We start from the raw sequence: 242,124 nt of genomic DNA, 5'->3' as shown, positions 1-242,124 counted from the left end.
GGGAGGCCACACTGAGGGAGATTTGGGTGTGGTTGGGGGGGGGTTTCTTCTTCAGGACAGTTGTGTATATAGGACTGCTTTACCCATCAACCCTTGCCTGTCATTTTTGTTTTTCTTTTAACAGGCGAGGTGGAGCTGTATAATGAAGGAGCTGTTTGTGTGTTTTTAATGCCTAGAAAAGAAAAGACTGTTTCAAAGGAAGGAAACTGGGGGCAGGAGTTGTTGATCCTGTTCAGGTTCTCCACAGAACCCCACAGACAGTGAAGCTGTCCAAAAATGCATCTCCCTCAAACAATGCACGGAGCAGTGAAGGTTTCGAGAACCCTCTCAATATTTTTGCATGCTGGTGTATATACCCCTCTATCAGTCCTTTTATTTGAAGAGGCTGACTGATATAAAGTGCGTTTTTTGGATTCTGATGTTTTGAATATGACATAATTCCCCTTTGTGTAAAGTTGAAAAACAAAAAGTGTGTATGAGTGTGACTGTGTAAGAAATTGTGCGAACTTTGCTCTTTTTAAAATGTTTCCTCTGTTGTTCAGCATTTTAGCCACCGAGCTGTATTTTAGAAACATGAATCTACCTGCTCTTATGCTAAATCAATGGAACAGCGTACAAGTTTGAAAAATTGCATCTCTGACCTGGCTGTCACGTAACCTGGCTGTCTGTACAAAAAGACACCTTTTACTGGGCACCTTACAGACCCCAATTACATTACCCAGACACCCTCAGGGACCCTTTGACAACACTGCTCTCACTTTTATTCAGGTACTTAATCTACACCGAGGCCTAGCAGTGATCAACCTTAAATATGGTTTATTTCCATTAGCTTGCTCCAATAAAGATGAACTACCCATGAAATCTAAAATGACCGGAAGCATTTTTTTAAATTTTTTTTTTACGCCCTCGGAGTTTGGTTATTTTGTGTTCTACTCATGGGATTATTTCCGTTTTCTGTCTTTTGGTGTCTCTTCTGTGTTTTCTAGTTTCTAAATATTTAAGTATGAATGTCAATCTTCTCAGTTCAGGACCACTACGTCTTTCTTCTCTCTGACTTGCATCAGGTGACGCGGCTTTCGCTCTGTGCCAAGCACCAATGCAGGCATTTCGTATTGTGTGGCTACAAAGCACCGATGATGACCTACACACCAAGCTAACCTCTTACAACTTACATACAAGTGCACAAAACAGTGTTTTGGCCTAAATGGTGTTTTAAGCCTCCACAATCCTTCATAAGATAGAATGGTTTAATTAAAACACTGCAGTTACAGAAAGCCATGTTCAGGTATCCATATGATTTAAGTGCTAACTTGAGTTTTGTCACTCTGCCACCAACAAAGTTACACACGAGACGAATGTGACAGATCTGCCTTCAGTTCTTATGTTTCAGGGAAAACCTAGTAAGCCTCTCTCTGCGTGTAAAGGCAGGATTATGGCAGAGGGCAGCTGGACGTTGTGTGATTAAACTTGCAGAACTGTACAGCTATGATGGAACAAAGTGAGTCAAACTAGAGAGACTACAAAGATCTATTTTGCAGTTTTCTGTGAAACTGTCAATTGTACCTGATAGACAACTTTTGGTTGCAAAGTTTTTTCGTGTTGCTGCACAGAGTTTGGCCAATGCAATGGACTTTGAAAGTCACCTGAGGGCTTTCCAGTGTGTTTTACACTCAGAGATTGTGGTGCAGAAAGTTATTTGTTGGCCTGATCTGAATGACAGATTTAAATTTTGCCTGAATTTTGTACCTCTGACAAGATAAACAGTGGCATTTAGGGAGAACTTTGTAAAGGCTAAAGAAGTTGTTGTAAGAACTGTTCAAGATTACTTTTGACATTCCTGGTGGTTTAGTTAGTGAACTGATCATGTTGTGATAAAAACAGGGCTGGTGGATTTGGAAACGGTTTGTGACGTCTGGTTAAATAAAGTGTCATCCAGGGACTTGGACTCTAGTTTGGGTAAAAACAGCGAACCTCTTCTTTTCTTCAGTCTAGATTTTTGTCCTGCTGAGGTTTCTAATGTTTCCTAATATCACCTCGGTTCTTAACGGGTGGCTGGACTCCCCGCTATGGGGCCTGCTGGGCTTTTTACTTCTTCTGCTGAGATTTTGTTTTTGGGTTTGATGATATACCTCATTCCGTCAGTCCAGTGGGCCCTGGGGGGTGCTGTGCCAATGCTCAGGACACCTAAGCCCCCTTTCATGGTTTGGTCCCACCTGGACTGTACCTCACACACTCTCTCTCTCTCTCTCTCTCTCTCTCTGTGTCTCACACACTCTCTCTCTTTCTCTCTCACACACACAGTTCTTTTCCACTGCAGAGATTTAACAGCCCACAAGCAGGAGTTTCCCGTACCCTCAACCACTGGAATCTTTGGGGCTAATGTGGTCAGTTCTGCAAAAGCAAAACTCTGAGTGGCTACAAGTTCAATTTCAAATCACTGATTTCCTGCAGTGGAAAAGGCCTAACATAGACCTATACACAGGTTCTCCAAATACCCCGATGGACCTCATTTTTTCAATACCTACTGTTTACAGTTTGACAAAAATTTTATAATTTAAAAAATATTTTCTCACATTTTAGTTTTATTTATGTACAATAATTTTTTTTTTTTCCATTCTTATTTTGTACCTTGTGAGTTGGACTTTTATTCTTCTAGGTTTATATTATCAATGTTCGTGTAAATGAGCACTTAACAAAATCACAATAATTGGTTTGTGAATGTTATTTTTCTCTTTCTCTATCCCTGTTTGGAATGCAAAAATCTCACTGTCTGATTGGCCTGATGAAAATGAAATTGTTTCATAATGTCTGATTTTTGGACAAAAAGATGATTTGATTTCCTACAGTCTTTTGTTTTTATCTTCATTTTGCATTGAACATCAGGCAACGCTGATTAGAGCTGTCTTTGTGCATGTGTAAAATATTTTACTGGTTATGTTATATTCGATTTGGTTAAAAAAAAAAGAAAAAAAAAAGAAAATTGCCATTTTTGCCACACATTTCAGCTGTAATGTTGTGTAAGGTAGTATTCACTGGATGCTAGAACCTTCTTTTCAAAACCACTATTCTTCTAATAAATTTTGTTGTGAAAATAAAATCTGTCTGAGTCATGTGTGTTGTCTTAATTATATATAAATGTGAAAGTAAATACTGATCAAATGTAGCAAGAACAAGGTATGCAAGTTTGACCTTTTTTTTAATCATTACAATAGTAAGACAAGCCTTCCTATAAGCTTCACATGCAGAGATCTGCCCCCCCCCCCCCCCCGTGAAAATGAGTAAAACTGGATAAAGAACATTAAAGAAACAGGTTTAACTGCGATGCTGCTAACCATAGTGAAAATGGCCTCAGCAGAAGCGAAGCTCAATGTCCGTGTCAATAAGGTCACATTAAGTGAGAAGTCACGACAGCGATTTGGACATAGTTTGGTTTTGAATAAGAGGACACCCAGCAGGGACAGGTGTTGTGTTAAAGCAACCATACAAGGCAACACCGCAAAAGTCCTCCAACATTAAAAAAGAAAAAAATAACGTGTTTGACATGTCAGTGACTACAAACACATCACCCACTTCAAATTCCAAATGCTACTTGCTGGAGTCAGGTATTAGCTTGTCAGCTGATACTTGGCTCAATTGAACTATCTGTGGCTGAAGTGTGTGAGAGCATCACTTCAAATGAAGTTGGATTGGGGAGAGTGGAGAGAGGAAGAGAGAAATAAAGACAGTTTGTAGGTAAAACTCAGTTAATAACAGATTGGTTGAACAAGCTTCTGAAGGTGATGTTTTTAACTGCATCTGTGTGTTTAGTGCCTGCATGCACTTGTATATGCGCGGCATGTACATGAGAGTAGCTTATATGATATGTTTTGCTTGAGTAATTTGATTATTAGGGGCTTTTTTTGCACTGATTATTGCAGAAGACGGGAAACTTAAAAAAATAATAATTGCATGTTCAATCGCAATATCTTTATTACTATGCTGTTTAAAAAAATGATTACACACTCAGTGCAACAATCAGGGCTGTCAATTAGTTATTTTTAATTGCAATTAATCACACACTGTTGTTAGCGAATTACATGTTTTATCTAATCAGAATTAGAAGTAAACGGACATTTGTCAAGTTTTTAAACCTTTAGCCACATATACATTTTTCTGCTTGCTTCATACCTCACTCACTTTGGATAAAGACATCTGCTAAATAATTAAAATGTAAATGTACGGACTTTGTGAAGCTGATAAACACCGTAAAAATTAATTAACTCATAATTTCTATATGTAGGCAAAGTCACATAATGCGGAATATGGAAAAGTTAAAACCCACTTATTTATTAAATGGTGAAAGGAAATGGGGTGGGGGGGGGCTGCTGCCAATAGACTCCACCAAAACTTGCTCGGTTATTATGCTCATAAACAGAACTATAGCTTCACATTTGTTCATCTTAGTGCACTCGTCAAGTTCTAATAAAAAGCTGAGAATCAGCACAGGTGAGGCAACAGGGGATCAAAACAGAACCTGTGTTAACGGCGTTAAGACATTCGCACCATTAAAAGTAATTTGCATTAATATGTTATTATCCGTTAACATTGTTTAGTGTGTGGTTTCTGAAATATGGGCACAAAGTGTTAAATTGCAGACACAATATGAATATGGTAGTCTGTCCTTTGCTATAGCATTTAATCTGCAGCACAGTTCCCAAACTTGGTCTGGCTACTAACACTGGGTGTATTATTAGGCATTTTCAGACAAATATTACAAATGTAACCAAAGCTAAGCATCTCATGAAAGGCCATACCCCAAGAAATCCCCTACGGTTTGACAAAATGCAACAAGACTCAACCTTATTTTCTCTTCACTGTCACTCGGTATCACACATGAAGATTCCAGTTCAGTTGAGTGACTGGGCTTCACATATGTGTGACTGTAGCACTGGTGCTTGATTCATTTCAACCAGTGAGATCATTTCTACTAGTGGACTCTCTCCCTCTGAGGAACTCCAAACTGAAAAATTGTTCTTTCCACCTCACCTTTGTCTCCCGCTCCCCTTTCTTTTCACATACATCTCCCCCTCTCTCTTTCACTTGGGTTTTCTCTGCCTGGGGAAAGAGGAAAAAGACAAATAACTTTTCAGGGCACAGGAACTAGGTCATCCTCCTATCAAATATTTATTCCCCATAATGTGCCTTGGGCTCCAAAAGGGCCTCCTCTTTAGAAACGGTGTGTGTGGTTTCACATTTTGCTCATTTGCACATATATGGCTCCTCATGCTCGGACTGAATCCGAGTATAGAAATGTTGAATATTTGGAGGTTCTGTGCTCTCCAAGAGGTCTGACCTCTTTTTTTAATCCAGTCTTTTTGTTATTAAGCATATACTGAAATAGTGTCTATATGTGTGTGTGTGTGTCTACAGTAGGCATCAATATTTAGAGCGTAGAAAATTGGCTGTTCCAAATTGTGGGAGGACAAATGTAAAATAGGTAATAAAATCTGAATAAAATATCTGACTTGCAGTGGGTGTTATTGTTCTTTATGGTAAAAGGTCTAAGTTAAAATTTCCATTTGCAAATTGGTTGAACCATAATGACAGTTCTGGATTATGGCAGCGGAGTTAAAGTGCTGCTCTTTTTTCACGTAACAATCATGTACATTTATGTGCTGTTTATTTAAAAAAACTAAAATAAAACACGTTTTACGGCTGCTGAAAAGATGCCGAACCACGACTGAAAAAACAACATATTTAAAGCCCTGAACAAGAAAAGATTGAAAACAATTTTTCCCTCTTTTGTCCTCATCTGATTTGGGCAATTTTCCTTCATTAATCCGAATTCTGGCACATTTGGTTCGGGGCCAAGTTTCTCTCACCTCCTTCTTGGATTGCATCCAGTGCACAATTTGAAACATCAGATCTCCCAAAATATGTTATTTGAAGGTAATTTTGAGAAGACATGCACCAGCTTTGGCTATTAAGAATTCTTTCTCATCAGATCAACAGAAAGCCGGTGTTATGTGCACCTCCCCAAGAGAGGCACAGAACATTTGTGGAGCGAGTGATCAGGTTTGTCAGATTACTGCACACTGCTTGTAATCCTATGTGAACCTGTCAAGTTGCAGTTTGCATGCACGTCTGTCCGGATTAACTTTCTAATCAGTTCATCCAGGAGTCTAAGTGGACATTTCTGCCAGATGCAATAAAATTCCCTACAGGTAATTCTGTAAGGAATTTCATCAGTGACTTTATGTAGCACTGTCTTTGCAAACAAAAATGCCATATTTATGACATCCAAAAATTGGGTGTCAAGCTGAAACGAGATATGGATCATTTGAACAAAAAGTCTTATCTTGCAATAGATGAGAACAACACTTGTAACGGTAACTGTACACAAGAAAGCAACAGCTGCTACCTCAAAATTTTCTATATAATAATATTGTATAGATATGAATATTAAAGCTCGGGGCAAAATGGGACTAAACTATCACAGAGTCAAACTCAGTTACACTTTCATCACAAGTAAGAATGAGTTAAAATCATTAACACTGCTGTCAAATGTCAAAAAGCCATCAATCTAAATTGGCCACTGATAGAAATATAAAACAAGCCGCAAATCACATTTGAAAAGCTGGTACCAACAGACATATTCTATCATTATCAGCAGCAGCAGCAGCTCAGTTGGTAGAGCAGTTGTCCGTGGAACCACAGGGTCAGTGGTTCAACAGATAACCGGAGAAAGGAAGCAGATACAGTATTTGGTTTCTAGCATTTAATCCAGCCGTTAACCGCCTGCTGCAGTTGGTCTTTCCATTGTAAGATCACGAAGGGAAAAAGCCGAAGCGGCGGCCTTGTGATAAAAAGCTCTAACGGCCTCCATTGTGTCCTCTATCTCAGAGCACGACAGAAATATGCGTTGGAGAAATGTACAAGTAGAAACATTTGATATCAAATATTCTCCTCATTCCAACCTCTGCTCCTGAGACATGAACACATCTCCCTTCCACTCTCTCCGTTCCTATATACACTGACTGCTGTGAAAATGTCAAAGGCCCCATCAGAAACCCCTCCTGCTGTGGTGTGTGGTGGCTGGGCCCAGCAAGGCTCCCCATTACTGATTAATGGAACCACATAAGCTCCATTCAATTAAGACTCAGCACCAGCCCCATGCAGTCATCACCCCAGGCCTGTCTGAGCTGCGTTTAGCTGCAACACACCGAAGACGTCTGCTCCTAACGAGCTCTGGTACGGAAACAGAGCAGCGGAGGGTAAACCGCCAAACTCGCCTCACTGTTTCACTACATATTCCCTAAATATGTTTGAACCGTTTTAAAATACTGACTAATGCTTAGAAATGGCATAATTTAATCATTGTTAGGTGCAATTTTTAACAGCTCTAAATATGTGGAAAAAACCTCATTAAACAATGAAATGGTCACAATAAAAATGAAACAACAAATATTTTCAAATAACATTTTGTATAAAACAGTTATAAAAAGACAATCCTAGAACTAGAAAAGGTTTTTTAACTGACCAGCCTGTGTCCTGCTAGAGATTGCAGCTGTTCTCGCCATTATCAATTAACCCAAAGTAAAACATCAAAATGAAAAGCAAATCACATTTCAAAACATTTGCCCACACACAATAAGTCAGAGATGGACCCCTGACACATAAGCAAATATTAGTATAAACATAAAACACAAAGTCATCTACATGTGAAAAATCTGCATTCAATGCGATTCGAGTAAAATATGCAATTTTAATATGTTACTAAAAGAAATACTATAATTTTTATTTTGAATTCACCTACTGATTCATTTTTAATTAATCAACAGAATGGTTGGTTTGTAAAAGGTGAGAGAGTCATAAGAGATGTCCTTCACAATTACAACGAGCCAAAGTCAGAGCCACAAATTGCTTGTTTTGTCCGACCAATATTAAACCCTTAAAATTATCAATTTTACTGTCAAGACACAGGAAAGCAGTCAATGTAGTATTAGTGTAATACTTTCATATTTTTTCATTATTGATTCCAATATATTTTTGCCATACATGTTACCTTTCAAATGTTGTTGAATAAAAACGTGCTAAACATGGAGATGTTCAATTGATCTATGACAGCAACGGCATCAAATTCAATACATTCAACACATTATTTTGGGAATTTTACGTATCACTAGAACTTCTAGTGCTGTTCTTCCTAATCCTTTCACTTTTGCTCATAAAAGTCTGTATAATCTCTAGTGTAAAAGACGTTTAGCAGTGCATACAGTTTAAAAAGCCCTTATTCTTTGCATGTAGAAACTCTGTGAGTATAGTAACTGGGAAAAATATCATGTCTATGCAGTAACACAAAGTATTTGTGCGATGCTTTAACCTTATGAGCATGAAGCAGCTTGAAATGATAAGACTCGTGTAACAACTACGTTCTCGAGTAGTAGTAGTCTTCTTGAGTCAGCCAGTGTCTTACATTAACCCAGGTGTCCTCAGACTCAGGATGATTTACCTGTCAAACGATGGTTCACCTTGACGTTTATTGAAGACGTCCTGGCTCGCGGGAGGTCCGATGGAGACTTGGTGCTAGCTTAGCATTAGGCGAACATTAGCTGCTCGCTTGACTTCTTCCTCACGAGCCTCCACCATTAGCAGATGTTAACTTAAGTGTTTTTTGTTGTTTGCCTTTTTATCTTCCTATACGGTTTACGTCATATTTTCTTCTAATTACTTCTTAGAATCAAAATGTCGGTCCTTTGGCGTATTTCCATCACGTATGGTTTGTTTGTCCCGCCAACTGAAATCCGCTTCGTCCAACCGGAAGCGGCGCCACGGTCATGTCTACGTGTTTGTGCAGCAGCGGCGCAGTGCGGTGGCGGAGTGTAACTGCAGGAGAGACCGCGTACAGTATGTGGTGCACGGGTGATGCTGGTGGTAGGTTCTTGCCCAAAAAGATTCCACTGCAGTTGTTTGGTCAAGTTTAAATTGGTGCTCATGGTTAATCAACAATAGGCCAAATGCCTCATAATTAATTAGATGACTAGGCCTAAATTTTATTAAGGATCTGCAAAATAATAACTGGTATTAAAGCTGTCAGATATGGGTTTTACCAGTGTGCTGATGTAAATGTTATATCTACTGTGTGGATACAAAGGCTCTAAATCCTCACACATCATTTGCTGCCTTTTCTTCCCGAAATCCAAAGCCTCTTGCACCTTTTAAGCGTCACACACAGATTTAACTAATGGGATCATGTATTTTTCTTTTTACTCTTTTCTATTGAATTCTTTTTTTTTAAATAACTATTTTCAGTGCTTTTATTTCATGTGACTCAGTTTGATCACATTCCTGTTTTTGTGCAAAATGTGCTTTGATCTGTTTGTTTTTATTAATTTAAAAAAATAAAATAATCCCTTTGTGCGACATTTTTTTCGTCTGCCAACATTAATTTCTTAAAAGAGTTCATACAGTGTTTATCAAGTTCAATTTTAGACTTCTTAAGAGCTTTTTAACACATCACAGAATGTGATATAGAAATTTAAAACGTGTCATACTGGCCGAACACATTATGCAAAACCAGCAGTTCAACTTACTAATAATACTCTTTAGAAATTAGCTCCTTGCTGCAATCATATAGGCTATTTGACAAGAAATCTCATCTCTTGTCTCCTGCTGAGCTCTCGCTACCTCTGTTTTATTTAGTGCTAATTATTGTAAGAGGTAAGAGGTCGAACACGCCAGGAAAAAACGGAAAGCAAATTGATTTTGTGTTTATTTTTTCCACACCTACACAGAAAGTTTGATTTAGGCCCATGTGAAAATAGTGAAGCTTAATCGCAGGGTAATTAATGTGTTTTTAGAATTCAATTTAATCTTCATCTTCTCAACAGAGTGAAAGAAATATTTTTTTTCTCAGAATTTAATCGAATGTTCATGATCCTGTTGATCAGATTTCTAACATTTGTCAGACTTATAATCACACATTTGACTTCTCTGGGTCAATTGTGTGTTTTTCTATGTACTATATACTGTACTATTCCATATACCACAGTTTTATATGTAAGACCTTTTTATGTGAGATGTCACAAAGTGCTTCACAATAAATAGAACACAGACAATTTTTAAAAAGCGTCTTTGATTCAGAGATCATATATTTCTATGAGTGTGAATCTCCTTCTTGTCGTGCTCCAGACCACGTGAATGTGGCTGAACTGGCAGCACAACAGCTTCAATCCGCAGCCTTCGTGAACCTTTGTTAGCTGGAGGTGAGACTGAAACCCATTCTCAGACCTACCAGGCTCCATCCAGCCTCCACGTGTCTGATTCTTCAGCTCCTCAGCGATGTGACCGTGACACTAAAAATAAAAGCAACCTTTTCGAAGGCAATGAAATGAAAACCTCACAATTGCAACTTAATTTGACGGTGAAAGGAATGCAAATGTTAAACAAGGTTGAACGTAATTGAAAATGATAGAAACTACAGTTCTGTAGGCGACTGATGGCAACCTTTTATTTTATTTTATTTTTTTTTAGAATTTTCCTTCCTTCCTTTTTTTTTCCTCAGGAACTCCTCCCAGGTCACCTTGATAGTTTCAGCTCCTTCTTTTGGCAACTGCCTGAAATATTCAATTAGCCTTCAGCGCTCTCAAACCCCTCCCCCCCAATCTTTCTTTACTTACCCTCCTTTCCTAACTTCCCTTCTCCTTCCCCCCTGCAGCATTTTTTTTCTGTTCATCTCACCTTTTATTTCATTTCTGTCCTTCATCTATGCCACTTCCTCTCTTTTCCATTCTCTTCTTGGTTGATGTTTAGTGCATGCAGTAGCCACAGAATGTGTGTTTGTGTGTGTTTCAGGCCGCTGGCTGCAGGAGGCTATACCGTGGATCTAATGAGCACCTGGAGACCACTAACCATGATCATATCAATAAAAACACATCTGGTCTATAGCAAAAAAGATCTGCATGAGAAGAGAAGACGATAAAAGAGAGAGAGAGTGTGTGTGTATGTGCATGGATGGGGGAGGAAAAAGAGGAGGAGAAAGGAGAAGAGGGGAGGAGGGGAGCGAACAAAGAGGAAGAAGAAGAAAAAGGGAAGAGATGAACAAAGGAGAGCAAGAGATGACGATGAAGAGAAACTAGAGAAAGTGTGTGTGGGCTGAAGAGGAGAGGTGGTGTGTTAATAAATAAGGCCGATAAACAGAAGTAAGTGATGATCAGGAGAAAAGAGCTGGAGAGGAGGAGAAGGTTGGAAGTGGGGTTAGGTAAAATGGGATGAGTAAGAATAGAGGATGAGGAAGGTGGAAGGAAAGATGGAGATACAGCAGGTATGTACAAAGGAAGAAGAATGAAGAGATGAGGACAAATCACAGAAAAGAAGTGGAGGTGGAAAAGATAAGGTACAGGAGTCCAAAGAAAACATTAGGAGTTTTTTAGCTGTTTTTTTTAAAGTGATTTGTCAAAAGTAAAGGAGGGAAATAAATGGAAGTGGCAGAAACAAAAGTGCTAGAAGATAAAAACGGAAAAAAAAAACCTGTTCAATGGCGAATAGACAGGAGAAGCTCAATGATCAATATGAGGATAAGAGAGGAAATAAGAGGAGAGAAGATAGGAGAACTTTAGAAAAGGAAAGAAGGAGAGGAAACACAACATGAGGAGAGATGGGATGAAACTAAAAATTGGAGGAACTGAGGAGGAGAGTCGAACAGAGAATCCAAATACAAAGAGGAGTAGAAAGTTCCTGCATTGGTCATGTTTAACACCAACAGCTGGACTGAAGGTGTGAGGCCACCTTCTCACCACTGTCAGCTGCAATATTTATGGTATTTACTGGTGAACATAGCGTGAATAGAGAAAAGAGGAAGTTTTCACCTTTTATTTTTTGACAACACTCACTCACAGTCGATTTAATTTGACTGCAAAAAAAGAGTGTTTCATGAAGTGGAAACAGATGTGTACAAACTGATCTAAATGAATCTGAACATGAGTGTTTCCAAAGTCACACAATTAGAGATCAGCTGAGTCCAGTTAAAGTGCCTAAAGTATTGTATTATAAATACAGCAGTATCTGGAAGGTCCAGTTGACACAATCTACACCATGGAGACTAAGGAACACTCCAATCAACTATCAGGGGAGTCAGGGGATGAAGACTAGAACATTTCTTGGAGGACAATAAAGTCCTCATTACCTGAAGTAAGTAAATTCAGTAACGTGGATGTTTATATGGATGTGAGGTCACAGTGACTATGATCTTTGTCCTTCAAGATCGAATCAGTTCATCCGTGACTCCAAACGGAGAATCCATAAAGTGTTCACAGACAGACAGACGTCCCAAAAACCCAATTCACGAGAAGGCTCAGCATGAACACATGAAAGGGATGTCATGAGAGGAAGTGAACAACCGGAAAAAGTTTGTAGAAAATTAGAAACAAAACAGACCAAAAACTTGTATGAAGTTGTCAGGCACATGTCGTTTTTGGACTTCAGCCTTAATGAACACACAGAACAAGCAGCTCTGAGGACGTAAATTGCTGTTTTCCCCTAAAAACAATACATTTTCAGCATTTGCAGAATCTGCGTTGGGAAATGAGGACAAACGAGGACAGAATTTATAAAGATGTGAGCCTGTGACGCTACAACTTAAAAGACAAATTCAGTGCGACTGTGTCCATTAGACTGAAAACTACCTGATGTTTGGTCTGTGGCTGAGCACCACGGAGCTTGTACATGAGCTTGGCCATGACTGGAGCGGATACTCAATACATGCAGGAAATCAATACGTTCACTGGTGACACATTGTCTCTGGCAGCGGCACTCGAGGTGTTTGCTTTGTGTTTGGACCTTGGAACATCGTTTTGCCGGTCTACGGCGATTCGAGAGGGTTAGACTTTGCACTTTCATACAATTTGTTTCAGCTCAGCAGAGAAAGGAAGACTGACGCATTTTCAGTCCCAACCGAATCCCAAGGGCAGACTTGGGGCTCGTGTTTGGGCAGCATATGATTAACAGGCAGTTTTTAAGACCCGGCTACTCTGTAAAGCAGCAGGAATGAACAGCTGAGTAATTACTGTACATACACTGCTTGTAAAAAACGTATGTATTCATTTATTTAAATAGATCATAATTCAATGTAACGAAATAAAAGCCAAAAACGTACACTTAGTGATTTTTTTTTTTTTTTGTGGATTTCTGTAGTTTCTGCTGCTGTTGAATTGTAATGTGAGACGCTGTCCATCCAATTTATATCAGTGAGGTTAGACTAAATGAGAGAACCACTCCTGCACTGGCTGATGTGCAATATCAATGCATTTTGACAGTTTGTCAGTGCAAACTCTGTCCAAACAGGGAAAAACCAATTTATTAGTCTCAGATGCACTGTACCTCTGTTTGTGTTTGTTTTTCTGATTTTAATGAACCAATCTCCCCTCAGGGATTAAATACATTTCCTCTGCTCTTCCAAGTTTGCCCAACACAAATTCTTCACTGTCACTGAAATAATTGTCTATATTTGGTGCAAACGCTGGCAGCTGATCTACTTTTTTTCCCCCACAATTGGATGTATTGTTTGTTTTCATCCAGTTGGAGGACAAACACTTCAGTCATTCAGCGTAGGATCAATCAACCGACACTGTTTGTGTGCATTTCTTTTTCCTTTGTCAGTTTGAGAAGATGTGGACACTTGGTTGGGATCGGGGGTGGGTGGGTGGGTGGGGGGCGTTTGGTAAGGTGCTGTTGGCAACGAGAGGGGGGAGGGGTAAAGATGGCAGTGAAGGAAGGTTGAGGGGGAGGCCAGCTGGATGGGTTGCAGAGGTGGAGGTGGGGGGATGGAGAGATGCTGCAGCTTTGACTGTGCGGAGAGCAGACTGGAAGGGTGTGCGTTGGGGGAGGAGAGACTGTCAAAGCCGATGGGGGTATATATTATGTTTTATGGTTACGCAGGGACGCATAAATCACGGTTTCATTAAACGGCTTCAGTCTCAGAGCGCTTGCCCCTCCCCCCCCCACCTCCTCCCAGTGGGACATCCATCTTTTCTTTATTCTCCAGCTATCCTTCCCTCCGTTTCTTCCTGCTCTCCCGTTTAAATCCCAGCATCGCATCCTCCTCCATCACCACCTCGCCCACCAAGCCGCCATGTCTCTTTTCCTTCCACCTTTTCTCAACGGAGATCAGACAGCCATGACGCTACGGGGTCAAAGGTCAGAGGAGCAACAACAAGACAACCAGTGCCGGTGTCAAGGTTGGAGACAAAAAAAAGGGAAAGGGAGGAATCGAGGAAGGAGAAACAGCTCTTTATTTAAATAAATAAGAAAAAGAAGCACTATTTGTCGTCTCCCAACAAACAAAAAACATTGTTTTATCGTTTTCTGTAAAACTCCCTTGCATGATGTTGGTTTTTGGCAACTGAAAACAAAGATGTTTCTCTACAGCCTACAACTGATACACTGACAACATCCTCCTTAACATATAAAAATACTATGACCAAAACCAAATGCATTATAAGCTCATAATATATATTACAACATGTTAGGCCGTTACTGCGTGTGGATGAACTGCATTTATAATTAGTCACATTAGTTTAATTCAGATTCACGACATTTTACGGAGAGGCTAAAAAAACAAAAACATGTTAATATCACACAGCTCTGTGTTTTAGTTTCACATCCATATAAATAACATCATATATAAAAGCTACATTTTTCTCTCTGACATTTGTGTGATGCATCCACTGGCTCCTCTGACAAACGGGAGAGGCCCCTGCTGCAAGTTCAAACTGGGCGAAAGGGCATCTGGTGAACAGCGGCGTGTCGTGACCCCCTCTGCCGTCCCCGGGTGAACCCAGTCACCTTTGACCTTCAGGCTGTGTTGTTGTCGGTCATTTGTTAGTAGACAGCAGAGAAGGTTGTGCTAATCATTAGTATGAGAAGATGGGACTATTTAAACGCCACTAACATACAGTAAATGGACTCGTTAATATGTTGACGCCTGCGTTAGCTCATTTGATTACCACTGGGGGGACGATGGTGAGGAATTCTCGAGGTTTAAGGAAAATGAACAGCAGCTTTGCCCTCACAGAGACGTAGACGTTCTGCTAATGTGATGCACATTTTCATGCATTTTTCCATCTGGTCTCATAAAATGAGATGAGCATCTTCTTTTTAAATTCATGCTGACTTGACAATATCGAGCATAACAAACAGGAAGGGCGGAGGTTTGAGGAGATGAGCGGTGACCAATTACCTGTCAAGCCCCAATTCAAGGTGCTTTTTTTCACAAGTGGTCAGTCAAAATACAATTCAGTGGTCAAATTGGTCAAAGTTGTATCTGTTTCCTGTGTCCAGAGCTGCCAATCAGTTTGAATCGTGTTTTTTTGGTGACGGAGCTTTTGTCAGATTGTGATCTAAAATGAGGTTATTTTACTGTGAGCACGGCTTCAATTTCTAACATGTTTCGTAATTGAAATTTGACATAAAGGCCACATTAAATTTCCGCCGCGCCGAATGAATGACTTTGTAACATTCCTCTGTGAAAGGTAAAGATGTGGAAATCAGAAAAGGGCCTTTGGAGTCTAAACATATTTTACAAGTTACAGTTTTTATTTCTATACTTTGGGCTGTCACTGAGATTATCGTCCAGGTGCTTGGAGGCGAGAAACGGTTGCTGCACTGTTTGCTGCCTGTACCGTGGATGTGCTGTGAGACGTTTGCACATCTGACTGCCGGAGAAGCGCGTTAAAACATCTTGAGGCTGTGCATTGCTTCTGCGTTCACAACATTTTCCAGGTTTCAGCCTCTACGCTCATTTGACAAACTTTTGTGAGGGTGATGACAGGGTGAGAATTTCCTGGTTATTGTAAGATCAGCACATAAACTCTTTCACCTGTTTAAATGTTTATACCTGACACCTCTCACTGTTCAATCACAGCTTAAAGAACAAACGGAATATTTGGTGCTTACACCCACATCAGTGTAGTAGAAACATGAAGAGCCTGTTAGAGACAACAGCAGTCGTGCCTGCAGCAAACCATACTTGTAAAAATGTAATTTTATTTCAGCGGCAGGTCCCTCGTTCAGCAAACTGACAAGAGCTTAGTGCTGCGATTCAGATGCACATGAAGCCTGACAGCTGAGATCTCAATATTGTTGACAGAAACTGTGGAATCTACGTCTTTATTTCTGATGATTAGCCCTCGTGTGCTACTGCGAGGGAACGCCGAGCGGCGCCCAATCAGCCAAACGTCATGAACACATAGGGAGGCTTTGCGACACACAAGTATTAATAATGAGCTGGAGTTAGGTAGTTAGCGCGCAGGTTCTCCTGCAGCAGGTGAAGGCGAGGAAGATGACGATGAGGTTGACTCGTTGATTTCATGTCTCATGAAGGAAGAACTGTCTTTATGTCACAAAACTGCATCTGGAGCAAAACCCACATTTAATAAACACCCAAAATGTCCTTTATCAGTGATCGAATCCCTACAGTGTGTGTAGCTCTTTAGCCTGGTGTGTGTGTTGTATCTGCATGTGTGTTTGTGCGCACCACCACATCCGTCGTACTACACACACTCCTTGCAGCCACATTCCACAGGCTTCTCCACGTCCTGCGTAAACGAGCTTCCATCGTCGCATTCGAAGGTGAGCCGCCGGCGCCGGACCCTCAGAGGAGCACAGCAGGAGGCGGCGGTGGCGCCCGGCTCCCTTCCCGCCTGGCACCGGCCGTGACATTCCACCCAGGAGAAAGGTTTGGAAGTGTGGCAGAGGGCGGAGCCGCGCTGGAGCCGGTGATAGTCTCTGACCGGCTCCCCCCGACACTGTGACTCTACGGGTGGAAACACAAACAGGTGGCTAAAAGAGGTTCCAGGGCTCAAGCAGTTAAAGGGCCCATCAGTGTTAATTATGAAAAATAAAATGAGATTTCATGACTAAAAAGAAACTAAAACCAAATTGAAAAATGAGAACTGCAATTACATTTGTCAGCAATGTGAAAACAGGCTTCTGATACGTCTTGGAGGAATCTTTTTCTTTTTGTATCCTGTGAGTTCAGGGTCACCACAGCGGATCATGAGTCCGCGGGTTGATTTGGCACAGTCTTTACGCCGGACGCCCTTCCTGACGCCACCCTCCCCAATTTCTGCGGGGCTTGGGACCGGCACTGGGGATGGGCATGGGCTGTTGGGTCTTCAGTGTCTTGCCCAGGGACACTTTGACATGCGGTCGGGAGGAGCGGGGCTCGAACCTCCGACCCTGTGGTCGGTAGGCGACCACTCTACCAACTGCCAGTTTCCTCTCAATTCTATTCAATTCTAACAATTCTAGCAGCTCATTTAGCAATTCGACATGTTGCACTACTGTTAACAAGACGTCATCTCAGACTGGCAAGTCTCCACCATAGGTCTGGTGCAGGTACTATTTCCCTGCACTTACCCAGAAACGTAACACAACGTCATGCAGACCACAGCCTGACATTTCAGGCAGCTCACAGCATTTAAAGCAACATAATCAGCCGACATTCGGCATTTACAAAAGGAAGCCGCTTCCTGATTCCTCACCCACATCACAGCTCTCTCCGGTGTATCCCTGCTCACAGACGCAGCGTACTCCTTCCTCCGTCTCCTCACAGTGACCATGCACACACTGCAGACCCTGACACGGACCTGCTGCTTCCCCCTTCAGGTTACACAGCGCACCACGAAACCCCTTGTCACATTCGCAGCGGTAGGTCTGCGCGTCCAACGCCACGCACACACCTTTCACACACCTGGAAGGGAAGGGATGCGAAGCAGGCGATTAAAGGAGTCTCAACAATAAGGACAAAACAGCAGAAACATCAGAGTTAAAAGAATTTCACCTTTTGCTGCGAGTTAATATGAGGAATGACATTTCAATGTAAGGTGCATCATTTGTGCATCGGAAATTTCTTTAAATGCCAACACAAAGAACACTTACTTGCTGCCTTCACACGGGTTGACATCTGTTGCCGTAGTGACAGCATCCACTCCACTAAGACCTCTCGTTATTGGCTGGTCACAGTGTTCTCCGGTCCAACCTGACTGACAGTGACACCGGGGCCCCTGTCAAAGAATAACAGTGTGCAACAAAAGATGTGAAAACATAATTAACCTCATCACAGTCTGTCGGCTTTATTTTGTGACCCTCAAAGTTAGTTTTAGTCTAAGAAAAACATCTCAAAAAATCCGAGAGCTATAAAATAAAAAAGCTACACGTTTGCTTGTTACATCATGCCAAGTGGAATAAACTGGCCTTTGAGTTCTCTACATAATCTAAGAGAGTGCAGCTACTGAAACACTGAAGGTTAGATTAACAGGTTAGGTTTAAAGATTAGGACTTGGAAGGGAAGTTCAGGGACAACAACGTAAACAACAACTAGATGATGACAATGTACAGCGAGATGGGTGAATGTATCAGAAACGTTGTTACGATTTATGCCTCTTTACTTTTTAATTTAACTTTGAGGTTTTGTGATGGACACACCTGTCTGTCTCTTACCTGTGCAGCACTGGGTTGGCAGATGCCATGCAGGCAGTAGAATCTGCGACATGCCTGACAGCCCGGCACCACCCCCGGCTTCATGTGGCTGCGGGTGAAGTCCTGCAGCTCGTGGTTGATGTAGAGGTTCCTGATGCAGCCGTGGAAACTGGACATGTTGAAGGGCTGCGACGAGAGACCCAGAGACGCAGGCATCACCTCTTCGGGCATCCCTGGGGAAACACAAATCCGTCACGTAGCGGATACTTCCGTCTGTCCGGACATTCTGCAACGTTTGCTAAATCAAATGAAAAGAAACGTACCTCCCACGTACAGGGGGGCGTCCCTGGCTCCTGGCTGGCTCCAGCCCTGGCTGTCCAGCGTCGTGGGCTCTCCTCCGTCCACCGACAAGTTCACCATGCGATTGAAAGTCACGAGCTCAACCGTGTGGAAACGCCCATCGTTCACGGTCTCAGCGCTGTCCATAAAGAGCGTAAGACACACATTTTGTGTAAAGCAGGTGAACGCTGAGGCCTGTCCTAACACGCTATCCCTCTATGCTACACAGATAAACACATACACTACTGTAACCTTCAGCCTTGAAAGCACGACCATGAATAAAAATAAGATTTAATACTTAAGTGTTTTCTGCACACATTCAGCTAGTAACCATGACACATTATATGGAGCCCTGGAAAACAACGACCTTGTTACGTTTAGAAAAATGTGATATACATCCCCACCGTCTTCCTCCTATTGACAAATCTCTGAGGCACTGAGTTTGCCTGAAGTGCTCTGAGTCCTGTGTCTTGTTACTCCACTGTTCTTTGCATTTCTCTATTTATTTGTTCATCATCTTTTTTTTTTTAATCAGATGATTTGCCATGATCCCGTTGTTCTTTTCTCTGCAGCTGCTAATCACATAAATAGCCTCAGATACTGTGTGTGTGTGTGTGTGTGTGTGTGTGTGTGTGTGCCTGCTGGCTGAGCCTTCTCCTCCTCAGCAGTGAACCATCCAAACAGTTAAGCACTTGACACCTGATCAAGTGGACACTCAGCTTCGAGTGCCCTCTGGCTGCGCCTGTGATTAAACCAGAAAACCCACATGTCCGATGTCATCTGGCCACATTCCCAAATACTGCTGGGCTCTCTCTGAGCAACAGCACAGATCGTGTGCCAACGAGCAGCGTTGCCGGGCTACAGTGAGCTGAGAGGCTGACGGGAGCCCAGTGGATCAGTCACCTCAGCCATCACTCAGCCTTTGAAACCCGATGATGAGAACACACTAATCACGTGGTCAAGTGTAATTGTAGTGTGGTCAGAGACACTGAGGTGGTTCGGGTTCAGCAGGTGGCAGCATTTAATCTGAGACATAAGTATGGCTGAAGATCAGATCACTGTGTTTACAGGACAAAAATGTAAACGTGAAGGCGAGGTGTGCGATATGTATCGGCTACGACAGTATATGTCTTAATTGTTTCGTCAAGGACGTGTGAGCTGCCATGACTGGGAAGCTCCAGAGTGCACACGTGCACTGTGTCATGTGGCCTCATGAATCCAACAAATAACGCCAGAAGACAAAATACAGACACCACCATCCTCGCAATCGGCCTCATTAGATTCACTGCCAGCAGGGCTGCGTCCTAACACAAGATTGTGTCAGGCTGAAACCTGCAGTCACCTACTTCCCTCTGGAACTAAACCACTAGATGTTCTCACATTCACCCACGACAATGGGATGGAAACAAGTTTCCAATGCTTTCATAGCCTTACAAACGCGATTCCAGTTCCTTGAATTTTAATAAGAAACTACTTCCACAGTTCAGTGAATGATGAGGACAAGAATCTAGAAATTGAAGTGGCACCGAGAATCAAATGAGAGGATGGAGTTGTGTTGTCAGCGCGTGTTGTCAGCACAGCAACACAGTTGTAGCCAAGTTTTATTTGTTTAAGTTGCTGAATCTGCTGATGATGTGCTTGTGCATATTTCATGCCAGTGTTTTCTGCACGGGAAACGTGGTTTAGCTCTAGGAGACATTTGCAGTGGTATTAATTAAGAAAAACCTGCAGTGTCACGACTCTGTGGGAAAGAATTTAGAACCAGGGATTTGGAGTTTTTATGCAGAGCTGTTGTTAAGCAATATTTGGACTTTGATCTGTGAAATGCATCATTCAATCATTCAAGACCCTTCAAGGTACATTTTCAAGCTTTTCCAGCACTTTGCAGCTGTGGCGAATTAGATATTTTCACAAATAGATAAATACTGAAAAGGCTTATCACTTTGCTATAAGCAGCCAAAACAGTAACCGAAGAAATTAAAATAAACACACTCACTTGACAAATCATTTTCAATAAATGTGTTACTGAAAATGTAAAACGTAGGGACATTTGCCTTCGTGTCGTTAACATTATGACACACTCCAATACAACAGCCCTGCCATGAATTCTACTTTACATGGTTATAATTTCTCCGTTGTTTTGTTGGAAACGTCAGAGCTGATGGTTGACTAGTAGTGAGGTGCATTATATTAAGACATGGTTCTAATGTTTTGGCCATGCTTATTAAAACGAATTAAGGACAAACAGCTGTAGGTCTGTTCTGCAGAAGGCTGTGCGTGGATCTGCTCCTCTCTTTATCCATGTTTTGTGTTTTTTCGTTTTCGAGCCAACGCTCATTAAAACAACAAGCTCCCAACATGTTGGCGCAGTCACGTCCGACTCGGTGTAGCAATTTTTATTTTAGACCATTTATTTCTCCACCTGCTGAACAAACTAATTACTCAGTCGCACTGCTATGTATTGTGAAAGACAAACTGTTATTGTTTCAAGCATTTTCAGTGCAGGCCTTGAAAACACAGCATTAAAATTCAAGCATTTTACAGGATTTCAAGGACCCGTACGAACCCTGAACAATTCAAGATGCAACACAGCTTTTTTGTTGTTGTTGCTGTATCACAAAAAGGTCTGTGAAATCCTGGAGGGACTGACTAATGCTACACTTAACTATTTGTACCTTCTTGTTGGTATATGATACTTCGTAAATAGCGGGACACCATAATTGGTTTCCTGAAAGCAATGAACCACAACCTTTGGATCCAGAGAAACTAAAGCAGATAATAATAATAATAATAATAATAATAATAATAATAATAATAATAATAATAATAATAATAACATCCAAGTTAAAATCAGCTGTACCCTGCCCTTAAAGAAAAAGACAGATTCTGAGTCTTTCTCAAAGACTTGAGGACATGAAGATCAAACCACCAACTCTCTGCTGCCTGAGTCAGACCCATCTCACCTGGAACACTGTGTGTCATCACACTGGGCCTTGATTTTCTAAAGGTGTTCGAAATGTAAAGTCTTGTAGACTGGATTTAATCTTTGTAGCAAAACTGTAGTAATAAGAAGTCCGTGTGTGTGTGTGTGTGTGTGTGTATGTGTACCTGTAGATAGCTGTGGCAGGCTGGTTCCCAGGGTCATAGGTTACCCTGACATGGCCCTGATGTAGCTCCACAGCGATTGGTTCGTTGTCGCCGTTGTAGAGCAAGATGCCGTTGTCCTCTGCTGTCGACACCTGAAACACACACACACACACACATAAAAACATCAATCAAAGTGTGTGTCTGAACCTGCTGCTGCTGCTATTGGTTTTTTGGCATTTGCAAATGTCTGTCACTTCCACATCTCATGCGTTCGTCCTCACCTGCAGAGTGATGTTGGCTTGAGGCCAGTTCTTGACGTCTTGAAGCTGAACATACGAATCTCTGTCCACGAAATTCACGCTGACCAGCTTCTCGCAGCTCTGCCCCTCGAAGCCTGGCAGACACTGACACACTGCTGTTCCTGGCTTCTCCTCACAGGAGGCGCCGTTCTGACACTGAGCCAGCTGGCAGGGTGAAGGTGGAGGAAGGGCCACTTCACAAAACTCACCACTGAGCAGGAAAAAGGAGACATCACAGGGAATCAGAAAGTGCCGTACATCTGCTGCAATAATCTAATTAATTCCAAACAAGAGACTGATCCCAATACTACACCCACACATGAATTGGGGAAAAAAAGTGATTTTAAATGAAGTGTATTGAAGCATTTTTCCAGTTTTCCCAAAGTGCCGGCGTTCCCCAGGTACAGGATCTACAGTGTCCCCCGTGTCCCCCGTGTCCCCAGTACCTGAATCCCTGCGGACAGACGCAGCTGTAGCCGTCCAGATGGTCGACACACTGAGCTCCATTCTGACAGCGATGATCCACACACTCATTATAATCTATACTGCAATCTGGCCCCACCCAGCCGGGGATACACACACACCTGCAACGTGAGACAAACACGCACACAGAATCCGTGAAATGTGGTGCAGGATTTTTAGGGAAGTCAACAGATACCTCAGCAAAAATTTACCTGTGTGTATGTTTAACTGCATGTGTCTATTTTTAATGTCAACTGGGATTTGAAACCCAGGCAGTGATGAAGTGTGTGAGTGTGTGTGTGTGTGTCACCTGGGGCCAGTAGGACTGCTGATGCAGGTGGACTGATGCTGACAGGGGTTTCTACCTGGAGAACACACAGTGTCCACCTCCTCACAAAACAGACCTGAGAGTGAAAACAGTCACAGAGGACGAACTGAAAGAGTCTGTGTGAACCTTTGGTTTTTAAAAGTCTACGTCTGAGAGGTTTGAATGAAGATTTTTAATTTCCACATTTTTATCATTTCTTTTTAGAGCAAACAATGAAGTTTGATCTGTGTTGATACAATTCTTGATGTTTTTAATTTAAGTATTTCAAAATACCGATGTTTTTGTTTAATCAGTCCTTTTATTGTTTTTGATTGTATATTTCACCTTTTATGCAAATCACTGTTTTGTTGATGTATTTTAGATTTTTCTTTTTTCTGGTTTTTAGATGTTTTCTATCGTGTTTTATGTTTTAACACATTAAACTCTGCTCCCCTCTGCTCTTCTGCTAAGTATATAGAGGCATTTGTCCACACATGCTGTGAACTGCCCTGTGTTGAAACGCGTTGCTATAATAAAGAAGAACTTTCTATTTGTCAACCAGTGTTTATCTCGGAATTTCGAGACCAGAAAATATTTTCTCTCCACACGGTTGTAAAGAATCAGACCTCCGGTGTCCAGAGGGACAGTTCAGAGCAGATCCTGCCGGCAAACAGTACCTGTGTAATTCGGAGGACACAAGCAGGTGTAGTTGCCGACTCCATCGACACAGGTGGCGCCGTTCTCACATCCATGGTCCTGACAGTCGTCCACGTTCACCTCGCAGAAAGTGCCATGAAAACCAAATGCACATGCACAACTAGACAAGCACAAACAACGCAACTGTCATTTTATTTGCACTGGAATTAAAAACAAAAAATAGCATCCACTGCTTTCCCAAATAAAGATTCATTAGTTATCATCCAATTTGGCTCATTAGCACTCAAAGTTGTCAAACACAGCAGAAATGTGTTATGCTGTGTCTCCCAGCCTGCGAGGCCCAGAGCAGCTTGTCGGAAAACTGAAAACTCCTGTTTTCTCCTGTCTGTTAAAAACCATCTCAAAAACCTGTGAAAATCCATCAGTGTAGCGCATACGGCCTCAACTATGTGCCTCTGTCTTCGCATGCATCACAGCACTTCAGAATGAAGCATCGATACTGTGAAAGTCCCAAATCTACGATGTATTCATGGAACATTTCTGATGCATATGATATCGTGCTTATGCTAAATAAATGATTCTCCTTCTGTTTTCTTGTTTTCTTCTCACTAACTCCATCAGATGATGGAAAACGATAAAGACGCTGGCAAAAAAGCATCTCGCTATAACACGATGACATTCTACTGTAAATTGTAGCTGTACCTGTAGGTAAAGAAGGCCGGTGTGTATAAGGTATCACCTTTCAACAACGAGGCTTTTCAGGGGTTTTTTACAGAAGGCTAAAACATCGAAGAAGGTTTTACTTGCTCTAATCTGTTCAGACAGGCCTTTAACACATCTCCCCCCCAAACTTCTTCCTTTGCAAATGAAAGGAGCCAAAATCCACAAGTTGGCCATCTGTGCAAAATGTGTATGTTTTTCTGAAGTCAATGAAAATCTTCAACCTTTAAAATTAGTCACATTACATGGATATATTGCAGAGTTGTAGCATTTTTTTGTTAGTTCAAAATTCCTGCAACTCAACAAGGAAACGCTGTTCATGAAAAGGAAAAGAAAGAATTTTGTACTAAAAAGACTAACTTTAGAAAGATACCCAGTGGATTTAATAAACTCACAGCTGTGGCCGTAGCTCACAGATTCACATCTGATTGTGGGTTTTAGTGTTCATCACTTCCACTGAATGGAGCTGGAGGCATGATTACAGCACGCACGACATGTTTCATTGTTCATTTAGGGCATTTGGAAAAATGTGAACCTGTCGTTTAGAAAAGCGAAGGCGACATGAAGGCGACAAAACTAAAGGAAGCAGAAGTCGCTTGCTCTTTGTTGTTGGAAGCTGCTTTAGCCGATTTTCTCCTGCCTGAAATGTCTCATGTAGTTGTTACCTGAACCCTCTGGTCTGCTCGTCACTCAGGCAGGTTCCTCCATTGGTGCAGGGATTACTGACACAGGCATCAACGGGAGCCTCACAGTTTTTACCCTGAGTACAAACAGACATCGAGGAGAAAGTGTCATTTGAATCAACTTACATTAGTCGAGATCCATGTGGGTTCAGCCTGAAAACACATCTTCAGTCGGGTGTTTTAGCCATTTAGCTTTAGGTGTGTAAACATTTCGATCTCATGACACACACACAGCTCATACCGTGAAGCCAGCCTTGCAGGTACAGGTGTACAGCTGTGTGTGGTGGACTTGGCAGATGCCCTGGTTCTGACAGGGTGAGCCCACACATGGACTACATTTGGCCTGAACAGACGGATCCACAGGACCTGGTAACACACACAGAGGCCAGACAGAGATTTGAGCATTGTGCTATGTGTGGAAATAAGCAATAAAAGAAGACAAACACGAGTAAATACAAAGAATGAATTCTTGCATATAATATGAGATCAACAAACAGATTGCAAAATGAGTTAAAAGCAGAGGAGAATATAAAACTGCAATGATAGAAGAATATTTTAAGACAGCATTTCAAAGACAGATGTAGCTGATGTCAGTGGGCAGAGTTGTGTCATCAGCCAAGACATTAGGAAGAGCTTCATCCACGGATGTACGGACTGCACAGGTAGGGGAGGACGCGGGCAAACCCACATTGTGCTTTATATCCACCCATTCTTTAGCAAGGAACTTGCTGATGACCATGGATGCAGGCGTTTACCTCGGTTTGTGCTCCGGCTCCCACACAATGCATTTTGGAAGCCAATCGCTTTGGAAAGTATCCACACCTCTTCACTGCATTACAAATTGATTTTAAGATGGAAAACATTGCATGGAACAATCCATAATCACAAAGTGAAAACGTTTTGGAAACATTTTTATTAATTTAATAGAAAAAGAAATCTGAAATTCTTCCTTTACAAATGTATTCAAACCCACGATTCAGTATCTCGTAGAAGCCTCTTTGGTGACAATTACAGTTTAAAATCTTATTAGGTAGGGCTCTAAAAGGTTCTTGCACCTGAGTTTGGGCAGTTTGTCCCATTTTTCCTGACATATGTCCTGAAACAGGTCTCTCCACAGATGTTTACTAGTGTTTAAGCCTGGAGCAGCCCGATGATGTCTTGGCTGTTTGCTTCAGTGCTCTGAGGCGCATGTGAACTGACCTGTGTCTTTTAAGGACTTGTAAATAAAACACACGAATTTGCAAGAGCGTTTAACAATTTAAAAGTAATCAGCAGAATCAATAGGAAATCAGTCTAAAATCTAAAAGAAAACTTGGCTTGCAGCAGGCAGCAGCTTTCTGAGGTAATTGAACACTGGTGAGTGGGGGAAATGCACTGTAATGTCCAGGTAAGAACAAAACCGATTTTTAATAAATCTATTGACATGAAAAAAGCACGAGTGGACAACCTTTCTTACTCATTGAAACAGAGATCGGCATCAATTGTTCCGGAGAGATAACGATAAATTGCCTCAACGTTTCCGTGAAAAGCAACTTAAGTTGCCATTTAAGAGATTAAAATAAGTTTCGGAACAAAAACAAAAATATCTGACATATCTTCATCAAATGCTGTAACCTTTTGGGTCATTTGAGACTGAATTTCAGGCAGGTAATTGTTATCAATTATTAGCTCTGATTGAAACATACAACTGTGAATCATCTGCATAAAGGCAAAATTACAGTCAATATGCTTAAGAGTATTTAGATAAGATGCCACCAACCAACACAAATACTTTTAATTGTAATATGTTCTGCTCCAAAACTTTAACATTTACAAATGCCCAATACGCTTTTCATCTCGTTATAATGTTGATATGTTAAAGTAGCAAATGTTGAGATTAATCCTTATATTGTCAGAAGATCTTTGTCTTTAGCAAAATTTGATACGAAGTAATTAAAGCAATTTTCACAGATTTTTAAATGGCAGGTAAAGACGCCATGTGCTGCGGCGTCTTTGACTGTGACAGGTATGTAGGAGTGAAAGCAGCCAACACCTGATGAAGGTCACACAGGCTAAAAATATTCCCTTTTATTAAATCACCCATTGGGAAGCAAAACGCAGCGTGTGGGTGTTTGTTCTCATAGATCATTTTGCAGATTAAGTGACATATTCACGCAGGATTGAAATAGCCAATTAAGTTTGTGTTCATCACAAATCTGCTACAAGACCATAGATGATATCAGTATCATGGGAGCAGTTTTTCACTGGCACGTCAGTTTGACTTAAAAATCACAAGTTCATTCGAGACTTTGAAGTCTAAGACATTGAACTAGAGCTGCTGCTTTGAGTCCACTGGTTTCCTGCAGACTTACCCAGACACTGGAACTTGTCGGCAGGTGTGGTCAGCAGCAGCTTGCCCTCCATGCCCCGGGGGCCGGCACAGCGGGCGATACCGGGCTCCTTATAGCCGCTCTTCACCCAGTCTGACAGCCAGAGCAGACGGCAGTCACAGTACAAAGGGTTGGCTCCGATCGCGCTGAAGAAATGAACAGAGAAGAAGGTTTGGGAAAACGAGACGGAAGGTCGGAAGGAGAGAATGGCTTAAAATAACGAGGTGATGAAGGCAAAGGAGGGAATTTTCTGTTTTTCTATTTTTCCTACTCACTGGACATTTCCAGAATGTGTGGATAGACGAGCTTATGGAAATTTTTATTTGCAGCAGTTATGGATGCAGCACGTGTTGGCCTGTAGGGAAAGCTGATTTCCCCTGAGGGACCCAAAAGTGCATGAAAAAAAAAGAGCAACGAGTGTCAAGAAGTAAGGAAGACAGTCAGGGAAGAAGGCAAAATAAATAGGGGAGGAAGGAGCAGAAAGGAAAAGGAGGAGGCGGCAGGGAGGAGAGGGAGGGCGTAAGAAGGGCTGTTATATATGTGAGACTGTCTGCACCTCCAGCTCCACATGGTGGAGCTCTCAGTGCTCACAGCTGCTCGGGTAAAGTTTTACACACACACACACACACACACACACACTGTAATGACATTAATTAGGCTCAGGTCGGTTCATTGTGCTAATAAAATTAACAGAGACGAATGTGGGATCAAATTGAAGTCATCTCCACACACACAGAACAAGGTCAGGGTGTGTCACAGGAGAGCGTGTTCAATTCTCCCCAGTCAATTAAAATCCGTCTGTAGCCGCACTGCCACGAGCTGATGAGGTGGAAAACGCTTCCCGACGTCAGAATGTCACATCACACCTCCACAGAGGCTTCTCGCTGATACTGTGATAGTTTTGGTTCTAATATCTACTGGTTCTGACGACAATCTTGTGATCAGAAAGGGCTCAGAGGTCAGAGGGCACAGAGGCTGTTTTACCAAACACATCTAGAGGAAAACATTAAGAGCAGGGTCAAAGTCAGAGCTACTGTCCACTGTCCGATACAAACCATTGATTTGTTTAATGACTGGTTCAGCTTTGAGCAGCTGCACCTGTTTGTAGTTGCAGTTTTCTGTGTGATGTTTCTGTCCTGAATTAGGGATTTTAAAAAACACGTGATGTGCCTCTGTTGTAGCAATGTTCTGAGTTGTTGATCAGTGAGTAAGACAAGAATGACAAGCACATCGACCCAGACTTGGGTTGGATTTTGTTTTAATTTCCTGAGGGTTACTGAAATGAAAGCTTTAAGATTCGTGATAACAGTTTTACTTTACATGCTTTCCTCAAACTAATCATCTAATATCTCCAATGTATGTGAGATTTATGTTAAGCTCTGTAATTTCTTCCAATAAACAGCTCAGAATACATGTTCAGCTCTTTGTAATGGTTCCAAATACCCCAAAAGTTTGACTTCTTATGATACAGTCAATGTGGTGACACACCGTCCGATCAACCATCCGAGAGGAACTTTTGGTGACACGAGTTTTACTTTACAGCACATTCATTTTCCTAATAGACTGATAATCAGCAGGGTCTTGTTTCCGAGATCATGTCACGCTTCAACAAATACAAATAAAAACACTCCCTCCCTGTTCTGTTCAACTCATGCTCCCATCCTGTCCCTTCCTTCATTTTACCTTCTCCTCCCTCTTCCTCTGAAACCTCCCCTCCGCCATTCATCTCCCGCCTTTGCCTCCATTCCCCTCCCTCCACACTTACTGCAGGCTCTCGCATTGACTGAGGATGATTATACTGTATACGCAGATGCACACAGGCCTCAGATCAATCACGGCAAAGGGAAAGATGAATCTCTCCAGCTAATTCAATCCACCCGGCAGCCACTTGAAAACCATTCGCTCTCTGAGAACTGGACTGCAATCATAAAAGCAGGCGATTGAACATGCACCCCCCCCACACACACACACACACACACACACACACACCTCATCCTGTCAGTGAGGTCAGAGCTTGTTGTTTGTGACACTCAACATGTATGTTCGCTCGTGCACCACATGTATATTTAAACTCTTACAGGTGAGACAGGGAGGTCACGTCGCTGAAGATGCCCTGCTGCAGCTCGGAGATGTCGTTGCCATGGAGAGAGCTGAAAGGCAAACGCAGCCGAGGGTCAATAACAGTCAAAATGAAAACTCAGAAAGCACAATGTCTCTGACAGGCGGCGAGAATGTCTCTGTCCAGCAACAGATTGTTGGTATAAAGCATGAGAGCTCACAGCAGTCTGAGAGAGCGAAGGCCACTCAGCGCCAGAGGAGGAATACAGCGCAGGGAGTTGTAGCTGAGGATCCTGAAAGAGGAGAGACACCACACAAAGACATAACATTACAAAGAGACTGTGTGTCCAACAAAAAGCACAACAAGGAAAAACTCCACTAATGTCACATTAACATTTGTTGCATTCATTTAGTTTTTACTTAAGACTTAAGAAATGGACTTAAGAATTATAGTGACCTAAATACGGCACTGAAATGAATTTAACAAACTTCACGATGTCCTCATCGCGATTTGCTCGTTTACTTAGAAATGTGGTAGATTTTATTGATTTTGCAGAAAATTTTTCAGCACAGCAGCTTCCGCATTTCCATCATCTAATGAAGTGGTTTTTGATGCAGGTCTCAGCATCACCTGCTCTAACCAGTGGTGGAGAAACCAAAGCTTTCTGAAGCACCGATGAAGTCATTGTGCTGCCCACAATCTCCTCACACGGTGGGAAATGGTGACATCTTCTGGCCAAATGCGTGAAATAAGTGATGAACGGGTCAGTATACAAAGGTGCTTTCATAAAGTTGGATCACTTTAAATACAGTCTGAACAAGCAAATCGACAAGTGTATTGAATTTTAAATTGAAGAGGTGTTTAGAAACATCTGGCTGTGGTACTTCTGCCTGGAAAGGTTGAGTTGAGTTGTCTATCTAACACCTGATACAGCAGCATCTCAGTCATCATCATCATCATCTACTTCACCTCCCTTCATAATTTCTGTCACACTACAACATTCTGATCACACTTCTCTGACACATGTACCATTAACATTTTGGGTCTTATCTTATCCTGGGACTATAGCTGAGATTCAGTTGGTTTATTTCTGTCAACAGACTTGAAATCCGTCATTTTTGTGAATGAAACTTGGCCACGGATGAAGCAGAACAGGAGACTCGCAACAGCCTTCAGACATAGGCGTAGATCACTTGGAGACAAAAATTATTTTAGGCCCCGGTGACCCATTCTTCCGGATAAATTCCCTCTCGTGCCCCCTAAGGAGTGTTCAGACCGGCTGAGATGTGCTGGCAACATGCATGCTCCCTTCTCTGATTTCAATGCACTCATGACCTTTTCCTCCAGCGCTATTCCTCAGGGCTCCTTGACATTTCAGCTGCAGATGCTGTTGGTCCTGTTTGAATTTTTCATGATGTGGGAAGTGACAAACATTTTCAAAGAAATCGCCCCCCCTGTTCACGCGCACCAGGAATCATTTATTTGTCATGAGAATTATGCTCAGGATGTGAAAACAGTTGTAAAACATCCTCCTGTCTTCAGGTGGGAGATTTCTACAGAGTGGGAAATAAAATCCACATATCCGGATTATTTTGAAGAGAAGTTCCTCAAAAGCCTGCTCCAGTGGTTAGTCACATACTGTATCTTTAGTTGGGCTCAAAAGTTGTTTGAATTTAAATTTAAGAAGAGAACAAAATGGAGCCTAACGGGAGAAACTCAATTGCATCCGTTTTCCAGAGGTTTTCTTGCAGGACCTGCTAATTCAAAAGCCGGGAAGCTGCTAGACTTCAGCTGTGCAAGGCAGCAGTCCTCCACTGACCTACTGTGACGAGGCTTTTCAGAATGACACCAGAAAGACAACACACCCACCGACTGACCAACAGAAAAGACACGGGCGACTCCCAAGAAGCCACCTTCATCCCCCCCAACAGTGACTTTAGATCCTGTGTTGTGTTGCAGTATGAGAAATGTAGTTTTTAGAGACTGACCCATACTAAGAATCAGCATTTCTCCTCCTAACAACAGTTTTAACTTGACTGGAATTTTAAAAGCTAACAGGTAGAAGAGGAAGATCTCCTGACTCTACTCGCAAAATGGCCTGCAGACAGAGGAACCAGCACAATGAAGCCTGTCAACGTGATCCGAAACGTAGCAGCATCTGGCGCCTTTTTTCCTCATGGAACTCAATGTCTTTGACAGATTTCTGTTTGCTTCGCACTGCGCTTATAAGTCATTCAGGAAAAAAAAAAAGCTTCTGTCGAATGAGAAGAACACGCTCTGCAGGGCTCAGGTTTACTGTGGCTGTAAAATGGCCCAGTCTGTGAACATGGCAGCTCTTGATGAAACAATGTCACAAAATGTGCCTTTTTCGTCTGAACACGTGTTTCTGATACACTTTGACATTTGCGTGCGTGTGTGTGTGTGTGTGTGTGTGTGTGTGCGTGTGGACTCACAGAGTGGTGAGCTGGCTCATGTTGGAGAAGGAGTCATCGGACAGGGAGCTGATTTTATTGTTGCTCAGATCTCTGCAGAGGCAAAAATCACTTCTATCAATACACAGGAACAATACGCTGCAGGAGCCTCAATGGACACACAAACACCAACTGTACACACACTCCAACTAATATCACATATAGATATAGTGACATACTGACCAATATCGTTCCAATGAAACGTTCTCGTGTGAGTTGATTGTATAAGAAACTATGTCTGTGTGTTATGACATGAAAATTCAATAGCATCAAACGAGCTGGACTTTTCTCCACAGAATCAACCACACGGTCACAGCTCCCCCTGCTGGAATTCTTCATTAACACAGCGACAACGGGTTTGCAGCAACAACATGTCCAAATATAGGATTAATGTTGATTCTCCGCCGTGAGTCGAGGATTTTCAGGCTCGTCTCAGATCATCTAGAACTGAAGCTCTTTTCCTATTTTAAGTTCCCCAGTTTTAGTTCAATATCATTGAATAAAGTCAGTATGTTTAATGTGCCATCACACTGACTGAAGCCCCTCTGAAGATCTTTCTATCTGCTCTGTTCTAGTGCACTAGTGTTAAAAAGCGCAGTCATAGTTTCACTTCAAGCTCAAAAGCTCTAAAATGAAAATCAGTGTAAATAGAGGGTTTCATGAAGGGTGTCTTACACAAGCTGCAGGTATTTGAAGGTTGCCAACTCCTTAGGAACACTGGTGAACTGGTTACCATCCAGGTACCTGAGAGGACGAGAGAGACATCGATTACTGCTGCATACTAATAACTAAATACATAAATAATAAAGCATATAATTTGTAGCCTTCAGCCTATGAATCGTGAATCGTGGTACAGTTGATATTCAACAAAGATTATGTGGGTTTTTTTTTATTATTGGATTATGAAGCGATTTCTGTCAGTAATAGTAAACTGAAGATGACATGCAAAATGATTTTGGTTAAAAGAAACAAAAACGCTGCTTCAGTTGAGCTTCCGGACTCACAGTTCAGTGACGTTGCGGGGGAGACTCCTGGGCAGAGCCTGCAGGTGTTTGTTGCTGCAGCGGACCACCGTGTCCACACAGGTGCACTGGCTGGGACACTGAGGCCCTGGAGCACAGCTGCTGTCCTCCAACACTGAGCCTGGACAGACAGACAGGAGGGGGAGGTCTCAGCTTCTTAGAATGTCAAGTGAGACTGAAACTTCACCAGGATTTAGTGTTTTGCATTTTCACTTTTTCTTTCTAATTTTTCTGTCCACAGGTGTATTTGCATTAATATTTCTGTGTGTGTGTGTGTGTGTGTCGTACCATCCTCACAGCGGAAGTCTGGTACTGCTACATCCTGCAGCGGGATTTCCCGGAGGAAGGCGGGACTCTGGCAGCGAGGATTTCCCGTCACGATCCGCCTGCTGCGAAGCCAAGCTCCAAACCAAGACAGGCGGCAGTCGCAGTTAAAAGGATTGGCCAAGAGGTTCCTGATGGACAGCAGGAGACAAGGAGGAAGACAGAGAGATAACAAAGATCCTGCATGTGCTATATTGTGTGTGTGTGTGTGTGTGTGTGTGTGTGTGTGTGTGTGTGTGTGTGTGTGTGTGTGTGTGTGTGTGTGTGTGTTGGTGTCACTAACAGTGTGGATAGGTTGGGCAGAGTGTCGAAGGCTCCAGGCAGGATGGTGCTCAGCTGGTTGTCATACAGGGAGAGAAGCCTCACGTTGGTCAGACCCGTGAAGCTGCTGTTATGGATGCAGCTGATCTTGTTGTTCCTCAGCATCCTGGACACACACACACACACACACACACACATTCAGATCTAAATACATAATACATTAAAGGGGCATTAACTTTAAATCAGTTCCAACTGTTTTCCCAAACTATTTAGGTTGTTATTCCCTATAATTTTGGTGAGAATTGATTGTTCTTCATCGGAGGATTTCCAACACACACGAAAGGTGTCACCGAGGTGAAAGAACATAAACAAACAAAAAAAAATCTGTAATTTAGAGGATGAGGAGGAAGCTGAACCTTTTTCTTATGTACGAGACAACAACAGTCCACCAGCGTGACACAAAATGACCCTTTTCCTTTTGTTTCCTGGTTGGCAGAACATGTGGGAGAACGGAGGAGTGCTGCTCTGCACAGGAAGCAGGGAGCGATTCATACACCTGTGCTGCTTCGGTTTAAAACCTTGTGCTTGGACGGTGCCTGACAGTTGAGATGGACAGTGACTCAAAGCACTGAAAAAGCTGAGCCACCACCAGAGACAAAGTTCAGAACCCTGTGAAGTTACTGGCTTACAGACTTCAGGCAGTTATTGGCTGTAAGAGACGATTTCATTTATGATTATATTAGTTTGTGCAATTACTTTTTAGGGATTAATATTCAGGATCTATGTGCAAAAACACAGTTTTTGCACATACAAGTTTCGGGTGCAGTAACAAGGAAGATTCACACAGACACACAGGAGCATGAACACAGCTGGACAGAGAGACATAGACGGACAGATTCACAACTACGGGGAATTTAGAGTCAGCAATGAACCTAACATGGACGTCTTTGGACCCTGACATCACTGCAACATATGGCAATTATGCACAAGCAAATAGGTTTGAACACTAGTATATATGCAATTGTTATGTACGTGATATGTAATTAGGTAATAAATGATGTATTATATGTGCAGGCAGGAAAAAATGTCCAGTACAGTTTTGGTGCACAGTGTTCTGTAGAGGTTGTGTCCAGGATGTGAGGGTCTGCAGTGGTTTCTCTGCTCGCTTTCTAACGTTGGTATTTTTATCCATTCAGATCAATTATGGTGGTGCAAAGAGCTAAAATGATGAAACGGAGGACTCACAGCATGCGTAGTCCCTCCATGCCTTTGAACATGCTCCCTCTGACAGACTCCAGGTGATTGGCCGTCAGGTGGAGCTCCACCACCGAGGAGGCACCTTCAAACGCCCCGTCCTCTATCTCTGAGACCTTGTTGTTGCTCAAGTTACTAAGAAAAAGGACAAAACATGCATCGGTTTCTACCGTCGATTACAGTTTGAACGCGTCGATTTGTTCCCAGCTCCGTTTTTACGGACTCAGCACATCTAGTGAGTAATCTGTCGGAGCAGAAAGACCTGAGGCCATCGGTTCGATTAAGTGAATGGGCTTTGTGTCATTGCTGAAGTGTTCGGATTGACCTACATTTTCTTGAGCTGAGACAGGCCTTTGAAGGCTCCCGTGGCCTCCAGCACGGAGATGTCGTTGTTGTTGAGACGCCTGGGAGGATCACATACAGCAGACGTGAAGAAAAAAAAAAAAACAGAAAATCATTAGTGTGCGTGTGCATCCATGCAGAGTGAGGACGTCAACACGGATATGTCTGTCTGTGCATGGTTACAGCCTCAGTATGCAGTTTATTAGGCACAGCCAGCGAACACCAGAGCCGTCGTTGTCGCTTCTACTAATGTCTACAATTATTATTGAGGCTGTTGAACTGAACGCGCCATCGGACGGCAGGTGTGTGTTTGTGTGTTTGTGCGTGCGTGTGTGTGTCTCACAGCTCCTCTGTGGAGGGAGGCAGGTGTTCAGGGAACTTGGTGAGGCGGAGGTTGGAGCAGTCGACAACATTAGCCTCACAGCGACATTTAGCAGGACACACCGGCTTGCTGTTACACTCATAGCTCAGACGTCTGTCCTCGGTGCCTACGCACACACGGACACACACAGCAGAGACAGATGGACTAGTGTGAGTCAGTGCCGACAGACAGACAGACAAACAGACAGACAGACTCCTGAAATGAGCTGAGATGATTAAAAAAACCAAACTGTTTCACACTTGAAGCAACTTTAGAAACAACATGCGAATATCCACATATGCAATACACACATAGACACACACACACACACAAACACACACACACACACTCACCTGGGATGTGGTACTGCTCTTTGGCTGTCATGACAAAAGAAAAAAAGACACACACACAGACTTAGTGAAGATCTTGTACAAAACTGGCAGCAGCACATCTGAACATGAAACAATCTGTGTCCGTGTTTTGCTGTTTTATGGAAGCAACGTGAACGTCGGCCCGTGTGCAGCCTTCCAGGCCTGGCACTGCACTAAAGCAGCGTGGAGCAGTTTGTGTGGCCATCGGAGAGCCTGCCAAGGTTTACTGCCTTCACACACTGGCACAGTGCTGGAGAGAGGGGAACGGCCAGGAGCCTGTAGTTACATGCATTCAGATACGGTCGGAGATATTTGCGGTAACAAATAATTGAAATGATCCCATTTCAATCTATGACTTTTAAGACAACTCGTGACCCGAGAGGCTTCAACAGTCTTTACACGTCATGGTAACTTACTAATGTTAAACTAGACAAATGTTCTGCGTTGAAGAAGTTTTCGCTCCTTCTAGAAAAAGGGGAGAATGGAAGACTAGTCTGAATTACTGTATGATAATATGCACACGCTTTGTCGTGAGAGGTTCAACCTGTTACACACAAACTGCACATCTTATTTCACACTTCTGTCTCCCTTTCATTTAGTCTCTCTCACACACACACACACACAGACACACACACCCTGGCACTGACCAGAGCAGCGAAACTTGTTGCTCTTGATCTGTGCGATGCGTTTGTTGGCGAGGCGGCGAGGGCTGGCACAGCGTGCTCCGCTGGTCTCTATGGGGTTTGAACGCAGGAAGTCGGCCAGCCACTTCACATTGCAGTCACACACGAAGGGGTTCTGGGCCAGGTGGCTGATGGGAAATAATGGCATGGGGGGGGGGGGTTGGGGAGACACACATCACTTACATCAGACTGAATGTAGTGGAACAGAACCCAACCTGAAGAAAAATGTGTTTTTCTGTTTCTTACAGCGTCTGGATGCTGTGCAGCGAGCTGAAGGTGCCTTTGGCCAGACTCTGGATCTTGTTGTCGTACAGTGACAGCAGAGCCAAGTTCTCCAGATCTTTGAACACTGTGGCTCGGATGCAGTGGATCTTATTCGCGTTCAGCAACCTGAGACCAACCAATAGCAGACTGTAGATGACATCTCACAAGATTTAAAGCCTAAACAATTTCAGGAAACTCCAACCTGATGTGAGCAGCTGTTGAACCCCTTTTTTACGGATAATAAGTGAAAAATGACTTTGGAACAGCTCGTGTTCTGCAGTGAGAGCTTTACCAACACAGGCAGCACAAAACTGCAAAACCTGCTGACGTTGAAAAATGAGCCAGTAGCTTAATTGTGTTTTCTGCATTTGCAGTGTTTGTTATTTCCTCAATGTGGTGCCTGTGCTGTCAGATGTTTAACTTCATTTGCTTGTGTTTTGTCTGGTCGCACGTGCTTTTTGTGGCGCTCTCAAAGCCGCCATAGTGGTCCTCCCCATGTTTTTTCAGGTTTTAATATTTAGAAACCATTAAAAAAGAAATGAACTCGGAATTTAAAGAGCTCTTATCTCCCGAGAGCTTGACTCTATCAAAAAGTGTTATTTCTAATTATTCCATAAGTGTCCTTTATTCAATAACACTGAGTTATTGTGAATATATATTTAATTGCATGTTGTTGATGCTGCGGCCTTGGCCACGTCTGGAACTGGATATACATTTTCCTTTCAGTCTTTTTCCCGCGGCGGTGACACGATCTAGTCTAGAGGCCACGTATACTGAAAAAACAAATCCACATCACTGCTGTAGTGTCGGCAAACCGCGTACACTCCAGTTTCCACACATCACTTTAACAATTTATGGGCACTTTCGGCCAGAAGACACAGTTTATTTATGTATAAAACACAGTTAGTGTAAATGTCAGCTCAGACAAATATATGCATGTGGGGGTTTGGACTCACAGCAGCTCCAGAGAAGCCAGGCCATCAAACACTCCGCTGGGCAGCTCAGTGATCTTATTACCATACAGAACCCTGCACACAGAGAACATGTCATGTTTTTTTTTCCCTCGTACTTGTACATGTTCCATCAGTCTGTTACTAGTTAATGTGAGGTTTTATTATTAATTTGACAGCAACAGTTTGTTTTCACACTACAGCCCAGAATACTGTGCATTTCCACACACCAACAGGACTGAACACACACTCATGCCACAGCCACATACACGCACACAGAGCCACAGCCACCCGCTGTGATCATACATAAGCCCTGATATTTAATAATGATTCCCTGTTTATGGAACGCAGGTGCAACTTTTGCACTATTCACACCAGCAGACGTCCGCACACATGGATGCTGTGGAAACATACTGCGAGCTACAGGCAGCAGTGATACAGACATGTGTACACACATATTGGTGGTGGCACGCTCACAACACAGACGTGGTTGTTACTCACAGAGAGTTGAGGGCTCTGAGGCCTTGGAAAGCATCAGGAGCGATCTCGGATATCTGGTTGTTGCTCAGGTCTCTGGGAATTGGCAAAAACAGAGACACACAGACGCACACTTTGAAATCTTGTGGAGCCTGTGACCTTTGAGAAACGGAGCTCACAATGCTACTCTGTAAACCATTACAGCAGAAATGGAATTAGGTTTAATTGCAACTTCAGCTTAAATGATGCAACACTCCCCAGTTTCTTTGGGGGATGAGGATGGACTAAACTAAAAAAACAATCCTTCAATGTGTAGTATTCTGATGCCTTTTGTCCTTCCAAGGTTAAGATTTTGTTACAAAGATGACTGAGACTCTACTTTCAAGGCTCAGACTGAGCACTTCACCAGTGGAGTGATGTTATGTGTGCTGCTCCCTTTTTGTGTCATGCATAGTGCTGCATGTTCATCCCAAACAATTCACTCTTAGTTTTATCAGCCAAACAAAGGCCTATAGAACTGTCCCGTTTCAAGCTGCTCTTTAGCCCTGCAGTACGCAGTGGAGGAGGCATCCAACAAGTATCCAACAGGACAAAGTCAGGTGGGTCGTCCCCCAGCTGAAGCTCAGCAGAAGCTGAGCGATGCAGCCAAAACATTGCGTATGCACTGTGTTATTCGACAGTGTAAATCTGCAGCAGAATGGATTCAATCAAAAAAAAAAAAGAAGCCTAGAGCCCAGTTGTTTGGCCAGTTATTGAATCCATGGGTTCACATACTTTTTCATCAGCATGAGAATGTTTCAAGAAAGACAAAAAAACATGTCCCATGTGTTTATCGGTACCTGTGACTTAGATGAGGACTAGATTATGACCAATGAAAGGGAACAACCGAAACGGGAAGGAGAAGAAAAAGAAGAAGAAGAAGAAGAAGAAGAAGAAGAAGAAGAAGAAGAAGAAGGAGAAGAAGAAGAATGAGAAGAAGAAGGAGAAGAAGAAGGAGAAGAAGGAGAAGAAGAAGGAGAAGAAGGAAAAGAAGCAGAAGAAGGAGGAGAAGGAGAAGGAGAAGAAGAAGAAGAAGACGACGATATGCAGAACATTTCAAAAGATTCACACGTGTTTATCCTTCAATCTTATTTTAAGAAAACTAACAATTTAGATTTTAAATGGTTTTTTATGACTTTTCTCTGTTTATACTAACTTACATGATGACTGGTTTGACATTTTCTTGGTGGTGTTTGTAATTTAAAAAAATATTTTACAAGGTTTCACTTACTTTCATGTGGCTGTTAGGAAGCTGTTCAACTCTCTCTGTAAATAAAGTGTGATACTGATTGAATCTGGACTCCATCCTCACATGGAGCAAACCCAACCAAAATGAATAGTGGTAATAGTTTTTATACTGTGTGTAACATTTCCATGAGTTATTCTGCTGGGTCAAACACGCATGAATGGTTTTATTGTTCATTTTTCTAATCCCTAAATCAAATCCTAACCATTTATAAATTGGGGGAACCCCCTTTTATGAGGCAACTGGACTGTAAGCGAGCTTGACAGCAACTTTTCACATTTCTGATTTGGTCTTGGCAGAAGAAATCGCAACATGTTAGATTAGAAAGTCCTTGTTCTGCCGCCACACGTCAGTCCCTCAACCATCATAATACATTTTAAGACAAACCACTGGGCTGGTAATGTAATCAACCCCCCTCTAAAGGCTCGGGACGGTCTCACAGTGATGATGTAAGCGAGCAAAGAAGGGAGAAAACAGATAAGATTAAGAGGAAAACCCAACAAAAACCACAGAACAGCAAAGATGGAGCAAAAGGAGAGAAAGTCTGAGGATGGAAAGAGGCGAAGAGGAGGGAGAAGAAAAGCAGCAATGCTCGACAGAACAAAAACCACAAGGAAAGTAAGAAAGTTGAGGAGCCAGGAACATTATTATGATGGTTAAATGTACATTTTTTAATGCACGAGATCACAACAATATGCGCTTCATTCACCACACGAGACCCTAAAAGGCCTCGATGGGGACGGAGTGTCTTCGCAGGCTGTCATAAATCAAGCCGCTCTCGATGCCGCAAATCCACTGGGGCTGTTTGTTATGTCGGGCAGGAAACCCACAGCTCGGTGAGCAGACGGAGGAAGGATCCAGTTGGCAGATGAGGAACATGTTAGGAACATGGCCCCCGTCACCAGAGGCTTCACTCAGCAGATAGTGTTAGTTTAACTGACTTTCAGACTGAAACCGATCAAGACCAAGATAATACTGTAATGCATTTAATCTCTAAATGTCATAATAATCCTCAGTATACTGCAAATCATAGGTTTTAAGTTCTGGTTTTTTTGTTTTTCTCAACTTTCCCCGTCTCAGAGTTTCTTTTGTCTCTTTGTCTCTGTCACTGGCCAGGGGCAGTGTCGTGGTTGGTGTAGATGCACCGTAAACATGAGTCAGAGATCAACTATTGCAGGAGACATTGTGGTTGGACGTAGCTGTTTGGATTAACGTGTGATGACTGGTCATTAAAGAGAATCTGAAAAGACATTTTCCCTCCATTTATTTATTAGTATTATTTCCTGGCATAATGCACAATAAGGATCCATGTCCTGCAGTTTTTCCCTCAAGGGATCCTGAAAGTGTTCCAATCCCACATGTGACGCCCCACGGCCTTCTCCCACTGTTTCATTTCGGCAGAGATTCAGTCATTGCTTTAAACATTTGGCATATTTAACATAATGAGCTTTTATTTTTATATTGAAGGACCATTTTTGCTACTGTGTGGTGCGATTATTTTTATTGACTCACATTCGTCGGAGTTTCTTGTAGGAGGTGAAGGCGCCTGGAGGAACAGACTTGATGCCATTCTGCTCCAAACGGCTGGAGAGAGAACGAGAGAGAGAGAGACGTTTAAAACTTGTACCCTGTTGATCGTTACAAACCACGACACTGGATGTTACTTGCATCAACAGTCCAATGCTGAGTTTGTGTTCAGACAACTCAAACAGAAAGACCATGTACAACCTCCATCAGGTAGTTGATATCAGCCTACTAGATCAAATTAGAATTAGTCACTTTTAAACATTATTCTGTAGCCAAGTAATACTAATAATAACAAAATGAACAAGAAGTTACTGAAATTAAAAGGAACCAATGCAACGGCTTCATATTGACGTAATCCTGGTTTTCACTACAAAGTTTTCACTTTTTGCTAGCGATCATATATATATGGTTCTAAATATACTGCAGTTTCCAACTGAAACATCCTGGTGCTTCACTTTTTTGGGAACTGGTCCAGTTAAGGAACTTCCCCTGGTGTACAGGTCCTGGTAAATTTACCAAATGAGCCTGCGGAAAGGTCAAAAGTGTGGCGGTTGCTTACTTTTTAATTGTGCACGTTTTTGTAACGGACCGTGTGTGTAAAATGCTGTGTGGCATTTGACCAATCAGCAACGTGCAATGCAGACCCTGGTTACTCAGGTGGAAGCAAAGGTCCCCGCCCCCTTGGAAAAGTTCCTGCAGTGGAAATGGGCCTGATGTCAAAAAGTTCTGTAACCGTACGGGATTTTTAAAAGTTTCATAAAACAGTGAAATACCATCCAGCCCAACTGATCCTCAGCTTGTTTCCTTCCTTCACGGCCTCACGCTGCACTGTGGACAACTACTCACCTGTTCACTCAAATCAAATATATGTCGATGTACTTTGTGTTTCTACTCACATTTCAGTCATGGCTTCGGGCAGGTGGGCAGGGATGGCAGTGAGGCCCCTTCCTCGACAGTCCACAATGTTGTTGCTGCAGGAACACATCGGAGGACAGGAGCCGGACGCCAGGCTGCACGGCTGAACAAAGGCACTGCCACTGTGGCCTAAAACCAGACCAGAAAAACTGCTCCAATTCCCAGTCCATCATCCACACTTTGACCAACATGTGCATCACTGGACTGCTGTACCTGAGCACGCGAAGTCGCTCTTACGCAGCTCAGCGAGGTTGAGGCCCCTCAGCGTGGGAGGCGAGCTGCACTGGGTGTAAAGGCCCAACGCCGGGCGCTGCCGCAGCCACGGGGACAACCAGGCCAGGTGACAGTCACAACGCAGAGAGTTAGAGTGGAGACGACTGGGAGAGGAGGGCGAACAGACCGAGGAAGGGACAGGTGAGGAGATCCGGGGAGGAAGCGGGAGGTGGGTCAGTGGAAAGAAGGAAAGAAAGGGAGGGAGTGTAGAGTGAGAGAGGGAGGAAAGAGGTAAAAGAGTCGGAACAAAAGAGAAGAAATGGTAAATAAGGAAGTACAGTGGAAAAAAGGCACAAGGAAAGAAGGAGAGTAAGTAGAATATGTGAGAGGAAATGAACCAGATTACAGGAAGAAAAGAGAAACGCAATATTTCCAAGTGTCCGACTGCGTCACTGTGGGTAAAGTAGTGAAGGCAGTTGGGGAACTTACAATGTGCGGAGCTTCGGCATGTGGTTGAAACTAGAAACCGGAATACTGCTGATGTTGTTGTTGTTCAGGGTGCTGGCAACGACAAACAGAAGAAGGCCGGAATAGTATTTCGTAAAACACATGATTCGATGGTGGGTGAAAGGGAGCAGAGGTTTAAAGTGCATCAGACACCAGGTGAAAGCTGGAAGAATTTTTAAATACTTTCAGGTTTGAAGGGATTTGTCCAAATACTCACAGTACTTCCAAAGATCGCAGAGCTCTAAACGCCCCTTCCTCAATACAGCTGATGTGATTCTTATCCAGCTGACTGGTAACGGGCAGAAAGGAAAGACAGAATGATGTATTATTAAATCCAATAATCCGTCACTCAGAGTGTATGTTGAAGCACAGCGGTGTGAGTTCATCTGTACAAACGTGCAGCAGCTGCAATAGTATCACCACTGTACTTTCATTATGTGTTTGCTGTGTGTGTGTGCGTATAACTTCACACACAGGTTTTTGAGGTCCGTGGCTCCTCTGAAGCCCCTTCTTGGGATGGCGTTGATGGCGTTTTCACTCAGGTCCCTGACAAACAAACACACAAAGAGAAACTTGAGCTGCTGATTTCACTCATTTGACTGCTAAACGCTCACGTAGTGTTTTTATCCAAAGCGTTTTACAATGTTGCAGCAACTTGGGGTTCAAACCACTGACCCTGTGGTCTGTGGACGACTGCCTTTCCTCCTTCTCTTAATTTGATCCGCTTTCTCCCTCCTTCGCTCGCTTACATCATCAGAGACTGTCCCGGGCATTTAGAGGGGGGTTGATTACAATACCAGCTCTTACCTACAGCCGCCGCATCATTAAATCCACATTCAGGACGCAGCAGTTCCTGCAAAGGCTTTGGCAGCGCACGTTTGGGTTCGTTCACTTTGAATTTTAAAATCGAAATTTATATTCCGAGCAAAAAGTCGAGCATCAGGGGGGAATCGCATTTACACACAAACAACATTTCTTGTCCAACACCTAACACTTTATGACGAAGCTGGAATAAGAGGAAAAAAAACATTTAAAACAGGTTTGTTTCTTTTTTAAATTTAAGCAGTGAGTGATTTAATTGTGGTTTAAAAGTTTTTCTATCCTGGCTCGATCATGGTGCAGCCTGTTCCCACTACTGGTCTGATCTGCACCATTAGCAGCTACACTCATCTGAATCTAAACACAGAATCCTCTTTATCTTCATGGAGCTTTTCCCTCCAGCCTGGCAGAATCTGGGGGCAGCAACCAGATTCAATCCCCAGAGACGACCACATGTACTTTAACAGGGCTGCTACACAGAGATCCAACGCTAAAGACAGAACAACAGAACCCGACTGACAAACCATTAATGTCAGAACTCGCCTCTGAAACAAAGAACAACCACCAGCAAACCAGTTCAGAAAAGAAAAAGATTCAGTGCTGTGCTTTGATGAGCCCCTCATGCTGCATTTATTAACAGAGCTCTGGTTAAACATTCGTTAAACACTAATGACTCTACATTTCAAACCCTTGTCAGGAGTCGGACTCAAATGTCGAATGTGGCTGCAGGATTTTGGCTGAGGAATGTGCTAATATCCTCAGGTGCTCGGTATCAGGGTGTCAATTTGGATATTAACACTACGTAGAAGATCTAAGATCTACGAAGGCTGAGACTAGTGCGAGGTTTATGGCAAACACCTCAGCATTAAACCCAAAACTCTCCTTCAGCATATTAAAATGGCGCCATTCACACATTCAACATCCAAAACACACTTACCACCATCAAATACGAATTTAAACCAATTTAGCATGTTGAAAAAAATGTGAACATGAGTGAAACATTTCCCTCTTATCAGTGAGAAAAATGATCAGTGTACGTTTCGTTTCGGTGCTACAGCTGTTCCTCCATAGGTCCACAAAGAAACACACTTAGTGTTAATCCATAATTAACAAGCTTTTAAATGAATGATACGCCACCTCCATACAGCCCTGTAAGAACGGACGAACTTAGCAGAAAATTAATAGGACGATTCTTACAAAGCCGTTGCTGTGGCAGCGGAATTAAGTGTTTTAATGCCCCTGAATGGTTTTTATCATCCGTTATCATTGTCTCCGAGCACGTGCTGGCAAACATTATATAATAATTTATCTCTATATTCAAGCTGCATGCAGCCACTGAAAGCCCGCTATTTTCTCAGTTCCTGTCAGAGGCCCAGTGGTAAACCAACGGTTTCTTCTGTGTGGTCAAACCAGAGGAAGTGTCACAGAGAGGTCAGTGGTTAACAGCGGAAAGTCAGTCAAACTCAAATGCCTGCTGCTGCTGCACTAAGCTAAACACGGGGCCGAAAGCAACAGAATCGCTGCACTGAGACCAGAGGAAAAAGTGATGAGGGATTTACAGTGTGACGGAACAGTCAGAGCGACGGTGGGTTGGTAGAATCGTCCAAGTGAGCACTCAAGTGTGGGGTCTTACAGGGCCAAGAGAGGGACACAGATGTCAAAGTGTCCAAGACACTGAGCCCCAGCTTAGTTGTTTCCGGTGAGTGTCGTCCAGCTGCATCATGCATCAGTGTGTGAGTGTGAATGAGAAGCAGGGCAACGCGCTTTGAGTGTCAATAGGTGGAAACGTGCAAAATAAGTGCAGAACATTTACCATTTGAACACGACCAGAGGAAATTCATCACTGGCTTAGTGTCTGTATGTTAAAAATGGGATTGATTTTAAAAAACCTTAACTTTTAAGACATTAATAAAAATATCTGTGATGTAGTTGCTTCCTTAGCCCCTAAACCCAACCACAAGGATATGTCCATACAAGGGCCCACACACACACACACACACACACACACACACAGACCCAATATTAAGGATGCTTTCCCATCAGGTTGTCAAGATGTCTGTTGCCAGGACATAAAGACACTGGATCTGATGTTTATTTAAGGGAGACACAGCCTGGTCACAGCTGGGTGCGTGTGGACAGTAGGTAGTTTCTTAATATTTGCTCTCTCTGCTGACATCTCCTCTATTCATTTTCTGATCCGTCCTGTCTTCTGTAGCGTCCGTGTCCGTCCTCCCCCTTATCTCCTCTTCATCCGCCCATTGTTCCGATGTCTCTCCTGTTGTTTCATTACCCTCCTCCTCCGTCCATCCTTCCCTCCCTGCTCTCAGAGGAGGCTGAGAAAGGTAAACTTTCCCACTCGTTCCCTGCTCCTCCATCAGCTATGAGTTCAAACCGGATTAGTTTGACTTAAGTAATCTCACTGCATTTCCCATTGATAGTTGTATTGTTTCGACCAGCTGGCGACCTTTCCTACATTTTCCAGTTTTATTACAGAGAAGTCATCTAGCACAGCACCAGCACATTTCTCACCGTCTTTGCACTTGTACCTCTGTAGCAAATGCAACCAGCAAGTATTAGGGATGCAAGGAGCTGTACATCAACGAATGAACGTTTCCCAGAGGCCACGTCATTTGTTGTCTGTTCCCCCTCTGAACCATGACTGACTGCAGCAAATGCTTGAAGGTGTGTCGCTACAAAAGATCACAACCCAGCAACACCTGCAACAAGGATTTCACAGGGCGAATCCGGAGGAAGGCACCATATGTTTCACGCTGCAGATACAGCTAATCCTCACAGAGCTTTGCAGACAGAAAGAGTCTTTTTTGGTTTTAAAGAAATGAAAAGAAAAACAAGCCTTAGTAGCACAGTTGACAGTTACTTATGAAAGCTCTTATTATCGGTCTCAGCTTCTCCCGTTCAGGGTCATAGGGGGCTGGAGTCTGTCTTAGCTGGACAGGTCTCCAGTGTATCTCAGGGCCAAGACAGAGAGACATACACAGACACAGACAGACCATTCGCACTCATTTAGAGCCACCACTTAACCTAACATGCATCTTTATACTGGGGTCAGGATTCACACCGCTGACTTTCTGGCTGTGAGGCGGCAGCTCTGACCACTCCACCCCCGTACTGCCTGATTATGGCAAACAATAAAGGGCGACAATATTTTTTCCCAATGTCGAACACATATGTCACAACAACAATGAAGGACAGTTTTATTTACAAGGTGAGATGGACTCAAATGAACCGGAATGTCAACAAATATGTCAGACAAAAGAATAGAAGATGATCAGAAATGATGAGACAGAAGCAATGAAGCAATGGGACAAGCATATACGTGAATGACGACAACCTGAGTGTGAATTTAGGGTCAAAAAGTTCATAACCAGCCAATGTCATCAGATGGTTCTCTCCCTGAATCTCTACATGAATTAACAACATATTAGATTTCTGCAAAAACCTTATTCACAAGGCACATGTGGAGAACTAAACAGTGTTTAATTAGAATGATCACTTCCTGTATTCGTACTTGTACTTTTGTACTGAGAGGATATTTCACAGCATGTACTTAGTACTTCAAATTGAGTAAAAATTATATTTCTTTGCTTTAGGCAGGTCCCTGCACTTTAAGCGAGTACTGAGTGATGACTGTGTATTTCTGTCTCCCCACATTGCAAAAGTTCTTCTTTGACATCACTATAACAGCTGCCATCCACTTAACCCAGTTTCTATCTGTACTTTATCGGAGGATTGCAGTAATGTCTCCCACCCCCTCACAGGGAGTTCTTTAAAGGATGCTCCACACTTTGTTTCCCTGCTTTCTTTTCACCACTCTCTAATCTCAGCCAAAGGATCTGCAGCAAGCAGGGAGGGGGAAAAAAAAAAAGAATGGAAATGAAACATGCACGTGAGAGTTTATTGAGCTCGTCCGCTGTCTCTCGCTAATATTTGTCTTAGTGTCAATGTAATAATAGTGATTGACTGTTTGAACAGACGTGTGCGTTTGCTCCCATCAGGCTTTGTTACTGCTCTCGGTGTGTTGGCTTTACTTTGGACGGACTTAACAAGAGAAACCGCGGCTCCAAGTCTGACCACCCACAAACGCAGACACACACACACACACACACACACACACAGTCTTTGGTCATTGGTGTCCTTGTTGTCCAGTGTGAAGCTGTTACCACACACAGCAGGCAGCTCCCTGCTTTTTGGAAAAACAAAAACCTGGGAAAATGTTCCTGTGTGCGCAGCAATCACAGATCCAATGGCTGCAGTTAATGTAAATATAGAAGTAAATGACGGAATTCAAGCTATGTTTTCATTCAGAGCTTCATGTCGTTTTGTCTCCGTTTTGTCTCATTTGACTGACTTTACAATGAAAAATGCCCGGAGAAGCAAACTGTTCCCGACTCCATCGGTGACCATCATCGAGGACAGCGATTCGATTCCCACCTTAAAAAGGCCAAAGCGCTTGAACATGAACTAAAACACAGAAAAGAATTATAGCTATAAGACACTAAAACAAATATAAAACAAACAGCAAGAAACGGTAAAAGCCAACATCTCACACTGAGTTAAATGCCAGAGTGAAGACGTGTGTTTTAAGGGGAGATTTAAAAACAGGAAGCTGGTCGGCTGCCTGATGTGCGAGGCCAACTCATTCCGCAGTTTTGGGGCAGCAACTGAAAAAGCGCGTTCACCTCAGAGCTTCCTCTTTGTCTTATCCACAGCTGGAAGAACGGTAACTGAAAGCCACACTGCACCGAGATAACGGATACATTTCTAAAAAGTAACTCGTGCAGACAGAACCTCCGTCTTTTTCCAACTGCAGACGCAGCTATAAATAACAGTGTATAATGGCGAAGCTGTAATTAGCATTACCATCAATTCAAGCACACAAACAGACAATTATACTGTACAAATGCAAATACAAGCAATTATCACACACAGTCACGGACGTGTTACTCCAGCGAGTTCCTCCTCTCACTCCGTGAATTATTTGGGTAAACGGCCAGGTCACACTTGGGTTCGCCTCTAAACATCCCCTCGGCCCAGCAGCTGCCGCCCCCGCCTGCGCCAGCTCCACACCGCTAATTAGCCGCGATGCCAATCAACGCCACTAATGAGGACAGCTCTGCCCTTCTGCCTAATGAGAGAAAATAAACAGCAAACCAGGGCACAAAGACACACGCTCATGTCCTAGGTCTGTGGAGGTTGTTACGCTTTGATGCCTTAGACTTTGCATCTTGTTGCATGTGTTTGCGTGTGCAGTTCGAGTGCAGCAATATTACGGAAAAGCCCTGTCAAGTTGCAGGCTGTGTTCTGAAGCATTACCTTGGTAGCCTGGAGGTCCCGAGGACCTTCAGGGTGACATCTCAGAAACTGAAGGCCTCTCTTGACGTGGCTACTATCATTGCTTGTGAGTGAACCATCATGGGAGCACTGAACAACAAAATAGTTTGTATGGAAGTGTTGCAAGGAGGAAGCCGTTAGTACAGTTCAATGAAGCAGAAGGCTGCTGGAAGTACATCCTCTGGTTGGCCGGAAATGTCATCCCGTCTGCGAAACACAGTGGTGGAAGCAGCACGACTTGGGCCTGCTTTGCTGCCTCTGGACCAGAACGGCTGGTAGAGCTATAAACTCCACAACACAACAAGCCTAATTCCACATGTCTTTCTATCAAAGATTAGTAAAAGCAAAAGAAATGTTTTGGAACGGTGGAGTCAAAGTCCTGACCCTATTCCTACTGTTGTAGGAGCTGAATCGGACAGTTTTTGCCACGGAGAGTTTTTTAAAATCCATATCTCCTTTAGGAACCGGCTGAGAAAGGCCGATAGAGACAAACAGGCTCTGTCACTGCATTAGTCTAAGGTCCAGTTCAGAGAGCACAAGACGACCGAGTGTGCAGACGTGTCCAACTAAGTGGAACACAGAGCTCTATTTTCAGATAATTTGCTTGGTTTACTCGTGATAAACCTCAGAGTTGACTGAAAGTACAAGCTGTGGATCTGAGAGAGTAAACCCCCCTCGATCCCCAGTCCACAACACACCTGCTGGAGCTCGCTATCGACCGGCTAACCACATAGTTCACCTCCAGGTCAAGGTGAAAATCTGTGCATATGAGATCTAGCTACACTCCCATAATTCTTACACTCCCCTGGGCTAAAGGGGAGGTGCTGGGAGGGGGCAGCGTGGTGCTCGAGAATAGACACACACACTCTGCAGCCTCTGGGTATCATCAAAACACACAAAGGACTGTTACTGGGTGTGGAGAGAAGCGTTCACACAAGCACACAGATTGAACAAAAGGCTGGTGAGCGTGAGCGAGAAATGAGAGTCTAGAAACCAAGTAAAGGAATGAGATGAATCAATGAGGTAAAGAGTAAGATGAGCTGACAGGAAATCAAGCGAAGAATGAGAAAGCGATGATGGCAGTGATGTGTCTGACAGGATACAAATGCAACAAAGCTTCCAAACACTGGGCAAATGTTGATATGACAACGTGCACAAACAGTGATAATGTTACGAACAGATGAGTGATGACTGACCTTATACACACAAATATTACTAAGCTCCACCTTGTAAAAGGACCATATTGGCCTTTTTCAGGAAGTCACCTGACCTGAAGCTAGTTATTCATAAGTTATGACTTCGCTTAACTTTGATTTCTTTTTTTCCTATTTCCAGTTACGCCAAACTTCTTTTTTACATTATATTGAAAGAAATGCAAAAGGACAAGTTTGCATGATGGAAATGTGAAAAAGGGGAAGAGGTGAATGGAAAGTCATGGAAAAATGGAGGATACGGACAAAGGGAAACAATGCACACAAACGCACATATACGGTACAAAGACACAAATATGTTTGCAAGTGTGTGTGTGTGTGGGTGAGAAGAGGCAGATTACACTAGAGAGGAAGAGTGTGTGTGTTAAAATGGGCTTTATAGAGCCCATCAACACAGCGGGAGGAAAAGAAATCACTCCTGCAGGAGGAGGTGCTAATGGCTCTGCACTGTGAATGTGTTACTGTGTGTGTGTGTGTGTGTGTGTGTGTGTGTGCGTGCACTGATTGATTGAACGTGCCAAGTCCATCTCGACATTCCCCAATGGGGGAGCCAGAGTGTGAAATTGCAAAGGCAAACGGCAAATAATCAGGACAAACACACACATTCTCGAACAATCACATACTCTTTCTATCACCATTTATCACTCTCACACTCTCTGGCTCATATCCAAACACAAGCACACACCTCCACCTGTTCTTCTGCATCTTCCATCTGTAATTACTGCTATTTTTATGGCCGTTATCCACTTTCCTCCCCCCTCCCCTCTGCGCTCAGAGGGAAAGTAAGAGTGTCTCTTTGTATCTGCATGTTTTCTGTGTCAACCACTAAACCCGCCGCAGACAAACACGCAGGTTCGAAAACACAGCGCTGTCACAGGCAGATCAATCACGGAGACAAGTTAATTAAGGAGCCATGTTATGTTTGCTTTTCATTCTCCAGGAGTATTTGTGTGTGTGTGTGTGTGTGTGTGTGTGTGTGTGTGTGTGTGTGACACGTTTAGCTGCTTAGTAACCAACTCCATCCAAGCTTCCAGTTATTAAACAAGAAAAAAAAAAAGCTCTTTGTGTGTTCAGTTGTCAAATTAAGCTCCACTGTGCCTCCTGCTCCGGTGGGACTCCAAGCAATTTGTGGAGCTTCCACTGTGTGAAGGGACCCTCCTCCCAGTGTGTTCTAGGTAAGAAAAATGGGTCGATTTATGTTTGGAAAAACCAGTGGGCACACAGCCTGGAGCAGAAAATACTTAAAATATGTATTTGCTAACATGCGGTGTTCAGTCCTCCCACAGTCCAGTGGGACATGCAAGTTAGCTGGTGACAGCCAGCGCGTTTACATGGACATAACTAACCAGGTCCCCGTCAGTTTTCTTGAGTAAGCTGATTTCCTAACTGGGGCAGGGGGTTTCCCCAGGTAGATTACAAGACAAGTAATCATAGGCAATAAGTGCATCTAGATATTGTAAGAACTAAGTGGGAAAGTAAGTCATAAGAATGAATGTGGGGGCTGTTTTCCAACTATCGCAACTATGTGGAAACGTGCATTATGAGGTTTGTGAGCTTCAGCCTGAGTTGTTGTCTCACTCTCTCAGTCATGACAGCGTGAACCACTGGTTTCATTTTCAAAATAGCTACTGTTTATTGTCCTTTTTTATTGAGGCTGTACGTTTAAATCCAGCCCCATGCAGCAGCATCATCCACATCAACTGGAGACTGAGACTGTTAAGGTGGACGGAGGAAGACGTTTAGGGTTTAGATGTATTTCAGGCAGCAAAGCACAGGATGCAGGCAGAATGTTTGGAGACCGTACTTACAGTCGAGACAGGGCTTCATTTTTCTGAAACAGTAGCTCTGGAAGTTGGCTGAGACGATTCTTGTTGAGGCGGCTGGATTTACAGACAAAAAGAAAAAAAAGAAGAAGAAGAAATTCAAAAACCTGCAGTGAACAAACCTTTATTTGACTTTGTTTGCGTGTGTACTCACAGTCTTTCCAGCTCTTTCAGTTCATCGAAAGCTCCTCTCTCGACATTACTGATCTGGTTCTCCATGAGATGACTGATGCAATAAAACAGTGAGAACAAATTTTTTTTAGAAAAAGCATGAAAACAAACGTGCAGAACAGTTGCAACAATACGTTTGATGAGCTGCAGGTTTTATGACACTGAAACTGAGCGTGTGCACAAACCCAACCATAAATTCTTCCATCCCCTCTCACTAAGCAGACTGAAAACACAAAGCCGCGACAAACCCCTGGTGGAACACTCGATCTCCCCCCCTGACAGCAGCGAGCCGCGGGCTCCCAGCGCGCTAATCTGTTCTGAGCAGCCCTCCGGAGATGCAATTCGTTTTTGGCATGTCATCATTTTAGGCCCTCGCGTGCACCGGTGGAACTCAGCACAGTGTCAGTCAGAAAACCATTCGCTCGTCCAGCCCCTCCCACAGGCTACAACATTTCCAGGTCAAAAAGTCACAGATAGCCCCTCCCTGTAGTAAATGTGGCTGACACAGACACCCAACAAGCACCTCTGGGTGGCTCATGTGTCACTGCTGAGCTGAAGCATCATCTGTGCCCTCTGGCCTTCACGGGCACCGCAGCTATGTTCCCCACATTCCTACCAGCACCATAAGGGGCGAGAACCTCTGGCGAACAGATACAGAAGAGTCCAGCAGCTGTGACCCGGTTAAAAATGTTCGGAATTTTTTCACTAGCTTTTGGTGAAAGAGTTCGGCTGGGCGCCTCATGTAAATGTGCACGTTGCCGAACGAGTAAATGGGACTTACAGGACTCTGAGGTGCTTGAGACCAGAGAAGTCTGACTTGGTGATGAGCGTGAGGTTGTTTCCGTTCAGATCCCTGAAAAACAAACAAGACAACAGCCGGTTAGAGAACATCAGTACATGAATTTAATAGACACGTACAGTCGAAATGTTACATCGGTTTTTACCTTCACATGCTGCATTTACATAAATGACTTAAAGCTACAATCTATAAATATTGTTTTAATGGAGATATGCTCCATAGCTTATTGTGGAGAGTTGGTGAACTGCACATAACACATTTCCATTAGTTGCCTACTACCCAATGTAATCACACAGTAACATCCTCAGATGCTCATCATAGATAATGAAGCAGCTCACTTTTGCAGTTCACTCTCATCCACTGTGCTCTGCTTTAAATAAGTGCACTGCTCCCATCATCAGTGTTTCAAAGGCAGCAGGCACCGACTTTGAATTTACACTGTTAAATGTCTCCACACACTTTCTGTCCCTGAGTTTACAGGGAAGACAGTAATTTGAGTGGCAGTTCACTCGGAGGACAAATCAGCCAACGTCGACTCAAAGCTGCAAGACAACCAAGGAGATGGTTTCTGGCCTGTTTTGTTCAGGCGAATAAAGGAGATTCTTCCAAGATGTCACGTTTCTCCAGCTCATACTGAACTAAATTTACTCCACCGCTGCACTTTTTCCAATTCTCCTAAGATGAAGAGGAGAGACAGACTTGCTACGTCAGGTATAAACTCTTGCCAGTGTCATGTGATACTGTACTTAGCCTGCCACTCTTTTTAACACAGTTGCAAAGGCTGCTTCTAGCAGGGAGGGTTTTAACCCCATCGCACCATTGTCTCCCCTGACTGACAGCTGGAGAGAAAGAGAGGGGATGATGTCACTCTTCCCATGAGGCTTTGTAGAAGGAGAGGTAAGCTGAGCCCCGTGTACCTGTATCTGTGTGTGTGTGTGTGTGTGTGAGGAGTGTCATGTTCCTGTGCTACTATGGAGGGTGGAGCAGAGTGTCAGAGTGTGACCTTGTGCTGTCCTGTAAAGACCCAGAGAGAGAGATGGAGGGTGGATGTTGTGACCTGGGATTGTGAAGCAGAGCTGCACCAAATGTTAAGCACAGAAAGAGAAAACGAGCCCCGTAGAAAAGGCTGCACAGCACCGAGACCTCTGAACTTTAGCGTTGTTGTCTGATTCATCGTTAGTTCATTAGAAATTTTTATATAGTTTTTACATTAAATCATTGAGAATTTCATTTAACTTCTTTATCAGAAGTGTTTTAAAAAGTGCAAAGTAATGGAAGTTCTGTGTTGTAGTAGTAACCCTGTTCAAATTAACTCACCTCAATCTTCACGGGTGCAGCCAATTGGTTTCACCCGCTTGCAGTGAATGTGTTTCAAGTGAGTGTAGTAACTGTAGCTGTAATAACTGGTCTCCAAAAAAAAAAACACCCCAACAGCAGAGTCAGGGGACACAGGGGTGGAGAGAAAGACATGTCCATGTCACTGAATATCTCTTGGAGTACATTTAAATCCAGTATTCAGAAAAAGAAGGAATGCGGCACAGATATAAACCTGCCTGGGGTCTTCAGCCACAATGCCTCGTTCTGTCTAACGTTACACAAGCTGGCAGCAGACTGTCAGCACTGGTTGTGACATCTGGGTGTAGAAAAATGCTTAAATGTGGATTTATTTCCTATATCCACTAGAAGAACTGAAGTACGGTGGAGGAAGAGGTGGGCTCTAAGGGAGGTTTGGGCGGTGGTGGTCTGCTTTAAAAGCAGAGGACTGGCTAGCTGCAAAGGAGGGAAGGATGGATGGAGACAGGTCGTGGTGGTGGGGGTGGGGGGGGGAGGCGTCCAGAATCATTTCATGTGTGTGAAATTACCCTGACAGTAAGACCAGACAGACAAAAGTGAGGGGTGGGGGGGGGGACGTACAGCAAGCGATGACCACTATGTCACACACACTACAGGAGCATGTGTGGACCCTCACAAAAACATGTGGAAATATCAGTAAAAACTATCAACACGTCAACTCCAAAACGCGCATAAGTAAAACAAAGTGCACACAAACACAGGCGTGCTGAGGCTTAATCCAATCCTGTGCAGCATGGAGGGGTCAGGGGTCAGCTGAGCAACAGACTTCCCTCGAGTGGCGACTCTGCCAAACAATAGCTCATTAAAGTAGAACGCGTCTCTCGCACACACACACACACACGCACACACAGGCTCAGTGGGCTGTGAGACAGTTGATCCACTCAGCTCTGCTCTTCACCGTTAGCATGAAGAGCAGAAGGACGGTAACATGAGGAGACGCTGTATATCATGTGAATAGAGAAGAGCAAAATAACATACGATGGGCGTAAAGGACCAAGAGCATTTTGAATTTTGAAGTGAAAACACTTCAGGCTGGCAACGATTGGACGTCAAATATTTTCCTGTCTACACCAATGCTAATGATTTTACAGCATTAAAAACTGAGTCCTGTTCAGCAATATTCAGGTTTTGTTATAAACATGTTTGTAATCTGTAACAAAACTCAATTAATAATGAAGTGTAGAGGAAATAGGATTATGTGTGTGGACAATGGTGGAATCAAAAGATATGAAAGATCAGTAGTTTGTGTTTATATCTGATTAAAAAAACCCTGTTTGTATGTAAACACACTGCGCAGAAGGACACATGCTGAGTAAGCATGTGGCCGATCGATGGCTAATTTTAATCTGCAAATCAATTCAGCCTCTGTGCAGCACACAGGAAGCAGAGAAGTATGAAGATGTGGACACACACACACACACACACACAATAAACAAAGAAACTGAACACACTCATTATAATAACCCTCAATCTGAGCATGTTTCTCTACTGTAAACTATGGGTAAATTCATTTACCTGTGAAACTGTACATTTGTTTGAATGGTTTGGTTATTTAGATGAGCTGGGACCTAAGTGCTGCATACCAGAGATGGACAAGTGTCGTTTGATAAATTGTGAACCTGAGCATCATTTGCAGCACATGCTGGGTGAACGTGCTGCATCGCTGCAGCCAGCCGCCAGCTAGTCGTCGTGGTTCAGTCGCGCGTAGGGTCGAGTATTGTTTCAATTTAATCAGTTCTGATTCTGCTTGTCAGTTCTGGTTCTTATCGATTCCCCAGTGCGATTTCAAGATGCTTTTTAAAAAATGTCTAATGAAATATATAAGTGATGGATGGACAGGAGACTGCAAGACATCAAACGCAGTCCAATCTTTATGTTCAACACTGTGCTGGATTAAATCTTTGGTCAATCAGACTTGCAGCTCCTCACACACACAGTGCAGCTCATCTTTATCAGTAACCACATTCAGAGCATTGCTGTTCAACCTGCGATTTCATTCTTAGTTTGGTCAAGCAGCATGATGTCACTGAGCGGGAAACTCCTCAGGCCATTTCCGGCCACACCTGGAGGAATCAAAAAATGCAGCAAATGTTTTGATGCTGAGAACAAAGTCATTTGTTCTCATAACTAAGGCAACAGAAAAACTCTCCTCCTCCTCTGTTCTGCCACACTAGTTCTACTCCGTCATCTCCACCTGCACATCTCCTCCTCTTACCCTCGCAGCTTTTAAACAACTCCATCTTCCTGGTCCACCTCTCGCCGCTTCGCTCTTTGCCATCACATCCTCTCCCCTGTTCACTCTCCTCAACCCATCTTTGTCCCCAGATGCAGCTCAGTGGATTTAACTAATATTAGCCAGAAACACACACACACACACACACACACACACCACACTCAGGTCTAATGACACTTCATTAGCGGCATGTTTCCCACTGAGGGGCTGCAGGGGAAATGGCGAGATAATTATAAGACAGGGACAGAGAGAAAGACAGTGAAATAAGCTGAGGTGGCAGTCACTGGTAATGAAACTGAGAGAGTCGGGGGAGGGGGAGGGTGGTGGGGGGGGGGATCCTAATGAAACTGAGGAAAAATAATTGAGGTTTTCGCATACTGCAATTATCTCAATACATGCTGGTAAATGGAATTCCATTCGTGTTGCTCACTATTACGAAAAACTTGACAACAGCACGTCTGTGCAAAGCCAGTGTCCAGGTTCCCCAGGACAAACTGAAGACCCTCTGTGGACGGATTTGAAGATCCCCATGAGAAATGTTCAGTGTGTGGACATAAAACACACCTTTTATTAAGTTACAAGTTGGATTTTTGTATAAATTACTTTGTGTAAACTATTCGTTCTGATGAAGCTTTGTGGTAAACATCTGGTTAAATGTCCTCAAAAGTGACAAAACCAGCTGCTGTGTGCGCGTATTTGGCCCCTAACACTGATCCTCCTCCCGCTCAGTTAGCTGCCGCACTGGCAGCTACACGTACTGGCACACTTCACATACTTTTGAACGCATGCATAGACGCATGACTTGATTAATATTTTTCTCAGTGATTCATGGCTAATTTGTGACGGTGCATCCAGAAACAGAAATAAACAGACGCTGAGTCACAGAGGGTGGTTTTTCAATTTCCAGCATGTGGCCGACTGATGTGTGCGGCTCTGAGTCTTGTTGGGTCACTTTGAGACGTGCACAGAGGCCACACACCGAACAGCAGCCTGCACCTTTTCACTGACCTTTAACACCTTTTCTGCTTTTCACTTTAAAGCTTCAAATGAGGTCAAAAAAGTGACTCACCAAAAACTAATTTCTCCACCCGCACATGCTGATGAAGCCATCTCCATAGATTTGCCGTCCCTCTCTTTACTCGATCTTCTGCTCAAATAGCCGAGCTCATCAAGGCCCAAAGGGGCATCCAATTTTTCAGTGTTTCCGTGAAACGGAGAGGTGTGTTTAGTTTGACTGGTGCAGCCACCTTGATAAATGACCCTGTTATTGCTGACTGTCTCCCAGGGAATACTGTACACACACACACACACACACACACACACAGCAGTAATGCTAGGTCCCCTTGTGGTTATCTGTCCAGCTGACACACACACACACATCTCACTTTACAAGCTAATTGGGCAACAAGCCCTTTAACAAATTGCCGTTTAATGAGTCTCTCCTCTCCACTCTCGGAGTTCATGGGCTGGGAGGAGGAAAACCATCCAGAGGTCACTCTGGTTATGTTTACACACACATGTGGTCAGTGGTCATTGGTGTGTGGGTCTTTTTAAAAGGTCAGTTCCCGTAAATGACAAAAATACCTCTTTTTTTTTGTTTGTTTCCACAAATAAAATTCTGCTGTCGCCAACCGTGAAACAGAGCCTGTGAAAGGTGCTAACAGTGGGGACTGTGTATCGTTTCCAACAACTAACACAAAGCTTAACGTTTTCTTCTGGCTGCGCTGCTTTGAGAAAACCAGATTCTTCAGGAGGTTCATACAATGATGAATTGGAAACATTTACTCGGATTTTCTCTCCAAGAAGATTTCTGTTGATCAGAAGAGAAGAACAAGCCTTCTAATGCTGTCATGTTTATTTTGAAAAGCAGATGAAGGGACATGTAAAAATGCGACACTGCTGTTTAAAGAGCACTCAGACGTTTGAGCTCCACACTGTGCGTAACATCTGAAAAGTCCTCTGAACAAAAGCGACAGGATTTTCCCATGTAGCCAGTGATACTGCCAACTTGTACAAATGGCGATTCAACACTTCTGAGTCGCTGCCTCATACAACTGGTACTGAGTTAAGACTGTACCGAGGTTTTATGATGATTCAGCAGTAAAACCCTCAATGCACATATATGCACAACGAGGTGGACGCTGTCAGTTTGCCCTAAAGTCCAGCCGTGATTTCTCCGAGAGATATGTATGTACATGACACGGTTTGCAGATAGAACAAAAAGGGGAAGTGACCGACCTCCAGGACCAGATCCATCACCTGTCAAACCACTGTAACTGTCTGTGAGGAGTCTGTAATAACAGCGAAAAAACTGTGGCCATCCGTTTTTTCCAGGCCATTTCTCTTCGAACAGGAGCCCAAGCCCCCCATCCCCGATCACAGAGCTATCAGAGGGGACAACATCCTCCACGCTACAGTGAACCAGAGAGGAGGAAGGATAATGTATCTCAGCTGGCCATGTTGCCAATCATCAATTATTCACACAGAAGCACTTCACAACCTGAAATAAACATAAACACTGACGATGTACAAGTGCATCAATGTTCACCAAGCACTGACAGATCTACACCGTACATACGCTTGGAGACGTCCTACAGAGGTAAGATATTTTAACACACACACACACAAACACTCCAGAGCAATATAGAGCTTTTAAAATTGCCTACAGCAAAATCTCCCGTACAATAGTTGAAGTCCTCTGTGGCCTAACTTGACTTTCAGCATAAATCTTCTTTATTTTTCAAAAAGTTGGGAAATAAGCCGATAACAGACCTGAGGCCATAAGCCAACATTTAAGTCGCGGCTGGTTTCTCCTGGAAGTCGAACAGTCAGGTAGCAAAGCTCAGCGTTAGAAACACTGTTGTTTTAATTACAGCAAAGTAACATTAAAATTGGACCCACAGTGTTTGAGAAATACAGGACATACAATGCCAGGCCCCAGAGGGGTTACTCAGCAGCAGCTGGACTTGAGGGTTTCAAAGGCTCCAAAAGGCAGTTTGAGTTCTGAGCTGAAGAATAAATTAAGAAACCTTTCGTGTTACACATGAAACATCTTCAAGCAAGTGGGATAAAAATGTCCTGGATGAGTGAGTATCATATGATGCTTTTTTTGTCCTTTCGAATTATCCCGTGAGTTCAGGGTCAACACAGCGGATCATTAGTCCGCGGGTTGATTTTGGCACAGTTTTTACACCGGATGCCTTCCTGACGCGACCCTCCCCAATTTCTACCGGGCTTGGGTCCTGCACTGCACAGCTGGGGATGGGGATGGGCTGTTACTAGATAACTTTTTCAAGTGTCCTCCCAAACTAAACATTTTTTGATTGACATGATAAGATGGCTAAGAGTTTTTCCAAAGATTCAATCACCCCAATTCCAAAAATAATGAGGGATGTAAAAATGAAAGACATTTTCAAACACTACCATAGGAGCTCAGTGATAAACATAGAGTTGAATAAAAGCCTCTTGGAAAGTTTTAACAAAACAGGCAATAAAAGCTTCCAAAGGGTAAAACACGTGTCCCGCTGGATTCTGGATTACATCAGTGGCCAGTAACTATACTGCAAATGCACAGTAAAAAAACAAAATTCCAAACATTTATGTAATGAGGTGTTTTACTGTTACAATAACGTGTTGTACAGGAAGAGAAGCAGATACGGAGCAACCACACACACAAATTCAATTACATTAGATTACACTTTACCGAACCGAGTGAACTGTCTGAACTGAAACAGGGTGAAGTGCGGGCGAAGAAAAAGAACATTACATTCATAAGAGAACATGAATTTTATGAAGGATGAGACAAAGATTCGGAGCAAATAAAACAATAAGATATTTGCAGCAGGACACAACTGCACAAAAGAGCAATAATGCTGCAGAGCTGCACTCTGAGAGTCAAGTGAAGTAACTGTGTGTGTGTGTGTGTGTGTGATACAAACTGATATGAGGCTGAAGAGTTTGGAAGAAGCAAAAGAGAAAAAGGACACTGCAACAGAACAGAAATGTGTGTTTCTGGTCCCACACAAACCCACACAGATACTACATAAAAACTGCATTCAGTGCAGTAATATTGCTGATTACTTTTATGCATGTTAAATGATTTTTCTGAGGACCTTCATACTCTGGCCTGTAAACTATGAGTAACCATAAAACCTGTTAAACGACAGATTCGCCATCACTTCATCTGTCTATCTGTGGTCGTGCAGAGAAACACGAGCACACATGTGGTCAGTGTACGAGTACTCACAGCCTCTCGGTGCCCCGAGGGATGTTTTTGGGTACGGAGTGGATCCCCAGGCCGTGGCAGTCCACCGTGTTCCCCAGGCACCTGCAGGGAGCGGGGCACGCCTCCGCACGTCCCCGGCCCGACAGCAGCACCAGGACGCCCCACGCCAGCATCGTCCGCAGCTCCGAGCGAAGACCTCGGCCTGGGGGCACTGGCACCACTCCACTGCCTCCTGAACCGCTTCCCCCAGCAGGCATCCTGCAATCCTGCGCCGCTCCAAGACACTGCAGAAACCAGCGCAGACCCTGTCCCTTCCTGTAATCTGGAGTGAGGGACCACCACCAGTGTTCCCCCGTCTCACAAGTGCACAAAAAATGCTCTAAATGCAGTAAAGCAAATGCTTCAGGTGAAGTTCAGCTGGGACTGAACCACTGCCAGAGCGGCCTTTCAAAAAGCCAGAGGATAAAAAAAGGCAAGTATATCCTCCTCTTGTTGTCCCAAGCTCCTTCCAGTTCTCTCTCTCCTTCTACTCTCCTGTGTTCTCACTCGCTCGTGCAGCCGTACAGTGCGCCTGCTTCTCCCCTCCACTTTTCATTGAGTCATTGTGCACGGAACAGTGAGCCACTAGAAAAAAAAAAAAAGAAAAAAGGAAAAAGAAAAGGGGGGACTCCCTCACTCCCCCTATCTCACACACACAGAGCAATCATCCATCAAAAGCTTTTACAAATAACAGCACCAAGACTCCTCCCATGCCACCCCCACCCCCCACCCCGTGTACACCCACACACCAGCACCCAGAGTGAACTCACATCTATTCAGTGACAGCAGTAGTGGGAGCCGCCACCTCCAGTGACAGCAGCCCTTTTTCTCTCTCTCTCTCTCTCTCTCTCCTTCTTCACATCTGCCTCTCTCGCCCTCATGTGCTCTCTTCCCTTGAGGATGAAACAAAAGCACCTAAGGGTGCATGGACACGATGAGAAGAGAGATAGAACAGAAAAGGAGGGGGGTGGGGGGGGGGGGGGGGGGGGGTTGGGGGGAGAGAAGAGAGGAAATCGTGGTCACGCCGAAGCCTCCGACCGGGAAGCCTCAGAGAAAACGTGAAGACAGGAAAAAAGAAACAATCTGTGAAGGGGAACAGTGAATGTGCAGGAGTAGGAAACCGAGGGAGTTCAGATACGTGGTAAATGTGATAGTATTTCTTTTGCTAAGTGCCAAGACAAGCACACCAGGCTGCAGGAATGCAGACGGCTTGGGGAGGAAAATAGGGATTCTTGTGAGATTGGCATAACTGGAATGCCATAAGCTGCCACAGAGCTTACTCAGAAGTCTATTATGAATTCACTGGCAAGGCTTTGAAATTCAAATGGAGCCTGGCAGAGTGTTTTTTTTTCTTCTTCTTAAATCTCCACAGAAACGCTGGCTTCAGCTTCTGTGATTGCCACATTACCAAGGGAAGGAAAAAAAAAAAAGAGGAGGATGAAAACTGAATCGTCAGGGACATGGTGCAGAGAAGCCACCAAAACTTACTGTGCATCTCCAGCAGCAGTGCCATCACTGCAGCTGAGAACATTTCTTACAGTTCAAGGTGCTTTGCGATCGGTCGCACTTGCCCCATTTATCACCGCATCATTGTAAATTTGCGCTCTATATCATTTAATCACGCGGAACATAACCCGATTTTGTCTGAGTAACAGATCTGATTCGTTTGTTTGCAGTAAGGTGATCACCTGCTGGAGGACACGGTTTATCCGGCTTCTTATTTACCATCTCAGATGAGTGATTATTGCTCATGGCCTCACTTTGTCTTCCCCCCCCTGCAGACTCAGTTTGATGGGTTAATTTAACCGGGCGTGCTTCAGAAGTGATGGAAAACAAATTGGCCACAGGCAGAGCCCGGCTGCTTCCTTTGTGCTGCTGAATGGAATGACTCATTCTGCCATAATCTGCAACAAAGGGTGGGATGAGATGTTGACATCCCCAGGGGGGGTGGACCCCCTAATAGGTTTCTGAGTCAGAGGTGGGTGGGTGGGAGGGGTTACTGCAGACGCGTCCAAATTGATTTCTGGAAGGACAGAGCAGGTGCATTAGTCTGAAACACACCAACTGGCTAAACCTTAACTTTTGGAAAACAGCCGCCTACTGTTGACCTACTGGCAAAACTAGCACTGCTATTAAATCTGTGAGCTGCTCATTTAATTTAGCTACGTACAGTGTTTACAGTGTTGGGTGTTAACTATTCTTATTCTTCTTTAATAAAGAAATGTCTGCATATCCAGTTATTCTGTGTGCTGATGCAGGAGAAAATAAGTATCAGTAAAGTCTCCTGCACATAGTCATAGTGTCGAGGAGATTTGAGGAGAACCAGAAGCTTCTGTGAGAACATGGCAAAATTCACCATTGGTGTTAGCTGGCATTGAAAAAACAAAAAAACCCAGAAGTGAACAAACTGTCCACTATCTGTGGATTATGAATCAGAAATATTTAAATAAGAGTGTACTGATGTAGGGGCTGCGTAAGGACCAAAGGTTTATGGAGACATATTTATAGACTCCATCATGAATGTCCCCAATGAAAAGATCAGTCTTTACCAACTCCAAAAGCTTGGCAGGACAGATCTTCTACAACTTGGCAATGACCCCAAAACAAAATAATCACAAGTTAAAAAAAGAAAAAAAAAAGTCCCATAGATTGAATCCATTTGTGAATAGGAAGCCTACAAACTTCACACACACACACACACACACGTTGGCCAATAACCCCCTCTAGTGATCAATGACAAGCATCACATAGATTAATCAAAGTGCCCAGTACTGTCCGTCACAGTATCTGGTGTCTGATGCACTAATCCCCCTCATACAGACTAAAGAAGAAGAGATACCTATAAAAATATCTAAACACATACACACACTACATGTCAAACATTAAATAAACAGTCTTTTTGTAGCCAAATTTGAAAAATGTTTTAATGCAAACTGCCCCTAAGTGTAAAATCCAATGTACACGGTTAACTTATTTTACACAAAAATACAAAAAGGCCACCACAGCGTAAACCAGATTATACAACAGTCAGATGAGTTCATAGGGACAATGTTAAAACTTGGACAAATGAAAAGACAAGAAGTTTTAGTTGGTCACATTTAACCTGATAAAAACTCCCATAGAGTGACTGTGATTTGTCCACATCATTGACTCCGATTAACAAAGACATAAGGTGCAGCTGAAGAGTTTAAGGTAAATCTGAAAGGGATTGAAAGTCCACCAACTTTCACCATATTAACCTTCATTGTTCCTGTTAGCTCTTCATTTTTTCACAACTCATTATCAGGAAACAGGTAGAGGTCAGAGAACAGGTTTCACATTAATGTAAAGAGGATTAAAAAAAAAAAAAAAAAAAAAAAGGAGATGCAACACAGACATACTTAAAGTACACAGCTCTAAAGAGCATTTTGTGTTTCAAATATAAAACAGTATTTCACATTATACAGAATGTAACTGCTCATTTGGGTAACAAAAGTAAACTTAGTAGAAAGAGAAAAAACAACAACAATGTACCTTAAGTTTCTCCCATTTCAATGCAAATTTTCTCCCATATAAAGACATTCGACACCCAAACTGTAATAAATACAACACATTCCAATTAAACGGTCTTAAAACTGGTTTGTTAATATACAGCCTGCAGAAATCAGAGCTGGAGGACACGTCAGGAGACAAGGAACTACAATGTGAAGAGATCCAAACTCAGCTACAACAGGTTCTCAGCTGAAGTGAAGGTAGTCTGCTTCATCAAAAACAAAAAACTAACAAACAAAAAAAGTAAATTGTTTTTTTAAATCTACATAAAAAAGGCCAATAAAATATAAAACACCCGACACGTCATGTTCATCAACCCACATTTGCATTCAACAAACCCATCATTACAACATCCACAACACTCACCATCCAAACAGGATGCACCAATAACAGCCTCCGGAAACATATAGCAGGTCTGCTCTAATAATAATAATAATAATAATTATTATTATTATTATTATAAAAAACAAACAAACAACTCCAAAACTACAATTTAATAATCCTTTTCCAATTCTACATGACCCAGGTGGTGGATTCCTGCCTTTTACACAGTGACCTCCCTGTGAAGAGGAACAGGGCAAAATAAGATCTATTATCCATTTAGCTCTCAGTACTAAAATAACAGAACTGGTACTGGTGCATCTGTTCTCGCCGTACAACAAGTTGAGCAGAAGTCTGTTAAGACCAACCATTAAGGAAGTGGCAATGATACTTGGGGGGGGAAGCACAGGTGTAAATAGTTTAGTTTGACATAACTGAAACATTTTTCTATGGACACGCTGTAAATAGTGTAATAACAGCTTTTCATGCAGCAGACTGGTAACTGATGTTGTTATAGGTCCTTGTTAAATTCACACATTTCTAACTTATCTGTTCATTAGTTTCTAGCTGTAAATGCCGTTTTTGTTCTTTAACATAACGAAAACAGAAAATGGGACATGGCCCGGTTTCCCATCATGCTGAGCTCCTTTCTTACTTTATTCAAACCTGTGCTTCACCAAGAGTAAAGCCATTTTCCTTTGGAAGGCAGTGCAGATACACACCATGTTAGGAGGAGGAAGCCTGAACTGTAACAGAATGCTGCTCAACTCCATCAAAGTAAAAACATACAGAAATCCCCCCTTTGAACCATAGACATCAACTACTCAACTGCTTAAAATAAAAAAGACCCATCCAACATGTAGTTCAGCCTCTGAAAGGGCTACATGTGGGCAACGGGACTTGCTGGAGGTTCTCAAAGAGGTTTCATCTGGAAAGTCCCAGAAGCTTTTGGGATCAAAGTGGAAACGTCTTTAGGAACATGAAGCAAGTTCAGTAGCACATTAGGGATAAAAATGACCTTGGTGACAGAAAATGTCCACAAACATCCAGGTCAAGAAAAAGTAAAAACTAGTAATAGTAAAATGTTGAAAAATAATATTTTAAGTTCTGTGGGATATTTTGGGAATGAAACACTGCACATTGACGGGTTAACAAACAGGGATACTACACTTTCATAAAGAACAACCTTATAAGAATAAAAGAGATGATGATCATTCAGTAAACAAAGAGGATATTTACAGTTCCCAAATGAGAAAGTCAGAACACACACACACACACACAAGGTTTAAATATTCTAGACATTACAACAAAGCTAGTGGTCATAAATTCACAAACACAGTAGCTAATGACACAAGTTTCAAGTGAAAACTGGCACAAACAAGTCAGAGCCACCAAAGCCAAGTTACTGTTCCATTTAAAATGTGGTGGAGCTGTGTGATTTCAAATAGTGTATTCAGAACAGAGCACCATGCAACATGTGCAGGTTTAATGCCCACACATCAATCTTTGAAAAGACCATGTAAAGCTGTTCTAATGCTCATATTGTTGCTGTAAATCAGCATTTTCAGTCATTTATAACCAAAAATAATCAAGTGTTTAGAATTGAACAAATCTGCCGATTCCAAGACTGTAAAAGACCATCTGCCTTTTGTGGTTTTAAGATAAACGCTATTCATATTAACAATGACCAAAAAAAACTGTAAATGTACTTCTGTTTTTGTTACCGTCAATGAATCCCATACGCTGACCAACTCTGAATGGAGTCTACCTACTTTAACGACTATGATCCAGAACCTGATTTTAGCATATTCCGTGGGGGTGGGGGAGGGGGGGGAATTAAAAATGAATTTAAAAAAAGCACCAAAGTGTCAGAATGCCTTCACTTTTCACTTAGATTTCCCTGATAAACTCCATTTCAGAGGCTGTAAAAAGATTGTTTTGTCAAAAACAACAAGTACTACTGTCACATTCTTCTTCCCTACTGTGTTTTTAAACGGTTTTGGTTTTAGTGTTTTTATGACATTTGTTGAAACTGTAAAAATCATATTTCTAAAGAGAATGGGGATTAAAACAGGCCTGGGTTTGGCTCTGGTGTCTCCGACTATAACAGCTTTATATTAGTGATAGTTAAAAACAAACTTACTACGATGAAACCACCATTATTAAACACAGAGAAACACATTAATACTGCCCAGGTCCAGTGCGGGATGACGAGGTGGCGTAAGGTGTTACACTGAGATCTCCTGAGGAGGAGAAAAACACATCATGGACACTGAGGGAGAGTCCTGCTGGGAGACGAATGGAGGGAGGGAACAGAGGTGGATGGAAGGAAGCTTGTAAATTACAACTGAACTTCAACAGCACAGACATTCAACCCTTATGTCATATGTCAAAAAAAAAAACATGACCATCACCATCAGAACACATTTCTCCATGTTTTGGACAAATTGGAGAATAGTTCCTGTTGTTATTCCGTGTGCTCGGCTTTATCGACAGAGACGGCGCTAAATCAGGGGCAGTCAAGAAGCCTATGTCTTATGCAAGTTAAGCTGGTGTTACGAGGCGAAGAAAAGAAAGAGAAGAGAAAAGGTGCCTTTGAAAACAAGGCTTCATGATTACAACCAAGTCTTCAAAGTCTTGAGTGATGATCATATTAACATGTTTAGATTTTTTCAACTAGGCCTTTTTAAACATTTAAAATACAAAACTTTGTTCAAGAAACAAACACTTGTAAACGACTGCAGATTATGTCCACGTTTACTTGTTCAGTTACCTTTGTGCACAATGCTCAGTGTATATTTGTTAAAAACAAAGAGGGTCTTACCTTAGAAACCTTCAGAGCTTTGTCCTTAAAAGTAAAGTCATTTTTCACTACCAGCCCCGCCTTTCCCAACACAGGACCTTTCAATGGGCTGTTCACCTGCACACACACACACACGATAAATATAAAACATATGCAACAGTGTTACAACAAAAATGTGCAATCAGTCCTGGTGTGTTTCAAAGCTCACCTGTTGCATGTTGACATTCTCTTTGCCGGGGTTTCTTCCAACATCAGGAGAGATTTGTCTGACTTGCCTCTCTGCTGTCAGCTGGTCACTACGAGCTTTGCGCTGTTAGACAATCAGATCAGAAAACACAGGTTTTAAACCTTCTTCCATTCGCTTATTAGCAAAGCTCAGTGTACATAAAAATAGGCATCGTTTACCATCATTTACACATGAAGCAATGCATTGTGGTCCTTTCTTGCAGTGCCAGAGTCCTCGCATGATATTCTCCCTAGTTAGTTATTATCCCACTGTACATTCGGTTTGTTTTAATGTTACATGTTTAATCCTTAAAAAGAGGCTTAAAATTTGTTCTATTAAAAAAATGGGCAGCCCAACGTTATAATATTCTTTGTGACCTCATTAAATGATTAAAGTTCATACCTTGATGAGGCCACCAAAGGAGCGGGAACGGGGGTGTTTCTTGCTAGGAGCAGGAGGGGCCTGGTGGGACGCACTGGTAGGTGTCCCTGAGTTTGTTTGTTTGACTAACTGCACACAGGAAACAGGACACACTTAAACCTGAAGTGATATGGATTTCAGAAGTTCAATGGCAGAAGCAAAAGCTCATCAGTTGAAGTCGGACGCTGGAATTGACCTGTCGGACGAGTTTCTTCTTCTTGGCGGAGTCCGGCATGTTGTGGTTGACGTGTCTGAAAAGCTCCTTCAGCGCTTCCTCCGTGTACTGTTGAGCTGGTGACTGGCACTGATCCTGAAAAGTGGGACCCAAAGCCGCTGACCTTTTGAGGGGCAACACGGGCCGCTGGGTGGGAGAGCTGCTCATTTCCAGCAGCTCCAGGTCGTCCTGAGAGTGTACGGACAGGGAAGGTTCAGGTTTTTCCATGAAAGCAAATAACGTTTGTTTAAAATGAGCACTCGTTTTCCCCTGCACCTCTTCAGCAGCTCAGCTGTTGTACGTGATTATGAACATGCAAAAAGAAACTTGATCTGATTTTTTTTTTTTTTTTATCATTTGATAGCTATGGTGAATTATTAATTAGCCAATCGGATCACAGAACCATGACCTCATAAGCTGCCCTCTACTGCTCTGGGAAACATGGTCAGATCTCTGTCCTTATGCAGATGCTCTTGTCCTGCTACTACAGCTGACACAACCCAAGCTAATAACTGTGTAAGACATTGTGTTTAAATAGTTCACCATAAGTGCTCAGTTTGATTTATATATGTGTGATCGGTTTATATCAGAGGTAAAACTATCTACATTTTAATGCTGTATAAAATGGAAGTGTAAGAGAGTGAAAGTGTAAAACAAAAATCTTTTTAACTCACAAGTTTGATCTCAGTTTGTTCACTTTCTTAATTTCCCCTTTTACTGTTGCATCATGAAGGCGTCTTTGTTTCTGCTAATCAGTAACTTTGAAATGTAAAACTTCTAACACTCAGATAGTGCTAATGTACCTCAGAGTGCACAAGGTTAATTACTGAAGCTTCAGTTTAACAAATTAATAGTGTAGAAAATGTTACAGGTTCAGAGCGAAGAACAAGATGAACAGTTAAAATGATTTTACGTTACATTATATTACACTCAAGGGCTCAGAACTTATGGCTTTTATTATTATTGGCTAATTCTGATCTTTCATTTGCCAGGTGATTGATTATCTGATAAAGCTGTCAACGTCTAGCACTTTAATTAGTAAATGTAAACTTAAGACATTAGGACGTCTATCAATATATACGTTTAATGTTTTTAAGACCTTCCCATTTAAAAAAACCAAAAACAAACCCTGCAGTTTGATTACTAAAAGTTTTTGGAACCATGCAGCTATTTTAATATTTTCTATTTATAGCTTGTACAGTTTTATTTTCCCTTCTAAAATTAGACTTTGATTCTATTTAAAAGTCTGCTGAGCATGTTGTTGCAGATTAATGTTCACCTTTTTCTTGTGTTATTGGGTCTATAGTTGGGGAAAAGTAATCAGCAGACGTGAAGTCTTTCCACTAACCTTTGTCTGCAAAGCTTTGTTGCCAGTGAAGTGCACTCTGGCATATTCCCGCAGGTAGACTGGAGCCTGAACAACATACAGAGGACATTTAATTCATAGGATATCAGTCAAAACTAAAAAAAAAAGCCAACTTTGTTTTTATGCATAATTCTTGATGGATAATTAAGCTAGTTTCATTTCTAAAACTGTCTGATTGTTGTGATGTGCGGTTAAAATTCACCCTGAAGAGCTTCTGCGAGTGCTTGATGAGAAAGGCCATGCTGTTGTTCAGCTTCTTCATATTGGCTTTGAGGTCAGTGGCTGTCATCTGGAGCGGGACAAGACAAAAGCCAAACACACTTCAATTAAAGCGCCACAGAGAGACGTCTGTCCACTATCGACGAGAAAGACCAAAGATAATCTCAGTGTGTTTCAGCAATACCAGCAGCATTAGGTTGGAAATAAAAACTCGATTCCAAATTTGAGCCAAACCAAAGATCCACAGCTTTCGGTTGTCCCTTCAGAAATCGCCACGGCAGAACGTTTTCCGCACATTAATTTGGCACAAGTTTTTCACGGCGGATGCCCTTCCTGCTGCCACGCCCCCATTTTTTATTATTATCTGGGATTGGGGCTGGCAAGTTCCCTCTTGGTGGGTGGGCAGGGCCACACCTGGTGGGGCGGGATTCTAACCAGCGGCCTTCTGCATCCCAACCCAATGCTCTACCACTGAAAGCCAGGCGCCCGTAGCCTAATCTAAATATTAGACCCTTTTAAAAGGCAAAGCTATCTTGATTAATCACTGTAGCGATGAGCAGCCTTATAAAGTACAAGTCTTACGTGTCTGGGCCACAGGACATGCGGGGCGAACATAAGAGCCAGGTTGAGGGCAGACATCTTATTCTTGTCCTGCTGCTTGGCAGTGTGGTAGAGTAGGTCCAACAGCAGTTTAAGCAGTGAGCGGTTGGCCTGGGGTAAGAGCAGAAAGAGAAGCTGCAGGGCCTCGATTTGACGCTCCTTGTTGGGTATCGTAGTCTTGTTACCTTGGTCATCAAACAGAGTAATATCTGGGAGAGAGACAAACGTAGAGGCAGTCAAAATGTGAATAGAGTCATTATATTGAGAATGTGTAGAGTATTAGTACCATACTAATTCTGCTTCCCCCCCCCCCTCAGACATTTATTACATAACCATGTCAATCATAAATCTGTAGACCTACCAGCTATCTTTAGGTGTGCGTGGAAGTGCCTATGTGTGAGTAGTGGTTCGGGCAGCTCTCCCAGGAAAGTCTTGAGCAGTGTGGCCACATCATTAGGGTGAAAGTCTCCAGAGTGGAGGTCAACGTCCACCCCGCTGTTAAGGAGCTCCTTCAGGGCCTGCTGCCGAACACTGTTCCCCGGAACCCGAAATAGACCTTCAACATGCAAATCTGAGTGCGTAGGAACAGGCGGGGATCAACATGTAAAACTGCAAACATTTGCTAATTCCCAGTCAGTTGTGGGCTGTCGCTTTTTTTTGAGTGCTCACTCATTCTGCGATCTATCTAATACAACAAAAAGAAAACCTGCCATGAACAATACTCCCGAACAAAGTTGGTAAATGCTTTCCACACAGACCAGCGGCAATGGACTGGTGGACGTAATCATGGAATTGTCGGGAGTTCCAAACATGGATTTGGTTTTCGGTACTCACGTTTGCTGAGGTACTCAATAAGCTGGTAGATCTGGGCAATGCAGCTCTCTGTCAACGGGCTTCCAAATACAATACCTTTATCTGCAAATGTGTTTTACAAGATGACAATGAGTAATAATAATAACGAACTGTTACTGTTTCGAAAGGCAGAAAAACAGCACTTCTTTATACAATAAGACAAACGCCACTGTAGACACAAGAACCGAGAACAATATTAACATCAGCCTCTGACCTTTACGTTTAAGGAAGTTGAAAGAACGGAAGAAGCCTCCATTGCCACCTGTCGGGGTCTTGGGGCCCTCCTCCCCAAGAAGCTGAGCAAACTCTGTCCCAGGAAGATCGATAAGACGAGTAATGTTACTGAGCACCATCTCCAGGAAAACATCCGGATTTTCATGGCGGAGTTTCTCCACAAAAAAGTCTGGGTTGAAGATGACTGGTGGTCTGCCGGCGAGAGAGTCCCCCAGCGATTCCTCATGATTAATCACCATATTGCGCACTGTACCTCTGAGGGAGAGAACAATGAATATAGTACATGCAGTTACCTCATTGGTATGACAAGAACTACTTGATACATCTGGGTTTGCTATAATTATTAGACAATTACACATTTTTCCTAGTTTTGTGTAGAGTTTCTCCCACACGTTGCTAGACCTGTGCTATGTGCCAAAGACAATGAATGATGCTTGAAAATGTCCTCTTACAAAGAACCTTCATCAAAACTAAAAAATGTGCGTGGATGCTTCTTTATACAGGAAAACGGACCAAAGTCGTCGGTTACATCATTTGAAACAATGCAACAAATGATGCATTTTCCCCAAGTTCAGGTTTTATGGATTTCTGTGATATATATTATAACACTAACACCCTTCTATCAACGTAGCCCAAACATTACAAGCCAACCGATGGCAGAATTTGCTGTCAAGTCATTAAAGTGAAAACCGCTGAACCACTGACCGACATCACGTTAACTAGGTTAGAAGCTAACTAGGTAACGTAAGCTACGTTTCTTTAGTGCAACTCAAAGACCCCGAAGCTTAAAATGACATCGCGAGACTGCCCAGTTCCTTTACTTGGACTTTTTTCCCCCCAATAAGTTTCAACCAGCTAATTTTGCTCCAACAGTAACTGACCGCTAGTTCACGACCCCTTAATGAAAAACCCCGGCGTTTGTACGGTAACGTGAAGCAGCTAACGTTAGCTGTGACGGCAGGTTTGCTAAGCTAAAGTGCATCACTTGAAGACTTCTAACGGCTTAAGAAGGGAAGTTGTTGCACTAATTTATGACTAGCGTGAATTATGCTTGATGGTTAAACATTTTACCCAGTTCTGCTTCGGCCGCGTATAACATTAAAATCGTTCCCCCGTCAGTTTCAGTTGGCTCTTACCTTCGATTTTGCGTGTTTTCCTCCACATCTTTACCTGCAGCCATGTTCCGTTTGAATCCTCCGCTTGTTATTCCTCAGACTCCGCCCATCCCGCCAATCATTAGTCGTTGCTCAGACGTGGGCGTGACGCGGTGGCTTTGTTTTGCACGTCCCTCGCTGTGATTGGTCTGTTTGAATTCTTCAGCTTTTGTCCACAGATAAAAACTCAACGTGGACGTAGAGGTGGCAGATTGTTTTCTAATGTGACAACAAAAATGTAGTTTTGTTTCCATCTTCACAACAAGCATTGGCTTCAAGGAATAAATATTTATGTAAATAGTAGATAAGCAGTTTCTTAAAATGGATGCTGTGAACAAATTTAAGGACGACCTCCACAGTACATTTCACAAATGCGCTGCTTAAAGCAGGCTTCACGAAAGTTAATTAGGAAGTGGGGTTCCACTAATTTAGAAGAATCCCGTTTAGCCAGGAAAAACAGTTTAATAATGTATAAAATATCCCTCCGTGACGACAGAACAGCATATTATCCAGTAGAAGAAATACTAACAGGGGAAAACAAGAACAACCCCCAGTTTCTGTTCAGCACTGTAGCCAGGCTGACTAAGAGCCATAGTTCTGTTGAGCCTAGTTTTCCCTTAACTCTAAGCAGCAATGACTTCATGACTTTCTTTATGAATAAAATTGTAGCTATTAGAGAAAGAATTCACCAGATCCTCCCCCCAAATATTACAGATAGATCTTCATGTACAGCAGTGATCTCACGATTAGACAAGACAAAGTTTTAAGTTGCTAAGAGGCAGCACATACATTTGTAGTATGCACTTTACTAAGGAGGATCCTAAAAACGGAGTTTTCCCAAGCTGCTTTTCATGGAGCAACATTGTTGCACCACAGAAAAATGGATAAAGTCTTCACAAGATGCGGAGGATGTAAGTGTGGAAGCTGCCACCTACAATCCTCTGCTGGACCATGATTATGTTTTCCACCCAGCCGCTCTCTCCTCTCTCCTCTCTCTATACATTTATTTGTCACCACTGTATCGCTTTAATATGTGGTAATATGTGGCTTTAATATTTTCCCTCTCCACTGTTGCCTAGGGTTTGTTGGTTTTCCTCTACATAGTTGTATAGTCTTGAGTTTATTCTGTAAAGTAGCTTGAAATGACTTTGTTGTGAATTGATAATATATGAATAAAGTTGAATTGAATTTAATTAAAACCAATTAAGTTGCACTGTTTGGGTAGAAATATGGAGCATAGGTGGCTGGTTAGAGGACTTGATGCTAAACAAGGCACATTTTGTCTCTTTCTCTTTTTTACTTTCTTTATACACTGTTAGAGGAAGGAAACTAATGTTTTAACCACAGATGCAATGAACAACTTCCATCAGATTCTCTGTGAAAGACACTTCTTCACATCGTTACGTTATTTCTTCACTTAGTTTCTATGTATGTTAATGCTTTTTAAGGTAAATGACAGAATTTGACTGAACAACAGGAGGAAGAACGGTCAAGTAGGTAGCACGCTATGAACTAAACATTGCAGCAGCTTTTTGTTTTATGCGATTGACATTGACTTTGTCATGTAATTTGTTCACTTGATCTGTTTTAACATGGCTGCAGCCACAGGAAACAGGGAGCAAACCATGGCATTTACAGCAGCAGCTGGATTTGTTTTCCTGCTTCACTCTGTCACAGGTTGTGAATATCTGCATCTTTAATATTTCATCATTGTTTGACTGCTTGTTATGAGCTGCTACAACATATTATAGTATTGTGTTTATGCAATATTGCTTTTTAAAAATTGTGGTGTGAAACATGTTTTTAGATTTTAAGATCACTCAGTATTTATAACCTTAAATCAGTCAGTTAGCAACTTTATTATGACAAATTATAACAACCAATATTTTCCTGATCGATGTATGAACATATCACTTCCTCATTCTTTTACATGTTGCCATTAATATTGTGTGTACTGCGCTAGTTTTTTAAGTAATTGTGATTTCAGACGTCTAATATCTAAACCTCTGGCAGAGCAGAGTGGACTGATTATAAGAATTGGTTTAAAAATGTTGTAGATTGTAGACAGCATGGAAACATCTTTGCACCCCATGAAATGACTGTGGTTTCTGCTGTGCTCTGTGTTTCAGTGGTGCAGGGTCAGAATGACTGGGGAGTGACCTACACCTCTAATCAGATCTGTGCTGCAGAAGGATCAACAGTGGACATCAGCTGCACGTTCAGATACCCAGACAGTGTAAATGGAAGAAATACTGTAGTTGAAAAAGCTGCGTGGTTTACTAAGATGACTGACAACGAACCTGTGGATCTGAGAAAAGACCCAGAGTATGAAGGTCGTGTGCAGTATGAAGGCTGCTCTCTGACAATCACAGACCTCAGAGACACAGACTCAGCGGAGTATAAGTTTGTGTTCAGCACAAACCAACCAGGAGGGAGATTCACTGGTTCACCTGGAGTCACTTTGTCTGTCCCAGGTAAGAGTTTCATCTCAAGATGAGTCAGTACCTGATTAAAGACCCTGATATTACTGGAAAACATTTCTCCCAGTGAATGTGTCTGTGTTTATCTGAGTTTCTCTCTTTATACAACCAGTTCTTCAGGTGCAGGTGAGCAAGTCTCACCCTGTTCTTTATCCTTCCTGGGCAAAGCTAACGTGTCACAGTAGTTGTCGTCTGCCTGATAATCCTTCCTACATCTGGTACAAGAACGGACAGAAGATTCAACAAGAGAACCCTTCTTTTGAACAATACTTTGATCGTCCAGACAGTTATTCCTGTGCCGCAAAAGGATCCGAGCAGTTCCCCTCTCCTTCAGTGTGTGAGTCCAGTCTTCTTCATGATGCCACCTGGTGGAGACCTTTACCTGCTGCACTGTCCCACTGCAGTTTGTACTAAGCACTGGTTTAATTTCAGCTCTCATGACCATAACGTCAAACACCATCACAAACTGCTGCTGCACTGACAGATGTAGTTTTTGCTGCTGTTTAAAATATTTTCATCTTCTTTCAGGTGTCCTTCATCAATCCTGCAACAGAGTGACTTACACTGACAGAAGCATCTGTGCCTTCAAAGGTTCATCAGTGGACATTTCATGTAATTACAATGGTTATTATTATGTGGAATCAAAATTCTGGTTCAGTCCTGAACGTGGTCGTCAGTGGCAGAATCCCTCACAGCCTCAGGATCTTAGTAAAGACTCCCAGTATTCAGGTCGTGTTCAGGTCTCTGGGACAGAGACAAGACGCTCCACTCTAAGAATCACTAACCTGAGAGAGACAGATTCAGCCCACTATCACTTCAAATTCATAACTCGGGGCTTTGAATGGAGGAGCAGTTTACCTGGAACAACTCTAACTGTCACAGGTACTGATCAACACAAACCTACAAACACAGTCCATTTAAACCATCAGAGAACAAGGACATGTGTGACCCAACGCATATTTATTCTAGAATAGAAAGAGTGTGTCTTTATATTGAAATGTCCATTGACAAATGACTTGTTCTCATATCCAGATGTGCAGGTGCAGTTGATCAAAGTAACAGTCCTCGGTTCTTCTACCAAGGCTGAGCTGAAGTGTGACAGCAGCTGTCGTCCAGCAGGAAGTCGATCCTACGTCTGGTTCAAAAATGGAGAGAAAATAACGACGGAGCAAACTTCTGTTTATACAGACAAGTTCTTTCCTGGAGACAGAATCTCTTGTGCTTTAAAAGGACATGAAACTCATCGTTCCCCTGCAGTGTGTGAGTTTACACCAACCTTGGCTGAAACATATCAGTCCAGACTGAGCTTCAACAAACTGTGAAATCTAATCATCAGCACTGAAATCAGACCTGCTTTCATTTCAACTAAATACGTGTGTAAATGTTTACTTAGCAAAATGTTGCATAACTTTGACAAAGTTATGTCAAGTAAATCCATAAACAGTCAATGATATTAATTGCAATTTCAAACTGACCCAGTGTAACAATGTAACAGCAGAAGATTTGCAGCATTAATCTTCTCTTGTAGGAACAAACCATCATATTTTAATAATCTCTCTTCATTCTCCAGATCCTCCACAGCTTCCCTCTGTGTCAGTGAGTCCCTCTGGTGACATAGTGGAGGGTAGTTCAGTGACTCTGACCTGTAGCAGTGATGCTAACCCAGCAGCTAATTATACCTGGTACAAGGAGAATGAAGACTCAGCAAAAGCTTCAGGACAGATCTTTACCATCACTGACATCAGACCTGAACACAGTGGGAATTATTCCTGTGAAGCGCAGAACACAATAGGACGTCAGAACTCCACCTTACATCTGACGCTTAAGACAAGTATGTGTCAGTTTACCTACACACACCTTTCCAACACTCATTTTATTAAATAGCAAACCACAACTGGTGCAAAGACAACATCTTCATTTTATAAATATGACTCTATCTGTTAGACATATTTAATATAACTGCTTTATCTCCATTTCTAGGGAACCTGATAATGACTATGAATATCATTAGGCTGACTCTGCTGATCCTGGCGCTGATGTCTTTGTTTCTGATTGTGTGGATGAGGTAAAACATGAACAATCCATCACTTCTATTTCAGATCTTTCACTTAGAAAGGAAACAATACACACATTGTTTTGGCATCATGAAGACTGTTGAATCTGTTGCTACAGGTTTAAATTCAGCAAGAAGAAAACTCCACAGAGTTCAACTGCTGAAGCTAACAGCAATAAAGAGAATATAAAGGTGAGAGAGACACGTCGACAATCTCATACTGACAAATCTCACCATGATTACATAGGAATTTACTGCTGATTGAACCAAAGGACAATTACGTGGAAGAACTTTGCTTCAAACCATCTAAAATAAATATGAGATCAAATCACAAGCTTGTTTCATGACTGAGATTCACTGGCATCTTATCTCTTGTCATGTCTCCCACTCAGATGGACACTTGTCCTGCAGGAGAATGTGCACCCTGAAGCTCATCATTGCAGAACAAAGAGACAGTGACACATCACGTTGCTTTTCAATAGGAACAACACTGTAATTCCCCGTCTTGCTCATGTGTGTAATGCAATAATGCTGCAAACCTTCCGTTGGCTTTGGTCCCCTCTGTGATGATCTGTTCCTCTGTTGACCTGCATCGCTGTGTTAACACCGTACAATTGTGTATTTGTGTAGTTGGGGGTGGGGGGTGGGGTCTCTGTATTACTCGTAAAACAGCAAACCAGAGTGGCTGCATTGTAAATATGTCTCTCCATGGGAAATCATAGCATTCAACCATTTGTACAGTAGCTGCCTCATAGCTAATAAACAACAAGTGGTTTTCAACACAGACCTTTGCTGTTTCATTTAGAGTTTTGTAAATGAGTAGCACATGACTGACAGATGTAGAAACGATAAACTCACCACTCACCACTTTATTCTTTGCTAAAACTAACATTTTGATGACATCTGACTGTAAACTGTACTTTAGTTGTATGTGATTAAATGTATAATGTCATCGCTTTTGCAATTAATTACTATTTGCCAGGAGATTTAAAAAAAAAAAATGCATTTGACATCGAATAACCGTGAGTGTTGATGATTTCTTGTCAAGGATTCTTACTTGCAGGTCGCGGGTAACAGCAGCTACATCGGACAAAGTAGTTTATTGTTTAGAGACTTAACAGCGAGTAATGGGAGCTGAGTTTGGACAGATCAGCGAAAGCAGCGTTTAGCAGGTGTAAGGTGGTCAGCATCACAGCATGAAGTGTTGCATGCACATAACCACAGAATGACTCATTATTATCAGGTGAGAATAGGGCAGGTTCCATCACAGTATTTTAAAACCACTTCTGCTTTGGCAGAAACTGCTTATAATCACAGAGGAGGTGCTTGAAGTAACAAAGGCCACATTTGCTCTTTTGATCCTTTACGAAATTAGCACCACAAAAGAGGAAGGAAACCGCTGAAAGTTGGGGTTTGCAACAGTGACATGGCAGAAACAAAGTCTGCACTCTTCACTGTAAGAAACATTTCTTGTTCTCATGTTTCTTACTGTATGTTTTTTTGTTTTTTTTTACTTTACCGGTGAATGACAGGATTAGCCTAAAGAACATTTGAACATATCTGCAGCCACAGCAGAAGGAGCAGGAGTTCAGACATGGGGTTTACAGCAGCAGCTGGATTTGGTTTCCTGCTTCTGATTTTAACAGGTTCTGTATGTCCACATTTTTACATGTTGCAGCTGCTTGTTATCACAGTACATGAACGTTTGTGTTGACACTGACAACAACAAGTTATCGAGTTTGTACATTGTGTCTTATTTGAAATATAGTGACATGCTGAAAGAATTTGTTCATCTGCTTAATATTTAACGGACACATTTAGCCAGTACGGTTGTTCTTTCATCAGACTTTCAAAATGGTAGCTTGTAATAGGTTTATGAAGGGGGATGCAAACTTTTGCACTAAAATCCTTTTCATTATTGCACTATAACCTGTTTTTTTGTGGCCTTGTGTCGTGATCCTGGGTCCGGACTTCATTTTGGTTCTGTTCTCCATTTAAGCCCTCTGGAGGAGTCATTGGCCAGATTCTTGTTGCATGTTCCTGGATTTGCTCGTCCTCTGTTTTTTGACCGTCGTCTGCTACTTTAGTCTGATGTTTGGTTTACTGATTTGTCCCTTAGAGCTTATTCCAGCCCCGTCTCTAAATGTGCACACTCCTGATTTATTGTTATCGTCCCCTGAACCTGTGCACCTTCTTCTCTTTGTCCGTGTGTCTGATCCTGTTTGCTCTCCTTAGCCATGCACTCTTAGGTCCATCTGTTCCTGCTCAGTCTTCTTCTGTCTTCCTTGGTTTGTCGTCTCCCCTGTAATCTCATGTCGATATTCTTTACTTACTCTGGTTGTTTTGCTTAATCGGTTCCAGTTGTTTTAGTCTTGTTGGTATTTCTCCTCCTTGTTTCCTACTGGGTCTGTTTAATTTGTATTCCTGGATTTGTTGTCATGTTTAGCTTTGTAGTATTTCTTCTTCTGATCCGTTAATTTCCTCCTGCGTTGCTATTATTGTTCTGACTCCTTAGTTTCCCTGTCACTCAGATAGTCGTCTTTCTTTTAGTTATTCATGTCACTTTTCCCAGCTGGTGATTATTATTAGCTTTATCCCGTTTGGTTCTTAGTCCACATTTGTATCTATGTAATTGCTTAAGTTTATTATGTTTTGCCTTTTTCTCTCCTCTATTTTGAAATGATTTTCAGTTGATGCGTTTCTGTGACACACCTTGAACTTTTCTGTTGCTTCTGATGAAACATTTGCACAAGTTGAATGAGCACTATTAGGGGTTAGAGTTAACGTTGTGACCCCTTCAGTGTAACTCCCAAATGAATGTAAACTGCTGAATTGTGAACATATTAATCCATCGTTATTAAAGCTCCACAATTTCTTTACATTTTGCAGTTTTATTGTTTTGATAGACAGTTTTAAATAGGCTAATGAATATGTAACTTGTTTTTTATGTCTTATTTTTATTTCATGTATTTTTTTTACAAAACTCCTGAGTTCAAATTAGAATTATTTTTGATTATTTTTAACGACATCCACTGTAGAATACAGTTATAACTATCTGGCAGCCTGTTGTGTTTTCACTTCTTTGTATTTCCTTATAACACCAATATTATTTGTCCCGACCTACTGATACGGATCCCGACTTTACTGGTTTGCTCTAAAAGCAGGATTTCAACTGGAAATCCAGCAGCTTGGTGATGGTTAGGCACTTCATAAAAATGGTTAAGGTTAGTAAAAAGTTTACCTTAATCCATCAAAAGCCACTTTAATTTAAAAAAAATAAAAGTTTTTGAAACTGTTGGGGGGCCAGCAGAACTTATCACACACCTTTATTGTGGCCTCTCAAATGTGTTCATCTAAAAAGGGAAGTTATTTGCCACTCGCTAACACGTTGTCTGCGGGTGACACTGAAGCGAACATCAACAGTGGACATCAGCTGCACGTTCAGATTCCCACACAGTGTAGATGGAAGAGCTACTGTAGTTAAAGCTGCTCAGTCATCCTGAACCTGCTCTTAGTTATAATGCTATAGGTTTAGACTGTTGCTCTTTTCTTTTCCCTCTTCACTTTCCACTCACCCCAACCTTGAGATGACCTTGTTGTGAATAGATACTATATAAATAAAGTTGAATTGAAACCATGGCATTTACAGCAGCAGCTGGATTTGTTTTCCTGCTTCACTCTGTCACAGGTTGTGAATATCTGCATCTTTAATATTTCATCATTGTTTGACTGCTTGTTATGAGCTGCTACAACATATTATAGTATTGTGTTTAGACAATATACCAAACATCAAACTTATACAATATTGCTTTTTTTAAAAATTTCCCTGATTGACATATGAACATATCACTTCCTCATTCTTTTACATGTTGCCATTTTAATATTGTGTGTACTGTGCTAGTTTTTTAAGTAATTGTGATTTCAGACGTCTAATATCTAAACCTCTGGCAGAGCAGAGTGGACTGATTATAAGAATTGGTTTAAAAATGTTGTAGATTGTAGACAGCATGGAAACATCTTTGCACCCCATGAAATGACTGTGGTTTCTGCTGTGCTCTGTGTTTCAGTGGTGCAGGGTCAGAATGACTGGGGAGTGACCTACACCTCTAATCAGATCTGTGCTGCAGAAGGATCAACAGTGGACATCAGCTGCACGTTCAGATACCCAGACAGTGTAAATGGAAGAAATACTGTAGTTGAAAAAGCTGTGTGGTTTACTAAGATGACTGACAACGAACCTGTGGATCTGAGAAAAGACCCAGAGTATGAAGGTCGTGTGCAGTATGAAGGCTGCTCTCTGACAATCACAGACCTCAGAGACACAGACTCAGCGGAGTATAAGATTGTGTTCAGCACAAACCAACCAGGAGGGAGATTCACTGGTTCACCTGGAGTCACTTTGTCTGTCACAGGTAAGAGTTTCATCTCAAGATGAGTCAGTACCTGATTAAAGACCCTGATATTACTGGAAAACATTTCTCCCAGTGAATGTGTCTGTGTTTATCTGAGTTTCTCTCTTTATACAACCAGTTCTTCAGGTGCAGGTGAGCAAGTCTCACCCTGTTCTTTATCCTTCCTGGGCAAAGCTAACGTGTCACAGTAGTTGTCGTCTGCCTGATAATCCTTCCTACATCTGGTACAAGAACGGACAGAAGATTCAACAAGAGAACCCTTCTTTTGAACAATACTTTGATCGTCCAGACAGTTATTCCTGTGCCGCAAAAGGATCCGAGCAGTTCCCCTCTCCTTCAGTGTGTGAGTCCAGTCTTCTTCATGATGCCACCTGGTGGAGACCTTTACCTGCTGCACTGTCCCACTGCAGTTTGTACTAAGCACTGGTTTAATTTCAGCTCTCATGACCATAACGTCAAACACCATCACAAACTGCTGCTGCACTGACAGATGTAGTTTTTGCTGCTGTTTAAAATATTTTCATCTTCTTTCAGGTGTCCTTCATCAATCCTGCAACAGAGTGACTTACACTCACAGAAGAATCTGTGCCTTCAAAGGTTCATCAGTGGACATTTCATGTAATTACAATGGTTATTATTATGTGGAATCTAAACTCTGGTTCAGGTCTGAACTTGGTCGTCAGTGGCAGAATCCCTCACAGCCTCAGGATCTTAGTAAAGACTCCCAGTATTCAGGTCGTGTTCAGGTCTCTGGGACAGAGACAGGACGCTCCACTCTGAGAATCACTGAGCTGAGAGAGACAGATTCAGCCCAGTATCACTTCAAATTCATAACACAGAGCTTTGAATGGAGGAGCAGTTTACCTGGAACAACTCTGACTGTCACAGGTACTGATCAACACAAACCTAAAAACACAGTCCATTTAAACCATCAGAGAACAAGGACATGTGTGACCCAACGCATATTTATTCTAGAATAGAAAGAGTGTGTCTTTATATTGAAATGTCCATTGACAAATGACTTGTTCTCATATCCAGATGTGCAGGTGCAGTTGATCAAAGTAACAGTCCTCCGTTCTTATACCAAGGCTGAGCTGAAATGTGACAGCAGCTGTCGTCCAGCAGGAAGTCGATCCTACGTCTGGTTCAAAAATGGAGAGAAAATAACGACGGAGCAAACTTCTGTTTATACAGACAAGTTCTTTCCTGGAGACAGAATCTCTTGTGCTTTCAAAGGACATGAAGCTCATCGTTCCCCTGCAGTGTGTGAGTTTACACCAACCTTGGCTGAAACATTTTAGTCCAGACTGAGCTTCAACAAACTGTGAAATCTAATCATCAGCACTGAAATCAGACCTGCTTTCATTTCAACTAAATACGTGTGTAAATGTTTACTTTGCTAAATGTAGCATAACTTTGACAAAGTTATGTCAAGTAAGTCAATAAACAGTCAATGATATTAATTGCAATTTCAAACTGACCCAGTGTAACAATGTAACAGCAGAAGATTTGCAGCATTAATCTTCTCCTGTAGGAACAAACCATCATATTTTAATAATCTCTCTTCATTCTCCAGATCCTTCAAAGCTTCCCTCTGTGTCAGTGAGTCCCTCTGGTGACATAGTGGAGGGTAGTTCAGTGACTCTGACCTGTAGCAGTGATGCTGACCCAGCAGCTAAACACACCTGGTACAAAGACAATCAATCACTGCCTCTAGGTTCAGGAGGAGTTTATCGTTTCACCTCCATCAGCTCTGAGGACAGAGGCACCTACAACTGCAAGTCTGAGGATCAACACTCTACATCTGTATTCATAGATGTCCAGTGTAAGTGGCAGGATTCATTAAAAGCACATTACAGTTGACAGGACAGCGACTAAAAATGACTCGCTGGTTCCTTTCTCCATTCTCCAGATGCTCCAAAGCTTCCCTCTGTGTCAGTGAGTCCCTCTGCTGAGATAGTGGAGGGTAGTTCAGTGACTCTGACCTGTAGCAGTGATGCTAACCCCGCAGCTAATTATACCTGGTACAAGGAGAATGAAGACTCACCAAAAGCTTCAGGACAGATCTTCACCATCACTGACTTTACACCTGAACACAGTGGGAATTATTACTGTGAAGCCCAGAACACAAGAGGACGTCAGAACTCCACCTTACATCTGATGCTTAAGACAAGTATGTGTCAGTTTACCTACACACACCTGGGAACTGCACATTTTACCTGTATTTGTCACATATCCTGGACTCTGGAAGGTGGATGAGGTTCTTACACACCATAAAACCCTTTTGTACAGTTTGTCTTTCCACTGATTGTTTTTCAGATAAATGGAAGATTCCAGTAACTCTGTCGATCACTGCCGTTCTTTTGGCTTTCATGCTCCTCTTCCTCTTGCTGTGGATTAGGTGAGCAGTTCAGTTTCTCTGCGGTTAAAAATCAAACCGAATTCTGTCGAAATCCTTTTCTTGGCATATTAATGCAGCTTGAATTACAATGTGACAGCTAAAGTCTGTCATGCGTCATTCGTGCTATTCATTACTTTCATTATTTCAAATGTTTGTTATGGATTTATTTTTCTGTCAGAAGAGAAAAGTCAGCGCGATCTGACGTGATGAGGCCACACCCCAGCGAACAGGTGAGGACGAGAGGTTCAGTCCTCACTAATCATTTTAGTCACTGCAAACTTAAATACAAGTAATATGTAAAGATTTTCTGAAAAGTTCTAAGTTTTTCCCTTTTTACATAGATTACAGCTCTAATTAAGTTTGGCTGTTTTAAACCAGACCATTATTAAGAAACTCTACATCAGAATGTCCCTGAAGTATATACAAGAGAAAATACTAAGCTGCATTTACACATGCGGCCAGACGACAAACCTGCGCACAGGAACTGTTTTGTTCCTGTTTTGTCGACATCTTCAGCCAGATTTCAGTGTGTGATTCCAACATTTCAGCATTTGAAAAAACTAACTCCCCCTGACAGGTAATTATGTGGCCGTAATCACAACTAATGCAATTTTAAAGTTCCCTTAAGCTTAAAGTTTCCTTACGACACTAATGGCGGTAGTTAGCTTGTTAACACATTTGCTCAGTCTACATTTGGAATCCTGTTTTCTTATGTTCATGCTAAACCCCTTAATGTCCCACACAACAGATTTAAAGTCCAACTGAGCTTTGTCAATTACTACCTCTTCCTGTTTTACAATTACTCCACTATCTGATAAACGTTCAGTAAAGAGGAAGCATCCAACAGCTCCTTAATGTCAAGATGAATAAATTCAATACACTGCAAGTTCTGGGAGTCAGCGCTCACTCAATACTCTTTGATGATGCATAAGTTCTGTTCATCAGCAGGTAGGAATGCGTGGAAAATGTTAAGGCAATCGTGTCTGTGTGGTCAGCAGGTGGATGAAACTCAGTACGCCAGCGTCCACTTCACTAGGCAACAACCTGACGCTCTGTACTGCAACTTCAGCCCAGCTCAGCTCCAGAGAGGCGACGGCCTGGAGGGTGAAAGTCTGTACAACAACCTGGAGGGCATCCAATCTACCCCACTGTGAGCTGCTCTTCACACCTGGACGCAACGTTAATTAGATTTTTTCTTTTAGGCATTTAGTTCTGAATCGTCCATTTCAAGTTGGTTTTGTCATAGGTTGATTAACAATGTTATATAATTACATTTTTTGTTTCTTCACAGAAGAGGTCCAGCAGCTTTTGAGGATCCATCTGTGGTGTACAGCTCAGTCAGAAAAGTGTGCTGAGTGGGAAAACGCCACAGACCTGTGGTTTGTTGTGTATACATGGACTTTTCAGCATGAGGCCGCATTGATAATTTAATACAGCAAAGCATATTAGCCACAATTTTAATTATTAGAAAAACCTCTCAGTGTAAAACAATACATTTCAACCGGATCTACAGCGTCTAAAACAGGGGTCGCCAACCTTTTTGAAACAGAGCTACTTCTTGGGTAACGAATTATGCGAAGGGCTACCAGCTGAATATGCACTTTTGAAATAACAAATTCGCTCAATTCACCCTTAATTATATGTTATTATTAGTAATTAATTAAATTAATGATACTCATCTATGTGAAGATGCCCACGGGCACCACGTTGGTGACCCCTGGTCTAAAATGATCTCAAACCACGATGAAGACCACATTTATTTTGAGCCTGTAACATTAGCCTTCATCATTTGTCATAGTTTTTTTTTTGTTTTTTTTTTAACAAAGAATATTCATTTTTATGCGTTTTCCATGTTCATATGCAGGGGTGGGTCTAGTAATAATGGGGTGGTCAGACTGGGGCACCCAACAACAACCTATATACCTACCTATATATTATATTGTGTGTTTAGATATGATAAATATTTATTTAGTGTGTGAAAAGGCAAATGTGCATATCTAATTATTCTGTATTAATAACCAGAACACCATTCCGGTTACTCTGGTCAGGCTCCTGTTTAAATGCTACTTTTCCATATTTGTATTGCTATGTTATCACAGCTCATTATTAACTGTTGCTTGCTAAGTATTTGTGATTTAGGTAACAACAATATGTTTCCTCTGGTGCCACCTTCAAATCGAAATCTTTCTTAGACGTCACGTTGGAAGTGCTGTAGACTTTTAAGCTGCTGTTAGTGTAAATCTGTAAATGTGGCGTCTCAGTCTGCTGTGAATCAGGATTGTCCTTCAGCAGTGAATGTCATGCAGCAGAAACAGGACTTCAGAGCTCTAAATGTCGGCTCTGTCCACCTTAACGAGGTTTATCGCGGCAGAAATATTCCTAAGGTTTAAACAGCTCCATCAGCGCACACAGAGAGAGACCCAGACTCTGCCAGATGCTCAGAGAGGTAATCGCACCTTCAAGCTGTCGGTGCCTTCGAAGGGGAATTTAGGCCACGTTAATAAGGTCACCTGTTGAACTTTCTCACCTCTCTCCTGAACATCATGCTGCTGAAAACAACACTGATCACAAATGACGTAAATGACATCCAACTTCTAATTTCACATACTGTCTAAATGCAGTGAGTTGGACTCAGGACAGGTTTCGTAATAAAGGCTTTTATAAAGACTGATAAGTAATTTTACAGTGTTTATTTTATTAGTCTACGTCTTAATTTACGTTGACGGGAAACTACATCACACCTACTTGTCTGTTTAATGCCAAACCTTGGTTGTAGATCGGAGCTCTACAGACACAGGTGTTTGCTTTGCCTTATCACGTTCAATCAGCCGAGTTTCCCACAGGTGGACTCCAAACGAGTTGTAGAAACATCTCAAGGATGATCAGTGGAAACAGGATCCACCAGAGCTCAATTTTGAGTGTCTGCAAGTGTCTGTGGATCTCCTGTAGACAGGATTGTATAGAGGAACAGATCTGGGGAAGGGCACAGAAATATATCTGCAGCATTGAAGCTCCCAATGAGCACAGCGGCCTCCATCGTCCACAAACGAAAGAAGTTTGGAACCAGCAGGACTCTTCCAAACTGAGCGATCAAGAGAGAGAAGGGCCTTCGTCAGGGAGGAATATTTTTGTACGTGTGATTTTTTTTCGCTTTTTATTTTTTTAATACATTTGCAAAGATTACCAACAAAGGTTTTCCACGTTGTCATTGTGTGGTATTGTTTGTAGAATTTTGAGGAAAATAATGAATTGAATCCACTTTGGAATAAGGCTGTAAGATAACAAAATGTGGAAAACGTTAAGTGCTGGGAAAACTTTCTGGATGCACTTTGTGCCAGAAAGGTGCATATGTTCCCAACTACTTTCAGTAGACTTACAGTAGTAGTTCAGTTTTAGTTTTGAGTAGATTTGTGGATATGAAATTTTGCTATTTTAAATAAAATTATTATTCCTAAGTTAAATGTGGACTCACGTTGCATGGTGCTGAATAATGAGTACAGCTATTACCACAAGGGTACAAAGAAGTACCCAGCGTGACAGGTACAGTCCCAGTGACGAGCCGTTGGACCCCTAAAGGTTACAATAATGTGTGTAATATATGTTTTCAGATGAGTTTTAGTGACTTACAGCTGAGGAGATGTGGTTTGTGATGATGGTCAATGTTAGTGTAAACCCGCAGGATGACGGTGGTATTTAGAACCTCGGTTTGTGATGTGCTATAAATACGTTTCCCTCACACTCTGGCCTCACATTTGAACTAGATAAGCCCTTGAAGGAGGGGGAATCTGCTCCTTCTGCTCCTGGAGCTGTGATGCTGTGGTGTAAAAAGAATCAGGCTCCATCTGCTGGTCTAATCCGGTCCAGGTGGTCCTGTCTGCTCCTATTAGGACAGGCTGCAACCAGGCCACAGGAGCCGAGCAAAATGATCTTTAGCCTACCTACAGATTACAGGCAACTAACCTCAGTGACGCTCTTCCTCTAGCTGGTATGTTATGGTAGGGGTCAGAGGGTCTGAGGTGACCAGAGGAAACTCGGTCCTTATTCACACTCCTGATTGGGGTCATTTTAACAGGCGCTGTGGGGCAGGTGCTCTGAAGAAGCTGGTGATGTGTTTGCAGCACTAAAATTCTGGTCACTGACATTTGATTTTCATCTTTGAGCTGTTTATTTTGTCAAATGAAAGGATCCTGTGAACAGCTGGTACGAACCACAAATCCATGTAGAAATAAATTAATAATCTACTGACTCACAAAGTACAGGGGGTTTTGGAATTTACACACATTCGGTCCAAACTAAGATTGGATAGACCATAGTCCTCACAGTAAACCAAACCTGGGTCTGGCCACATTATTAGTGTCTGTTCTAGGCTACGTGGAGCCTGTGATCCGCAGGTAACACCAGGACAGAAAAACATGAGGTTTCCTGACCTAACATCCTTTCATGGTTTCCGTGAGTCACAAACTTGCATATGGCACCTTCTGTCTACAACAAACCAAATCTACCAGGTTTTTGCAAACATGATGTGACCCAGGTTCACTTGAGGCTGCAGCTCTGCTCTCCCATCAGACAGTTGATCTTCCTCCACCAGGTATCCGTGAGGCTCCTGATCTTGTCGGGCGTCTTCTTCCTCAGAGTCAGCCTCTGCTGCTGGATGCTGCCGCTGTCCGTCTGCTGGACGCTGGAGAGGATGGCTGAGTCGAAAGCGTCCTTCAGGTTCTTCTGGGTGAGGGCCGAGCACTCTGCGAAACTCACCGCCCCGAGCTCCTGGGCGAGACGCTGTCCCTCCTCCGTGCTCACCGGTCGCTCCCGGTTCTTTGCCAGGTGGATCAGCACCTGGACGTCCTCCCTCAGGTCCAATTGGGTGCCCACCAGGACCACGGGGGCACCGGGACAGTGCTGCCGGATTTCTGGAACCCACCTGTTGATCAGGTTGCGGAAGGAGCAGGGACGGACCACACTGTAGCAAAGGAGGAAGACATCTGCGTTCCTGTAGCAGAGCGGCCGGAGGCGCTCGAGCTCATCCTTCATGAAAGAGAGAATAGGGTTAGAGCTGCAGGCGGTTCATGTCAACACATCCTACGGAAAGACATGGGAAAGACCAAAACCGAACAGGTGAGTCAGTCACTGTCTTGACTGACACTGAGATCATTCATTTTGAAAAACAGCTCAAAGAACACAGAATAATTAAAAGTCAACAACGTTCTTAAAAAGCTGGTCTCTGTCTCTGTTATGGATTATTTCAAATATTTTGGCCTTTTTGTTGCCATTATTGTAGTAAGTTTGGACAACAATAGCACAGAGGATTTGATCACACAGACAAGGTTTTGGTTCTTTCTTTCAAGTAGAAAGTCTTTTTGTGAGGCTGAATTTGGCTTCAGATTCGCACTCTTTTATTCTTTTGTTCTGATGCTAAAGGGAAAACAAACCAGCAGCCGCCAAAACACCGAGGAGGCTTCAAATGTCGATTTACTCTAAGCCTTGTTGGATCATAGCTAATCTTTGTCTACATGGTCCTGATGGAGAAAAAAATAGACAATTTGTTCCTCTCTGCTCTTTTCCCACATAGACCAAAAGATCTTCTCCTATAAAAGCTCCTGTAAAAGTGTCTCTGGATGGTCCAGAGTCCCGGGGACACTTTCTACGAAGACATGCTGCGTTTTGAATTTGAACAAAGCACCAAATCTTTAACATTTCACGTTGTATCAGGAAATCTGGAACCATGGTGGAGAACCAGCCATTGGACATAAAGAACACAGGGTGACACAAACACAGGGTGACACTGAGGGGGGGGTGGGGGGGTGGGTGGCTGAGCACAGGGGGCGATTCTAACTGTGGGGTAAACTAAGGGGGTTTCAGCCCGGGATTCGAATGTTCAGTGCAGGATTAATTGCTGACAGCTACTTATTGATCACCGATGACTTACATTGATCGATCCATCAAACAGCCCCCACTTCTGTCACGGCAAACCAGGGGGGTGGGTGGGGGGAGAAAGACATGTGAATCTGATTGATCCGATCTGCACTAGAAGATCCAAAAAAAAGTTCCTGTGATTATGAAGAGAGAAGGTGCAGCTCACCTGTCCAGCTGTGTCACAGAGCGTCAGTCTCACCGGCTTCCCGTCCACCACAACCACCACTGAGAAGATCAAGAGACAGCGCGAGGCGTGTTACACAGCAAAACAGCGTGCATGGACGCAATCCACGGGCTTTAGAACAGTAGACCTTGAAATGGGACTAACGCCTCGACCCTGAACCTTCAGGCGCAGGGGAAACGCTAAACAAGCCCTGACGTCACACATTACCTGTGAAGTTGTCGAACGCTGTGGGAACATATTCTGTCGGGTATCCATTGGTGGTGTAGCTGACGATCAGGCTGCTCTTGCCCACCGCTCCGTCTCCAACCAGGACGCAGTTCACCTTGCGCTCAGGCGCGGAGCCGGAGCGTCGGCGCTTCACGCTCAGAGGGAAGTCCCGGTTCTTCAGGCGCCGAGGCGGAAGCGGGGAACCGTCTCCGCCGCCCACCGGGTCCGACACACGACGGGGCTTGTGCTTTCCGACGTCCTGAGGGAGCATAGCAACGTCCGACGGACATGAACTAATTTCCTGGCCGTTCAGAGGTGGTGTCCTCACCAGCTCACGCGTTTCCGCTGCTCTTTGAGCCGCCGACGAATATTTAAGCGTCTTTTCTTTATTTTTTGTGAACCGTGACAGGGATTTGAAGCGCGCAGCGTCACAGCCGTCGGGTTTCTCCGCTCAGCACGAGCTCCTGATTGGCATCCTCCGTGACGCATCTGCTGCGCGCGTGAATCCTAAGAGGCTTAAACGTGCACCATACGAAGCTTTGCAGCTTCCTCCCAAAGAGATCGATGTACAGTACGTGTCCATTCAGACAGTTAAATATGTATAATACGTTTATTTATATATCTTCTTAAGTTTAATTGTCCTGTAAATACGTTAATTTGTCGGCCAAGAAAATAATAATAATAAAAATAAATACATACATACATTAGTTTTTATCTTCTTTTAGTCTTGCTGCCAATTGATTGTATAACATTTAGATCAAAATCTGCTGATGCAGAAATAATAATAAAAATTATAATCATTTTCTTTATTATTTTGACTCAGTGCTTCTGTTCTCCAAACTCCACTCAGTCAAACCATCTTACATTTACCTCCTGCAGCCCCCGCCCTGTGTGTGTGTGTGTGTGTGTGTGTGTGTGTGTGTGTGTGTGTGTGTGTGTGTGTGTGTGTGTGTGTTCGGTCCATGTGGAGGACTGACGACCCCTGGCGGTGGAATCGCATCAGCTGTGGGCTCGGGAGGCACAACTTGATGCAGCATGAATCATCACTAGTCATCACTGTGAGCAGAGCATCCTGCGTCCACAGAGGGACAGAAAGACACAGACACTGGGACTGAGAGGAGATTAAAACATCAAAAGGGGAGAGAGCGAAGATTTGCAGCGAGTGTTGGGAGAGAAAAAAAACTAATGAGGCAAACAGGAAAATCCACCCTTTCTGTGTTTGCATGAATTCCTCATCAACAGAAGGAACATTACCAACATACACGTTTCGTTTCCTAATCCAGCTCGTTGTGTCGGTTTTCAGCGATGTGAGCAAATTTTATGTAAACGCTTGAGCTGATGTGAGATTTTGAGGGTTTAAAACATGCAAATAGCTGCACTGTCTACATGAAAACCACGGAAACGTCTTCCTGCAACATCTTGGAGAACATGCAGATCCTAGAGAAAGCATTGCCTGGTTATTTGACCCAGTATGCTTTGATAGCCTGGATGGATTATTATTATTAATAATATTATTATTATTGAATGGGTCGGACACCAGGGTCCAGGGGCCCAAAACCTTAGGGGATCTTATGGGCCAGAACCTCTGAAGTTTTTTTTGTTCAAACAAGTTAGAAGACAAACAAAAAGATGCTAAACAAAAATGACAAAAACCCTCTGTTGCTCCATATGTCCATAAAGTGTTGCCAGCCACAAACAGGCTCGAACCAACCAAAATGACACAGTGTGGGACGGTAGAAACCTTAATCACTGAAGATCATGTTTGACTGAACATGAAAAATGACAAACGAAACTATCTGTGTTTTTTCTTGTCAAAACAGACAAAATGAACCAGGCTCTTCGTGCACCTTCACTCCTTTTTTGAAGAGGCTGAAACAACATGGTGAGAAAGCAGCAATCTGCGGTGTGTGTGTGTCTGTGTTTGTGTGTGTGTGTGTGTGTGGGAGGCAGAAATTGTTGCCATGCATTGAGAAGCACACACACACACACAAAAAAACACCCATGAGTGGGAGTGAAACCATACGCACCAGCAAAGAACACGACAGCATTTCACACATGTGAACACACACATTATGCAGTTCCACCTTAGCGCCGAGCCGACTGGTCTCCGCTGCATCGCTGCAGGCTGCTCTGGTTAAGTCTGGCTCTGTGATGTATTATTCCACACAAAGCTCCAACTGGATTCCCTGCAGATTCTTTTCTACCAAACACAAACTTTACAGGACAATATGTGAACCCAGGTGAAAAGGTGACCAGATCTACATTTATGTCACGCTTTCGCATGAATTACCACTAAATAAATGGTGATCACTTCCAGGTACCAGGAGTCCCAGTGGTACAGCGTGAATCTCAACGGTTAAAGTAGGAAAAAATGCACCCAATTACAGTTTGGGGGAACTGGCATTTGCAGGAACTGATTCAATGCGTCCATCTGCTCCTCGAGTGCACAGACAGGGACAGGAAAGGTTTTTTTGGGGTTTTTTTTTTGTGCCTGACTTCCCAGCTTGCATTGTTTGACCATTTTTTTTGAAGAGGCAGTGAGTTTTCTAGTGAAGTCAGCTAGTTTCATGTATATCCAACGGAAGATGTTTAATTAAGTTTAGTCATATAAATATGAGACTCCCCGTTTGTCCTCACATGTCTCTCGGCTCCTCGACAGAGTGAATCTTCTGAAAAACATCTTTAACCAGGCGCTGACATCGCTGCTTAACAGGATTAATGAAGAGTCAGTGGAAAAACAACGGGGAATGTGAAAGGAGACAGCCCTGCTCCAGAAGCTGTCTCCAAACACCCAGACCCCCAGAAACCCTGTCCACACACATAACATACAAAGCTGCTATTCTACTCATGTACAAACAGTCTCCCCCTCCTCACCCAACATGTGATAAACTAGACATCTAATCAGAATCTTGGGGGACCCTGGGCCTCCTTTTGGAGTTTGCAGACCCAGCAAATACATTAACTCAATTTAGAATTTGGGATTAAGGGACCCCCCCCCCCACACACACACACACACACACACACACACACACGCACACTAACACACACTGTCATCCCCTTCCTCCTGCCTTTCCTCCTTCCCTCATCGCTCTTTTTGATGGGATCAGCTGAGCGCTACATTCTCCACTTCGTCCCCTCTGTCCCTCTCTCCTTCCCTCTCTGCCTGTCTCTCTCTCTCTCTCCCTCGGGGGACTTGGGTGCTCGGACTCTATAGTTATGGGCCGGTGCCATCTGTCACCGTGCGCATTCATGCAGCCACCAGAAGGCCACAACATGTGCAGATTTAAATGGAGAACCCAACTTTCCCAGGACACACAGGCCTGACCCCGGCAGCCGCGGCAACCCTCCCTCCCCATCACCCCGTGTCTCACCCTCCTCCTCCATCCTGCAACCATCACCACTCAGCATCCCTAAAATCCTAGATCCTACCCACCTGCCACACCCTCCACACCACCAAGAAATACTGTCTGCATGTGAATCAGTAAATTAGAACCCCCACCCCCCCCCAAAAAAACCACACACCCCACTAAGCGTGTGTGTTTGTGTGTGCATATGGAAATGGCTGCAAGCACCTTCCTCACACACAATGATGGATTTCCACCTTACATAGCAGCTGATGGTAAAGCAGTGGGGGAAGGTGATGGGCCAACCCCTGCTGCCAGTGTGAGAAAGATCAGCTGATTGATCAAATTGATTGTGAGGAAGAGAAGGAAAGGAAGAAAGGGGACTGTGTGTGTGTGTGTTGGGCAGTGACAGAAGTGTGTGCGCTGTGGTTTTTGTGGTTGCGAGCAGGGGAGGGTGGCCGAGAGGGGTGAGGGGTGGGAGGGTACCAGGATTGGTCTTGTCTGTGGGACCCACAGGAGGACAATGGGAGCAGCGGGGGTGGGGCGAGTGTCACACGCTTTTGCTTTGTGGCTCGGTCAACAGGCGTGTGCCACGGGTGTCGTCTCGCCTCCCCTCGCCTGCTGTCCAACCTCGGGGAAGGACTGGCATCCATGAGAACCAGGGCCCCGGGCCCTTTAATGAGGGGCGTGCTGTTTCTTATCAAAGATGGACAAGCCATCATTACAATCTTCATTAGAAGCTGCACAATGGAGTGCGCCTCCCTCAGCCATGGATGGGAAAATCCTCCTACAGATCGGCAGAAGCGGCGGCGGAGGCTTTTTTTTTTTTTTTTACAAAAAAGTCTCAGTGAATGTGTCTATTTAGTGAATCCGCAACAGTTACATCTGGCGAGCCGGCGCCTGCTCATCAGGTGCAACTGAACTACTTCACTTCTAATAAACAAAGTGATCCTTCAAAATGACAGCTGATTCAATTAAGTGATGTGAACGAGGAGCTCTGTTCTGCTGCGCTTACTGGGCCCAGCTCTTCATTATCCACGGAAAAACAAGGGTGTAATCCAGTGTCACGTGTGACGGTAAAGATGGCTGGTCATAAAAAAAAAAACAAGGTAAAAGTTCAACATGCTGAAAGACACATTCAAGTTAGATTTGATTTTCTGAAATGATTTTCCAAACTCTGACAAAGTTTTCTGACTTTTACAAACCAGAGGCTGCTGCTGATGGTGGTTTACATCCTGTATTAGCAGAAATGGTGGAGCAGTTACATGTAATAACCCAGCGGGACACTCACGTTCACCAGCATCAGCATCAAAAATGTGATTAGGAGGCTTCAGCTCTATTAAAGCTCAACGTAATGTTACTTTATCCCTGTGATTAATGGATGAGATGCTTTTATTCTTGTCTTTAAAAAGTACTTTGTTCCCCAGTGTGTCAGTGTGGGCAGACTTTATCTAACCCCTGGATAAGAACACAGGTTGAGCTCTGGTGCTTCCTGTTCCCACTGATCATCCTTGAGTGGAGTCGACCTGTGGGAAACTCAGTGGACTGGACGTGATTTGGAAAAGCTCACACCTGTGTATAAAGGTCCCACAGTTAACAGTGCATGTCAGAGCACAAACCAAGACATGAAGTTTAAGGAATTGCCTGTAGACCTGGGGATGTTTTTCAGCAGCAGGAACTAGGAGACTAATCTGGATTGAGGGGAAAGATTAATGCAGCAATGTACAGAGACATGTTTGATGAAAACCTGTTCCAGAGAGCTCTGGACCTTAGACTGGGGCAACGGTTCATCTTTCGACAGGACAGTGACCCTAAGCACGTAGCAAAGATAACAAAGGAGTGGCTACGAGACAACTCTGTGTACAAGGCTGTAACGTAACAAACGGTGGGAAAACGTTCTGGATGCTCTGCGTGTACGTGTGTGTGTGTGTGTACACTAACATGCACTAACGTGCAAGTATCAGCTGAGAAAACTCATTTTACATCAGTGGATGTGGTATCATTGGGTATAAGTCCTGATGCATTCATGTGCTCACCACTTAATTATTACAGCCTGTGTGCGGGTGACGTGAATTTTACACTAGAGGATCAATAACCTTTATTTATTAATCACACTTTTCAGTATAGTTATCAAACTAATTTGTGCAGTAAAAGGATGAAGTAGCAGCAAAATGGAGCCTAACTGCGTGGTTACTTTGCAACCCTGAGCTGATAAGAGATAAGTGACATCAGACTTGATAGGGACCAGTATCGGTGAACTTTGCCAGTTTTACGACGTGACTCCAAAGGTTGGCACCTGATTAGGTTTCATACGCAAAACACTCATGATCTCTGAAGGTGCATCTGTCAAAACGAAAGAGAAAACATGTTTTCATTGCTTCGGGGGACGTGTGAGAAGAGACCTGCGTCTGGGATTTTAAATCTCTAAAGTCCACGAAGAGGAGCCCAGTGGATCTTTGTCAGTCTCAACTACAAACCACAGTAAGTCCCACACACCAGCACACCTCCTCTCACTGAGGGCTCTGTTTGCCTCGCTCTGAGGGGGGCCGGGGGTTACAATGGTGCGGTTGCCGTGTCGTGGACTGTAACCCTGCTCAGGGTTTGTCATTATTAATGTTTGTCCAAAAAACCTGGTGCTCCACTGTGGCCTTTTTCAAGAGTCTCCTCCAAGTCCTTTTTAATGCTCTGTGGCCCCGGCCACAGGGAGCATTGTCATGGTGTTGAAGGTGGAGGGGATGCTGGGAGGAGTGTGTGTGTGTGTGTGTGTGTGTATGGGGGGGCCTGACGCTGCACCAGTGGCAGCTGGCGGCCCAGCTTGCAGGGGCCATCTCTTCACAATGGAGAGCCTTCCCCCTGGGGCCAGTGATTTAGGACAGGGCTCTCTGGACAGGAGGAGAGAGGACACTGGCTTTGTAGGAACGCACCATCCCTCCCTTCGTTCCTCTCCTTCCACCTCCACCTCCCCCTCCCCTCCTTCTTCTTGTCCTCTAAAGCTTCCCTGCCGGCCCCCTCCAAAGCTCCTACACACACACACTCCTGACACCCTCCCATGGTCCCACCGTGCCTAAGCTCTCTCCTGGGACGAGCAGGCAGGCCTCTGGACAGGGAGCATTCCTGAGGTGTACTCTAACGCTGGCTGGACACAATAGGGGGACGACAACAGGTGCGTGTGGATCCTCTGTCGTCCAGTGGCAGCTGAGAGATAGGGATGGGGGGCTATTATGGAGCCATTATCCACCGCTGCTCTACCAGTGGGCTGTTGGACCTCTTTTCTCGAACAAAAACAAGGCTTTTTATGTGTAACCTGGTCTCGTACCCACCCTGCTCTGACAAGCCTCTCTTTCATCCTCCTACCCCAGCTAGCACCTGCCACCCCCGGGCCCTCCAAACAGGCCCAACGGCCACTTATCCCAAAACTGGATTCCATTCAACCGAACCCCAACTGCAATAAAACCTGAGCCTGCTAGTTTAAAAAAACACCCACCGCTTCATACTGGAGCCACAGAAATTATCCAGGCAGCCACCTCTTTGCAGCACCCAGCCCGCCCCCCTCCACCTCCACCCACCTCCTCCCACCGCCCCTGTGTCCCTCTGAATTATGTTATGTCTCAAATGAGCAGTCATACAGCAGATTGTTCGGTGCAGCCACTTGATATAACTGGTGACAAAGCCTCTAACAGAGCGAGTGTCCTGGGGGGATAGGCAGTATTTGGTTACTGCATCCCTGATCTCTCCCCATTGTGGTGGGCTCTGGGTCTCATGGAAGCGGGGGGGGGGTCCTGAAGAGGGGGACTTGTGCGCATATGTGGGCCCACGACGCAGGTGCCTACATCTGTTCATTTCTGGGCAGATGCTCATGGTGGTGGAGATAGAGAGGGAGAGTTAGAATTTGGGGGGGGGGGGTGTCCATGTACTCACTCATCATTCACACTGATGGTTGAGCCAAGATGGAACAATAGAGCAGAAAAGTGTGTGGTTTTTGTTTTTTTTCACCCCGTGTATGACGCAAAATATTTGAGAATCGTACAGTCTGTGGCGCAGGTTTGGACCTGAGGAGTTGATGCAACTGCGTTCGCGAATAAAATCAGAAGAAAAATACGAGTCTGACGGTCACAACGTAGAATTTAGCAGCTGCACTTTAAAGTAACATACAAAAAATAAAAAAAATACTTCAAGTAAAAGTACGGTTGCTGAATAATTTGATTTATAATTATTACAACACGGCTTTGATGAACATGTGCTAATATAATTAGAATTTTACATTTTGGTTTAATAATCAAAATTCTCAAAAGTCTTTCAGGTGTTTGATGATAATACCAATAAGTGCAAAATTAATCAATCGCCATGTTTAAAATCCAATCCTCCATGAATAACGGGAACAACACTTTATATACAACCCATCCAACAGCTGTTGAGACATTTACTCAAACACCACCTCAGAAAATGGTGAGGAAATGGTCCCGTCTTCGTCCACAGTCCTTCGTCGGACTGTGCTGAGTTACTGGCAGAGCGACTGACTCAGAACCAACAGCTGTTTGCAGACCACAAAGCTCCAGGACCAGCTCAGTAAATGTACTGAGAGTTAAGGCCTGAGCCTGCTCCACATTATCACAGAGAGTAACATAGCATTGGATGCTCTGACTCCTGAGGCTGGATAAGGACCAGGATGTAGTCTGTGTCTTTGTGACTTCAATAAGTGAGTCAATACAGAGACCATGGATTTTTATTTTAAATTAAGAGGTGGTTCTAATGTTTTGCCTAATTATTCAGTTTAAAACATGTGGTCAAAACATTACAACGTCCTCTAAATGTCATTTAGACCCAAACACTTTGATCTGTAACATTTTTCTAAATTTAGGATTTAGAAAATACTTCTCACAAACTTTACCTTTACTTTAAATTGACCCTTCATTATTACTATAATAAGCAGATAATATCCCCAAAGGGGCCGCAGTCAATTGGCTAATGTGATTTTTACCCCTTTAATAACTAATAACTTTATAAATCACTTCATTTATTAGGTTTTTGCCATCAGCTCTAACAGGACCCTTTGTTGTGGGTGAACGTGTCGGGCACAGTATGAGTTGACGAATTATTATCGATTTTATTCGTGGACAGCCGCATATGCTGTGGTGCGTCGTGCAGGGGCGCGCAGCACATGTGTTTTCATAAACACTGGCACGCGACTTGCCAATACAGCTCATCCCTCTTTGCCTCCCACTCCCTACTCACACACACACACACACACACACACACACACACACACACACTTGCAGGCGCGTCTCTGGGCCCCCCACGTAATTACTGCGGCACTCTTCCCATAAACTTAAGCTCAGCACGTCTCCACTAACAGCGGCGTATGCAAATTAGACAGCAGCTCGGACCGGGAGCCTCGAGGAGCCGTGGGAAGCCTCCCGGAGCCCCGGAGGGCCCTAGGGAGCCGCGGATCTGGCCTGTGGCCCCCTTCTTCCAGCAGCTGGCCGCAGTAATCTGATCTGGACACAAAGGAGCCTGTTGATCTCTGCTTCAGCAGGTAGAAGACAGACGCAGACAGTACAGGTCCACGTTCAATCATCTCCAAAAGTTTGAAAAGAGCCAAATCCAGCACATCCTGTAGTAACGTGGACTATTTATCACCGTAACAATATTGCGCGCTTGCGTCACTGAGCACGTAGAGCACGCGCGTGTGTTAAAGGCTTCTCTGCTGAGAAAGTGCTGATTCAAACGTGCCAGTTCCTTCAGCTTTTCAGTAGGGCCTACATTTTAGCCCCCCCCTTCCCCTCCCCTCTCGCCTTTTCCTCCTCCTCCTCCTCCGTCTTTGCTGTGCTGCCTTGCTTCTTCTGCCTCATTCAGGGCAGAACCCACCGCAGCGCCGTCACCGCGGGACGGAGCTTTCACTCCAGGGCCAATCAATACCACCTTCACCAAAAAAAAAAAAAAAAAAAAAAGCGAATTGATCATTGATCAAATAGCATCACCCTCCCTCCTCCCTCTGCCCAATCACCGCTTCAGATGATCGATATCGTGTGATGCGCGCCGTGTTTACGTTCCCACGAGTGACCATGTGGTGGATCTTTTTCGGGGTCCACAAAAAAAAAGAAAGAAAAAACCCTCCTGGCTTCCCCCTCGCCATATGGCCCCGAAGGGTCCATACCGTTACAGGGCCTTTAACATGCTTCCAGTTGAGTGTAGACGGAGCCGGTGGACAGAGGCGCATAGAGACGTGCGGAGGAGGGAGGGAAGTTGGGAAATAAACGTAGTTTCTGGATGTGGATGGGGGGGCGCAGTTAGTGGCAGATGGCTCGTAAGGGTCTGTCCGCGTCTGAAGGCGTGTCGTGGTCCTTCACTGGAGACCCCCTTCCTCCCTCCCTCGTGCATTCACAATCAATGGAAATTAAAGCGCAGAGAATGGATGAATAGTCAGACCCCGAGTCACCCTTTTTTGTTCGGAGCAGCTACTGGTGGGCAGGAGTTAAACTACAGCAGCCCCCTACAGTAGCACTTTAGTTAAACAGTCAGAGCTCAGCCAGCAGCATCTTGGCCAAAAGGGACAGAGAGTGCAGAGACAAGTGTGTCAAAAGTGGGCTGCGTCTTCATTTTGGTTCTACGCGTTCCGATCTGGAACAGGCCTAGTGTGTGGACTGATCACGAGTCACAACAGGCAAACGGCAAAACTTCTTGCAGGAAACGTTTGATCTTAATTCAGGGCTGGTTTCGTTTTGATTTGAGACGTGTTCATTAAAGTTACAGCGAGCTGACACACAGCTGAGACTTGTTCAGCACAGAAGCTGTAAAACCTTCCCTTCATAACCAAAGACCTATTTTCTTTGCCAGAAAAGATAATTGATTTTCTTGTCTCCATCAGAGATTAATTGTGGTGGCCACGGTTCAGCCTGCGTCCTCCGTGAAAGGGGAGATGGACAGGTTTATTAATGGAGGAGGACTTTGGTTGGCTGTTGCAGCCATTGATTAGAGGTAATAAGTAACTACGGACAAATCAGCTGCTGGGTGACATCAGACGTGCGGGCAATTAGGAAGAAAACATGGAAGCATGTGACTCTTTGGGGTCCTGAAAGGAGTGGGGGGGGGCTCCAATGGCAGCAGGTAAGGGACACCGGGGCAGCCGTGGCGTGCTCACTGCGCAGTGACGTAATGTACGTGGAGCTCGCTTTAGGCCCGCAGGGAAAAAAAAATCTCCCTTTTAATGAACGACCTAATTAAGAAGCCCCCCCCCCCCCACCACCACCTCGTGGTACTTATTCAGGTGCGCGCGCGCGCATCCACGTGCACACACCAGCTCAACACAAATAAGACTCAAAGAATAGACCGAGTGTGTTTGACCCGTCGGTGCTGAATAGAATGTGTTCAATATTTAAAGAGGAGAAGAAGGAAAACGTAAATATGCGCCATATTTGTCCGGTTTTGTTTGTTTAATGTGCCCTGATAAGTGTGTGTGGGAGGGGGGAAGCCGGGGGGCAAAGAGAGTATTGTGTAGGCTATGGGATCCGTGGGCACGCGCTTAGTCAAGGGAGGCGCGCGCACGCTGTTATTGAGGGGAGAGCAGGTGCTGGGCGAATTACCATACAGCTGGGGGGGGGAGGCAAACTTATTCCTTCACCACACACACACACACACACAATAACAAAAGTTCCCCCTCATGTTGGCCACGCGAGCGACTCCGGTGCGCGCGCTCTCTACTGCGCGCACGCACGCACGCACGCACGCACACACACGCACACACAGAGCTCAGCCCGGAGAACAAAATGGAAAAGCAGGAGTCCGGCCCCTCAAGTCGTTTACCTCACCGCACTGCGCTGCCAAGGAATGTTTTCTTTGGTCTTTTCAGTCAATTCAAAGCAACAAATTCTTCCCACAAACCAGAAATAGCAAAATTTAGCGGGTGCGCATGCAGAGAAGGAAAAGAGAGGAGGAGGAGGGGGGAGGAGGAGTGTAAACAATTAACCGAGTCAGGGTTTGATCAAGAAGATTCTTTTTCTTTTTACTCTTTTTGAGGGAGATTTTTGAATCAACTTCCCACAGTTTGTTTTTGTTTTTTTGGCATTTTATCCTAAACATCTTAAGATGCCAAAAACAAAGAGTTTCGTGAGGCAACAGCTGGACGGATCAATTAAACCCCGAGTCATTAACATCCTCATGTCGAGAGGAACTGTGGCATCGAAAATGTCCCTCGTCTCACTGAACTACTTTGATCCCACGTTTAACATAGAAAAAGCAATTTCCAGTAAATCCCGTGAATTTTAAGTGTTCTCCCCCCCAAACATGCGGCATTTTCACAATGCGCGTGGCTGTAATGTGAATGTCCCGTCACATCGCGCTCTCATCAAGTTCGACTCCTTATTCAGCCAAAACACTCGCGCACGTCCCCACGTTCGGGCTCAGACGTGACCGCTACGTGTGCTGCAAAGTTGCAGTGCTGCCGAGAAGCCTGTTGTGGTACTTGCGTGGTTTCCCATTGTGGCGAGCAGGGCCAGATTGGGAGGTGAAGTCGGGGAGGAGGGAACCATTTGCATGTTATTACCATAGCATGTGCCAGGCCGTATATAACAGGCTGCGGGCGGCCTTTGCTGGAGACAGACGCATAGTTCACAGTAAGGAAAGACGGTTGGGAGGTAGAAGGAAGCATGAAAGCCCAGTGACGAATCTGTCCCTGGCTTCTTACAAACAGCTACTTCTTAACATTTGACACTTTCTTAAAAATAAGGAGCTCAACTTTTCTGACTTTACGCACTGGATTAACGCTTTAAAACGGAACTGGAGGACTTCTCTGTTTTTTTTTTTGGTTTGGTTTGTTTGTTTGTTTTTTTTAAATCAACCACTGCTCCCTCGCAGAAGCTCACACATCTTATTTTGTGGTTTTATTTTTAGGATTTGGGATTTATTCTTTTTTTTTTTTTTGGTTGTTCCTCGGGACATGAACGCCAGCGGCGTGGCTGACAGCGCCAGCAGCAGCAGTTGATGAGAAAACCGACAGAAACGTGCTCAATGCATCATCTTCAGAGGGACTAAACAGGAGGAGGCAACCTGAGGACAAGCCAAGCCCCGAAACTTTTTACTTTATTTATTATTTATTTATTATGTATTTATTGACTATGGGGCGCGTCATCCCGCTGACTCTTGCCGTCATGTCCATGTTGCTGTGCCAGGTAAGCTCCTGCATTTCTATTACTTCCAAACAATGCGCATCGCCCCCTCTCCACCGCATCACTCCCACCACAACACACACACACACACACACACACACACACACACACACACACACACACGTGCCTTACTGTGTGTATAGCTGCCGATAATTTGCTGCTTTCCTCCGCAGGGGCTTTGTTCGGGAGTTTTTGAGCTGAAGTTGCAGGAGTTCCTAAACAAGAAGGGAGTACAGGGCAACAAAAACTGCTGCAAAGGAGGCCTGACCTCGTCTTTCCAGCAGCAGTGCGAATGTAAAACCTTCTTTCGGATCTGTCTCAAGCACTACCAGCCCAACGCCTCCCCGGAGCCTCCGTGCACCTACGGCGGCGCGGTGACGCCCGTGCTCGGCTCCAACTCGTTCCAGGTCCCCGATGCCATCCCGGAGAGTTCATTCACTAACCCCATCAGGATTAACTTCGGCTTCACGTGGCCGGTAAGTGCAGCCATTCATGTTCAGCGTGAGTCAAAGCAGTGAAATCGCGCCATTTTTTTTTAATTTTATTTGAATAAATCCGTGCGTAACACGAGCTGCGGCACGATTTGGGACCACAAGTTGGGGTTGAGCGCGCAGAAAGTTTACACGTATCTAGTTTCACGGATCAGGTTGTGCAGTTCAGCACAGGGAGTGTGTGGCACAATCGCCTCGAGCTTTTGCTTGATGTTATCGCCGCATCTCCGCTGGCCACCTGTCTCACGAAGCCATTTGTGTTCCCAGGGGACCTTCTCGCTAATCATTGAGGCATTACACGCCGACTCCAAAGACGACCTCTCCACAGGTAGGTTACAGCCGCACCGCGTTTTTCAATTTTCTAACACATTTAAACATTTCCACGACTCAAGCCACCACTTTGTCTCCACGCGCGTGCTTTAGAGAACCCAGACCGCGTTATCAGCACCATGGCCACTCAGAGGCATCTAACTGTGGGAGAGGACTGGTCCCAGGACCTGCACACAAGCGGCAGGACGGAGCTCAAGTACTCATACCGGTTCGTCTGCGATGAGCACTACTACGGGGACGGCTGCTCGGTGTTCTGCCGGCCCAGAGACGACGCCTTCGGCCACTTCACCTGTGGAGAGCGCGGGGAGATCGTCTGCGACGCCGGGTGGAAGGGACAGTACTGCACCGAACGTGAGTAGGATTCATCTTAAAAAAATTCATAGGATAGGAACATAGGATAATAATAATTAAAAAAAAAACTATCTAAAAACTTTTCTATAATGAGATCTGGTTGCCGTTAGAAGGCAACTTGTGCGTAAACACCACACGCAAGCCCTCCTCCCTCTCCTTACCCCTCACACACACACACACACACACACACACACACACACACACACACACACACACACACACACGACCACTTGATTTATTCTAAGGAAAGTTTTTGGGAATAATCTCACGCGTGCCATAAATTTACATGCCGCCTTCCGATTGGTTACTTTCGGATTGGGCCGGGCGCTGATTGGCCGAGGCAGGGGAGGTATTGTTTGAAGTGGGCAGCTGCCGGCAGGGAGGAGACAATGGAGCAGCTGTCGCGCACTGGCAACACACTCGCCAGCTGTCCACTCTTATCTGCCCCAATCCGAGACATTAAGGGGCGTGTGTGTGTGTGTGTGCGCACAGAGAATGAATAAAAGAGTTTTGACCCGCAGCAAAGAAGAAAAAAAAGAGGGTGGTGGGGTGGGCTGAAGGGGTCTGTATGCGTGTGTGTGAGCACTCTGTGGCGCACACACACACACACACACACACTCCCTCCTTTGTCTGTGTACAACAGCAGAACATTCTTTCATGGTGATAATGAGAATAGGTAGCAGCTAATAGGTTTAAGATCCCCTCCTTACTTTTGTTTCAATTACTTTGGGCTTTTTGGTGACAAGTTTTAGTTCATTAAAAGCCAAACTAAAAGAACCCGAACCCGAGTTTTGTCTTGGTCACTTTGGGCCTAAAATGTGTGGGTTTTTTTTCTCTTTCTCTTCCTCTGCAGCAATTTGTCTGCCAGGCTGCGATGAAGAGCACGGCTTCTGTGAGAAACCCGGAGAATGCAAGTATGTTTTCCCCACTGGTTCACTGATGCATTCATTAATTAGTAGGACACATGAGGTAATGTGAGTGGACTGACCGGTGTTCCCCCCCTAATTGGACAACAACAGGTGCAGAGTGGGATTCAAAGGCCGCTACTGCGACGAGTGCATTCGTTACCCGGGCTGCCTCCACGGGACCTGCCAGCAGCCCTGGCAGTGCAACTGTCAGGAGGGCTGGGGGGGACTCTTCTGCAACCAAGGTGAGGGGAGAGCGTGTGATAAGAGTTTAGGGGGGACTGAGGGATGAGCAATGTGGAAAATAGTGAAACGTGAGGTTTTTAGATCCTGGTCCTGGTCCCTCGACAGAATTTCTATGGCTACAGACAGAAATGGGAGAGGAAAAAAAAGCTGGTAATAGATCCAGATATAGCACAAAGGCAACAGCTCTGTGAACAAAACCAGAGCAACAGTTGTCTCGAGATGAATAGCAAAGACAGGAGGCCAGGGACAGGAAACAAAAAACCACTGGAAGAGGAGGGAGTCAAATGTGCCAGAGGACAAAAAGACGTTCTGTCGCTGCTGCTGTTGTCCTGCCATGTGTAGTGCTGTGGCTAATCCACATGTGCTGCTGTGTCTTTCCAGATCTCAACTACTGCACTCACCACAAGCCCTGCATGAATGGCGCCACTTGTAGCAACACTGGACAGGGCAGCTACACCTGTTCCTGCAGGCCCGGCTTCACTGGGGCCAGCTGTGAGATCCAGGTCAACGAATGTGCTGGCAACCCCTGCCGCAACGGAGGAAGCTGCACTGTAAGTGTTGTGTGGTCGACTTACACCAACCCGAAATAAGACCAGAGACGCCCTGTAAACTGTGAACGGGGTCTGGCACATTCTTCGCCTGACCCCTCACACCGTCTCCTCAATGCCTTCTATTCGTGTGCGCTCTCGACTTCACATTGAACCAGAAAATCCTTCACGGGTTCAACAATCAGACAAACACCTTATGTAGCAAACTGAAATTCAAAGGATCCAGCTTGTAGCAGCTGCAGTTGCAAGACAGATCTCGATGTCAAGCCTGTTCTATTTTTTCCCCCCACAGGATTTGGAAAACACATATACCTGCACTTGCCCGCACGGTTTCTATGGCAACAACTGCGAGCTGAGTGCCATGACGTGTGCTGATGGGCCCTGCTCTAACGGTGGCCGCTGTGCTGACAACCCTGATGGAGGCTACTTCTGCCAGTGCCCCACAGGATACGCAGGGTTCAACTGCGAGAAGAAGATTGACCACTGCACCTCCAGCCCCTGCTCCAACGGTACGAGTCCAACGCAGTGTAAACCCCCTGTACCCGCGTTTCATGTTGGAGATGTGCATATTGCTTCAGTGTCCCTTGAATATCCCACCAGGTATGTTATGACATCGTTGCCCACATACACTGACTTTAGGCTTCTCCTTCATCCACAGGTGCACGCTGTGTGGACCTTGTCAACTCGTACCTGTGTCAGTGTCCAGATGGTTTCACTGGCGCGAACTGCGATCACACTGGAGATGAGTGTTCACTTTATCCTTGCCAAAATGGGGGGACCTGTCAAGAGGGTCCTAATGGCTACACCTGCACCTGCCCGCCAGGATACACCGGACGCAACTGCAGCTCACCAATCAGCCGCTGCGAACACAACCCTTGCCACAACGGGGCCACTTGCCACGAGAGAAACAACCGCTACGTCTGCGCGTGCGTTCCTGGCTACGGCGGCCGCAACTGCCAGTTCCTGCTTCCAGAGCACGATGCCATCCAAGGGTCAGAGGTGCCGTGGATGGCTGTTGGGTCGGGTGTGGCCCTGGTGCTGCTGCTGCTGGCAGGGTGTGCTGTGCTTGTTGGATTTTTCCGCTCCAAAGTCCAGCGTGGCGGTCAAATTGAGACGGTCGCTGAGGTAGAGACAATAAATAACCTGACCAACAACTGTCACCGCAGTGACAGAGACCTGGCGGGCAGTGTGATGCTGATGCCCGGCGTCAAAAACATCAACAAGAAGATGGACTTCTGCAGCGCTGACCCTGATGAAGGATCTCCACCGGGGAGGAGCAGCTACAAGAGTCGCCATCCACCTGCAGACTACAACCTCGTACGCGAGGTTAACAATGAGCAGGCGGCTAAAGAGGCCATGCTGGAAGCAGCCTGCAAGGACAAGTGCCAATCCATGGACTCGTTTGAGTTTGAGGAGAAACGCAGCAAACGTTTAAAATGGTAAATTTCTCTTATTGAAAACGCAACAATCACTCAACGATAGTCTGAAACCAAAGCTGTGAATATGATGAGGATGACGTTGTTCTTTCTTTCCTAAAGCGATGCATCAGAAAAGAAAGCCCCAGAAATGTCCGCATGTGCGGACACCAAGTACAAATCTGTGTTTGTCATGTCAGACGAGAAGGACGAATGTATAATTGCAACTGAGGTACGTTCTGCTTTCACTTTGTTTTTCCTGTCAGCGTAAAAAGTATTTCAGGAAAAAAAACCACTAACGGTTTTGGTCTTTTGATCCTTTCCAGGTCTAGCACGCCACCAGTGGGCTGCCCGTTGCTCATTTGCTCTATGGGAGAGTTTTTAAACTCCTTCAGATGCTGCTCTAACCCTAGGGGGAGGTGTCCCACCTTGAGACTGCTGCTGATATTGAGATGTTTAACTGATATTCAGAGTGAGCTGGTTCTCTACTGGAAAATAAGCGCAGGCAGCGGCGGCCTGTGGGATAAGAACTGGCGGGGTAAAAAAAAAAACATTAAAAAAAAAATAAAAAGTTTACGGTTTAAAGTAAACTGCCACTTAGCTTTCTGTTCTGCCTTTTAACGAGGAGCGGGGCAAAGAAGGAACTTTTAAAAGGACACGTTTCTGCAACATTTGCACCCAGCCTTTTCTCTAACCCACACGCCGTTGCTGAGCGCAGGAACTGCATCAAACGGTGGATGTTTGGCCATACTGGCCTTTTCTTCACGAGGCTGTTCACATGGGCAGTGCACCCATTGCCACACCTGTGAAGACTGTATGTATACTTGATCACTGTGTAAACTGAAGTGTGTTTTCTTCCCCGAGCCCTGCAAACCATTTATGACATTGTATTGTTCATTTCTTCATTTTGTTTTTTTTTTTTTAAATTTGAGACATAAATACCTTTGTCTTAATGAAAAAAAAAAGAAAAAAGCTTTTTGATACAGATTGTCCTTTTGTAAAATACAGGAAAAAAAAAACCAAGAAAAAGTTATGATTTAAAATTATGATTTAATTTATGTTAATTTAATGATTTTGAGTTATGTTTATTTCCTATTGTATATTTGTGATGTTTGTTATGAGTATTTAAGTTGCTTTTTTTTAAAAATGATAATATTTGCAAAGGCACTTCAGGTCAATGGGACTTTTTTGTTTTTTAAGAAAATGTTATTTAAGAGGGATTGTACTGTACAAATTGTTACGTTACCGTCTCCATTACTCGTTTTGAATGAAGGAATTAGCCAAGACTATTTTTCCAAATAAAATATTACTAAACGTGAAATTTTAACCGCGTCCAACTTTTGTTGTGTCCATCTGCAAGCACTCCGAAAACACTTGCTTAGGGGTCCATGAGCAAAGTTAATCAGTAACATCTGTTGTCTTTCCCTGGTGACCCCATAGTGGGCTTTTCTATGCCGACACTGTTGGCTCCTGCCAGAAGTTGAAAGTGTCTCCCTGGAGACAGGAGAGGGGGCCTATTCATAAAAAAACAATGTCCCTACGCTAGATTTACCACTCCTGTTTCTCCTCCCTCTACAGAACAAGTCAGGTAATTCATGGCTCTAAAATTCAGATCAATGTGCAGTTACGCCTACTGGACATTTAACACTTTTGGGCTTTGGTTTTCCACCCGTCCTCTTTCCACCAAAAGTGTCTTTTTGCACAACCAAAGCAGCTCGAATTTTGTCTTTTTGTTTTTTATGGCCATACAGTAGCTGGACATTAGAACCAAGCCAACTTTAGGTTGTGCAATTTACGTCCTCCCGATCACCACTTCTTTAAATTCCCCTCAGTTTTCTCCCGTAATTGCTCCACAATGAGGCCGATTGTGTTTAGCCACAAATAACTGTAAATCATCAGCCCAGCAGAGTTGGCCTCTGGTAGGGTTTATAACCCCGTGGCATTATGGGAACAGACTTCAGCAGACAATGATGGAATTGACAATGGGCCACACAAAAGGCCACCCTTGGGAGAGCCTCCGTGTCCCTCAGCATGCTGGGAGAAAGAGAGTAACAGGAACAGATGTTGTTGAGTAACAGATGCCTTCTGGCCAGAGATCAGCTACGACCTTCAAAAGCGTGAGTGGAGCCTTTAAGACAAGACAGCTTTTAGTATGTCGTCTTTCTGATGAATTTGTTTGGGGTTTTGAGAAATGGACGAGATAAGAGGACACTGTGTTGACAGACAAAGACACTACAGTATGGCTAAAATGACAGAAAACGCATTCAGTCAAGGATTTGAGAAATAAATGAAAATTATTTTTTAACTCTTTCATATTTGAAAGAGGAAACAACCAGAATTTAATCACTTCTGAGCCCAAAAACAGAAAAAAAATGACCAGGACAAAATTTTACATTAGTAAACAAAAGCATTAGGAAAAAAATCCCAAAACAACACATTTAGACAGAGGTTGCACATTGTGTCCATTGTGTTTACTGTTACTGTCAGTAAATCCTTAAAAATGACTAGTGGCATGTTTAAAAAAAAAACAGTTTTAGTTTATGGTCACAGAAACCAGCAAACATTCACCTGTGACCTACTCATCCATTAACCAGATAATCGTTTCAACTCTAGCATCACCACAAAACTAACTCAGTTACACTGTATACTGACATTCCAGAGCATCCACATGTTTTTGTGCTAAATCCTGGACCCACTCATTATCTTTAAAGACCTTTAAGTCCTGTTAATGTTTTGCAGCTCAGCAATCTTAGTAAATCTGTAACACTCCAGTCACGTCTGCAGTCTTCACCTTTCTACAGAATAATAGGATGTAATAATAATAACAATAATAATGAGAAAATGGGGCCCTGGGCACAGGCTGACGAAGGGCCCCTCACACATCTGTACGAGACTCCAAAACCAAGGTTTTTCTTTATGCTTTTGCTCAGTTTGTGGTCATTTTGTAGCGTTTTGAGGTTTGTGTCAATTTTCAGTCACGTTTTTAATCTCAAGACATTTTATGTCTTCTAAGTGAACTTCTTTCAACAAATCATATGAACACTCACCGACCCCTGGACCCGTTCAGTGCTCCGTCCACGGCTGTGTCTGGGACGATTCCCAGTCATCCAGGTGAGGCTGTCTGGATGTTGATTCAAGGCGACCGGACTAAAAATCTCCAGTCTGGTCCTGTCCCTTCTGAAGACTAACGTCTCCTCTGTGGCTCTTGATGGAGGACAGCATCACGGCCTGGGTTTGTTGGGGTGAGGCTGTGTTGTCCGTGGTCCTTCCTTATTCCAAACTAATTTCAGGTTTCTGCTATAAAGTGCTTAACAGCATCATCTTCAGTCAGACTGCAGAAGCCACTTGTTGCTTCAAACTAACAAGTTCAGAGAGAAAAAATGCACTGGAACATCTGCAACTGTGACAAGTTGAGGTCATTGAATTCAATGTCCTGTAAGAAAGAATTCATAAGCATGTGACTTGCTGCTGGAGTTACTTAATTACCAACATCAGCTAATTACACAACACTACACTGTTACTTATGTATGTGAAATAGCAAATATTTAATAAAAAGTGAAATCTACGCACAAACTAATGCACCACTGATAATTTGTTTCACAAGTCTGTGTTGCTTGACGTTTGATTCTATAAGTCAACCGAAGTACGTTCTGATGACACTTTTCTATTTCTGCTTACGTATAATGTAAAAACGTTAACACAAATATTGTATGAAATCAGGCAAAAATGTACCATGTTATAACAATAAAAATGAAAGAATAATGTGCCAACATTTTATAAAAAAAAAAGTGTTTGATACTCTGGCTTCTCTCTCTCTCTCTCACACACACACACACACACACACAGCAATTTAAAAAATGAGATCTAACACAAGCTTCTGGCCTGAAACCATAGAAGACGTTTTATTTGGAGAAAGAAGTCTTTGAAATCACTCATTTTTAAAATTCAATCAATTAGGTACGACATCTAAGTTCTCAGAAAAAAGTTAAAATCATGCCTTTAGTCTTTTTATACATAAAAGATGTGGTTTTACGATGACAAGTGGATTTTTTTTTTTTATTTTATAAAATGACCGTTTCTTCTTTGACATATTTAACTTCTGTTAAAGAAATATTAATGTAGAAAAAACAATTATCAACTTCCCTCCCAATAAAACCAACAAATAAAATAAAAAGGCATAACACAGTACGTTACAATGCGCTGACATGGCTTCAAAGCACACATATTACAGTACTGTACAAGGGTCCGCCTCAGACAAAATGCAACAAAACCACTTCCACTGCTGAGGAAAGATCAAACCTCTGAAACAGCTGAACCTGCTTATTTACAAAACCCAGACCGCAGCACGGTGATGGCAACTGGCGAATGAGGTAAATTTTTTTTCCAAAGGAAAGGAAAAAGTAAAACAAAACAAAAGCACCAAAGGTTTGGCGTTAGACTTTATAGCTTATAACCAGCAGTGAGTGGGAGGAGTTTTCTTAAAGTGTTTTTAAATCGGTTTTCGTCCACAACACTGGAGAACCAAACTATTGAGTCTGCACTGATGAGAGGCCAATTGATACACACTGCTAGGACTGCTGTGTAAATAAGCAGCTTTCCCACATTTAAATGAGACATTTAATGTCAGTATTTATTTATTAAGGTGTTAAATGTGCCTCTTTGCTGGATTCACTTCCAAAAACTTAATACGTTTTGATTAAAGTGATTATTTTTTGTTTTTTTTCCTTTTTGTCCAATTTTCTCATCACTTGCAAACAAATTTAAATGTCTCACTTGTTTAGGGAGGTCCACTTATGAAGCTCTTAAAAAGCTTATGTCATCTACTAAATATCATATAATGCTTTGACTAACAAACATTGAGGAAAACAAGCAAAAAGCAGAGACATCTTAACATCACCTTTCAGGTGTTGAAGAAAAAAAAAAAAAAAAAAAGGCAACAAAAACTATCTTAGGCCAAATACTTCAGGGGACGACAACATCTACGTCTAAGGAACATGATGTGCAAACTTAGTTGTGCATAGAGATCAAATTGTAATAAATATTAATGTGATAATTAAGATTATCACCAGTTTGACTTTGTCAGAAGTTGCAGGGGTGATTGTACATTTTCATGACTAATTTAGTTTTACTAAAATGTTAAAAAGATTTCTATAGTGCTGAGAGAAAAGCTTTTATCGTTTTTTTTTTTTAAGCAACAAACACTTCCCATTTATTATTAACCGCACCCCCCTATAGACAAACGCAACCAAACACTCAATAAAAATCCTGATAAAAGTCACTGATTTGTCAGAGTTATTCAACCAAGTTTAACTTCCTCTGAATGGCTCTTTCACTTTAAAAGGTTTTTTTTTTGTTTTTTTGTTTAATATTTTGCCTTATTACTGCATCAAAGAATCACATGAGCAACAAATAACAAACTGAGCATTATAGCGATGTACAGGAACTTTACATAGAAGTACTTTAGCAAGCTTTCGAAAAGTAAACTTATCTATCTTAGCTTTAGTTTTCACTGTTTCTTCGTTCGATGTAGCTTAAAAGATGCGAAGCATAATGCCTGTCTTTGGACCACAGAGGTAATTGTAGGTGTGTGTGTGTAAAACATGCTGAAATGTTTCCCAAACATTTGAAATGAGAAAATAGTGTCCCTCCGAGCCATCAAGGGGCTCGTCCTGGTTCGAGGTATATGATCCTGGGGCTGACCGGTAGCGCCTGTGGAAAATGTTACAAAGCTGTCTGATGGATGATGGTGAGTTTCATTCACGCTGCTGTGCACCACACCTCCCCCCCCACCCTCATCCTCCTCCTCCTCCTCCTCCCCCCCCCCACTTCTCCAACTACTTTCCTTCCTTTTTAAATCATTCATCAACAACTTTCTTTGTCGCTGTCACCCTGGCTTTCTCCTGAATAGCACCAGGCTCCATTCACATTCAATTCAGTTCATTCAGGAAGATCATTTTTTTTTCTTTTTTTAATAAATCAGACATTAGGAATTTAACAGGAGACTGAATGTGTGTTCAGAACGCATTTTTTATGGGAGAGGATTTGACCGCTGGAGCGTTGCTGCAGTCTGTTTTTACATTTCCAGGAGACGACAGACCGGGAGCCTCGGAGGAAGTTGTGAATATTAGCTGGAAGTTGCTCATTTTGACGGAACGTGGACCTTAAAGGACGACTTCACCTATTTTGAACTTGCTCCTTTCGTTTACAGTTTGGGTCGTACATGTACATAAATGCCATTAAACTTTATATAACTTTATATATAAACTATATCAAAATAGCTCTGTACTTCCAGCTGAAAAATGCCTCCACATGACATAATTTGGAGGATTATGTCATCTTGTTGCTCACACTATGAAGTCTGTAATCATGGTTAACCTACTTTTCCAGAGCTTCCCCAGATGACATCATCTGAACTAAAGATCCACAAATTCCTGGAAAAACTTCCAGCCGACGGTTTCAAATGAATCATCTCGTCTCTGATCTTTATCTGCAGCAAGGCACCTCTCAAAATCCTGCTCCGTTCGTCAGCTGCAGGTTATTTATGTCAATGTCTCTGATGTCCTTCCTTTCACAAAGTTAAGTAAAACAGCTTTAAGGTATGATAACTCAAGAAAGTGTATCTCTGCCTAATTGTTATTAAATATTACTGACCTTATGTGATTCAGCAACAAGGCTGATATTTTATTCTCTAACTTCCTGTCTGCACTGGACACTTGTTAAGTGTGATGTAATGTCTCACTTCCGGGTCCAACTTTTTGATTCTGCCATGGATATTTACTGAGAGCTCTGCGTAACACAACCCTGACCCGCATGACATCCCATCTTTTTTTCAGTGAAGCATCTTTGAGGGTGAATAAAGCAAAAAACTCAGGCTCAGTGACTTTGTCCGAAACCACCTCCTAAATCAGATTTAGTTGCATCTAAGCAACTGTAGCAATTTCAATTTCTCATCAAGGGAAGCAGTAAAACAACACTTAGAGATCTGCTGATGCCGACACCAGTATCAGGCGGCTTTGTTTACTTGTATTCGTACTTGTACTCACCAATACTGCACTAAAAACCACACCCACCTCCGCAAGGAGATGGAGGTGGACAAAAGTCTGCGGTCTGTGAATCAGTCAATTCAGCTTTGCTGTACTAAGTCATAGTCATACTTTGTGTTTTTTAAAGAATATTTAAAATACATTTAATATTTGTGACTGTCTGGCTACAACAAGGGTTATATAAACCCTTTGTAGACTTGACTTTTAGTAATCGGTATCGGCAAGTACACAAATCTAACTACTTAATTTTGGGTAAAGTCGTACTGGACATAGCCAACAACATAAAACAGAACTTCATTCTGTTCAGAACCCATGACCTAAAAAAGTGTGTACATTTGCTTTCTAAGTGGTTTTAAGTAATCAGATTTATGGACATTTACTTATGTTTGTGTTGACAGACAGACAAACGTTGATGGCATGTGGGGAAAAAGGGGAGTGTATTCGTATGTAGTAGCGGTGGAGGGAGGGTGTAGTACTGCAAGGCTTGTAATGACTTTATTGAGTACTGGTGTTCTGCACTTCGCGTTTGGATTCGTGAAAATTTATTTAATCACTTATTGTTTATTGTGTGTAGCAACCTGAAGACTGCAGATTAAAATGAGCTATAAGAGAAGTGAGATTCATGTTCTTGTACATGGTCCATGATAAATACATGTAATATTATTCAAACTAAAGAGAACGAGCTTTGAATGAATGTTGGACGTCACAGGGACAATACATCAGCACTTAACAAGTGAACTGACACCTGCTGCTTGTGACTGAACATAATCTGATGGATTATGTGTGAAGGACTTGCACAGCTGTTACGTTTTACATGTTTCTTTATTCTGAAATTAATGGGTTATGAAATAATGCGACGTTGGTGCTGAATAAGAGATCTTTGTCCGAATCTAGCGATTATGAGGATTCGGGGCTTGTCTGGATGTGTCTTTAAGCATTTTTGGACAACAAATGAAGTATGGCGCTGACAAATAAGCAAATCCAGCTTGTCCAGCAGACAAATCACCCTTAAGTAGAGGTTTTACTCTCTGCATGTTAAAGATCCTAGTAACTGAGAAAATGACTAAAGTTATGATTTACTCATCCAATTTGCTCTTGATCAAGATTTTGGGATAAACAAACTGCTCCAACACAAACAGTCAGTGATGGGGTTGTAACCCCCCTCAGATATGTTCATGTTTAAGTTGTGCACTTATGAACTGCAGCTTTCTACTTGAATTAAATGAACTGAAGGTGAATCAAACCTTGCAATGCCCACGTCCCACCAACCCATTCTTCCCCTAATTCCCATAACTTGCATCTCGATATCCCACCCCTACCTGGAAAGTCTACAACCCCACCCACCCAACCACCCACTCCCAAACCCGCTCTGTTTTCCTAACCTCTTTGGTGACTCTCTGTGTAAAACAGGGTTCCTACACATTCTCTGTTGCTGAATTAAAAACCTGCAGCATTGTACTAGTTAGCTGCATTAAAAATGTGTGTGGTTGTTAGCAATGTTGCTCTATAGCTCATGTCACAGCAACCAATGTCACAACACAGTAGGGCTAAAACTATTTAAGATCATTTTTGGAAAACTACCTTTTTTTTTTTTTTTAAAAACATTTCCATAATTATTGTGCAATTCCAAAACACCTTATAAATTTCCACAATTTTCAAAGTTTAAAAGGCTTCCAGCCCTGTGTAGGAACCCTGATTGAACGAGGCCTTAAGATAAAACAGTGGGAGCCTGTAAGTGCTGTTCCCACCAAAACAAAAGATCAACAAGGCTGTTAGGACCAACTAAGTGTCGGTTCAAGGAATGGGCTTACTAACCTCCCCCTTGTCCCCCCTTCTCCCTCTCTCTAGGTGGAGGAAGCTCCATGGCTGGGCATGTTGGCCATGCTGCCAACCATGCCAGCCGTGCCAGCCATACCTGAGGGCCCTCCTAGAGCCGGAGGACTGTGCTTGGTAGGTGAGGTCATGTCGGCTCCACGCCCCTGGCCTTGGCCCTGGGGGGCGTGGTGGGCGTGCTGCAGGGCGTGGCGCTCCAGCAAGGTGCGGTGGGTGAAGGCCCGGTGGCACACGTTGCACTGGAAGGTGCGTTCGGCACGGTGGGTGCGCATGTGCACGTTGAGCGAGCTTTTCTGGGTGAAGCGCTTGCCGCACATGGAGCACTGGAAGGCCCTGACACCCGTGTGCACCACCATGTGTTTGAGGAGGTAGTCACGCAGGGAGAAGGAGCGCCAGCAGATGGAGCACTGATGAGGTTTCTGACCTGCAACGATTTTAAAGACAATATTAATATAAATATACAGCTAATACTGTAACTACATACTCATATGAAGTCTTTCAATTTTTTTCAATGTTTCTAAAACAAGATCTTTACAACAATACTGTAATAAAGAAGTAAATATTTTTTTATTTTTTTCCCCTAAATGTTAGACGAATCTTCTCTTATGTAAAAGCATAAAGTAGAATGTTAAAAAGCTTATACATAATGTATCCATGTGCAATAGCATGTACAGTACATCTACTTTAATGAAAATTTCTCATTAATATTTCTGTTTTATGCTGCATCAACCACTCCTAATGCAGAAGAGTCTGTTCCCTTAAAAGCAGAAATGCAAAGCATGGAAATGGCATTTGGTTCATTTGAGGACTTTTATGGTTTTATAAAACAGTGGCAAAACTACCTACTTCTTACTGCAAAATAAATAAATAAATAAAATACAATGAAAATATTAGAAGCTGTTTTGACACATTTATTGGTGATTGTGTAGATGTGAATGAATGACACTGAGTGAATGAGTCTGAGAGCTGGTGGTTTAATCCTTAAAGCTTCATATATTCTGTGTTTACTTTTTTTCTTTTAGCTCTATTTTTGGTCTCCACCAATTTTATGGGGGAAAAAAAAATCTGGCTTGTTAACTAGATCTAAATTTATTTAGCAGCCAGACCCCAACTGTGTCTGTCTGTCATTTACTGCAGGGCAGGTAGTGTACAGTGGGTTATTACAGAGCTTGTTTGCTGAAAACAGCTGCACACGGGGTTTGTTAAAAATAAATCCGATTGTAAACAGTGATTTAATGCGGCATAAAACCAAACCTTTCTCATAAAAAGGGAGAAAGCTGCAGAGTTGGTGGTAATTCTGACTGCAATAACTGCCACTGCAAACAACCTCTTCCATCTCACATTACCCTGGTGTTGTTTGATTTATTGTTAAAATAAATTAAAGGGCTACTGAGTAAACAAATAATTGGAAAAAGAAAATAAAAGGGTGCATGGATGAGGTATGTCTTACCAGAGTGGATGAACATGTGCTTGCTGTAGTTCTTCCTGGAACGTAAAGATTTGCCACAGTGCGTGCAGTCGAACGAGGTCTCAGATCCCTGGGAGGAAGGGGAGGGGCCGGCGGAGCAGGAGGAGGCGGAGGGCGGTGGGACTGGGGTCATCGGTGCAGGGGGCGGAGGCTGCTGGCTGGGCCCTGTCCCCGCCATGCTGTCAATCCCACCCATTGGACCGCCCACATAGAAGGGAGCTGGCTGCGACTGGCTCACTGGGTACTGGAACAGAAGCTGAGGAGGAAACACGGAGTAAAGGTCATCAATTAACATATACTGTCGGAATAAAAAAACTAAACTCAGACGATGACTTTTTCTCTCTTCTTAATTCTCCTTTCTTAGTTTTTCCTTTTACTCCCAAATTGGCTAACTGATTAATTGGCAATGACACAAACTTCCTGAACTTCAGCTCATGAAAAACCACCTCATCAAGCAAGTGCAACAATTAATGTCTGACCCCACTCACATCCTGCACAGTGAGATCCAGCTTCTTTTCTCCATCAGGACTCTTGATACTTTCTGTGCAATATTTAATAGCGTGCTGTGTTTGGTGTAACCACCATGTGCTTACTTAAGTTATTGCAGTGTTATTTTATTGAGGTGCTGCATTGCAGAGCCTAAAACAAATAAAGTGCATCTTATCTGTGGTTGGCGGCATGATGGTGCAGTGTGGTCGCCTCACAGCAAGAAGGTTCTGGATGTGAAGCTATTGGCCAGCTGGGGCCTGTTTGTGTGGAGGTTGGATGCTTTCCCTGTGTCAGTGAGAGTCTGCTCCGGTTTCCCGGCTTCTCTAAAACCCACCATTGGTGTAAATTTTTTTTGGTTTTCTGTGTCTCTGTCACCACTAAATTCACTAATCATCAAATTTAATACATGTCATCATGTTTCAGGACATACCAGCAGCACGATATTAAAAACAGTATTCATAACCATTTTGTTAAAGCTGAAATGATACCTAAAAAGGCAGAACCATGCTGAAATGTTTGTGCATTTGGTTTTTGTAATCCCCTCAAATTCCTGATACTGTATGCAGGCAAGTAATGAGCCTAAAGAAGCTACTATGAGAAATACATTATTTACAGGCTGTATTTTTCTACCACTGTTTATCTATGCATCCGTGCAGTGTGCTGGAATTTTTCATATTGTGTTTGTGCAGTTCTTTCCTGCTCTGGCTCAGCACTCTGATACACGGGTGAGCAACTGTGCACAGAATTATTGTTGCTTTATCTTCTATTTTTGTACTTTAATGAATTCTTTCATCACTCTGCAGTTTTGTTTTCACTTATTTTTATTAGGTTAAAAGATCTCTTATTTGTCATGTGTCTTATCCTCTCTCTCTCTCTCTCTCTCCTGGTTAAAATAATTTTTTTTTTGCAAAGCTCTAGTTTGCATGTATGTCTATAGACAGTACACCCAAACTTTACTGAATGTTATTGTATTCTATGAAAAAATGAAAAGATTCAATGAAGTTAGAAGCATAAATTTAAATGGCTTTATAATGCTAATAAAAATCCATCCACAAAGTTGCTGGACTCGCACCCACAGACAATGTCTCATCCTAACCCACACACAGAAACACAGCCATCGTGTTTGGACCACCAAAACATTAGAACCACCCCTTCCTCTAATGCGCTCCAGTGCAACTCCACGACCCACTTCCACCTTAGTAATAAACACATAGTAGAATTAGAACCTGACTGACAGTTTCATCCTAAAAACTGAGATAAATAACATAATAATAACCTTGGAAAAGTAGAATTCATGGCAGAGCTGCTGTATTGGATTGAATAAGATTACACAGGTGGTCATAATAATACGCCGGACCCCTGTACGTTTGCGTCTCCACATGGTCACGTGTCTGCATCACAACACTTCAAACGCAAATGTAGGTTCTCTTTTGCATTTTCATTTTCAAAGCAAACACTCCTGTCAAACTGTGTAAAGCAGCGTGTGAAGAGAAAAGGTCTGTATTTGCTTTTCTGCATTTCTCTTGGTTTCATTGTTAGAAGTATTCCTGTCTAGTGCTGCACTGCGCTGAATTCTACCTTCCTGCCAATCACCTCTCCATCGCAAAAACTACAAGAAATCCTTGCTTTGTAATTACCACATTGTGTTTCTTCAGGGTCCTGCTTAAAGCATAAAAAGAAAAAGTTTGGATGAAATCGACAACGGCACTAACGATTGTTTTCATCCTCAATTAAAACATTTTGACAAAATAATGTCATAACTGTAAAAATATCTATAGTTTTTTTTACGATGTCATCTCTCATATTTTTCTCCTTTTGTATAAAACCCAAACCCTATTAATTTATAATAATATAACAGACAAAAAAGCAGCTGAATCTTACGTCAGAGAACAGGACCCGGATTTTATTGCTTTCAATATTTGTTTGGTTACAGCTGATCATGTTCTATATTTTTACCATTTTCAACAATCCCATGCAGAGAAGAGAGTTAATAGGTGTCACCCTCCATTCCAGTTCGGCCCATACGTAGACAGAGGCAAATTATTCTTGGCTTTAGAGTCTTTATGGGAACACGCCAAATTAATTGAATTAATTCAAATATTTCTTGATGAACAATGATAAAAGGCTCTAATTGAAAAATTGAGATTTGTGCTTTCTCTGCTGTCACTAAAATGGCAGCAGCAGCAGCAGCAGTTCTCTGGAGCTTTGACATTCATATAAGCTGTAGCTGTTTCCTTGGAGATGCCTGCACATGTGAACTTTGCCAGTCAACAAGCTGGAGTAATGCAGCAGGTACAAAGAAAGCCAGTGATGTTACCTCAGTCATATGGTAATGGAAGATATCCCTCCTCCTCTCCCTCTCACTCGTGTTTGTGTGTGGGCTTCACATAAAGAAAGTAACGCCGTGTGATGCTGGCCACCTGTCAGCAACAGCTATGCTGCTCTGTGTGTGTTTGTGTGCGTGTTGGATGCGTTCAGGGACAGTACAGAGTGTAGGTCACAAATGCTTTGGAAGCATTCACAGCCCAACACACAGACTTTTTTTTTTATATTGTTACACGTTTTGTTATTCTCTACAATGCTTACAATTTGTGAAATGAATAAACTCTTTATTGGTATCATTTATTGGCATTGCTTGTGTGGCTCATTTTTAGGATCGTGCTTTGTTTAAATTATGTAGACACACGAAAATACAATGTATCAAAATTGCCCAGAAAACTGAAAAAAGCCCTTATAAAAATACAGGCAAAAAAAGATCAATTTTTGACGTATTTGAAGACATCTTATAATAAACTTCTTTAATATATTTTTTCTACAAAAACCATTTAATTAGCTGGACAAAAAAAATCATAAAAATATCTAAACATTTTCCCTCATTAATTTAAGATTAACCTTTAATCATCCTACTTTGGGGAAAACCATAAAGAGACATGCAAATATATGCAATTTTGACGTTGATCTACAGGACAGGTCCGTTCAGGGTATGTGACCATGATTCAAACTATGATTCGCTGAAAGTGTCAAACGCTGAACGAACCTGAATGAGTTCCAGTTTCAAACTCAAAATCCAAGTCAGCAACAACAAATGAAACATGTTTGGTTCAGTCATATTTCAATCCAGATACTTAAAGTTCAAGCACAAACCGTATGCAACACAAGCATTTTCAACAAGCAATAGCTGAACCAAATGCTTCATCAAAGCTCTGAAAATCTACCCCCAGGCTGTAGCAACACGTAAGACTGCAGGACAGATTAAATACACTCCCAGTGTATGATAGTGCACTGACCTGATTGTTGATGGACTGAGTAGTTGGAGGTGGAGTCAGAGGCTTGTTGACCCTTGCTCTAGGGTTGAAAGCCATGGGCTGAGGAGGCTCACTCTGGGGCCAAAAGCTCTCAGAAAACACCCCCTGCTCATCATAGAAATCCTGCGAGATGTGAGCAAACATATGCAAACTTAACCTTCCGTACATACGCACATCTCCCATGAAAAATCTGAATGCACACATTTTCAGTTCAAGCAATAACCGATCTGCAACCTTCAAATGTATTAAGCAAAACCTTCCTGTGTTACGTATCCAGTTCATGTCTCCTGAAGCGGAATTCTTACCTGCTCCATAGGTGTAAATCCTGTCCTCTCTCTGTCTGTGCTCTGACTCGTTTCTGGAAACATAAGCTATGGGCTGGCCTCACCAAATGAGCACATATGTAAAGAAAATAAGCCCCAACGACAAGGTTTTGTGTTTTCTAAAATGTTTCCTTTTACATACCACATCCCCCATTATTTGCATGTACAAGTCCGCCACCCCCCCCACCCCCCCCGCTGTACACACGGAAAGGTTCAAACCTTGGAAAAACTGTGACACGGTTCCACCAGTCAAGCTACATTATTGTCAAAACAGCGTGAGCTGTCATAAGTACAGTTTGACATATGGCTGGAGAAATATGAAGAAATACTGGCATGGGTGGAGCTCGTTCAACAAAGACCCAACCTAAGTGGAGTTTGTTAAAGGCAAACTGGCCGGCAATAAAAGATAAAAGCAGAAATTTGTCATGCTCTCATATGTAATCTGATATTCCATATTATAATGCATTATATTGTATGTTTTCTGGAAATTTGTTTGAAAATTCAGGGACAAACAGAAACCGCTGTTTGCTGACTGAATTGTATTGCTGGGAAATCCAACCACAACATCATAAAGACATAATTCTGTAACGCCAATGTTGCAATAAAGCAGCTGAATTTGCCACACTGACCAAACCAATCTCACTCATCCTATATCATTTTCACCAGGTGTTACCTGTGCCCTCTATCCAGATCAGTCTTACGATCGCACCTGTGCACCGAAGTACCGGACCTGGTATAACAAGTATAACAATCTTAGCATCTCAGTTGTGCATGCATTGCTGTCAGAGGTCTGTTTCAGCTCATTAGTAGCATGCAGGGCGCCGTTTTCAACGTGACGTCATTGGTCTTTGCCTTATTGAAAACTCACGGCTCACTAGAGCCCTGCAGCTTTCAGACCTGCAAACAAACTTGGCATATCCTCAAGCGGCTGCTCCAACGCACACGGGTCCCGTCTTAGACAGAGAAAGCCAAAGGCGCCCGTGAGCTGTTTTTACGGCGGCTGAAGTTAGTTACACAAAAAGAAGGCAATCAGAGCCAGTGGAAAGGATTATGTAACACGTACAATAAGTTAGCAGAACAAAAAGATAAGTAAATACAATTTTCTGAACTATTCGACGCCATTTTTAATGTCTGGCAGTGGCGGACACGTCAAACAACTGCCCATTTGGAGCAGAGCACAGCACCTGCCCAAAACTACAGGTTCACTAGAGCTCAGCCTAATCCGACTACTATGAATGAGTGAACTCACACACACCACTGTAAGTCACTGACCCTCATTAAACCCGTTACATTGAGAATCAGCGGTGCTGCTGTACGGGCTCTGCTCATTTTTCCTTACGGAGCATGTAGATATTTGAGCCCCACTGTACAGTTGTCGAGTGTTTGGCAGATCGTACATGCATATAAATATGCTGCATTCAGTCTTAGTTTTGTCTTAAGCCACGAGGTTTTGGAAGTTTTAATGGCCATCTCTCCATAAAAGACCAAGACAAGCACGCTTTAAGAAGTTGTGGACAAAAAAAACCTGAAAATGTAGGAATCATAACTTAACCTATCATTTCCAATCATTAACTTACTCTGCAGCACTTTCCAAAAAAAACTGACTGGCAAAGCTGTATCCTGTGTGGCAGATGTTCCTCGTGGAGTCTGCAGTGTGCAGCAGGCTGCGGCATAAATCCACTCCACCGTGTTTTTTCTCTACTTACTTTAGGACTTGTGACAGAATCAGTCAGCATACATTAACTACAGTAGGATGACTGCAAAAGTTTAACTCTTGAGAAAATTGTAAAATCATTCACCTAAATTCCTTTCGTCAGTTGGTGTTTCGCGTTGGCTCTGATAGCTGCAGCTCACCTCTGAGTTAAACCTACCTGTCCAAAGCCTGCCATGGGTTCCTGGGAGCCCTCCTGCTCTCCATCTCGTCTTCCATCCTCCAAGGCATAGACGGTCCCATCTGTGTCCTGAACCCCTTCATCTTTCACCACCACCCCCTCTCCTCCAAGCACCTACAGAGGCAGCAAAGAAATGACCTTTACAATAGTGCTAGGAGCTTAAAAGCAGCACAGAGTCTACAAGAACAACAGCGCATTGATCCAGCTACAGTCCTTTCTAGCAGGTACTAATAAGTTTAATCACCTACAGTAAATATGCAGAAGTCCATAGGCAATTACTGCTGAAGTTAAGACAAGAGCTTCTCTTCAATTGTGCAAAGTGCAGAAACATCTCAGCGATATACGCCAATGCAGTGTGAGAAGAGGGAAAAGCAGAAAAAGAAAGAAAAGAAAACCGTTGCAGCTCTGCATGCCTGAAAACTGTAACCATGGCAACCATTCCCCTTATCCCCCTACCTGGAGTCTTAGCGGCTGCCTCTGCTTGCGGCTGTGGCTCGCCCCCCTGTCTCTGTCTCCGTCTCTTCCCCGCTCTCTCCCGTCCAAGTCCTCCTCTTCGCTGTATCTGTCCATCCCCACGAGGTCATCAGAGAGGTCAGTTGTGTTGCCGCGGAGGCTGTCCCTGCCGATGCTGTCCACACTGCCCACACCGGAGCTGCAGCCCGCTGAGAGGTTCCCTGTGCTACTGGTGCTGGCTCCGTTGGCAGTCTGTGCCAACAGGTCTCGGAGCTTGTACCTGACGTCCTGAGTGCAGCTGGAGCTCTGCTTCATGAGGATTGTGCTGGCCCCGGAGGCCATGCCGTCACCGCCACACATGGGGCCGGGACCCATGTCGCCTAGTGCCATCAAACTTACTGTGTTAGCTTGCTCCATCGGGCCTGGGCCGCTCTCACTGACACTGACCCCCATGCCCCCACCCATATTACTGGCCCCACATTCAGCCATGAAGTTAGAGAAGTTTCCATAACTCCCACCGCCGCCTGCACCAGAAACAGAACAGCTTCCACTGCCGCCACTCTCTCTCCCTTTGCCCCCACCACGCTCTTCTTGTTTGGGGAGAACTCCTTCGAGCATCCCCCCTCCTGCCGCCGCCGCCGCTGCGGCTGCGGCAGCTGCGCTTGCTGCCCCTGCGGCCGCCTTCCGCTGAGAGATTATCTGGGTGCACTCGTCAATGACCGTCTTGATCTGCAGGATGCTGGCGGCAGTGAGGATGCACAGGGCCTGCGACTGCAGCACCACCAGCGAGCCACTGTACATGAAATCCACAAGCTGCTTCACGGTTTCAGCGGGCACCAACGGTGGCACAGAGATCTCAGAGTGACCCAGCAGAAGCTTGTCCTGAAAGAAGGGGCTGCCAGCTGCCAGGACGCAGGCGTGGGCGCGTAGTGAGGCGTCGTGTATTCGCACCGTCACATCGCAGAAGAGGCCCTCGCGCCGCTGCGTGCGCAGAGCTTCCAGCACCGACTGGCTGGAGTTGTGGAGGTGGATGTAGTGCACGGTCTCTGTGCCGGACACCATGGCAGGAGGGGGCGAGTCGCTGGGGACAGGGTGGGAGTGAGGGTGGGGTAGGGGAGGTAGGTGTCTGGGGTTTTGCGTCAGCTTGAGGGATAAGGAGGACAGGGAGGGAAACGGGTACAGTGCATGGGCCACGGTGGGGGGGTCCCTTCAAACAGTCATGAGTCCAATGAAAGCTTTCAAACTGCTGCGTTTCGAGCGTGCGAGGAGCTGCCTTTGTTGTCCTGAGAGGAAGGAACGTCAGGAGGTTGTTTCGTTTCGTTTCCACCAGCTTCACTGTCCGTTAAAAACCTGTTTGAACATGTATATATCTCTGTGTGTGTATGTATGTTTGCATTAGAACTGAAATTATTTGCGTCATGGCAAATCCATCAGCCAATCTATACAAATAAGTGTGATCATTAACGCTTCCTGGTTCTCAGTTAGATATGCTGGGTTTCTTTGTTTTGAATGGCAGTAAACTGAAAATCTTGTTGAGCGAAAGTAAACATAAAATGTCACCTTGGAGCTTTTTCACCATCTGAGCAATTCGCAGGCTGCAGAAATAACCAATGAACTTTGGTGTATCAAGCTATTTGACTTATTATTAAGCCCGATCATACAGCGGTTGTTGGAGGTGACGGATGTGAAAACTAAACAGCTGTTAATTACTAATCGGTCAAGGCGCGTGCATCGACTGGAACACCTGTTTTGGACAAATGACAGCACGTGCAGTGCGCGAGTCCACTCCTCGGGTCAGTCGATTTGTCTTTTTCTGCACAGTGGGTGGCCGGTAACACGACACAAAAGATATTTCCACTGTTAGTTGCGTTACACACACGCACGAAGAGCACGTTGGTCGAAACGGGAGCATGAAACCACGTCGTTAACTGAAAGAGTAACTGTCAGTTGGGGTAAACAGGTTTCTGACCAGACAGGTTAAACGGTGCCCAGCTAACGCTAGCTAGCGTTAGCTGTTGACATTAGCCGCTCAACTCCTGCACGGAAATGTGCACGAAATGCGGAGATTTAAACATGCAAGCTGATCTTCCCCGTCAATTAACCCACAAACATGAATTCCCGAATGTCGAAACGCGGCTGGCAACGTGTCCAGCGTTACATAAAAGCAGCTATCGCTGCTCGCCCCCACGCTCCGGCGCAGTGCTAACCTAGCTAGTTAAACTAGCTAGCGCAAATTGCCAAAAACAACTAGTAAAGTTAGCATGGCAGCTAACGGGCTAGCGCCCCTTTTTGTACCGAGAGTGGCCCTCAACTAGTTCACGGTGGGTGTCGGTGCACGCGTTCCGTTCGTGACTACATACCTGCGACGTGCAGTGACAGTTCGGCGCTTGTTCGTTTCGGGCAGATGGATGCAGCAGGAAGCCCTCAGTGTAACGCACCCAACCTGGTGAGAGCTGGAAACACACACACACACTCACACTCAGACGTCCACTTAGAGGCAAATCGAGAGAAAGGGATGTGGAGTTTCTCCTGCTTAACACCAGCTAATCAATCCACAGCGGGTAAAGTGCAGCAGCCTGCTTCTCTCACACGCAAGCTCACACCCTTTACCGAAAGTAGATGAAATACCTGCACACCAAGCCACACAGCAGCTGCAGCAGTGCAACCAGGATGCACAGAAATGCATGCAAACACACCTGTAACCGCCCGCACACACTGGAGGAAACTAACATATAGGCTGCTGTTTAAAATCTATTACATTCGATTAGGATTTGTCTGTTTTCCATAAGGAAGTTCCCCAATGGGGCCATAAGTAAGTAGGAAGTGAATGTAGTATGTTACCTATATTGCGCTGGACACAATAATGGCAACTGTGCGATGAAGAGTCCCACAAAACCCACAATGAGCCCGTGTTTAAAATATGCATATGTAGGTTGGATGTGAGAGCATTTGTACAGTCGGTTACCCTCCCGCTGCCGTGGCTCTGTTCCAGGTGAATACATCTTCAGGGACATTAGCAGCAGGTCTGGTGAACTTTGCACAGTGACATCCACTGCTGCTGTCAGGGATGAAGACTGAAGGGAAGTGTAAGGAATGTCTGAGACGTGCAGCAACGGCTTCCAGAAAGTGTTACCAATCTTTCAGTCGCTGGCAACTTTCTGAAGCACCAATGCGCTTGATGTGAAAATAGAAAATGTATAATGTTTTAAAATGCAAGTGATTTTCTTTGCATTTTTTAAGCAGAAACCCCAACAACAATCACGAGCGTTGGCTTCTCATGTGATTGTTCTTAGTAAATGACTAAACAAGAAATGTCACGATGCCACCTTGAGATTTGGGACTTTATAAAAGGCACTTTATCTGAAATTGTACACATCAGTATATACAGAGAAAGCATTTGTCAAACATGGGGAACGACAAAGATAATACGCTTGATCTTTGTAGCAGATTACTTATAATCATCATCTCATAGTAGTTTATTTTTGGGTGTTGGATAAACTAAAGAATGACCTTAAAATTGGACAATTAAGAAGCAAGACAAATATTATGCCAACCCAAATCTAATAGGTTTACTTTGAAAAGACTGGGCTAGAATCGAGGGTTGTGTTGTTACATAGTCAAATTCCTATTTATAAAAATACTCTTAAAGATGTATTTCATGGAACCAGCACACAAATATATCTGTTTCTGAGTAATGTGACAAGTGCTCCATACTTTTTTTTTTCCACGTCTCTGCACTACATAGAGTTCCCCGTCTGGTATTACAAGTTTGAGCAAGCCGCTGCAGCTGCTTCATAGTTTTAAGAACGAGACACCAGCTTTTTACTTCACAACAAAATATAATTTAATGAATTCACTTTTCACTGTGTCGATCACAAATCTATATTGATGTAAAAAACAAAAAGCAAAACCAAAACCCAAAGAAATAGAAAGGGAAATTGATCCAGCGCACTCCTCTGTCTTAATGTAAGGCATGCAGTCTCCACAGAGCTTTGGACATTAAAAGCTACAGGTAATCACAGTAGGACACACTGACACTCAGCCACAAATGCACACAAAAGCGCTCAGATCCACTCTTTTCCTGGGGCCCAATAAACATTTATTCTTTGCACATACAATGAGCAGAACTGGGATTCGCCACAACACTGAAAGAATAGTAGTTCACAAGTACATAGGAAACATTAACACTTCTACAGGGGCCTTTTCTACCTTCTGAGCTCCTAAGGAATAAATGTTGATGCTGGAATAGTTTAATATGGAAATTACAATGACAATTACACAAGAAGGGGGTTAGTAGCGTAGCACATTGTGTGAGCATGTTGCACATAAAATGAGGATGAGTTTAACAGCCGTGACTCTTGCATTCAACCCTTTTGCAGCGAGCCCTTTTGGAACTGGTTTTCTGAACCAATGGAGCCTGTAAAAAGGGAGTTTATCATTCAATGAGACGGAAGTTACATTGAAATGCTTCTGTTGCAACTCTCATATAAAAAGTGCACATTTTCGTGTGTCTATGGTGCAAAATCGTAATAACCTCTGGAATTCAAAGTGGCATCAGCTATATAAATAGTTATACATTTGCCTCCATATAAAAATAAAATAGCAATACATAAATATTGCACACCTAAGGAGATTTAGATTTATCAGATTAACAAGCCATCGAGCAAAATGTACAAACATGGAAATAATAAAACCTCTGGTGAAGTATAAATAAACATTTAGGTATTCAGTTTAATTCCCTATGCATGCAGCATGTCTCTCTGGATGTTGGGGGGGGCCAGGTCGGGCAGAGATGGAGTCACGGCTGCCAAGGGGGTCGTGGAGTTGTTGGGCTGTGCGGTGGGTGAAGGTCACGGTGAAGCAGCAGGTAGTTCTCCAGGACAAAGGTGGTGGAGTGCCTCAGTGCTGCTGTGCGCCCAGCTCCCTCTGACGACAGCCCACAGCAGTGATGAGGGCGGCCCCCTTGCCGCTGCCGTCCTCAGAGAGCAGGAAGTTGACGTCGCATTTTGGGGCGAGTTCCTTCACCGTCTGCAGGAAGATCCTAGAGAAGCTGCGGCAAGATGAAATCAGGAAACTGTGGTTAGGAGGCAGTTTACTGAAATCAAAGAAATTAAATGTTTTTAAGCACAGCTACAGATGTGGGGCTCGTTACAACTGTACTGAGCAGCCAGATACAATACAAGACAAATCATGAGGTTACTGGATAACTGAGGATCAAGTTAAAGAAGCTCCTCTGGATGCTACTCAGCACAGTTATGCAGCCGACTTGCTAAATCTGCTGTTTCTTGCGCTATGCATGAACAGAATGGTATTGTGTTATAGTTTTCCTGCTACTATAAAGTTTACTGAGTTTAGTTTGTGGCAACTTGCCAAAGCACATTTTTGTTTTCGTGTCACTTTGGATGTCGATATGCTGTAGTTTCACATTTATGCCTCCAAGCGCCAAGACACGTCGGTGGAATTTAGGTCAAAGATGCTCTACACCTATTGCGACATAGACTATGTACACAAACGCAATAGGAGAAGTAACGAAAAAATAAGATAATGGGAGACAAAGTCATTTAGTAGTAGAAAAGAGAGATTTTTGAGTTTGTTCAAATTTAAATAGCTGATCAATCCTAACTCCCTCTTTTCAGTCTCACTATTGATGTGCATTCTCATACTTTTCTGGGAATCTTATGTTTCCTTCCTTTTTTTAATTTGTATTTTTTGGTCCATAAAAACAAGGAAATGCTAAACTACTTATCTATGGGCAGTGAGATATAAAACTTTTACTTTTTAGAGGCCCTATTTGCCATATGTCATTTTGTGTGTGTGTCTGAACTGATTGCAACAAAATAAAAACGGTACGACCTTTGAAGCATGATGATATTCAGTACGCACTGTATTTTTTTTGAATGAATGAACCTCTTTCCACCCCAGACACGCCCTCTATTATGTTCTTATCCTGTGTCTTACTGTGGGTGCAGCTTGTAGAGCGTGCCGTCGACGCCCACGGTAATGTCCAGGTGGTCCAGTCCTCTGTTCTCACGGATCTTGTCCACCACAGCAGCCATTCCGGCCCCGCAGATCTGGGCCGCACGGCGGGACACTGTGCCGCACACCTCCTTGACGATAATACTGTCATCACAGGTGCTGTCGAGTCCCAGCTGCTGCAGGATCGACCTGACCTGCAGCAGCGCCAGACGATCGCTGTGGAGCAAGAGGGGTGAGGGGTGAGGGGGAGGGGTGGCGGAGTGTGTCAGAGGTCAGCCAACAGCAGGAGAGTCACCGGATACCTCACAGCTGTTCCTAGAGGCTAAGGTAGGCTTAAACAGTGTATAAACCCAAGTCGTCACATCCCCCTTCTCTTATTCCTAGGTGTTACCCCCACAAGATGCTACTTTTCTGTGAACAACGCTGCTTAAGCATGTGCTTTCATGCACTTATCCTCTAAATCATGCCAGACTCTTTCTGGTATTTCAGGTTTAGTAATTCACTTTTTTTCCCCCATTCCAGTACCTTCCAGGCTGTAACCGTTTTCCCTTCATTTCACTTCAGTATGAAAATCAATCTGCACCTGTTTGCAGCAGTCACAGTCTGTCTGTGCAAATGGTTAAGGACTGGATGTGGTGAAGAGCCTCCGACACAGCATTAATGAATCACCATCAGTAAAATGATTCACTCACCTCTCAATCTGTGACAAGAACTTGGTCTCAAAGATGCCCCTGGTCTTCAGTGTCTCTGAGATTTGTCCCCGGAAGAGGAAACCACGCTTGGTCAGATCAATCAAAATCTGCCTGACAATCTCTCCCAGGTACATGCCACTGCACATCTTCTCATATCTGACACGTGGGAATAAAATGAATCTTAGTTAGCAGTGAGTGGGCAGAACAGAAGGTGAAGATTTTTAAAGTTTATGTGATGCTGCCCTGATTTCTGAGGTTCGAGTTTAATATTAGAAGCTTCTTCACCTTTGTTTGCCTTCGTTGAGTGAGTTCTCGTCCACGGCCTGGTCATACTTTGTCCTAATATCATCCAGACAGCCATTGTCTCCGAATGCCCCCCACTCCATGTTGACACACATACGGCCCTCATTTCCCTCCACTATCTCAATGTTCTTCATCTCCTCCATGTAGCAGGCGTTACTGCCCGTCCCTGAAAGCACGCAGAGCCACAGTTCACAGATCCCATAATAACCTCAGCCGCACCTCACTTTCTGTTTTTAAACATACAAATATGAAGCATTTCTGCTGTAGGTAGCTACTGTAGCACTGCACATTATGAAAACATATGATGGGGTTTAGTAAATGTGAAAATGTGATTGTCCTGCATAGGTTCACCTTCAACTTTCCACAGCAAATGTATAGTTTGAATTATTTTAACATAACGTAACATCATTTTCTTTTGAAAGTAGTGGTTTTGACTCGCCTGCAATCAGTCCCACCTCACAGGTGGGCTCCTCATATGCACACGTCATCATTGTCCCGACTGTGTCATTTACAATGGCAACAACATCCAGCTCAAACTCCTGCAAACAAACAGCACGAGGAAAATTAGTGTTAGGCCAGAGAACGAGCCGCCGTAACAGCTTATTGTATAATCAAAGAATCATGCATTGTGCTATGACCCATTACATATGGACATTAAAAAAAACTAACCTTTTTAAAATGGTAAACTATACTTATTTATGTCTTTCTACATGATAAAAAAAACAGATATATTACATAACACATTACATTTTACAATCATTTGTAAATAATTGTCAAAGTGGTTATTGATGATTAATATTAATTATATTTTCATGTTCTCACTTAACATCAAAGTAAAGTTGAGTATGTTGACAAAGGGATTAATTTCAGGCATAGGAACTTTTTAAAAGCCACACTGAGCACAATGCAGTTCACTCGCTATACAATAAAATACAAAAGACATTTCAAATAGCTGCAAAGCTCAGGAGCTTTGCCAAACACACAAAATACAAAATATCATCGCTGCAGCCATTCAGAGTATAAATACCAGCTCACACTGCAGACACAGAAAGGCACACTCCTCCACAATGTCTGAACGTGGGCTTTTCAGGCGTTAAGACATGCTTTTACAACAATAACCACACTCTGCTCCAGTCCTGCACTGCTTTACCTTCCAGTTAATGATTTACTTTCCCTTAATACTTACTGGATTCTCCATCTAAAAGAGTAAAGTCAATATAGGATCTCAAAGGTGGTGACATGTAATTAAAAACAATAAATAATGCAATGCCAGTTCTCAAATGTATTTTATTTTTAATAAGCGATTGGCTGATTGTAATGTCTGCAGGCCAGAATTGGTGTTGTAGGTTTATGAGGAGGGGAATCAATTATGCTGAAGCTGCTGAAATGCAGTGTCGGTCCAAAGGTTTCTTTATGCTTTATGAATGATGTACAGAAGTTGACTGGTGTATATCATTACCATCTCCTCAGGATTGATTAACCATTACATCTTCTATGTATCTTCACATTCTTTCTCTTTTTCCCACAGTGTTTCAGTGCAAGACACATTCATATTTCTACACTCTTTTCAAAGTAGAACAGTAGTTCATTCCAAAAGATCTGAATCTTCACATCTAAAATCACAGCAGCGTTAAAAGCTGGTACTCAACCAGAGGCTAGTTGAGTGCCAACTCTTATGTCAGGCCGTACATATGGAAGCTTTAAGAGCAGCATGAATCAAAAGAGTGCATATATAAAGCCCTTAAGTTCCTAACGCATTCCAAACCAAAATAGCATTGCGGCGTCATGAGAGCAGCCATCAGAAGACACTTTTAACCAGCAAGAGAATAATGGAACAAGCAATTAAAATCAGTTTTTTTTTTGTCTTGCTGCAGTTGCGATGACAGTGTAGCTAAGACTTGATTGAACTAGATACTTTTTCTGTCACTGATTACCTCTTTCCTCTTAATCGCTTCCCGAAGAAGCTCCACAACATCCTCACCCTCGCAGTCTGTGGCCTTGAAACCTTTGGTCCAGGTTACGAGGATACCCTGCAGGGACATAACACATCAATAGAAACTATGTGAACAGTACAACAATGTGTAATATTCTGTAGAGTAAAATGGAGTCTGCTGACTAAACACTTGAACAGCACACGTCACGTCAACATTAGTGGCCAGAAAAAGACTTTGTGTTGCACTTGTTTCACAAAAGTGGTGTTTGGAGTAATTGGTACAAAACCTACTGCGTCCAGGCTTGTCTGTAGGCAGGGGAAGGAGAAGGTGAAACCAAGCGGCAGTCGAGCACTTTTCATCCCCATGTAGTCCAGGAAGTCAGAGATACAGTGCACAATGTGGTCGAAGAGCTGCAAAGAGACACGTGTTGAGCTCTTTCATTCTACATTCTGGGAATTTCAAAATGGAGTGTAATCTCCATTACCTCTTCTCCTGTGCCCTGCATTACTTCTATGGGAATTGCATAGATTTTGTTATGCATCTCCACCGATCGCCGCTTCCCGCTGCGAATCTTTACCAGAAGCACGCGGAAGTTCGTCCCTCCAAGGTCCAGAGCGAGGAAATCGCCATTCTCTGTATTACAAGAGAGAATTTGTTAGCATAAGAACCAACAGCACTTGGTTTAGCAGAACTAATTAGGTATTTAAAGCAATGTTTTTATTTCAAAAGTAAAATCATTAATATCTGCATTAACTTGACTTTTAGAAGTTTCGAATTTACAGTATTCTGTTTTTACTACCATTCAACTGCAGATATGCTCTAAAAATTTTAGGTGTTTGCTTGCTGACATCTGTCGTCTGACATCAAGTTGATGTTTTTAGAAACTTTCCAAGTAAAAAGAATTTAGGAAGCCAGAAGTGAACTTCCCGTCCATTTTTACCTTCTGTGTGTTGTATGATTTAAGCAGGTTAATGGGGGACGGGGACAGAGCAGCTTATCATCACTTCTAAACTGCGGTGTTGTCCAACCTTACTAAACAGAAATGTGAAATGCCTCTTCGTGAAATTATTGATCCCACGAACACATGGTTTTAGCGTTAAACCTGAAATTGATAGACATCTATTAGGGTCTTGTATATCTGAAGGGTTATCAAACTAAATTTTAAGCCGTTGTTGCTTGAAATCCTCTGCTAGTGAACACACCTCCATAATTTTCATAGATGCAGCTTGTTTGCTGATCAATTCTCCTGCATAATAATGACGTAATCATCACCAGCAGTGTGCACACTGCTGTGTGAGCCTGTAGATATAGTAATTGTACACATTTAGGGGACTGATGATACAGTTAAATGTAGCCTTTATGAGTTGTAAATGGAAGCAGCCTCCACTACTGGGTCTGTTTCTCCCACCTGTCTTCATACGTCTCTGTTTACTCACCAGTTCCATCTGGTGTACTTCGAACAAAGGTGGGCAACATTTTAACCGTAGCTTCCTTGTGAGTGTCCTTCTTGAGGCCTCTTTCGATCTCCACCCTCATCCGTTTCTTCACCTCTAGCAGCTGGGTTTTACTTAGCCGGAACTCTGCCATAGTCTGCTGAATCTGTCGCGCCTGCTCTGTCAAACGATAGGCCACTGCTGTCACCATGGCTGCGCCTTTCGCACTCCCACTCTCAGACAGCAGGAAGCGGACATCTGAGTCTGGTATCAAGCGACGCACTGTCTTGTGCAGACGGCGGGCGTATCTGTTTAGAGAGCAGCAGATATCCAAGTAAATCCATGATTTATGGACGTGAGCTGTGGAGTATTTGAGAAGGTATTTTTCACCCATACAATACAATAACTGTGAAGTGAAACAAATTCAAAACATTGCACTGCTGCTGTAATTTTACAAGGATTTTATGTGATTCATATAAACGTAAGCACCTGCAATGAGGCTGAAATTACTATCTTAATACTATTTTACCGCATATGCATACTGCATAAAGTAACATCACTAAAAGATTTGATTGTAACCCAGCTTCATAATCTTTATATGAGTTATTTCAATGAAAAGTCTGGCCTGTAATTTTCCATTAGCTGTTTTAATTAAGACTGAAAGTAAAGTTCCCGCTATTCAATGTCTGGTGTGCATCCTGTATATTCCTCAGAGGATACTTGGTATAGGATTCCTTTTATCTTGCAGCTGTGCTTTCTGTGCACTTTAGTTGTCATCTCATCTTGGTTTTGCTGGTCTTTCGGGGGATACATAAAAGCACACGTGAAGACACTGGTTGATCTTACTCTTTGTCCCTTGAGTTCCTATGTGGAGGGGTACTCACTGAGGGTGCATCTTGTAGAGAGACCCATCGATGCCCACCGTCGTGCGGAGGCGTGCGACTCCTTTGTTGTCCTTTAGACGAGAGAGAATGGCTCCCAGTGTTGCAGAAATTAAATTTGCTGAGCGGAAAGACACAATGGTGCATACATGCTGCACAGCCAGACAGTCTTCATGCGAAGGCTCGACACCGAGCCTCGTCAGGATTTCCATGCATTTCTTTAACCCTTCTTTAGTCCTACAAAATAAATAGTAATAAAACTTCAAAGTGGTATTGTGTGATATTCATACTTATTCATAATGTTCACAGACGAGGTTAAACTAATGCGGATTATACTGTATTTTACAATAACTTATTTTCCTCCTGTGCATCACTTAATTCATTACGTCATTGTATTCACTCACTTTTCAATGGCAGAAACATGTTTTGTCTCAATCTTTCCTTTCGTCAGGAGCTCGGGTGTTATCCGTCCCTCAAACAGCAGGCCCTCTTTGGCCATCTTGACCAGGATGAGTCGAACGAGCTCTCCCATGTACATTCCACTGGCCAGCTTTTCAAACCTGAGCGAAGAGCAACACGGCAGCGTTTTCAGAAGGCCCTTGACCTCTCGTGACCCTGCATAACATGGTTGTACTACAACAAAGGGCATCTCTACGAATACAGTACACACTCAGTTGGAAGTTTATTAGGTTACACTAAGCTAAAACAACATCTAATTCCTGGATGCTACAGAAAGTCTCCTTTTAATGAAGGTGCAAATGTTCATTTGCAGGCTGTTGATGGTTTCTGTTATTAAACAGTCTGCTCACCTCCCTGCTCTGCACAGGCCTCCAGATATTCATATTCATTATCAAACAACAAAAAAACTTGAAAGCAAATCTTATCATTAGGCTAAAATGATTGAAATTCTCTGATTGAAACAAATATCTGTGCACAGGTGGCTTCACTGGAAATGACCACAGCATTTCTACACGCGAAGAGAAATTTTGGTGCACATTTCAACTAAAATTGGATTTGAAAAAGATTGCATGCTGTAGAAACTGTCAACTGATTGTACAGAATCTGTCAAAAAGCTAGCAATGACACGGCTACGTAATTAAGACGATTCAGATGCAACCGATCTGTCCTGTACCACTGGGCTTCATTTTGGGGGAATTGCAAAAACACAATGACACAAAATGGAAACCCATAAGTTAAGGGAAGCACTTACAGCTGCTTTCCCGGATTGATAGAACCCCTGTCGATCTCCCGGTCAAACTCCGTGCGAATGTCCTCTAAGGACCCATCATCCCCGAAGGCACCCCACTCAGTGTTGATGCACATCCGGCCTTCGTCTCCTTCCACCAGATCAATGTGACGCAATTCCTCCATGTAGCAGGCATTTGTCCCCGTTCCTGAAACGATGCAGAGTCCTAATAGTGCCAAGCTTAGAGTTACAATACCTCTGGCGCCCCCACGTGTACGACACTGTACATGGTACTGTAAGGGGCTTTGATACAGCATGCCTGCTTTTTGTCCAAATGACGGTGCTCTTATGAGACGTTTAAAAAAATGAGTTGTGGCGTTGGATGAACAAGTCATTTGTTCCCATAGTACATGCAGCAAAAGTTCAAAGTTGTTGTTTTTTTGTTTTTCATTAGTTTGTATGATGTGTTCAGTTTTTGGCCTATTAGGGTTCTTGAATCAGACGGTGTCTTTACCGATAATGATGCCCACTTCACAGCGCTGATCGTCAAATCCACAGGTCATCATGGTGCCGACTGTGTCATTCACCACCGCCATGATGTCTGCCTGGTAGTCCTGGTAATAAACTTATAAACTTATTGCCCAAACTAAATCTGAATTTACAGCCACTGGTTTTGGCTATGGTGTGTTCTGCCACTCCTCCATCGTTGTGCATTACATTTGTAGTGACAGAAGTGTTTGCAAATTAATTATTTAAAAGGGGATAAAAAAGCAACTCACCCCTCGTTTCTTGATGGCCCTGTTCAGAAGCTTTACAATGTCCATGCCTTCAACACCACTGGCTTTAAACTTCTTTGTCCATGTCAGTAATACGGCCTATAAAACAAGCACTTTTAAAAGCCCGGGCTTTAAGTTACAGTCAGACAGCTCCAAAACCTCTGCCCATTGCTAAGATAACACACACTCAAGCTTTTTTGCAAGGACGTCTGCACAGCTCACAATTTACATACTTTGTATTCACAAAATCTAAAACAAACGCAATGATAAAATCTCATTGCCGTATACTAGAAGTATTACAAATTTGCTCTGACCTTGGGGTTTTATGAAAATGTATTTGACTGAATGCATTTTCATGTTCTTCCAGATCTAATATTGTGACCCATATTTTAGAGGCTGGCTGATGTGAGAAAGATCTCAGGCTCTGTAGTAATTGTGAAGCCGATTGTGCTCCTCCCATCAGCTGCACACTGTACAGAATTCTTATGAGTTTACCTCGTCCAGTTTGGTTTGCGCACAGGGGAAGGAGAATGTAAATCCCACTGGAAGCTTCTTATCTTTGATTTTTTGCCTCTCCATGAAGTCTCCCAGGCAATCTGCGACGTGGTCAAAGAGCTGCAGACAGAAGAGGACATTAACAGTGTAATAAAAAAAACCACAACAGCAATTGAATTACGTTTTTTCTGTAACATATTAAGGATTTGCTGACTTGGCATCAAAGTAAATGGTAAGTTGCAAATGGATTATATAAATATTACGAGTCAACATGTCATTGCCATTTGCAACAACATCCAGCTTTCCGTTCAGATTTCCGACTACAGTGTCATCAAATGTTTTTATTGTTTTGTGAAGAAACTCTTAGCATGTTAGATCAGATGAAGACTTGCAAAGATAAACTTAAGTAACATCAGAAACAACTTGTTAATCCTTCTCTGATTTAAACCAAAGTGCTGTTCTTGCCTAAACTTAACCACATACTGGACATTGGAGTAGAACTTGATGTAACAGTCAAACACTCGCACACATTAAATCCAGTGCTTCTTTTATTCAAACAATATGTTGCTACTTCCTGCAATCTGTGATTATGCTCCCTACAAAGAAATGACCATGTTGTCACTTTAGTTGGATAGAAATGTCATTTTTAGGAGACAGGGTTGATTAACAACTTCATCATGATGGTAAACTGAAGCTGTCTTTAAAACGTCCTCACTTACATTGATCACTGCCTCACAACATATTTAAGCTTCATCTACAGTAGCACAAAATTTTAACTGAACTCTTTTTTTTCCTCAGGTTTGCTTATATCAATCATCAGGATGACAGTCAGGAAGAACAGCTGACATGTGTTGTACCAGATGTGCTTACTTTCACATGTCTAGACATTCAAAACATGAACATTAACACTTGTAGATTAATATTATAAAGGTTTCATAATATTTATTGCAGTATGGATGCTGCAAACCCGCATAAAAAAGCAAGAGTGTTTTTACAAAAATCAATCACAAAATAAACCTCTTTGTTAACAAACCGGTTCATGTATCACGTTACACTTGTGGCCAGCTGTCTATTCAACTTTTCATTAAACAGCATCTGTCAAGTTCTGTCTGTGTAAGTCCTGCCCTGGACCAGTCATACGGCCTCAGTCAGTTGCTCATGTTGTGGTTATCGTGTTACATTATGGCTGCCAGCTGTTCTCTATAAGGTCATTGTAGGTCAGCGTAGGTTCTGACGTCACGCTCATTACTCTCGGTGTTACACAGGAGGTCATTTTACACACCGTGATCCTCGACCTGACCTTAAATGCAGCTAAGCTCTGTACAGAGGGCAACCGCAAACATTTTGAGTGGAAACAATCTGACCTAGGTCGGGCAGTATTTGTACAAATTAGGACTTACAACATGAGGACATTTTGGACAGTCTGAAGAATGAGCCATTGCTTATTGGAAACATGACCTTCACCTGTTGAATAATTTAGACACGGAATTTCTAATCCCAGATGTTTTAGAATTAAATACAATGTACAAATTTAAACGTAGTCTGTGTAACTTTACCTGCGTCCCACTCCCATGAATGATGTCATCAGGGGTGTCGTAGACCTGGCTCTCCATCTGCACCGGCTGCTTCTTGTCTTGGGTTACCTTAACACGCAGTATCCGAAAATTGGATCCCCCAAGGTCCAGAGCAATGAAGTCTCCCTTTTCTGTCCGAGAAAGAAAGGTGGTAAAGAGTCTGGGTCAAAGTGCATATGTCCCAAACATTTCCAAATGGGTTTATAAGCTATAGAGAGCTAAAGATCTGATCTGTGTTGTACAAGTACTATATGTCATAACACACACAACAAAATAATGATGTTTTTTTAAAATAAATGACCACAAATAGAACACGTATGTAACTAATACCGAACGGAAATGTCTGTTAATGAATTGAGGAAACAAATAAAATGACCTAATTTCCAGATGCACTTTAGCTTGTTTTGTGCACAGCCAGTTTATGTGAACAGACCCAGCAGCAAGGGGCTTGGGGTGGTTTTAATCCAGGCGAGGAGCCAAGTGTATTCCAATCCTCTGTGGAGAGAAGCTTGCTGATGACGTCAGATGTAGAGTTTGGTACATTTCACTAAATCAGCTATGAACCGATGTAGAAAAGCTTTTAATTTGTGATTGCAGTAGTTGTAATTCATCAGTCAGTGCTGTAGTTAATCTAAAGTGCCATACACTGACCTGTGAACCTTCACTTACTACCAGGACGTCCTGCCTCCAAAAAGACAATGTTCTTCGTTTCGTGCCACCAGTGTTTGCTGCGTTGTGCTGTTTTTACCACTGACCTGACTGGAATGGGATGAGACCCGGTGTGACATATGGAAGTGTTACTTGCAGCAAAGCATGTGTCCATTTTAACCACTATAACCTCAGTGCCTGACCCCGAGTGGCCGGGCTGCTGCTTCCATAAGGACAATCAAAGACAAAGATGAAGCACTGTCCTCGGTTGGACCAGGATTTGTTATGATCCGACAGTAGATGTTTAGCCTTAAATATATAGCTGTAATTTTAATTCTGGCTTCGGTCTTGGCAGCAAACTCACAGGTTCACTTTAATCTCCAAACGTCAGAGGAGCCGCAGCGGAAGGTGTGGTCACATTGTGTGTTGTGTTTTTCTAAAAAAAGACCTTTTTTCCGTTTTTTTTTTCCTCCTGGCCCTTTAACAAAGTTCAAGCTTGGTGAACAGGCACATGTGAACAATCAATACACAGCTGGGTGCAGGGCATTGTTTGCTGTGCTACAATAAGCCGCTGACTAAAGCTAGAACATGCACCTCAAGCTATCGGCATGTCCTCTGCCAGCTATTACACTCCTCCATGTTCTGCACAACCCTTCACATATTTATCATCATCAAATTACAAACGACACCATTGTTTTTTGTTGGGAACAAAATGTGGGTTTGGTTGCTTAACTGGAATGATGGGACCAGATTTGAAATTGGCTGAACATTCATTAAGCCCCATTATATCATCGTCATGTTTTTTTTTTTTCTGTTTAACCATTAATGATTATTCACTGTGCAGTATCTTGCTGCACTACATACTACTGGCAGATTTTCACAAGCAGGATTCCAACTGCATAGTTACGAGGAAGTCACAGGAACTCGAGCAACCACACGGTGGATGAGATCTTTCAGTGGAGTTGATACTTCAGACTTTAATTTAGACAAACATCTAAGCTCATAAACGTGTAAGATTTGTGAAGCTGTGAGAGAGAAATACAAGCTGCTGTAGCTACATTTTTTAAATCTAGTGCTCTCGGTCTAATCTAATTATGCAGTGAGGATTACGCTGTAAACTGGCATTATTGGAGCTTTGCCATGATTTCATTTACTCCTTTTTACCTGACACTGAAAGTCTGGGTGATTAGATAACATGTAACGGGGGAGGAAGGGTTAAGTTCTATTGTTGTTGCTGTGGTTGTGCAACTGATTCAGCTTTTAAACATTTTTGACTTGACTTCAACTCTGCCCTTTGCTTTATCCCTTCCCACTTCATTTATATAATAAACTGAGGCTATTTATAATGCAAGATAAGACAGGAGACCCCCCCCCCCCCCCACCACCACCACCAGCACCACCACCACCAACAACAACCTTATTTAGCATATCTGAGAGGCTACAGTTGTTATTTTGGTGCCCAGGCTCTGTTTACTATCAAGGACAAGCTTCCTCTTCAAATCCTCTTCATTTTGACTGTTTTCTATGAAAGCAGAACAGCTTATCTATGCTACAAAATGAGGCTATTCATCGACTCGGCACACCTCTACAATATTTTGAACAAAACATGAAGGATGATTTATAGTAATCCTTTATGGGAGTATTTGGCTGAATTAGGTGCAGCTTGTTGTTCCTAATAAACTGAAAACTGAGTCAATTTTTCAGTGATATTCAATTCTAACTCCATCTTATTTTGTCATGGGTTAACTACACTATAAGTTCAGCATTGACGTTCGAATGTTTCCATCTTCTGACTGGAAACGTTTTGAGAGGAGCAAAGTTTGAGCTGTTTGGCTCCAGGTCGAACACAAAAGTGATCGGAGTCCAAACGCAGAGCACAAAGAGGCTTATGTCACATAACAGGCCTGACCATTTGAACATATCAGCACATTTTTTTTTAACTACACAGCAACCCAATAAATCTGAATGTGCTTTAGCACAAAAACTGTGTATGAGCAATAACGCAATCTAAAACTCACACTCATTCATACTTAAATATTGCTTCTTAGCACCAAAAAGAGCAACGTTTCTGATTTGAAAAAGCAGGTTATTTGCAAAAAATCTAACAATCTTTTATTGCTAATAAATGTATTTTTGATTATATTGCTAAATTACTTTTATAATTTGCGCTTTCCAGGTATCAAGAGCCTCTTTTCACATTAGAGTTTTCTTAAGGTAAAGTTCACCTGTAATACATGTACATCAGTGGCAGGTATTTGAATATTAACGTAATGTTATTATGTAATTATTTATTGGTCCAACAGTGGGGACCATTTTACAACATCAACTTGTCTAACTCTACAGGTGCGCTTTACCTGATCCATCAGGGATGGACCTGACGAAGGTGGGCAGCATTTTGACCGAGGCAGTGGGGTTGGTGTCTCGGCTGAGCCCGTTCTCTATCTGCCTGCGGAACCGGTTCATGATGTCCTTCAGCGTCTCGTCCGATAAACGCATGGAGTACAAGTACTTGTCAATCTGGAAAACAGGTGCGGGAAACAGACGCAGAGAGTCAGGTGAGCACGGCAGCCACCAACAGTGACCATTTAGCATTTAATATCATGTCAGACATTTGAAGATGATCACACACAGTGGGATTCGGTTTGGGAAGCTCGAGGCCATTGTAACAGGTAACAGGGTTCATCAGGTATTGGGCCCTGGTAGCTGAATGGTTAAGACCCTTGTCACATTACTTCAGCATTCCTGGTTTGAGTGCAGCTGGGGACCCTTCCCTCATGTAATGCCCTCTCTCACTCCCCCAGTTTCCTGTGTCCTCTGCTCTGCAGCATTCTTACGCCTCCATCTTGTTCATTTTGCTCATGTTTTTGTGACTGTTGTACCTTAAAATATCCGGGGGGGAAAAAAAGTGACGCAAATTACAATGTTTTTATAATGTTTTACATCGCAAGGTGGTGCAGAATTTGACAGGGGATTGGTTGAATTAATTGTTGCAATCACAACATTGCAAATTCCTGCAGAGACTGGTCTTCAGATCTGCAGAGACAGTTGGTGGCAACACAGTTTTTTGATTGCATGAGAGGCATGTTGGAAGATTGAGTGCAGAGGCTAAAAAAAATCAATAGATTGGCACAATCTGACACACATTGTGTGGAAAAGGCCCTGAACAAAGGCCTTTCAGCTCTGTAAGTCCTGAGCTGTCTGGTACAAACAAGTCAAAATGAGACAAAGCTGTGTGAGGACTGAAAGCAGTGTCTTTACACTGTGTCACTTATTGCTGCAAAATAATAATCGGCGTGTGAAACCGATGCATTGTGGACCGTTTTTAACTAAAGCAAAAACATAATCAAATTCACTCTATATGACACTGTTCAGATATTTTATTTTTTGAAGCTTGATGAAGCAACATTGAGTTAATAATATGTATAATTATAATTAGAGTTCTCTGTTTGTTTAAAGCATCATTGTGTATACGTCACTTCTACATTTGGCCAGACATCAGTGTTTTCCTGGAGAACTTTAGAATCCACTGAAGTCGTGTGTGTTTGAGCATTGGTCAGCAGTTCAGCATGACTTTGTAAAGATGAACCCACTGATAGATACATGGGAGCGAAAGGGATTTTGGCAACTGCTAAATATAGACTCATTCCTACTATGGAGGATTTACGTGGTTGGAGAGAGATGTTTTTACTCCAGACGAGGATCCTACTTTATCAGAGACGCATACAAATACAGCACACTGACATCACGCGTGACATCATGGATATCCTGCTCCCCCTCCATGTAACCACCCCCCACACACACACACCCCCACCCCTCACCCTTTGGGACTATCTCACCGGTGTATTATCCCACTAGGTGGCTAGTGTCTCTTCTGACCCCAAGAGGAGCTTTTTTTGGATGGCCAGAGGCTGTAATCAAGCTCAGATTTCACCGGTGACAACATCTGTGGTCTGCTAAGGTGGTTTATTTCATTTTTGCCTGAGGTAACACAAGGACAACTGAAGAAAGACGGGGGGGGGAGAGACGAAATGGAAGCAGCGGGATAGTATGGACAGAAAAAGCAGCGAGGTAGAGCCGCGATCATACAGCTCACAACATTTACCAAAAGTCCCTCACAGACACCTGTCTGCTTCAGGCACCGTGGCAACCGGAAGCACTCGACAGCGAGGGTCTTTCTGCGGCACATTACCACCATCGCTGACCACAGCCCTTCTCAAGGACATCCATGTCAAACACTGCTAACACCTGAACGTTGTGCAATCCAACCCAAACTACAGTTCGTCTCGGCCTTCTCCTCGTCCTTTTCTACCTGCCCAAAGGCAGCATCCTCCTCTCCCTGCCTGCTACACCCCACAGGTTAATGCTGACCTCTAATGCTGACAGCTAATGTAAACTGGCATCCATGGCTGCAATCACATTACACAACTCTGTAGTCCTACACAAAAGGACCACTGTTGCTGATTCTAAGCTGCTTTCACTCTCACCTTTTTGAGCTGATCATCCTTCAGCTCGGTGAAGTAGTACGCCAGAAGCTGAGCCGCTATCATCTTGCCTGCACGTCTGCCAGGAGCTGTCAGCGACTACAAGGTGTTAAGAGAGTAAAGAAGGAGGGAACGGAAGGCTAATGCTCGTTCTTTACTGTCCCACCAAGCTGATCCCGCTTTATCTCGAAGTGGAGGAAGAATCAGGCCCGAGCACTGTTGGCTATGCAAGGTTAAAAGGAAAAAGTCAGAAACAAGAGTGCAGCAGCTGCTGCGGCTGCTAGTCTGCGACAGGCACACACTCACAGCCTCACGCACACACACTCAGACACACACAGAGGCTGGGTTTGACCGTGTCTCCTCCCTCTGAGCTGCTAGCTCCCTGTTAGCCTTGGAAAGATGGAGCAGCTCTGCACTGGAATGGTGGCTTGGCTACACCCTGCCCCCACTGAAGGCTCTGATTGGCTGAGCTGGGGATGAGCAGGAGAGGTCGGAGGAAGGGGGGGTAGATGAGAGGAAGGGGGCTTCTCCTAGATCAGCAGGGGGTGGGGGTGAGGAAGAGAAGCTGTGAGCTGAAGGGGGAAGCTGCATCTGCATGATAACCTGCCACTCTCCTCCTCCCAGCTGTACAGAGGGCCAACCCCCCCCTCCCCTCCCCTCCCCCGACCGACACGTCCCTCACGTTTCCACGGCAGCGAGAGGTGGACGTGCAGAGGGGCAGGGCCACCACACAATGATGTCATTACCTTTCCTGCTGCATCACATCTCATGAGCTACAGGCTGAAGGACGTGACATGCAAACTGCAAAATCCACCCATCTCCTCACAGCTCTACTACAGGCAGATAAACAGACATGTGAAGGCTTCTTATCTCCCAGAATACTCCCCCTCCCTCTGAAACTTGTATGCCAGCAGTAGATGCTTGAAAATGTCTGTAGACTACACAGACTCCAATTAACTTTCAAGTAGTTTTATTACTGAAAACTTTGTCAAGGGAAGTGCTACAAATAAATCATAACCAATAAATATTTAATAATTTTCCAAAGCAAATACTCTGAATTAAAAGCTTTCAAAATGTGCTCAAACATATAGCAATTCTTAAATCGAAATACCATTTTGCACAACACACGAAGAAGCGATACACAAAAAGTGTAAATGGCTGCATAAAAACTGTGTTTACAGCAAACAAAAAGGCAAAAAAAAGAAGATCAAAGATTTCTTCTTTGTCGGAGTTGGCAGCAGTGATCCAGCCGTCACAATCTGATGTCTCGTATCATCTTCTGTAAGAACAAAATGCTTTTTAATGTAAATAACCTGCCACAGCACTGATAGCATATGCACACAGAGGTCACCCATATAATTCTACTAGAGGAAAGATGAAATACAATTCCTCTCAGCTGGTTGTTAAACTGGTTTTCTTTTCTACCACTAGGTTAGAGACATTCTGGTGAAGCTGGTGTAAGTTAGTGATTACAAAGCTCACATAAAAGCCAACGCAGCTATTCTTCATTTATGGCAGAGGCAGTGGCTCGTACATCACCTTACTCCAAAAAGTCAGTTCTTGTCTGTGGCTCATTAACTACCAATAAAAATCAGCGTTTCCTGAATGCTGAACACTGTGATGCACTTTTAAAGAAATGTCCTAATTTTGTTATAAGTGACGTGTGATTGTTAGCCCCTCGTTGCTGATGAGGCCTGACACAACAGATTGCAGCGTTGCTATACATGGGCAGAGACGGCCCCTCCTCTCTCTCCCCCCTGCAGCCCATTTACGTCACCACGCTGTGCGTAACAAGGCCCATGTCTGCTGATTCAGTGACGTGCAAAGCCTCCGATATTGCTTCTCCCCCTTTAAGCCGCTGTGATTTAGGTCTTTTCTCTTTAATTACCCTCTATTCTGCCCACACACCCCCTGTTCTCGGCCCCGTCTTCTGCAGGCTGCAGATGAATGAACGAATGAAAAGAACGGCTTCCCTGTGCTATCGCTTCCACCTGTCTGACTCAAAAGAGCTCAAGAGGCAGCGAGAAAGAGGGCGAGAGGAGGGAGGGCTCAGAATTCATGCACTCCCCTCCTGCCTGGTGTTATGGCTGCTTCAAGGTGACCTTCTCCTCTGACCTTTGTGTCAGTGTCCACACAAAAGCCCTCCTACGGAAAATGCTGTCGGTTAAATCAATGCAGTGCTGCTAGAGTAGGGCTTTATGAAAGGTAGACATTTGTAGAATAGGCGTCAAACGGGAGATTTTTTGGCTTGTGTGTTCATGTGGAAATCTGACTTCTTACAAGTGTTTTAGAATCTGTTGAAACTCCGTTAACTCTATTTCTGCTTTCACTCGTGGGAGAAAGTTTGGATTATACCCTTGTTTTCATTAATTATTATTTATTTGAAGTTCAACAGTTCTAATCTCCTTTCCCTCGGTCGAGGAGCTTTTCTGCTCCCATGCATTTGTTCGTTTTAACTGATCGTTTTCTTTTGAAGGAAAGTTTTTTTCAGACTTCCCATTTGGGAGCATCAAAATGTTATAGTAAACTTTGTTCAATTAATTCAATATTTGTCAAAGTATCTTGGCTTAATAAAGTGTTCATGGGATGTCTGACAAGACAGTGTGCTAAAGGAAATGTAAAAAGCCAGGAAGCACATTTAGGAACAATAAGTGACCACAGTGCTTTAGAGAGAGGAACCTCTCTGAGGTTATTTTGGATTAATGTTATCAAAAAAAGCACAGAAATAATCAAAAGCAAATAAAGCATGTTGACTCTAAACTACAATATGTAGTTTAAGCTAATGTGAGTGAGAGATGCTCTGCTCCCAGTCTGCTCTGTCCAGCGTCTCCCTCCCTGCTCCCTTATGCTCTTCTACTGCCTGCAACACTCCTCCACGCTCTGCACAGCCCTTCATGTGTTTGTCCTTATCAGTTCACCATAAATATGAAGCCACTAAACATATTAAACAGGCAGAAATCATTCAATTCTCTTCTTGAGCATATTTTTTATTTTTTTTTTTACAAAAATAGTTAATAACTAAATAAAGACAATACAACAAATCTGCATACAGACTGTTGTTATATTTGTTCTGCACCAAAGTCTCTTCAGTGAACTGAGGAATGAACCAAAGGAGCAAGCACATGATGAACCTCTCCGCCCTGACATATTGCTGTGACTTGGACCACGATGGAATTTATCGCCACTAGTTGAATTGTGTGTCTGGACTTAGAGAGAAAAAGTCGAGTGAGTAGAAATGAGGCCCCTCTGAGTTCTTCCTGCTCATCATATTCTCATGCTCCACTAATCAGGCTGCATACTGGGGCCAAAGAGAGGAAGGGAGACGGGGGTCCAGCAGATCTGCAAAGTTACACACACACACACACACACACACACACACACACACACACTGCGAGGAGAATTGCTGTTAACAGAGCTCATCATGTCTGGTTTTTAGAGGTATCGTAGGTGTTGAGTCGTCTAGACTATTTTGGAGACCTGGGTTATTATGTTTATTCTTGTCATTGTTTATCGTAGCCATTAGTTGCACAGCTCAAAGGTAAAATAACACTTAACTGCTGCAGATCTTATTTTCTATCAGTTAGTACAACAGCTGGGGCTGAGCTGTCTGTGCCTCCACCAAACCACACAAACACTATATTTTCTTAGATAATCATGTTGATATGTGTTAAAGTTGTGTGCGTAGGTTCTGTTATGTCTGTCTCTGTGTTGTTGACTCCCCCCTTGATACAATGAATTGGATTTAGTTCTTGTGTCGTGGCTAAAGCTGTGAAAAATCAAAAAACATTACTGCCACAACTTCCAATAAGTAGTTATTGCCAGCAGGTGGCAGTATTTACCAGAGAATAACAGCAAACTGAAGTAGGACCAAAAGCTGCATTCTGCTGATTTTACACGTATTGATCAGTTTACTCTGGGCAAAATACTGAACCCTCCACAGCCCTAAATCTGACAAATCTGACCACAGGTGTTTCTATTACTTGAGCTACCCCATTTATTCTAACACATAATTATGCTTTGATCTAAACTGTTCCATTGTAGCTCTGGCTGTATGTTTAGGGTTGTTGTCCTGCTGGAAGGTGAAGCTCCTCAGTCTCAAGTCCTTTGCAGACTCTAACAGGTTTTCTTCTGCCCCAAATGTGGCTCCATCCATCTTCCCATCAACTCTGACCAGCTTCACTGTCCCTGCTGAAGAAAAGCATCCAAACAACATGATGCTGCCACCACCATGTTTCACGGTGGGGATGGTGAGTTCAGGGTGATGTGCAGCGTTAGGTTTCAGCTACACATAGCGTTATGCATTTAGGCCAAAAAGTTCAATGTTGGTCTCATCTGACCAGAGCATCTTATCCACATGTTTGCTGTGTCCCCCACATGGCTTCTTATGTCTTTCTTCCAACAATGGCTTTCTTCTTGCCACTTTTCCCATAAAGGATTGATTATTGAATTTACTGTGATGTTTTCTGTCACTTTTTTAAATAGACCCCTGTGAATATATATAGCTCAAAGGCTCTTGTACAGTAATTTGGGGTGTCACTGTATCAGTGGACTTGCAGTTAAAAATAGGCCGACTGCTGCCCACAAGTGTTGAGCCAAGGAGGACAGGCCATCTCAAGAAACCTAAAAAGGTCTCCCAAGGCTTTTAGTGTTGTTTCTAGCTCCTGGGTAGATTAATATTGTTCATATTTGAAGTTGAGAGGCTGTCTTGTTGTCAGTATTGACTGGCAACATGCGATTTATACTGATTTAATTTCTTAAACAGATCCTGCTTGTGTGGAAGCAATATTTTATTTTAGAAAACCAGGATCCATAAGTGTTTAAAGAATTCCTCAAATTAAAATCCCAAAAACTACTTTGCGGGTTTGCAGGTTTGGATGCACACTCTTCATCTCCAAAGTGCAAAATGAGAGTAAAATTTGGGGGGTAAATGCTATATATAGTCTTATGTGCCTCCATACATGGGGTGGAAGGGGAACAGCATTCCTCCAGTGACAGGGTAATATTTTTGTTACCATCAGCAAGTGCTTCCCAAGCGGCATCAGGCTGGTCTGCTACCGCTTTGCGCTGTTTTTATCTCTTTGGGTAAGTCACTTCACTTAAGATTGGACATTATTTTCAGAATAATTATGCCTGTTTATTGAGGAGCTACCTTTTTGCTAAAGGAGTTCCAGAGTGGGAAAGGACGGCATATGCTATCGAGGGTGGGGAAAAATTAAATGTCTTTCTATAATAAATGACTGTGGATCATCTGATTCCTGTGTGGGGGGACGGCAGCAGTCTGTTGTAATCTCCCACAGCACTACTTCCTTACATACCAAGGCATTAAGAGTTTGCTGGTAGTCGTTTCCTATTTTGTGCCTGCTAAGTAGACTCAGGTTAAAATGTTGTTCTTTCTGAAATAACCAATTATACAAAATGGATAGATCATTAGACTGAGGTTTAGCCTTGTTTAATTTAAAAGAGTCCGAACAGTTTGATTGGTCCCATTTCCTGCGTAATGGGTTTAATTAAATAGTGTGAAGCCTGTGCACCGCTGGTAATGACTCTGTTTCCTTCGCTCCGCCAGTCGTGGAGTAGGCAGACGGCTGCAAGCTATTCATAGCTGAGTTCTGTTCGGTTGTAAGGTGAAACACTTCAAGTGCTGAGCTCTGGCACAGTACTGTATGTAGGAGCTGTGGATATTTAACATGTGTCCTAATGATAGTGCTGAATATATTATTGACATTTGTGCTTTCCGTGAATATCAGTGTTATAACAGCAGTCGTGTGTGTGTGTGTAATATGAATATAATCACCAAAATATTCCTGAGATTAGATTGTACTGATATTAATTCAGTATTTGTTGATCCATGCATATATTTTAAAATGAGCATATTTAATGCACTAAACATGAATTGACTATGACAGTTAGGGAAGACTTGTAATGACATGACTAACATGTTGCTAACCTCCCCCTCCTCTTCCCTCTGGTGCTCTTGGCCAGGTCTCCTTGAGGTGTTCCTGCCATGGCTTCCAAAGTCAAACCTTGGTATAGGAAGTATGAGGGCGAGGTCAAAACTGATTTTGCGTATCATCACATTAAACATGTGAAGCAGCAGACAGAAAGGTATGAAGGTGGAGTTCATCCGCTGCTTTGAAAAGCACAGCTCTCGCTGCTTCGCCAGGTATAGATGTACAGCGGCGCTGCTGAGGGGCTTAAAATGTCTGACAGGGGAGCATGGTCTTCCTGCTGTGTCTGCAGCTGCTTCCTAGCTGGCTATCTGCTCGCCTTTTGTTGTTAGATGTCATGAACAAATCAGCTCATCACAATGAATAATTGATAAATGCCAATGCCTGCAATAGTACTGAATCTTTAATTATTTGATGCAGGATTAGTTGTAAGTGAAATTCTTCAAACTTACTAGTAAATGGTCACAAAAGTCAGTGTGAACAAAAATGTTACTACTGATACAACTCAATCTTGTGTCATTTAGTTTTTGTTGGATTGGCAGCATCATTGAGCCAGCAGGTTTTTTCTTACAAAATAAAAGCCCCAGTAAGGTTTGAAAGGGCTCGATTTCCATAGTTACTTTGTGCTTTCTGCAGAGTAACTACAGTTCACACAGCTGTGGATCTCCAGGCCTGGATTACACAATGTGCTGTTGCATCTGATGCTTTTCAGCTTCAAGCAACAAACTTTGTTTTGTTATACGGGTCCTGACCATCAACTGTGTACTAGGTGTTTTGCTGTAGCATCGCACTTTGCACACTTTGATCTGAAATCCACAAGTTGAAAGCCACACTAGCTTTGTTGTCATCAGTGATTAGATGAGTGCAATGACCTAAAACCTCCTCATGTTCCCTAAATGAGGCATGAAACTAAGGCTGCCATGTTGTCATGGAGTCCTGTCTTAGACCTGAACCTGACCTACATATTAGGCCAATTATTGGAACTGGAGACACTGGGATCCTTACTGACTGTGTTTCCCATTAGGTTTTTTTCGTGATAGCAACTGGAGAAGAAAAACATGAAGTGTTAAATATTAGTTTTTATTCAGAATGTGTTGACTATTTTGATTACTTTAATAACCATGTGAGTACCTATTTAAAAAAGTAGCTTTACAAGAGATTTGACTCGGTTATTTGCTGTCTGGCAAATAACTTAGGATAATGATATTTAATAAATGCTATGAGATCACATCAGGTACAGAGGAGGAATAACAACTGTTCAGTTTAGTTTAATTCTATTCATCCACATCAAAGCCAACAATAATAGTCTCTGGGCCTTTAGTTTTGTGTCATTTTATACTATTGTGTACAGTAATTACTTTATGCTCAAGCTTAGCAACAGCTTCTGCAAAACAAAAAAAACTGGTATTTTTCTTTCTAATAGCTAGTTGATAATTATCAGCTTCCCCTCAACAGGAAATCAAGCTCTAAGTCTGTGAGCCAGGTGCAGGCCCAAGCCACAGGGGCTATGGCGGAACAAACCTATACTGTACCGGAGTTTCGGCAGAGGTGAGTGCGCATTGGCTGCCATCATGTGTCAGGCTATTTTAGGTGTAAGGTAATACTGAACTACAGTCTCTACTAGATGACCTCAGTCCAGACAGCACATTACTTAAGTGTAACTGCTTGTCAGTAAGGTTTTGATTTGGGCAGTGTATTGTTAAAGAAATGTTAAATTAACTGTGTTGGGTTGATGGAAACACTAGTTGTTGTATATATAATGCATATTAAATTACATCTGCCTTGTGGTTTAGATAGGATGAAAAATTAATTGTAGTGCAGATAAAAGAAATTTTTTTTTATGTAAAAAATAAATGCTAAGATTTTTAATTGTATAAATGGCTATAAAGCTCAGATAAGCAAAACCAAAAATTACAACTCATTTTTTGTATTCTTACTTGGTTTGGTTTTCATTCCTAGAGGAGCAGCACTTTAATATGATGCTTGTGTTGTTAGAACTGCTGAGGAGACTGAAGAGTATCAGAGAGTGACTGCAAATGTTGGAAAAGGACTGGCTGTTATTCAAGAAGAGCTCCACAGGATGAGGATAGCCACTAAGGCCCAGGTGGACAGTCTTGCTATCCAGAGAGAGGTATAGACCAGGACTGTTACTGATGGATATTGTTGATGTGATTTGATGAGACCAGCCACAAAATTGCAATGTTGAATGTGATGAACATTCATTATTGTATACAGAACATTTTATATCACACATATGCAGATGATACATAACTGCACATCTCTGTTTTATTAAAACAATATGGTCTTTGTGACCTTTGCTTTACACTAATCAGAACAACAGTTGGTCTAAAGTTTCTCTGTTCCAAAGCACAAAAAACACATAAGACAGATTAAACCAAAGTATGTTTTCTTTACCCTAATGAAACCATATAATGAACCAAGCTGGACATACAGACATCTGAATTCTCTAGACCTCTCAGCTGATCTGGGGCTAGTTTTTAATGGGTTTCCCACTGTTTCCCACCTGATGACCACTTCTCATAGGAGAGTATAGAAACTGTATGTTGCCCTTTTTCGTTCAAATACATATAGTAATGATGATGCAATATTTAGTAACGACATTACAGAAAAAAAAATTCCTTGATTTTATTTATTTTCATTTTTTTTTATTTTTGGGTTATTGCAACCCAAGCAGTGCTGCAATAAACTCCCTGCCTGCATGATGGTGAGAAGTCCGATTTTTGATTGAACTTTACAGATATTCAACTGTATGAACTGTGTTTTTAATATTTTGTTCACTTCATTTAGGCTTAGCTAAATAGCAGGGACATGTCTCCATGTAAAGCTGTTAAATGTGTTCTGCCTCCCTTGTTTCGCTGATGCTGACGTTGAAAGTCAGACTGTTGATAATTGCATGTTAAATAAACTCCATGTCATCTGCTGTCTCCAGGTAAAGGACATGAGGTACAGGAGGGACGATTTGTTGGAGGAAATTCCCAGAATGCCTGACTTTCTGGTGGCTCTGCGGCCCCACACCGTGTGGGAGAAGACTCCCGTCAAACTGTTCTGCACGGTGCAGGGAACCCCGAGGCCCATTGTCCAATGGTCAGAATATTCACAGCTTTGTTGTCAAATTGATCGTGCACATATTGATACGTTTTATTGGTTCAAAATGTTATTGTGAAGGTGTGAAATGCACAAAGTTAAAGACTCACTCAGTGCTGACTGTTTCCAGGTATAAAGGAGGAGTCCCGGTCGACCCACTGAGTGCTCCAGGAAAGTACAAGATTGAAAACATGTATGGAGTCCACAGTTTGATCATTAGCAGGTACAGGACACGTAGTTTCATTATCATTGTTTGATTTGGAGAATTTCAGAGAAAATAACCACACAAGGATTTGGACAGACTTCAGTCTGTAAAGTAATTAACTGCTCTTTTAAATCCGGACCTCCACTGGTCATAGTTCTGTTTTTAGTGCTTCTTCAGATCCGGTTTGGTTTCTCATGAGAGAGTCCACTTCGGAACAATGTGGTATGAGAGCATTGTCTGTAAATCATCTGGAAACAACCATTTGAAAGTCAAACACAGTCCGTTTGTACATGTCAAGGACATTTCGAGCAACAGGGAAATTTGACTTAGACAGATTTTTAGTACCCACAAACTCTGGAGTCACAGGGGAAACAACTGTTTCCAGTAGCAAACAAGGCAAAATAACCAGCTCTGTGATCTTAAATTAAAAAAACAAACTTGTTAACAATTAAATGACCGTGGCTACAGAGGGAGTCTGGCTGAGGGTTTGGGCTCAGCCTGCTGGTCTGTTCGTCATCTTCAAGAGTCCTCAGCTGTTCGTGTCGAAGTGCTGACCTTTGCGTCATTCAAGCCATGAATTCCTCCCACTCCTCTCTCTCTCTCTCTCTCTCCCTCTCTCGCTCTCCCTCTCTCGCTCTCTCGCTCTTTCTCCCTCCCCCTCTCTCTCTCCGTCTCTCGCTCTCTCTCTCTCTCTGTCTCTTTGTCTCTCTCTCTCTCTGTCTCTCTCTCGCTCTCTCTCTCGCTCTCTCGCTCTTTCTCTCTCTCTCTCTCTCTGTCTCTCTGTCTGTCTCTCTCTCTCTGTCTCTCTCTCTCTCTCCCTCTCCCTCCCTCCCTCCCTCCCTCTCTCTCTCTCTCTCTCTGTCTCTCTGTCTGTCTCTCTCTCTCTCTCTCTCTCTGTCTCTCTGTCTGTCTCTCTCTCTCTCGCTCTCTCGCTCTTTCTCCCTCCCCCTCTCTCTCTCCCTCTCTCGCTCTCTCTCTCTCTCTCTCTCTCTCTCTCTGTCTCTCTGTCTGTCTCTCTCTCTCTGTCTCTCTCTCTCTCTCTCTCTCCCTCTCTCTCCCTCCCTCCCTCCCTCTCTCTCTCTCGCCCCTGCTCTCTCTGAAGCATTGCATTTCTCCCGTCCTTTGTCATTACATTCCAGGGTCAGAGAGGAGACTATCGTTTATGTCCCCAACTTTTTAAAATCAGCGAAAATAACCACGTGAAAAGTTGTTAGAAGAACATCCAGAGACACCACAGCTGAAATGAAATAATTCTGCTCAACATGAAGGTCACATTTCATCCATCTCCACCTTCAGGCTCTTCTTCTTGTGAGAGCATTATTTCAATGAGGCACTGAATGAGTTTCTTTAACCTGAGGAGTTAAAGAAAGAGCTTAACTATTAAGTTATGATGCCATGACCTAAAGTTGGGCTCAGCTGGTTGTTCATCTGTTGAACGTTCAGTGACATTGTGAACTCTTCAGAATCCTTTTCTCGTCCCACTGTTACAATGCCAGCTGTTTTTCTAAACCGAAATGAATGTTTCTCTGGGCTTCACTTCTCTGGCTGTTCCTGCTCTGTTCACTCGTTGAGGCCACGTGCAGTGAAGCGTAGGGAAAAGAGGCCATGTAGAAATGAATTAACATGGATTTGGATTTACAGCTGACAGTGTAACATTATAATACGTTGCTGTAATGGGAACCCTGTCACTGAACATTGCAAGGTAACATAATAATTCCTGTTGTTGTGTTTTTACTTGACTTTACTGTGGATCCCCACACCTGAAACAACCCATTTAAAAAAGCAAAATGCACCTTTAGAATATTGTGATAATAGGGAAAAGTGATTGACAAGAAATATTCCTCTGAGCCATTTTACTAGTATAATAAAGGCAGTTGCCTTAGAATATGGAAAAAATCTCATAACATTTTACCTTCTTCAAATCTAAATTTCCCCTTTAAATTAAGCAGTACTGAAGATGCAACTTGATTGCATGTTGTTTACACTGGGTGAAATAATAAAAACTCTTTTTCCTTTTGATTACATAGAAATATTCTACATATCAGCTTTGAAAATTCCGTCAGTTTAATTTACGCAAACAGTTCAAATGAAAACCATGACTTTGAATGGTAAGTGCACATACATGACGCACACTTTGACATGTTTCCCTGCTGTCTGTCCTCGTAGGTGTGTTGTGAGTGATACGGCCGAGTACAGTGCAGTGGCAACCAACCAGCACGGCACTGCTACCAGCAAAGCTACAGTTATTGTGAAAAGTAAGTCCTTTTTTTTTTCTCCCTCTGACTCAGTCTGACTAATGCCGTCTCCACCTGTCGCCTTTTCCTCCATAATCACGATTTCCTTCTTCACTCACAGGACCAGCAGGAGCCGGGGAGTCCTGTTATCTTGGTCTAGGTGAGAAGACAGAGTGGGGGGGATTACGTTGAGAATCATGCTAGAGGGGAGGGGGGGGGGGGGGCTTTTTCATTTTTGGCTGGAATCTGGCCCAGACACATCAAGTATCACATGGTAACATTTGTCTCCAAATAGCAGAGCAGAGACCTGATAAGCAGTGGAAACTATTGTAAGAAGCTCTTTGAATTAAAGAAAGAGGAGCCTCACAGTAAACTGCTCCAATTGGTTTGTGTAGTCACTTAAATAATGACAATTACCTTCACTTAATTATATCCACCATGAACGTACCATTAATCACAGTGCTCTTTAGTATTGAACTGTAACATTAAAGAGCCCGTTGGTCCAGCTCATCTTTAAAGACACTGATAGACTTTGAGCTCCATGAGTTTCCAGGGTTCTTCTAGATTCCGAAGCAGGAAGCTGTAGTTGTTATATCTACAGTGGGAGTTTGTTTACTCTTTATAGAATTTATTGTTAAAAAGAGAAAACCATTCATTTAATACTGAAATATTGAATGTGATGAATAGATATAAGATTGCATAAGGTAGAACAGCTGCAAGACTATAGACAGGATTTAGAGTCTGAAGTGTTTTTTTCCTATTTACACTCAGACTGATGGAAATTCTATGATGGATTTGCTCAGTTAATAATTGCATATGTACAACATTCCCAGGTAACGTGCACTTTAGACAAATGTATGAATAAACTCTGCTTTAATCTAAATAAGAGATGTCTGGTTGCAGTGCCTCATCTGTCGGAGATCCACCGCAGTAAGCTGGAGGTCAGCTTCCTCGATAGGTTCCCTGTTACCTTTGGTGTGGAGGGCAGCTCCGTCACTCTGGTCTGTACCATGGTGGTCGTCCCCGACCTCCCCAACTTGCCACCTCTCGCCCAGTGGTACAGAGATGGTAAGACGTTGATTCATCCATCCGTTCATCCGTTCATCCATTCATCCATTCATCCTTGGAGCTTCAGGTTCACAGTTGCTTTCATTTTATCTGCTGGCAGATAAACTGCTGACAACAAGCAAGCTGGTTGATATGTCGGTAAGTGGAAGCGAAGCCCGTCTGACCCTGCCTCACCTGGCCAAAGATGACGAGGGCCTTTACACCCTCCGCATCTTTACAAAGGACGGCACCACCGAGCACAGCGCCTACCTGTTTGTCTCAGGTAGGACTCGCCACTTGCTTTGACATCAATAAATCACCCTCACATTTATCTTTCAGATTATTGTAATTTGGTCCGGTTTTGTGGATGATCAGCTGGATTTTGTCGCAGCCATATTTAAAGGGTTAAACACAAGGGTTTGCTTGGAATATAAATAGAAGAGTACGATGTGTTTCGTGACTCAACACGGTTGAGAAATAGCACACAGAAACTTAGGCCTCCTCTAAATAAAACCTATTGGACATTCCTCAAAGTACAGCTCATACTGTTCGACTGACAGTGTCTGAGCACTGAAAGGTGCAGTGTAAAAACACCACACCTGAAAGATAAAACTGAAATAACCAGTATTAGTGTGTTCACTCTAAAACTTACTCTGGACGGGTCTTTTACGTATGATGAAGACGTGGCCTGTGTGTAAAAGTGTTAATTAGGTGGATACGTTTGCTAAAATACCCAGTGCCTCTTTTTCTTCAACAAACATTTGCAAATGTCACATCAGCTAACAGCTCACGAACTGCTCATCACAGTGTGCTTCAACGTGAGAAGGATTCTTTTTTTCTCCGTTCTTCCACCCTTACATTTCCTTTCCCCCTTAGATGCGGCTCCCTCTGCACCCGGGGCCCCTGGTGCACCATTGAGCGTGAAGGCATATGACATCAACTCAGACTATGTCCTGGTTGCCTGGAAACCCCCAAACATTGTCAACGAGGCGCCAGTCACTGGATACTTCGTGGATCGGTCAGTCTTCAACCTGAAACATCCTCAGCCAGACTGGATGCAAGAATGAATATTACTATTTACTATTTAGAACTGCAGGCGTGGGTTGATTAATCAGTTTGTCAAATACAAGCCCTAATTTCGAAACAGTCGGCGTGATGTGTAAAACACACAGAATGCAATGGTTTGCAAATCTCATTACCCCATATTTTAAGATTTTACCGTTTCATGGAAAATATTAGCTTTTACATATTAGACCAATTTTTTTTGCTCTGTCCTTGGTAATTTTACATCTATCTTTTGTCGTTGTGTTTTGTGGTCTTGTTACGTCTATTCGTGAACATTGTGTATCTGTTTTGACTCTATTTGTGGTCATTCTACGTTTATTTGTGGACATTCCTTCCTTTTATCACTGAGATAAAAGCTGCTGCTGTTGATGATCTTCTTGTCCCATGTGCAGGTGCGAAGCTGGCAGCGACACCTGGGTCCAGTGCAACGATGCCCCTGTGAAGGTCTGTAAATACCCGGTGCACGGCCTGAGCTCGGGCCGCTCCTACTACTTCCGGGTCAGAGCCGTGAACAGTGCGGGCATCAGCAGAGCGTCACGCAAGTCCGATAAAGTGACCGCAATTGACGCTGCAGAGAGCGAGAGGCTACAAGGTAAAGAGGAAGGTAAATACAAAGTGCACAGCAGCAGGTTACGAGTGCTAGCTAACCCACCTGTTATCGTTTCCTGCAACAGTGATTAAAATCGAAGGAAAGCGCGACATAGTGATCAAGGATGATGACCTCGAAGGTACAGTGGTGTCCAGAGACTGATCTGGGTTCAAATAACTGCTTTTAATCCTTTAAACCACATATTAATCTGTCACGGACCAAATACTAATGACAACCCCTGTTAGAAACGAGGGGAGTTTTACTGTAATTAAAAATAGTTTCATTTTTATTAATAACTTAGAGGAAGAAGTGACCTCTCAAGATTACAACTAAAAAAAATGCATCTCTAGCTCTAACATGAGACTCAACATCAATCCAATGTGCCCCCCCACCCCTCCCTGTCCCTGTCCCTGTCCCTGTCCCTGTCCCTGTCCCTGTCCCTGTCCCTGCTCTGCCACGCTCTACACAGTACTTCAGGTATTACACATTATCAAATGACAATAAATATCTTACTGTGAGTAAGAAACTCAACTGTCTACACTAGTGAGGCCTCCTCCTTTTAATAATATGGACACACATCTCAAACAAGGAGCTAACATCTGTGCTGTAATCTCGACTAATGGAACTAACGTCTGGACTTGAAACCGCACAGATCTGTCGCAGTATCGTAGCTGCTGTAGCTCTCAGCTCTTTTTTTCACACTTTAATCCACCGTTTTCAATTAAATGACTCAAAAGCAGCTTTCTTTCTACTTCCAAGTGTGTCGAGTATCTCTTCACCGTAACGCAAACCTGTAACCCAAAAACTAATTTTAAAACTAAAACATAAACTGTAAATATTTTACAGATGACAATATTGCAAAAGTCCCACATTTTACTGTGGCACTCTGGGCTTTTGCGTAACTTGTATGTTTGTCTCCATGACTGATCTTTTTTTCATTGCTCCACATTCACTGATCAGTCACAACATTAACACTGGTGGTCTTCATAATGTCATGGAAGTGGTCAGCATGGCCACTCGGAGCCGTCTGCAGACACACAGCGCCGCACACGGCAACATCTAAGCATGTTATCTACAGTGTTACTGAAAGTACAAACGAAAAGACAATGATTTGGTACAAATCTGACTATTGGTAAAGTTGGACATGGTTTTAAACACTGTATGTGCTAAAAGGTGCTTAATCAGCTTCTATTAGTGCAAAATCTTTTTTAAAAACATATCATAATTTATATTAAACTACCAGCTAATGTTGTTGTGGATCAGTGTCATTTCTCACAAAGTGGATTCTTTATAAAACATTTACAAAATATACTGAGGTCTCATTTTATTCATTTCTAAATGAGACTATTGTTTTTCTGATAAAGGTGAAATAATTTGTATTAAGTCAACACTCCCCAAATAATCAGTCCCCTGAGGCTGTGGACATGGATAAACGCTAATTGATAATTTCATCTTTTTTAAAAAGTCCATAAAAGCCCCAGAAATATCGTTCAGCTTTTTCAAAAGGCCGCTGGGAGAAAGTCAATGTAAGAAAATAATGCAGAATTCTTTAAACTTCGGATTTAAACTTTTTTTTTTTTTTTGCATAATGTGGGACTTTTCCAATAGCCGCAGCTCTGTGTATTTTATGCCTCAACAACATTCACTTCCAATCTAGGCTATGTAACCATCCCAGGGGAGCCCACCGACTTGCATGCATCCGAGATTTTCAAATCGTACGTTGTGCTGAGCTGGAAGCCCCCCAGCCCTCGCGGACGAGCGCCGCTGTGGTACATCATCGAGAAGGTGTGTGTCGCTTCACCTTTGGCCACGCTTTTCTGTCTAACTCAGCTCACTACACGTTGCTGTTTATTAATTGTTGGGGCTCCGCTTGACTTTTTTTTTTTTATCATATTATATTAAATTATCAGACACTGTACAAATTACACGGCAGGTATTATCAGGCCAATATTACTATTCATACAGGAGTTCAACTTAGGACAAGGTGGATATGAAAAGTGTATTCTCTCATTCCACAGTTTCATATTTTATTAGACTTTATAAGAATAAAAGCAATAGGTTCTTTGATATGCTCACATACTCAACAAATTCACATTTATGTTCCATCAAATTAAAACTAAATTGAGCCCCAACTATGACAAAAACCCAATTGAAAACCTGAGAATGTTTGTGTTTGTGCTTCACTGATGAGGCGGACGCAGATGGCTGTACCTTCTCATGTCCCCCCCCCCCCCCTCCTCCCTTACTTTCCCACAGTGCTTAGCAGGCACTGGAGCATGGCAGCGGATCAGCACAGCAGTCAAAGTGCACTCCCCCCGTTACCCGGTTTTTGATTTGCAAGACGGGCAAAAGTACCAGTTCCGAGTGTATTCGGTCAACATGTACGGCTCCAGCGAGGCCTCCGCGCCCTCTGAGCCCATCCAAAAGGTTGATCCGGATGGTAAGGGCAGGGACCTGTGCACACTGTTGTACACGAAGCAAAGCATAACACACACTAACATCTGGGCAAAACTGATCATGCAAAACCTTAACGCAGACACGTTTGTACTCTGACACTCGTTTGAATAAAAGCTGGAACAGTTATGAAAGCACATGCAAATAAAAAGAACAAATGGACCTTTTTGCTAAAGATAAGGTACTTTGTGTTTCAGGTTCCGAGCTGCCGATTGGTACGTAGACATCAGTGGTAACATAAAAACACCTTTTAAAAGCTGTTTCACAAGCAGTGACTTCTGTGTGTGTGTGTGTGTGTGTTAACCAGTTTTCTTATTTATATATATATCTTACTTATTTGCCTTTGTTTAAAGCCCCGACACAAATGGGTGAAGTACATGGGAATTTCAGAGACAAATCAAGTCTGGACGTATAAACACACAGCAGAGTCCAAAGAAATCTGACAGATGTGTAAATTCAGCAGGTTAGACATGAGTTCACAAAAGAGCTAGATTTACCACAATCAGAGTCTGATGTTGAGCTTTACCATATGTCCTATAAAGAATAAAATAACCTGTCTGTTTCAGCTGAAGCACCAAATCTTTCACTGAATCGTTACTGTAAAGTGTCAGGTTCATCAGATCAGCCCAGCAAAGCCTCAATCATGCACAGTTCACATCCCTCGTCACGTCTCGTTGTGCTCCAGCACGTCTTTCCTGTCGGTCACCGTCTGACTCTGCATGTCGGGTTAAACCCAAGTGCTACACTTGGTTTCACGGACACAAAATAACTGTTCGCTCATGTGCCAGCTCACATTTCACCTTTCCAGCTTTCAGCGGGAGTCATTTCTGCACCTGTGGTTCACTGTGTGGATGAGATCTGACCTGAAGAGCTGATTGTGTAAATTATCAGGTGCTTTGTAATGTCAGTTTAAAGTACAAAAGAAAAGGAAAGTATTGACTATGCTCGGTACCTGCTGGGATATACTTTCATAGCATTGCACAGAAATATCTCCAATATTGGAATAAAAAAAAATAAAAAAAACTTTTTTAGAGTTTAGATTTTGACTTTGGTTGTCTGCACCCTACCGTACATTAACCGTACATAATTTTAAAACCTCACAGCTGATATATACAGGGTTTCCTATAATATATCAAATTACGGAAAATGCAGTAAATAATCAAAGTCGATTGGTGCTTAAAGAGATTATGTTATCATCAATAATGTAACAGAGTATTTCTTTCTCCTGGGTGAACAGGGGTCCCCTCTGCTCCTGGTCAAGTTGTTGCCACCAGGAACACAAAGTCCTCTGTGTTTGTGCAGTGGGAGCCTCCCAAACAGCCTAAGAACCTGATGGGATATTACATCGACGGCCGTGTGGTCGGATCCAAAGAGTGGTTTGCATGTAACCACAAACCTTTCAAACACTCCAGGTGAGCTCTGTTTTATTATTGTTGTTGTTGTTATGTTGTGATTTCTGTGGTTTTGGGTGGATTTTTAATGCATGTTCCTTATACTGAACAATACAAATCTGAATATAAAGAGACAGGTGACACTGAGTTGCTCGGTTTGATTGCAACAAATGCTGTTGTATTTAATTTAAATGGGAAATAAAATGCTTATGTGCGTCAGGTTTGTGGTCCACGGCCTGATCCCAGGAGAGACCTACGTGTTTCGCGTCCAAGCTGTGAATGTGTTTGGCCTCAGCGACGAGTCTCAGGAGTCCTCCCCCATTGCTGTGGAGCCAGCCCTCGGTATTTACCGTACAATAAACTCTATTTGTGTTCCACTTAAAACTGCTGTGCTGACAATGTGACACACGATAAAAGCTGATGTTCATTGTTCTGTCCCGGCAAAGGAGCTGAACATGGTATGTACAGAGTTACTTTTCCCCTACCTGACACACTCCTTCCTCTCTGTGTGTTTGAATCACAGGAATTCACACAGTATTAGCAAAATGCACACGATCACAACACCCTGGTTTTAACGTCTCTGCTGCAGAAAATCTTTTGGTTAGATGTGATTCTGTGGTGCCTTCAAACAAAGGTGTAGAAGGGAACAACTCTGTGCACAGGCGCCAGTTAAAAAGCTGAAATTCAAATGAAACATTAATGTCCTTCATGATCCAGCAATGCCCAGCGCTCCCCACGGCATCACCATGCTGAGCAGCGACGGCTCCTCCATTACTTTGGCCTGGAAGAGTCCCAAACACTGCGGTGGCTCCAGGGTTAATGCCTACTATGTGGACATGCGTGACGCTGACACTCTGGTGTGGAAGGAGGTCAACCTGACCGGCTTCACTGAAAGAATCTGCACAGTGAGTGGCACTGATACGACATTATGCTGTACAAACTAACAGTGTCCACCACGTTCTTCTCCATTCCGATCTGCAACACTTTGTCTCCAGGTTGACAATCTCACAGAGGGCAGATTCTATGAGTTCAAGGTCCAGGCCGGTAACCTGGCCGGCGTTGGTCTTTCATCAATTCCCAGCGCCCCAATGAAATGTGAAGCTTGGACCATGGAAGAGCCAGGTACAAAATCATAAATGTTAACGTCACAGAAAACTGTCGGCGTTTCATAAAAGAGACAGAAGCAGAAGTGTCTTTGTCTTCCCACAGTATTTCACTAAAACACTGAACAAAATGAAAATCCAGGGTCTTGATATATTACAGTTGCTAATTCTACTTTTTGGGTGTTTTCTACACTGTCCAGTAGTGTAAACTGTGTGAGATGCAATAAGCAGACAAACCTCAGTACACACACTGCAGGACTGAACGATTGCTCTCTTTGGGCCTGTTCATGGGCCTGTTTCTAATTCCAGGCCCAGCTTACGACCTGAGCTTCAGTGAGGTCAGGAGTCACTCCCTGGTCGTCCTGTGGAAGGCTCCAGTCTACACTGGAGCCAGTGCAGTCACTGGATACTTTGTGGACATGGCCAAGAAGGGCTCGTCTGAGTTTATTACCCTCAACCAAGAAGCTGTAAAGCACCGTTACCTGCAGGTCTGAGACGGACTGTCAGCACATTTGACCGTGATATGAAACTTGGATTTAGCTTTGGCCATATAATAATACCGTCTAAACCATTTTTGAACCATCTGCATTTTTTATTTCCACTTATTATATACAGCATTATTATGGCATTAGGTATAAATACTGTTACTCATCCGACACTTGTGTCACACTGAACATGCCGTGATGTTACCGCGGTTTCCTGTAGGTGGCTGATCTGGAGGAAGGTGAAACCTATGTGTTCAGAATTCGTGCTGTCAATGCAAAGGGCATCGGGAAACCGTCTCAGTTGTCAGACCCAGTCTGTGCCAGAGCTCTTCCAGGTAACAATAACTTAGCTTATTAATTTGATTTGCACAACAAAAAAATGTACTGTTGGTCTATTTGTCCACTGAACTTCACTCAGATTAAAATAATTAATTACAAGATTGTCCTGAAATACAAACAAGATAACGTATAAAGAAATAAAGATAAAATCCAAACCTATTTATAACCAAGGTAATTTTTATAAAATCAGAAGAAATGCACATTCAGAGATCTCACACAAACATAATACAAGAGCAAAATATCCACACTCATCTATACAAACAGTGGAGACCCCAGAAAAGTTTCATAGCTGTGGCCAGATGGGGCCAGCAAATATCGGGCCTCCTCGTAGTAACTCGGGTTCAGTTCGGCCCGTGGCTGCGTTACATCCAATACATTTGCCTCAATTCTGAGAAACGCACAAACATTTTAGAAAAACCGAAAAGTCCAATTTTCTCAAAAATAAATTAAAAACATTCTTAAATGATAAATTAACAGCATTCGTTTTAGCACAGCTTAATTCGCCCCTTGCTGGCTTTTGGCAAAAACATCCACAAAATCATTAAGATTTATGCTCTTTGTCTTTTTTGGGGAGGCGACTGAGTTAATGATTAAAGTTTACAAAATTAAAATTTCAATAAACTTACAGCTGCACTGTTTCTTCGTCTGGTTCTTCCGCTGACTTTTTGGCAGACTCCACGCCTTTCGGCATATTACCGCCTCCACAGGTGGAGGTTGGAATTTCCTCAATGAGCCAGCGCCTCAGTCAGTTGAAATTGGTGGCCCCCCCCTTCCCCCAAACGCCTGAATTATTGTAGATCAAAAATCATTTGGAAAATGTTACTCTTACAATACTCTTACAGCTGCGTATGAATCAGGCTCATTGTGTGGAGAACAGGATTTAGTTAAAGTAAATCATTTGGAAATTCCGTATCGTGGCTTAAATAACAGGAAAGTGCTCAAACTACTTCACATGCAGGTACGTATGTTCACTAATGTCACTTCTTTTTCCGACCTGTTGTCACAGGAACCAAGGAAATTGTGGCTGGTGTGGACGAGGAGACAGGAGATGTCTTCCTGTCTCTTGAGGCCTGTGAGATCTCCGAGACGTCCAAGTTTGTGTGGTCGAAGAACTACAAAGCCATCGGCGACTGCCCAAGGGTCGCCGTCACAACCAAGGGCAGAACGTAAGCTCACTGCGATTCCCAACACATCCTGGAGGCTACTGATCCAACCTTTTCTCGGTCTGGTTCAAACACATCGCACAGACACTCGCTCCACTGAGTGACATGATGTTAAAAATGTTGCTCCCAAATGCTCAGAATCGCTGTACAGTGGTCTGAAGTTAGCCAGTACAAGATCTCGGTTGGATTTTTTTTTTTTTTTTTAACCAAACATTTTGGAATGAAGAAACATGTCTCCCAGTGGAGTGGAAAGTCTGGCTGACGTGTTTTTAATAATTCTTTGACAATAACAGAGCAATAAACTGATCCTGACTGCAGACCAGCAGGGATTTACCCGTGAGTTGTTATTGTCTGTCTGGGGATTGTTGAAAATATAGTGAGTTAAATAAAATGTTTTATTACATCGGATTGTAAAGATGCGTCTATTTTACCTTTTAGAATTAAAGTATATATACATACATACGATAACAGCAGCAGCTCAGCTTAGCTTCTCCAGGACGTCTCCTACTTCTATTATATCGCAGTCGTTGATTGTCCCTGTGTTCATTTTATTAGATAATTACCAGCTGCTGTGTTGGTTTTGCAGCTCCAGACTGACTTTCACCCACCCCGACAAGGACGATTTGGGCAGATACTCTGTGTTCGTCACGGATACCGATGGAGTTTCTGGCAGCCACACTCTGACTGAGGACGGTACGTTGTGTAGTTTAAATCTATATGTCTTTAAAAACAAGCTCATTTCTGCAGAATTCTGAACTTTTTTTCTTTACTTCCTCCAATGTTTTGCTGTTTGTTTGCTTTGTTTCTGTTGTGCAGCCCTGAACACCATGCTGGAACTCAGCCACGCCATCAGAAATCCAAGTGAGTACTGTGCACCAGCAGCAGACTTCATTTCAGTTTCCAAATGTAGCAAAACTGCATTATTAGTCTAACATCTCTGATCTGTGAAGGTTACTTTATCAGCGACATGACCAAAACATGTTCTTCGATCTCATCTTCGCCTCGTCCTTGCCTCCCCTTTGTTTCCCGACAGTCGTTCCCCTGAAACACGGCCTGAACTACGAGGTTCTGGAGAAGGGTCACGTGCGTTTTTGGCTGCAGGCCGTCAAACTTTCCCCCTCTGTGTCCTACAGGTTCATCGTTAACGACAAGGAAGTCACTAGTGGGGAGGTAAAGCTTCAACATTCAGCACTGATGTACTCTAAAAATTAAACTTGACCTTGTCTCCGATCTTCTGACACTGTTGGCTCATTGTCAGAGAAGCTTAACAAACACAGGAACACAACACCTGTAGACTACAGTAACCGTTAAGCCTTTAGTCTCCTTCAAATTAAATGTCCTAAGATGTTAAAATAAAAAAAGCACAGATATTCCACCTTTGTCTCCTACTTAAGTTTTTTATAATAGTGAGACAAGAAATACATTTGTTTTCTGTTAAAGGTTGTTTACATCCAATGGTGGAAATTAACTAATTAAGTACATTTACTTCAGCTTACTTAAAGCTACAATGTGCAGCTTAAGCTAAATTTCACATGAGAGTGTTTTCAAATGTTTCACCGTTGCTTCAAGTTCAACTTTAAGGGATTTCTATTTTGAGGTGTTTATCCTTGAGCAATTCCATTTTCTGCTGTATCATAATTTCACTAGCCTGAACTGACGGGATAAGTGTTCAAAAACTGAATACAGTCCTGATCCTGTCCTTAATGTGCATATCATACTCCAGGAATTCACTGACTGTTGCAGCCTAAAATGGCTTATTTTACAACAACGTAAAAAAATATATAAAATATATGTTTTAAAATTACTGGGTTGTACATAATTCACTGATTGTTGTTACCGATATTGCACTTGTGTATATGACATTATGTTCCTCTCCACCAATTACGTTTTTGTTTTTCTGTATAAATAAATGTATTTTTTTCAGGGACACAAAATCAGCCACGATGTGGCCACAGGAATCATCCAGATGACCTTGGATCAATTCACCAGAACCAACGAGGGCACGTACACCGTCCAGGTCCACGACGGCAAGGCCAAAGCCCAGAGCTCCCTGGTCCTGGTGGGAGATGGTGAGACTCTCTTAACCTTTACAGGACTGCTTTTTATGTTCCACCCATCCCCAGCCATGCAGTGCTGGTCCCAAGCCCGGTAGAAATTGGGTCAGAAAGGGGTTTGGCGTAAAGAATGTGGCGAATCAACATGCGGACAAATGAATTCGCTGTGATACCCCCAAAAAATGTACTATTAATCTTTTCTTCTTTAGTCCTAAATTCTTAATGGCACAAAGTGGAAATGACATTTGAATTTGAAATGTTACATTTAAAAAAGGCCTTGGAATAAAGTAGCACTTCTGTTATGCATCTGCAAAATATGGAAATGAGATATTTTAGTTTTTTATCAATGATAAAACCTTAGCCTGACTTGTCATAAGCAGAAAAACAGTAGCTGCTTTTCCAAGTTTACTGAGTGACAGTTTTCTACTTCCAGTGTTCAAAGCTGCTCTGAAGGAGGCAGAGTTTCAGAGGAAAGAGCACTTGAGGAAGCAAGGTACCAACACAAACACTGAGCAGAGATCCACCGAGTTTTACCAAGAACTGGTTTCAATTCAGCCCATGAACAATGAAGTGCATGCTCTCGTTTTAACGTGCAGTAGATGAAGGAGTGTTTAACTTTTTTCTTTGCAGTATTTCTCATTAAGAACATTTCTATTCTAATTTCTCATTCCACATTTCCAGGCCCACATTTCTCGGAGTATCTGTACTTCACTGTTACTGAGGATTGTACTGTTAAACTCGCCTGCAAGGTAACAAACAAATATTTTACTCCTTTTATTTGTTCAATCTTGGCTCTTGCTTCAGTTTACTTCTAACTCTGTGCAGCATATCATTGATGACATTTATTCAGATTTTGATGTAACCTAACTTCTTTTTTTAATTTTTTGTGTGTGTGTGTGTGTGTGTGTGTGTGCGCTGATTATCAGGTGGCCAACGTAAAGAAAGATACAACTTTCCACTGGTACAAAGAGGACGAAGAGATTGTTCCAGAAACTGCTCCCAATGTCATGTCTGGAGCCTGCGCCCTTTCCATCCCACTGGTAGCTGCTGCAGCATCAACACCAAAGTCATCTGGGAGCTTGGAAAAGCTCAGCACATATGTGTAGCTTGATATTTTGCTCTCACACAGAGAAAACACTTAGTTCTGGGTCAAAGCCGTAATATGTCACTATGCAATAGAAGCATTTGTTCAAAATAAGCGAATAATAAACAGGAACAATAAAGTTATTTTGTCATTGTCAATTTAACGTCAGCTTTTTGTAATATTGTCATTGTTCTTCCAGTTCTCCAGAAAAGATCAGGCTGTGTACAAGGCTGTGCTCAGTGACGACAGAGGAAAGGACACATCTGTATTTGACATTTCAGGCAAAGGTACATTTCATTTCTCACAATCTTTGTTCACATGTTATCAAGTATTTAATGTGACCTCGTCCTCTTTGCTTTGCAGTCTTTGACGACATCATCAACGCCCTCGCCACGATTGCTGGTAGGTTTAATCAGCTCTTCTCAAACTCGATCTCCTTGTGTCATTCAGTATGTGCATGACAGGATGTGACTGTAATGTAATGCATCTGTGTAAACCATGCAAACATGAACCCTGGCATTTGGCCTATGCAGAAGTACAGTGAGCTCAGCACTAGCTCTTGATATGTGCAGCTGTTTAGCTTGAGGGACTTTCTCCCCCCATTCAAAAGAAAAGAGAAATACAAAAGTCGACAAAAATAAATAAGACATGAGATGGAATTGACTTTTTTCAAGGTAAACAAAACTACTATAATCTATGTACAAACACACTTTGAGCTAAGTGCAACACTTACACAACTAGAAACTCTGAGCTCAGACACCAATTTTGTCCTGGCAAACAAAGTACAGTGTATATTTTGTAGTAATAATAATAATAATAATGTGATAATCCACAATTTGGACGCCTGTTCTTCTAAATACACAAAGTCCCTCTCTGCCGGAGTCTGAGTTGGGTCGGTTCTCTCTCGGACCCTGGGTTCATGTGTGCTTGTTGCCCTCAGGTGCGTCTGCCTCTGACCTGGTGCTGCAGTGTACTCCAGAGGGCATCAGGCTGCAGTGCTACATGAACTACTACACAGAGGAGATGAAGACCGTGTGGAAGCACAAGTACACAATTAACGCTCTTTTCATTTTTGACATTATGAACATTTGAGACCAGGTGCCTGATCATGTAACGCTTTAATATTATTCTAAATAATGTTTAAGTGGATCCTAAATTGGACGTAGTAGGTGTCCCTCGTCAGTCTGTATTTACTTGCGGTGACGGCGATGACTGCAGACATTGTACACTCAGTAAACTCCGTAAATCCTGCAGGGAGAGTAAGATCGCCTCCTCTGAGAAGATGAGGATCGGAGGTACAGCAGAGATGGCCTGGATGCAGATCTGCGATCCGTCCGACAAGGAGAAGGGTCACTACTCCATTGAGATTTCAGACGGCGTCAAGACTCACGTCAGGACCTTTGATCTGTCTGGACAGGGTAAAATAATTTTATCTCAGTGCCTCATCTTTTTATTTGATAGTTTTTCATTAGATTGTCAGGTTTGTTGTAATGTTATTCAAGCTCCTTATGTATTTGTTTAGAGGTTGTTGTTTTTTTGTGTGATATTCTCCGATAAAAGTTTTGGTGACTTTCTTTTCTTTTTGCAGCCTATACAAATGCCTATGAGGAGTACCTAAGACTAAAGTGAGTTATGCAACGGCATAATTTATGAACACGTTTCATTACAATTTGACCAAATATTATAATGCAGCCCATCTTTCCTTTTCCTTTTAGGGCAGCTGCATTTGCTGAAAAGAGTGAGTATATGAGTATTTACTTTTTTTTCACATGAATATGTAAAGGCAAGATAGTCAGTGAGATTGTGTGATAGTTAGTTAGTTAATACGGAAGCAATAATGGCTTTTTTCCCCCTCATTCCTCAGACCGTGGCAGAGTGGTCGGTGGTCTGCCCGACGTGGTCACTATCATGGAAGAGAAGGTGAGGATTTGTTCATCTTTATACCATCAGCAGATCAAACACAGTGTGTAGGTCTATTTATACCAATTAACACACGCAGCCTGTCACCTGTGTAAAATAGCAGCACCCTCTGTCTTTAAGGACAGAATCTTTTCCAAGACAGAAATAGGTGTCACGTATGTTAAGACTGTGCAGGAGGATAAACAGGAGGATCGTGTGCAATTCCCTTGATAAGATAAGACCTGAGCCAATCCGACCTCCTCTCTGACCACACAAATACACAAACTGCAAACACTAATTAAAGCAATCACAAGCAGCGCTGGTAAGTTGAGCTAAGACACTTTTAAATCCTTCTCAAAATGAGTGTTTGTAACCGATGCTGCAGCTCATTTCAGCAGTGAGGTGCACGGAGCCAGACGCCTGCTGAGTTTCTATAAATGACGATGATGAGACTTCCTGTGTAAAGAGTTCAGTTTCTAGCCTGCAGCCATCTTTAAAACGTCTGCTGTCACACCAGCACACTGGAGGTGAACTGACTGGTGTTTGATTGTTAAACCAATCAGCAGTTTCTCTTCTCAGGAACAGTGTGTCTGTTACTGTGGATAACACACAGACGTCAGTGTGAACAGTTTTCACAAGTTTATTTCTCATTTGTGTTGGAATAGAAGTTCAGCAACACAATAACAGTGTGTGAAAAATATCTAAACTCAAGTTCCACCCCCAGTAGAGGTCACAGCTATTTTGAAGATAATTGTAATTGATTTTTTTTTTTTAAATCTCCATTTATTTAAAATGTGAGCACCAAGAGTAAAATTCCATTGACTTTAATTGATTTCTGAAAATGGAAGAATTCTTAGCAATGGAAAGAGTCTTAATCTAGACACCTCTAGGGAAGCGGTTCCTAAACATTCGAGTTTTAATCACTAACTAATAAAGAAAAGCAAAGGTAAGAAGTCGGAACAGATTTTTTTTTTCCTGTTTCTTACTCTTATCTGAAGACCACACTGCTCTCACTTTGACTTGAGTTGACTCTCTGTCCCCTCCAGTCCCTGAGCCTGACCTGCACCGTGTGGGGCGAGCCGACCCCTGAGGTCACCTGGTTCAAGAACGAGCAGGAAGTCGCCTCCACCGAGCACACCAAGATCATGTTTGACGGCGGCAAGTTCGCAAGCCTCGTCATCAACAAAGTCACTCCCGATGACTCCGGCAAGTACAGCATTAACGTACGGAACAAGTACGGTGGTGAGTTCGTCGAGATCACAGTCAGCGTCTACAGGCACGGCGAGCAGATCCCCGAGCCCAAACTGGGACAGCCCAAAACGGCCACGCCTGTGCCGCCAAAGTCCCCAGCTCCCCCTTCCAAAACCCCGACCCCAACTCCTAAGTCCCAGACCCCAGCACCATCCATGAAGAGCCCAGCATCCACTCCTGCTTCTACCCCAGTCCCCAAGTCTCCCACCCCACCTCGCAGCGTCAAGTCGCCAACCCCCCCTAGGTTCATGAAGTCTCCAACCCCACCCAGGAAGTAAACGGTGGTGGAGATACCTGATGACAGAATTATGCTTCTGCATGCTGCTCGCGAGCAAACGTATGTGTTATGCTTGTATGACAGACGTACGTGTCCACTACAGGTGGTATCACATTGTGAGGAAAACTAAACCAATCCCCACACGCCGTCGCCGAATGAAAAAGACACGCTAACAGCTGCTAGCCTTTCCTTTCCACTTTGATTCGACCTTTGTGACCTTAATCGAAACCCACAACTCCACACTTTGCGTTGATCTGTGAGGTGTGTCCTCGTAGATGTTTACGTGCACCTGTGGAGAAGCATAATTCTGCCTTGAAGGGGAAATGTTTGCCATCAGCAGCACTGATTTATAGCATGAGCGTGAAACCATGAGCTGTTACTTTATGTTTAGCTATAGTCACTGTTGAGTCCAATAACTACTAAACTACTATGTAGGGCTACTACCTACTCCTCATAAGGTTTTTATGGTACTTTTCAAAAACTAGATGCTCAGTAAAAAGAAGAAAAACACAGGTGAACTTGACAGAAGCTAGTAGCATAGATGTCTTTTAGATATTACATGTGTTTCATCTGGTAAAAAAAAAACAAAAACAAAAAGCATAAAAAAATAAAAGGCCAGGGTAGATGTCAGTGTTCGATGTTTTAAAAGCTGCACCTTCCACTGCGCAATGCGAGAGGAATGTCTGTATGCAATGTTGCTTTTGTCACAGCACAAGTCTGGTTTATTGCAACTTGGGTGTTATTTACAGTTCAATTTCATTGACTGCAACAAAGTCATGCAGGTGGAGAAACATGATCAGCAGGATAATCGGGCTCAGAGGAAACAAAGGCTAACTGCTATTCAAATTATTATTCAAACCTTCATTACGGTGACTTTCTGCTAGCGGTAGGTGTCTGTTTCCTTTCGTTTTTTGTTTTTTTTGGCATTTTCAGATGTAACGTCGGCGACACATCGCCTTGTTTACAACCTGCATGAACATCTGACTTCTTCTCCTTTGGAGGTGCTAAGAAAGCCAGTCTGCAGTCAAAGGAAAACTCAGTCACTGGCTGCCCCCGGATTGTCTGTCTGTGACACGTTTTAACCCTCAGTGCTTTGTGACGGCAATAAACTTCACTTATCAACCTCCTCCTGTTGTCTTCGTGTGTAATCTTATTTCTGCCTCACCCTCCTCATGCCAGATATGCAGAAAGGAGAGTGACGGGATGTAACATGATTCCTGCAGCAGCGGCGTTACATGCATCCAACAGTCAAAATGCCCAAATTGAGCCGTATCCGAGCTCAAAGGAGGCAACTGGATGGGTAAACAAACCTGCTCCTGCTCTTGAAGCTCAGGTGAGCTAAGGTGGGCTGGGCTTGTTTGTGTCACCGGAGTGAACAGGGCAGGTTCAACAAGCTGTTCGTTTACCCAGAAAGTTCAATCCACACCTTAGTGCTGCTGGTTCAGCACAGACACCAAGTCTGACTGGAGGCTTTAGCACTTTTTCAACAGGTCAGTGCTGGATTCTGCAGAGGAAAACATTTCCCCAATCATGAAGTAAGTGTTTTTAAATACGTGTTTGAAAGTCAGTCACAAAGTGCAATGGGATAACTGGCTGAGAAAGTCAACATAGCATTGTTTAGCTGCTGGTGCTAAATCACACTTGACAGACAGGTTTTTACTTTTCTACGTTACATATTTCAACAGCTTTTTCCAGAGAATAGCACTTCCTGTGCTTCACTAAGGGAAAGGTTTCTTGCAGGACAGCTTAATTGAGTTTCATACAACATGTCACACTGAAGGTGAAAGCACAGAAATAATCAGAGGGGATCCAGCATCCATGGAGTCCAATCTGTCCTGTGTGTCCTCGCTGAAAGAGGAAGACATTCCGGTTTATGTTCAACCCCATTACAAAGAATCCTACCGCTTGGCTATTTATGCCCTGCTCTGTGGAGGCAAAGAGGCCTACCAGGAGTTCCTCCAAGTGGAGCAGATCAGCCACTTCCTGTCAGAGGAGGAGATCTTCTTCATCCTGGGAAATGCAGAGTTACCGGTGGTGGAGGACGAGTCGGAGGCGAGACGATCGCCAGACGAGATCAGCCCCTCCACCTACTTCCCAATAGATTCGGACGAGGAGGTGCCAGACCTGGACCTGGGCTGGCCGGAGGTCTCGCTGGAAAACACAGACACCAGCATCAGCCTGCTGTTCCACCCGCCCAGACAGAACACGCCCACCATTAAAGAAGTGGTTCGCAAACAGATTCAGGAGGCGAAGCAGGTAAGAACCAAACGGTGTCAAACACACTTCAAAAAACAAAACAAAAAGCCTCCTGTGTGTAGACACAGGGAAACCCCTGTGTGGGTGTGTGTGTGTGTGTGGGTGTGTGTGTGTGTGTGCCTGGTGGACCTCTTCAATAAGTCATCCATGAAAATATTTCTCTAAAGGTGAAGTCAAAACCAGATCTGTCAACAGCCTTTGCTGCACAAACATTTAACTCTGCACATGAAGGACAAGCAGTTTATCATAAGTAACAAGACAGAAGCAGCTTTACACACATTAAATATTGCTTCACACAAAGCAGACTGTAAGGTTAACGCACATGACCCACTTTCATCAACCGGCTGGTAAATCATTTAGATCTAATATGTTTTAATGACTGATATTAGTCTGAAGTGATATTCATAAAGCAAGAATTCACTTCTGGTAGGTTTGACATCGTCATAGGTCTGTGGTCAGTTTGAATTCGTGACACTTCAAAAAGTGAGTAACAAACAAATAGAAACATCTTGAATGTCTTATTCCGCAGAATCCAATTCTCCGAGGAGACAGGATATCAATATTTCATAAGGCTAAATAAAATGCTAATAGTTTTTCTTCAAGTAGGTCCTGGAAGACGCTACTGTCACTGAGTTTTAAGTGTATAAACACTTTTCTTTTCACTGAAATGGGCAAAGCAGAGTTATTTCTAAAGCATATTTCAAAGGAAAATGCAACTCAAATGACAATAAGCAACAAACCACCAATCACAAAATGGAGTAAAATCAGTTAACATAAAATGAAAATCTAAATACATCTCATGAAAACAAAGTACTGATATACAAAGACAACAGAGGATCCAGAAACGTGATTATTTACCAGATGGCCCGAAATGCAACGGAGCTGCAGCAGAGCAAGAAGAATTGAGCATGTAAACAAAATCTGAACACATGCATCAGTTCTCTAAGAGCTGGTGGAACATGTGTGTTAGTTTGCAGCATCACCGTGCAGCAACCTGCTGCTGTGCAAGTCGGAGGCTCGGTGTCCTACAGGCTCACTCACTGCAATGGGATGAGACGTATCACATTACTCCATACACGTTCACTACATAAAGGGATAAATATAATGAATTTTCAATTTAAAATCCTAAAAATGTCACATAACTGTAATTTTCTGCTACTTTACGACTTCACTTTCGACTTTACTACATTTCACTGGCAAGAGTTCGGCTTTGACTCAGACATTTATTTGATAACTGTGGCTGCTTTTTAGTGATTGATTACACTATATTCTGCTTTATCAGACTCATGATTCATGGGGTCAAATTAACAAAATCATTCATAATATAATTATTAGATTGAAAACATGATCCTCAAAACAGCAAATCTAGTGGATAAAATCAGCTCCACCATTACCAGCTGCAACATTAAGGTGATAAACACAATAATTAGAATCCAATATCATGGTAAGTACATGCTTAGTAATACTTTTGTACTGTAAGTACTTCTGCTACAGCTAAAGCCTGTTGTTGCACCTGTCTGGTTTCCTGTCATCTCTGCATTATCTGCAATAAAGTCATAAATGTGCACCAACAAACTAAATAGTACTCAAATATTTACTTAAGTATATATTAGTTAGTTTTTAATGAATGGTTAACTATTCCTCTCATTTTAGTTCATGATGCGTGAATATAGATCTCAACTAAATAAAACATACTCATAGTAACAGAAATGTCCTTAAAACTCATAAGAACTCATTTTACAAGAATAAACGACAGAAGCTCCTGTCACGGCGTGAAGCATGTAGAGCATAACGTTTAAACTGTGACATTGTTAAAACAAAGCTCAAATGATACGTCTCGCTTGCAGACACATGACATTGAACAGCCGACGTGTCTCAGCTCGAATGTGCTCGATGTTCAGCTCCACACATTGTGGCGACTACCAGCTCAAACTAATAATATAATAAATCACTGCAGGGTGTGTGTGTGTGTCTGCGCCAGGCTGTGCAGGAAATGGACTTTCAGATATCTACAGATCCCCCCCCCCTCCCCCCTCCCCATCTAAAGACGACGGGTGACGTGCACGCAGTGTGCACGCGTGGTAAACAGTGATGGAGTTATAGCAGAAACAGGCCAAACACGGTCTGATTTAAATGTGTTCAGACATGACTTTTTTTTTTCCTGTAGTGAATCACTTCTCTTCCAATTTACAGCACATGACCTTCTAAAGATTTACAGTACACACAGCTAGAAATGGTTATTTAAGTATTCTAGTAAGTGTAATGAGCAGAAGGCCCAGTGAGCTAAAATAAATTGACTGATAACACATGTTGCACATATGTAGCTTCCCTGTGTTGACCTGTTAAGTAACGTTTGTATCATAGTCCACTGGCATTAAAACCTATTTTAAAGTCCCTGTTTCATCTGCTTTGCTCGTTAAAGTGCCTCCACATTTCTCATATGTCTCCAGATCATCGCCATAGCGATGGATGTCTTCACTGACGTCGACATTTTCAAAGACCTCATCAATGCGACTCTGAGGGGAGTGTCGGTCTACGTCCTTCTGGATGAGTCCCAGTTCAGGAGCTTCCACATCATGTCCCACAGGGTGGGCATTAACATCCAAGACCTCAAGGTGAGCGAGTCAGTGCACCACTCAGGTCCAAAGTGAGAAGCTGCATCACTGTGTCAAACGGGGGGATTCAAACCTGGGGCGGCATGGTGGTAGAGTGGTTAGCCCTGCTGCCCTTATAACTAAAAGGTCATGGGTTCGAAACCCCTGCACAGTCGTCACCTTTTATGTGTGTTCTAAATGGCCCATGAGTGTGAATGGTCGTCTACAGGGCCTCGCAAAAGTATTCATACCCCTAAAAACTGGACCCATTTTGTCACGTTACAACCACAAACGTAAATGTGTTTTATGGGGATTTTATGTTATAGACCGACACAAAGTGTTAGATGTGCAAAGTTTGTAGAGACTTGACTGGGGGGATGCACATCACACTTTTGATGTTTATTTGTAAAATATTTTGAAAACCATTTATCATTTTCCTTTCACGTCCCAATTATCTGCCATCACATAAAATCCCAATAAAATACATTTATTTACCAAAAAAAAAAAAAAGCCTTTGAAAGTTTAAGCCTTTAAAATTCCTGAATGAGACTTGTTTACACGTTGTGCACGCCGACTACATCAAACCTAATTTTGGATCACATAATAGCAACACAACACACCCATGTTTTTGTTCAAGTTATGAAAAATATAGCCAGAGGGTAAAGTCTTTTTTTTGGTTAAACATGAAAAATCTACCAAAATAAAAGCCCCCTGTTGCAGGAGCACTGACTGCTGAAGTAGAAAGTGTCTGCAGTGTGTTGGTCTGTATGTGAATGTGTGAACGGGAGGCTGCCTAGTTCATCCACCTCACTCCTGTGAACTTTGGCTTCATATCACAGTTGACAAGTGTGATTATCACTTCTTGTCTGGTCATGAAGATGCACAGAAAGTCAGAGATTTGCTAATTAAAGCTATAATCCACACACACAAGACAAAACATGTATCCTGCTCCAAACCAATCTGAACGTTTTTCTGCTGCTACAGTCGTGTTTTTTCCCGGGGAAACCTTTCCTCTATCGGCAGGAGCATTTAGTGGATTAGGTCTGACATTTGCTCCGCACCCTCGTGGAAACGGCGTCATCGACCAGCGTGTCACTCCTGCATTCGTACCTGTCATTATCATACGAGACGAGCGCAGAGGCACAGATCTGGCTGGATTTTCCTGTTTAACAGCTTCATGACCATGTTTCCGCAGCCCAGACAATAAGTCATCTGAACGAACACAGTGACATGTTTGTGTGTGCAAATTGCTTAGCCAGTGGCCACATCAAACACCTTCCTCCGAAAAACCAACACACTGGTTTCATCTAGTCAAGTCTCACAAAGGGGGTGTGTGTGTGTGTGTGTGTGTGTGTGTTCAAACCAACAATAGTGCAACATGAAAATCCAACCCCGAATGACTGTTTATAATTTAGGTTAAACCCGACTGGTTTCTGCTATTTTTATATGCAGCAGTATAAGTACAACAGGGCAGAGCTGCAGTAAATAGGATATTTAAGTGAACAAAGTGAAAATGTTCAGAAAGAAGCTGAAGTATGATGCAAATAAAGCCAAACGAGCACGAGAGGAGTCGTCTGATATGGAGGCACAAATGACAGATCTGTAAATGTGTTGTTCTTTTGTTCCACATATTTAAATGATCCGTAGGCCTAATTGGCCACTAAACCAGAAACGTGCACAGTGCAGCAAAAGAAAATAAGTTTAAACCCACATTTTGTTGGTGATCCAAGCAATTCAGATGTGGGTCAGCTGCAAAATGACTTTTCTTGCACTTTGAAGTTGTTCTTTAGTTTTGGAATCATCCCTCACTGAAGTGAAAAGCCCCTTTGACTGTTTGTACAAAATCTTATCCAAATCCTTTAAATGAAGATGTTTTGACTTAATCCAAATTGGTCCAAGAGGTTCGCTCTTCTAACCAATTTAGTGTGAATATTACATTTTGAGACATTTTGATTTCCTAATGAGAAGCATGAAGCAGAATGTAGAATAGCGGGGAGAGATATGGCTGGATAGGACTCAGTAGATTAAGTTCAGGTCTTATGCTACTTTAAGTTGCACATTGTATCTTTTACTGCACATCTTACAAGTTACGTGGCTCCAGTTGAAAGTGGATTTTATCCGCTGTGTTTTACTCGTAGCTCGTAAGTTAAAATCAGTTACAGTCCCACACAAACAAATGCTGCAGGTGAATCGATGGTGTGTATTTAAGCTGAAACACGTCCTGTGCAAACTCAAAAACAGGTTGTTTTACATTCCAGTTTCCGGTGCAAAGCTGTTTTTCTTTAGAAAAGCTGATCACATGATGAAGTAGATGGTCACAAACATGTTGAAGGATTATGCTGCGCTGTAACTGCTGAATGTGTAAATGAGCAACTGCACAGTAACAAGTTCCGTATATCAGCTTACAACAGTGATACATCGGTGCCGAGTTCACATCCGCCTGAAGTTTTGAGAAGAAAGCAGGAAACCTGAGCCTTTTTAGTGCCAAAAACTGGGTAACACGAGCTTTAAAAACCATGTGAGTGTTGCAGGAGCATAAATGATCTGTCAGGCAGTAAGTCATTAGAATCAGGTGAAATGTTGCAGTGAATAAACCAAACGGATCAGTTTTCTTTCCTCTTTGTCAGTTTGCATCATCTTGGATTTGAATTGTATTCTGAATGTGTTTAATACAACAATTTACACTAATCAGCCACAACATTAGTAGCGCTTGGTGATTTTATATAAAAATATTGTGAAATAATAAATGCAGATGTATCATTATGTCACAACATAAAGTGATAAGAATCAGCTCCACCTTTACCAACAGTGACCTTCGACCCTTATATTGTATGAATTACTGTACATGTTTTACTATAATTACCATAATCAGTATTGTTTCAAATACATTGTTTTCTTAGTAGATTAGGTTTATTTTTGGTAAAATATAGATAATCTGCTCAGTACGTTTACTTGAGTCTAAGACTTTGTGTTGTTATGTTGTGGCTCATTGGTGTATTTATACAGTAGCTTAATACGACAGTATTGACGCTATAATTATGCTACATTGTATTGTTATATTGAGACTATAGTTTCCACTGTAATAACTACATCTGTGTCGTCTCATTTTCATGTGTAGGTCTGGTGAACAGGTCAGTTCATATATGAACACATCACCAGCCTCCATCACAATAATCTTGCAGCGATAATAAAACAGGGGAACCTCATTTTAACACAGGTGTCAACCTTGTACACAAACTGAAAGAATAAAAATGCATTTAATGATGAAGTGCCACTGTTTGACATATGGCCACACAGATGATGAAGATTCCAGGTGTGAGTGTGTGTAACAGTGTGAATGTGACAGGGGCGTTTTTTTTAATTAAAGCTGAAAACATAACCTGTACCTTTCCCTCTCCCTGGCTGAGACGGTGTCTGCTTTTGTCTCTCCATCAGAACATGCGCGTTCGGACAGTCCAGGGGCCGTTGTACCAGTGTCAGTCTGGGATGAAGTTTCACGGAGGTTTGGAGCAGAAGTTTATTCTGGTGGATTGTTACACAGTTTTATATGGGACTTACAGGTGAGTCAGTCGTACCTTCACACACTCCGAAGTGTTTGATTTCATTGTACAGGGACAAAACTGTGAACGCTCCAAAAGAATTGGAACCGTTCAGTTTGTTTGTGTCCGAGATTGTTTAATCCGTTGACTAATCTTGGTTTTAGCCTTTGGTTTTATCTGCGAACAACGTATTTGTGGTTTTAAAAAGATAAACATGAAAACCAGAGGGCTGTGGGAGATAAGTAGCCATTTTGAATTTGGACGGTTTGAGGTAGGGACTTAAACAACATGGGATGTCCTGAGAAAGAAAGAAACCACTGGTGTACTGAGCAGCAAGCAGATAACCGGTCAGCAAAGGGCAACGACAGCAGCTGAGGACAGAAACATTGTGACAGCAACACCCTCTCATAGCAGAGTGAAGGTATCACAATGCACCATTTGAAGAAAACGTCACAGGCATAAATAGAGAGGCCAAACCACAGGATTAAAAAAGGAAAAGAGATGATCCAAAGTGGATGAGACCCACATGGTGGAGGTAGTGTCATGTCTTGGGATGTGTGGCTGCTCCTGGAACAGGCTCACTGATTTTTATTGAAGATATAACCCATGATGGTGGCAGCAGAATGAATTCAGAGGCAGACAGAAACATATTGTTTACATATAAACGCATCAAGACTAATTGGGAGGAGCTTCATCAGGCAGCACAACAACCATCTGTTACTTTCATAGACTGTAAATCTCAAAATTTGTACTCGATTATGGTTTGACAAGACCACCATGAGTATTTATGTTGAGTATTGCTGTGCAGGGTTTCTAATTTTAGTTTCCATCCCTACACACCTCACGCTTTGCATCTGTAAAAATATGTGTAGAATCCATGTCGGCCTCTCACTTCACAAGTATTCTGGCTCTGTTAACTGTGCTTTCATTGTCTTTTTCAGCTATTCTTGGTCATTTGAGAAGATCCACCTGAGTATGGTCTTGGTGATCACCGGTCAGCTGGTTTGCTCTTACGATGAGGAGTTTCGAAGACTGTACGCTCGATCCACTGTGCCTGCAGTTCTGTCCCGGGAGAGGGCGTCTGTCCAGATTCTCAGAGACAATGTGAGGTTACAGAAGGCAAGTTCCAGCCAGCTTTCCCTTCACCAAATTCACATGAGATCCAGAGCAATGCACGGCATGAGAAGTGCTCAGGACCATCGGTTATACAATGCTGCCATTTTGACCAGGGGTCAGAGCATGCAGGACAAGCTGCATCAGTCTCACTGTCTGGACAATGGGAACATGGTGAAGGGACACAGTTATGGCGGAGAGCTGCAGAAGCTACACTCCATGACTCGACTGAGGATGGGGACCAAGGACATTGGACCCCCGGTTCCTCCTGAGAGGACTAAATCCAACCTTAGGAACGGGGCGGACATTCATCAAAGCAACAGGTTGCAGAAGCAGCAGCTTCGCCATCAAACTCGATATGGCGCACACCAAAATATGATACCATTCAACTCCGAAACCTCACTCCACAGGTGGAAGATCGACGCGTACCTTAATGAGGACGAAATGCCCGTAGATGCATCATATGAAGCATTATCCCCTATGATATCTCCATATAGCAGTCACACAGGCCTGAATGAGTATCAGTTGCAGGTAATTCACAACAGGTCAAGGGAGATGAAGTCCAGGATCGAGGAAATGAGGCAGAAGCGCCTTAGTCTGCAGGAGTATGTCAACTTCAGGCAGAGCCAAGAGTCCTTAAGATCCATGTATTCAGCTGAAAGACCAAAATATATGTCCCCAATGCGCGGTCAGGACACGAGACAGGGTGCAGCAGAATTAGAACAAAATGCAAGCGGTTGGAGCCTGGAAATGCCTACTCACAAAGGTACTGAGCCAAATAAAGAAGGCAACAAAAGAGAGCAAAAAAGCAGTGATGGCCACCGCTCTGCTTCTCACTATGATGTCAAAATGGCGTCCGATCGAAAGACGCCGCAAACACAAGGCAAGCAGGAACCTCTAACCAGGACGACGTTAGCTGCCGATTCCGAAATGAAACTGAGCGAACCGTCACTCAAGCGCTCCCATTTGCAGTCCAGCAGTCTCAGCATCCAGCACCCAAGAGCCATGGAGTGTTTGACAGAATTCCCTGAAGAACAAGAGAATGCAAATGCACGTGCCAACAATTTGGACTCGGCTGCCATCAACAACAGATATGAGAAAGTTGGCAAAGATGAGAAACCTGTTCTGAAGCAGACCTCACAGCGCCAGGACAAAGCCAGAGGAAGTTATGCTTCTATTGGTAAGATGGCTAATAGTTTAGGTTCACTCGCTGAAACAGAAGGAACCAAATCAGTTTCCAGTGACACAGAAAATGCTCTGAGAACCTATAAGACTTCTGCTGGATCTCAGCAAGCACTGGAAGCTAAGCCTGGTCACACGGACAAGCAACAAGAGGAACCAGCGCTGCAGAGAAAGAATTCCACCAGAACAAAAGTACATTCAGTGCTTTTTTCAGAGGAAAAGAAAGCATCCAAAAAAGAGAAGTCTCTCCAAAGAAAGGCCTCAATAAGATCACAGAGTTCCTCTGGATCAAACCAAATTCTTAGGGCAGACCCTGCACAGGCGTCTGTGAATGGTCTGCCCTCAGGGTCAGTGAACTCCATCAATAGTTCATCAGACACAGAGAAGCATAAATCCGCCTTCTCGAGATTTTCTTCTTTTCGTTCAAGCAAGAGAAAGACAAACCCTGCAGCAGAGCAGGACCAAGGCTTAAAAAGCCCCCTGACCAGCGAAGACGTGACTCCCTCTCAAACAAAGACAGACAGGGCCTACAGCCCATACGAGTATTTGCTCAACAGTAACAGAAGCGCGTCCCTGAAAAGGCCGGACTCTGGCCATGCAGATCAACAGACAGAAGGTGGTACTGACAAATTGGGACGGTTCATGCAACGAATGGGAAATCTTATCACCAAAAATAAGTAGAGTTGCAAGAAGAAAAGGCAGCTCTCATGCTCAGAGATGAAGGCAAGGAAGGAAGGAAGTTGGTGAATAATCCTTGTGTTGTGTATTGATTTGTCTCCTACACACTGAATGTTTTTAGCCTCCTCAGTTTCATTATGTGGCTAAGAGCTTCTCAGGGAACATATTTATTACTGATGCCAAAACAAATTATGTAACGTATCGGGTGTCTGCCACTGAAAACTTGTCCAGGGATTATCATGAGCTGATACTTCAGGGGAAAAAACATGTATATAAAAATACCAGTAAGTCAGGTCGTTTACTGAAAAATGCAAAACAGGGTGAATGTGATACTAGACATTGTAAATACTGAAAACTATTTAATCAAGTGAGCTGAATTTTAAAAATGAGTGATAAAAATACATATCATATTAAATGTTTGTGTTGTAGTTACACAAGTCTATTATGTGTAATTATAACAAATCTCATGTGAAGACCAATGAATGGATCCTATACTACACGCTGTAAATTAAATACTGTAACTATACTCACTTAGAAACTGTTACGCACACACATTTGAGAGAAACAGCTTCACCAGTATTGTAAACACACACACAACAAAACTCATCAAACACTGCTTTGCACATTGAGGGTGTAGTTGTACCTTTATTTTCACAGACTCTGAAAAGTATCAATGTAATATATAAATGAAACAGCTTTTCTATCCAAACCTACGCTCTTCATGCTTTTATTTGTGGGACACATTGTGAGTATCTCTAGATGAAGTACTCCAGACACTTGTTCCTCTCATCGTCCAGTTCTTGGGTCTCAATCTCAAACCTTTTCATGGCGATGAAATACTGAACAAACGGTTCGCCGAGGGCACTGCGGATGACGTGATCTTCACCGAGTGCCTCCAGAGCCTCGTCGAGCTTCACGGGAATGGCGAACTCCTTCTGCTGACTGGGGGCTTTGAGACCACTCTCAGCGTTCAGGCTTCGCCTGATGCCGTCCAGGCCTGCGGCCACTGTAGCGGCCAAGACGATGTAAGGGTTGGCCATGGCCGAGCCCAGCTTGTTGTCGATGTGTGTTTCCCTTCCACCGTGACTCTTGATGTTAAAGGAGCTGCTGTTATCGTTGCTGCCGCATGTGGCGTACAGCATTCGTTTTGGGTCTTTGATCGACTTGGCGATGTGGCTCCGGCAGCCGAGGCCGGGTGACATCAGGCAGCTCAGAGCAGCAGAGTGCGTGAGGAGACCAGCCAGCCATTTCCGGCCAATTTCAGAAAGCTCTCCCGCCTTCTCCCCGGTGTGAAAGAGGCTACGTCGGCCGTTTGCGTCCCACAAGCTGTGAGAGAGCACCCCAGCATTGTACAGGCCGTCATCCGTGAAGAAGCTGGAAATGTAGCTGTGTTTTCGAGCCATTTCTTTGATGCCAGTGCGGAAGGTGAAGGCACTATCTGCAGCTGCAATTCCAAACTCTGGTCGCAGGATAATCTCCATCTGACCGGGCCCACTGGCAGAAGCCATGCTGTCTATGTCTGCGCCCATGCAGTACATGTTGTCCACCAGTTGCTGGAAGAAAGGCAGGTCATGGTTGCTCAGCAGGGTGGTAGCAGGGAATAGGAGTGTCTTTGGTCCAATCCGGTCTGGAGCTCCAAGGACACAGCATTCATAGGTGAAGGAGGAGTGCAGGGAGAATCCCAAGCTTTGGAGCTGGCCAAGTAACTGCTTGGCAATAAGTCGAGGTGAAGTGCGAAGGGGGCTTCCTGTCACAGTGCAGGGGTCGCAGATGACCCGTGCTGTCTGCTCAGCCCAAGGAAGTACCCTGAAGGTAGAAAGGTCAGGAATCAGAAGGACATCACTGCTGAAGTTGGCAGTGCTGGCGTGGTCCACTTCGTTGCTCTTCGGGCTCAGCGTCAGCTCCAAGTAGCTTCTGGGCATAGGAACCCCGTATACTGCTTTTTCCTTAATGTTTACAATAAAGGAGGGAATAGAAACAGAAATTAAGCACGTAGGCTATTTGAAAAACATGTATTTGCTTTCTTTCTAAAGGACAAATTAAATGATTGATTTCAATCTTATTCGTGTGTTGAGTGCAGAAGAAGAGCTGGAGGTTATTAGCAAAGCTCAGCAGAAATACTGGAAGAAAGTGAAAAAAGCCAGCGTGGTTCTGTCGAGGACATCATCAAACCCTGTTTCATTTTTAGACAAACACTCATTTAAATGACGTTTCTATTATTAAAGGGCAACTTCACCAATTGTCAACTTTCTTTCTACGGTTTTATTATGCGGTATAAATGTACAATAATGCTTTTAAACTTCCCTCTGACTTCCCTATATTAAAATATTACTCTGCTTCTATCTGAAAAACTCCTTCGGATGACATCACCCAGAGGGATTTTGCGTCACAAGGAGTTCAGATGATGTCATGCGGAGGAGCTTTGGAAAATCAGCTTGACCATGTTTACAAATTCCATAGTCTGAGCAACATGATCTGAACAGAAGGTTCCTCCAAGTGATGTCATCTAAAGGAGTTTTTCAGCTCGAGGTTGTGATGTATTTTAATGTAGGGAAGTCAGAGGGAAGTTTGATGGCAGTCGTTTACATGTACGACCCAAACTAGAACCACAAGAAGCAAATTCGCTATGAGTGACTTTGTCCTTTAATGTTGGATTTTTTCTTTGACCCTCCCGTTTTTGAAGACTCCACAAAGTCACTGCTCCCAGCTGTTGTCTGTCAGCAAATATATTCATTTCATTTCTACCATATGTGTCAGGGGGCTGAACATTGTTAGCTACCATAGCTGTTATTGTCTGCTTCTAATCTGTATGCTAAGCTAGGCTAAATGGTTTCTGATCATTAATTCTACATCTGCTGTAATCCCGATGGATGGATGATGTTATTACATGGAAGAAGCGGACCGGCACCGTCTTGGACCTGGACACCCCGTGGAGGTCGGTGGCCTCAAAGCGGACGAAGTTGATATTTTCTCTGGCGATCTGCTGCTTGATCTGCTCCATGGCTGCAAAGAACCTGTGGTTCCCAGAAGTTTCGACCGTGTCGTTTCCGTTATCTGTGGAAAACAGTTTGAAATATTTTCAAAAAGCATTTGACCAGCACTCATTGAAATCACTTGGCATCCCATCAAAACGGACTTTCGACTTGTCGTTTAAGGGGACACCACAGCACAACGTGTTCCCCACGTTGATTTGGTATAAGTTTTTATTTTTATGCCAGACGCCCTTCCTGCCACAACCCATGCTCCAGACTGGCACCGGGGTGGCCCCTGGTGGCTGCGGGGGCTGAACCTGGTGGGGTGGGATTCAAACCTGTGGCCTCCTGCATCTCAACCAAATGCTCCACCACTGATCCACCAGGCCCCCACTCTTAGCATCCCATTCAAAATATTAATAATTGAATTTGTCAGACAAGAGCACTCTTATGTTTGGAACTAAAAAATATCGAAATAGCTCATTCAAAATGTATTTTCATCAGTGTCACAATGAGGATTCTAAGAATATAGATTTTTCTATGCAAAATAAATAAATAAAAACTAAACTAAAAATGTTTTGGGATTTTGTTGTAATTCAAATATTAATATTTCTAAGTCATAATAATATAAATTCCTTGGCAGTCAGGCTACAGTAAACACTGAGACGTGAGTAACATTTGCAATAAACCACTGTTTCAAATGTGAAAATGATGATGAGGAATTAGTTTTTGACCAAACAAATGCAAATAAGTCTGCTGGAATTTAATACATCTGTTTATTTATTTTTATGTAGTTATTTTTTAAGGGACAATACAGCTAAACATTGTCACAACTAAGCAACTGATGCATGGGACATATGGCATAAAGCTAATTTTCAGTCTCTGTCAAGTTTCATGTTATGTCCAACTTGAAACAACTCGACCCAAGATAGGACTTTGTCCCGAAAGCTAATCTGTCTATGGTCAGACAATGTATTTCTTCATTTCTATCTGAGATAAACTCTTAATCAAAGCTTTACCAACCTGTATGAGAAGCTCCCGTCTCTCTGTAGGATTCGCTGCTTTCATATGTGTTTGCCCTGACTTCAGGCTGCCTATTCGTGTTCGCATCAGCCCTGAATGAACTGGATGAATCCATACTGGAGGGCAGCTGAATAGATGTGCTCTCTCTAGACCTGGGCCCCCTTCTGGAAAGATCAGACTGGGGTTTGAAGGTGCTGAACACCCTGCGGGGACCATCGTTCTGCCTTCCATCGGCCTTTTCACTGCCACTACCACCAGTGCTGCCGCTCATGTGCAGATACGTATAAGGGCTCCCTGGCTTCCCGCTGTCTCGTTCTCGGATGCTGTGCAGGGGACTTTCTTTTAGGATGTTCTTAAGCTCCTCCATAGTCTGCCTGGGGACCCCTATCTCGTTGTAGGACACCCTGGTCTCAGACGATGCCTCTCTGGTCCCGTCCTCGCCAATAGAAGAGTCATCCGTCCCGGGAGCGACTGCTTGCTCAACGACCCTGCGAGGCACAGGGCCAATGGAGATCACAGTGGGGGCACCGGGAGGTATAGTGGCACTGGTGGGCGCGTGGACGATGGAGGGACCCCCTCCTCTGCTGCTCCAGTCCACCGGAGGTACATATCTCCCAGTCACCCTTACTCCCTTCTTGTTGGCGAGGCTCATCCCTATGCCGTCTATCTGGTCTTTGCTTCTACCCTCACCGTCCTGGAAAACACACAGCGTGTCTTTTACGAGAATGATAAGAGATGGTCAAGTGTGTATAAAAAGAATTATTAAAGGATTTAAAGAATCAATGCAAAGTCACGCAAAGCCATAAAGTATAATTAAATCAAGTTTTGCACTGGAAAGAAATTCAAATATAAAAGTTAGATGTGGAGTTGTTACCTTGAAATCTTCAGAGTCATTCATGTCTTTGATTGTACTCTTTCATGAAAAGGGATTTGATAGTTTGATAGCCCTCATATGAAGGCAGAGCTTCGATCGCACATTAATTTTTATAGACAATTGATACAATGGTGACTTGATTAGAAATTTCTCTCAGCCCCCCCAAACGCCTGCAGGACACCAGCTGGAAACTGGCACTGGCTGGCTGCTGGTGGACACTGAACCACGGCCGCTGTGAGCTCATTGGCTGTCGGTGAGGACAATTCAGAGTCGCTTTTGTGTCAGTGCAAAGTAAAACCGCAGAGCTCAGCAGGTCTGTTTGTGCTTCCAGAAAGATATGGGAGCAAAAGTATTTATTCCAGAGAGATAAAAACACACAACTGCGAGGCCCAGACAAAGGCCACTGTGACTGATGATGTTTGCATTAAAAAGTGAAATCATTACACATAAGGAAGATAAATGCTTAAAGTGAATTTTTTTACAGGCTTCAGTAGTTATACATACATCTCAATATGCAACTTCTGACGAGAAAAGAAATTCGCAAACTGATTTTACCACTAGGTCCATTTAGAAGTTGCAATATCAAAGCAACTTTCCCAGCAGCATCTGTTTTTGAGGGACTATGAGACAGTTTTCACATGATGTGAAAATTAAAAATGTCATGTGAAATATCATACTAGTCAGAACACCTACCACAAGTGTCAAGCACTATTATTATTCTGCTACTACTTTTGTCACAAGTCCAAATCTGGTGCTTCCATGACTCAGCTCAGATTGACCTCAAATGACCTGAGAGAGTGAACTTAATGAAGACTCAGAGATCAGCTTCCTGTCGTCTCAGCATTAACGTTAATGCGCTGGTTAATGGTGTAGACATGATCCTAAATGAGGTGCAGCTCAACCCCAATCACACACACACAAGCGACCCGCATGAATTAAAGGCTATGCAGAGAGTTAATGTCACATTTTCAGCTGTTAGGATGAATAATAATATGTGTGAGGAATTTAGAGGCGATGAGTCTGAGACCACAAGTTACTATTTTTGCATTTGTTTTCATTTCTCTATTTTTCTTACAGCAGCTTTACAAAACCAGAATATCTGAGCACAGAGAACATCCTTAAATTCAAAACGCCTTCCTTTCTTCTTTAATGACAGCAGAAGCTGAAGCTTGCACGGACCCACTGACCCACGCGACCCCGCCATGTTTTGACAGTCCGCACTCTTTGGCCTTTAAGCTCTGAGGTGTGTATGAGGTAATTATCCTCACTGCTGCCGTACAAATCCTTCTTCACACAGATACAAACCCAAGGGTACAGCATGCCTGAAGAGAACAGAGTGTTTCTGTGGTGGATTCAGTGCAGATGTCCAGCTCCGGAGTAGTTGAAACACCTGCAGACCTGAATGTTCCCACCGCATATCACATGTTGGTTGGACACACTGTGTTATCACTCTCTCTCCTGCCTCCTACACTGGATTCAGCAGTAAACAGGAGGCGTTTCCTGCGATCTTATGTGAAGTGCTGGTATGTTTTAACCCCGTTTTACCTCCGGAGAAGCGGTTTAAGGAATGCTACTCAGCTACTTTCTGACATTGTTTTTCTTTCTCTCTGTGAACAAATCCCCAGGTATTCCTCTGTGGATGGGGTGGGGACTTTTGGTGCCCGGTTGTGCTTTGCATAAACCGATCCAGTTTCCACGGAGAGTCTTAAAGAGCTTAGAAACCTTCAGTACAGACTTGATTCACCTATAAGTTTGACTTCCGATGCTGTTTGACTTCTGGTGCCCTCATTTATCTCTGATGCCATGTTTGCCCCTATCACAAGGCTACCGAGTCAGCAATGTTCTGCTGGAAACTTGAGGCGCAGCCATATTTATAGCCGATAAACAATGACTTACAAAATCCTCCAATGAGGCTATTAAACATATGCCGGACATTAATTTGCGACCAAGAAATCATTCAGAATATGAAAAATGTCCAATTCATCGTAACGTGTCAGGGCTTTATCTTGGTTTATATATTTTTCAAAATCCTCAAATGTCACAGTTATCAGTGTGAGTGTACCTAATAAACAGCCAACGGAGCGTATGCAGCTTTCATATTATTTCCATCACAGCAAACATTGGATTGGCTCGTGAACACAGACGTCCTCTGAAGAAAGTTCTCTTTAGCTGGACTAAACAGTGTGCGGCATGTTTCAGCACTGTGTGGATCATTGGGGCCAATCCCTGGTGTCTTGCGTGCACGTGTGGTCTCAGGAGGTGAAAGAGCAGCCGGGCTCAGCAGTCACCACCTGACCTGTGAAGCATGGAGGTAGAGAAATGTCTGGACATATCACCTCACGTTTCCAGGGTGGGGTTTCAAGAGCTGTGTCAAGCTGGAGACAATTTGACTTAGCTAGGACCGTGTTGCTCTTCAAAATAGAGGCAAATGAGCTCTGTGCATGGGAAGAGAAATACTGCAGAGATCTAATGAAAATAAAAACAGAACAAAATACATATTTAATCCATTACAGTAAACCTGTGACCTGCAGTGTGTTTGTGGAAATGTTTGTGTTTGACCTTCACTTCAATCATGATTTAGTGCAGGTAATTCACCTGTAGTCTGATAAAACTGCTCAGAGAGTCACTAGTGTGTGAAGGAGGAACTAAGAACAAAGTGGGATTATTGGAGTATTGGAACAACCACCTACCCCCTTTTAAGGGGGGCTGCATTTTGACTAAAGGCCTCCCAGGGGTTTCACCCTGCTCACAGTAGAAATAGTCGGTGAAACAGTAGCAGCAGCAGTAGTTGCAGTAGCATTAAAATTAGAATTGATCAACTATTAACTTGATCAAAATTGAAGAACGTCAATCTAAATACAAAAAAGTAGAGGGTAACAAAGTGAACCACAAACTGAAATTTCAATCTATCTAAAGAAAATACATGTGCTTTATTTATTATAGGACTCAGTTCCAGTTATAGCTGAGGAAGTACCAACGGGGAACTTATATAACCAGTGGTTTCTCAAGTACTGTACTTTTTACATATTTGTACTTCACTTTATGGTAAATTTTCTCCACCAGAGGAAAATATGTCACTTGCAATATAACCAACTACTAAATGATGGTGTGCAAAAGTGGTTTGAATCAGCTCCACACCAAATTACTTTGACCAATTAGTTTTTTTATTAATTACTCTAAATATATATATTAAAAAATTTTACCTTTAAAGGCTTGTTTTGCAGTTTACAGCACAAAGGTGAAATTAATTCCCAATAACTTTGTTCACCTTTTCACGTTTAGCCCCTGGAAGTTGTGGAGAAATCAAATAAAGGTTATGTATTTATTTTAAAGTAAATCCTCATAACTTGCTTTTCAGACCTGTTTTGTTGCAGAATCTGTGCATGAAAAAAAACTTGGGGCCTGAACATTTTAGGTTTTTGCAGGAACCTGGTTTATACGTTGCATGTTATCAACATAGTTTCTTAAATGAGTCCGTAGATGTGTTTTTCTCTGTATCTAAGTGCATTTTAGGCTCGTGCTCTACTTCAGCTGCAGAATCAAAAGTGCTGCGTGTGGCGCAGCACAACATGCGTGTTTTATTTTGAAATGCGTGGCCGGAAGTTCCCCTCCCACCACTTGCGGCTCGGCAGTTTCGCCCTAAAAGATCAGGAGACGTCGGCTCCGCTTGGAGACACAGCCCGAGACTGTATGGTGGAGAACCGTTTCATATTTTTTACCTTTTTCTGGGGGCCGGCTGTATGATTAAGCTACAATCTTCAATGAGTAAGCATATCCCAGTAAGTATTAGAGTTTCGGAGCTGCCATTTTGTTTTGTTGCTGTAAATCCGAACCAGCTGGCCTTCACTTCTCCCCCGATCAAATCACGGCCCGCTCGGTTTAAACGCGGCTCCAGACCCGTGCGACACCAGCCTTTCACACACGGCCTCCTGCTTCACCGACGCACGAATTGACAAAATGCCGTTTGTCGTGTTTTAACACGCGTGATTGCGGCTTTGTGTGCGCGTTCGTCACTGATAGCGGGCGGCGGTGGCGGATGCGCAGCACGGGCCGGTTTTGGCGAGTCGCTAGAAGTTTCTGCCGGATAAAATCGACGTATTTTTGTGCGGGAGGTGTCGAACGTGTCGGTGACATTTGGCTGGTCTTCTCCGCCGCAGGCCGCCTGCCCTGCGCTTTCACGAGGCGTCGTGCTCGTCGCCTGAAAGAAACGCGGAGTTTTGTCGCCGCCGCCGCCAGAGCCCACAGGCCTGCAACGCTGAATGATGGCGCCCAGCCTTCGCTCACACAAAGGACGCGTCGCAGCCCGGTAATGTCACGCAACAACATCCATCCACTCCCGACGACTTTTTCCTGTCTTTCTCTCGTGTGCTGTGTCCGCGTATCACGCGCCTCTGCGCCGGGTAACAACCGCTCCCCTTTCTTCACCAAATATTTGAACCCAAAATGCCGGAGAAGTAACGGATGACCGGGGCAAACTGGAGCAGCTTGGCTCTTCGTATTTGGAGCAGGGGCTTTGGGGAAGCTCGCTTTACGCCCTTCTTAATGGGGAGAGGGGGAGAAAAGCTCCACTAAGTGGCCGGGAAGCTGTGTGTGGTGGTAGCAGCCCCCTGCTGAGGGCCTCGTGGTGGGCTCCGCTTTCACTGATACGAGCTACGTGTCAGAAATCACACGTTTTCTTTTGTGCTGAAGAGGCAGCTACGAGGATGCACATTTTTAACATTCGTGTTTCATATTTCAAATTTAGATTTCATCTACCCCCGTTACGAATTTTAAAATTGAAAGGAAAAAGAAAAGATGTGGGCTTTTAAAAGTAGGACTTGGCTCTAAAGAAGTTTCACTCTGTCATGAAAGACAGTAGACATTTAAATATGGGGGAAAAATAGAGCTTTTCCAAAAAACAGAATGTGCTGTGACTGGTTCTGCGCTGAAAGGATTTTTCCAAGTAAAACTGAAAAGGAAAAAAAAAAAGCTGGACTGTTTTTGCTGGAAAAGCTGAAATAAAATATCGGTTCCTCACATACTGGTTTGGCAAACTTCAGGTCTGTTGCTGTCGGCCACCTTCATGTTGCTGCCCCAGCAAACCACAGCACAGGAGATGGAGCTGGTTACCACGGACTCGTAAGCGTCCGCAGCATAGCAGCCAGCTCCATCTTCTGTGCTGTGGTTTGCTGGGGCAGCAACGTGAAGGTGGCCGACAGTGACAGACTGGACAAACTGATAAGGAGGGCTGGTTCCGTTCTGGGGGAGAAGCTGGACCCTCATGGTGGCTGAGAGGAGAACGTCATCCAAACTCCTCCCACCCACCCACCCAGTCCACTGTGTGCTGACTTTGAGCCAGAGACTGATCAGTCAAGTGCTCCACAGAACAGCACAGGAGATCCTTTCTCCCAGTGGCCATTCAACTCATCTCTTGTCTGTAAAAAAAAAAAAAGAGGGGAGGGGTCAAAATGGAGAAATGGTATTGGTTTTATTTCATTTGTTTCATTGTATTATTTCATCATGTTTACTCCTAGCTGGGTTTTTTTTTTCTTACTCATTGATCAGCATGCTGTACGTGTTTGTTGTCTTGGTTTGATGGAAGTTTGCGTTTCACATTGAGAGCAGCTGTAACAAGGCAACACAGTTATGGCATCAATAAAGTTGGTGGAATCTGAATCGTCAAAGCCAGCTTGCTTTAAAAACTTCAAAGGCAGTCGTGTGATGTCATTGATGATGTAATCGAAGACGGTTCCAAGGTCCAAAGGTGGTGGTTACGTCGGACATGACCAGAATTGCAATCCACACACACACACACACACACACACACACACACAATGTGCTCTGAAAGTACATCCCCCAGTGTCTGTGCTGTCATGTTTCTGGCTGATTACATTTTCTCAAGAATCCCAAAGAGCACCACCAAAACTTCCCACAACACCTCCATGTCTGTAAACTGTGTTTTGTTAAAGCTGCTTCTTCCTTCTTGCCCCCTCTGTCCCGCAGCAGTTCTGTGGTGTTCTGGGTCACACATTTATGGAGTTTCTGAAGGGCAGTGGGGACTACTGCCAGGCTCAGCACGCTGCCTATGCAGACGAGTGAACAGCCAAACTTGCCATCGATCCGACGCACTTGAGCCACAGGAGGAACCCGGAAAGTTGGCAGGACCGGGACGCCTCCCAGAACCAGCGACAACTTGGCCTGGATGGGGTAACTCCACCCGCTGTACACTGCCCTTGTCGGCTTCCGCCTGGCCAGAATCAAGGTGGAACCAGCCTTTTTTTTTTCTTGCTTTCCTTTTGTTTTGTTCAAAAGAAGAAGGTTTTGAGTTACATTTGTGATTTTTTTTTTTTTTTTCTGCCCTTTTTTTGGTCGCCCCAAATTCCCCCATTTGCCTGTTGCCGCCTTGATTTTTGTGTATTTTACACCTTGCCCACCTCAAAGAAGACCGGAGGAGTTTTGTTACTGGGTCTCTCGAAGCTTTGTGTTTGATATTCCCTCCGAGTTTAACTGTTTACATTAGTGTTTTTACTCTGTGGAAGACTTTGGGTTTTTGTCTTTTTGGTTGTGTTTTTTTTTTTCTTGCATTGCCACAATGGCTCGTATGAACAGGCCAGCCCCTGTGGAGATCACCTACAAAAACATGAGGTTCCTCATCACCCACAATCCTACCAATGCCACCCTCAACAAGTTCATTGAGGTGAGCAGCATGTCCTTGGTTAAAAGTTGACATTTGTTTAGGGAGGTGATAATGGTTGGAAGTAGTTTTCTTACTAGAACAGTGCTGACATGTGAGATGGACAAGGACAAAGATTAATGTGTTTACAGAGATGTTTGAAACGGTACGAACAAATGGTTCAGCTGGAGATAAAATTAAGTTAAGGAATTGTGTAACTATAGTATATTTTGTGTAGATCAAGCTTCTTTTCCCCCTAATGTTCTTTATTCGTTTTTGCAGTAGCTGCTGTTTCCGTTTAATAGAGTGATGTGTTTTTACAGGAACTGAAAAAGTACGGAGTCACCACCGTAGTGAGAGTGTGTGAGGCCACCTATGATGCCACCCTGGTGGTGAAGGAGGGAATCCAGGTTCTGGTGAGCTCAAACTTAAATGTTCTGCAACTCTCCGCCATAAAAACGGACTGAAAGTTACATTTTTCTTCAGCTGTGCTTTGCAAATAGGCATATGTTGGTTTCGTTTCGGTGTTTTCTAGCTTTCTTGTGTAAAATGTGGGGATTTTCAGTAGTGGTGACGTCATCTGGTGGCTGACACTACAGAGGTTTTGTGGGTCCTGGCTGACCTGCTCTTTCACTTCAACTAAAACTCTCCTGCGTTGGCATCTTATATTCAGAGAGAGAGAGAGAGAATTTATTTTTTTTTTTTTTTTTTTGAGATGCTAAAAATATTGGACTAATTAATTTCCCAACTTGTCTCAGCACTAATTAAATTGTGTCTGCCAGTAGCTTTTCACCTGGAGCGTCAGCAGCACTGCACCATTTTGTATTCGGATTCATTTTCTAATGCAAATCCAAAGAAGTAGTGGTGTTTTACATAAACCTGCAGTAAACTCTCATGAACGTCGCAGTGTGTGAAAGAAACTTCCCCAACAACAACATTTGTGTTTTTCTTCAGCTGGTTCAGCCCTTTGTTGTTTTTTTTTTTGCTTCAGTGATGTAACTTCCCTCTTTGTCACCCTTCTTCAGGATTGGCCCTTTGACGATGGTGCTCCTCCCTCCAACCAGATTGTGGATGATTGGCTGGAACTGCTGAAGCTGAAGTTCAGGGAGGAGCCTGGTTGCTGCATCGCGGTCCACTGCGTGGCAGGACTGGGAAGGTGAAACTCACTGTCACAAAGATTCTAGCATTAAGGTCTTCTCATAAAAGAGAAATGTGTTACACAATGACACATAAAGCTGTCGCTCCCTTCTGTTTGGCAGTTGGAAGTTGGGTTTTTGGATTTCCTTCTGACATTATTTGATACACTGGCTTCCAGGCTTTTCTTTCCTTATTTTGCTTTTCTTTTTGGGCATTTAGTGGATTCCTCAAAAATGAAAACTGATCAGCACTATTATTACTGTTACATTTTGATTTTAAACATAGATTAGTAATAGTTGGATAAGATGTTGTCATTGTTTCATTCTGCCACTGGTTTCCATCAGCCAGAGTCTGGAAGTTTAAGGGGCAGCTTCACTGATATTCAGCTTCCTATGGCTCTTGTTTGGCTAGTAGATGTTTAAATGCCATGTTTTTTCCCGATTTCCCTACATTATAATATCTTAATGCTTCTAGCTGGAAAATAGTTTCAGATGACATCATCTGGAACGGTGTTTCAGTTCAGATGATGTCATCCTGTTGCTCATGCTATGGAGGTTGTAGTCTATCTGCTGCTCAGAACTGTTCTGGATCACACACACACACACACACACACACACACATACCACGTGAACCCCTAATGGTGAAAGGGCAGACAGACAGAAGCCCTTTAAGATTTAAAATACAGTGTGTGTGTGTGTGTGTGAAATATATTAAACGTTTGGTTGGGAAACATTAAGGGATGAAGCAAAGCAGCAAGCATGTGGATTTTTTAATTTGTTATGCTGGGTGTGATTCATGAGTCATATTCTGTGTTTTATTTAATCCATGACCTGCTAAACAAGCTTTGTTTCAGTCGTCGCTTCTCTTAAACTGATTCAGAAAGTCCTTACACGTTGAATTATACGGTGTCCTTGTTCCTAAATTAAACTGAGAAGTAGACAATGGCACTGAAACTAGCAGCTTTGAATAAAGGTTCTTGTACTTTGTGTTCCTCCTGCAGAGCTCCTGTTCTGGTCGCGCTCGCCTTGATAGAATGTGGGATGAAATACGAAGACGCTGTCCAGTTCATTCGACAGTAAGTTCACATGACGAGCCTGCACATGTGCTTAGATGAAGCTTGTGTTTAAAAAAAATATCTGATCCAGGCTCCTGCTGTCACATTTACAGTAAAGTCTGACTCGCTGGAATTTTTTTAGAGTTTACATCAATATGAGATCATTTAGCTTTTTGTGCATCACATTTTATTTTGTTCTGCATAAAGCAGGTCTGGATATATCAGAACCTAGATATAGCCTGATTTCATAGGATGAGTAATGTGAGTCTTTAAAAGTAGGGAGGTGTCATTGCTATAATTGTTTACAGGTGTGATGCGTTTGCTTTGAAATGATTTAATTGTCATAGAAAGAAATGCATGTTGTTCCCTTTTAAACAAATGTGATGGTGCCGAAAGTATAGTAACTGAATATTGTTAAAAAGCAGACCAGCAACATTCCTCACAGCAAATTCATCTTGTTGTGTTCTGGTCTGAGAACCTTTTTACCTGAGTTTAAATATAAAAGAAGTATTTAAAAGAAGCTAAACCGCTGAATTCTACTAGATGATAAATTCTAAATGATTTCTTCCAGGAAGCGTCGGGGAGCATTCAACTGCAAGCAGCTGTTCTACCTGGAGAAGTATCGTCCAAAGATGCGCCTGCGCTTCAAAGATTCCAATGGCCATCGGAATAACTGCTGCATCCAGTAGAGCCAAACGCTGAGCCACGCCATCCCCCCCACTAGTTCACCACGGAGTTTAATTCGGCCCTGCTAGCTGATTGGCTGGCAGGGCTTGTTTTCTTAGTCGTTGTGTTAAAGTACCTTTTTATTTGGGGAAACCATCCTTGGTTATATAAGTGTCCCCCCTCCCTGTTTGGGTTCAAATCAAGTGTCAAAAAAGAAAAGAGAAAAACAAGTTGTGTCAACTGGAATCATGGTGTTTCCTCTTAATGTGCCCCCCCCCCCCCAAAAAAAAGAAAACGTTTAGGAAGGGCAGTGCTGAGTTGTGTATTATTGTAAGATGTTGGATTAATCGTTTTCTGCAAACATCCCATAGACTTTGATTGGCTGGGCGTGTTTAAATTGCTTGAGTATATTCTGAACAAACAAGTCACCTATAATTTCATGTGAGCAACTGTCCCCTGTTCAATTGTAGGATTCCTGATAGAAAGAGGTACAAGCCTTCCTTCAATCACACGGTTCATCCAGAAATGCCTTACAATCGAAGTGGAACGGAGTCACGGCTCCCTGCGGCATTCGGAAAAGGTGTTTTGTACTCGGAACAAAAAAAAAAAAGTTGCCTTTGTATTGTGCAGGAAGTCTTACACACACTTATGTCCTCAGTAACTATTTTTTTCATATAACTTGCTTAATTGTTGCAATATTTGTCAGTTAACAGTCTAGGAACTCGTATTTTTCATTTCCCTATCAAACTTTTTGTTTACTAATTAACTGCCATGTCCAAAATGTGATTTTCTTTTTTTTTTAATTTTTTTTTTTCCCCCAGTATTTTTGATTCTTGCTTTCAAACTGGATTTCCAACGTCTGCGATATTTTGTAGGCTTTTTTTTTTTATTTTTTTTTGGGTCTGTAACTTAAGACTTGGATACTTGATGATTTTATGTATTTGAAAAATGTGTACTATTATTAGGTTGGCTATTTATACTATCAATGGATGTGTGATTTAGTACCGTGAGTGACAAAGTTGTACCTGTTCACCAACTTGTGAGAGTACATTAAAGGATACACTGAAACACACCGTCCTCATCTTTGCAGGTTTTCAGCCAGTTTAGCAGCTCGAATCCGCTTTGGTGAGAGACTCCACTCCGACTGGATGTTGGTGCTTTAGCATGATGTGTCGTCTTAACCAGCAGCTAGAAAAAGGGAACAAACGTTCCCATGTGGTGAGTGAGGGCGGAGGAACGTTTGTTCTCTTTAATGCTTTGGTCGTCCCAGATCTGCTTTCTCTTGCTCAGACTGCATCCGTCAGCTGCCCCCTTTTGCAGAGTGTTGACGCTGAGTCGATGCAGCAGTTCACTTCATTGCTGCTAGTTCTTCCGCATCAGTTTGTCGCGGCCTTAAACGGTCCACTCTCATCTTACTCTTCCCTCTTGAGGCTTTCTAATCCATCTGTGAGCCCACGGTTTGTTCGGCTGTCAAACTCCCACCAATTTCTCTAGTGGGAAGAAATGTCATCGACCTTTTGAAAGTAAAGAGTAGTAAATAAAAAAAAAAAAAAAAACATTTTGATTTCTATTTAAAAGCCTGGAGATTAAATTAAATTATTTTCGGTAGGACAGTCACTGGTGTCCTCTTGTCCACTTCAATCATCTTATGCTTGTAAGACAAACATACTTGTTCAGGAGGACACTGTTTGTAACAAAGTATTTATACATGAAGCAATTTCTCAGTTCTTCCACCATTGTCTCTACTCCAACCTTCTCTGGATTTAGTTTCATGATCCTAAACAAGTATTTACTGTCATTTGACTTCATTCAATTGGTTTCAGCTCTTTTTGGGAAGTTGGGCAAGTGAGCTTAGCAATTGCAACTATTAATAATTAAACCTATAACTTAGTTTTCACTCTAAGCTGTTCTACGTGCTGTCGTCATGGCCCCCTCCCTGTGGACGCCCCCTTGTGGTCATTTCCAAACACACAGCCTCCAGTATGAGCTGCCCCCAAAGCCACATACAGCTTCTGTTCTTTGAATTCCTGATGTTTTCAGTGGAAACATCTGGAGTTTTTTCTACTGTGAACTCACAAGATTTATTCTGACACAACACAGTTTCTAGAATTACTTTTGGTGTGAAAGATTCAAATATGCAGTATATGCAGGTATGTGTAGTCGTGTAGGTAGGTGATGATTTATCGAGGTGTCTTTTCAGTAGGACATTACCGAGAACACTGATGGGAAACTGGTCCTAAATGTTGACTAAAAAGCTGGTAGGACAGTGTCATTAATAACTAATTCCTGAAATAATTATATACTAAATAAGAGGAAATTGTCCCCATTTCTGGAACAGTTAAGATTTTATTTCCTGAAAATGCAACACAAACTTATTTCACTTAAACCTTTGTCTGAAACTATACAAAGTAAATGTTTTCAGTGTTTTACAGCCCAACTTAATTGTATTTTGTAAATGTAAGAAAGTTTAGAGTTTGTGCCTTCAACACAGTCAGAGACATGTTTGGTTCTTTTTATCTCCTTCCCTTTGCATAAAACTCACTATTTTGCAGCATGAGAGAATTGATGCAGTGTAAAATTTGCCCTTTCACGTTGGACACGAGACTTCACCTGCTCAAAACTGGGCACTGATTCACCTCCATATCATCCCAGCACCTTCCCCTCATATTTCCCTCATGAGTTGTCTTTTTAATCTTTGGCACAGATGATCCGACTAATATTTTTCCTAAAAACAAGTTGAAACGTGAACTCGTCTGACCAAGGAGCAGGTTTCCACGGAACCTCGGTCCAACTGACCTTAATTTGGACCCACAGAACTCGATTCCGTACAGAACATGGGTCCGTCTTCCTACTTGTGTAATAACGTGTCAGGTAGTTTTCCAAAGTACTTCACAGCCCGTGTAGCATGAGGGGCTGTTACCACTTACCTGCTAATTTTGGAATCAACCAGAATCAACCAGAACGCTGTTACTTTTTTGTCCCTGTCCTGACTCAAACTCTAAATCTGATGATACTTTCAAATCACAATGAAGTTGCTCGGTGAAAACACTAAATCGTTCCTCGCTAGTTTTCTCAGATAAATACATTAGGTGCACTGACAAATGACAGATAGTCATTTTTAATTGCATTTTAGAAAAACATCTGGAAATGAGTTTTGTACATGTGAGCAGCTGAAAAAAAAAAGCCTCAAAATGCCCTTTTTAAAAAAAACAGATTTGTTGTACAATCAGTTTTATTCCCTTATACGTTATTATAATTGAGCAAATTATTGGCTGAATGTGGGATTTTTATGGACTTTTGCTTTTTCTGAGAGGATGAATTCAATCAAAAAGCTACTAATAAAATGACAGGAAACCAGACCAGAACGTCTGTTATTTCGTGTTTCAAAAGCCTTTTTTAATATCGTGACAGAGTAATTCATAAGTAATTCAATGATTAGAGATCGTACGCTGCTGATGGCCTATTAATAACAACGGCACCAGTGTTGTCAGGTCTGGAGGGGGGAAAAAAAAGATCTTAAAGATGTTGGCTGTGGGAAAAAGCTTCAGAGTTTTAAGTTCAGTACTATTTGTTTTGTCCATACAAAACATGCAAGGGGTTATCAAAATGTGTTTATTTCCTCCTTTGTACAACTCGACGATGTCACGTCAAACGTTGATATAATAAATAAGAAGTCATATAACCCTCAAATCACAGAAGCAACAGTCATGACACATTTAAAGAGAAACGCACAGGAACTCTCAAACAAAATGTACTTTACCCAGCGGTATAATATGCGTATGGACACATTTACATAAACACACAGACTTTCAGAGTTGTCTTCTTGTTGCTAGGACAGAAATGGGGCTGGACGGTTTGTACATACACAGTGAGTTTTCATGTTCCCAAAAATATGGACTGCTCCTTTAAGTTTTACAGTACAGACAAAGCAAAATTGAGGTAAACATGTTTTTTTTTTTTTTCTTTTTTGGAAAAGTTTCGAAAGCTGGTGCTTGCTGTTCGACGTCCACCTGAAAGTCATTTTGTAACTTCAAAGATGGCTTCAAGAGAAAAAAAATCTATTTCCAAATGAGCGAATCAAGAAAACATACAGGCCAAGTCACAAAACCCAAACGGGCAAATCTTCCTTCCTTCTTGGAGATCTGGTTTCTCCTCCAGTCTTTCAGTTTTGCTTCAGTTCCTGCCCCTCCTCAGATGTCACTGGGGCCCTTCATGCTGGACTCCTTTGGTGAAGCTGTCGGACCCCTTGGCAGGAAACACTGTGATGGCTCACAATAACCGTTCAGACCGGGAGGACCAGGGACCCCAGGAATGCCAGGAACACCAGCCACTCCACGAGTTCCCTTCTCTCCGTCACGCCCATCTTTGCCATAAGCTGGTCGGCCTGGTTCACCTGAAAGGAAGAGACAAAGGGAATGTAACAGCGTCTTCTTGTGCTTAGCCACAAAGATCAGAAGACAGACAAAGCAGACATCCAAGATTTGTCCCAAATTATTTCTGCAGCTCAGCAATGAGCCCGAACGGGTGCAGGTGGAATCATGAAGAACTACATTCAGTGACAAGAACAACAAGGAGTCCTGCAACGTGGTCTGGTCCCCATTGAGTTCTGACCGGAGTCCGTCTGGGACTGAGTAGGTTTACTAAGGAGCATCAGCGGCGTTTTAAAAGCAAAGTGCTCGAAGGTCTGGGAACCTTAGAATCCTGTTTCTTTCATTCTTTCCGTGAGTTTGTGCAGTATTTAGAGAGAAACATTTCCAAAAACACACAGAAAATCCTGTGTTGAACTCTATTATGAGTTTTACACAAAGGTTCTGAAAGCAACGCACTAAATAGAGGCTTTTACTGTTGTCACACCGGCCTCACACTGCATGAACTTGTATTTGAGACCACAAACTTGACATTCGTGTACATGTCCTCCCATGAATACTGCTGAGTACTTGATTGATACTGTATACACCAGAGTAAACAGTGAGCCATTGTTCTAAACTCTGACTCCTAACTGGCATTTACCTGGTAGACCTGGGGCACCTGGCTCTCCTTTGGGTCCCCTTGTGGTGGGTCCTCTGTCTCCTCTGTCCCCCTGGTCACCTGCAGGGGAAACATGTGATGGAAGTTATCATTTTCAGTTGAGCCTAAAGAAGTAGATAGAACTTTATATTCTTTACTCGAAGTCGAAATACTAAAAAAATACTAATACTCGATTAGGTGAGTGATTTCTCTGGGCCTGAATCTGACTTAAAAAATGGACTGAGGCAAGTGGAAAAGTATTTGCTGTTGAACTGGATGCTTTTGCAAACAGATTTGTATATACGGGAAATAAATGAAAGAAATAAGGTTTCTGCAGAAATCTTCAATATTCAGGTCTTGTTACAATTGATTTGTGTACAGATTCCAGGAGACAACTACATCAATATGTGTATTAAAGGAGGAAAAGATCTAATGTGAACATTTTGCACAGCTTGTATTTCTGGCACTGTTCCCCAGCGGCAGATAAATCTCACCTTTGGGTCCTTTACGACCCAGGACACCAGGCGGACCCTTCAGACCAGGCAGTCCTCGCGATCCAGGGTGTCCGGTGAAACCGTGGTCTCCTGTGGGGCCTGGAGGCCCAGGTGGGCCAGGGGGACCGGGCAGTCCATCAGCACCTTTGTGTCTTGTCAGGCCTGCTGCTAGCTGGGCCAGCTGCTCTGTGTCACAGGAGGACGTGGTTGACATTTGACTTTTTGTCATGAGATGACACAGAAACACATCTACAACATTTCTCTCTCTGTTCCTCTAGTTTTTTCCAAAAAAAGAGTGTTGGCTTTAAAATATTATTGCTGAATGTGTTTCTGCACCAGTTTGCTCCTCTGCCTGTTTGCTACTATTAAACTATGCTTTATAGTTTAATAGTAGCACAGAACGTATTGAAAAAAATGACTTCAGACACAAATGACTTGTGTTCAGGAGCCAGGAAAAAGCCGATTGCTGCCACTTTCAGAAGAGACTTGATTTTTAGTCCAAAGTGATCGTCAGCACTGAGTCTCTACAGGGCCGGACATCACTATAGCTAAATGTTCAGTGTGCTCTGCAGACTCTGGTTTGTGCTTTGAAGTGTCCAAGCAGCATTTGGTTTTATTTTCCTGAACATTTCAGCTGTAAATGTCTGAAAAACGTCTGTACTTCCTCTCGTTTGACTTCGTCTTTGCGTCTGTGAGCGTTGTTACCGGGGGGAAAAGCTACAGGACACAAAGTGAACGAGTTAATTGGGGAAATGACACTTACCTTGCAACACCCTCATGCAGACCTGTTTGATGTGCCTGTCTGTTGGTGACCGTCCCTGCAACAAGAGTGTTAACAGTGATGAGTCTGTGTTTCAGACAAACATTACATGCAGATAATGATAATTGCAAACATCTGTAGCAGGTAACTGAGCACTGTTGTTGCGTTAGGTTAAGGCTTAGGTTTGCATCCCCTTCTATCCCCTTTCTACGGTGGCTCTGAGAGCTCACAGCAATCGAGCAAATTCAGAAAACACAAGCAAGTTTAAAAGAAAAAGGAAAAACTGACAGCACGAGTGCAGCAATAAGAAACGCGCTGCAAAAAGCGAAGACACAGAGGAAAAGTCTCTGGGAGCAACTAAGTACACTTCTATAAATGTCCGTCAGTTCTGAGTGGAAACATTACTATGACAGTTGTCTAATGGTTCCAGGGGACACTAACGAGTGACAGACACAAGCGGGACCCACTTGTTGCCATAGTTTCTGACGCACAAACTTACCGTAGATGACTGTCAATCACGGAGTTGGGAAATGAGCTGGATAACACAAAGTGTTCAGATTGTTTTTTTCTGTTTACAGATGACAACTGCTTTTGTTCATTTTTATCCTGCTGATATAATTAATCTGACTAAATGTTGATGCTCATAGTTGACGAGGTTGAAAGGGGATTTTCAGTTGCTCTTTTCTTCATGTGGCTTAATGCTGTTGTTAAATTGATGAAGTTGTTTTTTTTTTCTCACTTGCTCGTGTTTCGTGTATTTGCAGTGCAGCCAGCTCTCAGAGCCACCGTGCATGTCAGCGGAAAGCAAGAGAATGCAAAGCAAAACGCCGATATTTAATTCCACAATTCTCTTAATTCTCTTGTCTGTTAATAATAAACATATTAATGTTGAGGCATCAGTCCGACCCCTGTTAAAAGAATCAGTTCTTCAGTCGTGGGAACACACTGTACAATAACCAGCCTCTCACCGCTGGTCCCTGTGCTCCCGGCAGCCCAGGTACCCCCATGTCCCCCTGCATGCCTCGTGGTCCCGCCTGGCCTGGTTTGCCCTCTTTGCCCGGCAGGCCTCGGCTGCCCTCCGGTCCTCTACTTCCTGTCTCTCCTGGTGGTCCAGTCTGTGAGCAGCAAAAAGCACTTTTTTATGGTCACTTGCGATGTTTAAATTGATCGGCCAACAAAGCAACACAAATATGTCTAAAACTCCCCAAAAGCTCTAAGACTTCATTTAAAAGCTGTAATTGTTCTGTAGCATCACACCACTAAAACAAACCTTGAAAAGGCTGCACATATGAACATTTAAGTACAGAATAAAACATTTAGGCTTTGTTTTTTGTAATGCACATCTTCATTTTAGTGCAGGTTGTGAATCTATGGAAGCTAGTTTTTCTTTGGAATTCATGTAAACTATGACATGATGACGCTGTGTCGCAGTGAACATACGGCTCCTTTCTCTCCTGGTTCCCCTTCTTCGCCCTGAAACGGAGAAAAATAACTTATTACATATGTTCAAAACGTTGCATTAAATGTTCTGCAGAGTTTTTACAGTTTACAGTTTGTTACCTTGATTCTTAAAGTTTTAACATTATAATTTCCTCACTCACCACGTCTCCCCTCTCTCCTGGGGTTCCCTCAGCACCTGGGGGTCCCTAACAAAAAGATGCATGTGCGATTTATGCCACTTGATCTTTGACTTTAACTCAACACTTTCACTGGCAGGTTATTATTATTAAAACCTACTGAAATTTAAAACTTAAAAAGACATGAAAAGTACCTGGTCTCCTTTGGGCCCATCAAAACCAACCGCACCCTGAGGAAAAACAACAAAAGGATCATTTTTATTAATTATTCTAATTATTATTATTATTATTAGGTTGATGCAACTTGTTTTCTTTAACATAATCTTGGTCTAAAGCTAATTGTGCTTAGTTCAGTATGATTGAAGGATTTTACCTTTACACTACGTAAAGTGCATTTTAGATCATGTACTTATATGTCAACATGATTAAAGAAGTGAAAATGATATCTCTACCTATATTATGACGAATTTATTGGGCAAGTATTTGCTCTTTTGACTCTCATGATCATTACCGATCAAGTTATTAGAAAGTCACTCGTAGCTGCTCATATTTCTTGCCCCATCTGAGTCACATGTGATGCTGAAGTAAATGTTAATCATCCTTTAATTCTGACGTCATTCATCTCTTACCCTGTCCCCACTCTGGCCACGATAACCAGCAGGGCCAGGAAGTCCTGGAAGGCCCTGGTCCCCTTTGCTTCCCTGTTAAAATACACACAAAAACACACACTCAGCCCGATGTGAATCACAACAGAAGGTCGACTGTGTGAAGCTTATAAAGCAAACGTCCCCCTTGTGGCCACATCTTAAAAAGTAAAAACACCTCCAGCTTCTCGTCGTCTGAACAGCGAGACTAAGATCTCTGAACCGTCGACCCCCCTTCACATGTTGGCTGTATGTGTCCGTACTAGTCTTTGGTACAGTGAGGTGACCAGTTTGAGGTTTTCCTGGGAACAGAGAGCTCATTCAGGGCTTCTCAGCTTCTTTTGCTGCCCCAAATCCCCCCTGAGCTGCAGGAAAACCCAGTGGGACAGCAGATTTCTGTAACAACAGGCCATTCATGGCTGCTCACCGGCGGATTAGAGACTTAACTGCAAGGACACAAGTTCATAAAGTCCAGCCGCCGTTTAAAAAAAGCATAAAACATGATTCCTCCACTTCCCTGCTATGAATATAATTTGTTGAGCGTTGGGCAGGTATAGTATTCATGAATGCTGACTGCTTGCTTTGTGTTTCACGACTCGGATCTTTTAAGTAAATCGGGGTTTGCAGCAAAGCAGACTTGAGCCGAGCGGAAATCTGGCCCCATCATGTAGATTATTACATTTCTAAAGGTCAAAGTGCTTTTCTTTCTGTACCTCTGTCCACTTTTCTGCCGTGTCTTTTGTCCCACTGAAGCATTACTGTAATCCTGTTGTTATCCTCTCAGCTTTCATTGTTCCTACTAAAGAAGGGATGTTTGTGTTCCATGCAAGTTTAAAATCCTAAGGAACATGGTAAAAGTCTATGTAATAACAATGTAATTATCAAACTATCTTCCTTGTCTTAATAGAAAATCTAATCTTGTTGCAATTAGGTTCCAAACCAAAATGTATTTTCAGTTTAGTTGTATAGAAATGTCATTTTCTATAGACACGGTTGCAACCAAATCTTTCACTGATACTGTTTGGGTTTGTACGAACACGTGACCTCGTGATTTATCTGATTTTGTTCATTAGAGCTACGCTAATGTGCCAGCTAATATTAGCTTATCGGAACAAAAAATCCCAAATTAGGGATTTGTTTTCCAGACAGCTTTACAAGTCAACGCGTTCTCGTAAATGTCTTTAGGACCTACAGCAGGGATTCTCCTTCCTGGTCCTTGCGGCCCCCTACTCGGCTTGTTTTCCAGCTAACCCTGCACCACCCACTGCTGATGACCGGGATCAGGTATGTTTAGTCAAAAGCAACGGTGCAGACGCAGGTTGGTTAGGGTTCGGCACAAAGACGCCAGGGTTCAGTTAGATTAGACTCAGGGGCTAAGTAACACGGTTAGATGTTAAAATGGGCTGATTCATCACAAATCACTTCACAACTAAGCAACAAACAGTTGTTTCTCACTGGACTCAATCTTCTTCAATCTTCTTTTTACTTCAAACATTTAGTATCAGTTAGGCTACAAGTGAACAAAAACTGGACTCTGGGCCACCACAGGGTTTGGTATTCAGACCTTTCTGAGAGGTTTTTGTGACTTTGCTGGTGATGATATTTACAGTATATTTTTTCCAGATTTCATTTAATAATCAGTGCTTCTGGATGATTGACTCACAAATATATTACATGCAAGTACATGTATTTTTTCTGACTGAATATGCACCAGATTACACATCACACACTGAAGAGGAGCTAAACCAAATCAAACTTATTTTAAAATAAAGATAATCTTAAATGATCAATGCTTCGGATGTTCGGCCTTCAGTGACAACCTAATGACAATCTTACCTTTCTGACTAACTTGAAACGATCTACTGCAGCTGCTTATTATTTACTTGCTGTGCATTGTGTGTTGGACTGAGATGTCCTTTGTACTGTCCCTGCACCGAAGGCCTGCTTGTCCTCTTATTCTGCAAAATCACTGATTTATACTAACGTCAGTCACAGACCGAATCTGTCTCTGGTCTTACCCTGGCTCCCGGTAGACCTACAGGCCCATCATGTCCTCTTTCTCCTCTTTCACCCTAAAACAGAAAAAAGATACAGATATGTGGGTCAAAATGCACAAGAGGGAAATATTTCCATTATAAAGTCCATAAGTCTATTGCTGCATTTTGTAAGTTTGACATTTCAGTAGGTTTTAATAATTCAATCTTTTGCTTTGTGCAGGAATTCCTGCAACATAATGATGTAAATTTACAGAAGTATTTTTATCATATAAATAAATACATATGATGAAATGTATTCAAAAATGAATCTGAAACCATTGTAATGTATTAGATCCAGTGGCCTAATGGACAATCTGCATTTTCTGACTGCAAAAACATTCATGTTAGACTCAATGGTAAAGTGCAGTGTCTTTTCTCACTTGTTGCCCTGTTTAAGACAGTAAAATAAATTATTAATTATATGGTGTAATTCTATTGGTACATCAGTTTGGCAAATCAATTGTATTTATTTTGAACTGGCCCCTTTATGATCAGATTTTGTCCAGGTTCATACGAGGCATATTCTGCCTTATCAGTCTGTCCACATCTTAAACATGTCACTTGCATAAATCATGCGCCTGTTTTAGGGCTTGTGGATAATGTGAGCGTGGATCAGTGCCACAAGTTAATAGGTTCAGGTTCATGTAATGGAAGAGCATCAACATCATGCAGCTGATTTCAAGCACTCACTGGTCCTCCTCTGGGTCCCACCGGTCCCACCTCTCCCTGCTCACCACGCTCGCCCTGGACACAAATGAGACATTAAACACGCATTTCTGTGACATAGGTTTAAGAATAAGTAAATGCACTTATGAATTTAAATGCTCTTTTTCATATTAACTCACTGTAAAGCTTCTACTTTCCAATTCAATAAGCATCATGCTTTTTAAGTCTTTTCAAACCCACTTGTTTCCCTGGAGAGCCCATCAGTCCAACAACTCCCGGATCACCTGCTTTACCCTGTCGACAAAAAGGGGATGGTGTGTTTTACTCTACCCCCAGGCTTTTTCCCACTGTTATGTGTAGTGTTATTCAGTGAACGTACCGTCAGACCACCGTGTCCCTTTGGTCCATTTGCCCCTGGCACACCCTACGGGTAGAAATAGGTATCAGACATCAACATCTGGGCTTGAACAGGACAAATTTAAAACTAGTGGGTGGATCAGGGGGTCAGAGGTCACTTACAGGAAGTCCTTGAAGGCCAGGATCACCTGGAGCTCCAGCTTTTCCTGGAAGACCCTAAAAAGGCAAGAAACAATTAAAATGTCAGATGTAGGCAGTGGTGGCACGATCAGTTTTAAGGCTACTGTCACTTTTTAAGGCCACTTTACTGAAGTGGCTCTACTGTGGCAGCACATGTGAGAACAATTCATCACGTTTGTTTAAAATAAAGCGGGGCTTTATTAGATTTGGTTCCCTTGTAAGGCTAGTTAGAGGGCAGGTTGGCGGATGGATGCTCCTCCTGCCCCCTGTGGGATTTTCTGAAGATCATGAGTTGTGACTCTACCTTCAAACACTGCTCACATCTTTAAATTGTCATTAATTGCTTCGTAGCCAAAATGACTTTAATACACTACTGTAAAACACAGAAACAGTTTACCTTGGACCCTGGCAGTCCAGGTATGCCCTCACGACCGTCCGGACCAGGAAGGCCCTAATTTCAAGAGTGAGAACATTTGCATGGAGAAGATAAAGAGTATTTACTGTACATATTAAAATACAAGCAGGTCCAAAAGCCTCATACAGTGGGGTTTATATAAATATATTGGTGATTTGATCAAACAGATGCTCACAGGCTCTCCCTTTGGCCCCGGCACACCTTTGATTCCAGGTGGACCTGGATCCCCCTACAGAGAAACAAACAAGAAGCAGGATAACAGCTCGTTAAGTCAATGACACAAATCATTTCTATGTTACTGTTCATGTTTTGGGTCTGATTAGTGATTGAGGTCTTACCAACACGCCCCTGGGCCCCATTTCACCTATGACTCCCCTTCTTCCTGGATCGCCCTAAAAAAAGCCATCAGTTATTGTGAGTAATTTGTCAAAGAGGAAACAGCAGTGTTGATAGTAGAACAGGAACTCACTGGGGCTCCCTGGACTCCCTGTGGACCTGAATCTCCAAGCTTTCCACGAGGTCCCTGATTGAAGAGAGGACATTTGTGATAAGTACATTGGAGTTTAATAGTTAGTGTTGTCTTTTATATCATAAAATCAAAGTAGAGTTAATAAACACACCGTAATTATTTAACTAAACAACCACACGTCTTTACTGCAAACGTCACCAAAATGGCCGCTGATGATGTTTTATCATCATATGTGTTTGTGATATTACAGGTTTGGAACAGGTGGTGAAAGTTGATGATGAACTTCCCCCAAATAGTTTATTACTACGTGTTTACAACAATTTGGAATTGTGAAGTTCTTATTGCTAGTATTTGCTACAGTAAGAACTTTATCATCATTATTTATACGGGTTTCAACAGGATTTTTGCTTTAACACCACTTTATTAATTTACTTTATTTATTCACAGAGAGCAACTAAGTTAGGGTTCAGTGTCCTGCTCAAGGACACTTCGATGTGTGACCGAAGGAGCCGGGGATCCAACCGACAGCTGCCATTGGGCCACAGTTGCCCAATGCTACTAAGATGCTACAAATATCTTAGTGTTGTCATATAACTAAATGGACCTTGGCATGTTTCTTTTATGAATCCAGTTCTTACCCTGTCCCCTTTGGAGCCCATTATTCCCGGCAGGCCTCTTGATCCACCTGGGCCCTAAAATTACTCAGCGGACAGAGGAAAAGACACAGAAAAGTCCGATGTTATTATGTTTGAGTGTGCAGAGACATCTGACTTGAAGCAGGCCCCAAGTGAAGGGACCTGTCAGTGTGACGCTTGTGAGAGTCTGGTAAAGTATTTTACTGGTAGTCCTGGAACTCCGACTTCTCCCGGTGGACCCTGATCGCCCTCGTCTCCCTGAAAAAGACGTAACCCAGCAGTGTCAAAATTTGACACTCAGCGGTGTGTGTCTACACCTGTTAAAGACCAGTTGCAAAGCACAGTCCTACCTTGTGTCCTTGTCTTCCGGGCTCGCCTGATTCACCCTTAACGCCTTTGTGCCCCTACAGACACAAACAGAAGTGAGTTTCCTAAACGTGTCACATCAGTGAGGGAACATTCATGACCGGTGCCATGAACAGCAACTTACTTTCATGCCAGAGAGACCAGGATGTCCGTTTAGACCAGAAGGACAGGCGTTGGGACACTGAAAAACACAACAACCTATTTGAGGTCATGGAAGAGCCCTGGCAGCAGGGGGCTCCACTATTTACGGCCCTCAACATTTGCTTTTTTTGTTGCAACGAACTAAAGGTTTAATTAGCAAATTGTAGAAATTAAAGGCAGGTTAATTTATTTTTTACAGTAAATCATCAGAAATCAGGTTTTTGAAGTGTTTCTCTCTTGAATGTCCACATGAATTAAACTTAACAAGAGCTGAACATTTTCGATTTCTGCAGAAACTTGGTTTATGCAACACATGTGGAACAAATCTGAACTAAACTTACATTTATGTCATGAACAGCATCAACTTCAATAGTTTTTACTTAGTGCAGTACTTGTACTTTTGATGGGGTAACTATTGTCATGGAGTTCTTTTCATACTTTTACGTAGATGTGTGTACTTCTGCCACCTCTGATAAAATGTGCACACCCACAGTAGTTCCTCACATGTAAAATGTAAAATATTCAACATCTCAATCGTAGAAAAGCGGTTGAACTCGATGACTTCTTCCCTTTCTTCTTTCTAACTCTTGTGCACTGTTGATGACCTCGCTTCTGACCGTGTGGAACAATGACTTCATAAATGAACAAACTTACCAGTTCCTCGCCTTGATAGACGCCCGGAGGTCCCTGCGGGAAACAACAAAACGCTGTGACTCAGCTTGAATCAGCTTCACTTCGTAGTCTTTCCTCAGTGTTGCTCACTTGACAAGGTTTTCACTACTGGGTTCACAATGATACAACGAGTGACCTAAAAATGTTCAGGCCCACCTTTGCAGTATTGTATCTACAGGCCCCCCATGAATTTCCAGTTTAACCTTAATCACCGGCAGTGGAGAAAGAAGCTGTGATAATTACCCGAGGCCCAGCAGGACCAGGAAGACCCACTTGACCTCTTCTGCCTCTGTCTCCCTGAGAGGAGTGAAGGATGTTCATTAGCATTTCAAGTCAATTTCAGTCATTTCAACACATAAAACGAGACGATTCAAATACTCACAGAGGGTCCGACTTTGCCCAGTTCACCCGGAAGCCCATCTGTACCAGGAATACCCTGTTAATAAAGCAAACAGAACTGTTAAAGTCATTGGCAATCTGGATTTATTTACAAAGAGAAAATTGTGCTCTTCTTCTTGGATATTACTCTTTTACTTTAATCCCGAGTACTTTTACACGTAGCTGTAGTTGTGCAGGCCGACAATGGTGCAAACACAAACTGCACAACCGCACTACATTTTTAACATGTACAGCAGATTTGAGCAAATCTTTCGTTCATACTAGTCTGTTAAGATAATCACCGAAACAAGGGAGATTTGCAACTGTCTGCAGGGAAAGAAGAAATGCAGAATTGTGCGATAGTGTGGTTTAGAATATTAAAGGTACTCACATCAAGCCCATCGGGTCCTGTGCCCTGAGAGGGGGAGAGACATTACAAAATCATAGTTTGACTGATCGGAAGACATAAATATGCAGTGGATCAGTGGACAAGGTGCCATGAAGATGAGGCCAAAGGAAAACAGAAGCCTCGTTCTGCATGACTCTAACTAATATGTGCATGACTTTAACAAAAAGTGTGGTTAAACCAACACTAGGACAAATCAATCAAATGTGTCCACGGAGCAGTTTCTAAATCTGAAATACAGGTGACTTTCTGTGTCATACTTCAGTAGGACAGGAATGCAGCCGTATGTGCAGCCACTCAGTGATGGCAGCGCTGCCAAACCAGCGCACGTTAAAGTGAATGGGCTTATTGTGTGCACTTACACGCTCCCCCACGGGCCCCCGCGGGCCGGGATCCCCCTGAAACAGACAAGGAATGAGATCTAGCGTCAGAAAGACCAGCGAGGGCTAAAAAGCATGTTGAGCAGAGAGAGAGAGACGAGCTAGTGGACACACAGTGAAAACAAAAGGCTCCCGAGCCGCAGATGTTTGAGAGTCGCTGCTAATGATTCGACAGATTTCAGTGAAGTTCACAAATTATGAACTTACCTTTGATCCTTTTGGGCCGACGGGGCCTGGATCACCAGGAGGTCCAACAGGTCCCTACGAAAGACGACAGAAACTGCTTTAATCCCAACAGTCATGTTAATATTATCCTACTGTATTAGCTGTTACTGATCTGTCAGTATAAATTATATTGTTAAATATTGTTGTTGTCATTAACCTGACAATGTAATTTTTTAACAGCAAATCCAGCTCAAATGACACCACGAACTTCACATGCAGGCTCTTAAAGTCCGACTTCTGTTTGCTGAAGAACAGTGAAGTCGATTACATAACTTATTCTGGACAAAGTACAGCATTTCATAAAAAAATGAGGCTACTAGTAATTTAAAGAAATATTCTTAACTTTGCTCTTATTGATAGTTATGGCTTTTTTGGAGCCATATGGAGGTTACTTATTAATCTCAGAAGAAGACAAAGATGGATCGAGGTAACGAGGAGGGGCTGGGGTTAAGGGAGGCCTTTGGTCAAGGTGATGGGCCCATCGCATAAGGACTTGAGGCGAATCAGCTTTGTAGCTCAGTCATCCATAAACCACAGGGTTCTTGGTTTAATGCCCAGCTCCTCCTGGTCAACACACTGAGCCCAGAGATGTCTGTGGTGTTTTAGCTTCATATTTGTTATTCACTTTGAATAAAGGTATCTGCTAAGTGCCTCGTTGTAGTTCTAAGCATAAAAGCTTATTAAGCATCAGTATAACATCAAATCAATGTATCAACAGTAAAACTGAAATTTGTCTCAGTGGACTTTACAATCTGTTTCAAACTGGAGAACGAGAAACAGACCTAAAACTCAGTCAGTCAGGACTTAAAGAGTTTGGTAAAGTCTGAGTTCAGGTCTTAGTTTTGCATCCTTGTAGTCTTTCATTTTTATTCCTGCTAAAAAAAAAAAACGACACTTGGATCTGCACAACTACGACAATTTGAGTAATCAGTTGGACGTTTCTTACTTCTGACCATCACAGAGTTTCCAGATGTCAGCATTTAATGAGGGGACACGTCCACATAATAAGACACACGTCAGCTCATTCGGGGAGATGCCTATAATTCATGAAGACGTTTCACCTGTTACCTCAAAGGCATTTTCAGTTCTAACACAAGATGGAGAGTCACCTGTATTTGAACTCTGTGGAACTAGAACTGACCTCGTCGTTCAGATGAAACCAATTTCAAACAAGTCTAGCTGCCACCAAAACAGGACCTGGAGAATCCGCACAGACACGACACAGCCTGAAATAAACCCAAATTAATTTTGGTTTATTGCTCTGCCTCCGTTATTAAGACAATGAAAAGCCACGAGTCTACATTATTTCAAAAATAAGTCCATCCGACTTTGTGGTGTGAAACATGATGGAGGTGTGTGACAATAGAGGAGCATTTCTCCGACTCAAATCCTGATTCACAGCTTGGGTCCATTAAAGCTGAATGACAGAGAGGTTAGAGCAGCAGTGGAAGTGGACAACCTGATAATCACGAGATGCCATTTCGAAGGCATCTATCCTAAAATATAAAATAAGAGGAGGGTGTGTCCTTCCTTCCATCCTGTCACTCATCCCCTCCCCTTCCTCCTCCATAACCACCCATCAGACTCCATGACAATCAAAGACGTGTAAGACAAGAAGATCTTCATTCCAAGAGCAGGTAGAAGGTAGAATCCCCCCAAAAAGGAAAACTCCCTCTCAGATCAACTAGTCCCTCTGTGTCTCAAAGTGTGATTGTGCAAACTTGGTATCATGGCACATTAAACATTTTCTGTGTGTCCAAGGACGCCAACCTCTGAATCTGCCCGTCTGTTCTCAGCAGCATCACCACAGCAGACGGCAAACACACTGGGACCATTTTCTGCAGCCTTTCCCAGCGTGTCAACCATCTGTGGTCAGCTTAAATCTGCTGGACTCCCCTCGCACAAAAAGAGCCCTGTTTCTGCCAGGAAGCTGCTTGGGACCCTCCCTTAAATAGGCAGATTGGTTTATACAAGGAAGGTTTTTCTTTCTTTCACACTTCAGCTCAGTTGAGGCCAAGAGAAACTGCTCACACAGCAGCACATCTGAACATGTCGAGTGCCGCAGCTCAGATCATACACAGAGTTCAAGCTGCAGGACTCAGCCACTGGATTCAATCAGCTGCTGGATCCCAAGCTCAACAGTTTTTCATTATTTCTCCAAACAGTTTTTGGAGTCTAGTGACGTGACACTTGACGAAAACCCCCATGTACCAGTCTGTGTCTGTTGGTCCATTAAAATCGGTTTCACTTACATCTGCACCTGGAAGGCCTGGAGCTCCAGGAAGTCCGTCCTTGCCATTATCGCCATCAGGGCCCTGAAGGCAGAAGGTTCACATTGTCACTAACCATTTGCTTAAAGAAGCCAAAAATCAGCAAACTTTACACATTTTTGCACGTGAAAGGAGAAAGTAAAATCAACTCACAGGTCCACCGATTACTGTGGAGTCATCTCCTCTGTCGCCCTAAACGGAGACGAAGAACATGTTCATACAAAGATTAAGAAAGAGTTTTTAGATCTTTTTAACATTTTCGCAGACCTGTTTTCTAACTCAGCATTTGTTAAAATCTGCAGTTTAGAGAAGTCTTAAAAGAAGATGGTGGACGTTTCATAGACTGCTTTGAGCTTCCAGGAGTTAATCCCTGGAAGTTAAACAGGCCTTTGTGGCAGCGTTAAGACAGTCGTATTGGGAAAATATGCAAAAACATATTTAAACAATAACTTAACGAATAAAATATGAACAATCTAAACATTTAGTTATAGAAACATTTTTCAGCTCATTGTGCAACAGTTAAACAACAGCTGAGCAAGTGAACAGCTTTTGTCTCATCTGTTAACATCAGTTAGGTCAGTTAATCTTAGTGTAACATTAAAATGACATTATGTCACTAAAGACAGTGAATATGAGCAGAGGAAAACACGTCTTTATTTCCTTCCTTGCTAAAACAGCTCCTATTTGGTTCTGACTGAAAACCTGCTTCACTCTTCACTGAAATGTTTAACCCAGAAATGAACTGATTAATCCCAGTTTGGACCCAGATCTGTAAGGCTGGACTGAGAACCACCAACTCACATCGATGCCGTCCACTCCGGGCATGCCGGTTGCTCCTAGCAGCCCTGGGGGCCCTCTGGGACCGACCTGGCCCTGCTATAGAACAAACACAAAAATCTGTTTTTTTCCACTGAAATTCTTATCAAAATACCGTCATGTGCTGCTGCTGCTGCTGCTGCTCACATAGAGTCTCATTGTGTTGGTGATGTGAGGGGGAAAGGTCATGAAACTAAACCTGGTTTCCCTTTATAGTCCCATTATACTCCCTAAGTAACTGCATGTGTTCAGATTATTGCAAATTTCTGCAGCGTATTGGTGGCAAGTGTTTAAACTAGTATCCATAAACTACTGCTATTAGCAATGTTTTCAGTAAAATATTCAGAAAATAGCCTTAATGAAAAGCTTTTATCAAAGACATTCTGATACTTAAAAGCCTTTAATCAACACTTGAAACTATAAAAAGTAGAACAGTATGTCACAGTGAGTCTATTCAATAGTGAATAACAAAGACAAGTAGGACAATGACATTAATATATTAATATTTAGGTGAAATGTAAACTTACTATCAAGCATCATTCAGAAATTCAAATGCTTTTTTTTATAAAGCAAAGTACAGTATGATCTCTATCAACCCCCCACTGAGCCGTTTCCTCACAGGGACTGAAAAAACACTTATCTCTCACCTGAGCAGAGCAAATCAGCACGATTTGCAGTAGAAGCACCAACAAAGGCTCCCGACTGACTCCGGAGAGAGCCATGGTCTTCCCAGGCACAGAGGAAGACGCTGTAAGTCCCTTTGCCCCAGATTATACGGTGCTCACCGACGGTCCACCTGTCAGTCTCCCCCCTGACTGAAAGCCCACCGCCTGCTGGAAGGGGAGGATGTTAGAAAGTCCTGATTATTCATGAGAAGCTGAGGATTAGGAGGGTTCTCTACACAAAAAGGGTGGAGTATACTTTTACCTTTAGTGAGGACAAATCCCAAACGTGACTGCTTTTACTTTTACTAGCAAATATTATCAACCTTGTTATGATCGATACATAATGTAAACATAAAACAACATAATTTGGTCCTTTAAAACTTGGTTTCAAAAAAAGACCAGAATATAATACAGCATGAAAAGATGATGTATGAAATACTAGGCCTACAATATATAATCTGCTGTCAATATTGCAGTACTGATATCCTAATCTTTATTATTATAACTATGACCTCATTTTTCCGTACTTTTTTTAGCTACCAGTTCTGCATACTTTGAACTAGAAACACGGTTTAAATTTCAGAGCGTCCAACTTTTAAAGCCTTTTTTATTGCTTGTATACGGCTTTTTAAATATATTTGACACTTTGTAAGATTTGTGTGCTTTAAAAACTTAATGGCGTCTTTGATTACGTCATCAATGATCATATAATTTCCTTTGACGTTTTTGCGAATAAGTGGCTTTGACCATATGTGGAAGCGACATTTCGTTTCAGCTATTTCATCAAAAACTGTTTATATTTTTCAGCATCCTTATATGAGTCTACACTCAATATCGCATTCGGACAAAATAAAAACATGTAAATCTTTTATGTATTGATAGGCAATGGGATGGACTGCGGCTGCCATTACGGTAGGTGGCGTCACGCCTCTGCTCTATCAAGCACAAATAAACACAAAGAAGAAGAAGGAGACCGGAAGTGTGTCCAATACGTCAGAAGGCGTCGTTTTTAAAGCTAGACAACGGCCGTTGTCTTGGAGCTATGAGCTTGTGTTTTGAAACGGGAGAGCGCGCGGATGAATTAATACAACAATAACTGAACGGTTTCTTTCAGCGCAATGGATTAATTCCAAAAGCGAACGGACAGTTGTGCAGGTGAGAAACAAAGGCTTTGGACGTCAGCTGCCACTGAGTCTGCTGCCTGTTAGCTGTTAGCTGTTAGCTTCCAGTCGGAGCGTTACTCTGTTTTAAAGACTAACGTCGCAGTAACACAAGTCCTTTAAAAACCTGTCGGTTAAGGGTGAAGGATTTATTAGCAAGGGTACAAAAAGGACTACGCCCACATTCGGGGATCTGTTAAAAATATATATATAAATATGGCTACTAATTTAGTTTGCTTTTATTAGAAACTACTGACCTTAAAGCGCGTCATGAAAACATTATTTCGTTTTAAGCTGTTGTCATGTCGCATTTAAAACAAAGAGGAGGCCGTTTGTCCAAAGAATAAGAAAAGAAAAAACTGTGAAGACTCTGGTAGGATGCACCAAAGAAGAAAATATTCTGTTGTTATTGTTATTATTATTATTAGGAGATAAAAACGAATTGTTATAACTGGTCATAGTTATGTTAAATACTGCTTATCTCAGAGGATATTTCTAAAATCATATTGTTAATGAGTGAAAAGACGGGAAACCTTTGGAAGAGCAAGAACATAACATTATGACCACCTGCAAACTAATTCAATCCAACACAGCAGCTCTGCCAAGGTTATTAATATGTTTCTTATTGAGGTCAAAGTGGGAAGTGGAGTCGTACGTTATAGGAACAGGTGCTTCTAATGTTTTCGCCTCCTTCATTTTAAATAGGATGCTACTGTACCACAGATCAAAACAAGGATATTAGTGAAGCCCGCAACCCAAAAGAAAAATCCCCAGCAGATTACCTGAATACAGCAAAAACAAATTTATAATATTTCAGCTTGTGCCATAAATAAAAGCCCTGTTGTTTCCTGCATTTTGTTCTATATGTGTATATTTGTTTCCTTTTTTAGATTTTCTGTGCCTCGTTGGAATTGTAGGCGAACATAATATGGAAAACTTGGATTTCTCAGAAGAGGAAATTCAGGAACAGTTGGCGATTCTCGGCTACAAGAATATACCAAAGCACAGACTACGTGAATTCAAGCAAGGTTAGACTCTGAAGCCTCCATCGTCCTGTCCTGCTTCCGTCTCTGGTCGTCATCGTATTGTTTAGTGGCTTGTTCGGTATAGATTACGCGTTGCTGTTAAAAAGGTTATTTATCAGTCTAAGGTTAGAATTAAGAAATTCCACACTAATTAAACATTCCAGCAAATTTTAGAGTCATCACTTATTCCACTAATGTCCCTATTTCAGTGTATTTTTTATATTTCACCTTAAAGATTTACTGTCCCTCTGTGTCCTGTCAGACTTAGATGAACTGATTAGACATGGAGAATGGAAAACGCTGGCCTCACCAACATCCACGTCTCAGCACAGTCCTCCTGCCTACACCAAAGAGAAAGGTCAGAGCATTTGGTTTCAGTCAGCATTGCCCTGTATTTTATAACGTTTTAAAAAAGAAGAGTGTCTGTTGTTGAGGGTTTCGTATGTTGACTTGGGACTTTTCTCTCTTTACAGTTAGTCAGTGCAGCATTAAAGTCTCTGGTGAAGGGTTTTTCTTACATGCACCCAAAGCAGACAGAAACAGACAGGTAAGTGTTAACCAAACAAGAATGTGTTTGCAAGTTTTTCACATTGCATCAACAATAAAATAAATAAGAAATTAAAAACAGCAGGTTTATTGCACTTAACTTTTTTCACATTGTGTTGTTACAGCCTTATTACAAAATGGATTCAATTTATTATTTTCCTCACACTTCTACACACAATACCCCATAATGACGACGTGAAAATAAGTTGTTTTTTGTTACTATATATAATTGTATATTGTCCAAAAGACAAAAGACAGAGAGACAAAATTGCAGTTTAACAATTTATTAATTTTTTAGCATGTGTAATTTGTCACACAGGTGCTCACCACCTGTCCGAGCAGAGACTACAGCTGGCAGCAAGGAGACTGTGACTCATACGCTGACCACTCGGTGGCTTCGAGACTCCAGCTGCCTCCAGATGCTCCCAGCAGGCTGCATGTAGAGCTGGGTTCTGAGGACACCATCAACCCGCCACTCACAGACGGCAACACATCTTCTCCGGACACCCAAGAGAGGCGCTTCATCAAAAGAAAAGTCCTGAGGTGATTATCTGACTGACTTTCTATTCATTTGTTCATTGATTTATTAATTTCTTCAAATAAATAAGTAGCCACAAAACTCACCAATCAAGCAGAAATATTTGAAATGCTCAGATTGGTCAGGAGGCTGAGCCTCAGTCCGAAACCTTTATAGGGGAAATCTATGCATAGCTGCCAGTGCTGCTCTGTGATTCTGACTTCATGTGAGGTGTTTACTGTCAAAAACGGGTACAAAAATATTTGAGATAAAGGTGAAATTTGCGTTCAGTCTGTTGGAATTGAAAATTTGTCACATATTGTTTTAATGACTGGTTATATAGTCTGTAAAATATCAGTGATGAAAGATTCCCTTTAAAAGTGGAACTTAAAAAGCAGTGTGTTCATAGCACTATTAACCTGTGTCAGAAATAAAATATCCAAAAAAAGTGTATTTTCATTACAGGAAACATAAAGGACAATCTCTTGTCTGTGATGAATCAGTCTACAGTGAAGACTCAGGTAAGATGCACCAAGGAACAATATCTTTAGATAAAATTATTAGAACTGATCAGTCATTTTAAATGGTGCTTGTCTCAGAGTATATTTTTTATAAATTATATTGTGCATTTACTTTAAAGTGGCCTTTATTAAAATTCTGAATGACCTTCAAATAACAAAATGCTCCAGATGTTAAATGTTCTGTAAAAATATATGATTTTTGCAGCAAGCAACGTTTAAAATAAAAGCAGCCAAAAAACCCACACTGAGGTAGAGCAGTGGTTCAGGGACTAATATTTATTCTAAGCATTTTGTGAAGCACCTTTCATACCCTGCACATCAAAGCCCTGACGATAAAACAGAAATAACACGAACATTAAAACTAGATCAAAAAAAGATGAGGGGTGGAAAAGTGAACGTGTAATTCCTCCGCTCACCAGCAGTGGGAGCTGTTTCAGCAGGAGAATGTGCTTTCTGAGGCTCCTGGGTATCACCTAATCCTCTTTCCTTAAACCCTCTGCCTCCACAAATCGCACACTGCATGCACCTTTCTGCGAGTGTGCAAGTCGCCGCCATGTACAAACTGTACAACACTCAGTGGGAAGAGGAGAGCGACGATGACAGGAGTTCCCTCAACTCCTCTTTTTGGTCTGATGGAGAGAAACCGGAAGACAACGAGGAGGAGGGGGAGGTGGTGGGAGTGGAGCGAGCAAAAGACGAGGGAGACTCTAAACCTGTAGCTGTGGCAGAGCCTCAGGAGGCGTCAGAGGAGGAAAAACCTGAGCTCAACAACCGGGGGGACTTCTGTGAAGACACTTTGAAAGAGGAAACCGATGATGGCGATTATGATGAAGAAAGTTATAGCAGCAGTTCTGACAGTCCAGCTCCAAGTCTAATGACGTCTGGATACGGCACCTACAGGCCAGAGGAGCAAGAGGGAGGAGACTATGGAGATGACCACACGCTGTCCGAGTTCGACCAAGACAGTCAGGGAGAGCTGTCTGAGATGAGAGATGGCAAAGAGGGTGATCCATCACTCTGCAGCTTTGGGGGGTTTGACCTTTATCCCGAGCCCCATCCACTAAGTAAATTAGCAGACAACACACTTGGAGCTAATGTGGCCTGCTATGGAGATGGAGCTGCACGTGATGAGGTGGGTAACAAAGACATAATGCCAGAGCAGGAAGATAAAAGTGAGCAGGAAGCTGAACTTCACACTAAGTCTGAAAAGAAAAATGTAACATCAGAGGAAAAACCAGGTGTCTCCTTGCTTAAAGACAGATTCTCATTTGATGAGAAACCATTGGAAGGTTGGGGGAATCTTAAAGACAGTAAATGGCATCAAAGTCTTCTAAAAGAAGAGCGCAACATGAGGACAGAAATTGAGGACAAAGTGGAGTTAGAGGATCCAGATGAGTCGTCCAGCAACAAAGACCTCAAGTTTATCGACTCTAAAGCAGATTTCAGCTGGATGACGTACGAAAAGATGTGCAAGCAGTGGGAAGGAAACCTCAGAAAGATGAAGGGTAAATGGTTTGCTGTCCGCACATTGGAAGGACATCAGGACATTAGGACATCATGCAAAGTGTTACACTGACACCAGTAGCACTGTAGGCTTCAGTGTCTGGGAACCTGAGTCACAGCCGTCTGCGTGTTGTTTAAATGAGGCAGGGTCTTCCAGACTTACACTCGATTCAAACGGTAACAAATGAGTCAATAATATATTTTCTAAACACAGATGTGTAAAATTGGATCAGTTTCCCCAAAAACTAGTACAAATAATCATCAACTTAATCTTTTCTACATTTCTTTGTATCTACACTGTTATGTTTCTTGCCTGAATAATGTGAGAGATCAATGGGATTTTCTTTTCCCAGACTGTGCAAGAATTTGACGTGAGGTAAATTATGGGAACATTCAAGTCCGTTTGATAAACAGAAAAGGCTCAGGTTGATATTAAGTCCACTGGAATTAGACGGCAACTTTAGTGAAACAGCAGTTTTCAGACAATTTTTCTGTACGATCACTAATCAGGACTGAAATTGAGACGGTGATTAAGTCCCTGTGCACCATCGGACAGACATTTCTTCTCACACCAAATAATTTCACTCGAGGTTTTTTTTTTATTTTTTATTGTTGTTTCTTGTAGATGCGAGTTGTCTGGAGGATCGACTGGCTGATCTTCAAATATCCACATCAACTCAGCACGACTTTGAGACCGAGAGCGAAGATCAGACCAGTCAGAGTGACACACAGAGCTCTGACGGAATCTCTCTGAGTGCGTTTGAATCCTACATCAGAGTCATGGTGGGTAAAGCAAACCTCAGGTTACACAGCCGGTAAACTTGTTTAAACCCATAGTGTGTTTGGATCAGTGTAACTTTACCTCATCGTAGTATCATGTTTACTGTCATTACATCCTGAATGTGAAGATCTCAGGTAATTTGTTTTTTTGGTTTTGGACAGACTCAGAGAGACATCGACTTCAGGCCCAAATCCAAATCCTGTAAGTCAACACCAACCAAACATGTTGTTTTCATACTGACACTTAACAAACCTGTTTATAAGTAATCAGATGAATTCACGTTTCAGTCATCCGCCCAGTGATGAGTCAACAAACCATCAGGAAAACCGACCCAGTGGCAAAGTAAGTTCAGAAACCTTGGTGGAAATCACCTGTTCGACCATGGACAAAACCTGCAGAGCTCTAGAGGACGTGGCCTGTGCCAAAGGTTAATACAATAAAAAACTATAACTGACTGGTTTGATTACACGCTTTCGTTGCCCCTGCAGATATTTCCAGTATAAGCAGCTGTGGGAGACGTTCAAACTCCCAGGGGAGGACAGGAGAGCCCTCCGCTGGAAGATAAGGGTACGAAACCCACTAACCTCATTACAGCTCAGATTTGTTCCTCTCCTGGTGGAGTGAGCGACCACAACATTGTCCCTCCACTGTGTCACTTTCTACCTTAAATGATGGGGTGTAGTTTGTAGCGTAACGCAACAAAATGGATCCACTTTAAGTGGTGAAACTGTGTGTGTTCACTTGGTGCTTTGTCTTCCCATGTTTTCCTTATATGTGCTTTGCTTTTGCTTTCAGGAGCAACTTGCATTCCAGCCTCCACCGGTAAGTCCTTCTTATTTATTATTTAATTATTATTTTTAATATTTGTTATTTACTGAGCCAAACAAAGGTTCCTAATGTAGATTTAAAACTGCGTAATAAGTGCACAGGTCTGCAGATCGGAGACCATCTTCTTCATGTGAATAGAAATGTTAGTTCTGTACTTAAGGCTACAATATGCATATTCATGTAGAACTAAGACGGAAAATCGATCCCCTTTGTTTTGCAACAATCTGCTCTCCACATTGCTCTGCCGAGCGTTTCAGGAAGCTGCCATCATCAAATTCCAATAAATAAGAATTTTTAAGCAGAACTAATTGAAAATCTTTGGTTAGGAGAGAAGTAAACAGCTCTGTACTACTGCCACTGTCGGTCTGACTTCACAGGAGCTGCACGTTTTGGCCTGTCTAGTTTAAACCAACATATAAAAGTTAAAAATGAAGTGTTCAAATTCTTTCGGCTTCATTCTTTTTAATTTGACCGTGAATAGGCTGTGTGTTGTGTAGCAGGATAAGATGGAGTGTAGATTGACTCATGCTGGCTGCAGTTGCACATTGTAGCTTTGATCTCTTTATGTAAAGAGTTTTTTGTTGGAGTGGAGTCGATCACACATCAAAGCAGCTGTCAGATGTACGTTTGTTTTAACATAAATGACATTTCCATGTTCCAATCATTTGCCAGTTTGTGCACGTAGCACCAGCGCTAACAATGTAGTGTGTGATCAACAACACTAAAGTACAACATGTTGGTCAAAATCCCTTTTCCTTCCAACCCTGTACAACATGTTTTGAAGCTTTTTTGTGGAGGCAGAAAAAAATGACTTGCAGATTTTACTGTGAATTAAGAGCATCTGCTACGTACAGACGATCTTTAAATGTTTCCCCTTTTGTTGTGTTGCAGCCAAAACCTCGGAGAGTTTACACGCCAAACACCTACGTTGTACCAACGGAGAAAAAACGCTCAGCGCTGCGCTGGGAAATCAGGAACGATCTGGCTAATGGTCTCCTTCCACACAAATTCAATTATCAATTTTAGGTCTTAGATCTTATATGTATATTTTAGATACTTTTAATCAAATGTTTCTTATTTTCTACAATTTGCATAATTTATTCATGACTTTGTTTTTGGCTGTTACATAATAAACACACAAAAAAAACCAACTGGCTCACTGCTGTCAGTCAGTATGATACAGATCCTCTCGTGGCTCCTATGGGAAGTCGGAGTAGGGCAGTTTGAAGGGGTACAGAGGTGTGTAACGCTGGTCGTGCCACAGCAGCTTTTCTTCCAGAAACTTGACAGTTTGCAGTGTGAGGATGAGGGCTTCATGTTTCAGCATGCTGTGGACATTCAGACCTGACAGAAGGGACAAAGACAAAGTATAGGACTAGTCAGACATTGGTTGTATTTTCAGCAAACTTTTTCATTGAGGTTTAATTTAATCACTGCATTTACTATTATCACACTGACGAGGCTGCTGCAGCGAACTTCTCACTTTTGCAGTTACTTTAGCTTGTGACGTATTAAAACATGCTACAATGAAGAAGCTCAGAATTTCATGGGTAAAATATGAATGTAACTGCAGGTTAGTTACTGAAATCAGTGTCTCACCCTGTTGCACATAGAAGCAAATGTCAAATCTGAAGTCTGAAATCTGAAAAAAAAAAAAACGTACCAACTGACCATTTAAGTTGGTACGTTTTTTTTTTTTTTTCCCATTCGCAGAAAATCAAGGTAAATAGAGTTTCTGTTGTGTATTAGTAAATAATTCCTATGAATCCATAGTTGCTCTGCAACATGAGACAACTACACAATCTGCAGCAGACGTTTAACTACACACTCCTAAAGTTAGAATGTCAGCTCTAAAAAGATCCAAGAAATCTGCAACATGTACAGAAGAGGGTGACAGTTTTACAAAAAGGCTGGTGTTCAGATACACACTAACTCACCAATAGCTGGAATGATGTTGACCGTCTTTAAGTTTGCTGTGGCCTGAAGGATGTTTTCAGGAAACTCTTCACCTCTGAAAACAAGAACTTCAATATCATTGCAAAGCAATGGCACCTATACAGAAGGAAGGTGAAAAAAATTCATCTGCAAAGTTTTACGCAGACGATACTCACACATCAACTATTAAAATCGACTCTCCCCAGTGTCTCTGTCTGATGAGGTCCAGCAGGTACTGAGAATCTGGGGTGGGGATGTTAAGCGAGTCCACAATGTGAAGGTAGTCCTGTAAAAGAGCAAGACTTAACTTTACCTCATCAGCATTTATCGAACAATCCTGTCAGCAATTAAACCAATAATGCAAAGCTCCTCACATGATTAGAGACTCTCAGATAAGAGTAAACTGAATGTTTTTTTTAAGTTATGCTCCACCCAGTTTGGGTGGCTGTTGGCTGTTGATTCTTATATGAAATGAAAACATTCTGTTGCTGCAACGGTTGGTTGCAGCAATGTAAAGTATGATAATGACTTCATGTGGGCAAAAACAGGTTCACGTTGGAGGAAGAAAACTTCTCTTGCAAATACGTGTTAGGAACCAAAGCAGAATTGTGTGTGTGTGTATAAAAATGCACTACATCTGTCATAATTAAGAGAAAGGATCTTGCAATTATAAGGAAAATGTTCAGGAAATTCAAACTGCAGGAACCGAATACTCAAGAACTTGAGAATCATCAGGATGTTAAGATTTCTTCAGCATCAGAACTTACATTACATAAGAAAAATGGACCGAGAAGAGCTGCCTATAACTAACTTAGTCCAAAAGGCAAATGCAATGAGACGATAAAGTTCAAATCATTTTCCTTCCTGTAATTTCAAAAATAGTGTGTGAGACCTAAATTTGAGTTCTTCAGAATAAACAGGTTCAGTACCTGAGCCATCTTGGAGCTCAGCGCCACTTTGAGTCCTTGGACTCGAACTTTCATGGGCAGCATGTAGTAGTAACTGGTCGGCCCTCTGGGTCCGTGACACACCCCACCTGAGAGAAACACATCACCTGTCAGACTTACTCTGTTCTACCTCTTTAGAAGAAAACCTTCATTTTTCTTTTTCTTTTTCTTTCTGGCAGAGTCTCAGTTATTTCTACATTTGACAGTCAAGCTAAACGGGTCACCTCCTCTCCATATTGGCGATCGGATGCTTCCATGTCGAGCTCTTCCGCCTCCTTTCTGTCTCCAGGGCTTCTTGCCTCCACCTCTGACCTCTGACCGGACCTTTGTGTTGGCGTGGCTCTAAAAAAAGAACCAAACAAGTCTGGGTCAGGAATATTTTAACTTTGGGTGAGTTGCTGTGGGGTTTTTCCTGCCATGACTTTCAGTGGTAACTATCTTCTGGTTTTCTTTGAATCTGGTCTGGAGACAGTCTTTGATCATGTTTAGTGTAGAATATTCATAAGCATTCCATTAAGCAAATCCTAATAGTTCAAAAACAGACATATTAATATGGTTAGATGTTACACTGGAAAGGTGGTGAAAGTTAATAAGGCTAAATAAGTTAAATAACATTGATTTGATTTATCTCATAACATCTCATAACAAACAGGACAAGCACTTTAAAATGATTGAAACTGTACTTACAATCCTTTTATAACTTCTCTGCCACTTTTCCACGCTATGAAGAATGTCGAGTCTGAGGATGGAAAGCAAACAGCTCATCAAACCAGGCTTCATATGTAAACTTCACACAAGACTTTGAATTGAAGATTTCAGTTGGTGTTTATTAAGCTGTAACTGCGTATTGGCAGATAGAGGCTGAGCAGTATCAGCCAAGAGCAGGACAATATTCTCCTGAAATATGATGAAAATGGACTAATCTTTACCTCGGAGGGACAGCGAAGACATCCGGGTGGAGTTGAGCCAAACCCAGCGGTTCGCTGTCCTGGCTCTCCAGAGTCTCCACCCACGTCAGGACGGGGCTCAGGTGGGAGGGAACGACTGCATCACACTTCCTCAGCAGAGGCAGGGAGCAGTTCTCAGGAGGAGGAGGGCGCTCTGCAGGAGGAAAAAAGGACCAGTCAGGGCAGAATGTCTGTGATGAAGACATTTTTCAAAGCATCATTGAGTTCTGTGGAAGTGTTAATTTATTTTTTTTTGTTTTGTTTTTGGACGGCTTGCTTTTGTTAGACATCACTGTGTTGTCAGTGTTTTCCGGTCGGTGATGTTTGTCGTGTTCGATAGCTTCTTTGACTTCACACTAAAACATGACGATGTGAATGTACAATTCCAGCCTAACAAACAACTTGAAGACAAGGGCTGTGCTGGATTTCAGATTCTACCTCACAGTGAGAATATGCCATTTGGATGGAGAGGAGACTTTTGAGTTTTTAATATTTACAAATTCAAAGATCCAGAACTTTTCAATGAGAAGAGACATTGTTTAGAATTTCTAAAGAGTGATACTGACTTAAAGTGTTTATTATTCAAATCAGAGTTATTTAAATGCTTTAATGAATGTGACTGGAAGGGATCTTTAAAGATGCCGAATACTGATAGAAAACACATTTCAGACTTACTTAATCTGGCAGGATCCACAAGGTTTGTAGGCAGCAGTAAGTTTGGAGGCAGCACGCTTTCACTGGAGAACGACGAGACAAACTGAAAAAGACGGATGAGTCAGTGGAGCAGCTTGAAAAAGACAGGACCCCATCAAACAGCGACTTAACAGGCTGATGTCTATCAACACTGGGCATAAACTAAAAAGATGAATAAATTACACAATCACACAATGAAGCCGAACAGTCTGCAGGTCGCTTATGTTTGTGGATTTACTCATAAATTACTTAGATGTGTAGATGACAGATTCAGACGAGTCAGTTAATCGACAGCATTTTCAAAGCTGATGAACTCAAGTCAAAACAGTGATTGTTTTTTTTAATTAAACATACACGTATTGGTCCTAGCAAATTATGAAACATTTTATACACTGACTTTGTTTGTTTGGCCCTAAATATTGAAACTTTTAAGGAAACGACTTACAGCTAAAAGAAAAACTAATTAGTAATTAATATTTGGTTGACCTGCAGCTCTTAACAGGGAGATTTAAAGGAGCTGAAAACTGTCCAAACAAATACTACAACCGTTTCACCTTTGACAGTTTCCTCAAAACGTAGAGTTGCACATTTATGTTATGAACAGCAGTAAAGAATTTGAAGTAGAACTCCTACCTGTACTGGAGTACTGTTACTCAGGACTCTGTGTACTTCTACTGCGTAATGTCCATTATCAGCTTTTACATTAGCAACACACACCAAAGCTACAAGTAGCCTACTTCATCTACCGTCACCTACTTACAGTTAAAGTGTCACATACCGAGAGAAGTTACACATAAATGTGTATTATAACATACTTTTTGCAAACGTACACAGATGAGCAGAACATGAGCTGTAACGCTGCATCGCGCCTGGAGGTTGATGTGTTATCGTCACTCACCCTTTTAGCGACGCCTCTGCTACCAACGACCAGAGACAAGCGGAACATTTTGTCTCGGTTTTCTTCTACAATAAAGCTTCAATTCCTCTTAAACCGTTTGAAATAAACATCATAGACGGAGCGAAAGCCTGCGTCTGCGGCGTGAAAGGTCGTGGACGCTTTCCGTGTGGTGGCGGTGCCGAGGCGCATATTGATGACGTAAGCAGCGCACAGTGACGCTCACCGAGCGCCTGGAGAAATTCGCAATTATTAACGGCAAAACACAAAAAGATTTGTTCGCTGTTTATTTATTTATTTAGCATTTTAGTAAAATATTATAACAATATGAAGTGTTTTCTTTATGACAATAAATTTATACACTTAATGTTTTATTCAAAGTAACTTTACTGGGAAGGTTTAAGACACAAGCCAAAAAAGCAAAGTATTAAATATTTCAGTTTCACACGATGCCAGTGACAGATAAAAGAGAAAAGTTGTTCTTTTTGTATTTTCCGGTGAGTGGGAAGCTGCAAAGAGCTCATCTCAATTCCTTTAGACCCACAAACCTGTAAGTCCTTTTAGGGTGTTCCAGTGAAAATGTCAACGTTTACTTTACATTAATCTTAAATACTTTCAGCATTTGTTATATACTGTAAACATATATTTATTATTTTAAAAAGTGTTATAACACTTTAATAAAAATGTATTTACATCTCCAACTAACAAACAATGTAGTGGGTGTTTCATAGGAACAAATATACAATATAACTTGAACAATTCAAAACGTTGGATATTTTAATATCCAGCTAAAACTACAGTAGATAACAAAACTTTGGACATGTCAAAACACTCAATCAGTAACCAAATGTTAAAACATTCAACAGCAGTAGTAATTTGTACGATTTTGGAGCCTTTGGGTGCCATAACAGAATAGTGAGGTTAAGGTACATTGAAAGAAAACCTACGTTTCAAGTAAGTATTGTGTAGTACAAACATTTACAGTTATAAAGTATGAAATAATTAACATTACAAATACAATAAGTGCAACAATGGAGCATTGTAATGTGGGTTTGCATCATTACAAGGCTATGCATTTCATAAAAACCATACAGGAACATACAACCGTTTAGGCCAAAATAAATACAACCCAATACAAAACGCATCATGAAAGAAATGGTGACCCTACCAGCTGTGGCAGCAGAAGTGGTTTAAAACCTAGACAAGATTGGAGAAAAAGAACGTGGAGCCTCTCAGGTCCTTTTCATCAGGAACTTCAAGGTCCAAGTTTCTTGAATTAAATTCAAGACCTCCAAGTGTGTTATACTTGCGGTTTGGCATTTTTGGATTTTGTGCCTGTGTGGGAAAAACTGTGACTAAGTATTCATCTGAGCTGTCAGGTACTCGTATTCCTGAATCTTGTGAAAAGTTGGGCAGTTGTGCATTAACTGCAGACGGCACCTTTCTGCTGTGTCTCGGGTTCTTTACGTCAACGTTAACGCCTGACGGGGAGATCACCTGTTCATGGTTTTGGGGCAGCTGGAGCTGAGTGGACCCTCGGGCTCTAGGCACATGATCCTTCCCGGTGAAATCATCAATGTTGAGGTCTGGATGGTTGAAATCCATGTTCCCTAAATCCGCATCAACCACAGGGAAACTGGACCGTCCTTTGGCCCGAGCTGACTTTGCATCAGGGAGTCGAACATCTCCATCTGCATTGAGTTCAGGTATTTTCACATTTCCACCCGTCATATCTGATCTGCGATTCTTATAAGAAGGTCCTTTGAAATTTAGTGAAGGACCATCAATGTCAAGATCTGGCATACCAGGACTTTGCATGTTAGGTGCTGACAGATTAATGTCTGGCTTTTTTGCCTTTGGCATAGAGAGACTGAGATCTGGAGTCTCTAACTTTGGCATTTTTAATTTTCCATCTGGACCATTAATATCCCAATTTGGAATATTCAAGTCAGTTCCCTCTAAGTCTCCATTTATGTCAACATTGGCGCCTTTTGGCATTTTAACATGAGGCTTTTGGAGCTTTGCATTAGAAAGTTTAAAGTCCAAATCGGCAGCAGTGACCCCACCCTTCACCTTTGGGGCTTTCAGATTCAAATCTGGTGCTTTTAGGTTTAAATTTGGTCCTTTGGGTAATTTTCCATTAACATCTGGTGACTCGAGGTGAGGAGCATCTAACTTTGGACCAGAAAACCCCACATCCGGTATTCTTAAATGCGGCTTTTTAAATTTTGGGCTGCTAAAACCACCATTTGGCATTGCAAAACCAGGTTTTGCCCCTTTGAGGTTGACACTGGGAGAACCAACGTCAAAGTCTGGTCCATCTAAACTGCCTTCAAAATCAGCTCCTTTAATGTTTGGTGAGTTAATTTTGGGTTGTTTGAATTTGGGCATTTTCATCTTTGCACTGGACGAGCCAGTGTTGACATCTGCCGCGTTTATTGTCTTTGGAGCTTTGAGATTTAGATTGGGTGAATTCAGATCTGCGTCGATGTCCAAATTTGGTCCTTTTGGTGAAGTACCTGAAACATTAAATTTAGGCAATTTTAATTTGCCTGAGGGAGCATTAAGATCCCAGTCTGGACTATGAAGGTCTGGCATTTTCAGTTTGCCTGATGGCATGTCTAAATTGGCATTTGGAGTTTCAAGGTCCAGCTTTGGGGTTTTAAGGTCAACCTTTGGCATATTTATGTCTGGTCCATTTATACCACCACTTAGGTTTGGGCCAGAGAGATCAAGTTTAGGTGATTTGAGGTCAAGGTTAGGGCCATCTAACTTTGGACCAGAGAAGCCCAAATTAGGCAGGTTCAAGTTTGGCTTTTTGAATTTTCCAGATGGACCAGAAATGTCAACATCTGGCATTTCTACATCAGCTTTAGGACCTTTAAGGTTGAAGTTGGGTTTATTTATATGAACATCTGGACCCTCTAAGTTCCCATCAATTTCAGGTCCTTTAAGACTTGGAACGGTAAATTTTGGCATCTTGAGCTTCGGCGCTTTAAATTTACCTTTGGGGGAATCAATGTTGACACCTGGAGCGTTAACATCTAACTTAGGAGATTTAAGGTTCATGTTTGGCAAGTCTACATCAGGGGCATCAATTCCACCCCTTATCTTAGGAGCTTTGAGACTCAAATCTGGTGCATTTAGATCTGTGTTCATGTCCAAATTTGGACCTTTTGGTTTTCCTGAAAGATTAAATTCAGGAAACTTTAATTTCCCTGAGGGAGAGTTAACATCCCAGTCTGGACTATGAAGGTCTGGCATTTTCAGTTTGCCTGATGGCATGTCTAAATTGGCACTTGGAGATTTGAGGTCCAGCTTTGGGGTTTTAAGGTCAACCTTTGGCATATTTATGTCTGGTCCATTTATTCCACCACTGAGATGGGGCCCAGAGAGATCTAGATCAGGTGATTTGAGATCCAAGTTCGGGCCATGTAACTTTGAACCAGAAAGACTAAAATTAGGCATGTTCAGGTGTGGCGTTTTAAGTTTCCCAGATGGACCAGAGACATCAACATCTGGAACATCAAGCTTTCCATCAATTTCTGGTCCCTTCCGACTTGGGAAGCTGAATTTAGGCATTTTCATTTTAGGCATCTTCATCTTTGCTTTGGGTGAACCAATGTTAACATCTGGAGCGTTCACATTTAGCTTTGGAGCTTTAATGTTCATGTTTGGCATGTTTACATCAGGGGCATCAATTCCACCCCTTATCTTAGGAGATTTGAGACTCAAATCTGGTGCATTCAGATCTGCGTTCATGTCCAAATTTGGACCTTTTGGTTTTCCTGAGAGATTAAATTCAGGGAACTTTAATTTCCCTGAGGGAGAGTTAACATCCCAGTCTGGACTATGAAGGTCTGGCATTTTCAGTTTGCCTGATGGCATGTCTAAATTGGCACTTGGAGATTTGAGGTCCAGCTTTGGGGTTTTGAGGTCAACCTTTGGCATATTTATGTCTGGTCCATTTATACCACCACTTAGGTTTGGGCCAGAGAGATCAAGTTTAGGTGATTTGAGGTCAAGGTTAGGGCCATGTAACTTCGGACCAGAAAGGCCCAGATTAGGCATATTCAAGTTTGGCTTTTTGAAATTTCCAGATGGACCAGAAATGTCAAAATCTGGCATTTCTACATCAGCTTTAGGACCTTTAAGCTTAACATTGGGTGCATGTACATCTGGACGATCTATGTTTCCATCAATCTTAGGTCCTTTTACACTTGGAACACCAAATTTTGGCATCTTGAGTTTAGGGAGTTTAAATTTTCCTTTGGATGAACCGATGTTGCCATCTGGAGCGTTAATATCCATCTTAGGAGATTTAAGGTTCATGTTTGGCAAGTCCACATCAGGAGCATGGATTCCACCTTTTATCTTTGGAGCTTTTAAGCTCAAATCTGGTGAATTCAGATGTGTGTTTAGATCCAAATTTGCTCCTTTTGGCAATGTACCAGGAAGATTAAAGTTAGGCATTCCCAAGTTTCCAGAGGGACCATCAATATCAAAGTTTGGACCATGAATATCTGCTTTTGGTTTTGCCAGTGTTGGCATCTTCAATTTACCTGATGGCATGTCTAAATTGACATCTGGACTATTGAGGTCCAGCTTTGGGCTTTTAAGGTCAACCTTGGGCATATTTATGTCTGGTGCATCTAATCCACCACTGAGGTTTGGGCCAGAGAGATTTAGGTCAGGTGACCTAAGGTTGAGGTTCGGGCCATCTAACTTTGGACCAGAGAGGCCCATATTAGGCAGGTTTAACTTTGGCTTTTTGAATTTGCCAGAAGGAGCATTAATATCAACGTCTAAGTCAGCATTAGGGCCTTTGAGGTTGACATTGGGTGTATTTATATCTACACCTGGACCATCTAAGTTGCCATCAAGTTCAGGTCCCTTTAGGCTTGGAACGCCAAATTTAGGCATTTTCATTTTAGGCATCTTCAGCTTTGCTTTGGGTGAACCAATGTTGACATCTGGAGTGTTAAAATTTAGCTTTGGGGACTTAAGGTCTGGAGTTTTCAGTCCACCTGATGGCATGTTTAAATTGACATCTGGACTATTGAGGTCCAGCTTTGGGCTTTTAAGGTCAACCTTGGGCATATTTATGTCTGGTGCATCTAATCCACCACTGAGGTTTGGGCCAGAGAGATTTAGGTCAGGTGACCTAAGGTTGAGGTTCGGGCCATCTAACTTTGGACCAGAGAGGCCCATATTAGGCAGGTTTAACTTTGGCTTTTTGAATTTGCCAGAAGGAGCATTAATATCAACGTCTAAGTCAGCATTAGGGCCTTTGAGGTTGACATTGGGTGTATTTATATCTACACCTGGACCATCTAAGTTGCCATCAAGTTCAGGTCCCTTTAGGCTTGGAACGCCAAATTTAGGCATTTTCATTTTAGGCATCTTCAGCTTTGCTTTGGGTGAACCAATGTTGACATCTGGAGTGTTAAAATTTAGCTTTGGGGACTTAAGGTCTGGAGTTTTCAGTCCACCTGATGGCATGTTTAAATTGACATCTGGACTATTGAGGTCCAGCTTTGGGCTTTTAAGGTCAACCTTGGGCATATTTATGTCTGGTGCATCTAATCCACCACTGAGGTTTGGGCCAGAGAGATTTAGGTCAGGTGACCTAAGGTTGAGGTTCGGGCCATCTAACTTTGGACCAGAGAGGCCCATATTAGGCAGGTTTAACTTTGGCTTTTTGAATTTGCCAGAAGGAGCATTAATATCAACATCTAAGTCAGCATTAGGGCCTTTGAGGTTGACATTGGGTGTATTTATATCTACATCTGGAACATCTAATTTGCCATCAACTTTAGGTCCCTTTAAGCTTGGAACGCCAAATTTAGGCATTTTCATTTTAGGCATCTTCAGCTTTGCTTTGGGTGAACCAATGTTGACGTCTGGAGTGTTCACATTTAGCTTTGGAGCCTTAAGGTCTGGAGTTTTCAGTCCACCTGAGGGCATGTTTAAATTGACATCTGGACTATTGAGGTCCAGCTTTGGGCTTTTAAGGTCAACCTTGGGCATATTTATGTCTGGTGCATCTAATCCACCACTGAGGTTTGGGCCAGAGAGATTTAGGTCAGGTGACCTAAGGTTGAGGTTCGGGCCATCTAACTTTGGACCAGAGAGGCCCATATTAGGCAGGTTTAACTTTGGCTTTTTGAATTTGCCAGAAGGAGCATTAATATCAACGTCTAAGTCAGCATTAGGGCCTTTGAGGTTGACATTGGGTGTATTTATATCTACACCTGGACCATCTAAGTTGCCATCAAGTTCAGGTCCCTTTAGGCTTGGAACGCCAAATTTAGGCATTTTCATTTTAGGCATCTTCAGCTTTGCTTTGGGTGAACCAATGTTGACATCTGGAGTGTTAAAATTTAGCTTTGGGGACTTAAGGTCTGGAGTTTTCAGTCCACCTGATGGCATGTTTAAATTGACATCTGGACTATTGAGGTCCAGCTTTGGGCTTTTAAGGTCAACCTTGGGCATATTTATGTCTGGTGCATCTAATCCACCACTGAGGTTTGGGCCAGAGAGATTTAGGTCAGGTGACCTAAGGTTGAGGTTCGGGCCATCTAACTTTGGACCAGAGAGGCCCATATTAGGCAGGTTTAACTTTGGCTTTTTGAATTTGCCAGAAGGAGCATTAATATCAACGTCTAAGTCAGCATTAGGGCCTTTGAGGTTGACATTGGGTGTATTTATATCTACACCTGGACCATCTAAGTTGCCATCAAGTTCAGGTCCCTTTAGGCTTGGAACGCCAAATTTAGGCATTTTCATTTTAGGCATCTTCAGCTTTGCTTTGGGTGAACCAATGTTGACATCTGGAGTGTTAAAATTTAGCTTTGGGGACTTAAGGTCTGGAGTTTTCAGTCCACCTGATGGCATGTTTAAATTGACATCTGGACTATTGAGGTCCAGCTTTGGGCTTTTAAGGTCAACCTTGGGCATATTTATGTCTGGTGCATCTAATCCACCACTGAGGTTTGGGCCAGAGAGATTTAGGTCAGGTGACCTAAGGTTGAGGTTCGGGCCATCTAACTTTGGACCAGAGAGGCCCATATTAGGCAGGTTTAACTTTGGCTTTTTGAATTTGCCAGAAGGAGCATTAATATCAACGTCTAAGTCAGCATTAGGGCCTTTGAGGTTGACATTGGGTGTATTTATATCTACACCTGGACCATCTAAGTTGCCATCAAGTTCAGGTCCCTTTAGGCTTGGAACGCCAAATTTAGGCATTTTCATTTTAGGCATCTTCAGCTTTGCTTTGGGTGAACCAATGTTGACGTCTGGAGTGTTCACATTTAGCTTTGGAGCTTTAAGGTTCATGTTTGGTGAGTCCATATGAGGAGTATCAATTCCACCATCAAGCCCCTTCACCTTTGGTCCTGTCAGTCCAAAATTTGATCCTTCTATGTCTCCATTAAAACCAGGAACTTTAATTTCTGGTAAATCAAAACTGGGCATGGTAAACGTAGGTGCCTCGTATTTTCCAGTTGGCATTTTGATACCACCTGAATTTGGTGTTTTGACACCAGGTGAAGCATTCACATCTAAGTCTGGAGATTTAAGAACAATCTTTGGTTTTTTAGGTGGCACATTCGCTTTACCTGATGGCATGTCAATGTCCAGTCCATGTAATTTAGGTTTTGACCCATAAGGATCTGGCATTTCTAGGTCAAAGTCAGGGGAGTTCCCAGACAGCCTCAACTTGGGTGATTCAGCCAGACTAGAAGGATCGTCCAGATTTAAATCTGGCATTTTCAGTTTCTTGGAATGTTTGAGATTGAGTTTGCCTGAGGGACCATCAAGCTCCACTGCCTGAGTCCCACTGACAGAAGTACCACTCCAGCCAAGACCCATCGGTGGAAGGTTCAGATTGCCGGCATCATCCGTAGCTTCAAACCATTCATCATCAGATTCTGGATCAGCGTTAGCATTGCTGCTTTGAGTCTTGGTTTTCAGAATTCCAAAGTCAACTCCGCGACGTGGCAACTGTGTAGGACTCATGCTGTTCAAATCCCCCACATCGTTCCCAACCAAGCCACCCTTCATAAACCTCTTGATTTTGGCCGTGTAGAGTTTGCTGTAGGAATCCTTCAGCATCTAGAAATATCAACCACAATTTGGTTATTAGAACAGAACGGTAATATCATTGGTTTCTGAAATGATTCTCTAGCAGTTGGAGACGGGATCAATTTTGGCCCAGTTTCCATAACAACCATCATACTGCAACAACTGCAACATGGGACATCTCTTGAACATTCCACAGGCACTAGAAGAATAAATGCCCTTTCAATTACAGGTAAACCATAAAAATGTTGTTTTGATAGTTCCACCATTCAAACATTTAGAAAGCAAACTGCATATTTAATCAAAGGTCAGTTGTGTGGTGGACTACAGCGGCATGAAGAAATAAGAAAACGATGCATTGGATTATCTCTAATCCACCTACCGTCTCCGGAGTCTTGGCAGACTTCACGTCCAGATTTTCGAGGCTTTTGCTCAGATTGTTCCTGGTAAGGACTTGGACCTTGTCATCATACGGTTCCATCAGCTTCAGTACTTTCATTACGTCGTCTTTTGACAGTTTGTCAAAATTGATTGTTGCCCCCAAAACTTCATCCCCTGAAAAATACATTTTGAGCATTTCCATAAAACAGCGGCTTGTCGTATTACGTAAAGAGCAGCCTTAGAGGAGGAGGAACTGCATTTACAACAGGAAACTCTGATTAATCCCCAAAGCAAACCTCCCAAACTGTTAGCTGTCTTTTTTTCCTTCACCCCGAGTGACAGGAGAAATTACAGCATCCCTGTAATTTCAGACAAAGCTTTCAGTTTTATACTATTCAACACTGTCACCTAATTGCAACATACACAACCAACACATCTGAAGCAGTGAATTGCTGCAGGGCTGTAACATTATGCAATGTTTCTTCTGCTCACTCAGTCTAAAAAATATAGTGTTAACACAAACATGGACAAGAACCAAGTGTACCATGATTTCCTTGAACTTGGAAGGTGTGTTCTTGCGCTGAACATCTATTTAAGCTCCACGAGCTAAGATAGAATTATGTCTTGCTTTGAAAATAACCAAAAGCAATGAGGAAAAAAAAAAGAACATCCAGTATCATACCTTTCCTCAATCCCTGATTGGCAGAGGAGCTGTTGTTGACGCTGGAAATGACCAGCCCCCCCTCGTCCGATTGCTCCAGGGTCAGTGCCTCAGAGAGGCTCCTTCCCCTGCGATGTGACAGCTGCGGGCAAAGACATTTAATAAAGTGTTTATAGTCTTTTAAAGTAATATGCGACCAACATTTAACCGTTACAAGCTTCAAATGTTATGCTAAGGTTTCGTACCATGATTCGTGTGTCGTTCCTGTCAAACTTGCCTTGAAAACTCCCTTTGGATTAAACCTGCAGGAGAAAATAAATTGCTGATCATACAGATTTCCCACCTTTTACAATGACACACAGCAGTTTTTTGTGCAGCTTCTAACAGGTTAAAGTTAATGAAACAAATCAAAACTAAACAGTTGCTGGTGTTCTGTGAAACGGATAAATCTGGAAAATCCAGCAGACGGCTTTTGTCATGATGTAGTGACACTGTTTGAATCCGGTTAAACCAGTGAGGGAAGGAAACTGGTGATTTGGCAACTGACAATCCAGACTGAAGATCCTAAAGACGAGGTTGATTTCCACATAGGAAACACTGGCCAACCCTCGGCACAAAAGATAAACTTCCACTGGGAAACTATTTTTTTTCCAAGGCTGCACATGAACACACACCCATTACAGAATTCAGTCCTTTCACAACTTCACAGCAATACGAAGCAGATCTGTAAAAGAATGTTTCAGGTGAAGGAAAATATATTTGCTGGCTATTCAAATAAAAGCTTTCTTAAAAACCCTTTGTGCTGTTTTATTTTATCATCGTCAGTGTTGCAAGAGTCAACAGAGGCAAAGCCGAGTGGTTTGCCTTCTAAAAGGAACGTCTCAGTAGCCGAAACAATTTTGCTGTTTGCCTTTTATTCACGTCAGTGTATTAGGAGTTAATTTAGACCAGTATGAAAATCCTCACTTAATATTAAACCACCGAGGCTGCAAGCAAGAGGGCGTCAGCATCTACATGAGTGATGCCCAAGTCAGCAGGTGCATCTCCCAGGTATTTGAGTTATGCCCTCGGGCATCTTGGGTCATAACTTAGAAAACTGCATAACAGGTTTATCGAGACTACGGCGAACCAGTGTTCTGTTTTTGGGTGTTTCCTTTTTAAAAGCACACAATGTAAAAGTGATCACACCCACTGTTTTTAGCTTAGAAATCCTGGCAGAACTCCAGTGATGTTCTATCACAACTCCATGACATAATGTACAAAGATGAGTTGCATGAATGAGCTGCCTTCGGTGCACGTAATCAAAGAATTGTATACATTTGGATTTTAATACGTGACTTAATACAGACAAACGCACAATCTCCGTCATTTCCACGGCGTCAGAAATACATCACAGCAATAGACACACAGGCTGATCAGGCTACATAAATACAAAAATATGATATTATGATGTGACATTTACTAAAAAACTGAATAAGAGTATCTCATAATGACAGTGTTAATCCCTTCATAGACAAACTAAAGTGGGAAGTTGAAACAGATTTTTGTAAAATCGCACTTAACAGCCATTCAAACACGATAAATCTGCAAGTTCTCAGCAAACATTTTGTCATTTTTATCTGAAAATCTACAATGGAGCTCAGCGGTAGCAACTCTCCTTATTTACGAACCCGAATTTGGCGTTTAGGTGACGTTACACACACTTCCAAATGACATCGGAGCAGCTGATTTACGGCTTTAAATAGTTACACATTAAACATTCTGCAGGTGAGTCAAAGTGCACGTCTGCAGTTACTAAACGTTCGGTCAGCAGGAGCACAACAGAGTTTATCCTGTGTTATTTCATAATATATTATGAGCATATTTATTATTTAGCTTGGCTCACATTATAGATGTGATGCAAGTTGGAAGCAGCAGATGATTTGTGGTTTGAAATAGTAAGAATACACACACATCAAGCACAAACACACTGAGAAACATATTACTGAACAGTATTTGAGCATTTAATACACAATTTTAAAATAAATCCTTTTTTGTTTTGCTGCACGAGAAAGAAAAAAATACAACCCCAGGAGTAAATTAACCTTGTGTGTGAATATATTCCAGGACTACTGGCTCCACAGAAACTACCTGAATGACAGCATCTGAAACCTGAAAAACTGTCCACGATCACTCAAAATCCACCACCTCAAGGAGGCAGGTCACAGCTGGGAAACTTAATGATGCAACTCACCTCAGGGATGCATCAAGCAGGTGTTGGAGCTGATACGGTTTTATGTGTTGTTTCAGGCTTCAGTGCAGAGTTATCAGTCCATACTGTTTGCTCCGCAGGCTGCGACTGAGGAGAGGCGCCCAGTCAGATGCAGGAATACTAGACTTCAAGCAGACAAACAGGTTCCACCTCAAACGTCCCGCCTCCATAAACTGGTGACAGAAAAAAAAAAAACCCACTCAGATATTCACATTGCACACCTCATGTAAAACACACCTTAACGAGCACACACCTGTGGATCACATACATGCAAACACTAACTCAAATTAGGCCTGTGTCCCCACATTCAGACATCTGCACTGTAAACGCACACATTTTAAACCCAGTCTGAACTTTGACCTTCGGGAGACAGAGGGAAAAAACACAAAACCAAAACCTAAACCAAACACTCCCCTCTGACAGCACGAGGGTTAACATGTGAAAAACGCTGTGCTGAGCCAAGGGAGCGGCAGGCGTTCACTGCATGAGTCACTCTGGTTCCAGGAGCAGGTTGGTGACAAAGACTGCTGTCCATGTGAATCTGGAAGAAAAGAGAAAAGAGTCATTACAAAAACCTACTGTACCTGGAAACGTACGGCTCCAATGGGCTGTGACGTTACCAGTGTTCTTAGGCAAAACTGCTGGAGAAAACAGTCATGGCAACAGTGTTCATAACAATAAAACACCCGATTAGAAGTCATTATTTTTTCACTATGAAGCTCTTAAATAACTAAAAAGTCGTTGTATTATTTTTAAAGTTTTTGTGGACAAGAGCAAAAAGATGTGAGTGTGTTTAATACATGACACACAGTATTATGCTGCACGTGAACTGAGCGGAGTTGTTCAACGTGACACTAATGAATTTAGCAGCCAAAACCTTATTGCTTTTAAATTTCATTTACATTAGAGCTGGAATCTGTCACTAGAAAGAAAACGGACTTACAGTACAGTATTTCAAAAGCCGAAATGCTTCGGAAATGTGACATTTTCAGCTTTTTAAAATAATATCTATGGATTTTTGTTCTGTCAAATCAATAGATCATCGTTGTGTTGAGCTATAGAATTTTAAAACAGGCATTTTGATGGTTTTCTGATCATTAACAGAGCAAGTAATAAATCTATAAACTGAGAAAATAGTCTGTATATTAAATAAATAATGAAACAAATGACAGCTGAAAAGCAGATAGACAGGGTGAATAAAAACAG

General features: G+C 42.6%; 16 protein-coding genes across 25 annotated transcripts; 7 read left to right on the top strand and 9 right to left on the bottom strand.

Annotated features, from left to right (window-relative positions):
• Positions 1–14,244: 14,244 nt before the first annotated feature.
• slit1b (slit homolog 1b (Drosophila)) lies at positions 14,245–61,358 on the bottom strand. Its single transcript, XM_067499089.1, has 38 exons — positions 60,673–61,358; positions 52,823–52,894; positions 52,025–52,096; positions 51,856–51,927; positions 43,140–43,211; positions 42,883–42,954; positions 42,648–42,719; positions 42,159–42,322; positions 41,927–42,074; positions 41,016–41,087; positions 38,243–38,314; positions 37,748–37,819; positions 36,774–36,917; positions 36,492–36,655; positions 35,827–35,850; positions 35,456–35,600; positions 35,100–35,174; positions 34,762–34,905; positions 33,539–33,682; positions 33,220–33,386; positions 32,914–33,052; positions 32,585–32,653; positions 31,892–31,963; positions 29,659–29,730; positions 29,458–29,529; positions 27,362–27,525; positions 25,252–25,376; positions 24,993–25,087; positions 23,628–23,767; positions 22,954–23,047; positions 22,628–22,765; positions 22,164–22,392; positions 21,904–22,034; positions 18,780–18,934; positions 18,478–18,689; positions 17,917–18,041; positions 17,520–17,728; positions 14,245–16,789 (listed from the first exon to the last, which is right to left on the bottom strand). The coding sequence occupies exons 1-38, from the start codon at positions 60,906–60,908 to the stop codon at positions 16,527–16,529; spliced, it is 4,707 nt and encodes a 1,568-aa protein (XP_067355190.1). The 5' UTR covers positions 60,909–61,358; the 3' UTR covers positions 14,245–16,526.
• A 2,234-nt stretch (positions 61,359–63,592) lies between these two features.
• Positions 63,593–72,718, bottom strand: arhgap19 (Rho GTPase activating protein 19). 2 transcript variants are annotated; one of them, XM_067499095.1, is made up of 12 exons: positions 72,613–72,718; positions 71,457–71,731; positions 71,225–71,305; positions 70,752–70,961; positions 70,373–70,599; positions 69,774–69,860; positions 69,554–69,619; positions 68,188–68,394; positions 67,974–68,081; positions 67,554–67,655; positions 67,367–67,462; positions 63,593–66,830 (listed from the first exon to the last, which is right to left on the bottom strand). In XM_067499095.1, exons 1-12 carry the CDS (start codon positions 72,654–72,656, stop codon positions 66,771–66,773), a joined length of 1,563 nt encoding a protein of 520 aa, XP_067355196.1. In that variant the 5' UTR covers positions 72,657–72,718; the 3' UTR covers positions 63,593–66,770. The 2 variants fall into 2 exon arrangements, with proteins under 2 accessions (XP_067355196.1, XP_067355198.1); XM_067499097.1 differs by having other exon boundaries at positions 63,593–66,827.
• A 1,275-nt stretch (positions 72,719–73,993) lies between these two features.
• Positions 73,994–78,066, top strand: LOC137124385 (B-cell receptor CD22-like). The gene is made up of 10 exons (XM_067499282.1): positions 73,994–74,123; positions 74,233–74,307; positions 74,760–75,104; positions 75,223–75,447; positions 75,639–75,992; positions 76,143–76,370; positions 76,681–76,941; positions 77,091–77,175; positions 77,283–77,355; positions 77,556–78,066. The coding sequence occupies exons 2-10, from the start codon at positions 74,256–74,258 to the stop codon at positions 77,589–77,591; spliced, it is 1,659 nt and encodes a 552-aa protein (XP_067355383.1). The 5' UTR covers positions 73,994–74,123; positions 74,233–74,255; the 3' UTR covers positions 77,592–78,066.
• Positions 78,067–78,485: 419 nt separating this feature from the next.
• On the top strand, positions 78,486–86,654 carry LOC137124383 (B-cell receptor CD22-like). 4 transcript variants are annotated; one of them, XM_067499280.1, is made up of 11 exons: positions 78,486–78,619; positions 81,231–81,575; positions 81,694–81,918; positions 82,110–82,463; positions 82,614–82,841; positions 83,152–83,400; positions 83,488–83,748; positions 83,895–83,976; positions 84,155–84,206; positions 84,972–85,126; positions 85,268–86,654. In XM_067499280.1, exons 2-11 carry the CDS (start codon positions 81,386–81,388, stop codon positions 85,329–85,331), a joined length of 1,860 nt encoding a protein of 619 aa, XP_067355381.1. In that variant the 5' UTR covers positions 78,486–78,619; positions 81,231–81,385; the 3' UTR covers positions 85,332–86,654. The 4 variants fall into 4 exon arrangements, with proteins under 4 accessions (XP_067355381.1, XP_067355380.1, XP_067355377.1 ...); XM_067499279.1 differs by having other exon boundaries at positions 78,582–78,809; positions 84,975–85,126; XM_067499276.1 differs by having other exon boundaries at positions 78,583–78,809.
• A 9-nt stretch (positions 86,655–86,663) lies between these two features.
• Positions 86,664–93,250, bottom strand: LOC137124386 (rho-related GTP-binding protein RhoU-like). Its single transcript, XM_067499283.1, has 3 exons — positions 90,278–93,250; positions 90,053–90,111; positions 86,664–88,998 (listed from the first exon to the last, which is right to left on the bottom strand). The coding sequence occupies exons 1-3, from the start codon at positions 90,546–90,548 to the stop codon at positions 88,510–88,512; spliced, it is 819 nt and encodes a 272-aa protein (XP_067355384.1). The 5' UTR covers positions 90,549–93,250; the 3' UTR covers positions 86,664–88,509.
• A 2,689-nt stretch (positions 93,251–95,939) lies between these two features.
• dla (deltaA) lies at positions 95,940–108,402 on the top strand. Its single transcript, XM_067499275.1, has 12 exons — positions 95,940–96,102; positions 102,508–102,785; positions 102,956–103,258; positions 103,541–103,601; positions 103,697–103,954; positions 104,808–104,868; positions 104,974–105,104; positions 105,487–105,656; positions 105,946–106,162; positions 106,312–107,092; positions 107,192–107,300; positions 107,395–108,402. Exons 2-12 carry the CDS (start codon positions 102,717–102,719, stop codon positions 107,398–107,400), a joined length of 2,166 nt encoding a protein of 721 aa, XP_067355376.1. The 5' UTR covers positions 95,940–96,102; positions 102,508–102,716; the 3' UTR covers positions 107,401–108,402.
• A 2,445-nt stretch (positions 108,403–110,847) lies between these two features.
• Positions 110,848–126,604, bottom strand: zbtb45 (zinc finger and BTB domain containing 45). Its single transcript, XM_067499281.1, has 6 exons — positions 126,235–126,604; positions 123,878–125,224; positions 123,401–123,535; positions 121,189–121,329; positions 117,395–117,668; positions 110,848–116,368 (listed from the first exon to the last, which is right to left on the bottom strand). The coding sequence occupies exons 2-6, from the start codon at positions 124,934–124,936 to the stop codon at positions 115,956–115,958; spliced, it is 2,022 nt and encodes a 673-aa protein (XP_067355382.1). The 5' UTR covers positions 124,937–125,224; positions 126,235–126,604; the 3' UTR covers positions 110,848–115,955.
• Positions 126,605–128,141: 1,537 nt separating this feature from the next.
• On the bottom strand, positions 128,142–144,699 carry LOC137124381 (hexokinase-1). The gene is made up of 18 exons (XM_067499274.1): positions 144,257–144,699; positions 142,127–142,289; positions 139,107–139,255; positions 137,551–137,670; positions 137,059–137,154; positions 136,794–136,893; positions 136,304–136,487; positions 135,498–135,653; positions 135,097–135,330; positions 134,216–134,520; positions 133,264–133,412; positions 133,070–133,189; positions 132,780–132,875; positions 131,285–131,384; positions 130,828–131,011; positions 130,543–130,698; positions 129,833–130,066; positions 128,142–128,924 (listed from the first exon to the last, which is right to left on the bottom strand). The coding sequence occupies exons 1-18, from the start codon at positions 144,317–144,319 to the stop codon at positions 128,774–128,776; spliced, it is 2,760 nt and encodes a 919-aa protein (XP_067355375.1). The 5' UTR covers positions 144,320–144,699; the 3' UTR covers positions 128,142–128,773.
• A 4,466-nt stretch (positions 144,700–149,165) lies between these two features.
• Positions 149,166–172,537, top strand: myom2a (myomesin 2a). 3 transcript variants are annotated; one of them, XM_067496805.1, is made up of 38 exons: positions 149,247–149,335; positions 150,236–150,358; positions 151,657–151,749; positions 152,197–152,332; positions 153,152–153,306; positions 153,437–153,529; positions 155,678–155,766; positions 155,867–155,905; positions 156,649–156,813; positions 156,914–157,075; positions 157,669–157,810; positions 158,250–158,449; positions 158,532–158,585; positions 160,104–160,231; positions 160,703–160,886; positions 161,098–161,115; positions 162,138–162,312; positions 162,512–162,633; positions 163,009–163,196; positions 163,287–163,413; positions 163,704–163,882; positions 164,100–164,214; positions 165,225–165,384; positions 165,968–166,074; positions 166,198–166,242; positions 166,415–166,551; positions 167,306–167,450; positions 167,869–167,928; positions 168,117–168,184; positions 168,362–168,475; positions 168,719–168,806; positions 168,883–168,921; positions 169,460–169,565; positions 169,774–169,937; positions 170,108–170,144; positions 170,235–170,257; positions 170,384–170,439; positions 171,465–172,537. In XM_067496805.1, the coding sequence occupies exons 2-38, from the start codon at positions 150,258–150,260 to the stop codon at positions 171,945–171,947; spliced, it is 4,497 nt and encodes a 1,498-aa protein (XP_067352906.1). In that variant the 5' UTR covers positions 149,247–149,335; positions 150,236–150,257; the 3' UTR covers positions 171,948–172,537. The 3 variants fall into 3 exon arrangements, with proteins under 3 accessions (XP_067352903.1, XP_067352904.1, XP_067352906.1); XM_067496802.1 differs by lacking the exon at positions 150,236–150,358 and having other exon boundaries at positions 149,166–149,335; XM_067496803.1 differs by lacking the exons at positions 150,236–150,358; positions 161,098–161,115 and having other exon boundaries at positions 149,166–149,335.
• A 717-nt stretch (positions 172,538–173,254) lies between these two features.
• Positions 173,255–186,867, top strand: LOC137123293 (protein FAM83B-like). 3 transcript variants are annotated; one of them, XM_067496808.1, is made up of 5 exons: positions 173,255–173,481; positions 173,727–174,202; positions 176,653–176,817; positions 180,232–180,356; positions 181,277–186,867. In XM_067496808.1, exons 2-5 carry the CDS (start codon positions 173,765–173,767, stop codon positions 183,309–183,311), a joined length of 2,763 nt encoding a protein of 920 aa, XP_067352909.1. In that variant the 5' UTR covers positions 173,255–173,481; positions 173,727–173,764; the 3' UTR covers positions 183,312–186,867. The 3 variants fall into 3 exon arrangements, with proteins under 3 accessions (XP_067352909.1, XP_067352908.1, XP_067352907.1); XM_067496807.1 differs by having other exon boundaries at positions 173,687–174,202; positions 181,277–186,866; XM_067496806.1 differs by having other exon boundaries at positions 173,632–174,202; positions 181,277–186,866.
• lgsn (lengsin, lens protein with glutamine synthetase domain) lies at positions 184,064–189,168 on the bottom strand. The gene is made up of 4 exons (XM_067496812.1): positions 188,178–189,168; positions 187,304–187,997; positions 186,196–186,374; positions 184,064–185,254 (listed from the first exon to the last, which is right to left on the bottom strand). Exons 1-4 carry the CDS (start codon positions 188,199–188,201, stop codon positions 184,064–184,066), a joined length of 2,088 nt encoding a protein of 695 aa, XP_067352913.1. The 5' UTR covers positions 188,202–189,168.
• A 5,548-nt stretch (positions 189,169–194,716) lies between these two features.
• Positions 194,717–198,538, top strand: ptp4a1 (protein tyrosine phosphatase 4A1). Its single transcript, XM_067496811.1, has 5 exons — positions 194,717–194,853; positions 195,153–195,245; positions 195,855–195,985; positions 196,967–197,041; positions 197,592–198,538. Exons 1-5 carry the CDS (start codon positions 194,749–194,751, stop codon positions 197,707–197,709), a joined length of 522 nt encoding a protein of 173 aa, XP_067352912.1. The 5' UTR covers positions 194,717–194,748; the 3' UTR covers positions 197,710–198,538.
• Positions 198,539–201,282: 2,744 nt separating this feature from the next.
• On the bottom strand, positions 201,283–217,409 carry col9a1a (collagen, type IX, alpha 1a). 2 transcript variants are annotated; one of them, XM_067496809.1, is made up of 32 exons: positions 217,228–217,409; positions 216,566–216,640; positions 215,918–215,956; positions 215,747–215,809; positions 213,477–213,530; positions 213,252–213,287; positions 212,875–212,898; positions 212,488–212,541; positions 212,349–212,402; positions 212,088–212,120; positions 211,417–211,473; positions 211,277–211,330; positions 211,131–211,184; positions 210,930–210,983; positions 210,292–210,345; positions 210,161–210,214; positions 209,998–210,051; positions 209,805–209,858; positions 209,390–209,443; positions 209,250–209,294; positions 209,111–209,164; positions 208,895–208,948; positions 208,187–208,240; positions 206,154–206,225; positions 205,719–205,754; positions 205,549–205,593; positions 205,388–205,420; positions 204,916–205,062; positions 203,951–204,005; positions 203,188–203,373; positions 202,697–202,774; positions 201,283–202,079 (listed from the first exon to the last, which is right to left on the bottom strand). In XM_067496809.1, the coding sequence occupies exons 1-32, from the start codon at positions 217,300–217,302 to the stop codon at positions 201,877–201,879; spliced, it is 2,058 nt and encodes a 685-aa protein (XP_067352910.1). In that variant the 5' UTR covers positions 217,303–217,409; the 3' UTR covers positions 201,283–201,876. The 2 variants fall into 2 exon arrangements, with proteins under 2 accessions (XP_067352910.1, XP_067352911.1); XM_067496810.1 differs by having other exon boundaries at positions 216,566–216,637.
• Positions 217,410–218,224: 815 nt separating this feature from the next.
• hyls1 (HYLS1 centriolar and ciliogenesis associated) lies at positions 218,225–225,277 on the top strand. Its single transcript, XM_067497677.1, has 12 exons — positions 218,225–218,400; positions 219,296–219,433; positions 219,693–219,788; positions 219,904–219,977; positions 220,296–220,519; positions 220,959–221,014; positions 223,143–223,300; positions 223,460–223,499; positions 223,586–223,640; positions 223,787–223,865; positions 224,094–224,120; positions 225,018–225,277. The coding sequence occupies exons 2-12, from the start codon at positions 219,334–219,336 to the stop codon at positions 225,150–225,152; spliced, it is 1,044 nt and encodes a 347-aa protein (XP_067353778.1). The 5' UTR covers positions 218,225–218,400; positions 219,296–219,333; the 3' UTR covers positions 225,153–225,277.
• On the bottom strand, positions 225,161–229,731 carry mrpl4 (mitochondrial ribosomal protein L4). Its single transcript, XM_067497678.1, has 9 exons — positions 229,547–229,731; positions 228,631–228,712; positions 227,938–228,109; positions 227,696–227,747; positions 227,233–227,350; positions 226,991–227,097; positions 226,238–226,347; positions 226,064–226,137; positions 225,161–225,470 (listed from the first exon to the last, which is right to left on the bottom strand). Exons 1-9 carry the CDS (start codon positions 229,592–229,594, stop codon positions 225,325–225,327), a joined length of 909 nt encoding a protein of 302 aa, XP_067353779.1. The 5' UTR covers positions 229,595–229,731; the 3' UTR covers positions 225,161–225,324.
• Positions 229,732–229,813: 82 nt separating this feature from the next.
• Positions 229,814–241,043, bottom strand: si:ch211-69b7.6 (neuroblast differentiation-associated protein AHNAK). Its single transcript, XM_067497676.1, has 5 exons — positions 240,901–241,043; positions 238,913–238,969; positions 238,689–238,809; positions 238,008–238,180; positions 229,814–237,658 (listed from the first exon to the last, which is right to left on the bottom strand). Exons 2-5 carry the CDS (start codon positions 238,913–238,915, stop codon positions 230,741–230,743), a joined length of 7,215 nt encoding a protein of 2,404 aa, XP_067353777.1. The 5' UTR covers positions 238,916–238,969; positions 240,901–241,043; the 3' UTR covers positions 229,814–230,740.
• Positions 241,044–242,124: the final 1,081 nt, after the last annotated feature.

The sequence above is a fragment of the Channa argus genome, chromosome 3, assembly GCF_033026475.1.
Source record: "Channa argus isolate prfri chromosome 3, Channa argus male v1.0, whole genome shotgun sequence".
Lineage (NCBI taxonomy): Eukaryota > Metazoa > Chordata > Actinopteri > Anabantiformes > Channidae > Channa > Channa argus.
This window is presented reverse-complemented; position numbering and strand designations above follow the sequence as displayed.

What these genes read in the sequence shown, in the direction of transcription:
- LOC137124383 (XM_067499276.1), top strand. Translation starts at nt 78,758, where the DNA reads ATGGGGTTTACAGCAGCAGCTGGATTTGGTTTCCTGCTTCTGATTTTA. An exon ending in AGTCACTTTGTCTGTCACAG is followed by an intron (nt 81,576 to 81,693) that starts GTAAGAGTTTCA and finishes TTATACAACCAG; the next exon opens with TTCTTCAGGTGCAGGTGAGC. An exon ending in GTTCCCCTCTCCTTCAGTGT is followed by an intron (nt 81,919 to 82,109) that starts GTGAGTCCAGTC and finishes ATCTTCTTTCAG; the next exon opens with GTGTCCTTCATCAATCCTGC.
- dla (XM_067499275.1), top strand. Translation starts at nt 102,717, where the DNA reads ATGTATTTATTGACTATGGGGCGCGTCATCCCGCTGACTCTTGCCGTC. An exon ending in CAAAGACGACCTCTCCACAG is followed by an intron (nt 103,602 to 103,696) that starts GTAGGTTACAGC and finishes CGCGTGCTTTAG; the next exon opens with AGAACCCAGACCGCGTTATC. An exon ending in GGGACAGTACTGCACCGAAC is followed by an intron (nt 103,955 to 104,807) that starts GTGAGTAGGATT and finishes CTTCCTCTGCAG; the next exon opens with CAATTTGTCTGCCAGGCTGC.
- arhgap19 (XM_067499095.1), bottom strand. Translation starts at nt 72,656, where the DNA reads ATGGCTGCAGGTAAAGATGTGGAGGAAAACACGCAAAATCGAAG. An exon ending in ATGTCCTGTGGCCCAGACAC is followed by an intron (nt 69,861 to 70,372) that starts GTAAGACTTGTA and finishes GTCCCGCTCCAG; the next exon opens with ATGACAGCCACTGACCTCAA. An exon ending in CCTTTGGTGGCCTCATCAAG is followed by an intron (nt 67,656 to 67,973) that starts GTATGAACTTTA and finishes ATTGTCTAACAG; the next exon opens with CGCAAAGCTCGTAGTGACCA.
- LOC137124385 (XM_067499282.1), top strand. Translation starts at nt 74,256, where the DNA reads ATGGCATTTACAGCAGCAGCTGGATTTGTTTTCCTGCTTCACTCTGTC. An exon ending in GTTCCCCTCTCCTTCAGTGT is followed by an intron (nt 75,448 to 75,638) that starts GTGAGTCCAGTC and finishes ATCTTCTTTCAG; the next exon opens with GTGTCCTTCATCAATCCTGC. An exon ending in GCAATAAAGAGAATATAAAG is followed by an intron (nt 77,356 to 77,555) that starts GTGAGAGAGACA and finishes TCTCCCACTCAG; the next exon opens with ATGGACACTTGTCCTGCAGG.
- lgsn (XM_067496812.1), bottom strand. Translation starts at nt 188,201, where the DNA reads ATGAATGACTCTGAAGATTTCAAG. An exon ending in GACGGGAGCTTCTCATACAG is followed by an intron (nt 186,375 to 187,303) that starts GTTGGTAAAGCT and finishes AATATTTCAAAC; the next exon opens with TGTTTTCCACAGATAACGGA. An exon ending in TGCCGGTCCGCTTCTTCCAT is followed by an intron (nt 185,255 to 186,195) that starts GTAATAACATCA and finishes GTAAACATTAAG; the next exon opens with GAAAAAGCAGTATACGGGGT.
- slit1b (XM_067499089.1), bottom strand. Translation starts at nt 60,908, where the DNA reads ATGCCTGCTGGGGGAAGCGGTTCAGGAGGCAGTGGAGTGGTGCCAGTG. An exon ending in CTGCGATCTTTGGAAGTACT is followed by an intron (nt 42,720 to 42,882) that starts GTGAGTATTTGG and finishes TGTCGTTGCCAG; the next exon opens with CACCCTGAACAACAACAACA. An exon ending in TTCAAATACCTGCAGCTTGT is followed by an intron (nt 31,964 to 32,584) that starts GTAAGACACCCT and finishes TTGCCTCTGCAG; the next exon opens with AGATCTGAGCAACAATAAAA.
- ptp4a1 (XM_067496811.1), top strand. Translation starts at nt 194,749, where the DNA reads ATGGCTCGTATGAACAGGCCAGCCCCTGTGGAGATCACCTACAAAAAC. An exon ending in CCCTCAACAAGTTCATTGAG is followed by an intron (nt 194,854 to 195,152) that starts GTGAGCAGCATG and finishes GTGTTTTTACAG; the next exon opens with GAACTGAAAAAGTACGGAGT. An exon ending in TGCGTGGCAGGACTGGGAAG is followed by an intron (nt 195,986 to 196,966) that starts GTGAAACTCACT and finishes TTCCTCCTGCAG; the next exon opens with AGCTCCTGTTCTGGTCGCGC.
- zbtb45 (XM_067499281.1), bottom strand. Translation starts at nt 124,936, where the DNA reads ATGGTGTCCGGCACAGAGACCGTGCACTACATCCACCTCCACAACTCC. An exon ending in CCATGGCAGGCTTTGGACAG is followed by an intron (nt 121,330 to 123,400) that starts GTAGGTTTAACT and finishes CACATCTCGCAG; the next exon opens with GATTTCTATGATGAGCAGGG. An exon ending in GCACATGTTCATCCACTCTG is followed by an intron (nt 116,369 to 117,394) that starts GTAAGACATACC and finishes AAATCGTTGCAG; the next exon opens with GTCAGAAACCTCATCAGTGC.
- LOC137123293 (XM_067496808.1), top strand. Translation starts at nt 173,765, where the DNA reads ATGGAGTCCAATCTGTCCTGTGTGTCCTCGCTGAAAGAGGAAGACATT. An exon ending in AGATTCAGGAGGCGAAGCAG is followed by an intron (nt 174,203 to 176,652) that starts GTAAGAACCAAA and finishes ATATGTCTCCAG; the next exon opens with ATCATCGCCATAGCGATGGA. An exon ending in GTTTTATATGGGACTTACAG is followed by an intron (nt 180,357 to 181,276) that starts GTGAGTCAGTCG and finishes TGTCTTTTTCAG; the next exon opens with CTATTCTTGGTCATTTGAGA.
- myom2a (XM_067496802.1), top strand. Translation starts at nt 149,181, where the DNA reads ATGCTATATATAGTCTTATGTGCCTCCATACATGGGGTGGAAGGGGAA. An exon ending in GTACCGGAGTTTCGGCAGAG is followed by an intron (nt 151,750 to 152,196) that starts GTGAGTGCGCAT and finishes TTGTGTTGTTAG; the next exon opens with AACTGCTGAGGAGACTGAAG. An exon ending in CTTTGATCTGTCTGGACAGG is followed by an intron (nt 169,938 to 170,107) that starts GTAAAATAATTT and finishes TTCTTTTTGCAG; the next exon opens with CCTATACAAATGCCTATGAG.
- hyls1 (XM_067497677.1), top strand. Translation starts at nt 219,334, where the DNA reads ATGGAAAACTTGGATTTCTCAGAAGAGGAAATTCAGGAACAGTTGGCG. An exon ending in TGCCTACACCAAAGAGAAAG is followed by an intron (nt 219,789 to 219,903) that starts GTCAGAGCATTT and finishes CTCTCTTTACAG; the next exon opens with TTAGTCAGTGCAGCATTAAA. An exon ending in CCCTCCGCTGGAAGATAAGG is followed by an intron (nt 223,866 to 224,093) that starts GTACGAAACCCA and finishes TTTTGCTTTCAG; the next exon opens with GAGCAACTTGCATTCCAGCC.
- LOC137124381 (XM_067499274.1), bottom strand. Translation starts at nt 144,319, where the DNA reads ATGATAGCGGCTCAGCTTCTGGCGTACTACTTCACCGAGCTGAAGGAT. An exon ending in TTCATGGGAGTGGGACGCAG is followed by an intron (nt 137,671 to 139,106) that starts GTAAAGTTACAC and finishes TTCTGTCTGCAG; the next exon opens with CTCTTTGACCACGTCGCAGA. An exon ending in AAGCGATTAAGAGGAAAGAG is followed by an intron (nt 131,385 to 132,779) that starts GTAATCAGTGAC and finishes GTTTGTTTGCAG; the next exon opens with GAGTTTGAGCTGGATGTTGT.
- col9a1a (XM_067496809.1), bottom strand. Translation starts at nt 217,302, where the DNA reads ATGGCTCTCTCCGGAGTCAGTCGGGAGCCTTTGTTGGTGCTTCTACTG. An exon ending in CTGGTCCTGCTGGGCCTCGG is followed by an intron (nt 212,121 to 212,348) that starts GTAATTATCACA and finishes TGTTTCCCGCAG; the next exon opens with GGACCTCCGGGCGTCTATCA. An exon ending in CTGGTCTCTCTGGCATGAAA is followed by an intron (nt 211,331 to 211,416) that starts GTAAGTTGCTGT and finishes TTGTGTCTGTAG; the next exon opens with GGGCACAAAGGCGTTAAGGG.
- LOC137124386 (XM_067499283.1), bottom strand. Translation starts at nt 90,548, where the DNA reads ATGCTCCCTCAGGACGTCGGAAAGCACAAGCCCCGTCGTGTGTCGGAC. An exon ending in AGCGTTCGACAACTTCACAG is followed by an intron (nt 90,112 to 90,277) that starts GTAATGTGTGAC and finishes TGATCTTCTCAG; the next exon opens with TGGTGGTTGTGGTGGACGGG. An exon ending in TCTGTGACACAGCTGGACAG is followed by an intron (nt 88,999 to 90,052) that starts GTGAGCTGCACC and finishes TCTTTCATGAAG; the next exon opens with GATGAGCTCGAGCGCCTCCG.
- si:ch211-69b7.6 (XM_067497676.1), bottom strand. An exon ending in CAATCAGGGATTGAGGAAAG is followed by an intron (nt 238,181 to 238,688) that starts GTATGATACTGG and finishes TGTATTTTTCAG; the next exon opens with GGGATGAAGTTTTGGGGGCA. An exon ending in CTGCCAAGACTCCGGAGACG is followed by an intron (nt 237,659 to 238,007) that starts GTAGGTGGATTA and finishes TGATATTTCTAG; the next exon opens with ATGCTGAAGGATTCCTACAG.
- mrpl4 (XM_067497678.1), bottom strand. Translation starts at nt 229,594, where the DNA reads ATGTTCCGCTTGTCTCTGGTCGTTGGTAGCAGAGGCGTCGCTAAAAGG. An exon ending in TGAGCTCCAAGATGGCTCAG is followed by an intron (nt 226,348 to 226,990) that starts GTACTGAACCTG and finishes GCTCTTTTACAG; the next exon opens with GACTACCTTCACATTGTGGA. An exon ending in CAACATCATTCCAGCTATTG is followed by an intron (nt 225,471 to 226,063) that starts GTGAGTTAGTGT and finishes CCCTTCTGTCAG; the next exon opens with GTCTGAATGTCCACAGCATG.